This window comes from Triturus cristatus, chromosome 7 (genome assembly GCF_964204655.1).
Source record: "Triturus cristatus chromosome 7, aTriCri1.1, whole genome shotgun sequence".
NCBI classification, from domain to species: domain Eukaryota; kingdom Metazoa; phylum Chordata; class Amphibia; order Caudata; family Salamandridae; genus Triturus; species Triturus cristatus.
In genome coordinates, this window is record NC_140590.1 from 1625120462 (window position 1) to 1625408819 (window position 288358).

The 288358-nt window shown below is 45.8% G+C and overlaps 1 protein-coding gene and 1 long non-coding RNA gene across 5 annotated transcripts; one reads left to right on the forward strand and one right to left on the reverse strand.

Annotated features, from left to right (window-relative positions):
- Positions 1-49501: 49501 nt before the first annotated feature.
- LOC146812563 (uncharacterized) lies at positions 49502-69470 on the forward strand. Its single transcript, XR_014965955.1, has 2 exons — positions 49502-49726; positions 65601-69470. It is a non-coding gene; the product is annotated as an uncharacterized LOC146812563 (long non-coding RNA).
- A 12095-nt stretch (positions 69471-81565) lies between these two features.
- GMEB2 (glucocorticoid modulatory element binding protein 2) lies at positions 81566-237627 on the reverse strand. Of its 4 annotated transcripts, none has more exons than XM_085619596.1 (11): positions 237481-237627; positions 211779-211961; positions 166474-166562; positions 134125-134252; positions 132653-132756; positions 126749-126906; positions 119114-119185; positions 101851-101988; positions 88432-88554; positions 87778-87888; positions 81566-84409 (listed from the first exon to the last, which is right to left on the reverse strand). In XM_085619596.1, the coding sequence occupies exons 2-11, from the start codon at positions 211907-211909 to the stop codon at positions 83778-83780; spliced, it is 1686 nt and encodes a 561-aa protein (XP_085475722.1). In that variant the 5' UTR covers positions 211910-211961; positions 237481-237627; the 3' UTR covers positions 81566-83777. The 4 variants fall into 4 exon arrangements, with proteins under 4 accessions (XP_085475722.1, XP_085475721.1, XP_085475724.1 ...); XM_085619595.1 differs by having other exon boundaries at positions 134125-134255; XM_085619598.1 differs by lacking the exon at positions 87778-87888.
- Between the last annotated feature and the right edge of the window lie 50731 nt (positions 237628-288358).

Sequence of the window (288358 nt, forward strand, 5' to 3'; positions counted from 1 at the left end):
CGGGCTGGACTGTTCCCATGAGGCACAGGGTCAGACTGATTTGCATATGGCCATGTCTGAACTTGGGTGGCAGAGTGGGCTAAAGAACGGTGATGGATCAAACCCAGATCTGTTGACTGGGTGTGAGTGTTTGATTGGTTCTGATGCTCCGTCCATCACCACCCCCTTTTGTACCGCTTTGTTCGCCATAAGTTGGCAGGGTATGCTCAGACGTGAGTCCCTTGCTCACTTTGCCACTGGATTCAAGCAAGCCTGGCTGAAGACGGCTGAAATGCCAGAAACCGGTCCTAGGAAGCTTGTTTCCGGTCCAGGGAAGGCATGGCTTGGCAGTTCGGGCTGGACTGTTCCCATGAGGCAAAGGGTCAGACTGATTTGCATATGGCCATGTCTGAACTGGGGTGGCAGAGTGGGCTAAAGAACAGTGATGGATCAAACCCAGATCTGTTGACTGGGTGTGAGTGTTTGATTGGTTCTGATGCTCCGTCCATCACCACCCCCTTTTGTACCGCTTTGTTCGCCATAAGTTGGCAGGGTATGCTCAGACGTGAGTCCCTTGCTCACTTTGCCACTGGATTCAAGCAAGCCTGGCTGAAGACGGCTGAAATGCCAGAAACCGGTCCTAGGAAGCTTGTTTTTGGTCCAGGGAAGGCATGGCTTGGCAGTTCGGGCTGGACTGTTCCCATGAGGCACAGGGTCAGACCGATTTGCATATGGCCATGTCTGAACTGGGGTGGCAGAGTGGGCTAAAGAACGGTGATGGATCAAACCCAGATCTGGTGACTGGGTGTGAGTGTTTGATTGGTTCTGATGCTCCGTCCATCACCACCCCCTTTTGTACCGCTTTGTTCGCCATAAGTTGGCAGGGTATGCTCAGACGTGAGTCCCTTGCTCACTTTGCCACTGGATTCAAGCAAGCCTGGCTGAAGACGGCTGAAATGCCAGAAACCGGTCCTAGGAAGCTTGTTTCCGGTCCAGGGAAGGCATGGCTTGGCAGTTCGGGCTGGACTGTTCCCATGAGGCACAGGGTCAGACCGATTTGCATATGGCCATGTCTGAACTGGGGTGGCAGAGTGGGCTAAAGAACGGTGATGGATCAAATCCAGATCTGTTGACTGGGTGTGAGTGTTTGATTGGTTCTGATGCTCCGTCCATCACCACCCCCTTTTGTACCGCTTTGCCCGGGGCTATTGACAGGGCTCGGAGGAAGTTTAAATGGGAATTAGGAGGTTTTGCACAGTTGAGGGGATTTTCTCGTTCAAACATCCTGACATTAGGTACGAGATTGTTCACTTTTTTAGGGAGGATAGAGTGCATCTATCTGTTTTTGGCATGGATCTTTATGTGCTCCAGATGTGGCGTGTTATGAAAAAGTTGGTACGTTTCCCTAGCTAATGCAGAGGTGTTTCAGGTGGCGTTTGGTTTTAACAACTTTTCAAGTGATTTTAAGGAAGTTGGTCAGTTTGAGACCCACTTAAGAGATGCAGGGGGTAAAGGAGAATGGAAGGCAAGAGGAAGGCATCAGTTTGAGTATGTGCAGTGATGGGTGCATATTTTGTAGTGCTCCATGGACACTGGCATTACTCTAGTTTCCCTGGGACTGGCATGCATTCTATAATGTCCACCAGATTTGCCAATCATGCCCAGGCAGCCTCCAGACCATCAGGGGTAGTGCCTCGCATCTGCTCTCTGGGTCGATTTGAACACAGGTCAAGGTTTCCTATCTTCCAGGCTAGACATGTGGCGGCTGCATATAAGAGCGGGGAGGGGAGTGCTGGCGATTACTGCGTTTGCCGCACCGCGACTGCAGCAGGTAAGGGCGAGGGGGCGCCACCCCCAAATCTCATGCCGCCCAGGGCAGACTGCCCCCCCGCCTCACTTTGCTACGCCACTGAAGATAGTGCTCAGAGCAATGGAAGATTTTCGGGTATAATTAAAACAGTCATTCTGCTTTGTTTACCATGGCAATACCTTACCAGGAAAAGAAGCCTGCCTCCATGGTGTAATGTCATGTAGTACAGGCAATATGTTGATATATGTATTTCACTTACTTTTCATATGCTAAACCAGTGGTTCTTAACGTGTGGTCCAAGGACCCCGTTGGTCTGCAATGCCTTCTCAGGGGGTCCGAGACCGGTTCAGAATATTAAATTATATTAGCAGATTAATGATGTAAAAATACATTAAAAAAGCTAATTTTTTAATGTTAAAATGCTCTGTAAATGTGCAGGAATTTGAATGGAGGCTAAAAATGAAGATGGTATCCTTAGCTTGATCGAGCAGAACAACAAACTGAATGAAGCATGGCTGATTGGGGCCCAAACTGAAGCTCTTGAATGCAAGGAAAAAGAGAGCCACAACGACAAAGCGATATCCTAGAGACTAGCGTATCGCCTTGTCTTTCAGTCTTTTACAAATAAAAGTACATTTTGAAATAAAGCTCCAGCCTTTCCATTAAAATGAACATTTCATTTTGTTTGTTTGGAAATGAAATATATTATTTGGTTTTTTTGTTTGAAAATTAAATACATGGAAACTGTTTTCTGTAATCTTGTGTCATTAGGTCTCGCCTGACCCAGCGCATGCGCTGGTCTGGCGAGACTTATTGAGAGGGCTCCAAAAAGTGCTATCAGGCCAGCCTAGAGCTACAGTGCAAGTACGCGGTCGCGCGCCGCGCTTTACCGCAATTACTTTCACTTTCGCGGCCGCTGCGGCCGCTTTGATGTTTGATCGTGATCCCGAGCGCGATCACTTTAACTTTCGCGGCCGCACGGCCGCTTTGCATAGCTAATAGTTCTCCCTTTTGGGACCTTATAAGTATGTAGTTATGCAACTGTTGCATTGCTAAACACTTATAAGGTCCCAAAGGCGAGACCTATTGGCTATGCCGATGCTTGTATTTCACTCTTAACTGCCTGAACACTGAAATCCTTGTGTCATTTAGTCGAGAGAGGCCTTCTGCAGGGAGAACGTCCCTCCCCCCCTTGCCTAGCTTCGAATAAATGGCTGTAGCCAGGCCCTTTATCAGGTACCGAGTGACGAGCTCTCCCTTTATCTACGCCAGAATGCAGTCCGCAGTGCGTATGATGTCATCCACGGTGGCCTCACTGGTTAATCATTTGTGCTTTCCTTACATATTGCCGAGTTCGACGAAAGGAACTTTGTTTGAGCAGACTACAACTGTATGCGAGAGGCCAGGGCTCTAATTTGTCATTTGCTCCCGCTGTGGGGGCATTTCCGTGAGGATGTGTGACGTGAAAGACGGAGCAGAATCTGAGCGTGTACGGTATCTTACGGTACCTTCTGTTGAGAAGAAGAAGGACAAACAATGCTCCAGAAATCACAAGAAACGGTATTGTGATTTCGCTTTCATTTATTTATACCTCGTAGATCGTTACGGCATCTATACACGTCAGGTCTACAGTTCAATGACATAACGGTATCCCCAAACCCCCTTATAAGCAGGCATGTAATATTCAAACTTATAATCCCCCGCCAGCCCAACCACTGTATACACTTGAAGGATAGCACAAAGCACACCGGATAACCAGCGCGCATCTTCTCTTACATATATTGTAAGAAAACAGCTCACATACATACACACACGCGAGAACGCGAGAAAAGTACAAACCCACATCGCGCGCTCGCGTGTATGCAACCCCTTCTTGCCAGCACAAACCACTGGGACCCTGGGATGGTCCAGTAGAACAAGGGATTAGCCAGAAAATTAAAATAACCCGCACTTTGAAGCAAACCTATATGGTACAAAGCAAGTGAAGCAAATGAGCCCGAATCTCCCAAGAAGAGCTCTCTTGTGCCTTCAATCAAGTCATCTATACATTCATCTTTTCGCTTTTCCACACACCCACTGATATCCACCACTTCTCCTTTGCATTCTGCCATCCATTAATTCTTTCATCTGTCATTCAGTCTTTTACCAATCCATTCATTCACTGGCCATTCCATCTACACATCTGTTCACACATCCATCATTTGTTAAAACATCATCTGTTGATGCATCCAGCTGTACATTCATCCATCCATCATTTGACATACCCATTCATAAATAAAGCCTTACATCCATCAATTGATAATATCGTCCATCTAGCCATCCTCTCAGATTTACATTTACTCTGCCCACCTTTCACCCACCCACCCACTTGTCCATCCATCCATCACATATTTCCTTTCACCCTCTCATCTATCTATCTATCTATCTATCTATCTATCTATCTATCTATCTATCTATCTATCTATCTATCTATCTATCTATCTATCTATCTATCTATCTATCCTCCCAGATTTCCATGTACTCTGTCATCCTTTCACACATCAATTCATCCTCTCATTTACTTTTACTCTGCCATTCTTTCACCCACCCATTCATCTATTCTCACCCACCCATCCTTTCACCCACACGTCCATCTCTCACCCACACATCTACCCATTCTCTCACTCACTCATCTAACCACCCTCTCACCCACTCATCTAACCATCCTCTCATCCATTTATCCATCCTTTCACCCACTTATTCAACAATCCTGTCACTCATTCATTATTATATCCACCCACCCATCCATTTTTCACCCACCCACAAATGCATCCTTCTAGCCACCCATTCATCTTTCACCCACTCAGTGTTCATCCTTTCACCCATTCATCCATCCATCCATCTTTTCACCCACTCATCCACCCATCCTCTCACCGACTTATCCATGATTTCATTCACCCACTCATCCATATATCCTTTTATCACCCCATTCTTTCACCGGCTCATCCATTCATCCTTATTCCCCTTTTCTACTACTAGCACATCTTTTTGCTTCTTTATAGCGTTAATGATGCTCGTTTATCTGTCAAGTTGCAGACAGAAGAGGTACATATAGAGCCCCACCCCGTTCTAGCTGCTAAAGTGCGGGGTTCACAATGGCAATGCAATAGATCTATGATCTGTGGCTGGGAAGCTGGGGCGTGGCCTTTGGGGATGCTGCCCACCGGTTCTTTGCAGCTGTCTCTCCCGTCGCCTTGTAACCCTGCCCCTCCTTTCACCTGAGGCTTTCTGTTTCTCAACCGGTCACTTATTTCATCTCAGCCTTTCAGTCTATCCTTGTGGCACTCCCCACCACCACTCCAGGGTGTCTCTGCGCTCTCCTGGTCACCCTGCCCCTTCCTTCACTAGAGTATCTGCTTCTTACCAGTCTCCTCCATTCACTTAACCCCTTCAGTCTCTCCTAATGGCCCTCCCCCATGGGCTGTCTCTCCGTTCCGCTCTGTCCCTCCTTTCACCAGAGGCTCTCGGCTTCTTAGTGGACTCCTCCTGCCACTGTCTTCTAGAGGCACTGCCATCCTGTACTACATGGGCTATCTCTTCCCTCGTCATTCTGTCCCTCCTTTCAGCAGAGGCTGTCCTTTTCTCAACCAATCACTCATTTCATCTCAGTCTTTCAGTCTCTCATGGTGAGGATGGGGATGGAAGAAAGACTTGAGGGGACACCAGGGAGGAATAAAGTGATAACATTTGCGAACCTACATCTTTCCAGTGCAGAGAAGCAAGGTGACTGGCCGCCTTCACCAGCTGGCATCTCATTATGCCAGTGCAGAAAAGCAGGGTGACTGGCTGCCTTTAGTTGGCATCTCACAGTGCCAGTGCAGAGAAGCAGGGTGACTGGCTGCCTTCAGAAGCTGGTGCAGGTTGACTGGCTGCCTTTAGTTGGCATCTCACCGTGCCAGTGCAGAGTAGCAGGTGACTGGCTGCTTTCTAGATGCTTTGGACGCACATCAATTTGTTAAGAAAAAGAGTACTCCAAATTCAGTTTACTCAAACCATCTTGTAAATCAATGGCCATTGATTTCCCATTTAATCCAAAGATCACACCTGAGTGCATGCATTTGGGCATGAGGCCTGTTGCATGGTTCAAGTCACCACCTCCCGCTTGACGGACCAGGTTCTCACCTTGGCTGGCGCCCCTTGCCTTGCTGCCTTCCATGTCTCCTTCGCACCCACCACATCTGTCGTTAATGCTCTTGCTTAATCCTTAGCACAGGGCATGCAGGGTGGAATTATTCTGGTCCTGCCGCTGATACATGAAATGTGACCAGCTGCTAAATGTACTTTCTGATGGTTGTAACCTCACAGCTTGTGTGCTGCAAGGCTAAACACTTATAAGATCTCAAAGGCGAGACCTATTGGCTATGCCAATGCTTGTTTTTGAGTTTCAAATGGTTGAAATTGTCTAGGAGGGGGCCCCAGCTTCCTGTAGTAATTCAATGAGGGTCCACAGAAGTCAAAAGTTTAAGAACCGCGCGAATTAACCAGTTGATAACAGCATGTGTCCTTTGCTCCCCTCCACGAGTGATTACTCCCTCTCGTTTTAAGGTTTCGTTTCTGCTTTTCGTTATCACTCGTGTTGTTTACTGATGAACGTGCACTTTGCTCCAGCAAACATCTTGCATGTATCGTGCGTGGGTGCGGTCCGCCCTGTTTTGTGACATTTCACGCTGGACTAGTTGCTTCCACAGTTGCCGTGACAACTGCCCAGCATGTTGTTGCCTGTATGCACTTAGCTTGCGGTACATATACAGCCGCCTGACCAGAACACGTGTAACCTGACGCCATTACCGTAAATTCATGGCGCCAAATAGGTGACGTGTACTAGGAAAGCAAACAGCACGTGGGTCTGAGATGGAAACCGGGAGAACAGAATGGGAGCGGGAGTGATAGGTGGAGAGAGGGGCGGTGCAGGGAGGGGCGGGCTGTGGTTTCCCCACACTGCAGCGCATCACCAACGCAACACACGCAGTTTCGGTTTCCTTTTCCTCGGTCTGACTCATTCTCAGGGGACTCACGGAACAGATTTTGTGGACGTGACTAAAAGGCATTTTTTTTCATCTCCTGTTGACATAGAAACCAGACAGTAGTACAAACAAACACGCATTTGCAATGCAATAAGTCTAGCATTTACTCGAGTTTGACCTATTGACATTGCAAATAACAATTCCTTTTTTTAAAAACATAAATAAAAGGCATTGTCATTTACAATGCCAATAGCTTAAACTCGTAAATGCGAGATCTATTGCATGTTAATTACATGGGCCTCACCCCCCCCCCCCCCTGCGTCTCTCTACATAGATTGGAACTGAATTAGGCCGTGGCTGCAACCCCAGCCCCCCAGGTCTATTGATCTGCTGGCTGCTACATGGGAGTGCTGCATCAGGTAGGCAAAAATATCCGAAATTTGTTAATGTTTTAGGGGTCTACAAGGGCTCGCACAATGTCCTTAAAGAGAACTTATATTAATTTGTAAAGTGACATTTCTGCTTACTTAGTGTTCATTATCATCAAAATGGCTTGGGCTCCTGCCGGGTCGGAAGGGAAGGGAGGCTGCCAGAGCACAGAATATAGTGACCACACCGTCATCCGCTCCACTCAACACGTATGCACAGACGTCACCCAAAGATTACACTGACACATTCGTTATGGGTGAAGAACTGCTGCAGGTTTATTTCATACAACATAAGTATGACGATAGAGTGGGTTATCTTACGGGCGATCCAGGGCAAGCAGCCCCTCGCTGCTCTGCCCGCCTTGCGAGCCAGCACGCACGGTGGGTCGATGCCCGGCAGTGCGGCACATTCTTTTCAGATCCTCCTTTGGGTCACGTGATCTGTGTAATACTCCCGCCCCTTTTAACAGGGGCGGAGCGTGTTATGGCACACCCCCGGTTGGTCAGGCCCCCCAACCGCCCGAAGGACTAATGGGGCGCCGTCGCGGTCTTCCCAGAACCTCCTTCGGCTCCCGGACCTTGGCTCGGGCACCCTTACTGTGCCGGGCAGGGGTACCCTTACTGTACCGCCTGTCGCAGATGTACCCTTACTGTACCCTTCTGCCTCCAGATCACCCTGTAACTCCGCCACAGCTCTGGGGAGGCTCCCGTCGCTGCCAGAGCCCCCCCTTCCTCCTTTCGCTGTTATAGGTGCCCTGCCCCTGCGAGCTAGCTTTAGTGGGCTAACTGGATCCTGTTCTCTAACCCGTAAATAACAGCAATAATTTGCAACTTTACTCAGAAACCCAGGGCAGACCAACAAAGGAGATTTCTACAAAAGCGAATTGACGCAAGGATGTCTTTTGGCCCCACTGCTGTTCAGCTTATTCGTGGATGATGTTCCTAACTTTCTTTGCGATGCAACTGCAGATCTTCCTAACGTAATTGTGTGAAGATCTAAAACCCACATATAGCGCCAGAACTGAACCATAGCCCTTTTTCTCTTTTTTCCTTCAATCCATCTGCACCCTTCATCCCTTGAACATAAATTTATAAACAATGGAAGAATATGTTCTCTGCAGGTAAAGGTGGATGCATTTTTGGAAAGCAGATTTTCTTTCCTAGCACGAAAAAGGTTTCCTTTTTAACTTTGTCTAAAAAAGGTGCTGGATTGATGGTGTTTATGGTCCCCGAATTACTGCTGCTTCGAAGTTTGCATGATTTCTAGGCAGGGCAAAACACTTAAAAGCTGTGAACATCAGACAGTAGGGGGGGCAACAGCCTCTGTCTTGCTCTCACCCAGCACACGGAAAATTAAGCTCACTGTCCCTGGCTGTCACATGCCACTGTCACAGAAAGGTTAATGCCACAACATTAGCTAGTGACAACATTATTGGCAAATGATTCGGTGAGACAATCTCACCTTCCTACAGCATGCTAATACAAATAACACCGGAAGCAGAGGGCAATCTACGGGGGCGGGAGGCTTACATAGGGCCTGCCCAGCCCAGCGGCCCGCCTCCCCCGGCAAGCCCATTGGGGCCTCCCCTCCCCAAGGCGCGGCCTCGAGAGAGGTGGAACGGGGGGGGGGGGGGGGAGTCTCCGACGGGTGGCCACTAGAGAGCTGCCCTGCTGATGTCCCCCTGCGTGGGACGCGGGCAGCGGCATTCCTGCTCTGCCCTCAAGTAGCACTTCCCAGGGGGTCGTCATTTGCGCAGCCTCCCGAACTCCTGCAGCCTCTTGCTCCCATAACTTGTTCCTCTGCTTGTCCTCCATGAAAACACCCTTGCCCAACACATTGCAGGCGGAGTACTCCTACTGGACTCTTCTTGAGTGGGTGAGAGGCAGAGCGGGTTTAGAGCTGCTGCAGCTTGGGGTCTGGGTCTGCATGGAGGCTGCATGGTAAGGGATGTTCCTGTATGTCTGCAGAGTGAGTGGTGTGACTTAACGAGTGTGGGAGTGATTTGTGCATGTATGAGTGCAGGGTGAGTAATGTGTGAGTGCAGGGAGAGTGGAGTCTTTCTGAGTCCATTTGACTTAACGAGTGTGGGAGTGATTTGTGCATGTATGAGTGCAGGGTGAGTAATGTGTGAGTGCAGGGAGAGTGGCGTCTTTGTGAGTCCATTTGACTTAACGAGTGTGGGAGTGATTTGTGCATGTATGAGTGCAGGGTGAGTAATGTGTGAGTGCAGGGAGAGTGGCGTCTTTGTGAGTCCATTTGACTTAACGAGTGTGGGAGTGATTTGTGCATGTATGAGTGCAGGGTGGGTAATGTGTGAGTGCAAGGAGAGTGGAGTCTTTGTGAGTCCATTTGCACCTTTTTTCCACGTGTTCTTGAAATATATGCTGTAATGCACCATTTGCACCCATTTTCTCTCACATTTTTTTGCAGGGGAAGAACTCCCTCACTGCCCCTCTGCCTGTACGATTCTAGCTTACTCGCATTTTATAATCAACTTAAGTCTTTCTGCCCATCAGTTTTCAAATGCACCAGCCGCCATTGCTGCTAACATCACATGTGTTGTTAGTGACAGACTAATGTCACTGGTTAAAGAGGTTCAGTGCACAAAGATTTGGGAAATAAAGAAATAGTCACTTTAAAACATATTTTTACTGTGTGTTTTGCAATTTCAGCCTTAGGTTTTTTGCACCTGTTATTGTGGGAGGAAGAGCACAATACAATATTACGTTACTTCTCCTTTCTGGACCAATAAGACATGCCGACACTACTGTATCCCCGCTATTTTTAAAATGTTCGTCAGAATGGGTTACCGTTTTCTTTCGCCGTCCAGTTTATGTTTGTCAAAACGATTTTCAAATATATTCCTCATGTGCCGTTTTGGTCTATTACCATGCCAATGTCTTCCTTTGGCACAACAAAGGAGTACAGTTGTGAATTCAGAATTGCACAGGTAGTATACAAAAGATAATACTCGTACCCTGTGCCTGGGGAGGTGTCTGGCCACAACCATTCTGCTTTTCACAGACTGCGGATGTTTGTTACATGGATGAGTCACTTATTTTGAACAACGTTGAGGATTCAATGCGCTGCTGGCGTCCTGAGATGGCGGTTCGAGGCCCAGTATTTATGGCCTCGGCATTTCATCCTTCGGAGGCCAGGTGGCGAATCCTTGTAGGCCACTGTGCTTATGGGCGCTCAGGAGACATAGGCGGGGGGTCGGGCACTGTCTGAGTGGGTTGAAGGGTGGTATTGCAGTGAGAAATGCAGGGAATGTCTAGGTGTTGTTTGCGCAGGTTGTGCAGAACAGATGTTCGCCTGCTGAAGTAACAGGGCATAAAAGGTAGCGGGTGGTACTTCTGGTTCAATGTCGCATCTAGAAAGTAATGCTGGCATATGGGTGCTATTGTCGGCAAGTATTGAGCGCTTCGAAGTGCACTATTATCGCCAAGTATTCATCGCTTTGAAGTGTTGGTTGGTGGCGCGCTTTGGTAAAATAGGTGGGTTCGGGTAAGCTGAAGTTATAGTGCGGTAAGGGCCTCTCAGAGTTGATGTGGGCCTTCGGTACAACTACAGTTGGTCAGAGAGTATATACCATTCCGCTGGGTGAATGGGTGCGGCGGCACCTGAGGCTTAGCCCAGGTACCACCTCGCGGGCCATGCAGCTGCGCGCAAGGGTGGGGGAATGGTAGAGCGGCGATTGTAGCGCCATTTAGAGGATGGAGGTTTTTTTTTTTTGACGGGCTTGACCCACGAACAGTGGTTATGGGTGGGGAATTGGAAGTGCTGCAGAGGGTTCAATGCGCGTGGTTAGCGGGTGGGATATAGGGGGTTTGGGTGCGAATTTACACAAGTGGGTGATGGGTGGAAGTTTGCATGGGAAGGAGTGTGGGACGGCTGGGTGGAGCTGGGAGACTGTTTCTTGGACTGCTGGAGCGCTCTTTGGAGGTGGCGGATTGCGAGGGCGGTATCAAGGCACAGTGTTCTTAGAGCAGGCATATGGTGGGCAATGTAGGGGTCCCATGGGAAGGCATCGGGCATTGTGGGCAAGGCTGTTGACTTTGGGGCGGTGGGATGGCGTGCAGATTTCGGTGTTGATCACATCCAGTGATCCTGGGCAGATGGTTTAGTATCCTGGGAATAGTACGGAAGGGACGTTAGCCGGGTGTGAAGTGGCGGGCAAGTCTGGAATACACACACAAGCACTGATTGGGAGTGGAGGGAGCCGGGGAAGCGCCAGTAGGAGAAGTGGGGAGCACTGGTTTGGGCAGCTGGGACCAGGCAGCAGAGGGTCTGGTTTTGGGATTGAGGGGGGAGGGGAAGCCCAAGGGCGTCCAAGAGAAGAAAAAAACAAGCCCGGCGGAGCGTGGCGCGCGCGCTTGGCGGCATTGCAAATGCTTGTTTTAACTTATATTTTAGAACAGGCTGTTTGCAGAGAGCTTAGAACAACACATCTCCCACACACCAAATTGAAGGAAATCAAAATAAAAACGTCTTGGGGAAGTTTTGTTGAGTAGTGCACGTAGTTGGCCTATTTCTAGAAAATGCTTTGAGCACATGATCGGGTTGTGGCACACAAAGGAATGGCGCCACCTTACCCTGCACCACGTATCGGTGAACTCTTCTCAAATAGCTTTAGTTTTTGTGTCTGATTGTGCTTTGTGTTTGAGTTGTATGACCGTGCGTGTGTATTTATGGCGAATGTGTGTTTCTATGGTGGTGTGTATGAGTGTATCTGGCAAGGTGTTATTTATTCAGCTGTAAAAAGATGTGTTGCACACATATCTGTATGACTGTGTATGTGGTGCTGTGTGTGTTTGGATTCCAGGCAACGTGTAGATACAAATATTTTATGCAAATACAACTTCATGTCAGTTGCTGGGCTCTGAGAAAGAGGAGAGTAAGAGTCACAAGACTGCATTTGATTTCGTAAACACTCCTCGGGGTTGGGAAAACAATCTCTCCAGAATAAATCATGCGCATGTTGGCACCTGAATTCGATGTGTAGTAACTGACAAGTCACCTTCACCACTATCACGCCAAGAAAATAAATAAAGTAAATACGGTTAGCCATATGTAAACAAAGGCGCACGGTCGCCATGAAACTGAAAGCACAGCTAACTAGCACGTAACATCAAGCGGCTGTTTCCAGTGAGCTTTTAATAACACGTCTCCCACACACCAAATTGAAGATAAGCCCGGCAGAGCGTGGCACGCGTGCTTGGCGGGGGAGCGCATTCCAGGCGGGGGAGCGAACCCTTTGAAGTGCTCCCAAAAGCGGAGTGCATGGCGGCACGATGCGCGTGATTGTGCGCGTGCTAGCCATGCAATCCGCTTTTGGGAGCACTTTGAAAAGCCCTTTTACAATAGTCTCGCTTTGCGATCGCTTACGCAATAGCAAGGCGAGACCTAAAAATCGTGCCACTCTTTAAGCTTTCAAACGCGTGCGATTTTAAGTATAGTTCAATAAAACGTGCCTTGCAGTTTCAATAGATGAAGATTGAATCGTGTGGATCTTGCGACCCCGGATGGAGTTTCCTGGCTAGTGCTGCAACGCAGAAGCCCGTCTTTCCGAGCTTGTTTTCCCCTTTGGCTGAGTCGCGCCCTCCTGACCCCGCAACTGCCATTCCCTTACGGATCTAGGCCTGCCCTGCGCTGACTTTTTATATTTTTGCATCTTTTATATAGCGCGAACTCGACCCGAAGGTATTGGAGCGCTGTACATGAGCACCGTATTTACATTACGCATTCAGGCACGGGAGATTAAATGACTTGCCCAGAATCACAGGATGTGGACGTGACCCCAAGGCTCGAACCCTGGTTTCTAGCACCAAAGTCGGCAGTCTAGCCAACGGACCACATCCTCTTTCGATGCCAGGTGAGGGATCGACGACACCCTACTGTTCCTCCTTCAAATTTTGGTGACTTTGCCTTCCCGTTCAGCCTTGTTCCTGGGGTAGGTGTTCTCCCTGACTTTTCAGCCGGTTCGATTTTACACGCATTGCCCGACATTTTGTTGTGATGTATATACCTCCATGACCTGGACCCTCCATCTTGCGGCTGCAACTGACACTCGGACTGATCCTCACTGTTGGTCAGCGCCTTCCTTCCGCCTTTTGACCATCGCCCTCAGTTTACCCCCGTATTTGAATCTTGCCCCTTCATGGCATTATCCCAAAGAGGCACCCTTCACGTCTTTATTTTGCAGTCCAACACGGTGAGGGTGACCGGCCTCATGGGTGATCTCAGGAATCACTACTGGTTTTGTGAACTTCTGACCTTTATGGTGTTTCCTGCCAGTACTTTACCCCTTGGCCTGCTCCATTGGTATTGTTTTACACATCTTTTAACTGAACCAGCAACCAATGTAGCATTCATTTTAGGTAACATTTTCTTCAGGGACCCCTACGGACCCAAGACCACCTGAACACCTGGCTGAACGATGGCAAGAATTTCCTGCTCTGTAAATATGTAATATAATATATAATTGTCCAAGCCTAATCGCTGTTAAAATGTAATCCTGAGTGAATATGCAATTTGTATATATATATATAACTCTAACCACTAGTATATGTAGTAGACCTTTGTACTTACTACCACTCCTATGTGATCTTAGAGTTTATCTGTTTGTATCTCTTCCCTGAGTGACTTTACAACTTCTACATTTGCAAGTTTTTCTGTTTGTATCCCTTATGTAACTCATGTAATCCAAAGTCCTTATGTAACGCAACTGGTTCTTTTGTAAAGCACTCTGACACATTCGGGTAATGTTCGCGCTATATGAAATCGCATTATATAAATAAATAAAATAAAAGGGAACGAAATAAACACATTGGGCTTGGTTCACTAAGGTAAACTTACACTTTTTGGCATTCACTAAGTACAAGTTTTATTTTGTTAACAGTAATCTTCGGACTGTGGAGACTTCTACACTCGTGGGCAGAGAATCCACACAAAAAAGATAGGCCTGTCCTATCTTTTTTTTTGTGCAGAGCTCTTTGTCCAACTGCAGAGTATCCAAGGTGCTAAAATTATTATTTGTAAAATTTATTTAGTAGTTTGTGAGTACCACAAGGGATTATTCTGGGGCAATAATGAAGTGTTCTTGTGTTATCAAAAGCACACAGTCAGCCTTGATTTTTTTATTGGCGGTAAGCATACTCTGTCACAGTTTGGCCACAGCATGGACTACTCCGTCTCCGCAGTGCACAAACTACTCTGGTGACCCGACGGAGTAGGAGCCTTGAAGAATTGGCTATGTGTCTGCCCTTCCCATTTAGATGGGTGGACATATAGCCGCTTTTTTACTGCCTGTCCCTGCCAGGCAAACCCTGGCTGTAAGGTGCAGTAAAATACAAAAAATGCCCCTCTCGCCATGAGAGAGGACTCCCATGGCAAGGAGGGCATTACTTTTTAAAAATAAATTCCAAATACAAAACTCCACTTTAGGGTTTTATTTTTATAAGTAAAGTTAAAAAAGTTTTGAAACTTTACCATATGACTTCATCATGTTGGACAGATATGTACCGCAAAGTTCCAATATACTCACAAGAACAGCCTTGATGGCGGTTACTTTGGATGGTAGAAGTGTCCATTGTGCTTACCGACACTTCAAAATTTGGAAGGCAGGTACTCCGTCAGGGCGATGGAGTAATTTACTTCATTGTAAGGGTAAAAATGAGGGCAAGGATAATAAAACGGAGTGTGCAGAAAATTATATATTAGCTCTAGATAATATCCCTGTGGTGTATAAATGAAAATATATATATAGGTGAAAAAGAAGCTAACAATTTTTATAGACAAAATATATATTTTTTAATAAATTGTTTTTGTTTGTAGTAGTTATTATGAATCAATAAATATTCCTAGTAACTCTTATTTGATACATGGACAATGATAATTTCTAAAATAACTATATTATTTAAATAATACACAGAATGATATACATAATCTGACATGTAACATGACCAAAAGCATATATGTACATAGAACAAGACAGAACCCTAATGACGATGATTTTCTTCACACAACGCGTTTCGGCTAAGCCTTCATCAGGTGTCCGTTCATGATGATTTAACTAAACAAAAACAAATCAATTTATTTACAAACAGATAAATAATTATCTAGAGTTAATCACTAATAAAAAGCTCAACAAATGAGCTTATAGCACACAAGTACATGTTTAGCATGATGCAAAAAGTTAAAGATTCCTAACTAACATTCCAACAAGATTTGATAAGTGAAAGAAACACAATTATAGAATAAGTGATTGTCAAGAATTGACAAGAAAAAGTAAAGAATAGACCTCACCCAAGTGCATAAGAAAATAAATAAGGCACTAAAATAAAGTGATAATAAATCACAGAGTTGACAATAAGATAAATAAAAGTAGAATATAATAAATGTACCTGAATAGTAATTTAAGCAAGGAACACTAGATAAACATGGTTCTAGATAAGCGAACAGTCTCCAATATGAACTGGAATCTGATCTAAAAAAGAGCTGAAACAAAAATAAACATGAAAGTTGAAAACAAAAAATAATGAAAAACAAAAGATGACAAGAAATATGGCCTAGTTATGTGCCATAAGATAATATATACCTGTAATGGGCCAAACGTAAGCCTCTATTCACAAGCTGACCCCAGAACTGTATTAAATGGGGTTTAAAGATACACAAGCCTGGTACCTGATGTAAAAGAGAAGAAGGCCCACAATAAGGATATCGTATTACCTGATGTGCCGTAAAGGCCCACTACTGATCAAAATACTTGAGCTGACTAAAACCTCACTGTGTGTAATGTAAAGAGTATAAAGGAAGTTACCTTAATTTCCTTTATAAATGGGTTAGATCTTTAAATACTGCTAATCAGACGAACCAAGTCGGTCAATGATAGTAGAAAAATGGTTGACCTAAAGGAATACATAAAAAAGAAATATAATCCAGGTGAATGATATTGATAAAAAAAAAAAAAGATATGTACCGCAAAGTTCCAATATACTCACAAGAACAGCCTTGATGGCGGTTACTTTGGATGGTAGAAGTGTCCATTGTGCTTACCGACACTTCAAAATGTGGAAGGCAGGTACTCCGTCAGGGCGATGGAGTAATTTACTTCATTGTACTGACGGTGCACAATCCATCCACCAAAATATATATCAGCCCAATAGTCTGTGAAATCATGCTTTTCTACTGAGTGGAGGACTTCAAAAGCCCCATGTATTTCATATAGTGAAAATATCATGATTGGTGGACAGAGTACTCTGTAGCTGCTATCCTATGGACTGGCACAACTACAAAAAACCTGGAATATTTGTCTGTAACAGCCAGCAGATACTGACCAGTGAGAATAGGGCCAAAGAAGTAATTGACAACTTCTTCAAAGATACCATTAAGCAGACATCGAAAGCTTTTTACTGTCTTTGCAAACAAGCTAGCCTGGTTCATGAGGGGTGTTACCCCGAAACCGGTCCGAGGATGCTTGTTTATGGGCCAGGGAAGACCTGGCTTAGCAGTTCGGGCTAGACTGTTCACCTGAGGAACAGGGTCAAGTCTGATTGCATATGGCTGGGTCTGAACTGGGATGGCGAAGTGAACTAAAGAACGATGATGGATTCAACCCAGATCTAACATTGACAGGAGGCGAGTGTTTTCAAAGTTTCAGCGCTCTGTCCACCATCTTTTTGTGTTTGCTTTGTTCACCTTAAGTTGGCAGGGTATGCCCAGGCGAGGGTCCCTTGCTCACTTTGCCACTGGATTCAAGCGAGCCTGGCTGATGAGGGGTGTTACCCTGTAACCAGTCCCAGGATGCTGGTTTTCGGTCCAGGGGAGACTTGGCTTAGCAGTTCGGGTTAGACTGTTCCCATGAGGAACAGGGTCAAGACTGATTTGCATATGGCTGGGTCTGAACTGGGGTGGTGAAGTGAGCTAAAAAACGATGATGGATTCAACCCAGATGTAATAGTGAATGGGGGTGAGTGTCTAAAAAGTTTCAGCGCTCCGTCCATCATCTGCTTGTGTTTGCTTTGTTCGCCCTAAGTTGGCAGAGTATGCCCAGATGAGGATCCCTTGTTCACTTTGCCACTGGATTCAAGCTACCCTGGCTGAAGAGGGGTGTTACCCCGAAACCGGTCCTAGAATGCTTGTTTCAGGTCCAGGGAAGACTTGCTGGCAGTTCGAGCTGGAATGTTCCCATGAGGAACAGTCCACCATCTTCTTGTGCTCGCTTTGTTTGCTGTCTTTGGCCAGACCACTCCACCAGTTGATTAAGAAATTGGAAGTAAACCTTTTGGTACAATAGTCTCAGTGACTATAATGCTTCCATGACCTTTGTGTATGAGGTCAACCGCCTGTTGTTTCGATGACTTAGGAGTGAGCGGTATTCATATGTGTTATCTGTCGGCCTAGCTAATGTAAAGCCAGTTTTTCATGTTTTTTTGTAAGGGAAAGTAGTTACTTGATGAATATTTTGTGTGTCGTTGACTCTTGAGGTTCTTCTCTTGCTGAGTCAAAGAGCACCCCCCCAGGTGTGTCTTTAGGGTTATATGAGGTAGCTTGAATGATGTAGTCTGCATTCATTGCCATTACTGGGCCTGCACACGTATTCTTCAGTATGAAAGAGAAGTAGGGGTATTAGGCTGCGCACGGTGATGTAACTGTAAGGTAACAAATAATTCTATTTGTTTCAACTACGATAGTGCTCCAAGGAATTTGAACAACGACCGCCCCTTGTTGTTAAATGGGTCCAGACAATTTCCACACTCATATAGCACAAAACAAATTCAAAGTCCTGAGCCACAGTCATAGAGTTAGTATCACAATAAGTCCAAGCAATAGTCTTCTCAAGTGGTTTTCTTGATGTTTATTCCCTTTTTCGTAAAAAGTGTACTTCAATCCTTCAACATAACAGGTAGCCACAGGTTGAGCCAATGCGTGTTTCGTCTATGGGCAATAACCTAAGACTTCATCGGGGCGCAATTGACGGGTATCTGTAGGCAAATTTATCAAATGAAGTATCCTGCCACACTTTCAAATGTTGCCGACCTCAAGATCAACAAAGTGCCCTATGGTCACTAAGGAACAAAAGCACAAGGTACAGCAGTGCAACCTCCAAATTAAAAGACACAATCTTCAAAACTCCAGTAAGCGGTCTAAAAGTAAAGACGCTCGCGACGGAGAGTGCTCCGATCCGCACCCAAGTCGTGGCGTGTTGGCTGGTATTCTTCTGCAACAGAGAATTTCAACGAGTACTGAGTATCATGAAGTCTGACAGAACACCAGCCATGTTTAGATCTTTTGCTGCCTTATGCACAGATAGGAAGTGGCAATCTTGACCACAAACATCCCATCTCTCTGTTCTCAGTGGCATCTTCACTTTATGGTTTTCAAAGACGGTAACACATGGCTGATGATCAGTGACAACTTGGGGAAAGCTTTCTTTATTGAAACAAGTGAAAATGTTCACAGGCAAAATCCAATGCTAGTGACTCTTTCTCTGTGAGAATTTAATTTCTGAGTCACTTCTGCCGGCTGCAACTGGCCTGGGCAACAATCTTGGACAGGGTTACTGAGACAACACCAGGTTGAGTTACACAAGCGCCAAGCCTAAATGAACTGGCAGTGGTGATAATTTCAGTGTGCAGCAACAGTTCAAAGTAAACCATTCTGCTAACTTCTGCCAAGCAATCTTTGAGGTATCAAAACAGGTTTGGTAACAATGAGACCACTGGAATCCATGACCCTTTTTAGTCATTTCTCTTAGTGGCCTGCTGATGGAAACAAAGTCTTGAATGTTTCTGGTGCTATTTCTGGGTAGTCCCAGAGGGAGTGAAGAGCAGATGTAGTGCTGACGCAAGGCCTTCACCTCTACTAGGGTCTGGTCTCCTGCAATCCCTAGAGAATACGGGTGGGCACACCAGGCTTAGCTTGCTCTTGGCTCAGGCCAAAAGTCATGCTCTTGCCTAGGTCTCGTCTCATGGGAATTGCAAGACAAAACAGAGTCATGCCAAGCACCCAAGGCAGTGTCCCGTACTATTTCTAATGCAGTTTTCTTTAGAATCAGAAACTTTAAATAAATGTGACTGAAAGCAGGACATAATTTAATACTTTACTGAAACCTGTTTAAGAAAAAAACACTTTATATTTTTTAAAACAATGTTATAGTATCTATCGTATTTTTTTTTAATTAAATTTGGTGCATGTTTATTACCCGTGCTTCCACATTTCAAACATGAGTACCAGGCTGGATTTATTCCTGGGCGTAATACCTGTCTTAACTTCTGTAGTCTCTGGAAAGTCAAGTGTGAGGCACCTGAATTATTTCTATAGGAGGCCTGCATCTCGCTTGTCCTCGAAGGCTTTTGATTCTCTTCACTAGGAATGCATGCATGGGTCCGGACTCGATTTGGGATAGACCTCTTTTGGTGTAAATGACTTCAGATCTTCTATGCTAAACTGACAAGTAAAGTAAAAACAGGGAAATGTATATCTGATGCTATGGCCGTAGCCAGACGCACTCGTCAGGGTTGTCCCCTGTCCCCACACATTTTTTGCTAAGGTGATGGAGCCCCTGGCTGCTCAGTGACAACTTTCGGGAGCACAGTGGGGGATACCGTTGCGTGTGGTGAATCGCACACTATAGTTATATGCCAAAGAGCTGGTGCTGTATGTCAAAGATGCCAAGGCTGATCTGTCCTCTATTGCATGACTGCTGAATGAATTTGCTGAGGTCTCTGGTCTCCGTGTGAACTGGATCAAACTATGTAATTTTCCTTTACGTTCAGGCTATAATCTCCCTCCCCTCAAACACTTCGGCCCCAGGTTAAAACATGAATCGGTATCATTTCAATACGTGGGGATCAACATCTACCACTCCCCTGAAGACCTACGGGATGGTAATTTGGATGGCGCGGTACAAGCTCTTCATGGACAAATTACGTTTTGGTCCACTCTTCCCCTGGTGGATATAGATCCAATTGCCTTTATTAAAATGAGGGTACTGCCCCCATTATCATATCACTTTACTAATCTGCCATTTCTTGTACTCCATTCTTGTTTATAAAGACCTCAATAAGTTGCTTGGTAGTTTAATTTGGGGAACAGAATGCCATAAGTTGACTCTGTCTACCCCAAAATTACCTGTAGAGGCAGTGGGTCTAGGTCTTCTAGATTTTGACCGATATTATCTAGCTGCACAGCTACAACGGATTTCTCTATGGCCGACTGGCTGATCTCTTACGAAACAGGGTTTAATCTATCTAACTACAATGATGGCTCACTGTACTCTTTTCCTTTTTTCACCAGACGTCCTCAGCTGTGCAGTCGCACACTACTACGCATAGCACTATCATGTCTTATTTGGACTTGTGTGCTCATCAACCCCGTTTTGCCCTATGCCCCGGCAGTTCCTCTGCTAAGACTTCCCACACAGACTAGGCGACTCCACCCTGGTCGAGTTCGCTCCTGAATTGACTTGGATTTGTCCACCACAGTAGGGGATTTGTTTGTCAGTGGGGACTTGTTAGATTTGCTGACACTTATTCAACCCTGATTATTTTCCAACCTTATCACACATAAAAAAGATACTCCAAGATCTGTTCCACATTCAGGAATCATAACCTATCACACATGAAGTGTATCAGATATTGTATACGAAGAGACGTGGAAATAAATTGATTAAGTGGATTGATGGAGCTTCTGTACAGCATTGGGATCAGGATATAACACACTTGTGGAAGACGGACTTGGCCAGACAATTTCATGATGCCAAGTGGCTTAAAAATCTGCAATATTTGCCTAAGGTGTAGTGATATGCCAGGTTTAAGTACATTCAATCCAATATTTAAATAAAGCTTATCTGACCCTTAGAGACTTATTAACAGAATGTGTCTAGGGGCATACTCAAAGTGCCTCGATGTCATCTATCTGATGTTGACCGTACACATATGCTCTGATCCTGCCAATTCCTCTCCTCCAACTTGGGTTAAGAGTGTAAAAATGTTAACTCGATCAACAGTCGGACTCTGGCAAACTCATTGGAGGGTGGTTTTTTGGGGTTTGTATTCTCATTCTAAACTGGGGAAGGCTTCCATCAAATGTATAGTCATTGCTTTACTTGTGGGTAAGCAGAACATCACCATCCATTGTAAAAACCCAGTCCCCCCTTTTGTGCATACATGGATCCTGGTCCTGCTTCCTTGGTTACAATCTGAAAGTGCACTTCTGCGCGGACAAGAATGTGCTGGATCGTGAAGGCACTTTATAGCCCACTCCTGAGTCCATGGTGGAAGAGCCCAAAATTGATAGCAAAAATTATGATCTTTCTCCATGATTTCACTCACTACAATTATTTCACTTTAAATTGTGCTTCTGATATTTGGCACTTTATCTATACCCATTATTAGGGTATAAATAATTTTTGTGATTCTCATAATATTGTGTGCTCATTTTGGAGCTCCCTGCCAATATCTGAATAAATTATCAGTCAAAGGTTCGCCTTGAAAATATATATATTTCCTTAAGGCAGTTGATTGGGTGAGGGATTAGGGGAGTTGGGGTATATCTTTTGTTTAGGTACATATTGTGTCTTCTGGACAGTCATTCCTTCTGCATAGTTGTGTTGTCAGGCTCCTTCACTGTCCCAGCAGGTTGGCAGGCTTCAAGGGATGTCATAACAGGCATACAGCTCTTTCAGCAGGAGATCCAGACTCCCCTCAACTCTGGGAGACTGGCTGTCAGACAGACATCTGGCCTGGGTTGCACAGCAGTCCTCTGAGTACTTTGTGTAGCCTTCCTTTCCTTGGCTATAGATGGCTTGGCACAGGAACAACATGCAGGGTAGTGGGTCCCAGTTGTACACACCAAAATTAAACAGGGGATGTGTGTCGATGGTCTGCAACTGTAGAACATTTTGAGGTGGTTCTCTTTTCAAGGGTCCTTCCTAGGCTGCTCTCCAAACACATCTCTTGTGTAGAGTCATGCCTCTCACAGCAGGGTAGTCCCCAACTTTGAACACCCACAACAGTGGTACCAAGAGGTGTGAGATTTCTGCACCTGGCTGTCATCAGCCTAAATGAAGGAGTAATCCGGATAAGACTAAAGGGAAGACCTCGCCTACAGGTTTCTGCACTTGGCACAGAAGAGACTGCATTCCTACCTCTCTCCAAATGTCAGTGTTGTGGAAAAATAATCAGAAGCTCCATGCCAATTAAAGGCCGGAATTGAATTTAAGGGAGCTATAGGTCCCCTTCCTTCATTTCATAGTCTGCAGTGACCCTCCATCTCCAGGAATATGAGCAATATAAGCAATAAACTCCCCTTACATCCATTCTGTGCAACACCCAGGCCACGGGTATCCAAGATGGATCGTTTATTCTGGCTCACACACACCATGCATATATCATGCAGGATATGCTGGATCCTTCTTAGAAATCACATTATGGCAAAGCATTCCTTCTCATTGGCCACACAGTTCCGAGCTCTGAACAATAAGCTATGACTGATAAAGGCCACCAGACGTTCTCTACCCTTGCCACTGGGTTGAGCCAGCATGGCTCGAACTCCTCTATCTTAGGCATCTGTCTGGACAATCAAGGGTTGACGCTAGTCAGGGGCCTTCGGTACAGCTCCATTGTATAATGCTTGTTTAAGTTCCTCAAAAGCCTTCTGATATCCCTTAGTCCATATCATCCTATATGGCTGTTATTTTCTTCCATGTCGATGGAGTCAACAGGGCAACGACAGTACCATAGTTAGTCACAAAGCTTATGTAATACCCGGTGAATCCTAAAACACTCTCACCTGTGTCTGGTTGGTGGGCACCTGCCACTTCAACACAGACTGAATATTGGCACCCAATGTGCAAATCTTGCTGGTATCCACCTGATGACCAAGGTAGACAACAGTGGACTGCCCCACCTACCGCTTGGTTGCTTTGATGGTCAATTTCACACTAAGTACCAGACCAGCACCTCTTCTAGGTACTTCTGGTGGTCCTCCCATGAATGGCTAAAGGCCACAATGTCATCCAGGTTGGCCACACAGAACTCTTCTAGGCCTGAAATAACATATTCACCAGGCATTGTAAAGTTGCAGAGGCATTCTTTAGCATTACTTTAAACTGGAATATTCTCTCTGGCATAGGGAATGAAGTCTTCTACTTAGCATTAGGTGCAGAAGCAATTTGCCAGTAGATACTGGTCAAAATATAAAGTGCTCACGTATTTTGCAGCGCCCAGCTGGTCTATAAGTTCTTCAGCCGTGGGAATGGTTATGCATCTCTATTAGTGACTTTACATGGCGCCCTGTTGTTCACACAAATGTGCAAGCCTGTGGATTCTTGCTTGGGCATCAACACCAACTGGGTCAGCTCAAACATGATTGTTCAATCACCCCTCAAGTCCAACATCTTGGCCACTTCCACCACAATAAATTCCTAGACTCGGTTAGATATGCAATAAATCTTGCTTTTCCCTGGCAGACCATCTCTTGTGTCAATGTCATGGACACAGAAATGTGGCTACCCTGGAGTCAGCAAGAACAAGAGGGGAAAATCGTATCAGCACCTTCCTACACTCTTTCTGCTGCTTAGGCATACACTCGGGGCAAGCTGGACACCTTCCACAGATCTATCCTTCAGGTCAATGTGCAGCAAGTCTGGAAGAGGTTTGCTTTTTTCCTCAATTTCCACTGCCATAGCCTTGGGGTCCACCATGTAATTGCTCAGGAGGTAAGCCTTAAGCCAGTTCATGTGGCACGCCCTTTTGGGTTCCTTTGTGGCACCTCTGTCCACAAAGATGTTCACTCAGAAACATTCTGCACTGCCTTGTATAGCCCACACCACTTACTCTCCAAAGCTCTGAGACAAATGGCTTCAGTACCAAACCCAGTCAATGTCGCTTTCTGGTCACATTACTCCTTCATCAGCTCTTGGCTAGTGCACTAGTTCTAGCCTGAATGTTTTTCATTGCCTTACCCATGCATTGGCCACCAACTTCCTGAGGCCAATAACAGAGGCCACCACATCCTTCTACGGTGAGTTAGAAGTTCCTTCTCACCTTTGTCTGATCAAAGGTGAGTGGGCCACACACTGGGTACCAAAAATGAGGTTCAAAGGGACTGAAACATACCACTTTCTGTAGAGTTTTCCTGTCTGCGAACAAGAGACCGGACAGGTGAAGATCCCACTTCCTCCTGAGTTATCGGGTAGAATTTCCATCATGCTCTGAGGTCTCATTGAACTTTGCACCAACCCTGGCTTTTGTACAGTCTACCATTATCTGTACTTCATTAACTCTCATTGCAGCCGGTGATTCAAATTCAATACTGTGGTGCTGATAAGATTAGCTGTAATGGACACGCGCTCATGAATAAATACAGACAACAACTTCCTTGTTGACCTAAGCATTCACTCTGAAAAGTTAACTAATCCTTTGGTGTTAGCTTAAAGATCTCCTTTGTTGAACTTCTTTTAACAGTTCATTTTAAAATGTCCCACAGTGTTAAGGTGCCAACACAGTCACTCATTTATACTTGGAATTGAGGTGTACATAGGGAAAATATGAGGGAAAAATGTGTTTGACCGTCGTCTTTTTCCCTCATGTTCTCACCAAGTCCTCAGTGGTGAACGAAAATTGGTGATTTTTTTATATAGCTTTCTTCATTAAACAAAGTTCATCATACAATACAGACTCTGAAGAGGCATTGTGAGTACAAGGTTACAGTACGGTATAAGATGCAAAACTTAGGGTGGCCAAACCATATCCTTTGAGCATATAATTAGTAATGTATTAGCAAGTTACATAGCAGCGGGTATGAGCGCAACTCTCCACCACTCCCTCGGCCGAACGCCACTGACAGCCTGGCTGTATTATGTCCCCAAGGTCAGGCCTCGGTATCCCCGCCAGGGGCCCCACACCCTCTCCCACGTTTAAAGGCATACTCTGCTACGGTAAACCACTTCCTTCGCCCTCTGACACCAGTCTAAGTCGATCTCCCACTTTGCCACCAACGGGGAGAGAGGGGCCCCCCCATCGTCACGCCATGTTGCGCTTCGCCACACCCGCTGCCAATGCCAGCCAGAGCCTGGTGTACCTGGGCCAGTCCTCCTCACCCTGCACCATCAATATCAGCCATTTGGCTTCCACGGGCACCCGTACAGATAAGACCCTGGCCACCACGCCGGTCGCCCCCGCCAGTATTCTTGAATCACAGGGCAGTCCCGCAGAATATGAAGGAAGATGCCTTCCAGTGCGCGCCCTCTCGCGCACAGTGGAATATCCACTGCACCTAGTTTATGCACAAGGGTACATGAATAGATTCTGTGTAAAACTTTAAGATCAACGAATTGCGTGTCCACAGTAGTGAAATACGATAGGTGAATTGCGTGTCCACAGTGGTGAAAGACGATAGGTGAATTGTGTGTCCACAGTGGTGAAAGACGATAGGTGAATTGCGTGTCCACAGTGTTGAAATACGATAGGTGAATTGCGTGTCCACAGTGGTGAAAGACGATAGGTGAATTGCGTGTCCACAGTGGTGAAAGACGATAGGTGAATTGCGTGTCCACAGTGGTGAAAGACGATAGGTGAATTGCGTGTCCACAGTGGTGAAAGACGATAGGTGAATTGCGTGTTCACAGTGGTGAAAGACGATAGGTGAATTGCGTGTCCACAGTGGTGAAAGACGATAGGTGAATTGCGTGTCCACAGTGGTGAAAGACGATAAGTGAATTGCGTGTCCACAGTGGTGAAAGACGATAGGTGAATTGCGTGTCCACAGTGGTGAAAGACTATAGGTGAATTGCGTGTCCACAGTGGTGAAAGACGATAGGTGAATTGCGTGTCCACAGTGGTGAAAGGTGAATTGTGTGTCCACAGTGGTGAAAGACGATAGGTGAATTGCGTGTCCACAGTGGTGAAAGGTGAATTGCGTGTCCACAGTGGTGAAAGACGATAAGTGAATTGCGTGTCCACAGTGGTGAAAGACGAGAGGTGAATTGCGTGTCCACAGTGGTGAAAGACTATAGGTGAATTGCGTGTCCACAGTGGTGAAAGACGATAGGTGAATTGCGTGTCCACAGTGGTGAAAGGTGAATTGCGTGTCCACAGTGGTGAAAGACGATAGGTGAATTGCGTGTCCACAGTGGTGAAAGACTATAGGTGAATTGCGTGTCCACAGTGGTGAAAGACGATAAGTGAATTGCGTGTCCACAGTGGTGAAAGGTGAATTGTGTGTCCACAGTGGTGAAAGACGATAGGTGAATTGTGTGTCCACAGTGGTGAAAGATGATAAGTGAATTGTGTGTCCACATGGGTGAAAGAAGATTGGTGAATTGTGACAAAAATGCTGAGATTTTGAGTTAAAGGTGAGGAAACTATGAGGAGAAAGTGTGGTGCTTTAAACCGCTATTTCTTTGCAGTTTTTTCCCACGTCCTCCTATTTCAGGATGCTGAAAGCTGTTAAGCCATAACGTGAGAGCGCATTTTTAAACTGACATCTCTGAGGTGGTGGTTTTATGTTTAAAGTATGTAGTCAAATGGGCTCTTTTGGAAAGTGGTAGGTATGAACGGAAGAGTGGCTTCAAACAGTTTGAAAAGTGGTCAATAATGCTTTACTTCAGGAAATAGCAGAAATGGAAAGTCATATTATAGAAGAATTCCTTCTTAGCCCAAGCCCTATTTTGCCTCCATTTTCGTTGTATTTTTGTAATGCTGGCCTGCTAGTTGTACACTTTTGAGGCAGGACCAAACCTTTGATTGGTACACAAAACTCTGCAGCAGGCACGATGACTCACTGAGCAATTTATCGATGATTAAATGGAAACAAACTGAAAGATAAAATGTGGATCACTGTGGCTTCTACAAAACATCAGAGAAGATTGAAGATCAGTGTAGCAAGTGCATGAACCACTTGGGCTATCTCACTAGTATTACACACAGACTTACTGGGTACTCAGATCTGTGCAGGTGGTGTAGTAAGCCCATGAGCTATTTTACAATGTTTTCTTTCAATATGAGTAACTAAGTGCCCCAAAATGCATAAAAATATTCCAAAAGATTGGCTCAATAGGTTGACAACTTCCACTAAATTGGCAGTACTCTGAGCACTGCTTTAGCGACAATCTTTGACGTTACAGAGCCAAAGTGCTGTAAAGCAGACCTTCTGTTTATTTACCTTTGTTTTTCTAACTAACAAAAGCCTCCAACACATACACTTTATCAGAGTCATTGGTGGTACTCTCTGCCCCACGCAGGTATAAAAATGCTCGTGTCCCAGTGGAAGTACAGGTCTGAACTTCCACCGCTACAGTGAATATATCTTCTGCTAGCCCTGGGGTAGCGATTTAGTGAAAAAGAAACAAAGGAAAACAAAATGTGAAAAAATATGTGAAACTCAAAGGCCTACTTACTCACTTCCAACTTTCTCTCAACAAGTGAAACACATTCTCAGTGTTTACAAGTACCTGTAAATGGGAGCTTTGGGTACACCAGAGGTATAACCATATAGCTAGTTAAACGAACCCCGAGTTAGGGGCTACGTTCTTTTCTTAAGTCATGGCCATTATGGCCTTCACCCCACCATTGTCTTACCAGATGAACTCCCAGCCATTAGCGTCTGAATCCTCGGTTGTGGTGCAGGGGCTCTCTCACTGGGCCTACAGCCCTCAGGTACCCACAGTAGGCCCCTGTAGTAAGATCACCCCCGAAGAAAGACGATTCTCTTTCACCAAGAAATGTTAAAGACATTCCCATCTGGTATTCATGGGCACCCTGCTCCATGCATTCAGGGGGAAATCCTTCTTTTCCCCAGGTTTAGTTGAGGGACTAGCAGCCATATGCTCAAGTGCATCTTGACTGGCCATTCTACGTGGTGGGGCAGTGTGGAGAAATATAAATAAAAAGTAAATAATATACATTTACCTTCTGCTCCCACGCCACACCTGTCTGCTCCCAACACTGCAGTTCCTATGAGCACCGGGTCCCAGCTCACCACGCAATCCCAGCTCTTCTCTCATGCTATTACTCCCAGCATGAGAGAAGCGCTGGGATTGGGCAGAGCGGGCCGGTGTCACGCTCCAGCAGAGACTGGAAACCTGCACTCCTGAGCCCCGCAGATATCTTCAAGGAACAGCCTGGAGCTATCCAAGTGCACATGCCGGTTTGACCGGCCGTGGATGGCCGGCCAAACCGGCATGCGCACTTTCAGTGCCCACTACTCCTCCACCCCTGCTGCTGATGCTGCGACCTGGCCCCGTCCCGCTTCAGACTCGGCAGACTCAGCAAACTTGGCTGAGTCAATGAAAAATAAAATGATAATAAAAGTGTTTTATTATCATTTTATTTTTTATTTTCTATCTTTAAGCAGTGGGGCGACGCTCCTCCGCCATAGAGGAGGAGCCGCCCCTTACTTAAAACCACTATTGAATGTTTTGAGTGTTTTGTGCCCCTCACACCCATGTCCACAGTGCCATTGCACCTTCTGCGCTATTGTAATCTATGCCTTTGTGCCTTAATCATGTGAAAGCACACAGTAGAAGTTCAGTGAAGCTTTTTATACAGGCTACACCTTCGCACTTTGTAAAAGGGCAACTTTTCCACACATTTAACATTATTGTTTTATGAAATCTGTGACGGCATCAGCTTTTGATGTGGAGCAAGTGCTACATTGACAGTGGGCTGTAAGAGGGGTAGCAAGGAGAAGGGAAAAGGCATCAGCCTTGTACTACCAATAAACATACAACTTTGAAAGTCATCATGAGCATTGTACATTCCCCTCCTACTAATAGTATAACCTCTTCCTCCTTTACTTCCACACTTCCCTTCTTCCTTCCCTTTATCTTATCTGTACTACTTTCTCAACTTCATTCTTATGCTGTAAGGATCTCAATACCTGTCTTAGCCTCAGAAAGGGACATATCAAAGTATTACCTTTTGTTTAAAGCCAATGTTATAACGTCGACACTGGTACTATCTGGTGCCTTCACAAAGCAAAGCTTCTGTCTGGAAGTACTTTTTTCTTATTATTTGAATACACATAGGGCAAGATTCAGAAATATAATTTACACTTCTGAGTAAGTTTGATAGTTGTCCGTATTCACAAATTGCACTTTTGAGTTAACTTGCGCTTTAGTAGTAAGTCCAGCACTACACATGGCCAACTACTATTATTGCCGTCCCATAGAAAACAATGGAGATAGAGACTTGAAATAAAACCCTATAGAAAATAACGTTAAAGTAAATTACATTATTTAAAATAGTTAGAAATAGAAATATATACATTAAGGCGGACCTATAATAGGTTATTAAATAATTTAGGATAAATAATACATTTGCACTATATTTATGTATTTAAAAAAAAATATATTTAACTTACTCAAAAATGTAAACTTACTCAAAAGTGCAGTTTATGAATCAGGCCTATAAAAGTTAGCTCGGCTGGTCAAAGCAGTGACAGCTACACCGAGGGATGCTTGCCTCAGCTAATATTAATAATTTTACAAAAACTGGTGGTACCTGAAACAAGCATGATGCAGGAGTATGCGTGATGCCTGCTTCCTGCCACAAGCACTGGTCGCGGTAAAACACCCGCAAAGTCAGCACACCAGCCACAAGAATGCCGCTACATGGGAATATGTTGAGGTTTTGTATTAATATTGCTCTCTCACATTAGCCACACATGCGAAATAGAAACACCCCGCATGAAAGGACAATGTGAGTTCAAGCGACAGAAATAGGGTGACCAGACGTCCCGGTTTTGCCCGGACGGTCCCCGTTTTTTGTGAAATGTCCCCGTGTCCCGACACTGTACTCCAATGGAGTCAAATGTCCCCGTTTTAGAACAGTGTCCGGGTTGAACAAAGAAATGTCCCGGTTTTTCACTGTTCCGGTTGCGCGCATGCTCTGTTTGCACAGCTTGGTGACGTCACTGAGGTGAGCGCTGTAGCAGGAAGGGAAATCCTTTGAAGAGAGACATGTTCTCTCGGGATTTCCCTTCTCTTTGTCTACACAGCGCCACCTACGTCATCATGCAGCTGGTTAGAACCACCTGTGACCGGCATGAGCCTGATTTTACAGCCTGCAGCAATCCACCGTGACCCTGCTCTGCCTTAAAGCGAGCGAGGGTCGGACAGTCTCAAACTACAGCAGAATCCAGCAGCAGCTTCGTGACGTCTCCCCAGCCCTACCAGCACCGTCGGGACACTGCCTTGCATCAGAGCTGCATCATCCAGGAATCCTTGCCCTCCCAGCCTGCAAGCCCGCAACGTGTATTTTAACCCTGAGAGTTTTATCCGCACCAGTGCTGGCTTCCTGGGGGCGCCGTGTAGCGTTTCTTTCCCCCAGCAATTACCAGGCCTCACATAAATGTCAAGAGTGTGATTAATTATCTTCCTGGAGACAGATCAGCATTTTGTATAGTTGAGGTTTTGACTTGGCTGAAGTTAGTGCAGAGGGTTAATATGCCTGCTGCAAAGAACGTGTACCAAGTAGATTACAGAGTGTGTATGATGTAAACAGATCAGCAGGGTTACTGCTTTCACAAGAGACATTTTTTTGCTACTTGCAATTTATAACTTAAAGTCCTAATATAGAATAGTGAGCTATTAACTTTCATCCTAGAACTGCATACACACTGCAAGGTATACATTATTAGAACATTGATTAATGTTTCAAAAAGGGTTAATCTGGCTAGAAATCGATTCTTAATATTAAAGAAAACTCCCAACTATGCTGTTTCTTTTTCGACTCTGCGTTTGTGCTTCTCCACACCAAGCACTCTTAAACTATACTGCCTACCAGTATGGATGACATGTGACTCCTACACTTTCAGTCCTTTGGCTTATGTAACATTTCCTATACACTGATTTACACACGTATGATTGATTGTCTCTGTGTAATGTGTGTGTGATGCAAAGTGCTTGGACACCCTACACTGGTATGAGTGGCGCTATATATAATGCATCTGATAGAGTGTGGTTATGGTGACTTGGTCACTGTTAAAGGGTGCTAGTGAGAGGATCCGTGGTGGAGGTGGTCATTGGGGGGGGCGCCAACAAACATTGTCGCACAGGGCGCCACCAGCACTAAAGCCAGCCCTGTCTTATATGTTCTAAACTATTTACTATGCTAATGTGCGTAAATGTTTCCACGTAAATAAAGCAAACATTATTTATATTTCAGTCAACTGCGCTGAACGTAGGGGGAGTGCTTTATGGGAAGGAGTATTCTACAAACAGCAGTATCTGATTCTGACGATGACAGAATGTGTGTGTGTGTATATGTGTGTATATATATATCTATCAAACTCGCTAGCGATGCACTCGTTCACTTCCTCGTGGCAAAAACAAGAGCACAAACTCCTCTTCGATTGTGCAATTTTCTTTATTGTTCAGTTAACAATTCCAATATATATACTTATCTAATAAGAAAACAAACTTGGACTAAAGCAAATGTTGAGGCAAAGTCTGTTTAAATGGAATTAATGCTTACTGCCGATAAAAGACCTCTGATTTGTCATCTGTAATGCTTCATCTCGGTCTTGGAGGGAGCTGTCGTAGTCCTTTTTCTATGTTTATCACAGCTGTCAAATAGTCCTACTTTTATGTCGGTGGTTACTGCAAATCGTAGTCCTACTTCTATGTCTATGACCTGTCCCCGTTTTTTGTTTTGAGAATCTGGTCACCCTAGACAGAAAGAGAGTGCGACTTTAAATGAGGGCAGGAGTGTTGAGAGACAAGCTTCCCTTCCTCAGGGTCTCACAGTAGCTGGGATAATGAACCCGAGCACAAGGTTTCCGGTAGTTTAAACAGAAAAGCAGTATTTTATTTGCTGTTTTCGGTTACTATCTTTGCTCAATCACTTGCCCCATCTACTGGCCAAACAGTAAAACAACAATTTGATATTCCCTTTCACTATGCAACAGGTTCTTAAAATCACAATGTATACGACTACAAATGACTCTCTCTTTTGATTTAGCCTTTTAAAATTAAACCTTTTAAATCCACCATTTATATAAAAAAAATACTGATAACTCAATGTATTGGTTCAGCTCTGTGGGATGCAGCCTTTGGAACACAATGAAATATTTTGTTTCTTTCTGTCTTTGTAAAATCGCATCCTCTGGTCGATTATCTGTGGGCTCATGTTCAACTGCAAGAAATTATTTGCTTGTCACCTGACCATTATGTTGTAAATGTAACAGTTCAGCCATTGTAAATTTAAAATGTTTGTCCTCGATTGGCCTAGAAGGCTCGCACATTCAGTTGACGTGTGGTACCAACCACATACAGTTTTAGTCACGAGCAACAAACAATCATGTACACCACAAAGTGTGCTAGATAATAAACAAATGACTCTTTCTACCAATCCACTAGTTTGCGGGTGCTATGACGTGGAATAGTGGGAGGTCATACTAGCTTGCTCCCACATCTCTATCATATAGGAGGAGATACAAGTTGGTTGGTTAGTAAATAAACAGCTGCCAGGCACTCCGTCTGTCCCCCTCCTTAGGTCCCTGCACTGGTCGCCTATAAAGAAAAGAGCAATGTTTAAACTACTCGGTCTGACCTTTAAAGCGAGGTCGGGAAGGGGTCCCTGTTATCTACAGGACAGACTAGTTCCCTATCGCCCTGAATGAAACCTTAGATCCAGCAATCAGCAGCTTCTGCTTTTACAACAACTTATTCGAACTTTAAAATACTTTGGTCTTTCCTTTTAATACCTCACCCCATGATAAGGACCTACTAGATCTGCTGCTGACTGCAGCATTGAAAATGGTCCTAACCAATTGGAAAGACACAAGTAAGACTTTTTACGAAGGCTGGTTCAACTGGATCACGCATCTCAGAGGAGCGGACAACATTGCACTACAGAACTCACTCTGGAGACCGGCCTCCAGAGGGATGTGGAAATCACTCGACACGTACCTAGACCCTTATGAACCTCCATGAAAACATGTTATGTCGGCGAAACACATCCTGGTTCCCCCTATGTACAGACAAGCAATTCTAACCGGGCGCAACCACTATAGCCCCCACGGGCCTGCATGTGTGCCAACACAGGTTCCAATTTCTCCACAGTATGTCAGATTAACAAGTGATTAATAAGATATGTAACTCTCAGAGCCTGTCTCCTATCTCTTTTTTCACCCCTTTCTTTCCTGCCTTTTTCTGTCTGCCTTTCTCTCATTTTCAGTAAATAACGTCATGTGGGGTTAGCTAAACAAAACATCTCAGGACACTGTTGTATAAACTGCGACTGGCTAACCTTGTAACAGAATTGCTATTGTGTTCTTGTATAAAAATAAATAAAACACTTTGAAATAAAAATTAAAAAAAATACCTCACCCCATTCCATTGGAACCAGCTCCCCTTTTATATTAGGGACTGCACCGAGTTTTCAAGTTTCCAAAAACATCTGAAGACCTGGCTCTTTTAATGGCACAGAATGGCTATCAAGCGCCGAGATGCCCTTCCGAGGACGAGTCGCTCACTATACTAAATTCCAAACATAACATAACATTTCCCATTCGGAAATCACAGTCTTAGAAAATCCAATCTTAGTAAAGATTCCTACGAGTGCCCTGCTTACCATCTTTGAGGAACAACCTCTGGATACCTGGTGGCATGATAGTTGCGTGATGCTGGGATGGGCAGGGATGGTTAAATAGGCTGATAATGTTGAGTACCACCCGCTCAAATGGAACACCTACAACTAGCAGAGCCCCAAATGTTGCCTTGGTCTTACCTCCTGACATACCACTCAATTACCAAGTGGGTCATGTTCTACAAAACCTCTATGAAACACTGTGCATCTCTGGCCAGTAGAACAGAGTGTCCAACCTATCCTGGGTCTTTCTAATGCCCAGGTGTCCTGCCAAGGGCAGTTCAAGGGCTGGCAGCAACAGAAAATTCATGTGCACAAATGTAACTAGCACCACTAGCAAAGAATTCACATGTTCACTGGAAGGAAGTCAGATCCCGCCACATCCACCATAATGTATTCCAATTTCCAATCATAATTTCTCCTTTGCTGGCCTGTTACTGTTTAGTGCACTCCATCTGTGCCTTGAGGAATTCCTCCTGGGTAAGTCTTTCAGCAGCTAACAACCACTACAGCTCTGGCAATGACCCAGACTCTACGCCTGGTCCACTTCTAGTGTATTGTCCTCCTCTTCACCTGGAGCAGGAGTGATGGATGTTGTGGCCTCTGCCTTTTCAGAGTATACTGTAATCCACTTACTACCTTACCCTGGTTTAGGCAAGCCTGGTATAGGCATAGCTTCCTCCTGAGATTGATGTGCTTTCTGTTCCCTGGTCAATACGGCTGACGTGCTCCAAGCCACAAAGGCTTCTGTTCCTGGTACTAAACCAGGGGCAATCAAATCAGTGCCAAAGAGACATCCAGCACCTTGCATCTCCCTCATCCCTTCTTTACTATGGCCGATGTGCCATTAATTTCTATTACAGCTTGGGCATGCGGGTACACCATTCTTTCACACTGGCAACCAAACCTGTGCCATTAGTGGTAGGGAGAATCTGATCAGGTTTGAGATACTTTCTCTAAACCATACCCATGTTAGTTCATGTGTCTCTCAGGGCAGAAACCTTCCTACCATTGACAGTAGCTTCCAATACAAACCCCATTGTGTTAGTGGGCATATGTTTCAGAGTATCTGGGTCCCTTTTTTAAATGTCCATTGCTATCAGGTTGAATGCAACAGGGCCCTGTCTGCTCCCTTCACCTAGTCAGCACACTCACATTTATGGATGCAGATGGTAATGGGTCTTTCAACTGACAGTCTTTCTTGTTGTGCCTCGTCCATGAGACACTTTTGAAAAAATAATCACCTTGGGATTCAAAGAACCTTCTTGTCCTCCCTTCTCTTTGTGTCCCTGACTTGGAACCTAACTCCCTTTCTGCTTTTGCCCTCCGTTGACCCCTTGGAAATTGTACTCACCCTTTCCCTCTGGTTTAGGACCATTCTTTTGAGAGTTCCTCAAGATTTTTCTTAACTCATTTCAGGTTGAGTACAGTTCACTTTCTGGCCGCTTTCCCAAAGCGGGGCATTTGCTTCTCTGTTTTTTAGTGTAGTTTTTACATTACCCACAGAGTCCAAATTTTATGGCAATTTTCTGGTAATGTATGCCAAATTCAATAATATATTTCAATAAATACATTTTAAACACATTTCAGACAATCGTTTGTGATCATTCCATTACTCTTTTCATTATAAAAGACAAAATTCCTTGATGAACTTCACCAGAGTTTTCAAATATGTATTGTTCATAATTTTCATAATACAAACCATTACAGATATCAATTCAAAGTGTATTTGAAGCACAGAAATGCTGTTCTACAGGGCAAAAAACTCTGTAAGGAAGCAACACAAAAGAAACCTATAATGAAGCAAGCTCTACAGACTCTCTATAACCACATAACTTACATCTGTGATTTTGTTACAAAAACTTCAATATTATCCTAAATATAAATAATACTCAAAAACAAAATGAACGTCAATACTCCACATTACAGCAAGTTCTCTCCGTAATAGTTCTCCCTTCGTAATAAAAAAACATTCTTTAAAGTGTGATGATGATCTAAGACATTAGATCTCACAGAACTCTTCTTTGTATCTTTATCATACTTTTCTAAATGACATTGATCTCTATATATGATTGATCAACTAACAATTCTTGATCAAAAGTACCCTGATCAAATCCTTAGGTATTATGGTGTTAGTACTCCTTCTTCACTGATAAAACGACTTGCGCGCCGCAGTCACCTCCAAACCACATTGAACGTTCAAACAATAGCATTCCTTTTTCAGGGTTAGTCTGTGGTGAAAATCTGTGACACTCATTAATATCTGCCACCTTATAGAACACCACATTTTGAGTATCGTGTTGCATTGCATCAATGTAACCTCCTATTGAATTAAATCTATCACTAGTGTTTTAAACACTGAAACCAAACCGTGCGCATTCAACTATTCCACATGCTTGTACATCAAGTAGCAAGGTAGCAATGAGGAAATATTAAAATGAACATGTCCCCCTCACCTCTTGTGGTTAGTGAATTTTGTTCTCATTAGTTGTTGCTTATTTATTAACATGCCTCTCATGTAAACGTAGATTGATCATCTCATATGGCTTAAATCATAATATCTTCCTATTCTGCTCATGCGTCTAGAAAGTTACCTTTAACCTGCCTGAAGCACATGGATGCTAATGTCCATTAGCCTGGCAGCAGCTTCCCCATCTCTTCTTGACTTTAATGAGGTGTGAAAATTGTACCCAGAGCAGAAGGATGTCTTAGGCTTGTGACAGGATGCGCTGGGTGCGTGGTTGGTATTCATTATCAGCTCATAAGGGGCAGCTAGGGATGTTTCAGAACTTCATTAGTTTGAAAGGGACAGAGGTGCAGTCTATCCATTCACAGTTTAGTGAAAGGGGAAGCCAGAGAAATGGGAAGCCCTTGATAATTAGGCCCTATGTAGCCGATTGGGCACTAGCCCAATGGGAGGGAGAGCTGGCTCAAAAATTAGTTTGGTGTAGCTCAGGAGAGGGGACTGCTCATTTTCCTAAACAGACCTCTGCCTGGCACACATGCTCCCTCCAAGAGCAGAAGGCCTGCGCAATCTTGGATCTTCCTTAGAATAGTACACTCTGGGCATGTTTGCAGTAAACCAATGTGGATGTGTTGTAAAAGTGGGTAAGGTTGCCCCGAGAACTTCGTCTCACATTTATTTGGGACTTTCCAGGAGTTACCCCTACCAATGGCTACTAAACTGTACCATTGGAAGAACAGTAGGACTGCACCTTCTGTTTGACACCTGTGAGGAGACCTAAGGGACTGGACCTACTCCCACACGTACTCAGGTAAAAGAAATGGACTCCAAGGTTAAGTTGGCTGACTTTCTGTGTGGCTAAAGGGACAAAACAAGCTGCAAGAGGCCTTTTTATGTGAAGGGACCAGAGACCAGTTGCAACTGGAAGAGGACAGGACCCTGATGGTGTCCTCTGCTGGAGTGAGTCCTGACCCAAAAGTGCTGTCCTTGAGGTTCTGGGAGCCTTAGAGGTATCCAGAAGTGTCCTGAAATTTCGGAAACATTTTACTTAGCAATAATTTGGACTTTTAGACCTCTGGAGGACTGGGGACAGTGACCCAAGTCAATCCGCACAAGGTGTGACTTTGCTGGGTAAGAAAATCAGGTTGGTTCCATTCAGACATTCTTGCCAGTTAACGGAACCTCGAAGCAAGCACATCTGACTTCAGTGCGAACTTCTCTAATACAACCCCCGCTGCACAAATCCAAGTTCCAAAAAAGAGATTAAGTCTGAAGATAGAAATCTTGATCTAGCCAAGGTGCCAATAAATCCGGCTTCCCACTTATATTTTTCCCACCAACAACCTCAGCTAGACTTCGCTCAATGCCTATCCTACTTCATGGGGACTTTGATGGATACAGCCTGCGGTCTTGCTTCACTGAATGATTCGGACTTCCATTTCAGAGACTAAGTCAGAAGGTAAAATCTTTAGACCAGAATGAACGTGCTTTATGTATCTGACCTGTGCTCCATTGTGGTCAGCCTGCTATTGCACCGAAGTCCAGTTGAACAATGATTACTGATTGGTGCTTTTCTTAGCTCTTTTTCTCTTAAATCTTTAAAAATTCATATCCCCGGTTCCCCTTAATGGGTTTTTGTCATTTTGTTTACTAAAATTGTCTCTATATTTAGAAATTGGAGTGGGATTTTTATTTTGTTGCATTTCTGAGTTATTAACTGTTAGGGTACTTCTGTATGCTTTACACATTTTCTCAAAATTAAACTTGTTTAATCTGTGCCATAGCTTCAGGGCTGAGCTCAGATTTAAATTATTGAAACCTTTGTTTGGGCCTAATCAGCGAGTGATTTTATTACTTGTGGTGTACTACCATACACCCAAATTATTAATTCATTTTTTTACATTACTCTTATTTCTTATGAATCTAATCTACACTTTATATGCACTTATACCAACATCGGCTTTTCCACCTGGGCACTTTATGATATAAATGTGGTTTGTAGTGTTACATGCTGTAAATTGTCTGGGATTTAGCCTTTCACCCATAAATGTATTAGTCACAAATGCAGTGGTGGCTGGCATGAATCGGGGGTGGTAGGAGGGGGTGTTAAAAAAAAAAAGCAACTTACCTTATTGCCACGTCTCTCGTCCGTCATCTCTCGTGTCGGGCCAGACACAGAAAGCACCCAGACTCCCCTAAGCCAATCACAACGCTGCAATGCAGTGTTGTGATTGGTTTGGGCACCGTGGTTTGACACTCAGCCAGGGAATAGGATCCTGGGCATGTTCTCCACCCAGGCTGTAATGCAGCCTGGGTGGAGAAAATGCAAAGTGCGCATGACTATTTGGCCGGCCGGAGTTGACCTGCCAAACTTTCATGCACACTTACAGAGTGTGCTCACCACTCCTTCACCTGCTCTGACAGCAGAACAGCCCCTCCCCGGTGCCGCATCCCGAAAAAATTAAATGATAATAATGTTAAGTTATTATCATTTTATTTTTCCTTTTGTTACATTGCGAAAAGCAGTGGGGTCACACTCCTCCACCTTTACGGAGAAGCCGCCACTGAATAAATGGACCTTTACCACATTGAACACATTTCAAACTAGGAAATGGGCTTTTTTTGGAGATGAGAATTGAATGTGTGCTATTGCACCCCTTGGTTCCGCTCTAACGATTATATCTTTTACATTTTTGTTCCTGGGGTGTGCAAACATTGTGTTTTCTACAAGTCCTCATCATTTTCAATCATTGTCCAATGTTTAAGAGTTGTTCTCTTAATTTTGTAACTGTTTTGAGACTTTATTCTCAAACTCCAGGTCTCCTCCTTCATAGCTCTTTTGTTGTGCATTTGCTAATGCAGTTCTTTCTATGGTTATTTGATGTTCTTGCATAGGTGTATCTCCTCCATATCCTCTTTTTTGTAATTTCGAATATTGTGGATTCTGCTCCCTATGTTCCTGTGGGTTAGATATAATCCTTTTGTTTCTTAATAACTGGTAATATGGTAAATTCACAATTAGACCTCTTGGTTGATGGCTCTGTGCATGTAGCAGATTTTTTCTATCAGTTGGTTTTGATAATAATTATGTCTTCTATTTTCCCTGGTTAAGGGGCACACTGGCATACAAATAATGGATTGCTTCTGACTGAATTTCACTGAACTCGATTCAATCTTGTGTGTCTATTTATGTATATGCATTTTGTACTCCCTTTTAATTCTTTTCCATATTCGTAATGTGTTTATATAAATATTAACATATGTATGTTTTTAAAATATAAATGTATACTTGTGTTTGTGTGTGTGTGTACGTTCATTTTCATAATAGTCTCATCCTCCTCCTTTTTGACTTACATGTCTTCCCAATTTTTGGTTCCAATATTTTACTTTTCCAAATGTTTGGCCTTGCTTTTTTTGTTCAGCTAAAATAATCATGTCACCATATTCCAGAGTTCTGTTGTCTTGAATAAGAAGGCTGACTCAAATACTTGTAATTTGTTATATGGTGGAAGTTCAATTCTGTTGCACACTTCATCTGGGGAGGTATGAGCAATTGTCTTCTAAAGGAAACTGGATCCTGTCCCATGTAATGCACTGTGGGCACTGCAGAAGGCAATAAGTACTTCCAACAACTAAAAGCCAGACTATGGCACTCCGGGCCAGGTTTATGTGGACATGTGAACGAAGAGGGGCAGGAGTTCTGAAATGTTGAATCCTAAAAAGTAAGAGCCTAGGCATGCTTAGCTTCACTCAGTCTAGAGAAGACAACATAAAGAGAAATTAATTTTGGTAACCTAGGAAGAGAGATGTTTTCAGGATTCTTACTCAATGAAGATAGGTATTGATGATCATGTTTAGACCAAAATCACGGAACAGCTGTTTAGTGCTCAAACTAGACGGGACTGGATGCTTTGGTCTATGGGCCATCTAATTGCTAGCTTAATTTGCAGAAATCTGCAGTTACAGATTTCCTCTTTTCTTGTCTTAGGTAGTTTCTGGTCATCCAGACAATGTTTGTGGAGAGGCAGGACCAGAGCATCAAGCATTCCATGTTTAAGTAGGGTTCCAACTTTGACACAATCTATGTGTCATCTGCATAACTGTGGAAGATTAAGTTACAGAATTTGAAGAGATAGAACAGAGAACATTCATATCCACTTTGGATAAGAATTTGATTTGTGATAATGAGCGGATTGAGTCCAGAGGAGCTGGTGGAGACCCAGGTGGGTGGCCCCCTCATCATAGTAGTTAAGTTGGGTGAACATAGTTTGTTTAGTTGGGTTAACCAGAAATGTTCCATGTGTGATTGCATGTGGTTGTCTAGGCTGATTTGATCGAGTTCTTCCTTGTTTCAGAATGGCTTGACGTGGTTGTCTTTAAAATGCCTAGCTAGTTTCCTTCAATGAATGAAGCATTGCATGTGGTTCAAACCATTGAAAAAGGCTTTGGGAAATTAGTTTCTTGAAGATGGCTGCTGGGCAGAGGCCAGCCGGATAATCAGTTTTGAGTCAAGAAGCAACAAGTTCAAGAAAGTTGGTTAATTGGGAAAGAAATGAAGTCTAATGGAGAAGATAATCACGGATGGAGTCTAGAAGTGGCATCGACAATTACTCACTCTGGTGGTGAGTGGTCGTTTTTGATATGGGTAGATTTAAGATCAGTAGTTTTGCTTATTGAAGTGACCTCCTGGTTCATTGAAGAATAGTTAAGATGCAGCAGGTTCTACTGGGCTCGCTTTTAGGTTGTGGAGTTCAGGACCATGAAGAGGTCTTTGGATGGACAGTAGTAATCTGCAAAGTAATTCTTGCATTATTTGATTTATTGAGGGTCTATGTTGTAATTTCTATAAATGTTTGCCTGTTGCGTCCTTGTTGCTGGTTTACTGCCATTCCAGTACACAATACTTTGAATTACAGACAATCGTTTAGGAATCATTTTAGGTCTTGATGATGGGTGCAGTTCTGCTTTGTTTTCACCACTGTCAAGAAATTGAACCCATTCATGAGTGATTGGAGAAAGCTTTTGAGTGAGTCGCTTAGGTAGAGAATTGCAGTGTTGCCGCCCACATTGCCAGGTCTTCAAACCTGCAGTTGTCTAAGTTATTCCAAACAGCAAAATGAGCTTCTGGCAGTGATATTAGTCTGCACAGCCTTTCAGGAGGAACCTTGATAGAGAAGGATGCAATATAAGGCTCAGTCCATACATGTGACTAGGGCTGGTAAGGTGCCAAGTCCTCCTGCTGGGAGAATGACATATTGACCCAGCTGTGAGGAGGTAGAGGTTAAGAGATTCCAATAAGGGGGTGGATGCATTCTGTACTACTGAAGGGTGTATATATTTCTCACTAATGAGGGCTGTATATGTTTTGTACTACTGAAGGGTGTATATATTTTGTCCTGCTGCAGACCTGAAGGTCTAACAAGTTGTTGAAACCACTGAGAATGAGAGAGCTGAGGTGAAACTCCATGGATGAAATGGCATTGCAGAAGGTATAAAGGAAGGCAGGGATGGAGGGAGAAATGAGGTAAGTAGATAAGTAGAAAGGAGAGTCAGAACACAGGTGAAACATAACATCTTTTGAAAAGCCTTTATCATTTAGGTGATTTGGATCCTGGGAAAGCAAGAATCCAGAGTTTCCAATGTGAACAAATGTTTCTAGCTATCCTGCACAATTTATTCTGGAGGGAAATTTTGTAGCTGCCCAAGGTCACTAAATGAGCAATCGGTGCAACATCATCCCAAACGAGGTACCTGTGATTAAAAAAATAGTTTGCTAATGATCTGTGATGTCATGTACATGGCAGCTGCTCTTAGACATAGATCCGCGCTTGACCAGAAGACAAAGGTTAGAATGAGAGGTAAGTCAGGTTTAAATTAGAAGGGGGTAGGTAGGAGTAAGTATGTACCACAAATTGCCCTACGAATGACAGTATGTAGTAAATTCATTATTTACAACTCCATTAATACTTCAAAAGGCATAGTGTCTGCTACTGCATAATTTAGATATACATTTTCATAACACCCCAATTTATATCTTTAGAAGCTGTAGTTCATGATGCAATGCAGTCATTGCCAAATATGTATTTGAAAAGCCCGATTGACATTCATTTTTATGGGCTGCCAATTGATTGAATTAGTTCCACTGGATTAGTAGAAGGAACTAATTTATTTTACATTTTTGAAAGTCGGGTAAGTCTCTGGTATATTCTAAGTTTTCATTGTTTACTCCTGGGTCAGGAATAGAAGCCCTCATTTGTAGGGATCAGAGAAGTAAGAAGGAGAGGACCATCCACACTGGAAGAAGCAGATCACGGGCACCCCGACTGGGATTGTTTTCATTTCTTCTTTACATTAATGATATGGTATCTCAGCTCGAGAAATGTGAGGGCGATGCCCCGTGTCTTGCCAGGGCTAGGATACCGTCCCTACTGCTTGCACACAATACCCTTTTGCTATCTAAATCCCCTATGGGAATCCAGAAACTTCTAGATTGTTTTGGGTCGTTCTGCAGACAACGGGGGCTGGAGATTAACCTCAGCAAGACTAACTACATCTTTTAACCCCTATCCAACATCTTGTCCTAATCCCACTCTTAGTGGTGTGCACTGGAGAGAGTTCAAGCGTTTGACTACCTGGGGGTGACGCTCACTAAACGCTTTGATTGGTCACCACATGTTCAGAAGCACAGACTCAAAATAGAGCAACACTGTGGGGGCTTTCTGAGGGCCCAGTGGGGCTCTTTCTTCCATCCGATAACACCAGCCCTTAAAATCTATAAATGCTAGGCCCTTTCGGCTACTTTGTAAGGCAGAGAATTATTGGGGTTTCAAGATACTAGACCTCTAGAGCTTATAGAAAATCTTTTTATGAGGAGCTTAAGCAGTCTACCAGTCAGCCCCCCACCTGTCCCCTTACTGTTACACTATGGCCTCAGACGCATTAATGACATAGCTGGGCTAAGACCACTGTTGTATTGGAGGAGACTCTGGGTAGTCCCGGAGCTTATGCCATTCCGCAGAGCCTTAGACGATGTCCTGTGGCAGCCAGGGGCCTGTAAGAGTGCATGGCTCCAGGCTATGAAAAATCGATTGGGCCAGATTGGGTATGAGCACCTCTGGTCTTCCCCTACAGATTTAATCACAGTCTCAAATTCAGAATCAAAATGCGCCTATTGGGGCCATATCGACAACTTAATTCTATCTTCTCCTAGGCCTGGATCTCCTCTGCCGCCATTATTGAGTTTAAAGTTGATTATCTTCTGGAAGCTTTCTTGGACGAGATTGAGCCCCACCCCCGCCCCCCCTTGCAAAGTCCTCATATATCAAATTTCACATGGTAAGGTTGCCTATTGTGCCTTCACAGCCAAATGGAAACATGACCCGCGTGATTCTCTGAGCTCTAGTCCATTCTGCCCCCAGATGGTGGAATTGGCCGAGCATGTTGTATTCTTCTGTCCGACATATCAAGGTATTAGAAGGAAGTGGATCGTACCCGTTTGCCGCAACCTGGGTTTTAGGGATTATAGAACAGCGTACAGAATTTTAAGAAGCGATACTAGGCAACGTATTGTTTTTGTTGTCTCTCGGTTTTTGATGTATATGTGAAGGATCAGACAGATAATAATGCCTACCTGATGGATTGGGTCATATTTAACGCGGTTATTTTAAACTTTTATAATTGCAATCTTAGCCTGTCATTGTTTTAATTGTGCAAATTAGGGCTATTATGGTATGTAATATGTCAGCTTTGTATGTAAGCTCCTATGAATTGAGAGATTTTTACAAGTATTTTTACTGTCTTTTTTTATGTACTATGTTTTAACAGGCTCTTTTATGGCCATTGTGCCGGAATAAAGAATATGATGATGATGTTTACATTTTAATTAAAATAAGGTTTTCCGTCTCAGGTTAAAAGAAAACAGTGTACCTTGCTTGCCCTTTGCTAGCACAGCAGCTGCCTCGATGGCCTGCCCTGCTAACCAAGACCAGAAAGTCAACGCTCATGTAAGGAACAAAGGAAAACTCCAAGACGACTAGAGAAAAATAGATGTAATCTATTTATGAATGCTCCATAAAGAAAATAATTACATTTTCTAATCAGTGACACTATACTGCAGAGTCTGCATAGTGCTCTGCTTATTTATGTAGGAAATGTCTGAAAGATATTTTTCAAGTGTGCACAGAAGCTGAAGATCATATCTGATAGTCACAGAACAGAATGTAGTTAATGTACCTAAACAAACTAGCTATATATATCTACAGGTTAACTGAAATTGAGCTTTAAAACACAAGAAACAACCAACAGGCCTGAGCAAAGTAAGGGAAAATCAATATTTATCTTCATCAACAGAATTTAAGGCAAGTGTATATCAACTCAGTCTTAATTTATGCATATTAGATTTAGGTCAGTTTATAATTCACTTAGGCCAGCTATCATTTTAGGGAATCTGTTTATTTACCTGCATTTGATTAAGATGATGCACTTTAACATTAAAATGCATATTAAGTTCATGTTTTACTTGTATTAAAATATTAATGTAGGTTTTTAGTTGCTTTATTTGTGTTTAACTGTGTCTATATGCAGTATTGCTCTGCAGAAGTCAGATAAGTATTGCATATTTAAGTGTTTTCCCACAGCTTGCATAAGGGTGTAGAAGTATTGTTGTGGATGGAGACACTTCATTAGAATTTTATAAGCTTAAAATATGCTTTTGGTTTTCTTGCATTCAGGTATATGCATTGATACCTACCCTCAGTTTAGTTTTAGCCTTGTGACAATGCTCAGGTTAACTTACTCTCAGAGTAGCTGAGATAGTAAGACCACTGCCACTCGTTTTATGTCGATAGCATCAAGATACATAAAAAGAAGGAAGGGCCTAGGTGATATTACAAAGTGGCTGCTGCTGCAGTAAGGGCATATGCGTATATAGAGAAGGTACTGACCACATTCTCATAACTGGAATAGTCCTAGAGCAGACTACAATTTTATTTCACAGAAAACCTCTCCTACTACACATGGTCACAAAAATACTACATTTAATACATTCACAGAGCAAACACTGAGGAGGAGGTGAAGGGCCTCCATCATGGGAAACTGTATGTATTTTTAGCAAATATGTCTCTCCAAGGGATACATGGTAAAATGTCTATGCCCCTGGTATATTGCATCAGCTGCCACCCACATCCAGTCTCCTCATAGTCTAGAATGGGGCAGTAGCCATCTTTAACTATGGGTGGAGCCACAGTTTTGGTATGACTCAGTCCAACAGAATCTATCACTCTGAACACACCAAAATCACACAGAGCCACTCAGGATCATGAGCCTCAAGGCCGATGGCTAAGACAAACACAGCATAGACCAGCGTGCTAAGAAAATGAAGCCAAATGTCAAAATAAAATCCCCACGAGAGGCCTTTTTCCCAACAGTGGCTGTCGTTCCCCTTTCCAACCTCTAATGCAGGGTTTAGGAGTGCAAAGAATATCAAATCAAGTAATTTTCTCTTTCGTCGCATTTTAAGGTGTATGCTAGTATAAGACACTAATGCAAACGTCGCCAAAATCTTTTGCTCTGAGCCCCCCCTAAGCAAAACGATTTGAAGTTGGGACACACTCCAAAACTATATGGCAAGGAATTGGGGAGCGGGAGTGATGATCACAGGGGGCGGGGATCATGAGATCATTTCAGGGGTGCTTTTCCTGTAATCGGAAAACAAGCAACATCATCAAACAAAAACAGAAATGACCAAAGATACTACTGCCCAAATTTGGGATGCTGTGGGCCCCAATGCACTCTCAACCTTCTGCACTAATGATGACAGAAGCCCTCAGAAGCAGGCTATCTCCTCTTCTTTCACTCCTTCCCCACCATGCCCGACCATCACTTTAATCTCAAAAAAAGTATGGTCTCTTTCTGAAAGAAACTTAGCTAATACATGCTGCCCCCTTTTTTGTGCAAAGGGCGCCATTTGGTGCCTTAATGCTGGCAAGGAAAACGAGCCACCATGCCCAGTTTCTGTTGTAAAACATTGCTAGAAATGTGGGTTTCTAGTTGGCAATGATTCACACCTTTGTCCAAGTAGGGGCCCTTCAGGGTAAGGGAGTTATGCCCTTAGACAACCCCTGCTCACCCCCTTGGTATCTTGGCACGAGCAGACAGGCTTATCCCAGAGGCAGTGTGTAAAGCATTTGTGCACACATACAGTGAAAACACTACAAATAAACACCACACCAGTTTAGAAAAATAGGAAATCTTTATCTAAACAAAACAAGACTAAAACGACAAAAATCCATCATACATATATCACGATATCATCAAAATAGGTTATTTATAAAAAATAACACTTGTAGCAACAAATAGGTCCACCTGGAGCTATTACGACGTCATGGTAGATGAAAATCACAAAGTACGGCGTGGACCGCAAGGTGCATGGTATCACACGGACCCCAAAAAACAGTACCTTGGTAAACGATGAAAACAAAGATGGTGCACGGCATCGGAGACGTGATGCTTCGTTGGTGCCGAGGGGCGTCTGTTCCTTACGACCACAGGGGAGGTGAGGCGTCGGTTCCTTACTGTGATGCAGGGGAGGTGAGGAATCGGTACCTTACTGTTGCTGGGGAGGGGACGTCACAGTGGCGTCAAGGCGCCGATTCCTTACGACGATGCGGGATCGATGGATTCGGGAAGTCACCCATGTCAGGTATCAGTTCTGCGATGATGAAGCACCTTGTGGTGAAGAGGCTCTGTGCTCAGTCAAAACCAATTCTGTCCTCTCTGGTCCAGCTTCCTGGCAGGAGGTGGGGACAGCACTGTGAAAGGCAGACCAGACTCATTCAGGTGCAAGGAAATCTCCCACTACTCTAAATGCAGCCCAGGTCTATTCAGCCCAGCCCTGACTCATCCAGGAAAGGCAGGCACACCTTAACCCCCCAGTGGCTGTCTACAGTGAATGCATATCCCCAGCCCCTGTAACTTCAAAGCCAGACAGTCAATCACAAACCAGCAGAGGCACACAGGATGTCTAAGCAAGAAAATACCAACTTTCTAAAAGTGGTATTTTAAAACACACAATATAAAAATCATCTTTACTAAAAGATGCATTTTTATATTCTGAGTTCATGCGTACAAAACTCGAACTTTCCATCATGTCCCCATAGGAAGTTATACTTGTAAGATGCTACAAAGTATTCCCCATTCTATCCTATGGGACAGAGAGCCTTTCAATAGTGGAAAAATGAAGTATACTGCATTTCACTATCAGGACATGTCACACACACAGGTACATGTCCTACCTTTCACACACACTGCACCCTGCCCACAGGGCCTACCTTAGGGGTGTCTTATATGTAAGAAAAAGGAATGTTAGGGTCTGGCAAGTGGGTGCACCTGCCAGGTTGACATGACAGTAGAAACTGCATGCAGACACTGCAGTGACAGGTCTGAGACCCTTTTACAAGGCTGCTTGTGTGAGTGGCACAATCAGTGCTGCAGGCCCACTAGCAGCATTTGACTTACAGGCCCTGGGAGCACACAGTGCACTGTACTAGGGACTTCCCAGTAAGTCAAACAAGCCAATCATGGAAACACCAATCCATATTCACAATTTACAGAAGGAGCACTGATCATCAGTGTCAAAGTGCCCAAAGCATCTAGACCAGCAAAAACGAAATCCATCATACAGAATAAACACAGGAGGCAGAGGCAAAAAGGCAGGGGAAAACCACGCCAGGGATGCCAGGTCTAACATTAATAACTGTGATGCAGTGGTCTGCATCGGTTTCACTAATGATAGGTACTGCCTTGCTGTCCCCTCTGATGCTTGTTAAAAACATGGCTCCCATCTCACACCATCCCTCTCCCTACCATCTCTCATCATCACTCTCTCTTCCATCGCTCAGATTCCCTCTCCTCTGATGCCCACATCAAGGTGTCTCCTCTGCCTCATTGTTCCCCCTCCCTTGGGCAGTTGCTCCGAGGCTCAAAGAAACACTGGCACAGCAAATATGCACTGTAACTACAGCACCAACAATACCTCCAGCTCTGCGAAGTAGGCTGTCTACTCTGCCCACTCAACAAGGCCATTACTTCTAGGCCAGACACCCAAAGCATGCTTTCTGCTGCTTTGAGTAGAAAACAACAAAAAAGCACATTTAGCCCCCCCCACCTCCCCTTTCTTTTCTTGGGTCATGTTGCATGCACAACAATGATGACCTGGACCCTAATGCTAGCATGGAAAATGCAGCCCATGTTCTTTTTCATAGTAAGACTGCCATAACTGGGGTCCAGTACCCACTCACAGAGGGTGGGGCAGGGGCATGGGGGGATCCTGTGCTTTGAAACAGATAGAGAACTAAAGAAGAAATATGCCTCCTCTCCATGGTGCCTACTGCCTGAAAGAAATGTAAATGTGTGCAATGGTTAATCACCAAATATAAAGGCTGCATTTGACTCAGTACAGCTTATAAGTAATGGAGGCACTCAGCTTCATGATAGCAAATATGTATTCTTTTTGAGAGGTAATATATGTTTCCATTATAAGGAGTGCACCATTTTAATAGACACATACAAATATTTCCACAAGATATAGTCTGAATGCTTATCACTGTATATTTTTAAAGCACTTGTTTTATCTTAAACAGTAATTCGCAGCAGCCTGTTTTATACAGTGTAATACAATTTTAAAACAACGACATTCATAGTGCTTTCTGTCACAAACTGGGACCTCGTAGCACTATAAACAAGTCACTATTCCTACATTATGGTCTAAACAAGCAGCCAAGGGATACGAGGACGCACAGCCCAATTAGTCACACAAGTAAACAAAAAATATAACGTTGCCCACCTCAATGGTCTCATGCTTATATACCACACAATATACCATACAATAACAAAAACAGAGAGGCAACAATAGCAATTGAACATAGATAAGAAAGAGGTTCTTGAGTCTTCAATATTGCGTCTGTATCCTTCTTTAATATTCTTGATTCAACACATGTGCAGCCAATGTGTTTCACCCTAAACAGGGCTTCATGAGGTCACGACTGGTATTGCAAGGTAAATTTTAGAATGGAGTACAGCGTCATCCAAACAAGGCGAATGTCAAAGTATAAAACATTCCTTAAACACTTGGGTGAGTCACGTCCTCTGTATGGACTTTGGTTAGACTGTGCGTGATCAGGAACTACTAAGCAAAAAGTCCAGCAATAAAGGCCGATTAATCACTTATTCGGGCATCATGAACTCCCTCGAGTCAGAGAAATGTTCAAAGTAGTATGGGCCGTGTACGACTTGCCGTCCTTTTCGACGCTAACAACAGATCTGGAACGCCGGCTCAGGGCTTCCTGACTTTTTGCTCACTGTCCCAATCAGGATTTAATTCTGTGACTCTCTGGTCACAGATGAAGACATCGGCAATGATCACAATAGCCAACTGAGGTTTCATAAGGTAAAAGAGTATATTTCCCTTTGATTAGTTTAACTTGAATTTATTCTTCATTTGAGGGGTGTGCATGTTTTATATGCAGTTACCTGAAGGTACAAAGAAAACCAATAAAATGCAGATTTCTTTTCTTCTTTTTAGCCATGTCTTTGACCCCGACTTCAGACTCACTGACCCTAGCTCATGCAACTCACTAGTACCGTCCTCACACTTTTTTTATGGGCTTTAACTGCTGCATATAAATGAAGAGAGTCTAGAAATGCCCCTTTCATGCTTCCAGGCTATCTTCATTTACCTATAATTGCAGACTTATTTGCGCCCCCCCCGGGAACATATACACAGCACCCAGGGGGGCGTGCCCCACAGTTTGAAGACCTCTGCACTAATGGTACACGTGATATCTTTAAAGCAGCTTCTTGCGTTCTGGTCTGGTTACCTAGTCTAAAAATGCCTTTAAACTTTGTCACCAAAGCTACAACAGAATGTGCACAGCAAATGAATGATAAATGCACATATGATAGAACACACCAGTGGTCGAAGTGGAAAAAAAAAGTAGGGGAATTGTGGGCAGAGAATCAGAGGGCAGGAAAACCCCAAGGATTGGATCAGTGGGTGGAGTTGGAGGTGTGGCCAGAATGCGCAAAACATCCCAATTTTTAGTACTTGTTTGGCATTTCACTGACCAGTTACAGCTTATTATGTTATTTAATTTAACCAATGGATACACCTGATTAATTAGGGTTTAAAATGAGTTATTGACATTAAAATACATTTACAAAGTGGGTTATGTGTCCTATCACAGAATGTCCTAAATACGCATACAAGTGTAAGCACAAACCATCTGTCTCCGAGCCATGCGTTTTCTGTCATCAGCAATTCTCCTCCCTTTTCCCACAAGAGCAGTTCAAACATGAATGGTAAAATGTCCTAGTGTGCAAATGTGTTCTATATAATTATGGCTCTGCCATGTTTGCCACATAATACAACATCTACTGCATAATCTGACCATTTTAACTAATAAATTAATTGCAGGTCAACCGGATCAAAAGCTACAAAAAATGTGACTTGTGTAGCTGCGAAGTAGACGGCCCGTTGCAAAGGTTGACTGATCACCTTTCTCACTGCTGCATTTGTATGTTACACTGGTACTAATAAGGCAAAATGTTTCCATAGACTGTTAGCATGTGTAAAAATGTCAAAAAAATAAAGTATTAGAAAATATACTGCATTACGCTGCAGCCTTTTTTGCTGCATAATTTAGACAACACTGCGGCATAATTTTGTCCTCCTTTGCTGCATAATTCCAGTGCCCCCAAAGCAGACAGCACATGTTAAAAGTGCTTGTGCATGAAGCAGATGGACTATGAAGTTTGCAAACTTAGTTTAGTGTGCATGCAAATCCTGCATTGCCGATCACTGGTGAGTTGCAGCTACTACTGCTGAAACAAAGCGAATGGAGGTACCAATGGGTGAGCGGGCTGGCCTCAAGGGCAGGGTCAGCTTTAGCGCTTTTGGCGCCCTGTGCAAAAACGTTTGTTGCTGCCCTCCAATGACCACCTCCACCACGGATTCCCTCACTACCATCCTTCAACAGTGCCACTCAAGTCTCCGTAACCACACACTCTCTCTGATGCATTTAATTTGATTTAAAGTGCCGCTCATACCAGTGTAGGGTGTCAGAGCACTTTACATCACACACATTACACCGAGACAATCAATTATACGTGTGCGACTCACTGTATAGGAAATGTTACATAAGACAAAGGACTACAAGGTGTAGGAGTCACATGACAACCTTACTAGTAGGCAGTATAGTTTAATAGTGATTGGTCTGGAGAAACACAAAATCAGAATTTAAAACGTAATACCGTGGTTGGGGGATCTCTTTAATAATCATTTGGATAGAAATCAATTCTGAACACTTTTTGCAACTTTAGGTTAAACAAAGACTGGGGGAAAAACATAACGCTGTAATTTATACCTTGCAGTTTGCATGCAGCTCCTAGATGACAGTTAATAGCTCACTGTTCTATGTTGGAATTTTAACTTAAAAAATGCAAGTAAAAAAAGATCTTTCTGACAAAAGCAGTAACTCACTGACCTATTTACATTATGCGCACTTTATGGTCTGCATGGTACATGTTTTTTGCAGCAGGCACATTAATCCTTTGCGCTACCTTTCCGTAAGTCAAAACTTCCACTAGACAAAACTCAGATCTCTCTCTAGGAAGAACATTAATCACCGGAGGTATCATGACAGTTTTATTGTTGCCGAAAATTGCTGGAGGCCAGGAAGGAGGCAGCAAGCTCTTTTAAAACCATAATATACCTGCAAAAACTATGGCCCCTCCCAAAGTCAGTGCCCCGTGTGGTCACACCGCCCACACTGCCCTAGAGCCGGCCCTTCTCAAGGGTCCTGTGCCCACAGTGATGGAGTTACACTTGCTCTAGCGTGTGCTGCTTCAAAGGCCCGTTCGCAAGACTAGAGGAGAACTTCAGTATGTATTATGGTAGACAGGCCTTCAAAGTTAACCCACACTTGCCACCACTAGGGTCTACCTGCTGGTGCTAAGACACCAGGGCTTTTAAGGTCTTGTGGGCCTTCTAAGGACTAGCGTGGAAATGTGCTCTCTCAGGAGAGTGGTCTGGGGGGACTGGTCATGAAGGCTGAACCTGGTTCTTCAGTTCCTAATTGTCTGCTCTGACCATAGTGCCACATTCTCTACCCCAATGAACACCAGACGGACTCACTGAGAGAAACTCGCACTGCCTTCAGCTACAACCCAATTGTGCTTGCTATAAACACCTCGTTAAGACTCGATTCAAATTACGCACTTGACAAGAGCAATATGTTGCTTAAAAAAAATAACATTCTGGAAAAAGCAAACGCTCATAGTGATGCAATATCAATTAAAGCATGTGAAATGTAAGAAGTAACAACATAGTTACCTTAACTCTTTTACACTCACTAATCAGTGAGTGCCTAAAAAAGTTAAGTACATGACTACGGGGCCCGGAAGTGACCCATTTCAATGTCCTTGCTTATATCCTTACAAAACATAAGCAGTATGGTTTAAAAAGATCACATCCATGAACACAGAGCTGCGGTTCACATTTTGTTATCCACTCCTCACATCAACCAGGTATTGCAGTACCAGGAATGGTGCACTCCAGACCCAGGGAAAACAATGATGTTCAAAGTAGGACAAGAAAACTAAAGTAGCGCTTCACTGGCAAACTCTGTAAAGTGACGCGAATGTGTTTGGGTGTTAATAAAATCAATCTGGCGTCTTTGCGACCACTCTGGCTTGCTTTATATCATTATTTATTTATTTTTCATACTTTGAACCTTTTATTCCAGAGGCTGCACTTTGGAATAAAAAAATGTCAGAAAAAGACGAATTTTCCAGCAAAAGTGTTTTTCTCTTTTGGATCCAATTCACAGGGCAACAAATAAACGAAAGGATGAAAGAGAGGGTGAGAACCGTTTCTTGAAGTCAAGGTTTTCAGTTAAGTGAGGAGGAGCGAGTCAGACAGAAAGGGAATAAGAGGAAGAAAGAGAGGGGGGGGGGGCAGCTGCCAGCTTAGAGCAAAAGAGGACACTGTCCTTGTCTTCTCTGGACAAGAAGGAAAAGACAGAGCCCTTTTTCTTCTCTATTCACCCGCCGGTCCTGAACGGCCAAGACGCCGAGCCTCGTCCGTAGACCATGGCTATTTCTGCCGTCCTGGCACGCATGTTTAAAAAAGAAAATTAGGGAAACATAATCTATTGAATCAAAGAAGTAGGGGCACACCGTGCCATGCCGATACCGCCCACTTCGGCACACATATACCATCTGGAGCACGGATCTCTCTCCTGCGTAGATCTACGTGGCAACCTACTTGTATGTAATGGAACACACTAGATATGAAACACTCTGGCATTGCTCTTCAGTGCCGATACCGGGAGTGCACATTTATGCACATGACAAAGCAGAACACAGCACAGCCAATAGAATCAATTTAACTAGAAGTATAACTTCACCATCTAAGGTATGAGTCTGCAAGACAGGATAAAATTGTTTTACAAAAAATCTTTTGCAAAAATCAACTTTGAAAACATACCTTTTACAAACACATGTTTTTTTGCATGCAGTGTAGAGTTTACAATGGGCAGGACAATTCCATATTAACAGACAGTAATACACCAGCGGTTGACATTGCTTTCGAAGATTTAAAGTTCACTTTGGAGGAAGTAGAACGTGCTCTGTCTTCGAGTCAGGGCGGCAAAGCCCCTGGCCCGGATGGAGTCCCAGTGGATCTGTTTAAGTCTAATATTGCCCTATGGGAAACCCATTGTAACACAGGTCATAAATGTGAGCTGTGTGGCTCCAATGCCCAGGACCTGGAGGGAATCCATCATTGTCCCAATCTTTAAACAAGCATTTACAATGCAATGGTCTCGGCAATATTATAGGTAGAGCTATTGGTATTGCTCATTATTTTTTTTATCATTTTTGTATCCCTAAATAAATGGCATTGTCATTTCTATTGGCATTAGTTTTTTTTGTCGCATATGTGATACCTATTGCATTAGCAGAGAGAGAGTGAGGTATTGAAATAGAGAGTGAGGTAGTGAGAGAGAGTGAGGTAGATAGAGAGTGAGGTAGTGAAAGAGTGAGTTAGTGAGTGAGGTATTTTCTGGCGTAGTGAGATAGAAACAGTGGGTGATGTTGTGAGATAGAGAAAGATTGAGGTAGTGAAAGAGAGAGTGAGGTATGTTGTGAGGTATTAAGATAGAAACAGAGAGTGATATAGTGAGGTAGTGAAAGAGTGAGTGTAAGTGACTTAGTGTATTTGAGAGAGAGAGTGAATTAGTGAGTTAGAAAGAGAGAGTGAATTTGCGAGGTAGTGAGAGAGTGATGTAGTGAAGTTTTGAGAGAGTGTGTTGTGATATAGTGAGGTAGTGAGAGTGAGATAGAAATAGATAGTGATGTAGTGATAGAGAGTGAGGTAGTGAGATAGAGAGAGAGTGCACATAATGTATTTTAACCTGCGTGATTGTTGGGAAATCTGACGTACATACCCCTTCCCCCCCCCCCCAATCTTCCTGAAGAAGCTACCCCCTGTGCATTATGCGAGGCTGACTGCAAATAATCGAGTCCTGTCTTTCACAAGAAGCGTTGACCAATAATCACTGACAAGAAGAGCTTGTGCCCCAGAATTAGCAGAATACCTGGGTTATTGTGGATATTGATTATTGGTATAAGATTTTCTTATATAGTTTGTATTTTCTGAATATTCATAGGGTTTCAGAGACTTTTTATCAGTAGGCGATTTGGGCATGCGGTATTGATGTATTTTCTGTTTTTGTCATAGTACTAGAGTGCATGGCAGCTTCTGTTAATAGATTATTGTTCCTGAATACTGATAGAGTGCCTGTGAATTTTAATTAATGGGTTACTGTTTCTGAATATTGATTGTGTACGAGGCCTTGTATTGATAGGTCTGTTTCTGGATGGGGTGTTTGGGACATTGTACGAAAAGATTATGGCTTTGTTCCTTACAGGTCTGTTCCTTCATGGAATCCTTAGATCAGGGGACACCAGATTGGGCGAGACCACCCGTGGTATTCACTGGGAGTGAATCAATGTAAAAGGCCTGCACATGGCCTAGTCATTTCTATATTGTTACTGTTGTGGCATCTTGAATGCTTAGAACCAACCACTCACGCACAAAGGTTTTCTCCTTAAGCCACTCACTGGTATAAAACTGGGAGTGGGGGATCCGAGAAGTGGCATGTTCACCCCCCTCTTCTGGGCGCTATATCTGATGCCGTTTCAGATTGAAGTACTGGATCTTACCCAGGAAGAGTGGCATAACTAAGGCCCCCCGCAGTGCGGGTGGCCCCCTCAGCACAGTAGCCTGGCCTGAGAGCCCCTGAGTGAGGGGGGTGGGGCTTCAAGTTTGGGGACACCACTCCCCATGAATACTTCTGTAGCCTGGCCCGTGCAAGACCAGGAGAGACAGGCCCTCTGCAAGAAGGAAGCGGTGGGAGGTGGGGAAGGGCGGTCTGTGTGTGTGGCCTGTTAGCCACCGAGCCCAAAGTTGTGAGGCTCCCAAGAGGCAAAACTTCAGATGGTCGTTAAAACATAAAAGGAAGATAGACTCGTGAACATGTGTGACGCAGGTCTCGGAAGTGAACGAGAGACTGCGGAACTGTGGGGATAAAACCACCCTAACCAGGCTCGGGGTGTTTTGTTTTAGGAAAGGAACAATGTCGGCGGATATGGTCGCTCCTGGTGACACGAGGGAGCACCTGAGACAAACAGCAAAGGGCGCGTGCAGCTCTCTGCACACAGGCCACACACAGCAGCCTCTAAACACTGTTCTTCTGCATGAACTGCCAGTGTCGTATTCAACCCTAGCTTTTAACCAACTTATCAATCAGTCAGTGGCTTGTAAAGCGCTACTACTCACCCATGAGGGTCTTAAAGCACTGGGGGAGGGGGGGGGGGGGGGTAATCTTTGCTTTAAAGACTCGTGGAGGGTATGTAGGATGTATGACACTCTCGGACTCAAAACAAACAGAGCTGAAACAGGCGGTGCTAGGATTTTTTTTTACGGAAGGCGCTGGTGCCAAATTTGGTTTTGCCCTTGGCGCTATTTACACAAAGCCCCCCATGTGTTGGTATGCTTGTTGGGGTGGTTGTACGCAAGGCGGATTCTAGTATGCCAATGGTTGCGAATTAAGAGCTGGCAGCTGTTGTATTAAAGCGACCTTCCACACAGCACTTAGCAGCGCTGGCGTAACTCAAAATACCTCCCTCCCCACCGCAAGATGTGATGGGGGGGCTGAGACTCCCACGTCACAAATATTCAGATGTCTGGGGCTGAAAGGGGCCCTTAGAGATTGGGGGTGGCTGCGTTTGGCCCCTGACACTCCGTGGATCACTGTGCCGTTCCTCTCAGGCGCTGTGCACACATGGGTGACTCCACCTCCCTCGAATCCACACAAAGGCGGCCGGGCCCGCTAGATAACAAGAGCGTGTCTGGCAGGGCCTGCGCAGGGCTGAGAGCCGAACCCCGGGGGTCAACACTGTGGAGCCGCGAGGATATCAGCGAGATTCCGGGGAGGGGGCGGGGCACACACAAGCTTCTCTAAATTAAAAAAAACACATACTACTCAGGCAGTTTCAAACCCAGCAATCGCGCACACGGTAACCAAACAGGAAGAAGCAGCCACCACGGAGGAAGACACACAAACTACTACAGAAACAGCCACACAAACAGACACAGCACATGCATAGACACATTCCAGATATCACCCGCATGACTTGGCTCGAGATGACAGGGACGCTCCCTTGGCTCGCAGCTGACACCGCGCCAACGACAGATGCCACCGCGAGGAAGCGGTGCATAACTGGGGAGCAAACTGGTTCCGGGACAAGAGGCTAGAGAAGTCTGAAGAGAGCGCACTGAAAAGGAGATGACGGAGCGAGAAGGGAGCGAAAGAAAGGGAAGAGAAAATGAGAGAGGGGAAACGCACGTGGGCAACTGAGTTTTATGGCTCCGGCGGCCATGTTAATGTGACAACCCAAACAAGGCAGAGCAAAAGGCAAGCACACCACTGCCTTTCTCCGAGGCAAAGCAGAAATGCCTTGGAGAAACGCAGTGGCGTTTTCGGATTCGGGGGCGTGTTTCTTTTTCTCTCCTCTTGCCATTGGCTGGAGGAGAGAAAAACACGCCTAAAAAAGGGCGTGGCTAAAAAGTGGAAAGAACAGCACAGAACACGCCCCCGAATCTGAAAAAGACGGAGCCTATTTGGAGGGACGGCTCTCTCCTCCAATGGCTGGCCTCCGTTTAGGAAGCCAGCCAATGGAGGAGAAGCAAAAAGAGAGGCGGGCTAAATAGCCACTCTAAGAAACATAAGATCTCCGGACTTCCGATTCTGCCTTCGGCAGACCGGACGGTCCTCGACCTAAAAAGGTGACCGAAATGAGCCTGGGTGTTATAGACCCATCTCATTATTAGACTCCATGGTCAAGGTAGTTGGACGTGTTTTATTAGAACGTATGCAAGCTTGGGCTGAAGAAAGTGTGGTTTTATTTGATATCCAGTACGGTTTTAGAGAGGGGCTGGGGACAACCGAGCTTGAACCTGGCCATTCTTGTGGGGAAATGCACAAGAGCAAAGAAGGGAAGTTTGTTCTTGGTGTTCGTGGACTTCACCGCGGTCTTTGATTCTGTAATGCGTGAGAGGCTGTGGGAGGTTCTCGAGGCTGCGGGGCTGGACCTTTACATTAGTCTCTTTTTAAGGCGCCTGTATAGTGATGCAACAGCCAGCATGCGCTTTGGATTGGGTGGTGAGCGCACAGCAGCTTTTCCTATCAGGAGGGGGGGGTCAGGCAGGGTTGCGTGATGGCCCCCTTTCTTTGTAATTTGTATATTAACGGTTTGGGCATGGCATTGCGTAAGAATAATCAAGACTTTCCTTCAGTGAATGAACAACCCATATCTGCTCTCCTTTACTTGGATGACGCAGTTTTAATGTCACAAACTCAAAATGGTCTCCAGAGGGTTTTAGATAGGTTTAAATAATTTTATGAAGGACCTTGGCCTTGCTATTAATATCTCCAAGACATTTACTATGTTCTGTGGTCGTAGGAGCAAGAGGTTAAAAGGCATGTTTGTGGCGAGGCAGAAGTTGGTGCAGACTAAGAGTTTTACTTACCTTGGGATCTTATTCGACCAAGGCGATGCATGGGCCCCAGCGATAACTGTGAAAAAACTGGCGTTTATAGAGACAACAGCGGCGCTGGCTTCTTTTTCGAAGAAGTTAGTCAGTCAGGAAACCGCCAGGTGAGCTTATTCAAATATATAAAGCTAAATGCATAACCACCGCAAAATATGGGGCTTGTGTTTGGGGCTTTACCAACACCCACGCATTGCAAACTGTAGAAAACTCTTAAGATACATTTTATCGGTCCCAGCCAGTACATCTTCATATGCCTGCCACGACGAGTTGGGCCTCTTCTATATCTCAGACCTTATAAAATTGGAACCTATTCTCCTGTGGCATAGGATCTGGTTAAAAGAGCAGACTACGCTACATAGGGAGATTTTACAAGACTGCCTTAAACTGGAGGGGGCCTTAAAGATCTCAAGGGTGTGTCTTGTGCATAATTTTATGAGCGACCTAGGACATCTAGAATATTTACAGACCCCGGGTCCATGCAGTCAATAACAAGGAAGAACATAAGGAAATAAGGTCTTCACCTGTTGGCCACAATAAGAATGGCAGGAGAGATCTTAAAGCCAAGTGTAAGCCAACATCAGCTAACTGTCACTACTTCACATATGGAACCTTATCTAGCATTTGTGCCAGGTGGCTATGATAGGCAATTACTAACCAGGTTCAGATTTGATATTGTCCACAGACTTGTGACTTTTCCAATTGTGAACGATTGGTCACGTAAACTACAATCATGTCATTGTGACAATCAATCTGCCCAATCTACTTTCTATTTAGTCTTTCTTTGCAAATTTTATACGTTCTTAAGGAAAGCGTGCATTTTACCACTTTTAACCTTTTAAATCATTATGGGTTGCGGCAATGATGCCCGGCACTGCACAAATTACAATTTTTAGAGGATGAATATTCTGCCTGGTGTGTGGCTATGTTCTTAAAGAAAGTACTTTATCAAAGGAAGTCTATTAGAATGGACGAACTATAAATGTTAAGTCATACGCCGCTTTCTAGATGGGTGTTTTATTAAAGGTGTGTAAACCTTTAACTGGATTTTTTATTTTTTTATTCTGATGATTGTAATTATGTTTTATGATTGTTAATATAGCAGTCGAATAAAGCTTTCCTTGCTTGCTTGCATGCAGTGTATTATTTTGACCAACACATTTTTCCACAGAAAACAGGGAAAGGAGTTGAGTATTGATGATTATGTCTCCGCTTAAAAACATGTAGCCATTAATTGTTGTTTTGGAAATCTGCATGACAAATTCATCAGAGATCAGATTGTCATGCAGGGCTTCAACACTAATATTCAGGACAGTTTGTGGGCCAAGAGTGAATCCCCTTTACAGACCATTATGGATATTGCAAGAGGGCAGAGCTCACTGGTCGGTGTTCCAAAGCAGTTCTTTCTGAGAATAAAGAGAAGAAAGATGATGGTACTATAGCTAGGGTAGTTGAACCAAATTCCTTCACAAAAAGTAACAAAAACAAAAGTTCAAAACCGGTCACAAGGAGAATGCAAAACAGCAATAAGTTACGTTGCTACAGATGTGGTAGTTCCACCCATTTGGCTAATAATAAGAAATGGTCAGCTAGGAATGTTAAATGCTCGTTTTGTGGATCCGTAGGGCACTTTCAAAAAGTATGCCATAAAAGGTCTTCAGCCTCAGTAAAACTGGTCAAAATGGATGACAATATAACCAACTACACTTCTGACCATGAGGAAGTGAACATTTACGTCCTTAACATTGAAGACAAGTGTGTTTTGCAAGTCAATGATGCCACCAACGCCAAAAGTAGGAAACCTGTATGTGAAATGTCCATTGGTGGGGTAGAAATGAGCATAGTTGTGGACTCGGGTTCTCCCTACACCATAGTTAACAGTAAAGTTTGAGAGGAAAGGTTTACTCCGCACCTAGGAAAACAGTTGCAGAAAGCTGACATCCCCATCAAAACATTCACTGGAGATCCCATAGAGGTGTGTGGTTTTAGCAAACTCAAGTTTTGCTTCAAGGAATGGGAGTCCTTAGGCAAACTATACGTATCTGCTGTAGGCCCTTCCGTTTTAGGATGGATGGACCAGGGTAGCCTGGGAATTATACTGGATCCCAGTAGATCTGATCCTGTCATGGTCATCCAAGATGACAAAGAATACAGCAAGAACTTATTAAACAGGTTCCCAATGTCTTTTCTGGTAGGTTTGGTGCCTTATGTCGGTACAAGCACAAAATACGTGTTAAGTCAAATGCCATTCCAGTTGTGCATAAGGTTCGCAATCACCCCTTGGCTGTCAAAGAAGAGGTCAGAGTTCAACTAGATAAACTACTTCAGGATGGTATCATTGAGCAGGTAGAAGCCTCTGAGTGGCTCCCTTAGTCATGGCCAAGAGGCCCAACGGAAGTCTTAGGTTGTGCATAGACTTGCGCGACCTCAATGATAACATCTTGGTTGAACAATTCCCTCTTCCAAGAATAAACAAACTGATAGCGTGCACTAAAGGTATAAAATGTTTTTCTACCATGGACCTTAAATCCGCCTACCACCAGGTTCCTCTACACCATGACAGCAAAAACCTTACCACTTTCATAACCCCATTTGGGTGCTAAAGGTTCACTAGGGTACCCTTCGGATTGGCCTCCTTGGCTGCAAAGTTTCAGAGGCTCATGCACCACATTTTTAAGGTGGTTAAAGACCTTTTAATGTTCCAGGATGACATTCTTGTGATGGGAAGAACAAGGGAGGAGCATGACATGAAAGTGAACCAGGTTCTTGGTATCCTTGAAAGCAAAGGTTTAACTGCTGAACACAACAAGTGTAAATTTGCATGCACAAAAGTAAACTACCTTGGACATGAGATTACAGGTGATGGCATAAAACCTAAGAAAGAACTGCTCGATGCTATAACAGACGCGCCTGTACCATGTAACAAGGAAGAGTTATGTTCTTGGCCTTATCGAGTTTTATGTGAAATTTATCAAGAATTTCGCAAGTAAAACTTATGAACTAAGGCAATTGCTCAAGCTTAAGAATAAGTTTGTATGGACTGAAACTTGTCATGACTCATTTTGTACCTTGAAGAAAGAGATGTGTTTAGCATTACCTTTGCAAGGTTTTGACCCCATGTTAGAAAACATCATCACCACTGACGCTAGTTGCAAAGGTCTGGGAGCCGTTCTTACCCAAAAAGACACCAAAGGGGAAGAGTGTACCATTGCTTTTGCATCCCGCTCTTTGACCCCAAGGGAAGAAAAATACTCCGTCATAGAGCGGGAGGCACTAGCATGTGTTTGGGGGCTTGAACATTTTTGACAATTTGTCTGGGGAAAAAAGGTAATCCTTCAAGGCGACCACAAACCATTTACCAAAGTATTTACTACCAAAGGCTTATATGCAGCTTCTCCCAGACTTGCAAGATTGTCTGTTCGTCTTTTTGATTTCAATTATAGGATCCAGTATGTACCCAGGGTAAAAAATGTGGTTGCTGACTTCTTGAGCCGCATTCCTATTCGCACTTCGGCATCCTGTGACCATGAAGAGGTAGATGAATCATGCATTGCCAACATACATGAAGAGATACATGGAGTTTCTATGGATGCATGAGCAAAACAAAGATGTGGTTGTTTGTGAGGTTCTGAACATGTTGTCCAAGGGCTGGTCTAGTAAAAGTAAGATGTCTGAATCCCTACGCCCCTTTTGGGAAGTCAAACATGAATTATCTGAAGAAAATGGTTTGCTGTTGAGAGGTGGTGGGGTGGTTCCCCCCTCCAGCCTTAGACTGAAAATACTAGAAATATGCCAGGAAGGGCATTTGGGCCTCGGCAAGACAAAGAGTAGAGTCAAAAACTGGTATTGGTGGCCAGGCATCAGCATTGCAGTTGAAAGAATAGTCAGGGGATGTGCGCTTTGTGCCAATTCAGACAAAACCGAAGTCACCTTTAGATCTCCCCTACTTCCCATCACATGTCCCACCATGCCTTGGGAAAGAATTGGTGTGGACATCATGGGGCCCATTCTTGATCAGGGCGAGCAAGTGTACATGATTGTTCTCATAGATCATTTTTCAAAGTGGCCTGAGATAAAGTTTGTCACCAAGCCCGATGCACACAGTATCGTCAGTTTCCTTGATGACGTTTTCACCCGTGAAGGCTTACCTAAGTGCATAATTAGCGATAATTGACCCCAATTTACCTCAGACCTATTCAACAACTACCTAGAAACAAAATATGCCATAAAACCACCTCAGTCTACCATCCAGCTGGAAATGGTGCAGTTGAACGTTTTAACAGGGTCCTCAAGGGCCTCATCAAATTAGTCAACAATAACAGGCTGGTGTGGAATCAGGAAATCCTCAAAACGCATTGAGCCTATCGCATTACACCTTGCAGCAGTACTGGCCACAGCCCCTTTGAAATCATGAGAGGTAGGACACCTTTGTCAAAGGACAATGCTGGTTGGTTATTGGCTGCCAAGAGAGTTCATTGGTCTGCCGACCAAGTGAAGGGTAGGCTAGCAGAGGCACAATCCAGTTACAAGGACCGTTATGACAGGAAACATGGTTGCAGACCGGTCAGATTAAGGACTGGAGACATGGTCAGAGTAAAAAGGAGTGGACACACTAGCAAAGGAATGTTCTCACAACCCTTGTCTGTGCGCAGGGTATTTTGCAACGCAGCACTCCTTAGTGATGGCAAGGTGTGGCATTTCTCTGCACTCTCTTTGTGCAAACAAATCCCTGTAGAGTGTGCCAGTGCCGACATCAGCAGTCACACCTGGAATAGTGACTGCAACAACGAGTCACGCACACCTACCCAGGGAAGAGCATTTAGTGATGTGTCAGATGGGGAAATTGACTGTGATTCCTCTCAAACCAACATTGAGGTACAGGCGTCACCGTCCGAGTCCAATGCCACTCCCTTGCAAGAGACTCCCCATCCCTGTAACACAAGTAGAGTTGGTAGAAGGTTGGTGCCTCCATTGAAACTCTCGCATTATGTTTGTGAATAGTACTAATCTGGTACGCTATGCTATCCTATGCTCGGGCCTGTAAGGTTATGTTACTATGTTTAACCTCCACCTACCTTTGTGTTCCCCTTCCCCTTTCCGTCCCCATCCCTTGCCCCTGTTCCACAAGGGGGAAGATGGGTTGCGATCTGTATCCTCATGTCCATTTCCGGACACCATAGTTATCACATACCTTGTCACCAGCTGAGTTCTGGAATGTTGACAGTTCACAGCTGGTGACCGAGGGAGCTGCTGTCCTTTCCTTTGCAGAGTCTGTGTTGGTATTTCACAATAAAGAAGTACTTCAGCCCAGCTTTGTACGAGTCTAATTCCGTACATACCTATCTCCATTTGCACTCCACATATATCCTTGAAGTAGATTCCAAAATTGCCCCTTCAACCTGGAATCCTTAGTGCCGCACTAGTCCTCCACCTTTTGCCTTTGTTTCTCCCTGCTTTCACCCCTCATTATCCCTGCCTGTGCCTATCTGCACCGCCCTGCTCATGCTCCTGTACTTTTCACATCCCTCTGTTCCTCAAATACACCCCGAACCCTCCAGACCCCCGAGGATCACAGGAGTATCCCATCCTTGGGGGCAAATCTACTTTTCCCACATGGGAAGCAAGGCTGCTTGTAAAGTTGCGGTCTAGTGTTATAAGAATACTGTGACGTGCATGGGGAATTTACTGACGCAACTATTGATAAAGAATGTGGGGAGAGGACACTTCTAAGGGTGGTCAGTTGAGAGCTGTAACATAGAGCTGAAGTTTATCTGTACCTGAGTAACCAGAAATGAAACAAAGAGAGGATTGTGAAGTTTTCAGTGTTCAACCTAACATATTTTGGCGACGCGTTTCTACCCACCCTGCGAAGTGGGAAGGAATTAAAATGACCTTCACCCCTGGAATAATCAGAAAATGACTGGGCAGTGGCATTGAAGAAAGCGCTTAGAACTGACGGTGGATTAAAACAAAGATAATTGCCAGGGATATGATCGTAATTAAGATGTCTCCTTTATGTGATAGCAGCAGAAGCTTTAACGGAACATAATAATATATCATATTAAGCAGCGCAAGGCTCCCTTCATGAAGTAACGAGCAGGAATCAATACATAACAAACTCTGCGAGATTCCCAACCTGAAGCCAACAGTGACGCCGCTGTGCAGAAAAATTAATGAGTCCTTGTGTAATGTAACTGGTGCTCGTGTCAAGTGCTCCAGTGCCTTCGGGTCAAGATCACGCTAGGTAAAACTGGAAAAATAAAATAAATTGGAATAAAATTTAAAAAACAGCATTCTAAATGCTGCACTAAACTTCCAAGACCACTAGAGAGCGTAAAAGCTCAAGAAGTGCAAGGAACTTGCCCCCCTACCCCCCAAAAAAAATACAGTAGCACGTGGATCACTAAATGGTGCATGGGTTTCACAAACCATACAAGCCAGGGCGATGACAGAAAGAAAAGTGGTACTGTGCTGCGGAAACGCTTTCCACACAGAATACCTGTAAACCTAAGGTCGTTTTAAAGAAGTTGGCAACATGATTAGGAAAATGTCAAATAAATCATTATAATAAAACAAATTAGCAATATTCGTAATTATAACCCTGCTAGATTCCCGTAAAACTTTGCTGAGTTTGAAACTGCAATTTGGAGCCCACCTAGATGCAAAAGGAAATGAGAGAAAGAAAAAACCCATGTTGTGTACTTACTCGGTGTTAATTAGTGCCCTTATGTGTTGGTACTTTTGTTAATGCTTTCTGTGTAATGATGTACAGTCTCATATTTACTCACTGTTGTGTTTTAATGCAGATTTTCCACAGTTTTAATGTATAGAACATCATGATTTTATTAAAGGCACGGAGGCTAATATTATGCATGACACCTTTATTGCTCCTCAAACACAGCAGAAACACACACAACACAAACACAAACATACTGGCTTGCCAGTCTCAGTCTGCTGGTGGGCAACATATTTCGGAAATAACATTATTTTTGAAGCAAAATTTTCTCTGGAACTCAATACCACATCCCAGCTACTATAAACATCAGAACTAGATATTTTAGCTTATTATGGCAGCAAGTTATTTTAGTTTGGTGTTTGTTGTACTAGATTGTTATTTTACTTTGTTAATTTACATATTAAATCACAGGCATGAAAGAACATGGAATGGCACCACCCCTACTTTCCTGGCAACCCAAGTGTACCATCCATCCCCTGGAAGCAGTGAAAGAAGATACACTCAACATACATGTTAGACATTGGGGTTGATAAAATTAGCAGTGTAAGAATGCCAGAAATACTTTTGCATTATTTGGATATAGAAGGCAGAAATATTTACAAGGATTTTCCAGAAATGTCACTGGAAATGGAAGAAAGTGAACCAAATAACCTCTATATATGAATGATAAAAGGACATTTTACACCAAAGGTAAATGCAGTATTTGAGCAACATAAGTTCCTTTAAAGAACGCAAAGATTGAACGAAGATGTAAAAACTATGTGGCAGTCTTGAGAGGATTACCAATTCTCTGTGAATTTGGAGCATTATGTAACTTCTTGATTAGAGACCAAATTGTTTGCACAAATAAAAAGATGATAAAAGTGAAACTATTCATGAAAAATCCAGATATAGAAGGCTCAATTCAAATAGCTAGGGGAATGGACCATATCGTTTTTTGGTTTAAGGAAACTGACTTTCCTAAAGGAGGAGGAATTATGAGAGAAGAAATAAAAGTGACAATCAGAGGGTATTCAACAGATATAAGGAAAATTACCAAAGAAAAATACAATTTTATCATTGCAGGGCACCTGGGCATCTGTAATGTGATATGTAGAAATTGTGGCAAACTGTCCAGTACAAAAACAAAAGTACAGGGAATTAAAGAGGTAGAAGATGTATGTGAAAGTATACAAGAAGTTATACTTTTGGTGGGAGAGATGGAAAAATGTGGGACAACAAGAGAGGTTATGGACATTGCCAGCATAAAGAAAGAGAGCAACAACAAAATTGAGACACCACATTGTATGGTGGGAATTGGAGGTGAGAAAGCAAATGTACCAGAGGAATTTTACATACCTTGTGGCCACGAATATATAGGAGGGGTAACTCAGAGGAAAGTTAAGCGACTTGAGTCAAAAGGCTATGGTGGAAAAAGAATTATTATCATGGGCATGAAGTGGATGCAAATACGATTCAAACAGACTGGTGTATGAGCAAGAGTTTTTATAACAGAGACTGGAACTGAACTGTTAGAATGGAGGCATCAAAAAGACGGTGGCATCATACTGAACCCCAATGCTGATAAGCAGTAATGACTGTGGAAACAAACAGTTATAACAATAGAGCAAAAATATATGAACTCTCAAAAGAACACATCTCATGCAAAACATTGGTAGATCTCTTTCCATGAAGTTTTTTTTTTTTTAAACTAGGACTTTTGAGTGCGTCATAAATATATATATTTTTTAAATTATGCTGTGCCAGTAGTGCGGAAGGTTAGGCCAATACGATATCTGATGAGGGAACAACTGCAAAAGGAGATGGATAAGCTATTGTCTGGGGGAATAATAGAGCTCATAGAGTAGTCAGAGTGGTTGGCACCATTATTGATCACACCTAAGGATGGGGGAAAGATTGGGCTCTGCATCAACTTACATGGATTCAATGAAAGCATTTAGTCTTACATGGACTAAATAAGAACTCTCCCAAACATATCAGAAATGCTAAATGTTATGGCAGGAGGCAAGATGTTCAGTGTTCGAGACATGTCCTCAGCATATCACCAAATCAACTTGCATGAGGATTTTAGAGCCCTCACGTTCTTTGTGAAATGAGTAGGGGAAGTCTGATACCAAAAAATGCAGTTAGGGCAAGCACCCGCTTTAGCTGTTTTTCAAAGAATTATGTAGAAGATATCTGAAGGATTGAAACAATCACTCTATTTTCTGGATGGCTTCCTGATTGTGGGGAAAAAACAGACAAACATGATAGTATCTTAATAGAGGTTATAAGAAGCATATAAAACATGGGATGACAATAGGAAAGTGAAAATGGAAAAATTGTCATATCTAGGACATGAGGGAACAGAAGGTGGAATTAAATCAAAGAAATGTATCATGAAGGCAGTAGAAAAAGCAAAGCACCACAGCCTGGCACTAAATAATGGTTAAAACCTTTTTTGGGGTTAAGCAGAATATTTGCCAACAGTGTTGCAGTGGAACCTATGAGGCATCTAATGAATTTAAAAAAAAATAAGTGGAATGATGAGTGAGAAGATGCATGTCAGATTGAAGATGTGCGTTGTGAATGCACCAATGTTGGGCCATTTTGATATAAGGAAAAAGCTTAATTAGGTCATTATCCCAGTAGTGTAGCACTGAGTGCAGTATTGACATAGAGGTGTGAAGGTCAAGAAAAAAATATTGGACTAGCCTCAAGGAGACTGGAAGGGGTGGAGAACTCATATTCAGTGACAGAAACAGAAGCTATTGCATGTTGCTGGGGGATTAAACATTTCAAGTATGTCTTTTGGGCCTTTCACCATGAGGATAGATCACAAGACCTTACTGCATTTATTTAAGTGTGGGATGAGATTGACTCCACGGATCTCAAAATTATCGTAAACAGTTCTAGAGTATATCTTTGAGGTAGAATATGTGAACGGTGTACGGAATTTAGTGATGGATTGCCTATCGAGGATACCAGTAGTTAATAACTAGTTTGTATTGGAATCATCCGAGTAAGAGTTAGCTCTCTAGGAAGGGAAGCGTAGAGAAGCACTGAGGGAAGGTTAGAGAACAAATGATATGGAGGAAAGCAGAGAGTTTGGAGACAGACGCTCGATTGTTCTCAAATGTGAGGGATGAATTGAGTCTACAAGAGAGACAAATTGTTAAGGTGTAATCAGATTATACCTCTGAGAAGTCTTAGGAGTGAGGTGATTGGAGAGTGAAATTGGTCACTAGGGTAGCAATATGACCAAAAGTAGAGTGAGACAATCTTTCTGATGGCTGAAAGTGGACAAAGAAGTGGAAAAAAACTGTTTAGGAGTGTTAAACATGTGCAAAGAATGTCATCCGCCATCAATGAAATGTGTAGGGATACCTCATTAATCCTGGGAGAATCTGGCATTTGTTTTCAAAGACCTGGAAGTAGACTGGGTGTAAGAGATCGATTCATTTAAACTTTGTTAAATTATCATAACAAGTGGTTTGTGGTGAAGATTATGGATCAGGTAACAACTGCTAATGCTACAAGTTTTTTGAAATCCCTCAACAAATTGTACCTGATAATGAAGTGCAATTTATTTAGAGTGAAATGTGTCAGCTTTTAAGACAGGTAAGACTTAAACATGAAAGAGTACTGGTGGTCGACCTTATGGCAATGACCTTGTTGAGAGGATAAACAGTTACTAGTGCATAGTCTTCTATGAAGAAAGGAATTGGAGAAACTGGTTTGGGCTCCTAGAGTGACTCCTTGCTCTGTTACTGGAGTATCTTGTTTCATCTCGCTCAAAAGAACAGAACCTGTAACACAAGAATGCCCTATGTAGCAGTTTCAGAAAGAACAAGAGATGGTGGATAGAGATATTGTGAAAAGGCAATTGGCTGATAAGCGAACGGCACATGAAAGAAATTGCAATGTCAGGAAGGGAGTGAAACAAATACATTTAGAAGTGGTAGATTGAGTTGTGGTAAGAAAGGCTGGGTGAGAAAATGTGAGCGTAAGTGTTCTAAGCCACAGAGAACCGTTGGTATGAAAAACAGTGCGCTAGTCTTGGAGAATGGACAGGGAGGGAGTCTGGGGATTGTTAGGTCTGGAATAATTCTGGTTTACAGAATATGTTAGTTTATTATTACAGTGTACTCTTATACTTCTTCAAGCACTGGTTTCCATTATTAAATATATTATGCAATTCTGGATAAAAAATATATGGTGTGGGAGATTCTAGGGTGTTTGGTTGAGAGCCGTAATGTAAAGCTGAAGGTCATCTGTACATGAATAAACAGAAATTGAAAAAGGAAGATTGCAAATAGTTTGGTATTCACCTTAGCACGCTCCTCTGTCTGCAATGTCCATTCTCTTGAAGTTCGGGAGGTATATAAACATACCTCTAGGCAGATTTGATCTGGTATGGAATGCTAGTGGCATCCAGTCACCTCTTCTGGGAGGAGAGGGAGTATGAAAACCTACACACCTTTGAAAGTTTGCAGCCACTTGCAAATTAGCCAGTAAATTCATGGCACTGAAGTACATGTAATGGTGGGTAGTCCTTACATTTCAGATTTAAGAACTAGGTAGCCATAAATAATGTTTGCAGCTAAAGCTGACATTTCTTGGAACCCATAGGCCCAGTCTGAGCTGCCACTTTGTCCTTAAGCAAATTTATAAGATTGTCAAAAATTTAATTGCAGGGACATTTTCTCTGTGGATTCACATAGGGAGGGTCGCGTAAACTTAAAAATCTCTAGTTATGAACATTTTTCAGCAGACATACAAAAATATACATAATGCCAATTCAACAATACATTTCATTTCCATGTAGAGAAAAGGGTGCAGGCAATCGGGAGTTGTTTAACAGATACCCACTGCCAGAGGTAAAAATGCCTGCAGTCCCGGATCCACAGGAGACTTTCAGGAGAAACTGAAGTACAGTCTTTCTCACAATATAGCAGACTAAATCTTTATTAGACATGTCAAGCTAAACTGTGGAGTCCCCTGTGTTTGTCCTGAGATAAGTGACAAGAGCCTCCAGAACACGGTAACAGAATATAGTTCCATCTGGCTGATAACATACAGATGTTCTGACAGATGCACCAGCCAACATGAACTGCATACAGCAAGACTGCTCAAAATTATTTACATACATCAGTATGTTATAATTGGCTGGTGTCGCTTGCTGCATCATTCAGTCCCACACTCGGATTACCTCTCTTGCTCATATCACCACCACCTCTTTCTCCCCATTCTCTACTGTTCTGGATGAGCGTTGTGAATATCTCCATAGCTCTTCATCCCTCATCATCATGAAGCTAATACAACCCGTTTCTCCTGCCACCCTTAAACCTTCCTATGCACCAGCCTCCTTCAACACTCTTCCGCTTTTCCTACACAAATTGGCAACTCTCCTCCTGTTCAACTTCTAAACGTTTTTCAACACTACATGCTACTCATACACCTTTTCAACATCCATTAAACACGCAAAATTATTAACCCCTTCACTTTTCCTACCTGATTTGATTTTCACTCAATCTGCTAGCTGTAACCAGCAATTACCTGGACATGTCCTCTTTACCTCCATGGTATTTTTTTCAGACATCCACCAGTGGAACATCTTTGTCTTTGGCTCTCTACCTCTCATAACTCTGAATAGGTAGTGCCATTTTGTGCAATACGGTAAGCAAATTATTTCATCGACATACTCTCCTACACCCTTGTGTCCAGTAATAGCCATTTGTATTGTACTCTTGAACAAATGATTTGCCCTCTCCACTACACCATTGGCCTGTGGGTTGTTTAGAAAGGTTCTAACATGCTTCACTCTAATGCACCCTAAAGAAAACTTTGCATACAGTGTGAGGTCAACTGCATTGAATTGCCAGTGACGAGATAGAAGGGGATCTCTCTTCTGAAGCACTCTGATCGTGTGCTTTGTGGTTATGTACATCAAACGCCAACTCCAATCACCTAGATGCTATATCCCCCAAAATTATTGCATCGTTTTTTAAAATTTATTTATACATGAAATTAACATATTTAAGATAATTATATAACGGACATTTAATTTTAAGAGATAATGTGCTGTACTGTGTTTTATCTCTAGAATAATAAACATTTGAAATTAATTTGCATATACGTTGTACATTTTAATATTTCAATTATATTTTGTAAATTTTTATAATTTTCCATATACTTTGCCATGGAAAAACTCTGCCAGAGTGGCAGAGATCTCCACCCACATGTGCAAGGTCACTAGTAGTAACTTTGCCCTCGTAAATGCTGATTTAGGAGGCTTCCCCCTGTGTGAACAAATGCAGGTCTACACCTAGGTGTATATCGTCACTCAGAAATGATTAAAGGTACAAAAAGTGTAGAGTTAAATCTAGCTATAGTAGTAAGTATACATGTGGAGCACTATTTAATTAGTGACAGTAATAACTACATCATCTCACGATAATAGTGTTACTGATTAATGCCAGCTAAAGGCGGGTGGCATATTTCGCACATAATGTCCTATGACATTATGGGGATGAGAGGTTTTAGGATATCACAAGGCATTGCTTTGAATTAGTGTCGGGCCAAGCTTATTTTTTGTAGGCATCAAATCCTACACCATTCATAAGATCTAGCACTGTCATATCCTTTAATAGTGTTTAATGGATTTCATTTCACTCCAGTATCTTCACAGAAGTTGCCACTGACATTGCAGTACTGCAGCCTCCCTACAATGACAGGTTGTCCTTTAATAAAAGGCTTAGAACAGTAGAGGGCTCTTTATTCTTAGATATTTTCCTAGCCAACAAGTTAATTTTTCTTAACGCCTTAAGTGCTGAGACTTCAACTTCTCCCAAGTTCCACACCTCCAGTGCTAAGCTAATAACTAGCGCAGTTCACTCCTCTGTCTCCATCATTCTTTGCCTAAATGTATGTCCTTTTTTCCCCCCTGATGTTGGAGATCCAAAACCTATTTGGAATTGTTGGTTTCCTATGGAAGGAACCGAGAAACAACCAAAATATTGGTCAGGTTTTATTGTGGAGAAATGGAACAGTGCTGTTAAAGGAATGATGAGTTTCTTTTCCTAAATATGTCTCGCTGACTAGTCTGTGTTCCCACACTTCTCTTTATACAAATAGTACCCACTTAAGTGGGTGGACCCATCACCCGTGACAGGAAAGTCCACAAAGTACAACATGGAAACAAAGAGTTTTGCTTCAAACTTCAATAATTCTGGTGATGTGGATAACTGTGGAATGTGGGTGTGTGGTCAGCTGACTCTCAGGGAAACCTAACAACCAAAGACATTTCTGCGCAAGACACTAAGGAGAGTCCTGGGTGGTGTGGATTTTAATACCCAGAACTCCTTGAAAATATGAAACTTTTCCTAAAAGAACGAGTTAATTACCTTTGAAAACTAACTTCAGAACCTGGAGCATAGGAGGGTCAGTAAGGAATTAGTAGTTAGAAAATTAGTTACCGAAGGTAAGTGACTAGTTCTTTTGATACAAATTTCTAGCTGCAGATTCCTCACCTTAGGATAGATACACAAGCAATACCTCTCTCCAGGGGAAAGTGGGCAAAATGCTGTCTCTGCAGACCCGACTGTCTAAGCAGTAGTGCTTTGTGAATGGGTGGAGTGACGTTCACGTAGCAGCTTGCCATATGTCCAGGATAGTTACACTGCATGCTAATCAGTAGTAGCAGTAGCCTTGGCCCTGTTGGAATGGGCCCGCAAGCAGTCAAGACACTGCTTCTTAGCTAATGTGAAGCAGATCTTAAAGCAAAGTACAATCCATCGAGAGATGGTTCTCTTCTGCACAGTCCTGCCTTTTTTCGCTCCTGTGAAACCATTAAAGAGCTAATCCTCCACCCAGTGGTCTTTGGTATGATCAATTTAAAAGGACAGAGATCTTTTGGATCCTTAGAAGGATGGAGTGGAGCGAAAAATGTCAGCAGAGTAATGTTTTGACCGATGTGGAATAGGGTCACCACCTTCTGTATAAAGGAGGGACGAGTGCGAAGAACCAGTTTGTATGGGTAGAAGCTGGTTTATATTGGATTAACTGAAGAAGATTGAAGTTCACTAACCCTCCTGGCTGATGTAATGGCCACTAAGGAAGTATTCTGGTTCTTAAGAGTCAAGAGCCTCAATGGACAGCTCTATATGGGCTTGAATGGGGAAAACACAAAGAACATCAGAAACAAATTAAGATCCCATTGGGACATGAAAAAAGGGGTATGAGGAAACAAATGTTGCAAGCCCTAAAGTAGACGTATCACAAAGAGTGATTCAAACAGTGATGGCTGATCTGGCAACCACAAAAAAGCCGAGAAGGCAGAAAGATAACTTTTAATGGTGACCATGGCAAGGCCTTGGCAGGCTAATGACAGCACAAACACAAAACCTCCGACCAGGGAGGTGAAAGTAGATCAATGAGAGGGGAGGAGCACCAATCCGTGAATTTGTCCCAACGGCAGGCGTATACAATTTTCGTTGATGGACACCTGGCTGTCAAGATGACATTAAAAATCTCAGGAAGAAGATTAAAGATATTCAAATGCCACTGCTTAAGTTCTACGCATGAATGTGGTGTGCACAGGTTTGGGTGCAGAACCCTGCCCCGTTGCTGTGACAGGAGGCCCTCACAAAAGGGTAGCATGATCGAAGGACAGATGCTCATGCTCAGGAGTTTGGGATACTAAATTCTCCATGCCTAGTCTGGGGCCACCAGGATGACTTTGGCCCAGCTAGTCCTCATCTTCTTGAGACATGGAGAGGAGTGGTAGCAGTGGAAAAGCATACAGTAGTCTCAGGTTCCAGACTAAGCTGAACACATCTCTGAGCGAGAGCTGCTTTGGAAACTAACACACAAAAGTGCTGACATTGTGCGTTCCCGGCAGTGGTGAATAAATCGAGCCAAGGTTCACCCCATTTTCGGAATAGATCTTGCGCCACCTTCTGATGCAGACGTTGATTGTGATACACAAGTCATTGACAGCTGAGCTCATCCGCCCTGACATTTAGAGATCCCGCCAGGTGCTACACAACCAGGAAGATGTCCTAAAACTCCAACCAAGTCCAGAGATGCAGAGTCTCCTTACACAGGGTCGACCTCACCCTGGCCTGCCTGTTGCATTACCACATGGCAGTAGTGTTGTCCATGAACACTTGTGCCAGCCTTCTGTTGATAAATGGGAGGAAAGCCTCTAAAGCCAAAAATCCATTCGCAGGTCAGCAGATTTATGGAACTTCAGCGTGTGCAGAAGGTTCACCATAATCTGGAGGTGGGTGATGACTATTTGGGGCAAGCCCATCTTCCACAGTGAGTTGTCGAGGTAGGAGAAGACTGGAACCCTTGACCTCTACAGATGAACCGGAGTCAGTGCCATCACTTGTGTGAACTCCCGATGGGCACTTTTGAGGCCGAAGGGGAGCACAAAGAACTAGAAATGCTCCTGGCCCTCCATGAAACGCAGGTAACACTTGTGGGTCTGCAGGACGGCAATGTGAAAATACTTGTCCTGAAGGTCCAACACACCCATCCAGTCGCCGAGATCCAAAGCACACAGAACCTCAGCCAAAGTGAGCATCTTGAATTCACCTTTCGAATGCTAATGTCTAATGTAGATCAGAGGTCTCCATCCTTTTTCAGGACCAGAAAGTCGCGGGAATAACAACCACGTGCTATTTATGATGCGGGTACCCTCTCAGTAGCTCCTTTGGCCAACAGAGATTGCACTTCCTGAAGGGGTAAAGAGAGATGGTTCTCCATTAGCCATTCTGGAGATTGTGGCAAGGATGGCGGGACTTCCAGATATGGAAGGGCATAACCCACTGCACAAATTCAAGCACCCTCTTGTTGAAGGTTATTGCTTGATATTGGGGCAGGTGGGGCCTGATCCTGCCAACAGGATAGGAGTGCTGTGTTGAGGACCCATAAAACAGGTGGACGGGCGGGAACAGGACAGTACGCTGTGTGTGGGTTCTGCATCGTCTGTGGGAGCTGCGTCCCAGGCCATCAAATAACTGGGAAGCTTGCGGGCCTGGGGAGAAGGTTGGAATTGCAGAAGCTAGAGAGGCGGGCATTGGACATTACTCTGTGTATGGGTTCCCTATCCTCTGTGGGAGCTATGCCCCTGGCCACGAAAGGACTGGGTAGCCAGCTGACCATGGCAGTAAGGTCTTAATTGCGGATGCCATTGAAAGACTGGACCATGACCACAGAAGAGGCGAAAGCACTGTTGTTGTCAGGAACCCAAGGAGAGTCTTAAGGATCTGGCAGTGGCCCAACTCTCTTTAAAAGTGCTTGATCGACAAGCCAGTTTGGCCATTGAGACTTTCATCACCAGCCTCTTGAGGAGGGATGGTGGGAGAGAAAGGCCAAGCCTCCAGAGGCAGAGTGGTGGCCACGTGCAGGATTTGGCCCAGGCACCCTGAAGAACCCTGGTGAAGGGTCTTCATTGAAGGGCAGCAGGGGCTCCACAAAGTTCTGCAGATCTTGCCCCCAGTTGAAGCACCTTCATCTAGACATTTTCCTTGACCTCGACAGAGGGTAGCTGTTGGTCAAGGACCTCTGCCACTCTTCACATCACCACAGCAAAAGATGCCCCCTCGTCCATGGCAGGGCCTAAAGGACAAACCATTCCAGAAACTGGAGAGGAGTCCAAACCACTGGCATCGCTCAGCTCTTCCTATCAGTTTTCCTCCTGGTAGGAGTCATCCTCCAGAAAGCTATAGCCCTCTTCCTCATCACCCCTTCTGGGAAAGTTGGTTTGTCCAGGGGTAGCAAGTTCAGGGTGGGTTGACACGGTCGGGGCAGAGCTGGTTTCAAGGATGAACTACCTTGAGGTGGCAGCATTTGAGCCAGAGAGGATGATAGGTTCCTCTTTCAGTGGCATCGGTGGTGCCAGAAACAGCACTGAGGGGACTGGGATTGGCACCTGTGTCAGTCCGTATCCGTAAGAGGGAGCGAACCCCCAGTGGTACCGCAACAGAGGCACCTTTCGGCTCTGTGAGGCCTGAAGGAACTGCAGAGGGAGTCGTTGGCCCAAATATGATGTGCATGGCATCGCAGAACTCCTTAAGTTGGGCAGGGGTCGCTCTAGCTCCATGGTGCTCAGAGAAGCACAGAGTGGACCTCGCCTCTAGCTCCCTGGGTGGAGTGTGGGGGTGGGCCTAGAAGCTTGGCACTTGCTAGGGCAAGCAAAAGAGTGCTTCAACTTATTCTTGTGCTTATTTCGAGTTACCCTACATAGACAAATTACAGTGGGATGATGATCGTCAGCAGGAATGGCTCTGACAGACTAAAGATCTCCCTCAGGATCGGCGTGGAGCCTTCTTCTGCCATGCTGCCAGGAGCTTCATTGCCCATTCATGTATTGGCTTTGGACGCATCGACTTGCATTTGGTGCAGTCCTTGGGGTCATAGTTCGACCCCAGGCAGACCAAGTGTGGGTTAAAGACAGACTCTGTGACATTACTCACATTGTTTGAATGCCATGGGTTTGTTGGGGGACAGGTCTCTCACACAATGAGAGCAAAGATCAAAATAATCGACATTATGGTAAAGAAAAAGTGGTCAAAAGATGACAGAGGTAGCTCTTCGAATTTGCGCTGTTGGTGTGAAAGAAAGGTACTGATATCAGCACACCAGGGTGGCGCCTATAAAGGCACTGCGCATGTCCCTTTCAACATGGACGATGTTCACACAGAGTTGCTAGTTGCCACCTACTGGCGTGCAGAAGTACTGCTCGAGATTTTCCGGATCCAGACTGACGCCTGGGGAATCTTCTAAGGTGAGGAATCTGCAGTTACAAGTCTCTATCAGAATAATAGATTTTCTAAACCATTCTGAGAAGGAAAGTTCCAGAATCTGCAGGGATTGATGAAGTTCTGCCTCACAGTATTCCCACACTTCACAGATAAAAACGGTCCCTCACTTGTTTCGGTGGTTCTATAACTCATTACAGGAGAGGCACCAAAATGCAATGTGTAGACATCATGGGGTTTCTATTGAACTTTAATCATCTTAGCAATGTGGAAAGTCACAGAATTTGGCCTCGGGAGAAGACTCCACCCAAGGAAGCCCATGAGCCTCAGGCATTTCTGAAAAGTAGATATCCTGGGGATGCTAGCGTGGTGGAGCTAATGTGGATCCTACTCCTTTTTCTTATCCAGAATTCCCAGCGAATGTCACACTGACTTATATCACAGAACTTGCTCACTTTTCTGTGAGGGAAAGTTGTGGAACATTTTGGGATTGATAAAAGTCCACCCACCCAGCATTTCCACACTTTTAAATGTACCTCATTTATGTGGGTGGGCCATTCACCTGGGACAGATAGTATTTAAAACTCGGACTGTGTGAAGTCACTGTACTGTCAAAGTATCTTAACAAGTTTACAATTTTGGTTCGTTCTTATAACTTGTATTATGTCCACCACACAAGAGTGGAAAGACTTTAGCAACTGGAATTGCCAGAGATTTCTGTCACATATATCAGTGAAAACCAGTATTTTAGGCCTATTCTATGAGGCTCACAGGGCATCTTTGAAAGAAAACATGCTACAGTCCAAACTTCTCACATGACCCAGTATTCCACTGGGTCTCTAGATTTCAGAAATGTCCATGGAGGACCTGGGTGCCGGCTGAACCCAGGCTGAAATTTAGCACTGGAAGATAAGAGAAATGTAGCGTTTAGGCATATATTTAAAATTAGCAGGGCATTCTAGGTAAGAAAATGCTGTTCCTCGGAAGCCAGTGCACCCAGAAATGTCTGAGGGTGTCTAGGTTTGAGAAGTAACGAAGGCTGGTATGGATCCCTGGGTGCCAGTGGACCGGGCCGAAACGTTGCAGTCATACACTGTGGAATGAGAGATTAAATTGTTGTAGGCATATTTCTGATGTTCATTGGGCATTCTGGGTAAGCTAATGGGCTGGTATCAATGCATGCCACACCCTCATGGACGCTCTGTAGGTTTCAGAAAAACCCAGACTTTGGTAGGGTTCCCTGGGTGCTGAATGGCTCGAAGTCCAAATCCTGTAGCCATTCCCCATGGCAACTGGAAGAAATTGGGTTTTCTTTGGTCGTAACTTTGACATACGAATATACAGAGAGGAGGTAAATTCACAATTCTGCATACCCATGGGGGCAGAAATACAGTAAATGCCATTTCTGGTTTTGTGCATCTGTACCTGCATCTGTAATCTGACATGGATGCAACATTCCCACATTTACATGTGGCCATGAAAATGGGTGAATGTTCCCTTGTGACTGTGCAAGATGTGTACCATTGAGATCCATATTATAGAAGAGACTACTGAAGCATCCGCAGGCATTCTCTAATACCAACGTGCCCACGGGACGTGAGAAATACATGCAAATGGCTGTTGGACCACTGGACACCTTCTGTAATATGGCTCCTAGTGTCTGGTGTGCTTTCTACTCCCTAGAAAGGGAGTAAACGTCAGAACGGGGGGGGGGGGGGGGGGGGGGGGTTTGAATGCAGAAATACTGCTTTTGCTCCACGGTTGAGGCATGCAGTTTATTAACAGCTTGGGGAGGCCACCAACCTATTCTTTATTTAAAAAAAATACAAAATCAAGGCATGGATGGTGTCTAGTGTGCTCTCTGCCTTCAGAAGAGGGCAGATTGAAGGTAAATCCCTCAAACTGCTGCCCCTATACCAGTCGCGGGGTGGCAGAAAGACTGTCCAGGCTCCAGGGATGGGGGCATAAAACAAAGCAAGGCCAAGCTAGCCCCCACCCTACTGTTTTTTCTATAAAAGAAAGCCCTGGTGTGTTGTAGGCCTTCTGCATTCCAGGGGAGAGTAGTTTTGAGATGTAGATTACAATATGCCCACCTCAGCAGGGCAGAAAGACTGTTGGGGGCCTCGGTGGATGGCCTTGTGAAGGTTTCCCCATTTCATCTCCCTGGTGTTTAGCGAGTGGTTCCTTGTCTGGGGATCGTCCTCATCCAAGGATCTACGGGAGGTACCACTGAAAAGGCAGATCCTACCATTTCCAGCATTATCCCTCCCATTGGTGTCAGTGCTTGGGGGGACTGAGCTTTACCTCTAAACACTGAACACAGCGAAGAGAAAGGGAGTAGAAAGGCTCCTTCTACTTTCACCCCAGAAGTGATGATTTCAGCATTTCATTCACCAAAAAAAAAGAAAAAGCATCAGGCAGCGGGTGAAGCTATTCCTCCATATACTGTAGTGTGGCCTATAAAGCGAAGCCTGCTGGTGTGAGAACCAGAGGGTTTCACAGCCAGTCAGTCATAAAGCTTTATTCGGGTTTCACAGCCATTATTGGTAGGATATGTGGTTTACTTTCTACATACTTTGAAGGCAGTGCGAGGACTTGAACATCACAACCCCTGCACTTAAGCTGCTTAAAATGTTGCGAAGGGCATGGAATACACCTTTACGTAACAGAACTTCTATTTCTGTGGCCTGATGCAGGCTACTTGTACCATCTTAGAACATGCATAATGTCATGATCTGTAGGGATTTACTGTATTCTGCATCAAACCATACGTAGCCCATAGAAACTGTTCTTCAAACACTCTTCAGTGAGTTCCTTGAACACCGAGTTAACTCAGCTTCCTTCCTCTTCACAGGATTATGTATCCTTAATAAAACACACACTGTTCTCTTGTTTGCTCTGGCACATACCTTACTGTAGTCTGGATGGAAGAGCATCATTGCTTGTTGTTTACAGGTTTGAACTGGACAGCATAATTTTTTCTTTGAGATGCCCTTATCTCCAGTGAAGGGGTTAATGAGACTATGTGTACGCCCTACCACATACTATGGTCTTTCAGGGAGCACTGATTCACCATTCACTCACTCAACAAAATGTGGTGGCTATCTGGAAATGGCAAAACAACGATTAACTATGTATAATATTGTTCCAAGATGGCCACCACATTTGAAAGGAGTAGACTGCGGGAGCCGTATTCTTAACCACTTACAAAAGCATCTGGAAAATGGATGCTACGGTGAAAAAAAAAGCATTGTTCTATAAATAAAATGCATGTGACAAAACGTGTGAGAATTGACAGTACTTTTCAGATGTAAAATATCCCTTTATGCATCTTAATAGAATCTGAAGGATTCAAATAGTCAATGGAAACAAGTTGAGATTAAAATACTCCTGCTTGGCTGATCCAAGATCTGACTGAAAATGTATGAAGCCAGTCGCTGAAGGGCCTTGAGCTAAAGAAGCCAATAGCTGAAGAAGACAGGCGCAAAGCCAATATATATTGATTATATTTTTGGGGAGAAAGAATAGGTCTTGGCTTAATTCAAACCTCCAATTTCAAAAAGCACCCTTCCAGGAAGTACCAGCAGCAAAAGAAGAATGCAACATCCCAAAAACTTGAAGTTTATATAGAAGCTCATTTCAGCGTCCCGCCCGTAGATGGAAAAAGTAGGAATTTGGTGGGCATGTTTCATGATGCATGGTTAGGAAGCAGGCCTAGTCCCATCAAGAGATGCTCTTACTTCAGCTCCAAGGGTCTGAACTGGTTTGCGAACTGTTCTTTATTTTGCACTTTGACGTATGAATCACAAAATGGATATCCATAGAGCTCCTGCCACTTGAACATTAATGAGGCAAGGTTGCATTTTGTGTGGAACAGCAGAGTTCCACTCCTGTACTTGTATTCCCTGTATTTCAATGCTTATAAAAAGCAGCAGTGGTCCCTCAAGGGGACAAGTACTGCTTTTAAAATACTGACATGCAGGGAAGACAGAAGGAATATTAAGTGGTCCTCTGAACTCATCTCTGCTCTCACTGAATCTGCTTGACACGATTCCAGCCACCATTCCCAACTTCAACTGTGGTCGCAAAGCACTAGTGCATTTCATTGCAACTCCCATTTAGGAGGGGGTGACCCTTTCAGGACCAAACATAATTGTATTTGGAAAGTGTTACAGAACCTCGTTAGCCAGTCCAAAATGTTTTCCCACTATAAAAGTTGCATAGTACATCTCAAAACACTGTGGTGGCAAAGTCTGTAATTTGCAGGGTTTGCAAGTACAAAAGTGTTTCATACATCAGACCTGAAAATCTTTAAAGTTACAGCTCTCATTTTGAGAAGCCCAACACAGTTACAAAGAATGTATCACATGTAAACAAATTAACATACTTTACATTTTTTTTGAGCCAATGTGAAAAATTCATCAAGAGTGCTACGGAAATGGCATACGCAAGGCCCATGAACTCAGTAATTAGTACAGGTTACGCTGATGACCTTGATGGGAATAACCTGAACACTCTAGTGTGTCCTCTAAGTTGTAGGCAACTGTCCTGGGACTGTGATTATTGGGCTTATATTAGTAAAATCCAATGGCATTCCATTAATAATGAAACAGACAAGAAACACAATTAGCTACTGCCTTGCTTTATTTTTGTGCAACTAATGTCTTTCCAGCAGCAAGTGCACGGGATAAGGTCAAAACGATGCAAGTAAACGAACAGAGAGGACTTAAGCACATAAAGTACAGGTGAGAGGGACTGCAAAGCAGGACTGTGGTCAAACAAACAATTAATCTCGGTTCATTCTCCGTGTGCCAGTCTCAGAACCTCCACGGTCATTAGCTTTGTTCAAAATGATGCATTCCGGTGTTAAAACATCTGCATCTATTGCCCACTTCTGCCATCACACCCTTTTCGATATGCGCCTGCATCGCAATGTCACTGCCTCGTAATCAAGTGCTTGTCTTCCAAACTGTGGTGTACTCAATGCGGTCCCACCCTCTTGTGTCTAATTCAGCCTTACATGTCTATACCCAGATGTACACACATCGCAATATTACCATGAGCCGCTAGGAAGTTGGCCTCACATTACCGTACGCAACAAACAACCCGGCCCCTGCTCTGACGGGCCTGGCTGTTGTCAAAGTCAACAAGTACTATGCCAGTTCCCAGCGAACAACTCAGCCCCTACATTTCCATACACAGCTGCCAACACTACACCACACTAAAGGTTTCCAGATATGAAGGAGGCCTTGCCACTGTGTTCCTTAATTAACAACTCAGTACCAGATCACTCATAGCCACATAAGAACTCGGCCATGTGTGGTTTGACCAATTGTCCACCAACAAGTCATTGCAGTACCCAACTCTAAACTCAATTCTACATTGCCGTAACATTTTTCAACTCTGCACCACAATCCTGGGGCCAGGTATCAACCAAGCCCTACTCTGCTGTGTCTGGCTATACACTGGGGCCCAATGAGGCGATATCCAGCTGTCCAGTCAAATAATTTGTTCTGTTTTTCTGAGCCACACTGCCACACCAAGGCTGCATATTATGTAGTAATACCAGTCTTCCCAATACCCTGACTCAGTCCATTTTAATTTAGATTTAATCTCCATAAGAGCAGCATGTTTAAATGCAGCATGCCTCGAAGAGACCAAAAGTATAAAACCAAACAAATAAAAAATAAACTATACACAGAATAAATACAGTAGCTCTGTTTCACAGAGCTGGAAGTTTGTGTTGCTTGCTTCCAATCCCCTGAGCATGAAGTTTCCCATTTTGTAATTACTTTAAGAGTCTGCATTCCTTCTCCTCAACTAAGTACAGACTGCAGTTACTTTACTTTTCAACCATTCTGTTTGCCCTTATGTTACTCTCGAGAGGTTCTTACTTCCCTAGCTTCAGTCGGGAACCTGCCTTCTTGCCCTCACCTTAATGTGGAACATGTTTTGTTGCTAGCGAATCGCTGTCACGTATCACCTTGGTACGAAGGCTACCTTACTTCAGAAACATCAAGCCCAGCATAAGTTAGTCTTCCTTTGTTCACATCTGTGAACAAATCTGCGAATTTCTTTTCGCAACCAACTTTCATGCCCTTCTTTTACATACCACTCGCTCTTCCTTCTTGATGTTACATCCATGCAGCGCTTCCTTCAATTTTCTCACATTCTTTTCTCATATTCTTTTAAATGTCCTCATCCTCTGTGCCCAGCTTCAGCATCCACTGCCCCAGCTCAACCAGGCCACCTTGCAAGCCATTACTTTCAACCTCCCGATTTGCTTCAACAAATCGATGCATCCCCCACCCAGGCTGCGACTCCAAGCTGCCCTTTCTCAACGATTCAGAACACTCCACTGCCTACCACCCCTTGTCTAAACCATAAAACTCCAGTATTCAAGGCACAGTTCACATTAAGGCCTCATTATTCCATACTAATGCATAGTTTTCACTGCGACCTCTGTTTTCTTTTGTAGTTCAAAAACATTGCCATAAGAATTCTTTCAATGAGGTCTCATCTGAAGGCATGCATAGACAGAACATAGAGCAAAGAACCAGCCACAGTTGAAAATGAAGTCGACAGTGGAGGAAACATTGAATGTAGACTTTTCACAAGCCTCTGTCTGCTAGTGTTGCTCCTATTATAGCATTGTCCTTGCTCTTTGGTTCATCTTTCTCCTTTCCCATTTGTGCCATTCCACCTGAAAGCCTGGCCTGTCTTGGCTCCTTCAAGGAAACTGTACTGTTCAGTACAGTCAGAGAAAGGGCAACTCCGACCCTGTTGGCCCTGGAGGAAGACATTTCCGGGTGAGTCCAGGTTCTAAGTTCCTCCAGATTCACTTCTGTTCCTGCTCTTCTGTCAGTGTGGTCACCTCAAAGGTTGCGGTATGTTCATCTACTGTTGTGGTACCATCCATGGAGTTGCAAGGCAGTGCCACAATTGTATTTCCTCCAGATGTAATTTGTGAAAGGTTCTGAATGGTCGTACCAAGTCCCGACAGGTTGAGCAGCTGATAGGGGCTCATTACCTTGACCACCGTGCTGCCATCCTGCATGGCTGCTGTGCTTAGTACTGTGAGGTTGGAGGAATCTGGGTGGATTTCTAATGTGTTAGGGAAGCCGGAGCCTGACGATGCAAGCACTGTGTATCCTCCCATCAACTGGGAGGCTGGCGAACTTACCTGGCTGCAGCCCTTGCTGAGCATGGAAGAAGGAATCACTTTACTGAGAGGGATGTTGGTGATCTGAGAGATGGGCAAACCCTGTGCCAGGGTGAACTGTGCGGACTGGTTAGAGAGCTGCGAGGTCATCGCAGCAGGTCCAGAGGTGGCCCTGGAGAGCCTGGGCCGTTTCACAGGCGCGGGCATGCTCACTGGTGTTAAAGTCATGAGTACGTTGTTGAGGTGCTGAGACTTGCTTTTCAGTTCCTTAGCCCGCCGCCGGTGTTCGTCACACTGCTGTTCGAGCGCTGCAAAGAGAACATCAAGAGCAAGTGAGTGCAGGCAAAATTGAAGTTTTGTGTTGAGGGCAACAATCTGCTGTAAGTCACAGAGGTCAACTAGAAGACAGGATACCAAGGGCATGTGGATGTGGCAAATGTAAAGCTTTGGCCAGTTTCTGCAAAGAAATAACAATTAATCCTTTAGACTATGCGTAATGTGACATTTCTGGATATTTTTATATACATTTCAAATTGTTCTTATTCAGGAAGGTGCTCCAGAAGGTTTCACAGTTATATATAATTTAGGTACACAAGAGTAAATACCATTCCATGGAACTGCAAAATGTCTAACCTACAAATGCCTCTGTGCTCATGGTCCACTATGCCAGAGCGGTAAAATGAAAAATTGGGTACCTATGAACTTAGTCTACCTTTCTACGGTTCTTCATTACATTTTTAAACACTGAACTCACCCACCCTTGCACGAGATCCAAAACGAGCTTGCGTCAAAGAGAAAATTGTCTTTCAAGAAGTCAAAATTTACTGTCTTTTCAATACGGCAAGTACAGTTATAAGGAACGATCAACCATTTATCAGGTTAAACACTCTTTTAGTTTCTGGAACTACTAGGAAACTGAACTTAAATTTGATTCTAACCCTTTAGGCATCAGGCCCCTGAAGCTTCCCAAAACGCAATGGAGTGACAGTCTGTGTCTTTTCATTTTGACACACAAGAAAGCAACAGATAAGGGGCCAAGTTAACAAAGGCACTTCACAAAAGATTCACACAGCCAGCCCTTCTACTTCACAAATACAATATACCAATTCACAATACACAAAATGCACAGCTGCCACTGTGGATTGCACTGCAAGTCCTTGTGAGTCATGAAAGGAAGGGTCAGCAAAAGGGTAATAATTTCTCATTGAGACTTGGAAGATTGTGCACAAATTCTCTGTGCCCCTCCTAGGAAGAGTGGGTTGTGGTGCAATGGACTTTTGCATATTTCACTGAAGTCCCATTTGCAATGTGCCCCTCTTAAGGGTATTGTGACTATTTCCCCTTCAAGATACAGGGTTTGCAATGATGGCACATAGCCAGTATTGAATGCTGATGAAGACCCTGGTCCCAGTATTCACAATTGTGCGCAACTAGCCCAGAAGCAATTCATGAGGAATCAGTTTGCGACTCACTGTGTGCAGTGAATGATCCATAAAACCTTTGCTGTGCAAAGGTTCAGGCTGCATGCAGTCCAAATAATGCATAGTGCTGCAAGAAAGTTGGCCCTGAGTAAGGGCCAAGATCTAAATCAAAATCTCAATATACCTTCTACTGACTGTATGAGGGGACACTGATATGAAGTTAATGGAGATACCCATGATGGAGAAATAGGAATACAGGTATATAACATTTCCTTCTCTGTCATGGGATCTTCATCAATATTTATAAACCAGATATAATAGCGAGATTATATCGGGGGCTGGGTGATGGGCAAAATAGGGAATTTTTAAAATGCAGGATAAAATAGTGAATAAATGCATTACAGGTCTAGAACGACAAAGAGGCTTGACCTATTATGCATGTGAACTGGAGGAAACCCAATCTAGGCTTCAGTGTGTGATTTGGGTAAAACTGATCACCTTAAGACTCCTCTAAAACATATGTTAATAGGAGCTTCTCAAAAAATACCGTCAAAAGCTGTTTTCTTTGCAGTGGAAAAGACTCTAGAGTGATCAACATATCTGTTGATATTACAAAAAAACCAAAGAAAAAACCAATGAATAAGGCAATGAATGGAAAGTTTTGTGGTCATGGGGCACGTCTTCTACTGAGAGGATAAAATATGATAGACTTTTTTTCAATGAAGTTGTAATCCATACAAAACATGAAGGGTCCTAATCACAAAGGTAAATTTACACAAATAGTTTTACTCATGTGCAGACCTACTATTGCACTTAGGAGTAAATTTAAATTGTTTCCTATTCACAATTCTAGAGTAAATATTTACTACCAAGTGCAAACTGCTATGTCTTACCTTCCTTAGAAAAGGTGTTATAGCCTGCTAGGTAATGTTAGCAAGTGGAAAGTTAGTACTGCTAACTTTTGACAAATAGGCGGAGGCAAAATAATGTTTATTATTTATTGAAAAATAATAAATATTTTAATGTAAAATGAAAATATAAATTAACTTTAAATTATTATTAACGTAGAGCTAAAAAAAGTCACAGAAAGTTAACTACTTCAATTAATGTTTTGTAACTAATTAAGTAAATATATTTTATAATTTATCATTCATATTTAAAATTTCTTTAAAAATCCCACCCTCTCTATCCCTTTTATATATAGTAATTATTCTGTATTTTTTAAATTGATTTGTCCGATTGATTTTAATTTTTTATTTGATAAGTTCTATATATATATATATATATATTTCTTTTTTAAAGCAATGTATTTATTAAATAAAAGACCTTTAAATGGACCATAACATTATATATATATATCATCAATTCCGTTGCTTCCTTCCAGTTTCCTCACAAACAGGCACGGACCATCAAGTTAGTGCAAATTAGTTTATTCAAATGAAACCATATATATATTAATATTACGTTGTAGTCAATTAAAAAATATTGTAGGTAACATTAATACAATGTTCTTACTATTTTCTGGGGTGGGTGTTTGTATGTGCATGTCCCACTGAAACCCCACCTTACACCATTCATAAACTACTCCATAGCCCTACCTAATCTCCTCCTATTTGATAGTCATTTCCCATTTTCTACCGCTTCTGTGGCCCTACCCACATTTACATAGTATTATAGCAATAGTAATGTTACATGTGTGGAAATCTCCGCCATGTTGGTTGAGGTCGACACATAAAAAGAGAGGAGAGGTGGAAGCGAAGGTCTTCCCACTTAGGTTTGTGAATAGCATTTTGCAGAATCTAAGAAATACGTCTGAAGTACAACTAAACATACAACCAAGCACAGTTTGTAAATAGGCTCCTTTATATTTCAGGTAAAGTATAACATTTTGGAATGTAGCATGATCACAAAATGTGAAATCTAAGTCACGCACTTTAGTCACTGAGAGAATGGTGAGAAAAAAATATTTTCCCTAAAAGAAAAATTACAAGCTTTAATAAATAATCTGCAGTGAAAATGATGTAAATCAAGCATGTGTCAATTTTGAAAAGCTCACATAAGAGAAAAAGAGGCTCTTCAAAGTCCCTTAAACAACAGTCACAGGAAACAAGAACAAAATTAGCAGCCTTTTGTTCTTACCGAGTTAAACATTTCAAGCTCAAGTGGTGGAGCTCAATTTAAAGTTACATCAGTCACTTAAGCTCTAATGCTGGTTACATGTATGTAACAGGAGGAAAAAACAAGCTAAACTTAACTGTTAAAAGATAAGGCAGTAATTTTACTGCCTGGCAAAATCTCTGTCCATGCTTCAGTGCTAGACTTTATAAGCATTCGTATAGGGCAGTAGGTGAAAAATGATGACTCCGCTGTAGGTAGGAAATATGAAGAAATAAGATTAGGGGCAAGGGAGCAAGATGGAAACAATAATCTATCTATCTTTCTATCTATCTATGGCATAGGCAGTATTTGCACCTCTGTAGTTAAGGCTGGCAAGATACATAAGTATGCTTGCTTTCATTTTTGGTAAGTTCAGAAAAGAATGGTCCCATTGGTGTAGGGGGTTAAGCTATTGTAATAGTTGGTGAAGGAGGTACCTAAAAGTAAAATTTTACATGTGAATTACAGTTGGAAACTTTCTCAGCAAAAAAAACAAACAAGAAACTGGCTTAACAATAGTGCACCCTATTTTTCATAAATATACTGCCTGACAATGTCCATTAGCCAAGAACGTGTGGTGTATTTAGCAATAGATGATTGAGATCATTGTAATAAATTACAAAAAAAGGTATACAATTTACACAGACATGCAAGTAGACACAAACGAGTACACAGATATTTACAAACAGATTAGAGCTCGATTAGAACCAGACCAATAGAAGATTCCAAATATGACACTAAATGAAACAAACCTGCCAAATCCCTTGTATACTGCTCCCTTGAGCGATCCATTTGGCTTTTGTGCCCTGCCAACACTTTCTTGACTAAATCCAGCATACCAAAGTTCTGTACTATGTTGTTCAGCAAGATAGCATCTATAAAAAAATGTATATGAAGAGAAGTTTAATACCGAGGCTAGACAGTCATGCACAGAAATTATTTCTCCTTAAGGCTAAGAAAGAAACATCTATTCACCGAAGTAGTCTCAATCCATAGGCTACAGATTTCCTTCCAAAGGCGAGTATCATAGTCGGTGTAGAACAAGTTACTTACCTTCAGTAACGCCTTATCTGGTAGAGCCTATCTAATCGCAGATTCCCTACCTACGAACTATTCCCAGGCGTCAGACTGGATCTGGAAATTTATTGTGAGAAGTACCTCTGCACACCGGTAGATGGCCTCAATTGGCTCTGCGTGGCGTCGGCCTCAGCACCAGAAGTGACGTGCGTAGAAGCCAGTTTCTTTTCGCGACTTTCCACGCCAGGAGTACGGAGCAAAGAAGAACACTGACTACTGATATGTAAAACTAGGGCCCTGGTATGGGAAAGCCCTGTCCCTAGAAATCTGTTCCCAGAGCAGGGAGGGTGGGTGGATTAGTAAGGAATCTGCAGCTAGATAAAGGCTCCACCAGATAGGGAGTTACCGAATGTAAGTAACTTGTTTATCTGATGGAAATTTCTAGTCGAAGAATCCTTACTTTAGAATAGATACCCAAGCAATAACTTCCCAGAGGTGGGTCCCACCAAAAAAGTCCTGCAGGACCAAACAGGCAAAGTGCCTATCCAGACTAGACCGGACTGTCCAGGCAGTAGTGTTTTAAGAATACATGTAGAGAGGCCCACGTTGCTGCCTGGCAGATGTCCAAGACAGGGACTTTGCGTGCTAAAGCAGTGGTCGCAGCCTTGGCTCTAGTGGAATGAGCCCGCAAACCCTCAGGGGGTTGCTAAGGGCCAATGTAAGCAGATTTTATTGCAGGGCATGATCCACCTGGAGATGGTACACTTTTGCATGGCCTTTCCCTTCTTTGCTCTGACATACCCCACAAAGAGTTAGTCATCCACCCAGAACTCTCTTGTGTAGTCAAGGTAGAGCAACAATGCCCTTTTTGGATCCGGTTGATGAAGTCGCTCCTCTTCTTTAGAGGGATGTGACAGGGCATAAAATGTAGGAAGGGTGATGGACCGGCCTACATAAAAGGGAAAGATGACTTTTGGCAGAAAGGAAGCTCTAGTTTGTAGAACCAGCTTGTCTGGGTAGATGTTCAAGTATTGAGGCCTGGATGACAAAGCCTAAAGGTCCCTGACCCTCTGGGCAGATGTTCTTGCCACCAGGAAGGCCATCTTGATGGTAAGGAGTCTGAGAGGATGGTTGTGCAAGGGCTCAAAGGCAGTGCACTTCCGGAACGTCAGGACCAGCTTAAGGTCCCTCTGAGGCATAATGACGGGAGGATGAAACATATGTTGCAAACCTTTCAAGAACCTACTAACAATAGGGTATTGGAAGAGAGAAGGTTAGTCAGGCAACTGCAGAAAAGCAGATCTAGCAGAAAGATAGCCCTCAACAGTGCCCCGAGAAAAAGCCCTGCTGGGCAAGGGAAAGAACAAACAGAAGAACCTGAGAGGGGAGCAGGAAGAGGGTCAACCTGTTTCGTGGCACAACTTGCCACAAACTTGACCCAACGTCAGGCGTATACAGTTGTGGTGGAGGAATGCCTGGCTGCCGGAAAAACTTTGCAGAATTCGGCTGGAAGGTCGAAAGATGTCAACTATCGCCGCTCAATCCCCACGCAAGAAGGCAAAGCTTTGACAGGTTTGGGTGGAGAACCCTCCCCTGCTGCTGTGACAGAAGACCATCCCGAAGGGACAGCCTGGTCAGGGGACCGATGGCCAAGCTCAACAGCTCGGGGTACCAAACTCTCCAAGCCCAGTCCAGAGCCACAAGATTGATTTGGGCCTGGTCGTTGCTGATCTTGAACACTCTGAGCAGTAGCAGTAAGGCGGAAAGCCGCACAGGAGGCCTGAGCTCCACTCGAGATGAAAAGCATCTCTGAGTGAAAGCTGCCATGGAAACTCCAGCACGCAGAACTGCTGACATTGCACGTTCTCGGCAGTGGCGAACAGATCTAACAAAGGCTCTCCCCACTGCTGAAAAAGACCTTGCAACACCTGCGGATGGAGACGCCATTCGTGATCGGCTAGGCATCTTCGGCTGAGTTTGTCCTCCCTGCCATTCAGAGAGCCTGCCAGAAGTTGAACCACCAGGGATATGCCCTGCTGTTCAAGCAATGTCCTGAGATGCAGGGCCTCTTGACAAAGCCCCACCCTGTCCGGTTTGTTGCAGTACCACATAGTGGTGGTGTTGTCTGTGATCACCCGTACTAGTCTTCCCTTGATGGAGGGTAGAAAGGCTTTCAATGCCAGCAGGATCACCTGGAGCACCAGAAAGTTGACGGGGAGTCTGGATTCTGCCAAAGACCAGGGTCTTCTGATCTCCACCTCTCCCAGATGGGCAGCCCATACCAGGAGTGACGCATCTGTCACTACCGTCAGATCTGGTTGTGAATGGGAGAGGGGTGTGCCGTTGACCCATTCGTAGTTCATTAACCACCACTGCACGTCTTGTGCAGTTCCCTACGAGACCTGGACCATGTCGAAGAGATTTCCTGGATGCTGCGCCCACTGAAATGTCAGGTTCCACTGCAGAGCCTGCCTATATATGCCAGCTTGCATGTGTCACAAGCAGGATGCAGGAGGCCATGAGGTTCAGCTGCTTCAGAGTCAGCCTCACCGAAATCCAGCATAGAGGCGGAAACATCGGTAGCATAGCCCAAATATCCTTGACATTCAGTTCAGGAGGATAAACCTAAAACTGCACCGTGTCCAGAAAAGATCAGATGAAAGGAAGCGTCTGAGAGGGAGTCAGGTGTGACTTCTGCATGTTGATAGTGAACCCCAGCGAATGCAAGAGGTCCGCTTTAGTCTGGAGATGGGTGATAACAGCCTGGGGCGGGCCCGTCTTTAACAGCCTGTCATCAAGATAGGGGAATATTGGCACCGCTGATCTCCGCAGATGAGCTGCAACCACCTTAGTGAGCACCCGAGGAGTGCAGTTAAGGCCAAGGGGGAGCACAGCAAACTGAAAGTGCTTGTGGCCCACCGTGAACCGCAGGTAACACCTGTGAGCAGGCAGGACGGGAATGTGGAAGTATGTGTCCTGCAAGTCCAACGCTACCATCCAGTCTACTGGGTCCAGGGCAGGCAAGACTTGAGAGAGCGTGAGCATTTTTTTTCTTTTTGAAAACATATTTTATTCGTCAGATTGCGAATACATCGCAGAGCTCTGCACCCCAGAGACAACTGCATAATCAAGCCACACATTACCACGGGAGCAATCAACTTTTGTAAGTGACATCAAAATGCATGACGAAATCATACAAAGAAATACAAACCCCCCCAAATCCCCCCCTCCCTGGCACCTCCCCCTGAAGTCGCACAGAGTCTGCACAGTCCTGTCCACAGCCTTCATACAGAACGGAAGAGTCCTAGCATGATAACACTCACCCCCCCCGACCTCCCTCCACCCTGCACCTCCACAGACCCACATGCACCAGAAATCACCCCAATGAATGAGCTTCCACTACAGCTGGTGGCTCCAGCCACAGACCCCGGTAATCCGCCCATCTTTTCCATATTTTGTAATGCTTGCGTGGGCATCCCCTAGCTACAAAAATGGGCTGTTCTAGCCCCATAAAAAAGTCCAAACCATTCTTCCATGCGGTCACCGAGGGCGCCCGCGGCGCCTTCCACGCCTTAGCGATATCTCGTTTCGGCAATGTGAGGCCTAGTAGCATGAGGTGTCGTTTGTAAACATTACCCCCTATTCCCTCCATAACATGAAGCATGGCCAGCGCGGCGTACGCGGGAGCTCCCATCCCAGGGCTTCCGAGAGGCAGGAAAACACCCCTCTCCAAAAACGATCCAGGGAAAGACACTGCCAGACAATGTGTATAAACGTGCCCTCCTCGCTACCATATCGAAGACACTCCGGGGAGGCAATCAAACCCACCCGGCACAATCGAACCCGAGTAAAATAGACCCTGTGCAGGTACTTAAATTGGATGAGGCGAAGGCGCATCGCTATGGCCGCTCCCCGTGGGGCCGCCAAGGCCTCCCTCCAATCCTCCTCCTCCAGCGTGCCCACATCCTCCTCCTAGTCCCCCCAAAGAGTATGGGGGAGCAATGAGTAACTAGGGAATGGTAAATCCGGGAGATCGTCTTTATCTCCAGATCCCCCATGAAGACTTTAGCCTCCAATGAGCTGAATTCAGGGAGAGATTCCAGCCCTTCCAGACTAGGGGACAAAGCATGGCAAAATTGGAGGTACCGATAGAATTGCGACCGAGGCATAAGGAAATCCCTCTACAGATCCTGGAAAGACTTAAGTGTCGTGCCCCTCATAACATCCCCCAGGGTTGAAATACCGATATCGTCCCATCCCCGGAAGCCCTAAAGGGCCGCTAAGTCGGGCAGGCGCCCGTTATTCTAACGGGGGGTCTCCCGCGTCAGGGTATTCCACCAACCCATGCGTCGCAACGCCTGCCTCCAAACCTGGAATATCACCTGCGTGGCCAACGGCAACGCGCCCCAAACGGCAGAGAATTGTATGTAGCGTGTGGGGCCCCATGAGTCGTCGTTCCAGCGCATATGCCGGGTCTCCCCTGTCGCCGTACCACCACTCGTTGAGGACCAGTAGATGCGAGGCCTGGTAATACGAGAGAATGTCCGAGGTCGCAAGTCCTCCACAGTAGGTGGATAGAAAGCATGTTCGCAGAGCCACACGCACTTTTCCCCCCTCCCACAGGAACTGCCCCAGTGCAGAATTCACCAGCCGGAACCAAATGGGCGGGCATCGGATACAGGTGATTCTGCAACTGGTAGAGCAGCAGAGGAAGCGCCACCATCTTGAATATTGCTGATCTGCCATACAATGTCAAAGGCATGCGTGCCCAGGACTTCAGATCTGCACAGACTCGCTCCCATACCGGAGCCAGGTTCTGCTCCCAGGAGATGGCCGGCACTTCCGAAAGGAACACCCCTAAGTATTTCAGACCCCCCACTGCCACCTGGAGCGTGGATGCCCAGGTGACCACTCTCGTCCGGTCTACCAGAACCCACAGTGTGGATTTTGCGGGGGTTCAAGTCCCCGCCCACTACGGATAACACATCGGATATATCGGCCTCTCCACCAGTGTCCACTGTAAGGGGGGGGGGCATATATGCAACCCAGTACCATGGGATCCTCCCCAATCTTGCCCCGGATAAACAAATAGCGCCCCTGTGTGTCAGTCCACTGTTGCTCATGTATGTAGGGGACCCTGCGGTGCACCAGGATCACTACTCCCCTTGAACCCCTCGTAAACCTGGCATGAAAGACCTGTTGGAACCCATAGCGCTGCAAGCACAGGGCCTTCGTACCCATAAGGTGAGTTTCCTGCAACAGAAGGATATCAGCTCTAACCCTCTTTGCCTGGTGGAGTAAGGCCCCCAGTTTGATTTTGTCCAGGGCCCCACGCACGTTCCATCTTAAAATGCGAAGAGTACCTGGGGTTGTCTGACCGCCACTAGGCACGCTAGCCATAAGGGAGTGAATAGTTCTGTATAACAGACAGGAGGCAGTGGCGGTGCATGTGTGTAGAATAGCGGACCCATAACGGAAGTGCGACTCGTAACCTTAAACAGTCCCCCCCCAACAAACCCCCACCCCATACCTCAAAAACACTGAAGTATCTGTCACGGCAGGGCTAGCTCCCAATCCCCAACGGGGGGACGGGGACTGCCCCAACCAATGGATCCCCAACTTACAGCCCATGTCCTCCGGGCTCGACCCCGACCAGTACGAGACTGGCGGAGAACCAGCCCCCATTTAGACTCCCCCGAAGATTATTCATCAGGGTATTAAACTCCACAGCACCACATCAACATCAAATGTTAGGGTTCCAATGTCTGTCGTCCAGGAACAGGGCCCCCTCGAGAGGAGGCCTTGCAGGACAGGGAGCGCTGCCGGGATCGTGATCGTCTATTGCCCCTCTGTTGCTGTCCTCGGGGATCCCTCTGGGCCACCTCGCTCGATGAGGAATCCGACTCCCTCCCGGGCGGCATCTGTGCTCTCACCCGTACTGTTTCATCCGTCCATTTGAAGACCTCCTCCGGGGTGTCAAAGAAGTGTGCGGGAGCGGTATACCACCAGCAGGCGAGCCGGGAACAGGAGGGCGTATGGGAGCTTAAGGTCCCTCAGACGGGCCTTCGCGGCCATGAATGATTGGCGCTGTTGCTGCACTTGCCGCGTGTAGTCCGGAAAGATTAGGATACGCACATTACCATAGAGCAGAGGTTCTTTGGCCCGGGCCTGCTTCAGTATGGCATCACGGTCAATGTAGTCCAGGAGCTTCGCTATCACTGGCTGTGGGCGAGCCCCCGGCGGGGGTTTCTGCATAAGTGCTCTGTGGGCCCGCTCCACGACAAAACACCGGGACATGGCTTCCGGAGCCAGCTTTCCAGCCATTGCGTGAGGAAGCGCTCCATGTTACCCTCTTCACAGCCCTCCGGAAATACAACAAAGCGCAGGTTATTGCGCCGGGCCCGTCCTTCTGCATCCTCGACCCGAAGCGCCAGGCCCTTCTGAACAGTCTCCATATTTGCCACCTTCTGTTTCAGTACCGTGACGTCGTCCTCTACTCCCGTGATGCGGGTCTCCGCTTCGGTGATGCGGGACACTGCATTGCGCAAGTCTTGCCGCAGTAGCATAACGTCCGAGCCCACTGCTCCGATTTTGGCATCCAACATGTCCCTGGATTGGGTGATCGCCACCATGAGGGCCGCATTGTTCGGCATGGCCTCCTTCTGGCCCCCGGTAGCGCCAGCCGCCGCTCCTGGTCGAGTGAATTTATCAGTGGGCCCATGCTTGGGCGAGCCGCTGCTGCCTTTGTCCCTTGTCATGACTGCCCTCCGTGGTCCCCCCGCAGATCCGGGAAGAGCCGGACCAGGCGTAGACGCGGAGGTCTCTCCAGAACAGGCCCACACAGTCCGACCTGAATCCCAAACAGTCGCCTATGGGGATTCGCACCTGAACCAAGGCCAGCGAGCCACCCCCGGGGCTCTCGGTCCGACCGACCGCCGATGCAATCACGCTCTGGGATGACAGTGGGGGCCCAGACACGCCCCAAGTTGCATAGCTCCACTGCGGACCGTAGCAATCACCACTCTCCGGGGCCACGCGGTCTGAACTGCCGCCGATGTGGGTGTCCACTGGGAAGGGGAGGGGTTGTATCTGCTTGGAGAGGAAGAGAAATAGATGCCGGGATACTCAATCTCACCCCACGCGACCCGGTTGTGCCGCCGATCCCCAACTGTGGCCCTGGGTATGGGGGGGGGAGCGCTGCGACGAGCTGTTCAATCGCCCATGCCCCTGGCCCCCCTTCTTCTGAGGCATTCACTGCCGCAAGTGTCTCGATGGCCAGGGGACTCACCCGCGGGCAGCAGCACCCACCCCCCCGCGGCCCTCCTCACCTGTGCTGCCCGATCCGGCCGCCGTATCTCCCCCTTTGACTTCACTCAGGCCTCACTGCAGAGCCACAAGCTTGCGGTCAACCCCCTGGGCCGCCGCCGTCCCACAATGTCACCGGAGTTGCCCGGGCAGATCACCGCAGCCGCGGGTGGGGCCAAGATCCAGCCGGCTGCCGCCGCGGGGGGGGGGGGGTCCGCTGGAGTGGAGGGAAACCGATGTCAGATCTCGCAAGTCTTCCCCACGCGGCCCGGTCGTGCCGCCGCTCCCTTATTGCAGCCCTGGGCGGGGGAGGGGGTGGAGTGTGCCGCGGCGAGCTGCTCCACCGCCTATGTTGCTGGCCTCTTTTCCGCCGAAGCGCCAATCTCCGCAGAGCGCCCCGACAGTCAGGGGACCCAGCCGCAGGCCGCAGCTCCCGCCTCACTCCTCACCAGCGCGGCCCGGTCCGGCCGGCCGGCCTGCCTCCCCCTTCAATCTCGTTGCTGGCCGCGCTGTAAAGACGCGGGGGCGGTCAATCCCCCGGCCGCCGTCGCCGTCCTCCGATGTCTCTGGGGTACTCCGGGCATCGCACAGCACCTGCGGGCATGGCCAAGATCGTCACACGTCTCTCCGCTCCCTCTGGATATCCCCAACGCAACACCCCAGCTCCTCCACCGGTTGCTAGGCCGCACCCCGTGTGCGGCTCGATCTCTCTGCCACCAGCTGTCGTTGGGTGCCTCAAACTCACATCAGGCGTCTCTGGGGTTTTGTCGGTGCTGCGGAGTCACCTCGAGAATCACTTGGAAGTCGTGAGAGTCAGGATAAATTCAGGATGCAAAGCGGGCTGGACGGAGCTCACTCAGCACACGTCCGCCATGATGGCTTGCCAAGCCACGCCCTGAGCGTGAGAATTTTTAACTTCACCTTCTTGAGAGAGAAATTGAGACAGCGCAGGTCTAGGATAGGATGAAGGCCTCCGTCGTTCTTGGGCACCACAAAGTAGTGGGAACAGCAACCACAACATACTTCAGGCGTTGGCACCCTCTCTATGGCTCCCTTAGACAAGAGAGCCATCCTTTCCTGGCAGAGCAAGGTAAGATGGTCCTCCGTCAGCCTGTCACAAGCAGGTGGCAAGGGTGGATGGGTAGTTTCGAATGAGAGGGAGGATCCTCTCCGGACAATCTGCAGAACCCACCGGTCTTATGTTATAGAAGTCCAGTGGGGCAGATGATGGTGTATCTGCCTCCCACTGGGTAGCCATGATGGTAAGCGGGGAAACTTTAAGGGTTTGGCGGCTGCGGCTGCCGGGGGAGACTGGCCCGATCTCTGACCACCCAACTCAAGAGGCCTTCGGGTACCGGGTCCTCTGCCACACACATCCTAGGAAGCTTGCACATTGTAGTAGTTGGGCAGGTATAGATATGGCTGGAGGCCCCTTCTGGTGCCACAAAAGGAGCAAAAGGCAGGTTGGGGGTGGCCAGGGGCCATAAAAAGGACCAAGTACCTGGCCGTAGCCCTGCTGTACTTAAAGCGCTTCCGTGCTGAATCCGCCTTGTCTCTGAAGAGACAGGAGCCATCAAAGGGCATGTCCATAAGAGATGCTTGGACATCCCCTGAAAAGCCAATTGGCGTCAGCCAGGTGTGGTGCCGTAAGGCCGCTGTCAATTAAACCACTCTGCCTAGCGAGTCTGTGGTATCCAGGCCACATCTGATCGTGAACATATCTGCATCTCTCCCGTTGGCCACAGCTTGGGAGAGTATGGCTCTGCCTCCCCTGGGACTATGGGCAGCACCTGCAAAACCGAGTCGCATATAGCATGGGAGTAACAGCCCAAAAAGCATGCAGTGTTCACAGACTGCAGTGCCAGGCTGGTGGAAGAAAGCATCTTCTTCCATAAAGTGTCTAGTCTCTTGGATTCCACATCTGGAGGGGTGGTAGGGAATGAGCATGGATTTACATGGGAGGTAGAGACTTAGACCACCAAGCTCTCCAGGGTGGGGTGTTGTGTGAGAAAATTGGGGTCCCCTGGGGCGGGGCAGTGGAAGCGGGCAATTGTCCTGTTCACAGGAGCCCCTGAGCTGGGATTGGACCAAGTCATAAGCAGGACGTCAGTAAAGGCTTTATTAAATGGGACCAGAAGTTCTGAGGGGGCCACTCCCAGCTGAAGCACCTCTGTCAAGATGTTAGTCCTGACTGCTACAGAGGGCAAGCTAAGGTCCAGGATCTCAGCAGCCTTTCTCACCACCATTGCAAAAGACGCTCCCTCCTCCATAGCCATGGTAGGGGAAGAAAGAATGCCAGTATCTGGAGAAATGTCCAGTCCACTGGCCTACGGCACGTCCTCACATCAGTCTATTAAGAGATCTAAAGGCTGGTATTCCTCAGGGTAAAGTGAGCCCTCCCAATCCTCCCCTCATCCTAGCCCTCCCAATCCTCCCCTCATCCTAGCCCTCAGGAACAGGGCTCAGGCTCCAGCCTGGAAGGCATGGCTCTGGGCGGCGTCGAACGACGTCTCTCCAGCACCGTGTTAGGATCAGAATGGGGATGGCGGCACCAGGAGCATCAGTATTGGGACCGGAGCCAGGGAAGGTTTCAGTGGTACAACCGGTGCCAGTCCGGATCCATCAGGAGATACAATGGGCCTGATTGGTGCCAGAGCCGCAAGTGTGTGCAGGACTGGGTAACCAGTAGGGACCCATCACGAACCCGCAGGGCCCGAAGGCATTGCAGCCGGAACGGGCCGCTCAAATATGAGGCGCATGGCCTCATAAAAATACTGAAGTTGAATGGAGGTTGCTCCGGCTCCTGGAAACTCAGGGAAGCGTGGAGCCGACCCAAGTGCTGGCTCAACCGCAGAGCCAGGTCTCAAATGATGACGTTCCCTTATTTTGGCGGCCGACCTACGAGGTGAAGTCCAAAACCGCTTCAACTTCTTACTCTTCTTCTAGCAGTGGGACTTACCCGAGTGACCCGACGACTTAGAGTGCAACAAAAACTTGGGGCTCTGCTGCTGATCCCAAGACCTTCCTCTCGCCCAGGATTGAGACAGTCGCAGCATCACACATCGAGGCATCAGGGGCTTGAGGGACTGATCCCTCTATGCCTTTGGATTCATCGTGCGACAGTCGCTGCAGGTCTTAATGGCATGGTGGCGCTTCAGGCACCAGAGGCAAACATGGTGAGGGTCCATCATTGACAGGCGTTGCAGGCCTTGAAGTCAGCCTTTCTAGATGACATTCCTACCATACCAGGAGAAAAACTTCTCGAAATTGCTTCGACAGAACTTGAAAAAAGGCTAGTCAAAAAGTAACTAGTGGCAGCTCTCACTGAATCAGTGCTGACTGGCGTGGAAACAAAAGAACTGACAGTGTGCTGGGGTGGCGCCTATATAGGCCATGTGCATGTCACTTGTGGCTAGGACAACGCCATGCGGAGCTGATCAATGTCACCTATTGGCATGCAGGGGTACTGCTCACAAGTTTCTGGAACCAGTCTGGTGCCTGGGCATAATTCTACGGAAAGGAATCTGCAGCTAGAAGTCTCTATCAAATATAACACTTCAAAAGCCTAGAAGCCTAGCCTCAAAGTGGGTTGACTGACCTACTCCCAACTTTAACTCCCTCTTCTCTCACTTTGCTCCTCTCATCTCCACATGGATGTAGTAAAATGTTTCATCAACAAAAAGGAAAATGGAAGAAATGGTGAAATGTATGAATGAATACTTCAAGCCATTAGTTCCTTCACACATGAGTTTTTCCCAAATGAAGAAGAATGCCTTAATGGGTAGGGCTCCTACTGATAGGATAAGGGCCAGACGTATTAAACACTGGTTGCAAAATACTAGTAGCAATTTGCGACCTGTATTTTTGCGACCACCATGGTATTTTACAAACCAAACTATGTACTAATAGGTTGGTTCGCGAAATACTGACTCATAGTGGGTCGAAGTTCGACCTATCTCATGAATATTAATGAGGTAGGTCGCAAAGTAAAATATCAGTGTTGTGCGACAGAGTTTTGTTTAAAAACATTGATACATAGCTTACTGAGTCGGTACTTGGAAGGGATGCCTACAACACGCCGTTCTAAATACTGAGTCAGTATCCATTTCTAAACACATTTAGTGATTCGGAAATAATTTTTCGAATCACTGAATGCATTTAGTACATTAGAAAAAGAGTTTTAGCATTTGCAAACCCTCTAATTTACCGATTCGGAGGGTTTGCGAATGTTAAAACCCTTTACTTATCTGGCCCTAAACGTTTTAAAGCAAGTGACAAATAACATGTATAAGGCCTATTCTTGGAATCATGGACAGTCAGTAGACACTAGAAAGTATCTAGGTTGGGTACTGTTGTTTACCACCTGCGTTCCGAGGCCACAAAACCGGTGCACTCAACTCTAAGGATAAAGAGGTCATCGAAGTTCACTCAGTGCTTTACTTTAGAAAATTAATAGGTGTTTATTAATAGGTCTATAAAAATATAGGAATTAAAATCAAGTTATACATTAAAAAAAACACAGAAGGTGCTAGCACCCTGTAGGGTTAAGACACTACCCCAAACATTTTTAGAGCTCTTTAGTACTAGTTTCATGACACTTTAGAAGCATTCCTGTCACTTGTTATTGGCAAGAGTTTAATTCTTGCAAAATGTTTGAAAGGTTGGCAAAGTATACAGTTGCAGGGATTGCGGACCAAACTCTGGTACTTGGGTACCCCTTTGATACCAAGATGGTCGACTACATGAGGCACTTCTAAGAATTAGGAGGCAGAATAATAGGTTTCATCCTAAAATGTAAAGCCAGAAACGCCACCACCAAAACATCTAGAACTACATCTCGCAAAGTTGTGGTGCTCTCATTGCCTATGTGGGGTGATGTCCGAGTGTAAGGAGTATGCACTTAAAAGGTGTATGAGAAAAAAGCTCATAAGCCGACCATGGGTTAATTTGCACAGTACAATCGAGCAAAAACTCAAGATTTCATTGCAAACCAAACGTCTGATGAAAATAGAAGAGGGTTTATTTTCTTAAGAATGAGTAGATGAAAAAACAAGATTTAGAATGTGCATAAATATGATTTTTGAGATAAGTTTATACATTCAATCGGAAGTTCGGTGACCTAACAGATGACACCAATGGAGAGGTGAGGCTAGGAACACAGAACGAAAGGCCAATCCATAGTGGATAAAGGCGTGGAAAAAATAAGGAAACATAATTGTATGGGATTTCGTTTTAAAGTGTGAGTGGACATCCAGTCATCCATGACTCAGAGACAGTCCCTCCGGCCACTGAAAACATCCAAAGGCTTAACTGAATGTCAAATGGATTGAGATGCTTGTCCTAGGTATTAGACTTGGTGCTAAGGTCAAATTATGTAGCACTCTGCACATCATGTGCAGGTGATTAGTCATGGAGAATCCAACCTGGAAAAATTGCTTATTAAGCTCTAGTAAGGAGAACTCAGTACTCAGTCACAAGCAAGTACGTACAAAGAATGTTAATCAATGCCCCATTGGTCAACGATATCAAAAGCTGCTGATAGATAAAGAAGAAGGAAGGGACAAATCCTACCCATCCAGCACACAGTGTTGTCAGTTATACATCAATATATGGGCAGATATCTCCATCCTACCCCACAAATTGAATCCAGATTGTTAAGAATTAAGATGGATGTTCTGTGCGAAGAACAAATCTGATTTGTTGCACAGCCAAAATGTGAGAGGGCAAATGCTTTGAAAGTAATAACCTGTAAGAATGATAACTCACACTTTTCCTTAGCTACCTTGGTATGGATGGGGAGCCAGTTCCCAATCGTACATCTGTACCGCCCTTGTACTTCAGTTTCTTACCCTGGTGCTGCAGGGGTGGGTCCTGTAGCCGCAACTGAATCCCCTTTATAGTTTCCAAAAGTTCCTGGTGTAACTCCTGGATCACCTCTTCGAGCAGGCCTGCATCCCTTAGACCTTGCCAGAAGTTGAAGGTATCATCTGGACAGCAAGGAAAATGAAGATGAACTCAGTGACTGAGTAGAGGTGACAAGCTATAACAAGATAGCAAGAAAGCCCAACACACTAAAATTGTTACCTCTTTGAGGCATAGATTTGAATCCTAGCTAGACAGTGAAAATAGAAATTTACTATATTTTATGTAGCAACAACATGCATAATATTCTTTGATGCAATTAGTAGGCATAGGAGCTGCTCCCCTTGTTTACCATTGGTCCATCTGACCCTTCTCTTGGAAAATGAATGCAATATCAAAAGCAGAAAGCATGACTTTAAGAGGAGGCTGTGGAGAGCCTTAAGGTAGTACATTCTTGTTATTTCATTGAGGGAAGTGTCCCTCCATATGGGAGGTTTTGCAGGGTAGGAAGGTGCAGGGAGGAGAGAACGGTGCACTTCTGTTATCGATGACATTTTGGTGAATGGATGGCCATGACAGGAATGTGCCCGCGTGTAGATACTTTGATGTTCTGAGTGGTCCAATACAATGTCAACATTAAAAACCATGTTATGTCCATAAGAAAATGTTCAATAATGTACCACTGGAATAGTTCATGTATTTGATGCAAATTTGACATTCTATTAAGCCACTACACTCTGGCACATCAGGTTCAGATCTTCTCACATTAATAATAACATTTGTTTTCTACATATTGTTCATACCACACTTCTGCCTTTTCTAATTACTGCAAAAGACACACAATTGATGGACTGAATGCAGAACAAATCAAAACATTCACCCCCAGTCAAGAGATCTGGGTTAAATCCATCATTCTTTTGCTCACCATGCCACCCCAGTTTAGACCTGGCCATATGCAAATCAGTCTTGACCCTGTGCCTCATGGAAACAGTCCAGCCCGAACTGCCAAGCCGGGTCGTCCCTGGACCAGAAACAAGCAGTCATTCCTGGCGCACCCCATACTTGGAGGGAGGACGTATCTGACTTGTAGGAGAACTGCTACCTCTTCCTGGGCAGCTGCTGCATCGGTAGACTCCATAGGCGGCTAGTCTGGGTACCGGGTCTTGCTTCTTTGGTGCCTGCGGCTGAAGGGGAGTAGCTCCTCTACTCCAAGGAACTGGCAGCCCCCCGGGTTTCCTGAGGTCTGCAGAGCATCAGGGTTAATCAGTTGATCTACGAAGGTCGGGTGTAGCAGATAGGCTGGCGGGATATCTAGTAATAGAACTAGACACCGCAAGGGTACATTTGTTAATGCAGATATGTTCTCACATAAAATATAATGCATCGTGCCTTAGGGCTTAAAGGCCTGCTATAGGGGCGAATTGCATATATTAGATGCAATGACTTTGGCATGACATATAGGCGTGTGTCATGACGTGTTTTCACTCACTTTTTGCACAATGTCACACAGCCTGCAATAGCAGTCTGTCTGGAATTTATATGTGGGTCGCTTAGGGTGGCATAAGATATGCTGCAGCCGTTAGGGACTCTTTTTAGTATCCCTGCCTTGGGTACCAGGAGTATCATTAACTGGTGACTTACAGGAGTGATAACATCTTTTGCCGATTGTAGCACAATTGGAAAACACCTTGTTTTTAGGGCAGGAGCATTGGAACAGAGGTCTGGGAAGCAGGCCTCAGTGCACTGTTGGAGTCGAAAATCTGCATCTAGTAGCTAAATAAGGGGCAACAATTTGGGGGCTAACTGCAACAAAAGCCTAGTTTTCTATATCACCCACTTATAACAAATTGTGTTCTTGCTATGAAAGTATAATGATGGACCATCATTCAAATGCACTGCACTATTCTGCTTTGTATGGTTCTTTTTGCGTGCAGACAAAGCCAGTTCAAGTTGGATATGGATGGTGGGTATCACAGGGGCAGCAATTCTTACAGTACTTCTCTATTATGAGAACTTTTAATACTCATAAATGTGTGTGCCTCATCTCAGAATTAACATTCTTTTAAATGATCTCCTAAAGTGATCAGCCTATAGAACAAAAAAGTTTATCTTTAAAGTCACTTCTTATTAAATATTTTGTGCTATAACATACATTTGACTGAAAGCCCGCTTTAACCTCTCATGAAAAAACACATATTGGAGGAAAATGGAGAACCTTGTACAACATCCGAATTATGACACTGATCACTTAATGCACCAAAATTACTTTCATACGATTTGGTACTAGCAAAAAACATATCTGCACCACTAAATCTTGCTCTCCCTTTGATCCCTGCTCTGACTCAATTCTACATTCTCTTACCGATTCCGCACCTCTGCCTCTACTCTACAATCTGTTACAGATTCCGCAGATCAAGTGCTCAATAATCTATGTGATTTATCTCTCAGAGAAGATTTTGTTCCTTCTTGATGGATAAAGCCATGGTTCTTCATTTATTGAAGAAACCACTGGCTGATCGGAATATATTGAGTAACTACTGTTCAATGTACTTTGATTCTTGTTCTTGTTAAAATCCTGAAAAGAATCAGTTAATCACCACTTTCTATTGTGGAAATTAACTCTGTTCCTGACCTCGTACAGTAGGGTTTCCACCTGCTTCAAAGCACAGACACAAACTTAATTTCATGGCTTGAAGACATTAGATTACTGGCACACCAGGGCATTCAGCAGCTCTGTTCTACCTGACGTCTCAGCGACTTTGATAGATAAACCATGAAATTCTACTAGTTTGCCTTCAACAGGCAAGTGTACGAAGAAAGTCTTTGATCTGGGTCTTCCTTCCTTGGCATGCATACCTTTCCACTTGCATGTCAGCACACCACTGACTTCCTAGATGTAAAAGGATTCTGTTCAAATCTCTCTGTCTTGTAAATCAAGTCTATGACAATCGAGGCCCTCTGCAATAATGCTCACAATTTCACAAGTATCCCCTACAAGAAAACTTAGATCCATGTCACAAAGCCTTCTTACTGTTCCCAAATGTCATCTTTCACGGGCGGGAGGGCACTCATTTTCAGTCATAGCAGTCAAACATTAGAACGCACTTCCCCACACACTATTTCAGATCAAGCTTTCATTCCGTGTGACACTTAAAACATGGGGGGTCATTAGGATGGCGGGTGGATCCCCACCGCCAGCTCGGCGGTGGCGATCCGCTCGCCATCCCAACTTGATTTACCCCCGCCATATTATTATGGCGGGGGGTATCGCTGCAGACGCAAAGTGCGTCCGCCGCTTTTCTGCCGGTCGGCAATCGTTCCGATTGGCGGCTGGGCGGAGCTGGGGCACAATTATGATGCCTGGTGTAAAAGGCCTTTACATGGCGGTGATGCTGCCATGGAAATGCTGGTGGCGATGCGCTTTGGGGCCCGTTGCAGGCCCCCGGGGAGTGGGGGGTGCACTTGGAGGGTACCCATGGTACCCCCCTGCATTCCCATGCACAAGGTGGCAGGCACCGCACAGTGCCTGCCACGTTGTGCATGGGAATGCACAACATGTTAATTTGGCATTGCGGCGGGTGCTGCTGTAAGCAGCACCCGCCGCAATGTCAAATATGCAGGATGCGACCACCAGGGTGGCGGTCGCATCCTAATCAGCGGTGCAGGACCGCCGCACGTCTGGCGGCCAGTTCCAGGATTGCGGACCAACTGAAGTACGCCCGCCATCCTAATGGGCCCCATGGTTTTTCTCGCGGAGTGCTTACTTTTCACCTAAATCTAGACTTCTTAGCTAGATTTATTAAGACAAGTATACCCTTTTGGATGATAGTTTACGCTCTACAAAATCGGAGAAAAGATATAAAAAAATTACAGAGTAGAACAAAATTTAAATCAAGAAGCTTCAGTGTCCAAGCACTAGCAGTGTCAGTTGAGCAGTTCACTTTTCCACGTTTTTTTTTACTTCAGCTATTTTTCAATGCATAGAAGCTTTTGAAGCAGTGTTTTGGTGTCACTCAATGTCCTTAAATTGCTTGAGATGCTTTTAGTCACTAGAATCTTCTTCAGCCACAAGGGCTTTAGCAACAAGAGTTTCAATGACAAAGTTTACTTCAATATGAGGCTCAAGTGAATGCTTCCCACAGAGATCGGCTTCAACAAGGGGAAAAAGTACAACCGCAAACATTCATTTTTCAGGGCAGTTGGCCATCCTCTGCCTCATCATATAGTGTCCTATAGCACCTACTACCATACATCTAGCTTATTGTGGTTCTTCTAATACCAGAGGGATGTCCATGGGTATATGCTCTACAGACTTAGGACAGCTGACCTTGTAGAAGCTGACTTTGTAGAGACAGATTACGCACGAGAGGCCATCTTCACCATACAAGAGACACCATCATGTTGAAGACAGAGAAGACATCACAGGCCAGTTGATAAAATGAATTTCTGTGCAGTCCTTGATTGGTAAGCATATTACCCTGGCAACCTGAGATGATACAATCAATATTTTCCCTGGAAGAAGTCATAGTTCAATAGGTCAGTAATAGGACAGTAAGCAAGCTTAATATCAACACCTCTGCCCCATACAAACAGGCACCTGCTACTTTCAGTACTTTGCAGCGCAAACCTGAAATACATCAAATCCGCAGTTTCAATCAGGGAGGTGTTTGTCATGCCAACGAAGAAACCAGAGACCCGATTTAAGTCTTCGATCAGCTCGTTTATTTCTAAGGGAGAACCCCCCTGCAGATTCTCTGATCCTCCTATTAGAGAGAATACCCCTGCAATTCCTTGACAGTCTGCACTGTTTCCATAGATTCAGCTCCCACTCACCATCTACTACTCATCCAAACAAGGATACTCACTTCAAGTAAATTTGGCAGGCAGCAGCAAAATTGTTTGGAGCATCAATTTCCTCAGAACTCCTCGGCCACTGTTCCCATGCTATCTGGCACTTGAGCACATAAATTGAAGATCCAATGTTTACGGACCGAAGAGAAGACTTAAAGATGGTATAAACACTTAAAACCAAATCTTTAGTTCCACCACTGACTCAGCAGTGCTCTCTGTTCATGACTGTTGCCATGGTATGGCTTTAAGGTATCTCCCAAGGAAAAGGTCAATTTGGTAACCTCCACCCTTATTATGCCTTTCAAACAGCAAACATATGGGTGAAAAGGGGAAATTCTGGTTGCTGGTGATCCTCTAAATCCATCTGCAGTTGCAACAGGAGGGTGGGATGTGAGCAACAGATTTATAGGACTAGGGGCCTCATGTAGGTAGCCAAATACCGGTCGGTAACGGCCGATTTTCGGTAAATATGCCGTTACCGACCGGTATTCAGACAAGTGAGATGTAGGAGTCCAAAAACCACTTTTCGGTAAATATGAGGCGGTAAATACCGATTCATATTTACCGAATTCCAAAATACCGAATCAGAGTTACCGAATACACAATTAACGAATCGGTAAATATGAAGTGGTAAATATGAAGTGGTAAAAATTAAAATGACATGTAGGAGCACTCGGTAATTAAGAAATCCAAGAAAATCGGTAAATAAGAGTCGGTAATTAACACGGATTGAAAGCAGGTGGTAACCATCAACAGTGCAGATAAGCAATCCCAAAATGCAACAGCGTGGACAACATGGCCGCTATGTACGTCATTGCAAGGCGCCTACGTCTACAGGCAGCAGGACTGAGGGTTTGGCGACGGGAGGAACGCATCTACAGACAGCGCATCACACTATTCCAGCTGACTGATGCAGAGATACATGAGAGGTACAGGCTACACCCCGAAACCATCATGGACTTAATCAGGGACCTTCACCCACTCCTGGACCAGCCAATAAGAAGGGCGCACGCCATACCCCCACATGTGCAGGTGCTCTGCAGCCTACATCTGCTGGCATCCGGCAGTTATCAGGTGGTGACAGCTGCGGTGGGTGGGGTATCCCAGAGTTGCCTGTCACGTTTCTTCATGAAGTTCCTGGATGCCATGATGCAGAGAATGCACCACTACATAAGCTTCCCAAACACACAGGCTGCACTGCAGAAAACAAAAACAGACTTTTATCACATGGCACAGTTCCCCCATCGGCTGTATTGATGGTACACACATCCCAATCTGTCCACCAGCTGACACAGAGCACATCTACAGGAACAGGAAGTCCACCCACTCCATCAATGTGCAGGTGATCTGTGATGCAGGGAACATCATCACAGATATTGTTGCAAAGTTTCCTGGGAGCACCCACGACTCTTACATCTTCCAGAATAGTGGGATCTACACACGACTGAGTGCCGGAGAATTTGGAGAGGGATACCTGCTAGGTGAGTAACAGTGACGCCCCTTGAAACCTGCAAATCATAGTGTATAGAGGCATGTTACTGATGGTTCCCTTTCACTCATCTAGGCGACAGTGCATATGCATGCCGGTCATTCATCCTCACTCCCTACCTACACCCAGCAACCCAGAGTGAGAGACGATACAACGTGGCACACAAAACAACACGCAATGTGGTGGAGCGCACGTTTGGACTACTGAAGAGCAGGTTCCGCTGCCTGCACAAGAGCGGAGGCGCACGCCAGTACAAACCCATCACCTGCTGCAAGATTATTGCCACTTGTGCAATGCTGCACAACCTTGCCACGAAAAAAGGTACAGATGTGGAACTAACATATTTTGAGGACAACGAGGATGAGTCAGGCCAGCCAGAGGGCAACGCAGCTAGAGTGCCAACTGCAATCGATGGGAGAGAGAGACGGGCAGAGATCACATGCAACTATTTCTGAGTAAGTGAGGGGACACAGCGAGTTGTGAGAAGTCATGACGTAGTTTTAATGTGGCACCACGCCATGAACACATGAACAAGCCAATCTGGCAATATCACATCTATACAAGGAGTAAGTCCAGGGTTACGTCACCCAATGGGAAGTGGCTAAGCAGGGCTACATCAATGTTTGCGCATACGCGCTGCAGTGGTGGATTGCACGGCCTGTGCATCCTCACTAGTGCCAACCCCAAGGCGCCTGCTGCTCCTGCGTGCTTCTGGGACGGGGGGTGTGATGCTGCTGCTGGTGTCGATGCTCTCCGCAGCATCCCCTGCAGCAGTTGTCGACGCCTGACTAGTCAATAGCACCCCTAGTGCACTTGTCACCTGCACCATCCCCCGAGACAGGTCGCTGCAGCACTGTGTTAGGCCCTCCTGCATCGTCACAGAGCGCCGGCACAGTAGAGAAGTCGCAGTTGCCAGACGGTTGAGTGCCCTGCTGGTAGTGTCCCTTCTCTGGCGTTCCCGGCGCCGTGCTTCGATGTCAGCATCTAATTTGCTGCACAACTGCTGGATTGACTGGGACATGTCCCGAATGCCCGCAGCCATGCCGCTAATGTTATTGTCCATGTTGACTAATGTTGTCTTCATCACCCGCATGTGCCTCTGGACTGACATGACTGCCTTTGATTGCAGGCGCTGTTGCTTCAACATTTGGCCCTCGAGACCCAAGAAGACACCATGGCCGTCAATGGGTGCTGGTGGACTCTGGACACGCGACCTGCGGCGCCCTCTTGCTCCCGTCTGTGCTGCCTGTGAGGTGTGGGGCACAGTGGCATGGCTCCCTTCCTGGGGCCTGGTGCGGTCTTCTGGGCCCATGCTGTCGTCTGACGAGGTGTCTAAGGCTCGTAGCCTGGCTGCTGGACGCCTCCTCATTCTCACACCTGCAAGCGGAGATGTGGCCGGTGATTCGAACATGAGTGGCGATGCTGGCTCTGGTTGAGGTGATGCTGGCTCTCGGTGAGGTGATGCTGGCTCTGGGTGCGGCGAGGCTGGCTGTGTTGGTGGTGCGGCTGCCAGTGGGCCTGCTCCCTGGTCTGAACTTGTGCTGGCTAGAGGTGATATTTGTGGCCGGTGTGCCGTCTCTCCTGCAGCATGCCCTGTCCTGCATGATGTCACATCTGTGGACAGAAATACAACATTGGCTCAGTGTCCCCGAAGGGCTGCATTGCAAGCGTCACAATAAATCATTTCACATTCCAAAATGTCCTCTGTCTCCTTGTGCCTCGAGTGCGTGACATGCCTTGTTGCCCTGTAACATTTACGTCATGGTTAGTGTTACCCTGACTACATCTCCCGGAATGCATTGCCTGTCTGCACTGACACGTGTGGACTGCAGTGTGATTCTCGTTTCACAATGGGGGATGTGGGATAGGGGTGGGGGGGCTACATTGCTGTGCTTTCGTCTTACCTTGGTGTGTTGCGGCTCTGGCAGAGCTGTCGGCGTCCCTGAGGCCCACGACGCTCTCTTGCTCGATTGTGGCCGCCACCAGCTCCTCCAGTTCGGTGAGGGCAGGTGCCCTGTTGGTTCCACCTCCGGTCTGGCTGGCCTCCTTCTGGATGTCGCCCATCTTCCTCTTGGTTACAATCCTCAGGTCATACCAGCGCTTTTTGAGGACCTCAATGTCCCTGTGGGTCACTCCCACAGCATTGACCTGCGCCTGGATGGCCAGCCATATGTTGCGCTTTTCAGCCTCAGGCACTTGCAGGGACTGCCTTCCAAACAGCTTCTGGTGCTGCTTCACCACCTCCTCCACCAGCACCTGGAGTTCCTTGGGGCTAAATTTCAGCTTCCTCCTCCTTTCCCCTCCGTCTCTCTGTGTTCTCTGGCTGGACATGCTGTTCGTTTTCCCGCTCGCACAGGCAACGGCTCCCTGCCTCTCCTCTGCACTCAAAGCCTCTCCAGAGTCGGCTAATTATGTACACCTGCCTGGGTGTGGCCACTTCCTGGTTGGGTGGGCTGTCGTTGCACAGGATTAGCTGTTCCGTCAAGTCATGTGATTTTATTTACCGAATCCGTACATACCGATTCGGTATTTTCCGATTCGGTAAATACCACCTCGGTATTTTCCGAATCGGTAAATACCACCTCGGTATTTTCCGAATCGGTAAATACCACCTCGGTATTTACCGATTCGGTGAATTCCGATTCGCGATTACCGAATGTTACCGAATCGGTAACTGTTACCGAATTTTTACCTACATATAACTTACCGATTCTAATTTACCGATTCGGTACGGCTCGGTATTTAAGAACCGGTAAAATTTATTTACCTACATGAGGCCCAAAGTCTCCACTTCACAATAATTGGGAAACATTTTTAGATTTTCTGTTTCCGGGTGAACAAGAAATACTACCAACCTAAAGTTCTGTTTTTTTACAGCTTAAGGTCTGTCGCACATGCCATCTTCAAGTCTATGGCAGTGGTATCAGCTTTTCTGAGGTTTCAGAAATCATATGTATATTACGCAAGGAGGATAGGCAGATCAAATACAACACTTGTTTGACACACCTGCAAAATCTATAGGTGCAACCAATAGTCTCCTCAATCTATGGCTCCAAAAAATTACAAAAAGTTGACTACATTCCAGTTGAAATCATCCTCTACTTAGGAGCAATTTTGGACAGTGTGCATGTATTTTCGAAGTACAGACTGTCTTCAGAAAACGTCATCATCTGGGAAACTTCCTCATGCAACACCCGGATGTATCTCCTCACTTTTGTGCCCCATGGTGTCAAGTGTATTAACCTCTTGGATGAGAGATTTCATAAGAGATCTCTTTGAAAATGCCCAAAAGATCAATTTTGTCATGAAAAAGCCAATTAGGATCAGTTGTTACCTTGGTGGTGCCACAGTAGGAATATATTGAAGGGGATTTGCATCAAGAAGTCACTTACCCACTGTCTCTTTTATAAGTTGCACAGCGGTGTTATGGAGCGTACCATGGTCAACTGTCAGTGAAAGGGAAGTCGCTGACCAGAGAAGGTCTGAAACACTTACATATGTTGCTGTAGAGAGACTAAATTAGCTGACTTTAAAGGTGTTCCATGTATCAATAGTGTCAAATTTAATTTGGATCACCCAGACAATAAAGTTACAATGGATTATCCAAGGATGAAATCCAAGCTAATCATGAAGAACACTTTAAACATATACTTCTCACGACCTTAGGTCACTGCAGTCCCTTTTTTGGGCTTCAGAATATCCTTTGAGATGACATAAGAAGGTGAATATCCTTTGAGATGACATATGAAGGGATCTCTTAGAGGAGCACAAGTGGGTGCTAACTCAGGAAATGCTCAGAGATGTCTTCTATGAACAAAGAGTGTTGCCGCTCATCATTGCCACCAAAACAAAAGAGGCAAAGTAGTGGCATCCAGAAACTTAGAACCCAACTCCAAGGCTTCTATATTTTTTATAGTCCGGTAAGGAATATACTTCTATGCTTTCCAGCTATTCCTTTATCCAGAAGCAGAGAAACAGCACACACCAAGATGCTCCTCATAGCTCAAAGCAGGCCATAACAGTGGTGCTGTGCAGTGCCCTTTCCCACCGTCCCACCCCGTAAGAACATTACTGGCAGATTTCATGCTGGCCAAATCTCTTATGTAGTGTGTCATGCAAGATCCTACAGCACTTTCATCCACTGCTGTGCTTTAAATTCCTCAATACCACCAGTAAGGTCCTTTCCTACTCCGACACACAACTCACTCACTCAAGACACTCAGTGCCTGGATAAAGTACAGGACTAAAATGTAGTCATGACTGCAAGACAAATTGCACACTGGATGAAGACCAACTGCCTGAAGCTGAACACCAACAAGATCGAAACCGTGATCTTTGGGAAGATTTCATCTAGTGGTCAACAAAATTAGGACCAACATCCACACCAAGAACCTCAGGATCGTCATCAACAACAAACTCTGCATGACCACCCAAGTCAATGCCGTCACCACCTCATGCTTTCATACTCTGAAGATGCTGAGGAAGTTTTTCAAATGGTTCTCAATCAGCACAAGAAAACCGTCAGAAGCAAGCTGGACTATGAGAACACTCTCCATGCAGGGATCAACAAAAAACTTACCAGAAGACTGCAGACCATTCAAAACTTGGCAGCCAGAATCACTCTTAACCTCCCACGCCACAATCACATCACACCACACTTGAAGGAGTTCCATGCACAAACATCATTTCAGACTCCTTATCCACACTTTCAGGGTACTACATACCACAAGCACAGCTACCTCAACAATGATATCTGCTTTCACAATGCTTCCAGACACCTCCTACCTGCACGCATCCCAATCATAGAGAAAACATGATTTGGTGGACGAGCCTTGTCCTACATCTCTCTGAAAGCGTTAAACTACCTGCCGCTACTCATAAGGGCCTCCTCCTCACTTCTTGAATTCCAAAAGAAGCTCAAGATCTAACTTTTCAAGTAATACCACTAGGCCCTAGGTTTGGCTAGACTCACACCTGCTCAGTGCCAGGATACCCTCCTGGTTGATAGAGCGGTCTTCAACTCTGCATAACATAACATATTGTTATCCTTCTGACTATGTGGCTATTCCACAAGCCCATCCACAAGAACATTAGACGCCTTCCACGAAAGAGATTCTGCCTTTTGACCATGGATAAGCAGACCGATCCCCCACCTCCCCACCCTCCAAAAACAAAAAAATCAGAAAGAGTAGTATCCAATTATCTGTATTTGGCTATATTGGACTTTAAATGTATTATTATATTTTAAAATACATTTGCTATTACTGCATGAAACAGAAATCAATTTTTGGTATTTTTCTACTATCCCAGTGATTCAAGGTTTCCTATATGGCCTTAATAAAGGTTCACCTCCTAGTTAAAACCCCTCTCCTAATGATATTGGGATACACTGTTTTACTGCTTTCTTTCTTCCAATATTAATTCACCCCAGAAAACTTTTCTTCATACTTTCCACATCAATCGATCATAATACAATGACTAGACTAAAGATATAAACAAGCGCAACAGCAATTTAAAATTATCGGTCTCTCTGTACTGGTTTGGAATTTCTAAAATATCTGCTAACCAGATCCATAGTGTACCTAAAATTTTTAAAAAGGGCACTAAACACCTCCTTGGAACACCCAAGGATCATTCAAAAAATGCAAGGTGGCCTCAGGGGAAATACTGCATCTACTAAGATTTGCAAATGGCCTCTTGTACATCAGTTCACACCTTTAATAGGACCTATTGCCTCGGACTCTAAAAAAAGGCACATTGTTGAGCCAGGCCACTAAGTGCAACTTGCTTGCATGCCAGGTACTTTTATATTTACTCCTTTTATTCTTTGGAGTAGAGCCCTGCATTTGATACCCTATTCTAACGCTTATGAATGAAATCCACAATCCCATAATGTAGAAGAACATGGAACCTTAACTTGCCATTTAATAATCCCCCCCCCCCACCACTACCATTTAATAAGGAGGATTGCTGGAAATCAATTTATTAGGCCGACGACACCCAACTCATCCTCTTACTCATGAAGGATCCCGCAAACACCAGACTCTGCTTCCAGGAAGGAATGAAGAACATGGCAGCCTGGATGAAAGACAGCTGCCTGAAGCTTAACTCAGAGAAGACAGAGGTCCTCATCCTCGGACCCTGCAACTCCGCCTGGGACAACACCTGGTGGCCCTCCGCCCTCGGGAACCCACCCACTCCTACAGACCACGCACGCAACCTCGGCATCATCCTCGACGCTTCCCTCTCCATGATACGCCAGATCAACGCAGTCGCCTCCACCAGCTTCAACTGCCTGCGCATCCTCCGCAAAACTTTCAAGTGGATCCCCCTCGACTGCAGAAAGACCGTCACCCACGCACTCATAACCAGCAGACTGGACTACGGCAACGCCCTGTACGCCGGAATCAACAGATCTCTGCTACACAAACTCCAGACTATCCAGAACGCCGTGGCCAGACTCGTCCTCATGAACACATGACCCAACACCTGCGAAACCTCCACTGGCTCCCCGTCGAAAAAAGGGTCACCTTCAAACTCCTCACCTACAAATCTCTCTACAACATCGGACCCAAATACCTCAACGAGAGAGTATCCTTCCACGTGCCCAATAGGAACCTCCGCTCCGCCGACCTCACCCTGGCAGAGGTCCCCCGCATCTGAAGAAACAGAGCAGGCGGGAGAGCCTTCTCCTACATCGTTGCCAAGACCTAGAATTAGCTCCCCGTGAACATCAGACGCTCCCCAACCCTGCACACCTTCAGGAAGGACCTCAAGACCTGGCTCTTCGACTGATCCGGAGCTGCCCCCACCCCCCAGCGCCTTGAGACCCTCTCGGGTGAGTAGCGTGGTATATAAACCCCTGATTGATTAATTGATTGAGCATTCTGATACAGGAGCTTCTAGAATCCTTAACTTCTTGACTGCTCTTCTCGTGCATATAGAAGTCATTAAAAAGGAGTACCCAGTCTGCCCTTGTGGTAAGTTGATGTAAGCCATAGTCAAGAGGTGCAAATTTCAAGGGAAGCATCTCTCCAATATTTGCACTTTTTAAAAGGTATGCATAGACCTTTTACAAACACCCCTGCAGTCAAAGGGTTACAAGAGTAGTCTTACTATGAAGAGGGAACGTATATTTGCAATATTGTCCTTATTTGTTTTTTGATTTGATGGGATTTAAAGTGGGATTTTCAACCAAGGTTGCTTCCTCCCATAGACATGTTTTCTTCATGAGATATTTTTCATACATGCAACTTTGTTTTGGAAACCCAGGGACTTTATAATATTTCTGAATTCACAGATAACACCCATGATGATGATCTAGGATTACAACAAGTAATACTTCCTCATTCATAAAAATGAGATATATGGTGGATGTAAATGGGAGGAGGTGTGGTGTCCACGCTGTACAAGTTTAGGCTTTACATTATGATATGGCCTCATTCAACACAAAGCAGAAAGGCACAGAAATGTGAGTAATTCCTGTTTAAGGGAAGAGACATTTGTAAAGCCACTTCTGTGATTTGGATTGCTATGGTGCACATTTAGCACCAGATTAATCAGAAAAGAAGTGCTCCCTCAATTGCATAGGCCCATGAGCCATAGCTCAGTCCATATGAGGGAACGCCTCTGCCCCGTGCCTGTGCTGTGTTATAAACACAAGAACAAGACAGACAGGTCTTAGGGCTGTGCACTGGTTGAACACCACATATGAAGAAGTGCACAATCAGTTCACCCTCTCCCCCCAGGGGCACCCCTTTTGAGGCTGCACTGAGGTCCTAAGTATTGCCTAAGGCCTCACCCAAGTGCAGGTGTAGTCACACACTACACCTTCCTGAGAGGGAAACCCTGATCCCTCATATTGTGCACTGAAAAACGAACTGGTAGTTTTGTGCACTGAAAGACGATCTGGGGGGTTGAATGTGCTGGTCAGCCTCTCGATGCTGCACTGTCAGTAGTGCATCTATGTGTTCATGCTGCTGGGAGAGAACATTTTTATGAAATATGACGCAGCCCAGGATAGGGGGCATATTATAAAACACAGCCCTTCAAGTAATTAGCAGGCTACAAATTTGAGTCCAGGCAAAACCATTAGTCTTTCACAGCACTTAGACGTGATTACAAAGGAGGTATAAATACATATGTAGGTGGTGTTGAAAGGATTATAATTTATTACATAGATGCTCATTTCTGGATGTGCAAGAATGAAAGACTTTCCGATTTAATACCACTCAAACCTTGAAAGCAGAGATTCAAGGTGTTGGCTGCTTGAATGGTGGCTGCAGGTCAGTATCTGTTTGTACCATTTTGTAGTGTTGGGTTCTTTCTACAGCCTGCTTAATAAAGTGATTGACATTTATGACTGATCCTCTATGGCAGCCCATTTCCCCAAGATAATTCAGAGTAGTTAGCCAAGTCTTCTGATTCTTGCTTTGACATTGGCTACTGCTGCCTACCACATTGTTGTAATATGTAGCAGCAAATCATGGATGTTAGTGTCAGGAGTTGGCCATTTTATCATCTTGACACAAGGTCCTGAAGATGATACCACATACAGATGAAACAGGAGTCCGAAGCATCTACGCTAATTGTGCATTATGTTGGTATCATTTTAGAGTGCCAGCATTGTATAAGATAAGATATTTGTTGGATGCTATTCCTTTTCAGGCAGAATTACACTGATTTGTGACACTAATTTTGATGGACTCTGCATTTATAAACCCTTTGGCATATGTCAGTGTGTGGTGCTTGTTTGTCCCATATATATATATATATATATATATATATATATATATATATATATATATATATATATATATCAGTATTAGAAAAATTTTTGCAATGAAAAACTGAAACTGAATAGAGTATGTTGCATTTCATTTGACAAATGGTATGTTATTATTTTATACACTTGTTTTTATACTTCATTCATTTATATTAGTAGATTGCATTCTTTTGATACCAAAACTTTCTGAATTCTCACAACTGGTTATACTAAATGGTTGCTTCAGGAGCATTTTTGTGTTTGTTGTTTTTGTACAAAGACATTCAATTGGGGTCTCCAAGTCATCTGGTGGACAGCATAAGACATGAGAACCCATGCAGGTCTCCAGTTATAAATGTTATAACTTACACATATCAGTGGCCTGCACTAGCTTTGTGTTTTTCATTAGGAATCAACTTCCGGCTGAGTTTTGCCTACCTTTTACTCGCCTGATAGCAGCTCGAAATGTATTAATTTTATTTCTGCAGTAATTGCAAAGTTTTTTTAAAGAATCTTTTTATTTCATTTTTAAACAGAGATATAGCAGCAAGTACATCGCATAACAATTTTGTGTGCCAACTCTGGGGTGGGACCCCCTACAAGTGAGACGTAAAGCAGCATGACTTCAAGAGATTAAGTAATGCCCACACCTTATTTGGAGCTCTCCACTGTATTAGGGGGAGCCCTCGTCATGGTCTATGTGTTCCAAACCAGAGCCAGGATTCAAACCTCTGTGGGAGCGCCATCCGGCCCAGATCCACTCCCATTTGCGTGGGCAACCCCTGCCCAGCTATAGAGACTTTTGATTTGCCATACACCAGTCCAAATTTCCTTCCCACCCCACCACCGTTGGAGCCTCTATAGAGCCACATAAACGTGCAATGTTTTGCTTGGCTACCACATGGCTCACTGAGAGCCACAAGTTGCTATATCTTGGCAGTGAATGGTCCCCCCATATGTGTAGAAGGCCTATCTTCGCCGTGTCTGGGGTGCCATTCCCATGACCTCCCCCATGATCCTCTGTAACTCCAGCTAATAGGTTTTCACCACTGGACAAGACCACAGAGTATGGAAGAAGGTGTCCCTTTCACCACTACTCCGATGGCAGAGGTCCGTCCGACAGCGGCCCATGGCCCAGACCACAGTACGGGAGTAATATGAGCGATGTAGAATCCGTAAGTGAACCAGGCGAATCCCTGTGTTAATGGCCACCTCCCGAAAAGCTCACAGTGCCTCCTCCCACTCCCCGTCCTCACAATCTCCAATGTCTCCTTCCCATTTAGACCCAAGTGTGGTGAGGACTCTGTCCTCTAGCGGCGAGGATTCCGGGACAGAGGTGTGATTTGGGATGTGCGCTCTGAGGGCATGTCAAAGTTGCATATATCAGAAGGCTTCAGTGGGGGCTAGATCGTATTGGGCCATCATTTCCGCCCAGGTAAGCATGTTTGTATTTTCACACGTGGCCCATCGTGGATATGCCTATGAGGTTCCATGGCCTGAAGCCCTGTAACCTGCGTACTTGACTAAGGGAATCACTGCACCACAGTGGGGTCATTACAGTGGACCTCTCCCTCCAACCCATGGAAATGACGTGGCCGTCCTCCACTCCCGGGCCACGGCGAGTGTCTGGGGAAACAACTTCTCAGCATCATGCGAACCACAGAGCACCCCTGGTTAGCCCCAGTTTCTCATCGACTGCAAGGTTTTTTTTAACATAACCATTTTTCCAATTATTTAGCTATCTATGGAGATTTACTGTTAACTATTTTTGAGGCTGCACTTATATTTAATATTGCACAGCTTTCTGGTACACATTATATTATATAGTATGTGTAGAATAATTAAATACAGAGAAAAAATAAATAATGATCTTGTTTATAATAGTAGATATATTTCTCAATCATTTAAGCAAAGCAAACCTTGAATATATTGAAAGATCAAATATGAGCTCAGTGTTATTCACTGACATATCTCATCATCCACATTGTGGTCAATTTGCTCTCATTCTCTTTAGATAACAGGGCACTTCAAGACAGTCAATCCTTATTGGGTGGAACAAGTGAACAGTGCGGTTGAGAAGCAACTGACACAAATTTGTAGACACCACCAGTAACAATGCACCTGTTCTGTCCTGTGCAGTTCTTACCTGCAATAGCTGTTGCCCACTCACTTGAATCCTCGCATGTTTCTATGGTGATGGTTGCTGGAGATCCATTTACTGTAAAAGAAAAAAAAACATAACATGTTACAGAGGCTGCCTCTTTCGTATTCACTCCGAGTTCAATTATTTGCTGTACATTCTTGACTTCCCATGATTAGGGTCATGCTTTACAACTGGAAGTAGTTGAGGGCTTGCAGATCTAGGTTAGGACAAAGGCCCTTGCCCTTTTTCAGGACTAGAAAATAGCGGGTATAGCAAGTTCAGGTGGTCCTCCATCAGCCAGTCGTAAACCAGAAGCATGGAGGGAGGGGTAGTCTCAAAAGTGAGGGAGTAGACCGTTCGGACTACCTGAAGAACCAACTTGTCCGATGTGATATTTTGCCTGTGGTGGAGGTGATGGCTGATCCTGCCATTAACCGACCACCCATGATCTTGAAGGGCCAGACTATAAAGGTTTAGAGTCTGCGGAAGGAGGACTGACTCGAACTCCGACTGTCTGATCCACGGGACCGAAAGGAGCAGCGCCCATGGCCAATCAGAGTTTGCTGAACATGCGCGGACCTGTGGCCGAGATATGGCTGGCATGGCTAAAAGCCCCTGCTGCGGCCACGAAAGGGGCAAAAAGCAGACGGGGGAACGGGTGGCCACTGAGAGGTCCAAGGACTTGGCTGTAGACCGTGAGTTTTAAAGCGCTTAAGGGCTATGTCTGCTTGGTCTCCGAAGAGGGGTACCATCAAAGGGCAATTAACGAAGCCTGAAAATCCCCAGAAAAGCCAGATGTTCTCAGCCAGGCATGGCGCCGAACAGCCACCATGGATAACATTGCTGTGCCCAGTGAGTCAGTGATGCCAAGCCCACAATGAATGGTGAATGTTGCTGCATCTCTCCCGTCTGATACTGCTTTAGAGAGAAGGGTCCGGGCCTCCTCTGGGACCTGTGGCCGTACCTGTGTAACGGTTTCCCACAAGGACTGGACGTAGCGGACCAATTGGCATGCAGTGTTCACTGACCGCAATGCAAGCCTGGTGGAAGAAACGATCTTCTTGCCCCAGCTATCCAGCCTCTTGGATTCCCTATCTGGGAGAGCGGAAGGGAATGCACCTTTTGAGGTAGAAACTTGAACCGCCAAGCTCTCGGGAGTAGGGTGGCTGATGAGGACTTTTGGGTCACCCAGTGCAGGGCAATGCCAGAGGGCAATACTCCTATTAACAGGAGCCCCTGTGCTGGACCAGGTTCCCAGAAGGACATCAGTTAAGGCCTCATTGAAAAGCAGGAGAAGTTCCGAGGAGGAGACACTTGGCTGCAAGACCTCTGTCAAGATATTCATTTTGACTTCTACTGAAGGGAGCTGAAGGTCCAGGACCAAGGCTGCCATTCTCACCACAATAGCATATGAAGCTCCCTACTGCATAGCCACGGTAGGGGGAGAAAGCAGGCCACAATCTCGGGAGGTATCCATTCCATTGGCCTCAACCAAATCCTCATACCAGTTCATTTCATGCTCAGGCTGGTCTTGTGAAGGGTCCAGCCATTTCTTCCAATCTTCTGCCATTCCTAGCCCCTCAACATAAGGCTGAGGAACCGACCTAGGATCAAGGGGTGCCATTTTCAGCATCTGTAGGCGCCAATCCGGCTCCGGGTCATTGGAATAAGTATGGGGCTGACGCGGGCATCGTCAGAAGCTCAGAGTGGGGGCAAGCGCCAGAGGAGGATGTTGCAGGGGCACGAACAGCGTCGGTCCGGATCCATCACCGAATCAATTAGGGGGCATCAACGTCTGGGCAGTAGCTGCCAGCGTGGACTCTAACAGAGCCCCCTCCGAGCCTCCGAGGCCAGAAGGCACTCCGAGAAGGCCAGGTTGCCCAAACACGAGGCACATCGAATCATAGAATTCTTTAAGTTTGGTGGGGGTTGTTCCAGCTCCTTGAAAGGCAGGGAACCGCAGAGCCGACCAAGACGCGGGCTCTGCAGAAGGAGGCCTAGAGTGTTGAGACTCCTCCGGCATGTCGGCTGACGGATGGAGAGAAGTTGAGCATGCTCCGACTTCTTGTGTTTCTTATGCCTTCAGAGCCATTGCCTGGCAGTCAGAGCACAACTTTGAGTCTTGGTCGCTCTCCAGGCACCTAAAAAAAAATTAGGTGTGGATTCATCATCGACAAAGTGCGATGGCAGGTGTCACACGGTGTGAATCCAGACGTTTTCTTTGACACATAGGAAAAAACATACACACCTAAAATCGGCGATAAATGTCAAAAAAAGCCTGCCAAAAAGTCACAGACAGTAGCTCTCTTTATGCATCTGCACTAGCCGCGGTGGCGCTTTTGTAGGTGAAGCGGACATCACTTCCGGCACAGACAATGCAGACGACATAAAGGGGAGCTGCCTGACGCCACCTACCAACGCACAAGGGTATTGCTTGAGCAAATGTCTTCTAGATCCAGCCTGACGGCTGGGAAATTCTACGGTAATGAATCTACGGTAAGATGTCTCTGTCAGATACGAGATGTTTGATACTAAACATCCCTATTTTCAGTGAAGCCATCATGTAGCTGGTGAACTAGTTTTCACTAGAGTCCAGCACATGTAGTCACATTGGCTTCCCTGTTCACATATACTGGCAGTAATACAGCAAACTAGCACAGGTGCTTATCTGCTCGTGCAGCCAAGACCTCACATGTAGTATAGTGCACGCTGCCTTAGGGCCATAAGTCCAGCTGTAGGGGTGGATTACCTGTACTGCATGCAGTGTTCGTCGACGTGCCACACAGTGATATGTGCCATGTCATGTTTTCACTTTTGTCTGCACCAAGAGGTGCAGCTTGCAGTGGCAGTCTATATGTGTTTGGTGAGGGGTCCTTTAGGATGGCACAATTTGTACTGCAGCCCTTAAGGGCCTTATTTAACCTCCTTGCCCTAGATACCAGGGGTATCACTTACTAAGGACTTACAGGGAGTACCAAAGATATTTCCAATTGGGGTTCAATCGCACAGTTTTGGGAAAGATCTGGCACTGGAGACCTGGTTAGCAGGAACCAATGCACTAACAGTCAAAATCACATCAAATACCAGGCAAAAAGTGGGGGTGTCCATGTCGAAAAGAGGCTCGTTCCTACATGCATCATAAGCAAACCCATAGCATGCGTTCCTCTGTTACAGAGACTAGCTGAGGAAGGTACTTGTAACAAGTAAAGGAATATTGCATGCATTCACCAAACAATGAATAAACCTTCAATATGCTGTACAAGAATGAAATAAAAGGTAAATACTGTTTTTAACTGAGTGTACTGCTCTTTAATAGCTAATCAAATGTAGGGAAGCCAAACCCTCAAGTACTCTATTAGAAGTAAAACCAGTAGAACCAATACGAACAGGAGCTCAATCTTGTGTCACATCCATATCCAAATTCAGATCTTCATTAACAAGAGTTCTCCTTCTTCAATCCCAGTGACTGTTTGAAGACGGACAGCCAATTACATTATCTGGGAGATATTTGAGGCGGCTTGGGCAGAGGCACAAGCACGGCAACTTTGTTTAAGAAACTAAACAGAGACTATAAGTTGATGTCCTAGGGTCCCACCAATGCATGCTCTGGTCAGTTCTAGTCAGGAGACTGGAAGATGGCCTATGAAGCATTCAATGCTCAACGGAAGGTGCTTTGCCCATTAGATTGACAGAGGGACGCCTCATCTTTGATTACGCTCTGAAAGTAGCTCTGCAGGAAGGCAAATTGTAGTTATCTTGGCCTTGTACATTAAGATTGCGCTACGGTTTCAACTACCTGGTTGAATGCCTATTGTAAAGGTTTTTTCCACTGACCTCTTTTTGATCCTTACTCCTGTCTCTTTAGGGGCACCGATTAAAAGCCAAAGTCTTGCAACATAATAGGTAAATGTCTTTAACCTAACAAGGTATAGTTATCTTGTAGTGCTTTACCCACTTGTGCTGCCAAGTCTCCATCCGTGACTGTGTTGCATACCTATTGCTTATGTAGATCTATCTTCACTTTGTAAGCTCTTTAAAAATATGGATTTGCTCACTTCTATAGGTATGTTGCCTACACTAGAAGGCTAGCTTTCTGCTTCAGTTCAGGAGTCAGTCGAAACTCTCCTATTACTACAGAAAATAGCTTGTCTCATTTGCCATCAGAGACATTATTTGCATCTGAGCTTTTTCACTTTGGAGTTTAGAAAATGTAATTGTTTGTTCAAATGAGATCTGAAGTATGGAATGTTTTTTAAATAGAAAAAATACTTGCTGGAGTAAGAACATAAAATTTGGTGAGACATTTTAATGCACATTTTCAAAAGTCAGGGTTCTGTGATCAAATATTCTGGGGTCATTTTAGTTATGTATATTGAAATGTATAAAGTGTGCTAATCCCCTCAACCATTAGTGGCCTAGAAATCACCAAAAGGCAAGGCCTAAGAATGGGAAGAGCTAGGAAGAGACCATTCTACAGAACCAAGTGTTAGGCTTGAACCTTGATGTCAATGGATTGTGTATTTCCATCGCGGTGGAAGAGTGTTCCACATTGATGGTTTCCTCACTGACTACCTATACCAGCCAATGAAAAACCTCTAAAAGCGGTACATGATTATACATCAATTAGATTCTTCCTGGTGAAGTAAAGGGTCCCTGCAAGAAGGATTACATACACAGATTGATACCTTCATGTTACTGGCTACATAAGCCTAGGCTAACACATTTAGCTGAACATCTTACTATTAGTAGAAGCCAGTGAAAGACAGTTTTAAAAGAAGCACTAGAATAGAACGTGATGAGAGCTAAAAACCAGTTCACACTGTACATGTAATACCTGATCTGGGAAAGCTTGAGATCTCAGAAGTTTACTTCCTTTGAAATTTGGAAGCATAGACCTGGAAAACACTTAGAACCTTGACCTAGTAGTGATCATTCTCTTGACGATCTAAAGGTATTTGCTGTATTGCTTTTCAACATACCACACAATAAAATATGTTATAAGATATAGATATCATTCATTCATTCATTAGCTTTATTTCGGTTAAAAACCATAAAGGCGTTTTTAAAAGAACAACACATATTAAAAACCCAGAATCGTCTTGGTACAATAAAAACATAATCTAACCATCGGCAGCAGCAAAAACTAATCTGTCAAAAAAACATAATAGTGCCCTGAGAAATGTACTCCTACACTACTGATTAAAAAATTTAAAATAAAGCCTAGGTACGCAACATGCTAAAAGGATACAATTCATCTATATGTGAAGAATAAGGAAAATAGCTAATACATCATATTCTCATCACTAGGCCCGGGGGTATAAACTTGCATTATTATTTACATACTAGGCGACCCCAAGAATGCTTCGGTCTATACGGCTATGCCTCAGAGAGTCGGAGGCTTCAGGCTGTGTCCACTACATAGCCTAAAAATCATCTCGTCCCTAGATATATTCATCCTAAAGAAACTGAAGGCAGGGGCATTAGATTGGTTTAGAGACAGATGAGATGGATAGTAATCAATCTCCTCTTCTGTTCAGCAGTCTCCTCCTTATGCCCCACACATAGCTCAAAAACTTGGCAACTGCACAAACTATCACTTCTCTAGTATCAAATCTAAGTATGCGTAAAGCAGCAGTATGGTTGCGCGTCCCCAGTTGTTTACATAAAGGTGTTAGCCACTGTGCTCTGGGTCGAATATAGGCGGGGCAGGCAAATAATACATGTGCAGGGGATTTTAGTGTGGTAGTACGGAGAGGGCAAGACCGTGGTATCGCCGTGGAATTACTCCATGAGCTAGTACGTGCATTTAGTGGATGCGTGCCGAACCTGAACTGCATATATAGCTTCCTATCCAAAGGGATCGGAATAGTATCTAGATAGTATCTAGATAAGGTTTTAGGAGGGCGATGGATTTAAAATCTGTAAATTATAAACTGACTCGACCTTTGTTTGACTTAGTTGTTGCTGTCTAGGCGACCCAGCCCCAACACTTCAATTTTATTTGCTCTTTGCTTGGGAATGAGGCTGGATCCTAATTTGCCCACAGATCCTCTACCGCTATATTGGCTAATAGACGTTTGATGTTCCTTAACCACCCTAGCTTATTCTGCTTATCTGGGGAGATAACTCAATCTAGGGCCTTAGCATAGGGGGATAGCTCTAGGGTGGACCAAATCCTCCGCCAAAACAGCAGTGGGCTTGGCATAGCCTTGTGGCAATCTTTTTCTTCCCCAAATCAAGCCTTAAGGGATGGAGAGGTGTACTCTGGGAAGCTGGACTATACTCCTCAGGAATTTGTTCTATACTCTGACGAGGTTGTCTAACCCCACAGTTCTGCACCATAGAAGGCTGCGCTCACCGCTTTGGATTCATATATCTGGAAAGACCCCGCCACTGGTTTACTATGGGAAGATCCTTTTTCTTTGCTCGGTGCCCCAGCTATTTGAGATAGCCGTAAGATAGATTTAGCTACTTGGGGCTTCCAAGACATACTATCAGCTACAGTGATTCCCAGATGACCGAAGGTGTTAACTCTCTCCAACCGGGTACCGCCCAGAGCTGGTATGCCCTTATATGACTTATGGGGGTTAATTGTCAGAAATTTAGTTTTAGAGGTATTGATTTCCAGACCACACAAGTTGCAGAAAGTATTAGATCGCGTGAGCAATTTCTGTAGACCCCCAGGAGATTTTGACACCAGTAGGGTGCCATCCGCAAACAGCAGCATTACGACATTTTCTCCCCCCATGTTTGATGCCAGATAGTAGACCAAGTTGACTTTCCTTAGATTATTAGGAACTCAAATAAAAAACTCTAAACAAATCTACACAGGAAAACAATCCAAGTGAAAAATACTGAATAATTCGAAACATTATATGAAACGACAAACGGTAGGTATGATGAACGCATGCAGACAATATCCAAACTCAGACAATAGCCAAACTCCCTGGAAAAAAAAACAGGACTGTGCAACCATGGTGTAGTATGAATTTACCGCACTCACTACATAAGCCCTCCTATGTGGCATCGTTTTTATATTTGGATGAAAAAATTGTCTTGTATCTTAGACACATCAAACGTTATTGAAATTGCAACACACAGACCGCAATTCCGCAGCAGGTACTTTACAAAAGATCCCATTCAGCTGCAGACTTCTGTACCCAGACATTTGTAGTGGTGACAAAGGTGCTCTGAAAACACCTTCATATGATGGACCAAAGAGGGGACTTGTCTGTACAAAAATCAAACATACTTAAATGTAATTTAAACAAGGTGGATAGAATGACTCTTTGCCAAGATTTGTTTCTTTAACTATTAACAGAAAGTTATGCTCATATCACATGCATTGGTTTCAAAGCTGAAGCTAATGCAACAAGCAGTCAGACTTTAGAAGAATCACAAATACGAGTAATCTCTTTTGAAGGCCTTGTGCCTTGAATCCTGAGTACCACCTAGTGAGGCAAACACATTATAAATATAAAATGTACTCAGCTATTTTGTAGAGCTATTTTTAAATGAAACCAGTGCTATGTAATTGCCGCATAATTTTTCGGTGCTTACTGCATAATTTAGTCAACTCTGCAGTCTAATTTGGTCCTTTGCTGCAGCATAATACCAGGGGTCTTGAGCTTAGCATACCTTCAGTGGAGACAGGAGTAATGGGGATATACTCCGTAGAGGACTGGCTGCTCAGAGAGACACGAGCTGCAGACAGGTCGATCTTGGTGCTGCGGCATGTGTTGGAGCACACCTTGGAATGTTGGTAAAAGTCCAGCTCCCCAGAGTCCATGATCTTCCTGAGAGTGAAAGGAAAAAGCATCACTGTACCAGACAACAACATATAAAAAGTCAAGCTCCGTAATTTAGTTTTCCTCTGCATGGAGAGTCTATTAAAGGTTTTTAAAGTTGGAAACTCAATCACATCCATTCAAAGAGTGCTGCAAGGTCACAGTACAAGAATGGAAAAACATGAGCACACTCAGGTCCAGCATTGCACGCCTCAACCAAGATCCTGCACCTACCTGCTATGGACCCTCAAAAACAGCACTGCATACCTCTGCAATAAAACTCTCAGGACCTGTACTGTAGACAATGTGTCAGTTGGAACAGCAGGCCCTGTTGGATGCATTTCATGCACAGTATTGAAGGCTCCAGTAATGGGTAAGCTCAGATAGCACTGTAAATACCTCCAGTAGTTTAGCAGGTGCCATCAAAGGCATATGCACATCAGCCACAGCAAGAGACTGCTGCAAAGATGCATTACATACAGCACTACTAAAGCTTGATGGGCAACCTCTTTTCTGCCCAATAGCACTGAAGTCTTCCTTTTTAATTTTTACTAATTCTTTGTCCTCATAGTGAACGACAATACTCAGAAACAGACAACTTGTACGAAGTACTGAAACATCACACCGCCCGACCCCAAAGAGAGAAATTCTGGAACTAAATTTATAATAGTGGGGAAGGTAATTTCGCTTTGACCCTGCCTGACAGGAAGATCATCTTTTTATAAGCAACAAAAGGCTGAACGTCAGTTAGCCAGTGCGCTAGGGAAACAATTTTCTTCAGATATTTCTTCTCAACACTGTGCTGGACAATGAAACGTGGCTTGATCTCTTCAGTAATTTTGAGAATCACTTAAAGGGTCATGTTATGAGCTTTTTCATCTTTCTGAATGGCAATCATACCTTCACTGCCAAATTGTTTCGCAAGTACCCCTCTATTTAGCTTTGTTCATTTATCTTTTGAATTAATATTGGTTTTTTACTTGTACCATAAAAACTGTTAATAGTGTGTTTTAGAGCCAAAAAGGTGACCCATTGCTTTGGTAGGTGCTGCAGTCACCAAACATTTTATCAGATCAGATATGGTTCATGCCTGCAGGAAGAATTAATAGCCATAGATGAAAATGGAAGGGCCCTTATCTTTTAATACACACAAAATGTCTCAGGTTCTCAACGTCTTGCTATGTTGAAAGAAGTTTTCAGAAAGGGAGCACTCTGAGGTATCAAAGTCACAACAAAATACTTATGTTTTAAAGCACTAATATATTTTTGTTTGAACACAAATGCTGGCTTTAGTGTTAAAAAGTACCATCCAGTGTAGATGAAAACCAGTCTTGTATCTCAAACGCTCACCTCCAATAAGCATTCTAGAATGTTGCTTTGCTTGAGGGGGTCAGCTGGGGTTTGAGATGTCTTGAAACATCACTCAGTGGATGGCCCTTTTAAAATTAAGGGGTGAATTTACAGTTTGGTGGATGCAGGACATCTTCCAAAAAGTGAAAAATATCCCTACCACCCCGTTTGAAGAGCATTTATCGCTATGCACTTTTTAAAGGCCGATGGGACACCGGCAGCTTTTCAGCAGATGTCTGGTATCTACCAAACTCTAAATCTGGCGTTTTTTATTTACTGGCCATGAAAGGTATTTTCTACCAACTTCAGAGTATAAAGAGCACTTAGTACTTTTCCTGAAGGTCTACAGAATATGTGGTCTACTTCTTTAAGAGAAATTTTCAATTTCAGACTTTTCTTGCGTAAAATACTGTGTGGGCAGAAGACCTGTTGGAACAATGATGGGGAATTTTCTTTAATGGATGAAAAAGGAAAATCAGAGGGACTTGCGCTTTTAATCCCAATGTTGATTTGATTGAGAACTTTAGTGGATATTATGAACCTACAACAGTCCATTCACTCCCGGACATCAAATTTCTAACACGTGAATAGCTTTATTTATTTTATTTATAGTTTTTGTATCGCCCTAGGGCATTCTGGAAGCAGCTTTGGAGCCCTTTCAAGAAAGGAATTTTACAGGGGATCAGGTGAACGGAAACAGCCGACTTATTGAAAAACATCTAGCGTTGTGCAGAGAATTCAGCTGTAATAAAGTCCATAACCTGCCAAATCTGATACAATGCATTGATGTCAGAAAGATAATAGAAAATTCGTTCAGTGGGAGTATCGCATGCTCTGTTCTTAAAGTTTTTGCATCATACCATATTTCAGTCAATAAATGCTTAATTGTTTATTTTGAGCGAAAGGACTCATAAAAAAGAAATGCAGAAATAAAAACAATCAAAGTTATGATTTACATCGGGCATCTCCATAAAACATTTACAGTACCATTTGTAGGACCTAGTTAAGCTTGCTAAAATGAAAACCGCCCGTCTTTTGCAGAATGAACAATTAAAGGGCATCCATAGCAGACTTTTCATGCTGCTAACATTTGTACAGTAAATACCTAGTTACATAGAAGAGTAAAGAATATTCTGCTAATTGTCTACAGGCTAATAAAGCTGGTGTCATAGTCCTGGTTCCTATGTATCATACAAATGGTAATTACCAAAATCAGTATAAAATAGTATATAATTTACAAAATACCAAAAAGTGAGCGTCAGGCTCCAGAATTCAGTAAGGGGATTTTTTTTAACAGCAAAAGGCGATCTTGCAGTAAAGCACACTAAAAGTAACATTACTATGCCAAATCCAAGGTACAAAACCTTCCAGCATGCGATCCAACAACGTCCAGTATTTTACGAAGCTATTGCTCAGTTTAAGCTAAGAATAGTTGATTGTCAAGGGTCTAACTTTTCTATTATTACAGATCACTGCATGGGGCCAGCCACACACGTGGTAATTGCTATTGGGTATGATAAAAAAAAGTTTCATAGCCCAAAGCTGTCAGGATTTCACACAGAAATGTTTTTCAGTGACGGTGCTTCACATCAGGGCCATTAACCCCTGCTTATAGACCTCAAAGAGTCTGCAGGGTCAACATTTTCAGACAATTGATGGAGTTATATTATCATGCACACGTTCCACTAGCACAGGAACAAAAGGGATGCAGTTAGTTAAGCAGATGAATAATGTATTTTCAATCTTAACCAGACATAGTACCTGTAACAGGTTTGGCTTGATAAGTCTTAAGAACCAAAAAAACAGCTTCACAGGTAAATTTAGAAGATCATTTTAATAGCATTGGTTTACTGGATCACAAATTAGGTGCCCTTCTCAACTTGGTCTTGGTCACTATAACACATCCCACGTTACTAAAGTACACTCTTTTGAGTTAATCCCAAATGAGATATATTTTGTTATTAAATGGGTTATCCAGTGCACCATACTTTTGGTATTAGTTTGATTAATAACAAGACCATGAGCTCAACAGAAATCAACAAATTACCTGATCAGATTAGCCAAGCGTTTAGGGAATTTATAAATAAGCCCATTCTCATCTACAAAAAGTAGGGTTGTTTGCCAGAATCTGCTACTATATTGCACAGGAAGTAAGTCGACAGAACACGTCGCTTAATATATAAAGAATTTTGAGTTTCTGAAGCACTTTTTAAATTTGGTGTGAAGAACACTATGAAATGCTGACTTTAAGTAACAAATTCCATGTACATTGTGACTGTTCCTAGCTGAACATTTTTGGAAATTAGAAAACTTTCCTTAAATGCCTGGCCATTTGTGCTAACTGCTGGCTGAAAACCAGACTAGTAAGGAGAAAGGATATTTCGGTCTATGATACATTCATGAAGATGCTTTAAAATTAATATCAAAAAGGGGGAACAGTTCCTCTCTATGGGCCTGGGTAGAGGGTTATAATGACCTACTACACTATTACAAATGGTATCCGGGGGGATCTGCAAATCCAGATCGTAATGCCCTCACACACCTGTTAGGGTGTCATGCTTCATCATTGGGCGCTCCTCGTCGGACCGGCGCTGCAATGTCCGACGGGCCTGGTGGCATCTTTATCGGAGGTCTTTTGATCTGTGAACGCCGTATGGGGAGTGCGGTGTGTGGGGCTATAAGAAAAACATTGTTTGGTGAAGGTGTAGATTGTGATTGTTAAAAAAGGCCCCTAACCTTTTTAGTTCACTTTATTAAATGGTCAAGGATGGGACTTTGTTAAAAACAGTGAGGCTACGTATGATAATTAAGGTATTCTAGTAGCCATTGGTGGACTAAGTCAGGTCAACATGTTTCGTGTCATGTGCTTCAAAGTCAAGCGACACTTCTTCAGGACCGGAATACCATGACCGCTTAGTTAACAGTCATGGGTGGTAGGTACCCTTTCAGAAGGATAGAATCCTCAACTTGGGGTTATCCTAAGGGTATTCTTCCTCCTCAAGGTAGGATGTGGAGCCTCATAAATGAGGGAAGACGACCCGACCAATTGAGCGGGTGTACCTGAACGAGACGTCGGATCGTCTTAGAACCTGCTCGTCTCCATCTCACCTTGGGGATGCTTTAAAATCATCTGCTAACCACTTTCTGAGAAGAGTCAATCAAGATGAGCAGGTAACAGTTTTCAGGATAAAATTGGCAGATTTTTTGATATATAGATACGTGTTCTGCACCTAGCGACAATGCTTGTGAATTTGAGCCTACAAAAATTTTATTTTTGACAGCAAAAGATAAGAATCCCACATATCAACATTCAATAAATGAAAATCTGAATGAATTTTGTTGATGCATTGGACTTGGTCTGTACTTTATCTATAGTTATCAGAACTACATCTGTACAGTTCCAGAGACTCGAAGAAGATTGACAGACACGGAGATCAGATTCATTTTTCTTACCAAAAGGCGAGAATGAAATGTTGAGAAACAAGAAAGCCAAAGAATATTAGTTAAACAAATCTCAGGGTGGTGGATTTAATCCCTGGTCTCATAACATACATTCTTCCAAGACGTTATATATAACGAGTGTGATAGAGTCTAACAATATTTCACAATTATTGATTTTTTAATGTATTTTAGATCAATGAGAATGTCATCTGCAAGAATCTCTAACCATTTGGATTGCCTCTGTAGAAATACCCCCTTGTGCTTGGTGTCATTAAATAACAACTGTTTAGGCTTGAGAGGATATTTATCAAACCTAGAATAGGTTGTTTAATTTCTAAAATGTCTCCAAATGTTAGCAGTTGAAAAACCTAATCATTTTAGCCATTTTAGAATAGACAGGGAACACACCTCCTTCACTCACGTTAATGAAATCCTCCAACAACAGCAACAATTGGACAAACAGTTTTGGAAGCAAACCATTTAGGTTGATATTTTGATACGTAATCATTCCCCTGGATGCATAGGCAGTTTATCTTGGGTTGATAGCTTTGGGTCTCTGTGGAGCTGATATTGCAGCATAAGGTTTGGAAAGGTAGTCATAACATATCCTACACTAGAAATGGGAGTACTTACATTAGAGACAACTTCGCCTTTTAACCTATGAAGCTGAAGGAGTGGCCATGATTCCAGCCAAAGACACAATGGGGTCCTGGTTATGTGGATAGCTTGGAAACATACATTTGAAGAACACACTACTTAAGAGGAAGGTGTGGAAAATGTCTAGCCAAATGAAACCAACAGCTTATTTCTCCATGATCCAAGTGAGAAAAAAAGAGCTTAAACAAATTTCTGAAAAACACATCATGTGATGGACGGTTCCACAGGAGATCAAGCAAAAAAAGGGAAAGGGAAAGAAAAGGAGAGAGGGATAGAAAGAATGTGAGAGAATAGTAAAAAAACAAACCTGAGCATCACTCCGTTCATTCGAATAGCCCTCTTCCAGTCCTTTAGAGTAGACTTGCCAGCCAAATGGACAAATTCTTTGGGACTGATTATTTGATCATTGTACTGAAAAGTAAAGGAAGAATGGGTTTAAAAATAAATAGTTTTCAATACACATTATATAAAAATCTAATAGTACCAAATGGTCCACCCTCCTCCTCAAAAGCACACAGCAACAGATTTGAACTATATATTTTTATGAATCTCTATCCCCTAAAACTCGGCTAAAAGAAAGCTTTTTAGATTAATTAGTTACCCTTCCTTAAGTTTGGCCATAAACCCCACTCTAGACAAGCCAGTCCTAAAGACAGTCCTTCCACATTGTACAAAATCAAATACTTCCTAAAGAAAGCCCCTGTTGTATCTTTCAAATCCAAACGTTTACGCTCTTTGGGCTATTCCATAATGCACAATTCACCCTCTAGTCCCTTGAAATCCTCTAAATAACATCTCTTCTGCCCTATACTACTACCTCAATCTCTGAAGTTAGAACATCAACACCATGACCTCTTCAAAAGATAGCCTTTCAGCCCCTGAAACCAATACCCTTTAACAAAGAGAACTCTTTCAGCTCGCCACTACAAACTTGCAGGGACAGCCTTTCTATCCCACTGCAACAAACACACCAGACCATGCTGATTCCCACAGTTGGCTCTAGTGTCAGCATCCTCTCAGACTCTGCTCTAAAAGCTACCTTTTCCAAATGGACCATTCTATCTCATGTCAGGAAACGTTTACCAAAGGGATATCTTCTACTAAATGCCAAAGCAATATCTAAGGACAGCCCTCCACAAACTGTTCCTAGGGTGTACCCTTTCATCCCAAACATGCATTCTTCCCTTAGATAACCATTTTAATTGTTCACCTGCAAACACTTTTGACAAGCGTTGCTAACTAATTCTTTCTGCCCAACAGTATTTTTCAATCTTGCTAAGATCAGCTCTCCCATATAGCACTGCAACAAATTGCCTCCAGAGGATCTATCTCTTTAACCTATTGAAAAGACTTTCAAGAAAAGCTATTTCATCCAACCCATCTACAAACCTCTTCTTACGGGTGGCCATTCCAACACCTCCACCAAAAACTCTTCCTCAGTAGAGCCATATGCCTATACTTTTATGTAAGCTTTATCTCAAACATCAAAACCTCTTCAGAAAAACAACCTTCAAGTCTACACAATGGTGGCCTCTTATAAAAGACAAACTTTCAATCTGATGCTCATGCAAATTCTCTCTAAAGACAACTTTCTAAACTCACAGCGCCTAAAGTCATTCAGAGGGATGCTTATCCACCTCACCAAGCAGAGAAGTCCCTTGCTTACAACAGTCAGTCTTACCATTATAAACCACTGCAAATGTTTCCTAAAACAACCCCTTCACAGCCACTCCACACTGCAAAAAATATTTTCCCATGAAAACAGTCCTTCTTTGTCACCTGTACACACTTCACATTGATTCCAGGACACACAAACTTGCTCCAAATCAGGTTCGCCTTGCTATCTCCACAAGTGATAGCATAAGCAAGCTCGGCTTCCACGGTCTCCTCTTCCTCTTCCATTTTCACTTCTCGGTGACCATGCAGGTAGGATGTCATAGTGGACAAGATAGAAAGAAAAAGTCAACTATTGTAATAACTTATCATTGCCATTATAAAAAAAAGTAATCCGGAATCATTCAATTCGGTATTATGATTATGGAAAATATTTTCTCTGAAATCTTAAGCCATGCAACGTTTATTACAGGTAGATAAACTGAAGACAAGTATGTTTTGATGAAACTTGCCACGTGTATCCAGTAGCTACAAAAGCCTCATTAACTTCGGGACTCATTATGTGTTTAGCCTCATGCTTGCTGTCTTTTACAAAACTGAATGGGCCACCTGGCTGACCTGTGTACATGCTACAATGCTCTCTATCACCTACATCACATAATGCCAGCTGAAGTGAGCAGCACTTGGTCCCACTGTTACTTTTCTTTTAACAGATAGTAGATAATTGAGAACATGGCGATTTGACACCCCTAAATCACCCAAGGTCAACAGTCATCAAAAATCATCCGCATTGGATCTTTTATTCAACTGTGCATATAAAACAGGTTAATACACTCACTTAATTTCACAATAGGAGACTGCGCTTGGAGAAGGTAGGGAGTTCACCTCATCACCAGGTTCTATGGTATGAAGAATGAAGTGAAGGCTTATTTGATAGGTTTGTTTTTCAGAAGTCTTCTGAATAGCAGCTGATGCAGTTGTGCCATCAAGGATTTACTGAGTGTGTCTGATACCAGGACCCTGTACTCACAGAGAGCAGCTCCAGTCTATTCGCTGCTTATATTACCTTCAGCAAAGCTAGGACCACTTCCGAGCATTTCATTTTCCACAGGCCCTAAATTCATGCACTGCATTTTCCAGCCGCCTCTAAACTATTTATTTGCAGTGTGTGCCTCTCTAATCAAAGTCCCTTTTTCACCCCCATGATTCTCAAGACAAAGTAATATTTTGTTTGATGCAGGGAATCAATCTCTCAATGTTCATGTTATTTACCTTCAGTCTAAACAGAATAGAAATGGTGTTGAACTATTGCTATGTATCACAAAAACCAGCTGAGGAAGAGGCTTAACACTGAATCCTCTTTAGAAGTTAAAGACTAGATTGAAATCACTGAACTGGCTCTTGGTCACAGGCAGCCCAATTGTCTTCCATCGAGATGGGCGAGTTGTGAGGGCAGGAGGATAATTTTATGCTAACCTCATTAGTTTCTTCCTTGTAATCAGTCAATATTAAATTTTTGGTTTCCGAAAGTAGAATAGTCTCCTTGGAACAAAAGTAGAACAAGTAGATTTCATAAGAAGAGCTGATGTGGAGTAAACGGTTGCCCATAGATTAACTCCCAAAATAGGATTGTGACCGCCCCTTATAGATTCGGTAATTGGAGAGCGTGTTATAGGGGTCCCTTCCAAATACTGAATCAGTAAGAGATGTATCAATGTTTTGTTACTGACATTTAGCAGCAAAACATTTGAAAAATTACTGATTTCCAAATTGGGGTGGTTTACAAATCGCAGAAGGGAATGTAAGCAGAAAATAAATTTGTTGCGGAGTATGCAGTGGTCCAAGGGACCACTGGCAACTCTCAACATTTTTTTTTAACAATTATGTTTTCTTTTCAAATTCAGCACTGTGTCCTTTAAGGAAAACAGTCTGCATTCAAAACAAAAAAAGTAGGTCTGCTGACGCCTGCAGGCCACCATCCCTGTGAAGGCCACCAATCGAAGTGAGTCACAATTCGTGACCCACCTCATATTCATGCGGTAGGTCGGATTACAAGACACTAAAAATCATAATTTTACAATCCTATCTATAGGTACACACTTTGGTTATTAAATGTCTTTACTGGTCCCTAATATACTGGTCACAAATTGCAACCTTCTATTTCTAGTTTTGTATAACAACATGTTTTTAACCACCAGCCTACTACTCAACTTAAAATGACTTTGGTAAAATGTCTTTTAATGCCCATGCAGTTCACAAGAGGCTTTCACTTAAAATGTATTCACACTAATGTTCCGAGTGAGTAACACCAGTGTGAGCAGGATCATTTACTGCTAGTAGCATCAAACAAACTAAAGAACATTTGGATTCATCATTGCTGCTCAATGTGCCTTGGATATTTGTCCTTTTAGTTTATCTTGTTCTCCAATTTCAGTTCCTTTCCACTAACATTCTCTCAAATATTCAGAATTATAGCACATCCCCCAAGAGTCGTGTTTGCATGCAAAGGATAGCTTCAATGCAAAGAGGTGGACTAGCCAATAAGAGAAAAAAGCATTTAATGACAGGACAGTGTCTTTCTAATGTCTGACATGAGAATGGTACTGGCCAGATTCTCTGCCTCTTCCCGGACGGACTCCTGTTTGGAAGTCAGAAAGTATGGAGTTATCTTCAATGAATTGTGACATCTGGGCGAATGCTGCTCTTTCTATCAGTTTACCCAGAAGAAGTCCATTTGTAACTGGCCTGGAGTTGTTTGAGACATCAGGGTCGCATTTTTATATTTTAATAATGGGTGTATATATGCCCTTTTTAAGTTTTCTGGAAAGATTCCTGTAGTTAAAGAATTATAGATGATTTTGATTGTTCTTACTGGTGTGGCAGCAGAGGTAGTTAAAAGAAGGTTCTTGAAGATATGTGGAGGACAAGGGTCAGGAAGGCAGCCGGCTGGCCTGCTTGCTTAGGCCAGATTCATAAATTCATCAATGGCTTAATTGTTTGGTTAATTAAAAAGATAACAATGTTACATATGTTCATTCTTTAATTAAGTATCCATAAAACCTGTAGTTTGCAATATAAATTATAGCTCCTCATACCGTTACTCCATTCAATATGTCTTTACATCTTCCCAATAAAATCAAGTAGATTAATTCCCTTTTAAAAAGTTAGCAAATAAAAATGTTAATTTATAGTAAAAGTGACAGTACATGCATATGGTTTATAAGAGCCTGTTCATGAACCTTGAGGTACTTTAACAGTTTACAATTCAGTTGGGGATCTGACGGATAAAGGCCCTGTATAATAGCTGCCCTGCATAGCTTGATCCCTCTGGCAATAAAATCTTTCCTTAGTAAAGTGACTTGTGCGTATATAAATAAGGGTATATGCAAATTAGGTGAATCCTCTTTTTTCTGCACAAAGTCTGCATGCTGTGGCTCTATTCTGCTTCCAACTACTCGGTTGATCCGCTGTTGAGGGTAGCTGGCCAAAACGAAGTGCCAGCAAACGTTTCTTCAGGTATGACATAAAAGTGAGACTTCAGGAGGGTGACGGTTTTAGAATCTCGTAGCTTTTAAGCACCATCCAGGTGTGTGATCGTTGGCTGAAGCGGTTTTGATCTAATAACAGAGAGTCAAATGTTTCTGCTTTTCTTATATGTTTAAGACTTGTAACAGATAGGTTCTTATTCCACAACTTAACTGTGCTGGTGGATGCTAAAGCTTTAAAAAGATATTTATTATATATGGATTTTTTTTTATCATATTCAGCTTCTGACTATAGAGCTTTATTGAGTATTGAATTTACTGAGTTTAGTTTTATTTTGTACCAGCTTTTTATGGTTGTGTACGTTCTCCCTACTGTTTCGTTTATTAGCCCGGATTTCGGGCACACCTGTGTTGGTGATGCATTTTGAGATAGTTGAAAGACCTGTTTGTAAGTTGTGACATGCAACTTATTCAGAAGTGTAGAGTCTTTCCTTGTAGGACGATGCTAGTGTAGGATATCGTTGGGAGCATATTTGCTGCTATTACAGACAACAGTGGTTTAAAGGATGGACCCTCCAGTTTTTTGGCTAATGTGCTGAAAGCCAATGCCAGAGCATTGGCCTTTTTTGACACAAAATTCTTCTGTTCATGGCAAATGAGTCTGTTGACTATATCAACTCCCAAATACTTATAGCTGGTTACGTCTTCCAGCAGCTTTCCATCTAACCAGATTTTCAGTAAATGTCCTGAGCAATTTTGAACCAACATGGTTTTGGTTTTTAATATATTAATTTCCAAATTGTTGGCGATGACATATTCATGAATTTCAGCCAGTGACCTCTGGGGGCCAACTTTGATTAGACTCATTTATACAACGTTCTCTGCGTATGAGAGATTGGGTATGGTTAATTTGCCCAGGCGTGGTGGATGAGAGTTGGTCTGATCAAGCCCTGGTGTTAGAGCTGACATGAACAATTTGAACAAGGGTAGGGCCAGCTTCCACCCCGGATTCATAAATTTCCTTTGTGATAGTTGTTGGAAGGAATGCAGAGGCTGGGATAGCCTACTTCTGGAGGGGATTGTTGGAAGTGGGTTGGTGTTTGTGGTTTTCCTTTGTTTTAAATAGGAGTGCAACATGTCTGCTTTGGTTGTGTAATGATTTGGCAGTTTGTTAGCAAATTCGGGAGGCTTGGCACGCAACATGGCGGACACGCTTTAAGGGTGTTCCCGGACCCCTCCGCTATCCGCCCGTGATCCGCCTGTCCCCGCAGACATCCAGCCTCAAAACTTACCACTGGTGCATCCCTGCAACTCCTGGCATGCATCCTTACCGGCGGAACTCCCCGTGAGCCCGAGTTGTGGGGCTTGCCTCACCGGTGAGAGGCATTCGTTCCCAAGATGGCGGCCTTCATGCTCGGACCTATGGCGGCCGTTCTCTTCAGCGGCATGTGGCCTCACCTTCTGCCGGTCTCTCCAGGCGCGGTGGTGACCTCCAGATTTACTGCGGAGTGCCGTGAGGAGTGACAGTGGACCTCCCTGGCTGGCCTAGGGAGCCGATCGCCGCCTGCTGCCTTCTGGGGTCTCCCTCTCTGGCTGCCCGACATCTGAGCTCGGAGGCTCGTCGCCGCTCCTTCCCCGCCCCGCGCCCGGTGTGGGGCCGGCCTCTCTGTTGGCTAGGGCAGCTAGGGGGTCCGGATCTGAGCCTCTGGCTCCCCTGCGGCAGGGTACTGGCGCCGGTCGTCATTTCGGGCGGCGGAGGAGGAGAAGACACGAACTGACTTCAACCGCGCTCCGGCTGCACCGGTCAGGTGCCTGGGCTGTGGTGATCCGGCGTATGCCCTGGGAGTCGGAGACAGGAGCTACGCTGTGAGGTGAGGTGGTCCCCCGCATGTGCTCTGAGCTCCCCGATGGGAGGCGGGTTCGGCTGCCAGGTCAGGTAGCGTGGGGTCTGAGGTCCCCTCCTCCGTCCCTGCTCGCATCTCCTGCTCCCGTGGCCCTGACCTGGTTCTCGTCTCCACTCCTGCTTGCACGCCCGGGGGTGGTGGAATCGGCCGCACGCGGCGAGCGGCATGGGGCCCTGGGGCAGGGCCTCCTTCACCGACCCCCGCCTCTGATCTGCTCGGGAGGAAGCTGGAGGCCTGAGACAGTTCCTTGGTGCGATGGCACTGCTGCCGACCCCGGGGACCAGGCACTTGTGGCGCTGCTGCCTGTGTGGACCGCCTGGGACGGAGAGGAGGAAAACTGAACCCTCGACTGTTGTGGGCAGTGTCTTGGGCCATACCGGGGCGGTTGGCTGAGCCCCCCTCCCTCTCCTGTGATTACTGCAAACTGGGTGACACGTGCTGGGGTCTTGCCACACACAAGTATCGCATCTGCTGGGCTGTCTTGCGGCTGGAGCTGGTGGAGTGGTGGAGATTCAGCCGTCAATCGGGCGGTGGGGGCGGCCTGTCTGCTGGTGTGGCCTTTCCCCTCCCCCCGCCACTGAGGAGGCCTGAGGCCCTGTACCGAGGGGTGCCCCAGGGCCCTGCCTGGCTCTGAGATGTGATGACGTGGTGAGGCAGCCCGACCTGCGGCTACAACCCCCCCTGACGCTCCGGTGGGGTGCGGGAGGTACCTCGACTGCCATCTCGGGCAGTAGCAACCCCATCTGTGGTAGCGCTCCCCCACCCGGGCAGGTCCACGCCGGGCGTATGCCGGAACCCATTGTGAGCCCTCATACTGCCTGGGACCTACGCACGAGATCCGGAGACCTACGAACCACCACGGATCTGTCGTGGAGGTGAGGTGCGGGGGTGCGTGCCAACTGAAGCTGGCCTGCTGCTGTGCCTGCCCTGGGTGGTGGAGATTCGGCCGTCGATCGGGCGGTGGGGGCGACCTCTTCGCGAGTGTAGCCTTCCCCCCCTCCTTCCCACCACTGGGAGGTGCTGGGGCCCTGTACCGAGAAGCACCTCATGCCCTGCTTGACCCCGGGTCTCAGTGATTTGCTGTGGTGACCCGACCTGCGGTGGCAACCCCCCTTGGCGCTCTGGTGTGGTGCAAGGGTACCTCGACTGCCTGCTCGGCCAGTGGTGGCCTCGCCTGTGACGGTGTCCCCTCCCAGGCAGGATCCATGCCGGGCAGTGGCGGTCGATTGTAGCCTCCACTATAGGGTGTCGGCCACCATATGATGGCGGTGCTCAGGTGGTCCCGGCATCATCCATGTTCCTTCCCGGGACTCTGGCCCCGCCCCTCGCCGACAGGTGATGGACCTCTGTTCCTCTTCTCACGCTGACCCGGGAGCCCCGGCCCGACACCAACTTGGGCCCTTGTAAACCTGTGCGCCTGGGGCTCTCCCCACTGTCCCGCGTGGGTCCACTGCTGAACGAGGTTGGTGGTGGCTTGAGGGGCGGTGTGGGGTGACCGGACCTTGCTCCCTCTCCCCCTTGGCTGCCCTCCCTTCTCATCTTCCTGCCTGCCTGGTCACCCAGAGCTTGAGCTACATTTCTTCTCTGCTGAGTGGCAGTCATGGGTAGGGTTAGGGCACCCAAGACCCCCGCCACCCAAACCAAAATTGACCAGTTCACCACCACGTACTCCGGGGTGACTGGTGGACCCACAGACAAAGAAGCCCCTCCCGCGGCGGACCTTTCTACTATCCTCCAGGCTATCCACGCATCGCAATCTTCAGTTGAGAATAAGATTGCGGAAGTCTGGGTTGATATGACCCTGATTCAACAAGATCTCCGCAATGCTACAGCCCGGATTAAAGAAACTGAGTCCCGCGTATTCACTGTGGAAGACGATGTCCACCAACTGAAGATCCAGGTTACTCAACTCCAGTCTCATACTCAGGAGATGCATCGGCGGGCCGAGGATGCCGAAAACAGGTCCCGTCGTAACAACCTCCGCCTGGTTGGGTTTTCGGAGGGCATGGAACAGGGTCAGACGGCAGACTTTGTCGAACGATGGGTGCGCTCGTGGATGCCCGAAGGCTCCCTCTCCCCCTGGTCACGATCGAGCGGGCGCACCGTTCACTTGCTCCCCGCCCACAGCCAGGAGCTCCCCCTAGACCAGAGTTCTTCAAACTGTGGGGCGCGACCCACAGGGGGTTCGTGGAGTCCTAGGAAGGGGGTCGCAGATTCCCCAGCTTCACTTGTCCCTGCAAACAGACCTGGGACAGCTAATTGAGATCGTTATCAGCTGCTTGCCGGAATGAAAGGCAAATGTGCTTTATCTGTTAATCTGTGTAAACGATGCTTAGGAGCAGTCCTGGCTCTTTGTGAAGACAAATATGTGTTTTTTTGATTGGAAATGCACAGAGTTAAAAACTGGGCTGGGAAGTTCATGCTTTTAATTTTAACGGCATTTAAACAGCCCTTAGTGCCCCTAAAGAGGTGTTGATGGGACAGTTATGTAAAACTACGCTCTGGTATTACTCAAACCTACATTTTAAAAGCACCATTTTATTGTAAAACTATTCGCACATTTTGCAGCACTCTATCCCACCCTGTGTGTAATGCAAGTATAAAAAATTGACTTACATATTCACAGTGCTTTCCGTCACAGGTTGTGACTTCGTAGCACTAAAAATACACATCACTATTCTTCACTGCACCAATCAAGATTTAAATCTGTGGTTCTCTGTTTACACACAGACCTCTGCAGTGCATTAACTAATATAGGTTCCATAATGTACTCCAGTGCACTTCCAACTGAGAAATAACTTTTTTTATTTATTTTTCATTTACGCTACCCATTATTTTATATGTTGATATCTGAAGGTGAAAGACCTAAAAAACGTATAGAATAGTTTGGGCTTATTTATGAGAGGCTTGCATCTCCAGAGCATCACTTTTTTTGATGCTCCGGTGGCGCAAGCATCTCAACCATACCTATAAGGCAGAGCAAAGTCACCTTGCGTGGCTTTTCATTGGCTCATTGATATGGTGTAAGACATAGCAGCATTATGCAGCTCACATAGAAATAGGAAAACACCTCTCAGGATTGTTTTGGTGAAGGAAGGTGCCTTTTCCCGTACAAAAACAATCCTGCCTACACTGGTGCTAGGCAGCAATTTGAGAAGGGAAAAGCGCTGGAATGCACCGTATTTCATAAATACGGTGCATTCCTGCCCTTTAATATTGGCATAGGGCAGCGCCGCAAGAAGACTTGCAGCGCTGCACTATGCCAATTCCTCATAAATGAGAACCTTTGTTGTTAGATACACCTTTGACTACACCCCTACGCTCAATGACCTTTGGTTTGCTAAACACTGTTTAATATCATTTCCCCACCGTAAAAATTATTTGCTGTGGTAATTGGGGGCTGTCAGTGTAGGAGAGTAAGATCTGCTTTTTATGCTTACCAACACTTTTTGCTGATGTTTCACTGTTTTTCGACTTTAGTCTGGCTGGGGCGCTGCTATTCAGGACCCCAGCCTAGCTGCTTCCTCTCTAAAATGGATTCCATGTACATTAGGTACATCACAGATTGAATTCAGGAGTGCCCTTATAAGTCCCTAGTATATAGTATACTATGTACCCAGGGCATAGGTAACCCAGAGGCCTACCAGAGGCTGAAGCATGCATTATGCCACCCATGGGAAGCCCTCCAAAATGACACCACAGGTATGCTACTGCAGCCTGAGTAAGGTGGTGCATGCACCCCTTACTGTGATATAGGTTACCTGTATCACTTCATATACACACACATATAAACCTATAAGTCACTCCTATGGCAGGCCTTATCAATCCTGTAGGCAGAGTGCATGGTTTTCATGTGAGAGGGTGCCCCTGCATGAGCAGAGCCCCTCTGCAGCGTTCAGAGTCTATCCTCTGATGCTGTCTGTGGTGCAGCCTGACCATATACTCTTAAGTGCATTATAACCTCACGGTAAATGCTAACTTTGGGTTGGCTGCACGGAAACATGTTGTGTTTGGTGTCAAGCACCTTGGAATCCTACCCCCACACCAGTAACTGGTGTGGGAGTAGGATCCCACCCTTCCAGAGGGAGAGACATGACATCACTGGTATACCCGGTACCAGCTTAACTGAGCCCTGGCATCACAAAATGGATGCTGCCGCCACAGACACAAGTCTGGCCTTCTGCTGCTGACCGAATCTCCGGCAGGGGAGGCCTGGACAATAGGTTTCCTGTCACAGGGAGGTGTAACTACCTCCCACACAGGCTGATGTGTATTGGGGCTGGGTGGGAGCACTCTCAGAGTGCTTTGAAGTCCTGCACTGGGGGCACATTTGGTGTCCCTGTGCATAGTCCAGCTCAAACCGGTTCAGGGGCTTCCAGCCCCTGCTCTGGTGGAAACTGGACAAAGGAAATGGGTGTAGCCACCCCTCTTTCCAAACCCTCCCATAGGTGGGTCCCTAGAGCTAGTCCAACCCCTTCCTAAGGTATAAGTAAGGAACCCCTGGCAACAGGACTTTGGATATATCCCTGGACGAAGCTCTGCAACTGAATCCTGGACCTTCGACTTTCTACTACAGATTAGAAGGCTGAAGAATCTCCCTTGGAGTCAAGGAGGGACTCCCCTGCTTGGCAGGGACCAACAAAGCATCTGTCCAGTCTGCATCTTTGAAGCTCCCGCCGGACACCGAAGACTTTGCAACACCAGAGGTGGATTTCTAGACTTCCCCGAGGCTGGTCCGAGTCTCCAGCAAAGCTGAGACCCGTAGCTGTCGTGGGTGACGTGGAACCGGAACCCCAGGAGACCGTGCACATTTGAAAGTGCATCACCTTCCTGACGACTCTCAAAGTTGTGTATTGGGTTACTTGTAGCCCAGACTCCGAGTAGAGAATCCACTGAAGACTGCTGGCCTACCCACTCCGAGTGACCCGTGGGCCGCCATCTTGTGATTCAGCTCGAGATACCTTCACGATCCCTTGTCTGTCGACTTGTTGGTCTCTGAGAAGGCAACTCTGATTTTCTTTGGGCTTTCCTGGTTGCTCCAGAAGTGCCCTCACTCCTCCTCGCTGGAAGAGTTCCTCGGACCTTGGTGGTCCACACAGAACCCATTGTTCTCTTCCTGCATGGGGTGCTGTTGCCAAGGCTCGCTGTGTCCAATCGAGGCACCAACACTGCAGCACTCGACATCCTTCATGGTACAACTCGAATCCAGCTCCCTGGTCATCGTCGATGCCTCCTGGTCCTCGTGGCTGAGGAGACAAGCTTCCAGTCAACTCACCTGAAGCACCCGACATCCATGGGCATATTTCTATTGTGCCCCTGGTCACTGGCAAGTGACCCAGACTCTGTACCCTCTGCTTTCAGGTTCTTCTCATCTTCAATCCAGGCTTGGATCTCTTCGGACACTTCGCATTTTCCCAGCAGCAGCACTTCTCCGCCAGCTCTCACTGAAAACGAAGACGCGACCCGACACCATTTGACACCTATGCACCCGGCTGCCCTGGGTGAGGTAACTCGAGTACTCCGGTGCTCCCGTGGGTGTTGGCCCTACACACCTCAAAGTCCAAAATGGTTTGTTCCTAGTTGTTCCCTAAGTGTCCTTAAACTTTAAATCTCTAACCCCGACTTTTCCCATAGAAGCTAACGGGAGCTCGCGGCTGTGTTCTCACACTGCACACGGCCCCCGTGGGTCCCCTGTGTCACTACCTTGGGTGGTTCCTTGCTCACTTTGCCACTGGATGCAAGCTAGCCTGGCTGATGACGGCTGATTAGCCAGAAAGAGACTAAGAGGGTGTGTTTACAAATAAATACATATATTTCATTTATATACCTGGTGTGGTTGTCTTTCATTTAGCCATTCAAGAGATTATAGACTGGTAAAACAAGCTGCTTTACATTCCTTCAAGACTTAGCCTGAAGGCTGCTCTCCATAGCTACCACTAGGATAGCTTTCAATAAAGGTGGTCTTTAACCTATCATCAATAAGGGGTTGTTTGGACTGGTACAGGGTGCCCACTATAACTAGTGGACAGCATATACCAGGCCAAATTCTCACAGTCAGAAATGGGGGTCTCTAGTTGGCAATGGTTTGCACCTTTGTCCAAGTAGGGACCCTTCCTTCTAGTCAGGGTAAGAGGGATACACTACTGAAATAACCCTTGCTCATCCCCTCGGTAGCTTGGCACAAGCAGTCAGGCTTATTTCAGAGGCAGTATGGAAAGGATTTGCACATAACCAACAGTAATACAGTGAAAACACTACAGAAGGACACCACACCAGTTTAGAAAAATATTCAACACTTTATATATTCAAAACAAGACCAAAACGATAAAAATCCAACATACAGTACTTAAAAATATGCACTTTGCGGGGAGCTGGCATCGGTCGGTCCGGATTGCGGTGTGGGATGGGGCAGTGTGTCGCAAGACTTATGAGCAGTGTCCCCAAGCCATGGTGCAGTCATGGTTGTCGAAGTGAGCAATGGCGTCAGTGAGACCAGGGCGGCGAAGTGAAGCGAGACGGTGCGGAGTGCGGTTCCCACAGGTCACGGTGCAAGCAGCAGCTTAGCGGCCGTCGTTAGTGAGACCAGGCTTGCGGTGCAAGATGCATCGTGCCCTCTGCAGTGCCTTCAGGACACGGAGCCAACGGCAGAGTCAGTGACGGAGCTGGTTGCTTTCCCCCCTCTGTGGCAACTGAAACCACAATTTCAGAGGTGGTACCCAGATGTATGTCCTACCTTAAATATACATAGCACCCTGCCCACAGGGGTGTCATGGGCTTTCCTGAGGGGGTGACTTACATGTAAGAAAAGTGAATATTAGGGCCTAGCAAGTGGGTGCACTTGCCAGGTCGACATGGCAGTTACAAACCGCGCAGACACTGCAGTGGCAGGTCTGATAACCCTTTTCAGGGCTGCATGGGTAAGTGGCACAATCAGTACTGCAGGCCCACCATCAGCATTTGATTTACAGGCCCTGGCACCCTCAGTGCACTTTACTAGGGACTTACTAGTAAGTCAAAAATGCCAGTCATGGACACACCAATCCATAATACAATTTACAAGAGGAGAACTTGCACTTTAACACTGAACACCAGTGAGAAGATGCACATAGACACTGAACCAGCAAAAACAGAGTCAAAACTAGGAGGTCAGAAAGGAAAAAACAGGGGAAACATGCCAAAAGATGTTAGATCTAACAGGGGCATTTATGGTTGTCGATAGATGTTGATGAGGAGGAGAAGCAGTTTCTAGAAAATTTTGTCAGAAGGGGTCCTTACGCCTAAAAAGCTTTCACAAGGGGGTCTCAACATCAAAAAGTTTGAAGACCACTGCCCTAGACCGTTCATCCTGCGGATCCTCAACTTCAAAGATCGTGACGCTATCCTGGCTGAGTCCCGCAAAACGCAACCTCTTAAATATGAGAACCAGACGATCATGATCGTTCCTGACTACACCCGGGAGGTCCAGAACCAGCGCCGTTCCTTTGGAGAAGTTAAACAGAAACGCTCTCTTAACATACAGTATAGACTCCTCTTACCGGCCCGTCTGCGAGTGGTGTTTCAAGACAGAACTCTTTTCTTTGATACCCCTGATGCAGCGTGGACATGGGCGACAGAGGACCGCCCGTGCCGTTTTATTGTTTTCTGCACCAACACCTCTTTTCTGCTTCATGGCAAGCACGCGCCACTCACCACTATAGCAGCATGTTCACTACCTCTGGATACGACCCCACTCCAGCTGTTTCTGTCATCCTTGCCGGCTGTCCGGCCCCTTACACGCTTTCCCCCTGCCTGGTGATCATAGCGGGGCGTCATCGCTCCATGTAATGTCCTGGAATGTTAATGGCCTGCTAGATAAGGTTAAGCGTACAGTGGTCCTGCGGTATGCCCAGCGTCACACCGCAGAAGTACTCCTGCTTTAGGAGACTCATCTGATAGGTAACTGTTGCCCCTTCCCGGAATGCAATGGCTACGGCTGAGTCTGGCACTCTGGGTTCAGTAGGGGGTCGAGGGGGGGTGGCTATTCTGGTGCGTCGCACTCTTCCACTGGTGGCGCGTAAAGTGACACATGACCCTCAAGGCTGTTTTATCCTTCTGGAGGGACCCTTGGGACCGAGCTCTTAACTTGTTGGCTGTTTATTCTGCTCTTACCTTGTTGGCCTCTACACTGCAAAGACTCACTTCCACGATCGCTGCCTTGCCCTTGGGGATGACCGTTATTGGGGGAGACTTTAACGCGGTTATGGATCCTGGCCTAGACACTGCCTCACCCCCCTCTGCCTCTAGGATCGCCCAATCTGGCCTCCTCTCGAGCTGGGCTGCCAGCCTGAGTCTCGGGGATGCCTGTAGACTTTGGCACCAGACAGCACGACACTACACCCACACCTCAGCCTCCCACCACTGCTCAAATAGACTATGTTTTTCTATCTGCCCAGGGGCTTATCAGACCATTCCCCGATGATGTTGCAGGTAGGCTCTCTTCCTCCGTCCTCGCGCCCGATCTGGCGACTCAACGCCTGGTTTCTCCAGGATGAGGGGTTCAGGGAGCAAGTAGGTGCCGAGCTTCGTCTCTATTTCACCAACAATCAAGGTTCGGTGTTCTCCTCTCGTACACTTTGGGAGGCCGGAAAGGCCACCATTCCGGGCTTTGCCAAAGGCCAACTAAAACTTACCTGTACGGCACGTGATTCCCAGCTCACACTTCTGGAGGCGCAGGCCGCCCAGCTCAAGACTCTGCCCCCTGAGGGCAGAACCGAGGCTCAGGACAGGAGGCTTACGTTTCTAAGAGATGAAATCAGACAGACCTCCCTGGAGGCTGCCAAATTGCTCTGAAGATCTTCCGTAGCCAGAGTATACGGCTGGGGAGATAAAAACGGGAAACTCCTCCATCGCCTGGCCACCTATCCTATGGCCAACCGTATACCAGAAGTGATTGGCACAGACGGCGAGATCCACCATGCTCTGACGGCAGTGGCCCAATGCTTCGACGCTTCTTATGCTACTCTCTACTCGGTGCGGACACCTAGCCTTCCACTCCCAAAGCTCCTCCGGCGCAAACGGTTCCACCTTCCGCGCCTTAGCAAATCCGAGGCAGAGGCGCTGGACCTCCCGATCAACCCCGAGGAGGTTCTGGAGCCCATATCGCGCATGGTGGCAGGTAAGACACCGGGACCAGACGGGCTCCCCCAGGAGTTTTATGCGTCCTACCGGGACACCCTGGTTTTGCCTCTTTTGGCAATGTACCGTGAGGCTGTGGATTGCAGCTCCTTCCGTCCTGAGACAGACTTAGCCACCATTGTGGTGATCCCTAAGGCTCAGCCCCCCTCGAATTGCTGTTCGGACTACCGTCCCATCTCCCTGATTAATAACGAGCTTAAAATCTTTGCGTCTGTCTTGGCTAACCGCATAAGGCTGCACTTGGCCAGTCTGGTTCACCCAGACCAATGCGGCTTTATGCCGTTCAGAGAGACCAGGCATTGCCTTCGATGCCTTTACCTTGCCCACGCGAATCGGCACCTGCTGACACCCTATTTGTCCCTCCTTCTCGTAGACTTTGAGAAGGCCTTCGACTCTGTAGATTGGGGTTACCAGGAGGCGGTGTTGGAGGAAATGGGCTTTGGAATCCCCTTCCACAACCTGGTAAAGACGTTGTACTGTCGGCCCCGGGCGCAGGTCCTAGTCAACGGATCTCTGTCCTGTCTCTTTCCTATCAGAAGAGGCACAAGGCAGGGGTGCCCCCTCTCACCACTTCTATTTGCTCTGGCAATGGAACCCCTTGCTTGCCTCATTCGTTCAGACCACTCCCTCACGGGGTGGAAGTGGCCCGGCTTTGAAGAGGACGAAATTGCACTCTATGCAGACGACGTGCTGCTATTTTGACGGACCCTGCTCAGTTGGGACCCCGATGCCTTTGAGCCTTGGACCTCTTTGAGCGCACCTCGGGCCTCTGGTTAAACCCGGCCAAGTCCGTTCTGGTTCCCCTTCACCTTTCACGGGAGTGCTTTGATTGGCAGTCGACTATCCCTCTTCGGCGGCAGTCCTTCAAGTACTTGGGGATCTGGGTGGCCCTTCTCCCCGACCTCGCCTGGTCACTTAACGTCACCCCGCTGGTTAAGCGAGTCCGTGCTGACCTCCTTAAATGGTGAACGCTACCAATGAACCCTCTGGGCAGAATAGCCCTATTTAAAATGATGATTCTACCCAGATTTCTAAACATGCTCCAAAATACGCACCTCTCCTGCTCCAGATCTTGCTTTCATGAGATGGACAGTTTGGCCATCAAGTTTTTATGGGGAGGGCGGAGGCCCAGGCTGGCCCTGGCCTAATGCCGGATCCGCCCTTTGACGGAGGTCTTGGGATGACGAGCCTATACCTTTATTACTTAGCGACTCGGCTCCTTACCGTGCATGACTGGATTAATGGCAGCTGGTCCGACCCAGCGTATCGTCTGGAACTGCACACCCTGGGTCTTTCTAATATCCTGGGGATGCTGTACGGAACCGCTGTTTCCCAAGCTCTCCCTGAGGTCACTCGCGGAGTGCTCTTGGCCTGGCGGGCCTCCTTGTGCCATACCCACTGGTCGGGCAAATTGACCCAGTATACCCCCTTGTGGTGCGGAACCAGACTCCGGGAGGTGGCTACTCTTTTGGGATTCCGACCCTGGGATCTCATTGGGATTTCACTACTGGGTGATGTCTGGAGTGGGACCCACTTACGCTCCTTCCAGGACTTACAGGCCCGGTATTCCCTCCACTCTTCCCAGTTCTACAGATATCTACAGCTCCGCCATGCCCTCTGCTTCTATATATCAGAGTGAATGAAGTAAGAACAATGTCCACAAGGAACTTATTCACAAACAAATGTTATCAATTTTGGAGCAAAAGTTAAACTCCTAACCGATTTAATTTATAAGCCAAACAAAAGTATCTTGTTACTTTGGAGTACTTATTTATTCAGACAAATAACAATTAATTGCATAATTCACAATAATATGAAAAAGTATATATATTTCAGTTTTCAGGCACAAAGAAAATAGTGAAGAAAGTGAAGCTAGAACCCAGTGTGAGTAGAAGTAGCCTATAAGGTGAAATAGATATAAAAAAGGTCTTTCTTTTAAAAAACAATGAGGAGCAAGTTAGCGTGTAACGAGTCTTTTTTGCTCTCCCTTTGTTGAGGTCGACGACGTTTCAACCCTCTCTGGGTACGGGGTCTCATCAGGACATAATCTGGGGACTACAAATAAACAAGGTGTGAGTGCCCGATTCGCACTAGTTATGTAAGTGAATTTTAGGACTCCATTGATTCGTTGGCTTACCTAATTACTTTCAATCGAAAAATGAAGGATGATAGATGAATTCAGGGAGAGCAAAAAAGACTCGTTACACGCTAACTTGCTCCTCATTGTTTTTTAAAAGAAAGACCTTTTTTATATCTATTTCACCTTATAGGCTACTTCTACTCACACTGGGTTCTAGCTTCACTTTCTTCACTATTTTCTTTGTGCCTGAAAACTGAAATATATATACTTTTTCATATTATTGTGAATTATGCAATTAATTGTTATTTGTCTGAATAAATAAGTACTCCAAAGTAACAAGATACTTTTGTTTGGCTTATAGATTAAATCGGTTAGGAGTTTAACTTTTGCTCCAAAATTGATAACATTTGTTTGTGAATAAGTTCCTTGTGGACATTGTTCTTACTTCATAGTAATACCCAGTTCACAGGGACATATGGGTTGCTCTTGTTTGTTATGTCTATATATCAGAGGGCACATCCTTACCTGAATATAGTCCACCCGAAGCTTAGGTCATGACTGGTAACCTGGGGAAAGGTGGAATCTCCCGCATCTATCGCTCCCTTACAAACAACACCCCAACACACTATCTCGACTCCGGAACAAGTGGGAGGGTTGGCTTGGGGCCCTGGAGGACGCTGACTGGAGAGACGCCTTGATGGCTCCCAAAATAATTGCAGTCTCAACAAGGCTTCGGCTGGTCCAAATATACTTCCTTCACACTGCCTATCTTACACCGCTGTGCCTCCACCGCGCGGGGCTTCGGCCTGATGCTTCCTGTCCCCGCTGCCCTCAACCCCAAGCGGATTTTTATCACATGGTATGGCTTTGTTCTGCGGTCCAGAGGTATTGAGAATCCGTGACCGGGAAACTCACAGAGGTCCTGGGCTGGGAGGTCCCCCTCGACCCTCTGAACTTACTTTTAGGCATTACCGAGGGGCTGGATGGCACCAGAGCTGCGAAGCTCTTTCTTAATACAGCGCTGGCGGTGGCCAAGAGGGACATTGCAGCTCATTGGCTGGATATTACTGCACCTACGCTGGCGCACGGGAGTGGACACATGTGCCGCACAGGAACGGCCTCTCTATGCGGCCAGAGGGTGTCCCAGGAAGTTTCGCCGAATGTGGGACAAATGGGTTGGGGTGATAGAAGACTAAAGGGGATTGATGTACTGTCCGGGACTGGAGTGGGTTTGCCGATATCTTCCTTATTCATGTCTGTCTCTATATGCAACTGTGATGTGTTTTTGGCCTTGCCTTGTCTTTTACAATGTTCTCCTGAATGGTGCTGTTTTTTTGTTGCAAGCTAAATTCAATAAAATTGGTTTAAAAAAAAAAAAAAGTTAATCATAGGATAAGTGTCTTCGGTGCAATTAGGTTTATAAAATTCTTTGAGAAATTTATAAAATTATTTATTTGTACACTTAGGGGCACATGCATCAAGATAAGAAATTGCGATTCCTTAATAGCGATTTTCAAGGAATCGCTATTTAGAAGTTGCAATTCCTCAAGCATGTAGGAATCGCAAAATAAATAGCGATTCCTACACATTTTCTAATTGCGAATCGCAAATTGCGATTCGCTATTAGGGAATGCATTCCCATTCATTCCTATTGGCCTAGAGGCCAATGGGATTGAATGGGAAAGCATTCGCAGTTTGCGATTACCAAATAGGTAATCGCAAATTGCAAATGCAATTTCAAGGGTGCTTAGAGGGCCTAAGACCCCCCTGATGCACCGCCAAAAAAGGTAAGTGTACACATGTGGCGCACTTTGAAAAATGAAATTTTGTGCATTTTCCTAAGGATTTGCGAACTACCATCAACTTGAAGTTGATGGTAATTTGTGAATCCTTAATGCAAAGTTGCATTTTTAAAATGCTTCATGCATTGCATTTACGGAATCGCAAATTGCGAGTCCCTAAATGCATTCGCAAAATAGGTAATCGCAAAAATGGCGATTACCTATTTTGCGAATGCATTGAGGTTTGATGCATTGAAAATGGCTTTTTACCGGTCGCAAACGGTTTGCGACCGGTCAGAACCTTGATGCATGTGCCCCATAGCATTTTGAATTCTGTCTGAACAGTACTTTTTAGGTCTCGGCTAGCGAAGGCTGCGCTTGCGCAGTCTCGCTCGCGAGATTTAATGACTTGGAGAAGAGGGGCTTGAACCCGCCCCTCTTCTCCCCTCTTCTCCATTGGCTGGCCTGTTGAATCTTGGCCAGCCATTGGAGAAGAGGTTTGTCTCTCCGAACAGGCCCCGTCCTTTTTGGATTCGGGGGTGTTTTTTTTGCAACTTTTCTCATTTTGGCAGCCCGGCCCTTTTTTCGCTGGCGGGCGTGTTTGGTTTTTTTTTTTTTGCATCCGAAGGTTCTGCCATTTTGTGCGCGGCGGGACTGGGAACGGAGGAGCAACAGTCCTTCGCTCGCAGTACCACAAAGCCGTCCCTGCATAAAGGCTAGAAAAATTTGCTGTGATCACTCCACACACAGAATAGCCATGTTCTATTTTTGTCCGTCTGGAACTAGCAGGGCGGGTTTTGTAAAAGTCACACAAAAAAAAAAAGGTGTGCGCGTCATTATTTGCCAAACCTTGGCCAAACACAATGTCTGTTCTGTGCCTTCACGCGACGCCCCGAGTCACTCTGGATGCCTAAGTCACGTGACTTGAGAAGTTGCATTCCTGAACGTTCTCACTGAGCTGCTGCTGTGGAGCAGTATTGGAAACACACGTCACTATCCCTTAATATTGGATGCAAATACAGTCTTGGCGAAAGAAGTCATGATAGAGCTGAAATGTAATCCTAAAGTCTAAGCTGTTCCGAACAGGGGCCCCCAAAATAGGTTTCACCCAGGGCCCTCGAAATCCTTAAAATGCCCCTCGCTGACATAGGTAAGACTGTGCTCTATGCAAATCAGAATGTTCACGAACGAGTAATGTTCATGACAATCTGTAACTTTCAGTGAAATCTGTTCTTAAATGTAGAACTCCAAGTGCAATTTCGGTGGCCTCGCTATTTTATCTGATGAAAAACTAGACAATTCGCTGTTTCGTTTGCGGGTGCCCACCCCGCTGGTGTTTGCTTTCTTGATGATGGCGGGTGCCCACCCCGCTTATTTTATATTCGAATTACGAGGGAGCCTACCCCTCTTACTGCCGAAGCAACAGAATCACCGCCGCGGCCCACAGGAAGCCAGGCATCCTTGCCCGGGACTTGGGCGGAGCCTGCGGTGTAGCAGGAAGTGTCTGCTCAAATGGGGCTCCCGTGCGCTGTTGGGAGCCCCGGTGCGCGCTGAAGAAAGTCCAGGCGGGAGCCCACCCCGCACTGGACAGCACCCACAACGAAGGAGGCAGCCTGGGGCCTCGCGGGCCCCATCCTGAAGTCCCGGTCCCGAGACGGGGTACCGGGTGAAGCCTGGTGCAGCAGCAAGGCGGGGCTCAGTTGAAGGTACTCTGTACCCTTACTATGTTTCCTCAGCAAGGATTTCTGAGGGGTGGGAGTTACATAGGTATCTGCCTCCACAATTCATCTCTGCCTCCACAGTTCATCCCTGCCCTGAAGTTCTCGGAGTTTGTTTGGGACTTTACTGGTATTTATGGAAGCTGCCTTTAGAATAAATCAGCATCTCCCTTAGTTCCTTTCTCTTCCCGTCTGTCCTTCCTCCCTTCATTTTACAGTTTCTTTCTCATACCTTCTATCATTTTCCCTTCTTTCTACTTTCCTTCTCTCCTTCCTTCCTTTATCCCTCCCTTCTGTCCTTCCTTCCTTTATCCCTTCCTTAACTCATTCCTTCGTTTTACCACATCTGTCACTCTTTCCTTCTCTCATTCCTTCCTTTATTCCTTCTACCCAAGGACCAAACAGAGGACTTCTCTCTCGGCACACACACAATAACATCACACGTTAGTCAGGAGGCACACACATGCTTTTATTTATTTACATAAATAAATCAACAAATCAGCCTAACAATAACTAAATAAAGCAAGACGGAGTGTTCTTAAAGTGGGCAGATTGGTTTTATTCAAACTCCAAAAACATTAGTGTCATTTTACCGAGTTTTCCAGTGAAGCGCTGTTCCCCCGCCCCCCTGGGGAAGTGCGCCAAACCTGGAGGTATTGCAATACAAAATGTGTAGGGCGGCTTTGTGTTCACGAATGTGGGGCCATATTATCAAGTAACAGCGATAACATTATCGCCGTTCCTTGATAATATGTTCCAAGGTGTTTTTAAGCCATACTGCTTACGTTTTGTAAGCATATAAGCAGTGGACATTGAAATGGGTCCTTTCTGGGCCCTGTAGTTTTCAGGCAAAAATACTTGTTGATTTCTGCATAAATGTAAAAGCGTTAAGTTGTTCCTGCTTACATTTCATATGCTTTATTTAATGGCTCTGTGTGGGTGGCTTTGTGTGTGTGGCTCTGTGTGTGGGTGCAAATGCAAAAGGTCTCGCATTTGAGAGAGATTGAGCTATTGACATTGTAAATAACAATGCCGTTTCTTTAAATGTTTTAAAAACAAAAACATAAACAAAAATAATGTCATGAGCAATGCCAATAGCTCTAACTTTAACAATGCCGAGACCATTGCATTGTAAATGCTTGTTGTTTTAGCTTTCTGTATTGTTGTCTTGTATATTCTTATTTGTGTAGGTAAAGTATGTCTTGATTACTATTTGTTTTGGTCCAGGTGAGCTGCAGCTTTGAAATGTGTTGTTTTATCTTTTTCAGTTCTGCATTTCCCCACGGAGCTTGCCTTCTTTTGTCCTGTTTTGTTGTTCTTGGTGGTATTAGGATATCAAACACCTCCTGGAACCACTCAAAGTTTTCAATAGAATTTGTGTCTAGAACTGTGAATGAAGTTAGCTGTGTTTCTAAGTATTCAAAATTGTGTTTGTTCCACGGTCAATAAGTGGATGCATGTATGGTGGGCTTAGGTATGTTTATTTGTGATGTTTTGTGTTAGAAAGCTACCAGGTGGTGGTGTGACCATGAGACTGGAGTAATCCTTTGAAAGGTAACTATTTCTGGATCAGCAAAAATGACATCTAGGATGTGTCCAGCGATGTGTGTGGGTTTGTGGACGATCTGATGTAGGTTCAGTGTGTCTAGGTCAGTGATGATAGCTCTTGGATATGGCATATTGGGTTTATCAAACCATATGTTTAGGTCGCCAAGGATGCATGGGTTGGAGTGTAGTGTCATAGCATTTGAAACTGTATTTAGAAATGGGTCTAGGAATGTTGCACTGCTAGGTGGTGTTCTGTAAAGAAGGAAGAAGTTACAGGAGGATGTTGATGTAGGGTTTTATCTGGTCATGAGGGCCACTCAACCTTGTATGGAAATGTTGTCAGTTTTGGTGAGATCTATTGTTTCCTTGCATATATAACAGCTAGTCCACCTCCTCTTTTTTGCCTATGCGATTTTGCGTGACACTTTGATAGCCTGGAGGAACGGCTTCATGCAACACTGGAGCCATGTCATCTCCCAACCATGACTCAGTTATGAATAGTAAGACAGGTTGTGTGTCAGTGAGTAGGTCATAGATGTGGTGATTGTTTTTAGAGAGTGATCGAGCATTTATTAGTAGACAGTCTAGAGATTGTGTTTTGGTGTTGGTGTGACTTTGTTTGCTAGAGGAGTAGCAGTCTTTGAACTTGTAGCAGGTGTGTGAGAGATCGCAGGGCGAACTTACTAGCATGGCGCCATGGGAGGGCTTTTCTCGTAGAATACGAACTCCTCCCCACCGTCAGGAAGAGCGGGACTGCCGAAAACTACAGTACCCATGCACCTCTCCTGTCTATCCACAGACGGAGACCGAGGAGGACCCGGAAGTGGGTGGGGTTGAGCCCGGAAGCTCTATCAGGTACCCAATGAAAGAGAAGAAGGTAGCAGTAAGGCGGGGTCTGCGGGACGAGCGGAAGAGAGAAGACGGACCCGGTGCGAGGACGACGGAAGGAGAGACCACGAACCAGGACGCCCAGAAAGAAGACAGCGACGACGCGGACCCGGAAGAGCGGTGGTGTGAGGAGTGGTGGTGTCCGCCGGAGGATGCTGGGGAGCGGCCGCAACTCTGGAGAGTTGCGGCGGAGCCGGTAAGTAAAAGCGTCCCAAGGGATCAAGGGGTGGGTCTCCGGGGAAGCGGGGAGTGAGCGCAGTGAGCGATATGCGTAGGGGTCTGGGAGGCTAAGAATGCGGCACTACAGTCACCCCTAGGATCTGGCTACGCGACGCTTGCCCTACTAAAAAAAAAAAAGAACCTCAGCGTACCATTAATCACCTAGTCAAACCCAGATAGTACCTTTATTTCACGCACTACTAAATAGGTATCTCGTGTTATTGGGCGGTAAAAGGCTCAGTTAAAACATCGGAACAGTCTTGCAGTTTGGTTCTGGTATCCCCTTTCCTTTCTTCCCCCCCCCACCTTCACAACCCATCAGACAACAGAAGCTGCGCAGCACTTCGTTGTGTGGTGACGGTTATAGTAGAAACAGAAAAGGATTATAAAAGACATAACTGACGGCTCACTCTCTTTTCCTCCTATGAGCCTCCGGGGAGACGGCCGCGACAACGACGAGGAGGAGCCCGGCACGTCGAGTTCGGCATCCCCATTGGACCCAGCCAAGGCAGCAGCAGGACGGGAACCAGAAGGGACCTTACCCTCCCGATATATCTTTTCTGACAAGGGAAATAAAAATCTTTCTTTTGGCAAATATATACAGCCTCCTCGCCTGCTTATCAGACCTGCCCTCCCACAAGTGGTGTCAGAAGTGGGATTGAAAGGCCTCATGGAGGCTGCCTTAGCTAAAATGGCCGAAAACCAGGAGCATCTGGGCAAAGTGATGAAGCGCTTCCTGACAGTAGTGGAAGAAGACTGGGGCAAGTTGCAACAAGTGCTCACAGGACAGGGACAAACCCATGGGGCGGCTATGGACAAGATTACCGAGGCCCTTGGACACCAGAGAGGTCTCACCACCCTTCCTTCTGTGGTCCTGCAGCGCTACGTGCCTGGTGAAGACCCGGACTTTTTTTTTTACTAATTTTGAACGAATGGCGACTGCGGCTTCCTGGCCGGCCGATAAATGGGGCCAATATCTGGGTCCTCTCCTATCAGGAGACCTACAGGCCACCTATCAGGCCGCAACAGTACAGGGGGTGGTTCCCTACGCCGACGTAAAACGCTGCATCATGGAAAGGTTGGGTGTAGATGATGAGACATATCGGCGAAGACTGCGACAAATGAAGGAGGGACCACAAGAAACCCCCCCGAGCCTTATACTTTAGGGTAAAGGACATGGCCGATCGGTGGTTAAAACCCACCACCACAAATAAGGAGGGGATTATGGCGAAAATATATTTAGAACAATACCTGTCCTCCCTGCACCCCCCATCCAAAGGTGGGTGCGACAACAGGCCAACCTTACCCTTGAAACAGCAGTGGAAACTGCCAGTGCCTATAATAGGGCCCAAGAGGTACAGAAGGGGCGCGAAGAGTCCACCGGGAAAACCACGGGTCCCGGGACCCATCGTCCACTACGACCACAGGTAGCTAAAAGACCGGAGCCTATAACCATTGTCCCCGGAGTACCCGCCCCTCGACCCCTGTCAATGGGTCCTCAATGTTTCCAGTGTGGAGGAATGGGACATATCGCCCGGTTTTGCCCCCTGAAGGAGGAACTGATGGAAATAGGGATGGCCCGTAATTATTACTGCACTTCTGCTGAAAAGGAAAAGGCCCCCTATCGATGCGCAATATCCGTGAATGGCAAACCAATGACTGCCCTAGCTGATACAGGGTGTTTACACAGTGTAATACGGCCACAAGAACTGGGGAATCGTATCGGCCCCATTGATGGAACTGTAGCAATCCATTGTGTTCATGGGGATACTAAACCCTATCCCACAGCCCAAGTACAAATCCAACATCCACAAGACTCAGGAACCATCCTAACTGTTACCTCGATTACCGGAACAAGCTATACTCGGGAACGATTTCCCAAAGTTGTCTCAGTTGTTACACGGCACCAGTTCCAAGGAAGAAGAGTGGTGGTCTTCCGCACCATTTTCCCAAGACAAAGACAAGGAGTGGCCTCCAGCAAAAATGAGAAAAAGCAGGAAACAAAGGAGAGCTGACAAATCCAGAAGCCCACTGGCGTTACCTGTCCTTCTGGACGAGAACCCATGGGAAACCGATAGAAGTTTCCATGCCGCACAGCGAGAGGACCCGGAACTACAAGAAGCTTGGAACCAAGCCCTAGACGACGAAGATCCACACCACGTAGGTCCTTATTTCTTTAAGAAATATGGTTTACTATATAGAAAAGGATCCCCCACACAAAAAGCCCAGTTATTGATTCCAGGCTCCTTCAAGGAAAAAGTACTGGTCCTTGCCCACAGCCACTTATTAGGAGGTCATTTTGGGGCAGAGAAAACTGAGAAATTGATTATGGAACGGTTCTATTGGCCAGGGATTTATCAACATGTCAAGAGATACTGCAGAGAGTGTCCAGTGTGCAAAAAGAACAGTAGATATCGTCCTCCCAGAGCTCCTCTGCGGCCCCTTCCCATAATAGACGAGCCATTTCACCGTAGCAGTATGGATATAATAGGACCTTTATTCTGCGGCCCCTTCCCATAATAGACGAGCCATTTCACCGTAGCAGTATGGATATAATAGGACCTTTATTACCTTCCCGCAGTGGGTGTCGGTATGTCGTTGTCATAGTAGACTACGCCACTCGATTCCCGGAGGCCATACCCTTGCGTCGACCTGATGCCCCTAACATATCTAAAGCTATGATTACTGTTTTCTCACGGGTCGGATTCCCAAAGGAAATCCTGACCAACCAAGGGACCCCTTTTGTATCCCGCTTAATGAGACAGGTCTGCTCCCAGTTAGGGGTCAAACAGATCAGAACAGCGGCTTACCATCCGCAAACAGATGGATTAGTGGAAAGGTACAATGCCACCATTAAGACCACTCTAAAGAAGCTTTTGGCCCTTGAAACACGAAAATGGGAGGATATACTACCTCTGGCCTTATTCGCCATTTGATGCAAGGAACAAAAAATCACCGGCTACTCGCCCTTTGAATTGTTATATGGGCATAAACCCCGTACCTTATTAGAAATGGCTCAAGAGGGATGGGAAAAAGAACCAGATACCTCTAAACCCCACACCGACTATGTGTCCAACTTACGTACGCACATAAGTCAGATTAGGACTATTGTGCGGACCAATTTAGAGGACGCCCAGAAGGCTCAGAAAGGGCAATATGACAGAGGGACCAAAGAGAGGACATTCCAAGTAGGAGACTCAGTGCTGCTTATGATGGCTTCGTCAGACCAAAAGTTATTGGGGCAATGGCAGGGTCCCTACGCTATAGTGGAACAGGTAACCCCGGTGAAATACCATGTTGAAACCGATCCAGCTAGACATACCACCCAAATTTACCATGTGAATGTGCTAAAAAAATGGGAGGGCCCTTTTCTGCTCTCGGTAAACATGGCGGGAGTACGACCTCCCTTGTTTGATCAGTGTATCGATTCCGATCTGCCTCCTGCCGTACGAGACAGCCTTTCCCAAGTGTTACACTCCCTGACAGACACCTTCTCTACTACTCCTGGTCGGACCACACTTATCGAACACGCCATAAAAACTCCTCAAGGAAAACGGGTTCGTCTAAGGCCCTACCATATCCCTGAAGCCCGTCGTCAGATTATAAGAGAGGAGGTACAAAAAATGCTGCACATGGATATCATTGAACCTTCTGTGAGTGAATGGAACTCGCCTAGGATTCTCGTACCGAAGCCGGATGGATCGGTGCATTTTTGCATCGACTTCAGAGAAGTCAACAAAATATCAGAGTTTGACACCTACCCCCTTCCTAGAGTGGATGAGATGGTGGAAAGGATAGGGAAGGCCAAATATATCAGCACTTTGGATTTGTGCAAAGGCTATTGGCAGGTGCCGCTTAGAAAACAGGATAGGGAGAAAACTGCGTTTTCCACCCCGGATGGGTTATATCAATTTAAGGTGTTGCCATTTGGGTTACATGGGGCCCCAGCAACATTTCAGAGAGCAATGAACGTATTGCTGCAACCCCATGAGTCCTATGCAGGCGCATATATAGATGATATAATCATCTATAGCGACACCTGGGAACAACACCTAATACATCTATCTCACGTTATCCAGACCTTAGGTCAACATGGTCTTAAAATTAACCCCGCCAAAAGCCACCTCGCAGCCCAGACCGTTCACTACCTCGGGTATCTATTAGGTGAGGGGGTTATAAGACCACAAACCACTAAACTGACCGCAATCTCTCAAATCCCTCTCCCCAAAACCAAAAAGGATCTTCGGGCCTTCCTTGGATTACTAGGCTATTACCGCAGGTTTATCCCTCAATTTTCCCAAGTGGCGGCTCCTCTAACTGACCTGCTCCAAAAAAAAATCAACACCGAAGAGATACTACAAAACCTTCCCCCAGAGGTTCTGCAAGCCTTCAGGTCCCTGAAAACAACACTTACCTCAGACACGGTTTTGATTAGTCCAGATTATTCCCTTCCCTTTGTCCTTCAAACAGACGCCTCAGATCAGGGTCTAGGGGCTGTTCTGTCCCAAGAGACCCCCCCAAGGAGAGAAACCAATCCTATACATCAGTCGCATACTCTTCCCGATAGAAAAGAATTATGCCACTATTGAAAAAGAAGCATTGGCAATTAAGTGGGCCATAGATACCCTGCGCTATTACCTGGAAGGCCGGGAATTCACCTTATTTACTGATCACGCCCCGCTAGAATGGCTAGCCAGGAACAAAGGCCACAACAAAAGAGTCCTTAGATGGTTTTTATCCCTACAACCATACAGGTTCCAAACCAAGCACAGGAAAGGGAGCGAACAAGGAAATGTGGACTACCTGTCTAGGTTTCCCCAGGAACAGACCCCCAGTAGAAGGACAGCAAGGGAAAGGGGGTGTGAGAGATCGCAGGGCGAACTTACTAGCATGGCGCCATGGGAGGGCTTTTCTCGTAGAATACGAACTCCTCCCCACCGTCAGGAAGAGAGGGACTGCCGAAAACTGCAGTACCCATGCACCTCTCCTGTCTATCCACAGACGGAGACCGAGGAGGACCCGGAAGTGGGCGGGGTTGACCCCGGAAGCTCTATCAGGTACCCAATGAAAGGAGAAGGTAGCAGTAAGGCGGGGTATCAGACCAGCGGCGGGAGAGAAGAAGGTCGGCGGGGCGAGCGGAAGAGAGAAGACGGACCCGGTGCGAGGACTACGGAAGGAGAGACCACGAACCAGGACGCCCGGAAAGAAGACAGCGACAACGCGGACCTGGAAGAGAGGTGGTGTGAGGAGTGGTGGTGTCCACCGGAGGATGCTGGGGAGCAGCCGCAACTCTGGAGAGTTGCGGCGGAGCCGGTGAGTAAAAGCGCCCCAAGGGATCAAGGGGTGGGTCTCAGGGGAAGTGGGGAGTGAGTGCAGTGAGCGATACGGGTAGGGGTCTGGGAGGCTAAGAATGCGGCACTACAGTCACCCCTAGGATCTGCCTACGCGACGCTTGCCCTACTAAAAAAAAAAAAAAAAAAGAACCTCAGTGTACCATTAATCACCTAGTCAAACCCAGATACTACCTTTATTTCACGCACTGCTAAATAGGTATCTCGTGTTATTGGGCAGTAAAAGGCTCAGTTAACACATCGGAACAGTCTTGTAGTTTGGTTGTGGTATACCCTTTCCTTTCTTTCCCCCCCCACCTTCACAACCCATCAGACAACAGAAGCTGTGCAGCACTTCGTGGTGTGGTGACTGTTATAGTAGAAACAGAAAAGGATTATAAAAGACATAACTGACGGCTCACTCTCTTTTCCTCCTATGAGCCTCCGGGGAGACGGCCTCGACAACGACGGGGAGGATCCCGGCATGTCGAGTTCGGCATCCCCATTGGACCCAGCCAAGGCAGCAGCAGGACGGGAACCAGAAGGGACCTTACCCTCCCGATATATCTTTTCTGACAAGGGAAATAAAAATCTTTCTTTTGGCAAATATATACAGCCTTTTCGCCTGCTTATCAGACCTGCCCTCCCACAAAGTGTATTGTTAGAGTTTATATTAACTGTATAAAGATAGCGATAATGTGAAAGGGAACGGTCAGGCAGTACCTTAGCACGATTACTTAGGCCACGTTATACGCATAACTACATCACCAAATTGCGAGTTGTGAAAGGACAGATTATAGCGGGAACAGCTGCCATTGGGCAAGCCCTCCTGCAATATTACACTGATCTATATACCACCAAGTTGGTAGCTAGCATGGATGAGATCAGGGAATATTTGGGAGAGATCGGGAAGGTTTGGCTTCCTGATGCACATAGGAAGTTCCTAAGTGAACAATTTTCATCCGAGGAGATAGAACAGGCCATGAACGGTTTCTCCGGAATATTTTACAAAACCTATAAGACGTTGCTGGCGGCACACCTCTTAGAGGTATATGCTGAGGCGTTGGAAGCAGGTATACTCCCCCCCTCCGCCCCCCCTTCGTTTAGAGAGGCAGTCCTGGTATTACTTCCCAAGCCTGGTAAGGACCCCGAACAGTGCGGATCGTACCGACCGCTCTCGCTACTCTACTTTGACTATAAAATCCTAGCAAAAATGATGGCGACCAGGCTGTCCCTCTTAATGGAACAAATTATAGCGCCTGCGCAAACTGGGTTCATTAGGCACAGATCTCAATCTTCAGGTCTATATCTCTGTAGTCAACAGAATAAACCCCAATACGCCTGCGGTGGCAGCTTTTTTGAACGCAGAAAAACCGCTTAACTCCATGGAGAGACCCATTCTACATACAATACTGCCTAAGGTGGGCAGACCTGGTAAAGTTGCAATACGCAAGCCCCTCAGCCTGCATTCAATTTAACTGCACAATAAAAGAACTGTTCGACATAACCAGAGGCACCAGGCAGGGATGTCCCCTTTCCCCTTACTTTTTATAATTGCAATAGACCCACTCATACGATACTTCCAGAAAGACCATTTACACAGAGGTCTTCAGTTTGGACATGGCCCTGTGCTAGTGACATTATACGCTGACAATGTGGCGCTGTATGCAGCTACCTGGGAATCCACCTACACAGAGACAGAGAGCAGGTGCTACGTCTAAACTATGGCCCTGCATTAGATCGCATACAAACACAAGTGGAGCAATGGATCAAGTTGCCATTGTCAATAGCCAGACGGATAGCCATCATCAAAATGGTGATACTGCCGCGCTTGTTCTATTCATTCACTAACATACCTATCCCATTAACTAATGAGTTTTTTGCGCAGATCCGCACGCACTTAATAAAGCTGGTGTGGGGAGGGAAGCAGCCAAAAACTAGCTGGGACACACTAACCTTTTCTTACGACAGCGGGGACTTTGGAGTTCCAGACATGCAGCTCTACTTTCTGGTAGAGCAGTGTGGATATTCCCACCATTGGTACCACCCCGATGCACGCATACCCTATGCCAAACCTGTGAGAGATCTAGCAGACCCTACACCATTGAACGCAGTACTTCCTAACGGGATCCCACGCGACCCGCACGATATACAACCACTCTCCACCACTTGCTGGGCAAGGAAAAAATGACTTCTGAAAACAGGGTGGGGGGGGACATTATACTCATCAGCACTGCCACTCTAGGCTATACAAAGCATGCCTTGCACTTATGCCGCAACACAATGCCAGAATTAGAGAAGCCTGGGCAGCTGACATAGAGCAGCCACTCACAGAAAAAGTATGGGAAGGGTGCTGTAAACAAACCAAGCTAGTTTAGTGCAACCATAGACACAAACTACTCCACTTTAAGATACTTAGTCGGGCTTATGTCACGCCACAACAGATGGTCAGGATAAATAAATACCAACTTCACGCATTGCCCCAAATGCAACTTACATGCGGCATCATTTATACACATGACCTGGTCGTGCAGTATAATAAATACCTATTGGCAAGATGTATACAGCCTAGTGCAGCAAATGGCTGGGTTGCAACTGACAATCTCCCCATTGATAGCGTTGATGAGCTATGTGGACTTGCTGCCCAAAAGCACGCACAGATTCGTAGCCATAGCAATGCTTCTGCTCAAAATAGTTACCCGCTGGAGCACTAGACAAAAACCCAATGTTAAAAGTTGGCTCAAGAGCATGTCATACTGTGACACCACGAGTGAATTATACACTGAGCTACAACCGCCTACATCCCGACCTAAGGACATATGGGAGCCCCTAAGGGAATACCTCTGACTCCAGGGGGAACGGGACTACAACCCAGTCTAGAGAAGCAGGAAGCACGCCAAAGTGTATAATTAATGGGGAAGAACTACAGGTCTGTGACGGGAGAGAAAACACTCACGGGACCACGGATGCTGATGGCCAGAGTTAGGTCACAGGGACAGAGGAGCAGGGAGACATGAAACATATGATATAAATGATCAAGGACAATAACAGAGAAGAAGATATATCCGTTTTCATGTGCTTGTTATATTGTGTTACTAAACCTGTGTGAAATGTACCTGCTTGTTGATGAATCATAATGACTTTGTGCATTGTTGAAAAACGATAAATAAAAACATTTTTTTTTTTAAAGATAGCGATAATGTGGTTTGTCTATACCTTATTTCACCTTGATTAGGTGTGAGGGGAGTGCTCAGGGCTGCTTCGAAGCTTGAGGACAAATCAGTAAAGCACAAACTGGTGTGCAGGGGGGCAGGGAGGTGCTCCTGAAGTCAGAATCTCCTTGAATACAGACAGGCTCCATCCACACTTTGTAGTTCCTGTTCAACCCCACAGGTAAGGGCCAAATCCAGAGCCACCAAAATACAGCTTTTTGGCACTTAAACAAATCACTTTTTCTAGCCAAAAACAAGTGCTGCATACACTTTCCAAACACAATTTAAACCACAAAGCAGATTAAGTAATCTCTTAAATGACACTCTAGTTGGGCTCGGGATGTATTTTGCCTTTTTAGCTTGTGAAAAAGGGGTTTTCCTTTTAGATGCCTAAGGAAAGTATAGGTGAAAAACAGGAGAGGAATTTAAACAGTCCAGGTTAGAAGAAAACAGCAGTTTTAAAAGTACAAATTGTACAGAAATTAAGAGAAACATTTTAACAGTCATGGGTAGAGGAAAAAGAGCACTTTTAAAGTTTCAAAATACATAGCACAAAGTTTGTATTCTTACCACCTGCTTTGGCTTTGCTCACTGGGCTGTGTAAGGCTCAGAGAAGAGAAGCTGCAGCTACAAACTGGAGATATCTGTGTTTGGGTTCCATCCACAAACTTAAGGGCCTGTGCATTTGTGAGGGTAGGACTCAGGGCTTCTTAGAAGCTTGAGGGTCAATTAGTAAAGCACAAACTGGTGTGTAAGGGGCAGGGAGGTGCTCCTGAAGTCAGAATCCCCTTGGATACAGACAGGCTCAATCCATACTTTGTAAGTCCTGTTCAACCCTACAGGTAAGCCCCAAATCTAAAGCCACTAAAAATACCGCTTTTCTTGCACTTAAAAAGATCAGTTTTTCTAGCCACAATGAGTGCTACATAAACTTTCCAAGCACAATTTAAACCACACAGCAGATTAAACAGTCTCCTAAACACACTCCAGTTAGGGTCTGGGGTGTATTTCTTTTTTTTTAGCTTGTAAAATTGGGTTCAGGGGGGTTGCCTTCTACAGGCCTTAGCACAGTATGGGGGAAAACCAAGAGAAACATGTAAACAGTCAAGGGTGAAAGAAAACAGTAGTTTTAAAAGGACAAATTGCACAGAAACCAAGAAATGCCTCGTCCCTACCTAAAACCGCTTCTTTCAATTGTGTTGAAGCGCTGTAGGCTGTGGCATCAGCTGCGTTTTCAGAGTCCAGACTCTCTTCCAGTAGACTTCTGCAGGACAAACAAAGTGGTACTAGTTAGGGATGGCAGGAAACAACACAGAGCCCAGCTTAGTGGAGGTGAGTAGGCAGAATGGTTCAGGTCAACAATGTCTACCATGGAAAAATTGCACCATGCTAGTTAGGCTATTACTGGAAAAATTAAGACATCGAAAATAGCAGCATAAGCGTTAACTCTAGCGCTAGATAGAAATGTATTCTAATCTAGTTATACGAAAGGATATGTAGTTGATTGACAGAGTCAGTAAAAGAAATGAAGGAAGCTCTCTTCCTACCTTCGATACCACAGCACTGTTACTCCGATCTAAATTGTAGCCTAAAAGAAGGTAGCATACTACTTAACTAAATACAAATTACATTTCTAAAATACACAAAAAGGCTTAGTTATGCCTGTTTTTGCTAAAGGTCGAATTCAAATTTATAGTTTTCATGTGAGCTACGCTCATAGTCAGGTCTTTAGTGACGTGATTTTTACGTTCAAAATAGGCTTGCAGTCTAGTAGGAACAAACAGAAGTTATGAGGTAAAGGAGGGCAAGGAGATGTTGGGTTCATCGTTTTGACTAATGCATTTTTACCTCGCCTGGTGTGCTTTTCAGCAGCGGTCCATGCAGGTGAGCGCGATGGGGCTGGGGGCAGGGGGTTGGGGCGGGAGGTAGGTAAGTTGAGAGTCGACGGAATAGGGAGAATTAAATAAATAATTCATATTCTGTCGTCTGTCGACAACCCCCCATTACCCGCCCCATCGTGCTTACCTGCACGGACCGATGCTGGTGCTTTGTGCCTTGTAAGGAACAAGAGTGTGGTAGTCTAGAATCAGAAACCAGGCCATGAATTTCCACCTGACTGTTTGTTGGGTGATTAGGGAGGACTACCTTCCCTCGGAGACCCTGACAGGGAGAAGAGGGGCATATATTCTCTGTTTAATATTCTTTATTGAAATTTAACAATGATAAAAGAGGATCAAATAATACCAAATGAAGGTAAAAGTTTGGTGCCTCAAGTCCTTCAACACATACCCATTATACACAATTTCGTTAAATCTCAGGAATAAAAAAAAGCAATTCCAAACTCATTAACTGTGAACAAGCCCTTAGGAGAGACAGCAGACAGTTGGGGGAGACAGCAGACAGTTGCGAGAGACAGCAGACAGTTGAGAGAGACAGGCAGAAGGAACAACTTTAAATCAACATTGAGGTGGGGTAAGATGAGGGGTTTAGTTAAGTTCAGAGGACTAGACCCCAACTACAGCAGGCGAAAGCTTAAGCCCAATCTGTATAAAAGGTAGACACTTTGGGAACCAGGGAGTCCAGCACCACAGTAATCAGCATACCTACTCACCCTCCAATTTATTGCGAAACAACCTTGCACCTTTGCTTTGGGACAAAACATGGTACTTGTCCCTTTGTGTCACTTTGAATTTAGTTGGGTATCCAATGCTACCTCCATTCCTTTAGCCAGTACTCCCTCTTCCATCATGGAAAAACAAGAGGCTGTGGTGATCATGAACTACTGGTTTTTGCACTTTGACATGCTCAAAAAAGCCTCTTGCAGAAATCCAGAATAACCATCACTGTTCCCCCTACTACAACCATCAGAATCCCTAGACTAATCTTCGGGCCAACTGGGGTTCTACCTCCATTCAAGAGGGCCCATTCACCCACAAAGCTTTGTACAGTGTGAATAGCATTGTGAAATAAATGTTTTGCTCTAAGACGAAACCATAGAGTGCTTTCAAAAAGGATGTTTTTAGGGTCATGTTTTGCAAGGTTAAGCATTACTTTACTGCTCTGAATTGTATCTTTGAGGATATGTTGTGATCCGCTTCTTGGATAGTACAGCAAAAATTGTGTTGCAGTAGTTCAATGTGGAATCGATTAAAGCACTTCCAAGATGAGTTTAATTACCTAACTAGAGTATGGGGGCAAGATTTCCTTGAGATTTTTTGTTGCCAGTTAGTTCCACTCACCCCTATGATTATTTGTGAGTGGAAGCAGAGTTTGTACCAAAAGAATAGATCCTCTCCAGTCTGTAGGTTCAAATAATCATTCCCCATTCATGCACCCATCCACTTTCCAAACATTTTTACCACAGTATAAAGACACCTGCTGTCGGTTCAAGTGTGCAAATTGCCACTCATGGATAAGACAGTTTTGCTCCAAGCATAACTTTAGAAGAATGTCTTTAAGATGTTATGATACAATGTCAACACCCATGCAAGATGAGGTTAGTTGTTGATGTGTGGATTGAATTCTATCATGCTGATTGGTGTAGAAGGCCTCCTTCATGGATTTCATACTGAAGTCACAATATATGTGGAAGGTAACAAAAGAATGTGGGGTGCCCGTATTGGAAGAAGGCTGAAGTGCTGAGGTTAGATATTTTCTTTTTTTTTTTTATATATATATTTATTGGTTACACCATTACACAGTTAGCACATACTTTCGCACAGTCTCCATTGATAAATTTAGATTCATATAAACCACTACATATCATAGCGTTTCCTACTTATATCAATAAATTGTTTCAACATCTGATAACTCAAATTCATCCCAACTCTCCTAATATTATCCTGTCAGACCCAGGCCCTCTCTCCATTTTATGATGGGGTCCCATATCCTTACCCCCAGTTTCCTCCCTGTTTTGCCTTTCCGGGCATATATATTTTTTTCCAAATTATAAATAGATAACAAGTTAGCGAGCCAGCTTTGCATTCCTGGGGGATTTTTATCCAGCCATGCCCTGGCTATACAAAGTCTAAAGACCGCCATGGCAACAAAAATAAACTCTCTCTGGACAATGTTGGTATCTGTGACTATCCCTAGCAATATTTCGGGAGGATTTAAAATAATCTGGATATTCAGGGAGGCATTCAGAAACTTCTCTATATCTTTTAACACTGTGAGGATTTGCGGGCAAACAGCAAATATATGGATTAGGTCTGCGTCAGGGGAACTGCATCTTGGGCAAGTAATACCAGTCGTACCCCCCCATTTTGCTATCTTTGCAGGGGTGAAATATAGCGAGTAGAGGGTTTTATACTGCTGGGATTGCAATGGCGCTGAACAGAGGAGAGTGCGCCCTAAATCCAATGATTCTTTAAACCAACTAGCCTCACCTCTCAGCTTATCTGCCCACCTCTCGCTATACTTCTCCATATCGTCTGGTTTTCCTGCTACCAGATTTGCATAAAAACTCTTGATAGAACAATCCCCCCCTAATCTCATTTTCTCCAATATTTCTACCTTGCCAAACCCGATCCTCCCTCCCTGCTTATTCCCCAGAAAACTTCTTAGCTGTAAAAATTTTAAAAAATCCCTCCTGTCTAAGCCAAACCTATTCACTAAATCCGTAAATTGAAACACCTCTTCCGTATTCCTTAAGTCCCCCATCTGTACTACCCCCTTCTCCATCCAGCCCGCCAATGTTATGTCCCAAAAAATCTGCCTTGGGAGGGAGACATTTTTATACAACCTAGTGTATCTATGATATCGGCCCAAACCAATTTTTTTCCCCACTGCATTCCATATCTTAATTGCGGCTTGGACCGTCTTAAACCTGGTTCTTTTTAGGGAGGCGGTGCTTTTTAGGGAGGCAGTGCTTTTTAGGAGGCAAGATGGTTGTGGTGAGCAGTCGCTCCAGACCTCTCTCCCAAAGATACCTGATGGCTGCTGTTTGAAGAATATATACTCCTTCATGGATTTGGCTATCTGGCTACACGCAGGTCTTACTAGGATTCGCACAAAAATTCCTAGTCCTAAAGCCCAAATCACCCAGTTCCTCAAGAGATTAAACAAGTGGGAAGCTTTGGTCTGTGTATATCTGACGAGGACGCCGACGCGGCCGATGAAAGCCAACAAGGAAAAGGAGAGGGATAAATCCAAAGTGCCACAGGATATTCATGCTGACCCCAAAAGAGTTAGCAATGACCCCCCCCCCCCCCCCCGGGGCTACAACAGCGGAGTTTTGGGGCTATTCGGAAGATAATACCTGCACAGAAGACGAGGAGACACGAGAAAATGCCAAAACCTGACGCAGCGGAGAACGCTGAGCTATGTTTGAACTCGGACTCAGCGATAGCGGGAAGCACCGAGCAATCGCACTCTGAGCCAGCGGCGGATCATCCCATTGAAGTGACTACTACAGGAACAAATCAAGACGCAATTAAAGGAAAGGAAGCAACATTAAGGCAGCCTACCCTTAAGGAGGTGTTTACATCCAGGAAACAACCTCAGGCGGAACCGGAGCAACCCGGGAATCTGAACGTCCGCGAGGACGCAACGGTAGACGCTCCCGGCGCAGAGGCATCCGTTGCTAGGCAACCCCGGGTCTCTACGGCGGCATTCACTAGTAACCATGGCGTTGGAGGAGCTAACACGGAAGGTAACACAGAAGGTATAGCTTCTAAGGTAATCCAGCTAACATCACCGAACGACAGAGGTCTGAAAGAAATAAAGGGGCCTAGCAAGAGCCCAAATCCGGATACAGTGGGGAGTTCACACGCACCGGGGGCAGCTGGAACCATGGGTATGTTGGAAGCACTTATACAGCTAGAAGCTGAAATGGGCGGCAAAAAGGGGAAAGAAACAAAGATCGATGCCACTAACGTTAATTTAGCTGGAAAGTGCACCGCTTCGGTCGCAGATAGTAAAACCATGGGGTCGGAAAAGAGAGAGGGAGCCTCAGTCGATGGGGAATGCTTTTTCTCTCTCAATGAGGATACGGATGTATCCCAGACAAGCGACGACACCTCAGAGGAGGGGGAGCTAGACGGAGAAACCAGCTCTGGATCCGACTCATCTACGAAGGACACCACGCAGAAAAAGAGAAAGGTAAAGGGTAGAAGGCACGGTGAAAGATCGGACTCTCCTATAGTAGGGGGGAAGAAGCTGGACTGGGACTATTCCGCGACGTCACAATCTTACTTAGAAGAAGGCAACTCACAGCCCTTAGAGAATACCCCCAACTCTGCGCAGTATTTGGCCCCCTTTAATATGATCTGCACCACGCTCAAGCAGATGCAAGGGGAAGCAAGATCAGAAAGTCGCAGGGCTAGACAAGCCACAAAAAAAATACACAATACCCTTAAGAAGGTTAATAAACTTTATGAAGGGGTCGTCGAGAGGGTGGCCGAGGTGGAGGAGCGGACTGGAAAACTAGAGGATGACTTTGGGGCATGGCAGGAATATAGGCTGCGGCAGGAAAAACTGACGACCGATCTACAATGGAAGCTGGAGGAGTTCGAAAACCGCCAGCGACGGAACAACATTTGCATTCTGGGCGTGGCAGAAGGAAAAGAGGGAAACGACATTATGCATTTTGTTGTTAATTTGTTGAGAGGCGCTTTCCCTGAATCAAAGTGGGAGTGGGAAAAAGAGATTCAATGAGCCCACAGATTTCCTTTCACTATTAGAAAAGTCCAGGGGCACGTGGGGCAGACAGGTCAACAGGCATTCCCCAGAGCCATTTTGATATATGTAGGAAACTACCTGCTCAGAGAGGAAATAATTGATAAGGCTAGACCTGACAGGCAAAGGTCCTTTGAGGGAAATACCTTTTTTGCTAGGCCAGATTTCTGCCACGCAACGGTAGAGAGAAGATGGAGGCTCAGACAGCTTATTAAACCTTTTCAGGCTCTAGGGTCCGAGGCGTTTCTCTTATTCCCCGCAAGGCTTAAGGTAGTTACCAAGGGCAGAACAACTGTCTTCTTCTCCGAGATTAAGGCCCAACAGTTCCTAGAGGAACTTAAATCGCAGAAAGTGGCCGTGAAACCAGGGGGTTGAGAATCTAGAGGAATGTCTAATCCTCAAGGGCTTGGATCTTGGTGTTTAGGGGATAGCACACATAAAAGAAAATCAGTTAAGATAAAGACACTGTGGAGGGGTATGAATGATTTATGGGAAGATCAGGTACAGGGGGGGGAGTGAGGAGCGATTCACGCACGCTTCTGCGGCTACACATAGGTCCCTTGGACCTATTTGCCAGTAATGGGGGGGAGGGGGGTGGAGGCCAGAGGGTGGGGCGGGGGGGGGGCGAGGGGGTTAGGGGGAGGAAAGAGGGGTAAAAAGGGGAAAAAAGGCGACGTAGGTTCTGAGAAGCAGCACAGGGGAGCACAGTCTCTCGCACAGGGAGTTCATAGTATTCAATGCGCACTAGACTCAAAGAGGAAGATACACGAAATGCATCAGGTATACCCTTACAGTAAAGGGATAGAGCAAGCAAGGTTTACAGTGTCGGATAAATTTTATGACGTATTTTAATGTCATGTGGGATTGCCACTATCAACATCTGTGGGCTCAACGATTCGGGTAAAAGACTTAGGGTGGCGGAACTACTTAGGACATTTAAGTTGGACCTGGTGTGCCTCCAGGAAACACACGTTGAAGCTTCTAAGGGATATCTCCTGGATCACCTAGGGTTTGCTGTGTTAGCAAATACGAAGCAAGGGACGAAACACAGGGGGGTGGCTGTACTAGGAAGATCCAATGAAGTGGAGGTGATAAGGAAAATGGAAGATGAATGGGGAAGGTGGGTAATAGTGGAAATAAATCTAAAGGGTGAAAAATGTACCGTAGTATCAGTATATGGATCAACAGATGACGACCCCGAACTATTTCAATTTTTAGACACCGAGTTGGCACTATGGCCCGAACCAATTATATGCTGCGGTGATTTTAATATTCACGATCCTAGTAGCTCATTTGTTCAGCCTCGAAAGTCCTATGCAGGGAGGAAAAGGAGATCACATAGGGCATTGTCAGATTTGGTGGCAAATAATTCCTTGGTGGATCCGTGGGTTAAGTTAAATCCCGGTATGGATGGCAGCACCTTCTATTCGGCCCCCCATAAGGTACTTGTAAGGCTGGACTACTTTTTGATTTCAATCCCTCTGTTGGCAGAAGCTCAAATAGAAAAACATCCTCGCATCGTTTCGGACCATAGCCCGTTGATTTTAACTATTAGAATGGGTCAGACACAGCGGAAAGATATGCAGTGGACTTTTGATAGAGCCCTATTGAAGGATGATGGATATAGGCTTTATATGACTGAGTGGATCAGGTCCTACTGGGAAATTAATAAAGGTACGGCTCCCCCGGGAGTAGTGTGGGACGCTTTTAAGGCCGGGGTTAGGGGCGAGACGATGAGCTACGTGTTTTCATCCCAGAAAAAGGCAAGGCTTAAAATTAAGGAGGTTTATCAAAAGCTGCTGAAGACAGAGGAGGAACTGGCCCAAGGCATAAGTGATAAGACACCAATAGAACACCATCTACTGAAAATAGTAGCTCTCAGGGCGGAGGCGGCAGAATGCATCTCAAAAAAAGCAGTAGAGAATTATTTAACAAAAAAGGAAGCGGCTTACGAATTAAGTGAGAAGGTAGGCCGCTTACTAGCAGTACGCACTAGACAGAGACTAGCAGCTTCAGATATTGTAGAGATTACGGATCGGAATGGAAGCAGGGTTACTGAAACGACTGAAGTAAGAGAAGCATTCAGGCAGTTCTACGAAGAGCTATATACCAGGGATGGGGGAGGATCTATGAGCGAGGTTCAAAGTTATCTCAGTACTATCACCCCTCCTGGCATATTGACGGAAGAAAAGGATAGGCTGGATTCCCCCTTTAGTCTCGAGGAATTCCTTACGGCATTAACTAGGCTGCCAGCAGGCAAAGCAGCCGGTCCAGACCAGCTCCCAGTGGAGTTTTACAAAGTGTTCTATCAGGCCATGGGATTGGACATGTTTAATGTCATGATCGAAGCACAGAAGGGGGTCATGATCCCAGAATCATGGGGAGAGGCGGATATTATTGTTATTTTAAAAAAAGGGAAAAATCCGATACTCCCAGGGTCATACCGGCCTATTACACTAATGAACGCAGATACTAAGATCTATTCCAAGATTCTAGCAACAAGACTCGCAGAGGTAATAGAGGGATTAGTAAGCCATACCCAACATGGGTTCATTCCAGGCAAAAGTACTACACAGCATGTTAGGCAGGTGATTACAGCCTTCGATGCGGCTGGTGTCCTGGGAGACCCTATCGCGGCACTCTTCTTGGACGCCGAAAAGGCGTTTGATAGGGTCTCATGGGAATACTTATGGCAAACACTAAAGTGGAACGGTCTGGGGAATAGTTTTATAATTGCAATGCAGACTCTGTATAAAAACCCGACAGGAAGGAATAGAGTTAACAGGGGAAAATCGGCAGCAGTTAACATTGAGAGAGGGACTAGACAGGGCTGTCCATCTTCCCCATTACTTTTTGCTCTCTATCTGGATCCATTAATAAGGAAAATGGAGGGTAATGTAATGATTCCTCCAATAAGGCTGAATGGATGTGAGGTAAAGTCCTTAGCTTACGCTGACGATGTGGCCATACTGACACCCAACCCCAGTGTGGCCATAGGTGAAATCGAATCTGAAGCCCAAAGATTTGGACAAATTTCAGGGTACAGCCTAAATAGTTCTAAAACGCAAATAATATGTAATCAGCATATTGTGTTCAATGATTATAGAGTCACCGATTCAGCGACGTATCTGGGGGTTGCAATTACAGCGGATTTAGACTCACTAATACAGAAAAACCTGGCGCCCTTGATGGTAAAAGTTAAGACTGATCTGGATCGTATGAATAATATGCATTTGTCTCTAGTGGGCTGTACCAATGTCATAAAAATGTTAATATTGCCAAAATTCTTGTATTTCTATAGGACAATACCATTATGGTTTGAGGTAAAATGGTTTAAAGATCTCGATAGTATTTTAAATAGATTTATCTGGTCTCATGGTAAGACCCGTAGGGCATATCGTTTTATGTCTCTCCCTAGAGAGAGAAGAGGTTGGGGAGCCCCAGATTTCAGATTGTATTATTGGGCATCTGCACTACAATATATGCGTGGACTGTTAGGAGCGGGCGGCTTGGACGATACAACTCTAAATGATTCATCTAGGATATATTCTATTGTGTTAGGACCAGAAGCGGAGAATTCCTTTCTTAAATGCATTGACTTTGCGTACTACAAAAGAACCAGGTTTAAGACGGTCCAAGCCGCAATTAAGATATGGAGGTTAGATATTTTCTTATTATGTTCTTCATAGGCGTCTGTGGTCTGTAGACTATGAAAGGAGGCTGTCCTATATATTATGGGAAGGAAGTGAAAGGTGAGGAGCTTGAGTGACTTAGGTGGAATTGTGTCAGTAAGTGTGCAGGGCCAGGAACAACTATTCCAAACCTGGCTCAATTACACTAACATGAACAGATTTGAACCCCAACTTTCACCCAATGCCAAGTCTCCAAGATTCACTTTGGGCACCAAACTCATCCTCAAAGAAGACACTGCCATGTAAACTGAAATGGCCTGGTAGCAGCTTTATCTACTAAATAAGGTGAGACAACTTCTCTGAGAAAGCAACTTCAGAATTCTGCTCAAGCCATCGTACACATACGGATGACAGGAATTCCCTACTTTGCAGCTGCACAGGCTCCACACTGGCCCCAATTAAGGGCATGGTATAGACAGCAGCATGCCTCATCCAGGCCTTCAGGAAATACAACCATATCATTCCCACCCTGAGGGAACTTCCCTGGCTGCCTTTACCAGCCAGCACTATCTTCAAGATCAGCTGCATCATCTACAAAGCTATAATAATTGACACGCCTGCCTTTCTGGCTGACAAGCTCACCATCTCTATGGTCGCTCTTGGCACACCCACAGCCAGGACACCATTAGACTGGAGACAAAGAAGGGCAAAAAATGAAAAAAACAAGGCAACAGGTTTTCTCGTTCTATGCACCCTGGATCTGAAACAATGTAACTGTATCCATCATTGGTGCCCCTGTAGTACTCCAATTTAGGTAACTGCTGAAGGCACACCTCTTCAAAACAATACTACATATTGGTGCAGTAAGAGTCCACTTTTAATCTTAGAAATCAGCTACCTCTCTAATCACATATTGACTCTGCCTTTGCTTTAGACCCTATTCTGCGATCAGCTGCTTTTCGGATACTTTTGTTCTTTATAACTATCACATACATATGTACAATTGTATATGATTGCATGTCTCCCTCCCGTTTTGTCCATGCCGTCTGTATGTTTGATGTTTTGCTCTAGGCAGGCGATGCCTTGGGTGTGTGAAGAGGTAGGTGTAAACCATGTATCATGCTGAAGGGTGACTCAAGGCTTTGATGAGTAATGATGTTGGCTAGGTCTAGAGCGAGGGTGACTGCAGACTGTATATTTATTAGTAGGAGTTGTATAAAAACACCAAGACATTTATAAAGTCACAGGAAGGCTCAAGAGGAAATAGGAAATGGAAGTTTGCACTCTGCAGACAGATTTCTACCTTCCACCAGAAAGGTTTATCCATATCACTCCAAGCCTTCCCAGACTACATTGATTTCTGTTTGAAGCAAGAGTACAATATGAAATTGGATATTTACCCCAAAAACCTCTACACATAAACCTTCATATCTAGGTAATCTTCTCTTACCAGTCAAACAAAGAAGTCTAGGGAGCAGGTTCTCCCAGTTCTTAGAAGTACCTAAATCCAAAACAGCCCTAGATTAACACCAATCTTTTTAAAAAGCTGAAACTACTTTTTTTAATCCTCGTCCGGCAGATCTAAGGACCAAACCTTCCTTCGTATTTGTTAGAATGGGGAACCTCTGGTTGGCACAGGTAGGTACTTGTGACAAGCAGTGGTCCCTTCTTCTATTCAGGGCGAGAGAATTACCCCTTCAGAACAACCACTGCTCACCCTATAGGTAGTGTGGCGCGAGCAGTCAGGGCTAAACTTCAGGGCGCTAGTCAGTTAAGCATTTATGATCACACACAGTAAACCACAATGATCCCCCACAAACGGACACCAGGCGTAAGTTGTATCAAAAATACGGATGCTTTATATAAAAGTTTCTTTGTTACGCAGGCATGTACAAGACCATCAATAACGGTTGCGAAATGGAAGCCACAAGATGATAATTAGGCACTGTTCTTGTCGTTGGTAACTTATTCGATCACGAGCGCTTCGCAGGGCTCGGTTGAGTCGGTCCAGTCACGATGATGCGCAGCGCACCCGGGATACAGTGATACGGGGAAATCAGAACGTTGCGGACCCCGAGTCCGATAGAGAGTTCACTGTACCTGGGAACGTGCGATGTGCTTGGACGAGTCGTCAGGGGAGATGCAGGTTCTGCACCTCGCGGGTCTCCGGATCAAGAATTCAGCGGGCGGCTCTCGGTAGACAGGTGCGGCCCAGGGCCTCCGACACGGACTGTGCGCGAGGTCACTGCGGAGGGCGGCACGGTCAGACTCAGGCTGGGAGGTGATGCGAGGCGGCCGGATACGTTACGACGTACGGGCGGCCGTCCGAGGCTTGATTTCACTTCCCAAGTAGAAATCCGGCGGGAGGGCGAGAGGGCACCAGGCACGCTCCAGTGGCAGGCAGGTGACAGGGAAGCGGGGCGGCCAGCCTCGATGGGTCCAGAGCGACTCGGGTAGAGCGGGGCTCTCGGCGAGGGGAGGCGGCCAGGCTTCTGGGTGTCACGGCCCTAGGAGGGGTGGCAAGGTGCGCAGAGCACTCCGGCGGGAGAAAGCACACGGCTCGAGTTCTCAGACGAGCGGAGACACGGTGAACCCACTGGTCCTGGGGTTCAGTTCAGGGGGCAAGCTCTTCTTCCAAGCCCTTGGAGATAGTTGAAAAACAAAGTGCAAAAGTCTCTTTCAGTCTTTTTCCTCTCCTTCCTCAGCAAGGCACCTACTGCAGGCCAGTCCCTCAGGTCAGGGAAAGTTACTCCTCCTTCAGCTTCTTCCAGATCCTTCTAGTCGGGCAGAGTCCCTTCGTGGTTCAATCTGGATCTGATTTCTTAGGAGACAGGCTCCTACTTTTATACAGTGATTCTTTTGTTCCTTAGCGCCAGGGGGCCTGGGCCTGGCTCAGTCCAGTTCTGGAGTACTTTGTTTTGGTGACTCTGCTCTTTCCTTTCAGCAGCAGGGCAGAGACATCAGCCGCTCCACAGGGGGGCGGAGCCGGCTTTGTGGTGGCAGAGCACAGGTCTATTCAAGAGTCAGGGTGGACTCCTCCCACCCATCCTGGTGCGATCTCTCTACCCACCACCTGGCAGCCAACCTGTCTCCTGGAATCCCCCAGCCCTGCTCCTGTACTGTTGCTAGGCAGAACACACACCCACAGCAGAGGCGGACTGAGATGGTCAGGCACGCAAAGGCTAACTTTCTAAAAGTAGCATTTGCAAACCCAGGATATTAAAATAACCTTTACTAAAAGATGTATTTTATTATCCCGAGTTCAGGCATACCAAACATGACTTTCTACCATGCTCTCTGAGTCCACTGGGGTCACAGCGTGTAGCGATCCCAGTAGCCCATTCTGGCCTATGGAGAGCAGGTAGCCTTCAATAGTGAAAAACGAAAATGGCTGTAATTCACTATTAAGACATGCCACACACATCAGGGCATGTCCTACCTTATGCCTACAATGCACACTGCGCTTAGGCCTACCAGAGGGGTGACTAACATGTAGTTAAGGGAAGGTTTAGGGACTGGTAAGTGGGGACACTTGCTCAGTCAGCGCGACGGTACGAGACCGCGCGCAAGTTCTGCAGTGGCAGACCCTAGACACATTTTACCCCGCTGCTTCGGTGGGTGGCACAACCAGTGCAGCAAGCCCACTAGCAGCATTTGGATATACAAGCCCTTGGCACCCCTGGTGCACTCTACTAGGGACTGATAGTAAACCAAATAAGCCAAACGTGGAAGTCAATTCACATAATACATTTTACCATAGGGAGCACTTGCACTGTGGCACTGGATGGCAGTGGCACAGTGCCCTGAGCAGCTAACACCAACACAAAAACATATTGAGGCACAGACAAAAATGGAAGGGTGACCCACGCCAATGGTGCCAGGTCTAACACGTGTCCCCTCCAGCTGAAAAGTGGGGAGAACTACCCTACCCCAGGGAGTTCTGCATCACTAAGGCGGAAAAACCTGGACAGACCGTCAGCATTGGCGTGATCTGTGCCAGGGCGATGCTCCACCGTGAAGTCCATACCCTGTAGGGAGATGGACCACCTCAACAGTTTTGGGTTCTCACCCCTCATTTGCATCAACCATCTGAGGGGCCTGTGGTCGGTCTGAACCCGGAAGTGAGACCCAAACAAGTAGGGTCTTAGCTTCTTCAGCGCCCAGACCACAGCAAATGCTTCTCGTTCTATCGCACTCCACCTTTGTTCCCGGGGAAGTAGCCTCCTGCTAATAAAGGCTACGGGTTGGTCAAAGCCCTCCTCAGTGATCTGTGAGAGAACAGCCCCTACACCATGCTCTGATGCATCCGTCTGCACCAGGAACTCTTTGGAGAAGTCAGGTGCCAAGAGCACGGGTGCCGTGCACATGGCAGTTTTCAGGGTGTCGAAGGCTTTCTGACAGGTGTCAGTCCATATCACTTTTCTGGGCTGCTTCTTCGAAGTCAGCTCTGTCAAGGGGGCAACGATGCTGCCATACCCCTTGACAAACCTCCTGTAGTACCCGGTGAGTCCTAAAAAGGCCCTCACCTCCGTCTGGGTTTTTGGGGGCTCCCAAGCCAGGATGGTTTCAACTTTGGGTTGGAGGGGCGCCACCTGGCCGCTCCCCACTTGGTGTCCCAAGTACACCACTGAACCCTGCCCGATCTGGCACTTGCTTGCCTTGATCGTGAGGCCTGCCTTGCGCAGCGCCATCAACACTTCCCAGAGATGTTGCAGGTGTTCTTCCCATGTGCCGCTGAACACTGCGATGTCATCCAGGTAGGCGGCGCTGAACTCGGTCAGCCCAGCCAACACCTGGTTGACAAACCTCTGGAAGGTGGCAGGGGCATTCTTCATCCCAAAGGGCATCACCCGGAACTGGTAATGCCCATCTGGTGTAGAGAATGCGGACCTCTCTTTGGCCCCATCAGTTAAGGCGATCTGCCAGTACCCAGAGGTTAAATCAAACGTGCTGAGGTACCGTGCAGCCCCTAACCGATCGATGAGCTCATCAGCTCTCGGGATGGGGTGCGCGTCAGTCTTCGTGACTGAGTTGAGTCCTCGGTAGTCCACACAGAACCGGAGTTCGGGCGTGGCACCCGGCGCTGCAGCCTTTGGGACCAAGACCACTGGGCTGGCCCAAGGACTGCTGGAGGACTCAACCACCCCTAGGGCAAGCATATTCGAGACCTCCTCTTTGATGCAGGCTCTGACCCTGTCAGTTACCCGGTAGGCCTTGTGCTTCACAGGTAAGCTGTCTCCTGTATCTACATCATGGACGCACCAATTTGTGATACCAGGAACCAGGGAGAACAGGTCAGGGAACTGCCCCAGCAGCTGGCGGCAGTCACCCTGTTGCTCAGGGTGGGTAAGAGGTTAACTCCATCCACTGACCCGTCTCGCTCTGAGGCTACCAAGAGGTCAGGAAGAGGCTCGGACTCCTCTTCCGTCCCATCATCGGTGGCCAAGAGCATGCCCACTTCGGACCTCTCCAAGTGGGGCTTCAGTCGATTGACATGTAGGACCCTTAAGGGGTTCCTAGGAGACCGCAAGTTCACCAAGTAGGTGACAGAACTCTTGCACTCCACAATCTCAAAGGGTCGGGTCCACTTGTCCTGGAGTGCACAAGGCTCCACCGGGGCCAGGACCCACACTTTTTGACCAGGTTGAAGCTCAACCAGAGTGGCATTCTGGTCGTACCACCGCTTCATTTCCTCCTGGCTGGCTTCCAGGTTTGCCTCAGCAAGTTGCCTGAAATGCCTAGTCTGGTTCCGGAAAGCCAGCATGTAACTGTATACATTCTGGGGAGGTTTCCTGGGAGATTGCTCCCAGCCTTCCTTGACCAGACTAAGAGGTCCTCGTACGGGGTGGCCATACAAAAGCTCAAAGGGACTGAACCCTAGAGACTTTTGTGGCACCTCGCGGTACGCAAAGAGAAGGCATGGTAAGAGGACGTCCCACGTACGCCTCATGGGTTCCTCGAGACCCATAATCATGCCCTTCAGGGTTCGGTTGAAGCGCTCAACCAACCCGTTTCCTTGGGGATGGTAAGGTGTGGTGAACTTGTAGGTTACACCACACTCTTGCCAAAGGGACTTCATATATTTCGATATGAAGTTGGTCCCCCTGTCAGACACCACCTCTAGAGGGAATCCTACTCGTGAGAAAATTCCCATCAGTGCCCGTCCCACCACGGGGGCCGTCACTGTCCTCAGAGGGATGGCTTCAGGGTACCGGGTGGCATGGTCCACCAAGACCAGGATAAACCTGTTGCCCATGGCTGTCTTGGGGTCCAGTGGCCCCACAATGTCAATCCCCACCCGCTGGAATGGGGTACTGACCACAGGGAAGGGTTGGAGTGGAGCTCTCAGCTTCCTTCCACTCTTGCCACTTGCCTGGCAAGTCTGGCATGTCCTGCAGTGAGTGTCAGAACTCCTGCGCATTTGGGGCCAATAAAAGTGGGTGACAAGCCTTTCAAAGGTCTTGTCCTGCCCCAAATGTCCTGCTAACGGCACGTCGTGAGCCAGCCCCAGTAGGAAGGCTCTGAACTTCTGGGGTACCACCAGCGCACGGGCTGACCCAGGTTCAGCAACCTTAGGCTCTGAGTATAGGAGGTCGTTCTCCCAGTAGATCAAGTGAGTTCCGGACTGATCACCATTGGCCTGGGCTGCAGCCTGCTGCCGCATACCCTCTAGAGAGGGGCACTCTTTCTGCTCCCTGCAGAATTCCTCCCTGGTGGGGCCTCCTTCTTGCTGCCAATGGGTCAGCTCAGGCAGGTCCCCCAGTTCGGCTATCTGTTCCCCGGTAGGCTCCAGGGCATCCCCCTCAAGGTCTGCTTCCTCCTGGGCCGTGGGAACTTCAGGAGCCGGATTCCCGTGCCTCCCTTGCCCTCTCTCTAAGGCCGGTTCCTGGGCCTCTCCCTCAGGCTCCAGGGTTCCTTCAACACCCCTACCGGCTGCCATCGACCGGGTGGTCACGCACGCCCAATCAGGCAAGCCCACCATCCGCAGGTGAGTGGTCTTCTCCACCTTCTCCCAAGGGGAGCTCTCCAAATCGTTACCTAGGAGACAATCAACAGGCATGGCCTCTCTCACAGCCACTTGTAGAGTACCAGAGACCCCCCCCCCACTCAAAGGGAACCTGAGCCATTGGACACTGACTCTCTGTGTTGTCGGCGTTGACAACACGGCAGAATGCGTGTGGGACAACCTGCTCTTGAGACACCAGGTGTTGCTTGACAGCAGTCACACTGGCTCCTGTATCTCTAAGAGCCCCCACCCTCTTGCCATTTATGGTCACCCACTGCTCATACTTTTGAGTATTGGGGGGCAGCTGGGCCTCAGCGACCATCTCTCTGTCTCCTAAGGAGACTAGGGTCATCTGTACGGGATCCCCCGCCCCTTGGACATCTATCTCCCTCCCCAAGGCTACACTATTCACCTGCTTGGGGGGTGGAGCACCAGAGGGTGCTGGTTTACCATACAGGGGGCACTTGGGATCCACGGAAATGTGCCCCAGGTTGTTACACTTGTAACATCTGAGGGGCCCTCTTTGAACAGGGTTACCTGTCGGGGCCCCGGTCTGCTTCGGGGGTGGGGGTGGCTGAGAACCTTTCCCTTGGTTCCCTTGGGAATTACTTTGGGGCCCTCTGTAGAACTCCCTCTGTTTACCCTTGTCCCCCCCCACTCTTCTGCTGGGGACCCTGAACACCTTTGGCAGGGCCTCCCATGGGACCCTTGTGGACCCTGGTGCTGATCCAGCGGTCCGCCTCCTCAGCAAGCTTCCTCGGGTTGGACAGCTTGCTATCGATCAGGTGCTGGCGTAGCTCAGGAAAACAATTATCCGACAAGTGCTCCCATGCAATTAAATCAAACAGCCCTTGGTAATCATTCACTTTGCTACCCTTCACCCAACCATCCAGCGCTCTGCAAAAAAAGGTCACATATTCTACATAAGTGGTACCAGGTTTCTTGGTGCAATCCCTAAATCTCTCTCTGTACAATTCAGGAGTTAACCCATACCTTGTCATAAGAGCCTCCTTCATGTGTGGATAGGATGTGTGGACATCAGAGGGGAGGTCTAGCAGTGTGTCCCGCCCCTCACTCAGGAACCTTCCCCACAACCCCGCTCCCCAATCCTTCTCAGGGACCCGGTGGGAGGACATGGCTACTTCATAGGCCCTGAACCACTGCCCAATATCATCCTGCTTATAATATTCTTTGACTACATCTTTAGGAATGTGCACCCTTGACTCTGTTGAATTGCTGCCACCAGAGGGTGAGTTGTCTAAACTCCTGGCCTTGAGATCCAACTCCCTCATTTTTACCTCATGCTCCATGGCCAGTTTCTGCCTTTCCATCTCCATTTGCAGTTTTGCCATCTCCACCTCATGTGCTCGGGCAGCACTCCTGTCGGCCATCTCCTCGGGCGACAGGCCTCTGCTAGGCTCAAAAACACCTTCTGGGGGTATCACCTCCTGTGCATTCTCGGGGAACTTTGATTCGTGCCAGGCTCTCAGCGCTTTTACGTACTGATCCTTGGTTGTTAGTCCGCTTTGCTTAATTCTGTACTTGGAGAGATATCCTTTCAGGACATCATTTGTGCACTTCCTCAGTGCCTCGGGCTCCCAATCGATGTCATCCACTCCAGAGAATACAGAGGACGCTCCGCCTCCACCGACTGAGCTAGGCATGGTTCCTTAAGGTGGAGATTCTTCTTTAGCAACAACTGTCAATCAATCTGTGGCTGCGTTATAGGTCTGCTCTACGTGGTGATCAATAATTCACTGTATGTAAATCATAAATGCAAATTCGAAATCCCACCGCTGCCACCAATGTTAGAATGGGGAACCTCTGGTTGGCACAGGTAGGTACTTGTGACAAGCAGTGGTCCCTTCTTCTATTCAGGGCGAGAGAATTACCCCTTCAGAACAACCCCTGCTCACCCTATAGGTAGTGTGGCGCGAGCAGTCAGGGCTAAACTTCAGGGCGCTAGTCAGTTAAGCATTTATGATCACACACAGTAAACCACCACGATCCCCCACAAACGGACACCAGGCGTAAGTTGTATCAAAAATACGGATGCTTTATATAAAAGTTTCTTTGTTACGCAGGCATGTACAAGACCATCAATAACGGTTGCGAAATGGAAGCCACAAGATGATAATTAGGCACTGTTCTTGTCGTTGGTAACTTATTCGATCACGAGCGCTTCGCAGGGCTCGGTTGAGTCGGTCCAGTCACGATGATGCGCAGTGCACCCGGGATACAGTGATACGGGGAAATCAGAACGTTGCGGACCCCGAGTCCGATAGAGAGTTCACTGTACCTGGGAACGTGCGATGTGCTTGGACGAGTCGTCAGGGGAGATGCAGGTTCTGCACCTCGCGGGTCTCCGGATCAAGAATTCAGCGGGCGGCTCTCGGTAGACAGGTGCGGCCCAGGGCCTCCGACACGGACTGTGCGGGAGGTCACTGCGGAGGGCGGCACGGTCAGACTCAGGCTGGGAGGTGAAGCGAGGCGGCCGGATACGTTACGACGTACGGGCGGCCGTCCGAGGCTTGATTTCACTTCCCAAGTAGAAATCCGGCGGGAGGGCGAGAGGGCACCAGGCACGCTCCAGTGGCAGGCAGGTGACAGGGAAGCGGGCGGCCAGCCTCGATGGGTCCAGAGCGACTCGGGTAGAGCGGGGCTCTCGGCGAGGGGAGGCGGCCAGGCTTCTGGGTGTCACGGCCCTAGGAGGGGTGGCAAGGTGCGCAGAGCACTCCGGCGGGAGAAAGCACACGGCTCGAGTTCTCAGACGAGCGGAGACACGGTGAACCCACTGGTCCTGGGGTTCAGTTCAGGGGGCAAGCTCTTCTTCCAAGCCCTTGGAGATAGTTGAAAAACAAAGTGCAAAAGTCTCTTTCAGTCTTTTTCCTCTCCTTCCTCAGCAAGGCACCTACTGCAGGCCAGTCCCTCAGGTCAGGGAAAGTTACTCCTCCTTCAGCTTCTTCCAGGTCCTTCTAGTCGGGCAGAGTCCCTTCGTGGTTCAATCTGGATCTGATTTCTTAGGAGCCAGGCTCCTACTTTTATACAGTGATTCTTTTGTTCCTTAGCGCCAGGGGGCCTGGGCCTGGCTCAGTCCAGTTCTGGAGTACTTTGTTTTGGTGACTCTGCTCTTTCCTTTCAGCAGCAGGGCAGAGACATCAGCCGCTCCACAGGGGGGCGGAGCCGGCTTTGTGGTGGCAGAGCACAGGTCTATTCAAGAGTCAGGGTGGACTCCTCCCACCCATCCTGGTGCGATCTCTCTACCCACCACCTGGCAGCCAACCTGTCTCCTGGAATCCCCCAGCCCTGCTCCTGTACTGTTGCTAGGCAGAACACACACCCACAGCAGAGGCGGACTGAGATGGTCAGGCACGCAAAGGCTAACTTTCTAAAAGTAGCATTTGCAAACCCAGGATATTAAAATAACCTTTACTAAAAGATGTATTTTATTATCCCGAGTTTAGGCATACCAAACATGACTTTCTACCATGCTCTCTGAGTCCACTGGGGTCACAGCGTGTAGCGATCCCAGCAGCCCATTCTGGCCTATGGAGAGCAGGTAGCCTTCAATAGTGAAAAACGAAAATGTCTGTAATTCACTATTAAGACATGCCACACACATCAGGGCATGTCCTACCTTATGCCTACAATGCACCCTGTGCTTAGGCCTAACAGAGGGGTGACTAACATGTAGTTAAGGGAAGGTTTAGGGACTGGTAAGTGGGGACACTTGTTCAGTCAGCGCGACGGTACGAGACCGCGCGCAGGTTCTGCAGTGGCAGACCCTAGACACATTTTACCCCGCTGCTTCGGTGGGTGGCACAACCAGTGCTGCAAGCCCACTAGCAGCATTTGGATATACAAGCCCTTGGCACCCCTGGTGCACTCTACTAGGGACTGATAGTAAACCAAATAAGCCAAACGTGGAAGTCAATTCACATATTACATTTTACCATAGGGAGCACTTGCACTGCGGCACTGGATGGCAGTGGCACAGTGCCCTGAGCAGCTAACACCAACACAAAAACATATTGAGGCACAGACAAAAATGGAAGGGTGACCCACGCCAATGGTGCCAGGTCTAACAGTATTATTTAGGTGACATTTAAAAAGCTAATGTTTTCTAGTTGCGCCTGAATTAGGAGCAAGAATTGTTCTCTGTCAGTGTTCTCGCTCTCTCATAGGCCAGATCTTGTTGTGCTTACGTCTGTATTAGTTTGTTAAAATAAAAATGTGCATTGTTCATGTCTGGATCAGTTGTTGAAATGTAAAGCATTATAATAGTCATTCTGTGCGGGAGCACCACATAAACACATTAAATTAAATAAATGAATAGAGCCAAGTATGAAAAAAATAAGGGATATGGGTAAGATAAGAAGAAAAGTCAGAAGAGAAATCATTGTAGCTACCAACTGCTTATGTTACACTAGTAGTCTTTGACTTTATTGGCACTTGTGAAGATTGAAGAGCATGTGCTAAGTCCATGAACAGATAAAACAAGAACTGTGACTTCAAAACAGTGGTTCAAAGTCTGGTTCTCTCCTGATTTGATTTTGGGTTTTCCCTACATTCCACAATTGTTAAGCTGCACCTTACTCCGTAAAGGCAACTAACTCTTTATGCTCAGCCTTGCTGGTCTCAAACACCAAAACTTTGAACATGTCACACCTGTACTCACTCTTCAATGGCTACATATCGAGACAAGAAGCATCTTCGAGATGGGATGAATAGTCCACTAAGCACTCCACTTTGGAGCCCCTAAACACCAAACATCTTTCCATCTGGAAATCGAAGTCCCCGAGGAGCACAGATTCCTTAGACTTTGAAACTCTTCTCTCTAAGAAACAGCAAACACTTGCTCTAACCTTCACCGGAAGTGCTGTAATCTTTTGGAACTCTCTTCCAACAAAGTTACAAACACACACAGTCCTTCAAAAGAGAGCCGAAAACTATACCATTTCAATCGCTCATCGTAAACCAACACTACTTCCCACATCCCTTCCTCCCCATCATTGACTCCGCATTTCCCATTTGGACTATGACTCTTTAAGTATGTTACTGGTGCTCAGCCCCTCACACTGCACCCTACTGTCACACATCTTAAACTCAACATATGAAAATCTGCCTAAAAAATTCAGAAACTGACAAATTATTTATCTCCTTCCTCTTCTCAGACTCTTGTTTTGTAACCTTGATGTTTGCATTTTTGGACCTATTAGTGTTTAACGTTAAAAAGATCTCCAATATGTGAAGTACTCCAACACTATAGAGATGTGGCACGCACTATATAAAACCAATACATAAATAAATCAATAAAATGAACAAGAGGATATCAAACTGATTTGGACAGCTAATATGAAGTGTACACACATGAAAAGGGTTCTGAAATTATCTAAATAATTTTGTTGTTACTCCACACAGAGAAATCTCTCTCTGGGAAAAGCAGGGCCCTCACCCACACCGAGATGTGGCATGCTTCTCCATCGGGCTTCCACACCCTGGAGCCAAATAAGTTAATTTTCACTCATGCAAGCCCATTCAGTTCCAAAGCTGTTTCCAGCTGGCTTCAGATTACCCAATATGATGTTGGTGCATCCGCATGTGTAGCAATCACAGTCCAGCCAAAATGTAATTTATTATATACTTACGATTTTGCAATGCGAACCTGGCACTAAGGTGTTGAGAAACTTTAGATAAAACTCCATAGAACATATGAAAAAACAAGCAGGCACAGATACACATTCTGTACGACTATATATAGAAATAACACAGGAAGAGCATTATCATCAGAAGAACTAGGCAGACCTATCATTTTATATCATGAAAGGATGATTTAGTTTAAGAACTGGTGAAATAAGCGAGTTATAAAATGTTTTCTGAAAGTTAGAAGAGTGTGATATTTCCTTATGGGTAGGGGTGATGAATTCCAGACAGAAATAGTGACACGTGTTAAGGATTGTTTTTTTGGCTTATGTTGTCCTAAATATGGATAGGCTTCTTGTACCACCTAAACGTGAAAGCACCTCCATTACCTTAATACTGTCTACAACAGTGCATGAACATTTTTACCTGTGTGTGTGTGTGTATATATATATATATATATATATATATATATATATATATATATATATATATATATATATATATATATATATTACCTACTGGCGGTCGCCAGTAGGTAGTTATAGTTAGGACCCCTTTTCCATAGGAAAACCTCAACATTCTATTTTGAATAACTTTGGCGCCGGTCGATGAATCCTCGCAAATTTCTCAAAATAGGTGGGGCGCTACGCTCCGCTCCTACCCTGAAAGTCTCGGGGGGATTCGTCAAGCGGGGGCTGTGATAAAAGGGGGGTCCCAAAACGCGTTTTTCCCATGCATTTTTCCATAGGACCTTTAGAACGAGCTACAGCCCGAACGGCTGAACAGAATTACTAGAAATTTGGCAGAGAGGTAGTCCCTAGGTCAAGGAAGTGCCTTTTGTAGGTTTGGTGTAAATCTGTTCAGTAGATTCTGAGAAAATAGCCTTTAAATCAATATATATATCTGAGCCCGCTTACGGTACGCTTACCGTACGCTTACCGTAAGCGTACGGTGGCGTGCGCGAGCGCGATTCTGATTGGCTCTTAGATCTTAGTAAACATTCGAATCGGCCGAAACCAGGAAGCGGCGTCCGCCATTTTGTCTCTCGCACTGAGTGTTGTTTATCAAACATGATGGCCAAAAACATGTTACGGGGCTGTTTTGACAACTCCCTCCCACATAGTCATGTTGAGGGAGTCCCCAAACATCCCCCAAGAGCAAAAACGGCTTTATTTTTTTTTCGGCAATTTCGCCGAGTACGCTTACCGTACGCTTACCGTAAGCGTACGGTAAAAAAAAAAAAAAAAAAAAAAAAAACACTATCCACACTTACCCCACCCCCTGTGCTTTTGGTGGCCGTAGGCCACCAAATGTACAGGGCCAATTAATAGGTAAAAAAAACTAAATTTTGGCAACATGAAATTATAAAATCGAAATAAAAAAAACACTATCCACATTGACCCCACCCCCTGTGCTTTTGGTGGCCGAAGGCCACCAAATGTACAGGGCTTATTAAAGTTGATAAAAACCGTGCACGGAACGAACTGCGTTAAGTGGGCGCGCACGCCTCGAATGGCGTAAAGTAACTTAGCATTTAAAAAACCGTACAAATTCACTGAAAAAACCATAGGTTTCACACACGTTATAGTTAGGAATTAGCATTTAAAAAACCTTGCAAATTCACTGAAAAAACCATAGGTTTCACACATGTTATAGTTAGCGGAAATTTTACTGATAAAAAACCAGTGAAATTGCCCCGTTATAGTTAGTGCTGGCAACTATAACTCACGCGACCGCAATCTTCTGCTGATGACATATGTGTCTTTATGAAAAAAAAATATTTGTAATATATGTATAGCTAAAAATGTATGGAAGAAGACATGGGCAAATAAGTGTCTAAATACAGTATTAGCATCAGCAGAGGATTGCGGTCGCGTGAGTTATAGTTGCCAGCACTAACTATAACGGGGCAATTTCACTGGTTTTTTATCAGTAAAATTTCCGCTAACTATAACATGTGTGAAACCTATGGTTTTTTCAGTGAATATATATATATATATATATATATATTCATTCATGGTCCAGTAGAAGGCTGGGAGCCGAAACACGTAGACCGTCCTCTACCGTTCATGTTTGCACCTTGGTTTGAATAAAGCACTTTTGGAAAGACTTGCCGGTTGTGGTGCTGTGATCCTTCGCCAAAGCTCTGGAATGTGTGTGTGAATTCGAGACACTTAGATATACGACCTCAATTTGTCTTACTGTTTCTTTGAATTCTGGTAATTGTTGTTTTGCTTTTACCAGCAGAAAAAAAAGACGAGTGGCACCAGAAAGCAAACAAAAAAGTAAGACTAGAGGATTCCTCACATTTAACAGAGGCCCACTCGAGAAGTCTGTCCATCTTGGATTTTGACGCATCAGAGGGTTTGCTTTACGCTGTTACATCGAAAAGTGTGCAGTGCCCGTCCCTGGAAATCTTCAGTTAGAGTGATAAGCCATTTTTGGCTTCAAGAATCAGGAGTCTACTGCCTGAATGAGCTCTATTGTCATGCATGGTCATTGCTGCAAGTGTCACGGATTTGAGGAAGCCCATGAAAGCCAGTGTTTTTCAAGCAGATCAATGGAGATCAATCAACCCCCTGTTTTGAGAATAAGTGAATTCTTTGATATCTTCTGGGCCCTTGAAAAAACCCTGCCCTGCAACAAACTGAGAAGCAAAGGAAAACCAGGCTATGGGTCTCCAAGGCATCCTGCATCCCCTGAACCCAAAGGGGTGAGCCACTGGGATTGCCCTGGTGCTGGCGGCATTTGGCACTTAAATATCTGGTGGATAGAGACTAGACTGGCACAATGCCGCACCAACAATTGCATGGTCCAACTGGCACACAATGGGACTTTTACACTGGTCTTGTCATACAAATGTTTGTTGATGCAAAACAGCACCAACCCCAACTATGTTAAGAGACAAGTAGTGAGACGCCGAAAGAAATTTCATGATGATTTGGAGTTTGCCCACAGCAGGCCTAAAATTCCACTGATTCCCTTGGGGCAATTCAACAATTCCTCTAAGTTGAAGGATGTTTCCCAGTCTTTCCTAAAGGATCACTGGGCTCTGCATTTTCCAAAACAAAATAAGTAACTTCTGTACAAGAGGCAAATCCTGGCAAGTGTTGAGTTGCAGCACAGTACAGAATGAAATCCATTTTTTGGTACTTCATAATTTCCAAGATTTCCTGTCTGTCTTCCTGCGTGGCCTGTGCAGTACAAGTCTTTTAAGTGGAATGCACCCTTCCTATTGCACATTGCTCACAGGCTCTTTAAACCGCTTTAAATTTCGGACTGTTTTGCGCCCGATCACGGCGTGATTTGAAGGTGGGCGCTGTTTCCTGTGAATATCTGTCCGGATATTACATGGAGGGATTTGCGCCAGGGAGCAGGGGCGGTACTTGGAAGTAGAAAAACGTACAGTTTTGTTTCTGCCCGCTAAACTGAAATTGCAAGGGTTATCTCGTGTTAAAGTCTATCGATAAAGGGGGGGGGGGGGGGGTTATTTCCCTTCTTCGCACGGTTTCCGAACACATGGACTTTAAGATTAATATTAAAGACTTTGTTCGTAGGCGCACCAAGAAATGTTCACAGATATTACATTAATGTGTATGTGCACTCCTCGGATACACTGGGGTTCTCGCGCCCTGGCCACGTGAGACTATAAAAAGAGAAGGGAGGAAGAGGAAGATGCGATGAACTAAAGAAAGTGGAAGGAGCCGAGGAGACGGATCCTGCGCCGCCTACTTGGCCAGGTCCCAGCAGGGAGCTCAACAAGTCATCCTCCTGACAGGCCAGTGCACGGTTGCCATGACAAAGATGTGGGCGGCATCGGAGCTGGATCTTCTGCAAACATGCTTCACTTCCCCAATACCTCGTTGTTGAACGAACAGGCATTGGCAAAGCCAACAGGTCTGCTAATTTTAGGTGTCTGTGTCAAAATGGGCATTTATCATTTTGTAGTGAAGGTTTGGCTGCATAAACAGAAAGCACACATATAGGAACCTAAATGCATACAGACATATCCAGACGTGCGCACACGCACCCAGAAACACACCCAATATACACACCGGTACACTTCCAGATGGTTGTAAATGGATGGCTGTCACTGGCAGGACGTTAAGTGCTAGTATTTAAATATAAGCAAAAGACACACAATTGATGGACGGAATGCGGAACAAATCATAACATTCACCCCCAGTCAAGAGATCTGGGTTAAATTCATTGTTCTTTGGCTCACCAGGTCACCTCAGTTTAGACCCAGCCATACGCAAATCAGTCTTAACCCTGTTCCTCCTGGGAGCAGTCTATCCCGAACTGACAAGCCAGGTCCGCCCTGGACCAGAAACAAGCATCCTGGGACCGGTTTCGGAGTTTCACCCCTCATCCATCAGCAAGGCTAGCTTGAATCCAGTGGCACAGTGAGCACAGGACCCACATCTGGGAATATATATTATATGCTTGGTGGTGGGCAGGTGGTCGAATGCTTGGGTGTGGGTGGTTAGATATGTGCTGGTGTAGGTATATAATGGATGCATATGAAGTCCTTAATGTGTTCCGGTGGTTGCAGGGAATGGGCACATTCACCTATTTTTGGGAACAGGGTTTTCCTTTTCATCATGGAAGGCAGAATGAAAAAAACTGCAAGGTTAAGATAAAGAGATAGGAAGTGAAAAGTGGTAGAAACAAGCGACATGAGGTGGAATCAAGAATAGGCAGCCTTAGTACTTGTCAATCCCTTATCCAGCAACTTCGGTGGTTGGCTCACAAGAAAAAAAACGTTGGGACCCGGTGCCTTACTATTACTTTTTTAACTAATTACACAAATCACATGGGATGGGTGGATGGATACACAGGTGTGGTATATAAACGTGTGGCTGGAAGGATAAACATATGAGTGCACAGGCCTATAAGACTGAGTTGAAGGGTGGATGGACAGACCATAGAGGGAGGACAAATTGGTGCATATGGTCTGGTTGAAGGATGCACAGATATAGTAAGTAATTTCCGATTACAGTGATTTTTGCTGGTGAACAGTATGCATTTTATGAGGAAGAATTCCGACTGGCTCAAAGAATCGGTCTGACAAACATAAACGTGCCCTGCATGTGCAGCATGACAATCTTAAATGCCCAAAGACTAGCTTCTCTGACTGCCAGCCATGCCTTATGCACCTGCACCACTGGCATATTTTGCAGACTGTGCTGATATTTAGTAAAGTTCTGGAAATTACATACGGTCTAACAAGACTCTGCCTTGCAAGCTCACAAAGGATGACCGTTGTGCATTTATTTTCTTCAGATATATATACACCTTTTGTAAAATAAAATGCAGCAGCAATGGCCTCTGGGGCATACAGGCCCAACTAAAAATAGGCAGTGATCTATGTTGTCCCTGCCAAGGCCCAAAAACTCTATAAATCTGCCCCAAACTGACAAAAGATGGTGTTATGTTCAACACCGCATCAGCACACATGATACTCATGTATGTGCGCTGGGGTTTTTCCGTGAACTAGAATGAGACCCCGAGTGGTGCTCTGTGGTCAGGAGGGCACACCAAGTGCACATCCCATTCTCAGGAGAGAGACTATTGTCATCTGCGTGGGCTTTAGAGGACTGAGAGTTCTGGCAGTGAATAGATTATATCCTTGTTGCCTCCTTTTGGAGAGCCTTACCTGCATTTGAAATTGCTCTGCCGCTTTCCTCATCACTTCTCCCATCGCAAAGAGGGGTTGGGTGTTGTGCTTGCCCCCGTACCCTACATTTGAAGAATGCATGTGGACAGTGTATGTGGCTACAGGCCCAGTTGATTTCATTTTGTATCTGCCATACTATGTGTGGTATCTAAGATGGAGGCTACGAGGGAGAGCCCAGACTGGAAATGCATACTGAAGGTTACCCCCGGGTATCTTTTTCAGTAGGTCAGATAATGTAGTGATGTTGAAACTAAGAAAAGAGGCGGAGGGTTCTTTTGAAGCTAGGGAGTCTTCCCTGCCTCTTCCTAGTCCATTTTTGCCTATCAACGGCTACCCGCAACAGGTTAACAGATAGTTAAATGGGGCTGCCTTCCTTGCCTTCTTGCTCATGTTCTGTAGCTGCTCCTGAGAAGAGACTCCTAGCTCCCCACTGCATTAATGATCACATTAGTCACAAAGACCATGACTGGACCCGTCTGTATAGAGTTCACAAAAATGCAGAACTGCACAGAATACTACACAGCAGTGAACTGTTCGAGTACACAACGACTCTCTGCAACGTAGGTTTGACGTGGAGGCAGAAACTTTCGCGAATTGTGTCAAGATTTCCTGGCCAGAAGCCTGAGGTCCCACACCATTTGTGACCAGAATATTTATATGCCTTCTAGTGTTGGGTATTAACCCCCAACTCGCTTGGCCAACTTTGGAACCAGTAAGCTGGGGAAGATTTGCTGAACTGGTCAAGAGAGCTACCAAAATTCCACTTCGAGGGAGAGAGCTGCCAGTCTGACTACTAAGGAAAAACATTAGAGGGGTCCTTGCATGAAGAAGATGATGCACAGAAGCAACATAGGCAGTGAAGAACTAAAGCGAGGCAACACGGACACAAGAACATGGGGTGCAACCTGCATCGAGACGATGCGATCGCGGTCCAAACGGGTTTCCCTTATGAAGGTGGCACCAACACATGTGTGTAGCTGTAGGTGTTTTGGAATTTACCCCAAAAAGAATTCAACGAGACTTAGCACTGAGAAGGTCCCCACCGCTGAGACTACTGCAACCTGTTTGATGAGGATATAGTTTAAAGAATCGCTGAGAGAAACTAAACAAAGTCTGGAAGAGTGACACTTCCGCTATCTGAGGTGAGCATCTGCTTGTTTGGGAGGGATGCAAGAGTTTTGAGATGATAACAGTTGCTACCCACGCACCTCCACAGGATTTGTCCTGCACTGCTACAACTTACCTTTGGTTGTGGGCCGGGCATGACATGAAGCGTGAACTCTGCCAGTAGGGCCAATGCCCTGACAGAGGTGTACTCGCTTGATGGGTCATCCCAAGTGCACACCATGAGAGCAGAGGGTCTGTGCTGACAGCGGCACACACAGGTAGAGCCTTTGAAAGGGCTTCATAAACTTTAGCATCAGGACATAAGAAGATACAGTGACATTATTCCCAGAGGAGAGATACAAGTGTAGTTGAGAGGGGACTAACAGAGATTTGACTGTCATTGACAATAACCTCAGCACCAGGCCAACAATCCCTTCCAAGCCCCATAATTCATCCCCTGCCCCTTGGCAAGGGCCATAGTACTGCACCATAAAAGTCTGTCCCATAACCGACCGAAGGTACTGCTACCATTAGTGTCCAATTAACCATCGTCTGCCAAATTGTGTATAGCGATCTTTTTTGTTATGGTGGGTGATAAAATTAAAGTTATTGATTTCCTACAAATGAAACTGCTGGCTGGACAACAATTTATTCGTAACCTAATGAATATGGAGTGCTGAATCTCTAAGCCTACACCACCTCCCTGAGTAAGCCTTGGACTGCTCGTCTTTGCGACCCTTAGAATTAAGTGGTATCGGGGTCTACTTTGTGATTAGTTTTGGATCCAACAGTAAGGTTAAGCTGCTAGACGCCAGTGGTAAACGGCTCCAAGTGATATAATATAGGCTCAGTAACCCCAGACTGGCCAGGGATTCCTGAAACATCGCCCACAAACAAGCACTCAGAATCCAGAAACAACCATTGGTTCAAGACATAGCAAAAGACTGTGCTTTTTTGGAAAGCCTTCAAACATAACTCATGTATCAGCCCAATTCTTCTATATCCACAAACGACCAAGCCTATTGAGCAAGCACAGCACTAACTAACAGGTCTGAAACGTCACGCCCAAGCACTCAAGTACTACACTTCACCTGAAATGATTGCTGTAGGAAATCTACCTTTTCTGCATAGTCATCCAAGACTTTTTTGCTTTTTGCTGGACCCTATATTTTTGCTGGCTTCAGAACTCTGTGGACCTTATCCCTGCTAACCAATAGTAAAGTACATGCACTCCCCCTTTAAACATGGTCTCATTGGCATACTCCAACTTCGTATATTTAACTTAGCTATAAGTCCCTAGTATATGGTACAAAATGTCCCCAAGGGCCTGGAAACTAAATGCCACTAGTGGACTGCAGTACCTATTTTGCCATCCACTAAAGTGGCAGAGCAAACATGGCTTCAGGCCTACTACTGTAGCCTACCTGTAACAGTGCAAACAATGCACCGCAACCCGTCGAAATCAACCCTTTTTGACAGGTAAATAAATCCCTTTTAAATAATCGTAAATCACCCTTATGTAAGCCTCCGTAACCCACAAGGTATGATCCATAGTATTACAAGAGCAGGCAATCGCCATTGTGGTAGCCCTGGGTGTGTTCTGATTGTGGCAATTTTATATACTGATGAAGTGGGTCGAACAAAGTGGTTTACAACAGCATGTGATGCCCACTGTGCCAATGAAAAAATACAAAGAACTACAAAACGTGATGGAGAAAGGTCCACTAAAAGGATTGGTTAAAATGCACTCCTTCCTCGAGTTTACCAAAGCAAGCTGTAGATTAACTGACCCCCCCCTACCTCAACACCCACAACGATCATGTGTCTGAGCTGAGGCATTCGTCACATCGATGGAGACCCAGAGATGTGAGAGATGCTTACCAACCTTTCCCGTATTTTTAAAGAGGTATTACTCCCACATTTTTAAAGTGGTCTTCCAGTCCCCTGCAACTGGATCCTGCACCCATCCATGTGGGACAGGGAAGTCATGTGTATAAACGTATCTGTGTGCGTATAGAATGTACGTTGAGCTTGTGTGACACTAGTGACCCTAGCCACCCTGGAACCCATTTTGGACCTGCAGCATCCAAGAAGTGCACAGGATGGAGGGTTAGAAAGAGCGTACCCAACAGATATGAATTGAAGGCCCCTGCTGGACATTCCAAGCATTCGTTATTGCAGGTCGCGCTTTTGGGTATGGAGGAGAGGAGACAAATGTCCACTTTGAATCTTAGAGAGTTTCCTCTGCACTCCTTAGGGTCAAGTGCTAAAGGGGTGTGCTCAGTTATACGCTCAAAAGTGAGGCTAAACCCCAGGACACAGTTGCTAAAAGGCTCCTATTGAGTGGCTATATTTTGAGCTCTGTAAGCCGATTGACATGGTGTTGGATTTGGGTGTATTATATGGTATGGCTATGCAACCTTACCGTGGAATACACTTCTAAAAACTGTCTTGGGCCCACTCAGGCTCATTTGCACCACCTCAAGCTCAACCCTGTGTAGCTATGGCTTCGAGCAGCAAGGTTTGAATGAAGGAACTATTGTAAAGCATTTAACAGTGCCAAACACTGAAATAAGAAAGCCAGGCACCATGAAAGAAATACAACACCAACTTATTAAAATAGATATTTTAATGAATTTTTAGAGTCTAAGATGAGCAAAGGCCACCGGAGGGTCACAGAGATACAGATTTTTAAAGAAGTCTTATATTTTATCCAAGCACAAACAAGCATTGGTAACTGTAAAGTTTGTAAAAGTTAGTTAGACTACTCCGGCCTGGACTGGGCGAACAGTGACCAAATCAGACAGGGAGAACATCTGGGAGGACAACAAGGTAAATTTAGACAGTTACCTGGCCACCAGGGTGTTTTCTAGTCCAGTTCCACACTTTACAGCACGACTGCCATAGATATCAAATCAATGGCGTGGCCCTGATGCTGAGGCTACAGAAGATAAAGATGCTCACGGATGCTCCGGGTGCTGTGAAGTCACAGGGGTGCCTTTGCGGTAATTGCTCAGTCCATGGGTCAGGTTGGGCAACTTTGGCCACAGAGGTCGGGGTCCCTTGAAGCCCTCTTTGAGGCCCTCTGCCCCTGCCTCCAGTCAGTCTAACTGAATAAAGGACAGCCTCTCAGCAGTGTAAATGCCATGTGCCCACCAAGAAGGCTTCGCCTCTAAAGATTGTCTTTTGGGCTAACACCCTGAGAGAAGTCCTGCGAAGGGGAGGTAATACCTCGCCCTGTAGCAGGCTGCTATTGTTCCTAAGCCTAGGAGTCATTCACACTACTCCCTAGGTGGGCAGAATGCTGTCTGTTGGCCAGTGCCCATGTGAAAGGCTACTGGACAACTGGGTCACAGAGTGGCAACTTTCTAAAAGTTGCATTTCTTTAATAGAGATATTAAATTTGACCTGGGCATCAGGTTGGGTTTAATGCCACGATTAATTTGATACCTTACAGTACCCAGCTAGGTAGCCTCACTCAAATGTAAGCCAGGCCAAGGGGTCAGCCGGTAACCCTGTGTTAGCCAATGGGGCTAATAGCCTTTCCACAGCAAAACAACAATTTAGAAGTGTTGCTGTTAAGACATATATAAAATACATGTCCTACTTAATAATATACATCTCTCTGTCTAAGGCCTTTATAGGCCTTCCTTAGGGGAGACTTACATACATTGTGAAGGGAAATGGGGGCTTTGCCATTCGTTTAATTGGCAAAGTTGAATTAGCAATGTTACCAATGCAGTGGCAGGCTTGAGCCAATGTGTACATTGTCACACACAGAGTGGCACAAGCAGTGCTGTAGCCCCGTGTGGACACTTTGCCTTACATTCCTTGGGTACGCTGGGTACCATATACTCAGGATTTATAAGTAAGTCAGTCTTTGCCAATTGGTGATAGACAATTTGACATATACTTTGTAGTGGGTTAGAACATGGACACTGAGGTCTGATTAGCAGGCCTCAGTGCATTCTCAGAGTCGATAAACCATTAGCATCAGTCCAAATGGGAGCAAAACGTGGGGGGAAACCTGCATAAAGCCTGTTTCCTTACACATGGGATACCAGAAAAAACTTTTACACACAAATGAAATCACGTATAGCCAAATCTGCACTAGCAGACGCCTGGAGTTTGAATGTGGTGCCCTTAATCAGTAACCCATGCAAGAAAAATATCTGCCAAATTTGGAGCCTGTCAACATACAGCACTGCTCTCACAATGGGCAGCAACGTCAATCCTCTAAGGTTGTTCCGCTCTTTGGAAGCGGAGTTCATTGAGGGCTATGAGGCGTAATTCAAACTGGAAACAGTGTTCCTGTCCCAAATGGGAATTAAAATAACTGTGGAGAGCTGCAGTGCTGATATTTCCCCATTCAGGCATTTTCCCAGCTGAGAGCTGGTGGAATGTCCAAGTGGGGTAAGGACCAAAATATAGATTACTGTGGAAATCAACTGCAGTATTCCTGATACCTGCAATAATTCCCCATTTCTCTGGGGTCCATTAGGAGCTGAGTCAGAATACTTCAGTGTTCCGGCTCCCAAAAATATGGACACCCGGGTATCTATAATTTTAGCAAGAAATACCAATGCAGTAGTCCTTACCCCTATGTAATGGGACCCAATGAAGGCTTGTCATTTCTTACCCGGTATTGCAGATCTGGTTAGAAGGATGTTTCCGTTAAAGTCTATGAAACCAAATAATGCTGGCCGAGAAAAGGGGGTTACATAGAAATGAAGATGCTTACCCTCTGAGTGTAGAGCATGAGAGACATAGGGTTTCTACATAGCCTTTGCTATATGTAATTGCACTCCAAGAGCAAAAAGAAAAAAAGTTAAACATGTAAGTAGCTGAAGTATAGACAAAGCCTGAGAGCAACTTTTACTTGGCCCAGTGTGTGCTCACAAGTTAAAGAAAGGTCACTTCCTTCCTGTTAGGATAGAGAAAACCGTCAATTAATCAGTAGAGCGCTATTTGTCACCCGTGAGGGTATCCAGGCGCTGGCAGGGTCCAGTTGATTTGCCAAATAGCCAGGTCTTCAAGGACGTTCGAAACTATGGAAGAGATTGGGGGGGGGCAGAGGGGCATAGATGAAAGGGTAGCTCATTCCATGTCTTCCCTTCTAGGTAGTTAGCACAGAAGGGAAGGGTGTGGTATAGCAACCTAGGAGACCCGCATACACTGCCTCAGACAACCTGCAGCACCCAGGAGGTGCTAGTCGCCGGAAGAGGACTAGGAAAGACTCCTGGGGAAACACAAGCAGGACACAAGTGATATCATTCTGACAATTGTTGTTTAGCCACTCAATCCATTCGGCATTGGTCAGGCTAGTCCGACAGGCAGAGAGTAGACCATGGTGAGCTACACACCACTGACCCCTGAATATCAAAACTGCTAAAGGACAGGAGTCAGGGCTGTACAAACAGCATGTTCTGTCATCCACCAGCTGTCCACTCCACACCATTTCTCTGACTCCATGGCAGCCACCCCCGATTTAAACTTTAATTTTGGTGGCTTCACAGCCTTCTTCTCACTCTCCTTCTCCAGAAGAGTCCTCGTGCCCTGTCTTATGATAGCGAGTGGTATTAAAGTTACCTTTTAGCTTCCCCTCACAGGTGCTGGTCAGACAGGGCAGTGTAGTTATTACGTCCCATCAAAACCATGGGGTGCATGGTTAACAATTTCATCTATAGCTGTGTTAAGTGATGGTGCACATTCTTGTTTGTAGAAAGTAGGAAAAAGTTGAAAAAGTCCCCTCTCATAGTTTTCCAGCCAAACTTAAGTATTTATCCAGAACAGTGGCAAAATCATCTTAAAAGCTTCAACATCTAAATATGTTACTACATGAGTAAGAACTAGCTATGCTTTCTTAACTGCCATCAGAAAATTGTCTATCTCAAGGTGGCTCCCACATTTACTTCGCCTTTGTTTTATAGGTGTGGATGGTTTTGTATTTAGGGTAACTGTAGATGGAGGCAAGCGCACATTCAGGCAGTAGCTGCTGTTACTTTGCAGCATGCCCCTCAAAAACAAGCCTGCCAGGCAGAGATACAATCAAACTGAGGGAATTGGTGCTCAGAAGTAAGTGTGGGCCAATGCAAGTGTGCAGCGAGCAGCCTTCGAACAACACTCGCTTACACAACAAATGCCTCCGCAATCAAAAATTAAGAACATTTTATTTACTTAGCAGTTTTCCATATCACTACAGTGCTTTCAGGATACCTCAATTGCTCACTCTGCATATAACTGAAGAACAACATTATGAACAATAGGATGTATACTAAAATATGTATGGGTTTTACACAGGAGTTCTAAATAACACATTATTAGAATTACATTTTAGTAGATAATGGTACGTTTTAAGGAGGGGAGGTAGAATTAACAAAAGAATAAATGGCAAAGTGTATTTAAAGGGCAGTCTGAATGTGAGAAGGGTTGGTTTTGTTCGAATAGCCAGAAGCAATGAGTTCCTGGTGGTAGGAGTTCTGAATCTTGCTCCTTGTAGGTTGCAGGTACTTTCATCTACTGAAGTCCCTTTTGGGCACCTGATATCGAGAGCAGACCAGATAATTGTGGAGAAAGTTTCAGTTGAATGGCACTGTGGGCGTGACAACATAATTTGAAATCGATTCTGGCTTTTATTCAAATCAAATGGGTAGTTTAGTGAGTATGGAGGTGATGGGGCCAAATTATTAGAGGACTGGGATCAGTCTGGCACCCAAATGGAGTTCTGCAGTGAGTGACAAGTAATGACTGTGGAGCACCTTATAGCATTTCAGAAATCAAATCTGGACACAATAAGACCTTAAACTATTGTTTTTAACTGGACAAAGAAGATTATGTAAGTGAGTAAAGATATTCTCACTTGTCTATATTTTTAGGTAGGTAAGGTTTGTGTGTTGTGCGCAAATTGGTCTATGGAAACAGCCATGGCCTCCAACGTCTGAGTCAAACGTCAGACTCAGTGGCAGTATGTCTATGAAGAAGGTGGCAGAGAGAATCCTTGAGTCCTAGAGCTTTGACAAGCCTTTTCTAAGCTTCCTAAAATACATTTCTCAAACCTTCCCAGCTTCATCTCTGTGGGTGAGAATGAAGGAAAACCAATTCAAAACCTGATCACAAAACTAGAGAAAGCATAGGTGGTGTTCTAGAGAAAGCATAGGTGGTGTTCTAGAGGAAGCATAGGTGGTGTTCTAGAGGTCGATCAACCTGTTGTCATCAATTGTTTTGAAAGCTGACAATACGTTTAGATGCATGGGTAAACAAGAGCCCCCTTTGTAAAGTTTGTGGAGCATGGTATCCAGGATGCTCAATATGGCTGTTTCAATGCTGAAGGTGCATCATCATTCCCAAGTAGATGCTCCTTAGTTATGATGCTATTTAACATCTCCCTCCATGGCTTTCCCTAGTAATGGAAGGTTAGATGCGGGTAGAAGGTAGGACAACAGGACTACATCCGGAATAGATTTTATTTTTAACTTTATTTAGTTGGAGAGGGGTGACTGAACTGAGCACTATACGGATCAGGTTATAATTTCTCTAGGGTTTTGGAGGTTACATTAAATAAAAACTGAGTCATAACTGGCTTCATAAACCAATTTCAGAATTATGTTTTTAATCAGAGAACGGGCCAAATCAGTTTTCAAGCAGTTCTGGACTGCCTCTGATGATAACAAAGAATTGGTCACCTCCTCCAACAGTGGAAGGGGCTAAGTTTTAAAACAAAAAAGAGGCAAGACATATCAGACAGGGATCTAATGGTGAGTGTGATCCAAATATTGCCTTATGTGCTTCTCAGGCTGTTGCAGAGAGATGTTAAACAAGCATTTGCAATACAATAGGTCTCGCATTATAAAAGTGTGAGCAGTTGGCATTGCTAATAATAATGCAACACTAGCTATTGGATTTGTAAATGATAATGGCATTTATTTATGTGTTTGTTTTATAAAATAGATTAAAAAAAGGCATTGTCATGAACAATGCCAATAGCTTAAACTTTTGCAAATGCGAGACCTATTGCATTGCAAATGCTTGTTTCAGTACTGCAGGCTTTTTTAAAGTTTTAGTCACTACTCAAAATTACATCCATTTTATCAGCGTTGCCAGTGCTCCTTTATGTTTAATGCCATAAATGAAACACAATGTTCTAAGCAGATTGCTAAATAGCATCTCCAGCCCCGATCACAATGTCTCACTTCATGCTGGACAGTGGGCACCCTGTTTTCATGCAGCACCAAGACGGGGTGAACTAATGCACAGACTGAGGTCTGTCAGCCTCCGAGGCTCAAAGCATCCCTTGCAACAGTCCGCTGTGTCAAGGTATTGCCATGTGTACAGCACACACTCTGCAACAGCAAGTGGTTTCAAAGTTCGGGGTGACTTCCCAAAATTTCCCGAGGTGTTCATAGTGTTTGGTGACAGCGTATTTATGCTGTCAGCCCAAAAAACAGTTTGTGGTTGTGTGTGGGTGTTGTGTGTGTGTGTGGTTGTGCGTGTGTGTGGTTGTGCGTGTGTGTGGTTGTGCGTGTGTGTGGTTGTGCGTGTGTGTGGTTGTGCGTGTGTGTGGCTGTGCGTGTGTGTGGTTGTGCGTGTGTGTGGTTGTGCGCATGTGGTTGTGTGCATGTGTGGTTGTGTGTATGTGGTTGTGTGTATGTGTGTGTGGTTGTGTGCGTGTGTGTGTGGTTGTGTGTGTGTGTGTGGTTGTGTGTGTGTGTGTGGTTGTGTGTGTGTGTTTGTGTGTATATGTGTGGTTGTGAGTGTGTTTGTGGTTGCTTGTGTGGTTGTTGTTGTGTGTGTGGTTGTGTGTGTGGTTATGTGTGTGGTTGTGTGTGGTTGTGTGTGTGTGTGGTTGTGTTTATGTGTGTGTGTGGTTGTGTGTGTGTGGTTGTGTGTGTGGTTGTGTGTATGGTTGTGTGATTGTGTGATTGTGTGTGTGTGTGTGGTTGTGTGTGGTTGTGGGTGTGTGTGTGGTTGTGTGTGTGGTTGTGTGGGTGTGGTTGTGTGTTTGTGTGTGTGGTTGTGGTTGTGGGGTGTGTGTGGGGGTGGGTGTGGGTGTTCTTGTGGCCGTGTATGGTTGTGGGTGTGTGTGTGGTTGTGTGTGGTTGTGTGTGTGTGGTTGTGTTTGTGTGGTTGTGTGTGTGTGGTTGTGTTTGTGTGGTTGTGTGTGTGTGGTTGTGTTTGTGTGGTTGTGTGTGTGTGGTTGTGTGTGTGTGGTTGTGTGTGTGTGTGGTTGTGTTTATGTGTGTGTGTGGTTGTGTGTGTGTGTGGTTGTGTGTATGGTTGTGTGATTGTGTGTGTGTGAGTGGTTGTGGTTGTGTGTGTGTGTGTGGTTGTGTGTGTGGTTGTGTATGTGGTTGTGTGGGTGTGGTTGTGTGATTGTGTGTGTGGTTGTGGTTGGTGTGTGGGGGTGGGGGTGCTTGTGGCTGTGTGTGGTTGTGGGTGTGGTTGTGTGTGTGGTTGTGTGTGTGTGTGGTTGTGTGTGGTTGTGTCTGTGTGGTTGTGTGTGCTTGTGGTTGTGTGTGCTTGTGGTTGTGTGTGTGTTGTTGTGTATGCTTGTGGTTGTGTGTGTGGTTGTGTGTGTGTGGTTGTGTGTGTGCTGTGTGTGTGTGGGAGTGTGTGGGAGTGTGTGTGTGTATGTTGGGGTGTGTGTGTGGTTGTGTGTGTATGTTGGGGTGTGTGTGTGTGGTTGTGTGTGGCATGTGGCTTCTGTGGCACAGTAGCATGTGGCTACCATGGCACAATAGCATGTCGCTACTGTGGCAAGTGGCTTCTGTGGCACAATAGCATGTGGCTTCCGTGGCACAATAGCATGTGGCTACTGTGGCATGTGGCTTCTGTGGCACAATGGCATGCTGCTACTGTGGCTGGTAGCTTCTGTGGCACAATAATATGTATCTACCATGGCACAAGCCCTACGCGTGTTATGTATTCAAACGTATTATCATAATATGTGTGAATACATAAAATACTATGGGCTTGTGCCATGGTAGCCACGTGCTATTGTGCCACGGTAGACGCATGCTATTGTGCCACAGTAGCCACGTGCTATTGTGCCACAGTAGACACGTGCTATTGTGCCACGGTAGCCATGTGCTATTGTGCCACTGTAGCCAAGTGCTATTGTGCCACTGTAGACACATGCTATTGTGACACGGTAGACACATGCCATTGTGCCGATGCACAGTTTTACTGGTTAGATAGAACATGTTGTACAGTAATGCATAATACTATTGTGCATTATTGTACAGTATTTTCAATCTAACCAGTAAAACTGTGCTGCGTCCGTCCCCTTGCAAGTTATTACATGACCACACAGGGTTCTCATAACTCGCAAGTATGTAGTATACACGCACAACAAAACGTATAAGTAAAAGATAAATTTCCCGCTTTTATTCCACAGTTTGTTTGCTTCATTTTGCCTCTGCCACCTAAACCTGTGAAGCCCACGTTTGTTCCACTCCCTTTCACAGCAGCAGCGCGGCTGTGAAGAGCGTGAGCCGCCCACTGCTTGCACCAGTGCACAATGCGTGTGCAAACACGACACTTGTACACACGGATCTCTGCTTCCTGCAGAGTGGTGGGTGTGCTAGAAAGGGGGGGGGGGGAGTATCACATGGTTAGAACGAGGGGGGGCAGGGGCCGCCTGCATCCCTAGACAAGAGATACAAGTATCTGACTCGGAAGCACCTCCCAAGCGCCTGGTGAAAGTCAGATCCAGCCGAGCCGCTGTCTAAAGTCAAGGGGGGAGAAAGAGATCCGGAGTGGTCGGACGAGGTTATGGATGCTAGAAGTGTACGGCACCTTCATGTCCCTGGCAAGGTTCATGTTATATAAATATCCACCTATATACATATGTACATACATATATACATACATACATGCAAACATACATACATATATACATATATACACACCGACATACATAGACACACACATACGTTCATACCTATGTACTTACATACGTACATATTTACTTACACACATGTTCATACATACAAACGTATATTGATACGTACATACATACATTCACACATACGTATATAGATACATACGTAGATGCATGCAGCTGTACATTGTACATACATACGTGCATACAAGCGTAGACTGCTGCTAACCTCGCATTTTCACCTCTGGCTCAGACCTCACGTGCACCCATACCATGCCTGGCCAAGCCAGGTCTAAAGCTGCGCAAACACCCAACAATTCATGGCGCTGTGGCATTACCCATGCTCTGACCCTCGCCCTCAGGCCCGTGATGAGTTTATACATCACAGGAGCGGCACGTGCGATGTTCCTGCCCATGGGTTCAGGCGTCCAAAGGCTGTGGTAACACCCGGTGCATTGATTCTATGCCACCGCTAGCCGGAGCTGTGCTGTGAGTTATGTAGAGCACTCCTGCTTGTGGAATGACGGGGACTGATAATGTTTACAGAGAGAGCTCTAATTTATAGGCAGACTAGTTTTATTACCATCCTTTTGTTGTTGATAATAGCAATACATTTTAAACAAGGAAGACAAAGCTGTACGTCAGTCTCGTGCCCAGATTGAAGTGTCACTTTAATCTCGCTAAACGCGGGCTTTGAAGCGGTAAGGGGCGGGGGAGCGCATTCCAGGCGGGGGAGCGGACCCTTTGAAGTAGGTGCACGCGCCAGTGGGCTGAAGCGCTTCCCAAAAGTTTATTGCATGGCGGCACGATGCACGTGATTGTGCGCGTGCTCGCCATGCAATCCACTTTTGGGAGCACTTTGAAATGCCCCTCTTACTAGAGTCTCGCATAGCAATTGCGTAAACGCAATAGCTAGCCGAAACCTAAAAAAGGAATGGAAACAGTGGGCCAAGTACGGATGCTGGAAATGTGGTTGCTCAAACAGCAGTCTTATAAAAAGTCGCTTTTTGAATTTTAAAAAGCGCACCTATTCAACTGGTTATTGTGATGGGGCAGATTTAGTGGACACAGAATATGGGGGCATGATCTCTTGAACAAAAAAGAAAATGTCTTTCTGGTTGTTCCAGGTCTCTAATATTCTGTTAGGTAAGTAGCTATTTTTACATCGAGCCTACCAGACAGCACAGTTGTCTGACTGCAAAAGACATATTGTGGGCTTATCAAGAACACAGAGAGGCTTGCAGCCTGCTTACCACTGGTTTGCTTCACCGTCCCTCTCATTTACCTACTTCTTTTTCTCTAGTTTGCCTTTTCCATCTTGTGTTTGTCCTTCCTTGGAGCATTGTCAATTTGTTTGTGTCCTTCCATTGCTCCCATTTAGGGAACTACTGTTCTGTTTTCTTTTGTCTTAAGCACTCCAGGAGAGTGCATGGGTTTTTCAGATGTCTCCCTAGTGTGATTCTATTCCCCCCTCCGTGGTCTGTGTTGCTCTTTTTCACCAAAGTGATTCTCCCCTGCCCGCGTCCGTGAGACACTCACCCATGTGTGCTTCTCTTATCGCATTGTTTTCTCACTAGTGTCACCCCCCCAGCTCCACATTGCTCTTTCTCGCACATCTGCTTTTCTCCATCTGCGCGCCATGTTGTTCTTTCTCTAACTAGTTTGCTTTTCTCTACCCCTTGCTCTTCATATTTCGTCCCTTTCAAGGTACTTGTGGTGTTGGCCCCACCCGCACCCCTTTGTTGCTTCCCCCCGCAGCCCCCTGTAGTCTATCCGCATCCCCGTCTTGCTTCCGCCCACTGCACTTAAACTAAAGAAACACTTTTGCATGTTTTCCTTATTTACTAATTTATCTTGGATCAGTAAACCAAAAGAAAAAAAAAGGCTTCTACATCATTTGGTAGGGATGCGTATAAATGGGTGGCGTGCCTACAAAATTATGCAAGCAGTTGTGCCATAGGCTTCTTTTCATTTTTCTTGAGCTATGCCGCACAGCATTCGGGATGCTGTACAGCTTCACTAATAAACAATTGCAAAGGACAATACGTCCCGAAGTCTGGACCAATTGGCTGTGCCAATGCTTGTTTGTGTAGTGGTCTTTTTCATACAAACTATGAACTTTGTTATACAACATTTTCAGAGACTGATCACACGGACTCTGACAAGTTCTTTCAGCTAGCGTAGTTATTAGTGCACTGTAAATGAGCTTAATGAACCAAGATCGGTTGGTTTTGTTTGAACACTTGCTTCAAAGAAAATTACATGTCTAGGTTTTTGGGAACCCAAGAAGCAAGTTGTATGTAGGCCTTATCGGGGTCCTCACAGGTGAACAGGTATACATGCTTTAATGGCTGAAAGCGAGTTTTAGATATGTATTTTTCCAGGTCTCCTTTCAAAATGTGTTGGCGAAATGATAATCGTAGGACAACCTTTGGACAACAGACAAAAGTATTGATTACTGCTACTCTAAATCAGATGAGTGGGAGGACACAAGGTGTTGAAATTAGCTACAGAGATAAAACTAGTTCAAGTCATACAGTGGACAGGGCCTGCAATCATTTGTTGAAGTTTCAGAATTTCCAAATTTGGTTAAATTTATAGTGCTACTACTGGCCAAACAGAATATAATTAGACCCAAATTCTAAAGACGCCCGCTAAAACTATTTCAACGCATCCAAGACCAACCTGAGGTGTAAGGCCTGCTACCTCAGAGGGACGGTGGGGGTTATTCCCCTGGGGATGTTGGGATCAGGACAATATCTAGAGCATTTACAGTGAGTGTATGCATCGCCACTGATAAAGCATGAGAGATACGGTTGGTTTACAGAAGGACCACCCACAACATAATGACACCATACCTCTATACAAAGTAAAGCAATGTAATTAGCATGATCTGTGATCTCTAAAGGTATTACCCAGTGAAGCCACCTTAACGCTCAGAACAACATATAAATGGAAGGCCTAACCAGCTTTCTCAGTCTGTATGAACAACAATACCTCTAGGCATAGCAGTTTCGTTCTCGGATCCCTCCCCATATGTTATTGGCATTAGCACTTTAATTATAACAGAAAGCATGGATATGTTTACATTGCTGTTATAATAATCGTCTGTTCTTTGTTAGCACATCACATGAGTGTTACGACAACTAAAAAAAAAGTTATAATGCAATTTTTATCCTGTATCTGAATTATGCCGTTTTCATCATGGTGGTATGTTCCACTCTTTTTATGATTTTAACAGATCAAAATAAAAGTTTTTTTGTTTTTTTTTATAATATGTCTAGGCAAGAATCTCCTTCTCTTGTTTTCCAACCACAGAAATACAACAATGCATCCGTGCACACCGACTACTCCCTAAATACCAGTTATTCCTCATGAAAACCATAAATATGAAACAGAAGCAAGTGTACAGATTGTGTACAGAGTCCTTGTGGACAAGAAACCCTACATGTTAAAGTCATTCAGTCTTGTATCACAGAATCACAGCTCTTCGCCTCGATATGTGCAGAGCACGCCCAATGTGCTTGCAAAGCTTTTCCAAAGACATACACAATTCACAAGTGAACCTCCGCCCAAAGCCTCTTTCACTCCGCCTCTAACAAATAAAATATGGAGAGAGAAAAAAGAGAAGCTAATCAGCCTGACTCATATTATATCCAGACAGGCTCGATTTTCAGCATATGTTGTTGCAGAACTGCAATTAGAAATAGGCACAGGAACAAAACGTCAAAGTAGCCACTCCTAGCACGCAGTCAGACACATATGATTCAGCAAATTTAGTTTCAAAAATCGTTTTTGTTTTTTACCAAGAGTATTTCAGCTTTCCTCTGTTTCCTGGTACCAGACCAACACACACGACAAATGAAACTCAGCCGAGAATGGCAGCATTTGCGATTCCATGATGTACACTTTCACATATACTAATATGTTTGCATGTTCTTTGTGAGATTTAGTCAAAGTTGGTCACTCTTTGCCCATGGTTGTAGGTAAAATCTACACGTTTAAAGGTTTGATATTGGTCCTGCTCACGTGACTTACTGCGATTACCAATCTGGTGCAAGCGTAGGGCAGAAGCTCTAGCCTAGCCTTTAAAGGTTGCATAGCCTTAAGATGATGTCACTATAGACATTATTGGGGTGATTACAAGCTTTTAGTGCAAACATCATCAATGCTTTGTTGCCCTTATGGTTTGGGTTGCACTCGGTTGATACATCCTATACAAAACATTAAAACAATTCCACTATACAAAAACACCTGCAAACGTTCAATAGTATACACTAGTCACGACACCACACATGCATCCAACACACAGAAAGGTAGGTTGCCAGATAGGGTTAGAACATGTTGCACACAACACCACAAAAACACACCAAACACAAACATCCAGACAGCCAGCAGCACCATACCTAAACTATCTCTAGACACTGGACAAATATGTTACCTGCCTAAGACATGTGTAGGCAACCAGTTAACACCCTTGGGAGACCTCTCTGACACCAAAAAGGGCATGCACAGAGTTCACTGAACTTGAAACCGCCCCTCAACCTGAGACAGACCAGAACAAAATGCCCTCCATATATTATCCCAAGAGAGTGCAGTCTGTGGTCTGTGACGGAAATCCACAAATCGCATGTAGTGGCGCTCTAAGTCTGCGATAAAAAAAAGCTGATCCCCTGTCATTGAAGGTATTTATTTGCAAGGATCTCTAACCAGAGTGTTACCTCCCGGTCTTGATAGGGGGCATCAACACGTGCATGGATGGATTGTGTTGACTCAGTGAGCGTTACCGCAAGTGGCGGGTGGGAAAAAAACAGGACCTGCTTAGATGCAGCCATACTAGATACTAGTTAGAAACACTAAGAGCCAGGCATACCTACATTTATACTCTGTGTGTACAAAGCAGTCCTGTTGCTTAGCTGTCACTGATCCCTTAAGAGAGGTTTGCTTCCTTCTATACATGTGGAAGGTGTATTTCTCCAATCGCCATCTGTGTTAAGCCATTCAATGTGTTCAACTTAGCTCTTTAAACCTCCCGCCCTTTTGCAAAAACACAAATTGCGTGTCATTTTCCAAGTGTCAAATGCCAATATATATTAAAATTAGCTGGGATGGATTGTTGGAAATTTGTCAGTGCATTCTTGCACAGTAGGGCTCTGTAAAGTGCAAGCAATTTTTTCTCTTTCTGTGCGATTTGCTGTCCTAAAGAAGTGCATTTTCGTTCCACCCCGGTGGCGGCACGCTCACAATCACTCACAGCATTGGTTGGAAATGCTCTTCCAATGATAACATTGTCACTTATTCTGTGCATTTAATTAATGTGATACATACTGCACGTAACACACTCACTTGTCAAGAGCATTTGATTAATCTGATATGAATCTGCTCAGTTGTACAGCATATTTTATTATTCTAAAACAGTGGTTCACAAAAGACAAAATTCTTATCAAATACAGCGACCCACAAGATACACTGCCAAATTATGCAGTGCATTTTATTATCCTCAAAGTGGCCAATAATGCACAGTGTTGTTGCTTACAAACAGTTCTTTTTTGGATACAGAACCTAGAGCATTTAATGTTATCTGATAAATTGCACCATAATAAGGCATATTCTTATTTATCCAGGGAATTTAATAATTCTGAACACGTAGCCCAAAGAATTTATAATTCACACTTATTATGCACATTTAATTATTCCTTCATAACAACCATAGTAGCTCTTATTCACATGAATCCAGGATGCATTATTATTTTGACAGAGTGGGTCATGGTGTGAGGTGCATGCTCATTTAGCAAAGGCTATTCTGATTAAGTTCCTCAAACCAAGCTATGCAGGAAACAAAGACTGTGTCTCACCGGTGCTGCGTCAAATTCGTAGCTACCAATACAGTTTTCACATCTTCCATCCCTGAGCCATCGACCATATTGTCGGGTGTGGTCACCACCACCACCTCTTCCACATGCATGCTGACGTCGGGGGTCGCCATGGTTAGTCAGCGCTGTGACAGCGCTGACCAGGTGCGTCACCCAGCTGGATTTCTGTACAAAGTGAAGAAAAGACGTTAGTGAAGCATGGACGGCTACTCTAACAGCAGTAAAATAGATTTCAACCGCATACAAAGTTTGTAACCCCACTTTCACAGCTGTAGCCAATCACACAATAAGATACTCAAAACATGTAGACAAAATCACACATACCAACACTACCCATCCTAAGAGAATTGAAGATGTTACAGAATCTTCAGCAATGTTTGTTTATTACTAGCAATGAGTCGGTGGCATTATCTCATGTACAGTCACTTCATGGGTGAAAGTGAAGTGACAATTCTTTAGGGGGGTTTTAGCCCTGTTCGTTAGTGGGAAACGGGGTGCAAATCCAATATGCAATTAGGTTTATATTGGCTTTCACTAGGTAAAAAATGCCACTAGCATTTGCTCCAAGCTTGCATGGGCAATTGCCATCAGTTGTGCCTGATGGTAACTGCCCATGCAAACCTGTGCTCAAATGTTAACTGCATGCACAGTTACTGTTTCTGCATGCTATTCCTTAATCAGTTACACGAGTGCAAATCTGGTGCAATTAATACCAACAACTGGACATTAATATTATTTGTCATGGAGCAGGGCATTTACACCATGCATAGGTTAATGTGCAACAATGCTTAACAAATATGGGATTAAGAGTAGCAGTTTTGCAACCGATTATGCACAAGGTACAGTCAGTAGATTCCTGGAAGCCTAATGAAGCAGAATATTCAGTTCATGCTTTTTTCCATCCAGCCAATCTTCTCTCTGGCCACTGAATTAAAAAAGCAAGAGCAATTGATAGTGTAACCTTTCTGTTTTACTAGATCTTAGATGGGGAACAATCCCTTGAATCCAGAATGAAGCATTTTAAATATGTGTGTATGGACCCACTGCTGATGTCACTTACCATTTCTATACATCTATTGTTTTTGTATCCACTGTTCAGTGCATCTGAGCAGCCAAACAGTGACCGATATCTTCCTGGTTTCTGAATCCAGTAGGAACACATGTCAAGAGGTTATATATATTAATCTTCCCAAGTGCTTCTACCAATTACAAGTATTAATGTCCTATGGAAGAAAGTAGGGATTCAAGTATGGTCTTTTCCTGATATCAACTGTGTGAAACTGAGGTGGATTAAATACTCTGTAGCTTGTAAGTATTTGGTACAGATGTGCAGGACAGTTTCACACAATATTTACATGGGAGGAAAAGGAGCAGGAAGAAGTGACAATGTGCTAGCACATTGTGGGCAAGACTAGTGTGCACTTATGATCACTGAAAGACAGTGCTAAATTATGAGCAGTGTAGATATGAAGTTATGTATTTGTTTCAACTGTAGTATGATTAAGCAACTTGTGTTCCAAGTAGTCAACGATTCAAGATGTGACTAACCGCTTCGCTGCGGCCGGAATTCCCCCGCGTTGCTGAAAAATTCCACGTATGCGAGGTTCGGACAGCCCCCGGCCATCCTCCGCACACGCCCACTGTAGGAGAGTAGGGTCTGCTTTCTATGTTCACCCCCACTTTTTGCTTTTGCTTTACTGGTTTTCGACTTAGATGTGGCTGTGGGCCTGCTAATCAGACCCACAGCCCTGCTGTTCTCTCTCTAAATTGATACTATGTACTTTAGGTGCATAACCCATTTGGATAGGATCACCTTATTGGCCCCTGTACAGTGTACCTTAGGTACCCAGGGCATAGGTGTACCCTAGGCCTACCAGGGGCTGCAGCATGTATTATGCCACCCCTGGCCTGGCCTTCCATTATGACACAACTGACGGATCACTCAGCTGGGGCAAGGTCGTGTAATCACCCCTTGCTTAGGTGTAGTATTCCTATACCTATCTTACATATAGACACATGTGTACCTATCAGCCACTCCTATGGCAGGCCTTAACAATCCTGGAGGCAGAGTGCTTTGTAACATGTGAGATGGTGCTCTAGCATGAGCTGAGCCTGTCTGCAGCTTTCGGAACCATGTCCTTATAGCTGTTCTATGATATAGCCTACCATATACTCTTAAAGTGCCTTATAATCTTAAACGGTTATGGTAACTATAGTTTGGCTTTATCAAAACATGTCGTGTAAGGTGTCTAACACTTTGGAATAATACCCCCATCCCATTTCTGGGGATGAGGATATTATCCCTCCCTTCTAGAGGGAGAAGACATGATGTAACGTACTTACCCGGGTAAAGTTAACCAGAGCCCCAGCATCACAAAATGGATGCTGCTGCCACGACATAAGTCTGACCTCCTGCTGCTGGGAGTGATCCCAGCAAGGGAGGCTTGGACAATAGGTTTCCTGCCTTGGGAGGTGCGAGCACCACCCCAGACAGGCCTTAGTGTATTGGGGCAGGGAGGGATGAATGAAACGAGACACTGCCTGGGGCACACAAGGTGCTCCATGCATAGTCCAGTTCAAACCGGTGCTGGGGCACTCCAGCCCCAGTCCTGGCGCGAAACTGGACAAAGGGAAGGGGGTGTAACCACCCCCCTCCCAGGTCCCACCCATAAGGCGTGACCTAGCAGGCAACCCAACCCCCCAGATTTGGATAAGAGTGGTAGCTGGGCCTCAGGAGATTAGATTATCCTGAACCTGCAACTTGAACAGAAACTCTGGACCTTCGACATTCGACGAAAGAAGAAGACTGAAGAATCGCCCTTGTGGCCAAGGAGTGGCTACCCTGTGCAAACAGGCACCATCAAGAGACTACCCTTTGCTTTGCTAAAGTTCTACGAGGGACCGACTGCAGAGCCCGACCAGAGCCTTGACTTCCAGACTTCTCCGACCCTGATCCACATCCACAGCCGAGCTGAGATCCGTGGAGGCGACGAGAGACGTGGGACCGGCTACCTGGGAAAAGTGGCGAGTATCTTCCAGCGCAGCTTCTGAGGTACCCTCGAAGTTGTGCACCGGGGATTGAGAAGCCCCAACCCCAAGCACCATCTGCACCGAAGATCAGCCCCCCACACTCCACGAGTCCTGCGTGGGGCCCTTCTGCATTTTCCTGCTTGCCGCGTCTGTCCGGTTGCTTGCCCGTTGGCTAACGGCCTTTGTGACGACACACCTTGAAATCTTCACCGCTGGTTTGGCTCCTCCAGACTGGCTCCCGCTTCCTTGCAAAAGAGAAGCACCCCAGACCTTCCTGGTCTGCACCAGAAGCAAGTCCTCCGTTCTTCGTGGGTTCCGCTTGCCAAGGCTTGGTGAGTCCTAGTTCGACTTCGACACCGCCGACAGCAAGAGCCTTCGTGGGACAGCTCGCCTCCTGGTCCTGGTCCTGGTCGTCCTCGACGTCTCCTGGTACCCGTGGCTGCAGCGACAAGCTTCACCTTACACCTGCAATCTTCACGACATCGCCTGGTTCCTTCCTGGTTCCACGTGGTCACTGGCTAGTGACCTTGACTCTGTCCCTTCTGCTTGCAGGTATCCTCTCTTCTTGATCCCAGCCTTGGGATCCACCGGACACTCTTCACTGACTGCCTGTCAGCAACTTTCCTTCAGGCATCCATAGAAGTCCACGACGAAACCCGACGCAAGTTCACACCTATGCACCCGCAGCCCGTGGGCTAGGTAACTTGGGTACTTCGGTGCTCACAAGGGTAGTGACTATCCTAGGGTCTAGTTTCCGAGTCTCGACTCTCTAGCTGCTTCAGAAGTGTCCTTAAACTGCTTATTTCAAAACTGTACTATTTCTATCGACTATACGCATTACGCGTGAGTGTTTCCACTCTGCACCTGAATCCCGTGGGCCTCCCACTTCCTAACGTTTGGTAGTGTAGTGTAGCCCCAGCGATTCCCTAGGCCTAGGCCTATTCTATTTCCGTGACAGTGGTCCTTATACCACTTCTTTAGTATATGGTTTGCGTGGCCCCTAGGGCCTAACTGTATTACTTACCTGTGTGACTTAATGTATGCTTAAATAAGACTGTGTTGTACTTACCTCTAATCTCATAAAGAGTGCTGAGGGTTTGACCAGAATAAAGACACTTTATTTTATATATATATCTGTTGTGGTGTCCTTTCATTTGGTATTCAAGGGATTATATATGGTATCACAGCTGGCTTCACATGCCATTCAGAGTTTAGCCTAAGACTGCTCTTGTCCATGCTACCACTAGGATAGCTGGTCTATAAGGTTGACTTTACAACCAATCACCATAAGGGTTGTTTGGACTGATATAGGGTGTACACTAGAACTAGTGACATCATACATCAGGCCAACTTCTCACATTGGTGAGCAGCAGTTGGGATCTGAGCTTGCTGTTGTAATACCATTGTAATCTTGAGATACTAAATTGACAGATCACACAGATATTGTTTAGGTACATATAACATAGATTATAATACTTAAGTCCTACTGGACTTAGTGGTTGTAGGTTGAAGGGAGTAACACACCCTGACTACAACTACTAGAGAGGTTTAGTAGAAACAACTAGTGTAGGTAGGTGCACACACCACACCCTCACTAGATCATGTCTCTGGGAGGAGATAAAGTAGATGCTCTCTCAGGAGGGGCAGGTCTGAAAAAGACCCCCTCTAGATATGATACCCTAACTTTTCAGGAGATGAGACAATTGTGTACCTCCAGAAAGTTAAAACAGGATGCAAACCCTACCCTCCTTCAGCTAGTGCAACTCCTAGAGGAGTATGATACTCTTAGGGCCTCTCAGGCCAGTACCCTAGGTACAAAGGAGGGTCTACCCACCACAGATGAGTCAGATGGGACTTCAGATGAAGAGGTAGACAGCCAGGGCCAGGTAGGAAGACTTAGCCAGGCTAACCTAAGCTTACATGGGAGTTTGCATGGGGTCCCCCCATACAGACCCCCAAGTGGGCTTAACCAGAGAAATAGGAGAGACAGATCCCCTTCAAGGGAATCCATCCACTCCCATGTCTCTAGCATCTCTAATGCCTCTTCTCACAGGGGAATGACTTCCCCCGAGAGAAAGGAGCATGAAGCCAGAATGAGGGAAGCTAATCTGAGGATTGAGAGGGAAGAACTTGCCCTTGCCAAGGAGAAGCTTGCTCTGGCTAGAGAGCAAAAGTTAAGTGGGTCAGAACCCACTGGTGGCAGCAATATCCCTAAGGATAGAGACAGGCACTATGATAATAGAAACCTGAGCAAGATTGTCCCTCCCTACAAGTGTGGGGATTACATCCACAAATGGATAACTGCTTTGGAGGGGGCTTGCAAAGTACAGCAGGTACCCCAAAGTCAGTGGGCAGCTATCTTGTGGCTCTCCTTCTCTGAGAAAGGTAGAGACAAGCTCCTCACAGTTAGTGATGAGTATGCAGACAATTACACTGTCCTGAAGAGTGCTCTAATTGATGGGTTTGGCCTAACCACTGAACAATACAGGTTGTTGTTCAGGGATACCCAGAAGACACAGACTGAGGACTGGACTGACTTTGTAGATTGTGCCACTAAGGCTCTGGAAGGCTGGCTAGTGGGAAGTAAGGTTAAGGACTATACAGGATTGTATAATTTGATCATGAGAGAACAAATCCTTAACAACTGTCAAACCCAGCTACTGCATCAACACCTGATTGATTCTGATCTGACTTCTCCCCAAGAATTGGGAAAGAAGGCAGATAGATGGGTCAGGACTAGAGTTAAGCAGAAAAACCAGAACCAGGGCGGTGATCAGAAAAAGGCAGACCAGAAGGGTAATGATCAGAAACAAAAAGACCAGAAGTCTTCACCAGGTCCCCAAAAAGCTCAGGGGGAGGGTGGTCCCAAAAAAGATTTTAAAAAAAGATGGCCAAAGGAAACCATGGTGCAACTATTGTTAGTCCAACTCACATTGGTTTAGTGAGTGCACCAAAAAGGATAAGCCCCCAGCCACCATTGCCCCTAAGGCAACTGTACCCCCTAGTCCAGCTGTAAGTGGTGGTTCCCAGCAAAAGGGTGTAGTAGGGTTAACCCTGGGAACAGAGGAGGATTCTGGCCTAGTCAGGATACCTACTCAGGCTGTTCTGATCTGCGATGGGGACTTAGCTTTGTCCTCTACTGTAGGCCCCAGTAACCTGGGCAAGTACAGACAGACTCCTTTTATTAACCAAAGAATGGCTCAGGCCTACAGGGACACTGGGGCTAGTGTCACAATGGTGACACCTGCCTTTGTGGACCCTGGACAGATCATACTAGGTGAAAATTACCTAGTGACCAACGCTAGCAATGCCACTACCTCCCATAGTGTGGCTATTGTTGACTTCTCCTGGGGAGGGGTAACTGGCCTCAAGAAAGTTGTTGTTAGTTCAGACCTTCCTGTAGAGTGTTTACTGGGCAATGATCTTGAAACTTCAGTTTGGTCTGAAGTGGAGTATAGGACCCATGCAGAAATGCTAGGGATAGATGCACATGTCCTTGCTGTGACCAGGTCACAGGCCAAAAAGTGCACCACTGAACAAGTGCTGGATCCTGAAACTATGGACCAGTCACAACCCAAGAGAAAGAGCAGTAGGGTAAAGGCTGTGCCTTCCCCCCTGTCTCAGGCACTGGATCAGCCCTCACAGGAGGATGATTATGAGAGCCCTGAAGGAACTGTCCTAGAAGAACTTGAACCTGATCAGGTTGAGTTTCTTGGGACAGGGGGGCCCTGAAGGGCAGATCTGAGGCAGGCTCAATTAGACTGCCCCTCTCTTGAACCCCTCAGACAGCAGGCTGCTGCTGAGGCTGCAGGGAATGCTCAAGGTACCCATAGAGTGTATTGGGATGAAGGGCTACTGTATTCAGAGGCTAGAGACCCCAAGCCTGGTGCATCCAGGAGGTTGGTCATACCACTGAAGTTCAGAGGCTTCCTTCTTACCATGACCCATGATATTCCCCTTGCAGGACACGTAGGCCAGAACAAGACTTGGGACAGGCTTGTCCCTCACTTTCACTGGCCCCATATGTCAGAAGATACCAAGGAGTTTTGTCGCTCCTTTGTCACCTGCCAAGCCAGTGGCAAATCAGGTGGCACCACAAAGGCCCCCCTCATACCACTACCTGTGGTGGGGGTTCCCTTTGAAAGAGTGGGCATAGATATTGTAGGACCAATGGACCCACAAACAGCATCTGGGCACAGATTTATACTGGTGATAGTGGACCATGCCACCAGGTATCCAGAAGCTATTCCCCTGAGGACCACAACAGCTCCTGTTGTGGCAAGGGCCCTGCTTGGAGTATTCTCCAGAGTGGGCTTTCCAAAGGAGGTAATTTCTGACAGAGGTGCCAACTTCATGTCAGGATACTTGACTGCAATGTGGAAGGAGTGTGGTGTGAACTACAAGTTCACCACACCCTATCACCCACAGTGCAATTGGCTTGTTGAGAGATTCAACAAGACCCTAAAGGGAATGATAAAAGGTTTACCAGACAAGCTTATGCGAAGATGGGACATCCTTTTACCCTGCCTTCTGTTTGCTTACAGAGAGGTCCCACAAAAGGGGGTTGGCTACAGCCCTTTTGCGCTTTTGTTTGGGCATCCTGTAAGAGGACCCCTGTGTTTGGTAAGGGAAGGATGGGAGAGACCTCTCAGACAACCCAAACTTGACATAGTGGATTATGTACTTGGTCTCCGCTCCAGGATGGCAGAGTATATGAAGAAGGCTTCTAAAAACCTTGAGGCAAGCCAAGAACTCCAAAAAGCTTGGCATGACCAAAAGGATGTGCTGACTGTTTACCAGCCAGGGCAGAAAGTGTGGGTGTTGGAGCCAGTGGCCCCAGCAGCACTCCAAGACAAATGGTCTGGACCCCACACTATTGTTGAGAAAAAGGGAGAAGTCACCTACTTGGTGGACCTTGGGACTCCCAGAAGCCCCCACAGGATGCTTCATGTCAACAGATTGAAGGCATATGTTGACAGGGCAGACATGGGCTTACTCATGGCTACAGATGAGGGGCAGGAGGAAGAGAGTGACCCTCTCCCAGACCTGTTGACTCAGAACCCTGATGATGGCTCAGTTGATGGTGTGGTCTTTTCTGACAGCCTCACTCTCCATCAGCAACAGGACTGCAGACGAGTTCTGCAATCCTACAGACATATGTTCTCTCTGACCCCAAGTCAGACAAACTGGTGCACCCATGAGGTGGACACTGGTGACAGTCTGCCTGTGAAGAGTAAAATCTACAGGCAACCTGACCATGTCAGGGACTGCATAAAAGTTGAGGTACAAAAGATGTTGGAGCTGGGAGTCATTGAACCTTCAGAGAGCCCCTGGGCTAGTCCTGTAGTTCTTGTGCCAAAACCTCACACCCAAGATGGTAAGAGAGAGATGAGGATTTGCGTGGATTACAGAGGTCTCAATGCTGTCACTAGGACAGATGCCCACCCAATACCTAGGGCAGATGAGCTCATTGACAGACTGGCAGCTGCTAAGTTTTTGAGCACATTTGACCTGACAGCAGGCTACTGGCAAATCAGACTAGCTGAGAATGCAAAGGCCAAAACTTCTTTCTCGACCCCAGGAGGACATTATCAATTTGTGGTAATGCCGTTTGGTTTGAAGAATGCACCTGCCACTTTCCAAAGGTTGGTGAATCAAGTCCTTACTGGGTTGGATGATTACTGTGCAGCTTATCTTGATGATATTGCTGTCTTTAGCTCCACCTGGGAAGATCACCTGGTCCACCTGAGGAATGTTTTAGAGGCCCTGCAAAAGGCAGGCCTCACTATCAAGGCCACTAAGTGCCAGATAGGGCAGAGCAAGGTTGTATACCTGGGCCACCTAGTTGGTGGGGGTCAGGTTCAACCACTGGAGAGCAAGATCCAGACCATAAAGGACTGGACTCCTCCAACTACCCAGACTCAGGTCAGAGCTTTCTTGGGCCTGACTGGGTACTACAGGAAGTTTGTTAAGAACTATGGGTCCATTGTGACACCACTTAATGACTTGACCTCCAAGAAAATGCCAAAGAAAGTTCAGTGGACAGTAAGCTGTCAAAAAGCATTTGATGACCTGAAGCAGGCCATGTGCAGTGCACCTATTCTGAAAAGTCCAGACTACTCCAAAGAGTTCATTGTCCAGACAGATGCTTCTGAGTTGGGTGTGGGCGCTGTTCTTTCACAACTTAATATAGATGGTCAAGACCAGCCCATTGCTTTTATAAGTAGAAGGCTGACTCCTAGAGAGAAACGTTGGTCAGCTATTGAGAGGGAGGCCTTTGCTGTGGTTTGGGCCCTGAAGAAGCTGAGGCCATACTTGTTTGGCACTCACTTCAAGATTCAGACAGACCATAAGCCCCTCTTGTGGCTAAATCAGATGAAGGGTGAAAATCCCAAACTTCTTAGGTGGTCCATTTCCCTACAGGGGATGGACTTCACAGTGGAACATAGACCTGGGACTGACCATGCCAATGCAGATGGACTCTCCAGATATTTCCACTTAGAACATGAAGACTCAACTGGTCAAGGTTAGTTTAATGTCCCTACGTTTGGGGGGGTGGTTGTGTAGGAGAGTAGGGTCTGCTTTCTATGTTCACCCCTACTTTTTGCTTTTGCTTTACTGATTTTCGACTTAGATGTGGCTGTGGGTCTGCTAATCAGACCCACAGCCCTGCTGTTCTCTCTCTAAATTGATACTATGTACTTTAGGTGCATAACCCATTTAGATAGGATCACCTTATTGGCCCCTGTACAGTGTACCCTAGGTACCCAGGGCATAGGTGTACCCTAGGCCTACCAGGGGCTGCAGCATGTATTATGCCACCCCTGGCCTGGCCTTCCATTATGACACAACTGGCTGATCACTCAGCTGGGGCAAGGTCGTGTAATCACCCCTTGCTTAGGTGTAGTATTCCTATACCTATCTTACATATAGACACATGTGTACCTATCAGCCACTCCTATGGCAGGCCTTAACAATCCTGGAGGCAAAGTGCTTGGTAACATGTGAGATGGTGCTCTAGCATGAGCTGAGCCTGTCTGCAGCTTTCGGAACCATGTCCTTATAGCTGTTCTATGATATAGCCTACCATATACTCTTAAAGTGCCTTATAATCTTAAACGGTTATGGTAACTATGGTTTGGCTTTATCAAAACATGTCGTGTAAGGTGTCTAACACTTTGGAATAATACCCCCATCCCATTTCTGGGGATGAGGATATTATCCCTCCCTTTTAGAGGGAGAAGACATGTTGTAACCTACTTACCCGGTTAAAGTTAACCAGAGCCCCAGCATCACAAAATGGATGCTGCTGCCACGACACAAGTCTGACCTCCTGCTGCTGGGAGTGATCCCGGCAAGGGAGGCTTGGACAATAGGTTTCCTGCCTTGGGAGGAGCGAGCACCACCCCAGACAGGCCTTAGTGTATTGGGGCAGGGAGGGATGAATAAAACGAGACACTGCCTGGGTCACACAAGGTGCTCCATGCATAGTCCAGTTCAAACCGGTACTGGGGCACTCCAGCCCCAGTCCTGGAGCGAAACTGGACAAAGGGAAGGGGGTGTAACCACCCCCCTCCCAGGTCCCACCCATAAGGCGTGACCTAGCAGGCAACCCAGCCCCCCAGATTTGGATAAGAGTGGTAGCTGGGCCTCAGGAGATTAGATTATCCTGAACCTGCAACTTGAACAGAAACTCTGGACCTTCGACATTCGACGAAAGAAGAAGACTGAAGAATCTCCCTTGTGGCCAAGGAGTGGTTACCCTGTGCAAACAGGCACCATCAAGAGACTACCCTTTGCTTTGCTAAAGTTCTACGAGGGACCGACTGCAGAGCCCGACCAGAGCCTTGACTTCCAGACTTCTCCGACCCTGATCCACATCCACAGCCGAGCTGAGATCCGTGGGGGCGACGAGAGACGTGGGACCGGCTACCTGGGAAAAGTGGCGAGTATCTTCCAGCGCAGCTTCTGAGGTACCCTCGAAGTTGTGCACCGGGGATTGAGAAGCCCCAACCCCAAGCACCATCTGCACCGAAGATCAGCCCCCCACACTCCACGAGTCCTGCGTGGGGCCCTTCTGCATTTTCCTGCTTGCCGCGTCTGTCCGGTTGCTTGCCCGTTGGCTAGCGGCCTTTGTGACGACACACCTTGAAATCTTCACCGCTGGTTTGGCTCCTCCAGACTGGCTCCCGCTTCCTTGCAAAAGAGAAGCACCCCAGACCTTCCTGGTCTGCACCAGAAGCAAGTCCTCCATTCTTCGTGGGTTCCGCTTTCCAAGGCTTGGTGAGTCCTAGTTCGACTTCGACGCCGCCGACAGCAAGAGCCTTCGTGGGACAGCTCGCCTCCTGGTCCTGGTCGTCCTCGACGTCTCCTGGTACCCGTGGCTGCAGCGACAAGCTTCACCTTTCACCTGCAATCTTCACGACATCGCCTGGTTCCTTCCTGGTTCCACGTGGTCACTGGCTAGTGACCTTGACTCTGTCCCTTCTGCTTGCAGGTATCCTCTCTTCTTGATCCCAGCCTTGGGATCCACCGGACACTCTTCACTGACTGCCTGTCAGCAACTTTCCTTCAGGCATCCATAGAAGTCCACGACGAAACCCGACGCAAGTTCACACCTATGCACCCGCAGCCCGTGGGCTAGGTAAATTGGGTACTTCGGTGCTCACAAGGGTAGTGACTATCCTAGGGTCTAGTTTCCGAGTCTCGACTCTCAAGCTGCTTCAGAAGTGTCCTTAAACTGCTTATTTCAAAACTGTACTATTTCTATCGACTATACGCATTACGCGTGAGTGTTTCCACTCTGCACCTGAATCCCGTGGGCCTCCCACTTCCTAACTGTTGGTAGTGTAGTGTAGCCCCAGCGATTCCCTAGGCCTAGGCCTATTCTATTTCCGTGACAGTGGTCCTTATACCACTTCTTTAGTATATGGTTTGCGTGGCCCCTAGGGCCTAACTGTATTACTTACCTATGTGACTTAATGTATGCTTAAATAAGACTGTGTTGTACTTACCTCTAATATCATAAAGAGTGCTGCGGGTTTGACTAGAATAAATACACTTTATTTGATATATATATCTGTTGTGGTGTCCTTTCATTTGGTATTCAAGGGATTATATATGGTATCACAACTGGCTTCACATGCCATTCAGAGTTTAGCCTAAGACTGCTCTTGTCCATGCTACCACTAGGATAGCTGGTCTATAAGGTTGACTTTACAACCAATCACCATAAGGGTTGTTTGGACTGATATAGGGTGTACACTAGAACTAGTGACATCATACATCAGGCCAACTTCTCACACCCACCGTGACGTCAGACGGCAGGGGGCCGTCCGACACATGGAAGCGGCTAAGGATTAAGGTTAATGATTTGAGGTTATTTAGTTATAGGGCTGGGCTATACAATTCTCTTCATACCTTCCTCTTTAATGTCTTGTAATCAGGGAAGAATACTCATTTTTCTCTGGAATGTCTTCTGATCAGGGAACAACAATTATATTTTTCCTATATCATTAGCCACAAGTTTTAAGCTATTATGTAACATTGCATGTTTTTTAGAGCACAGTTGTTCACCAGTTCCTTAGCCTCTTGGGGCCAAAAGGTATGATAATTTCATTCTGCGAGTCTCTAATTGCAGTTTTTTGTGACTCGAAATTAGAGACTCGCAAAATGAAATGTACTGATTTGTCTCAGACACATTAGTGATTCCCAATGGGGGGGTCGCAATTGACCTGCCTCATCAATATATATTTTGTTTTACACAAATGTTATTCATTTTTCAGTTTATGTATAGACACATTACATCTGTCAGTGGTTACATCTTCTGACTAACAAAATGCAAGGTCAATAATTTCAAGATTTGGTACAATTACATGTTTAACAGACTTAGTCATCGCAGTAGATTTTCTGAATTCGTGTGCGTAATGAGAGGTTTACATACAACGTCTGGATATACTTTTCAGGTGATTATGTTTCATAACTCCAACTTTCCCCCCTCCCATAAAATATAAATACCTTCCTAAAACTTTAAAGCAATGCCGCTATGTTCTGAGTGCCTGAGTCTTATAATATATCCTTACGGGGTGACTGAGCTGGAGCAGTAGGGGTAGAGAGAGGTAGGGGGAAGAGAGAGGATCCATGTCAAGGGAGGGGTTACACGATCATTTCAATACATAATGCTTATCTTTAATAGGTGCCCGGGCAATTCGGCACAGGCTGAAAACACAAAGGGGGGGTGGGGGGGCGGGTGCTGCTAGTCCCTCAGTCTTCAGGTTCAGCTGCGGTATGTACCCTGAAATGTTCTAACAGTTGGGCCCATTCCATTGAAATTGGCTTTTTCCTCAGTCCCCTAACCTCCTCGTGCTGCAGCGTCCCTCTCTCAGCAGTAGCCCATTTAATAACTTCTTCTCTCCACTTTTCCTCACGCGGTGCCGCACTAGATGTCCAGCTGCGTGTTTAGCCTCTTGGCTAACATCAAGGAGAGCCCTGTAAAGCAGCACAGAACAACCGCCTTTTTGGGGAGGGGGGAAAAGATCCAAAAGACAGGCCTCGATAGAGGCCCAAGAGGAGCGTTCAGTAACTTGAGTGAGGGCCTGCATGATTTCAGTCCAAAACCCGTTCAGAGAGGGACAAGCCCACATCATGCGGATGAAGTCAGCATCTGGGCGGCAACATCTAGAACAGACTGAAGATGCGGTCAGGTACGTGCCTTGTATCGCCTGCGATGTTAGGTAAGCTCTGTGTAGTATTAGCGACTGTATAGATTTAAGTCGAACATTGCCGGAGACTCGTCTGGGATGTTTTAGGATCTGAGCCCATTCTCTGTCAGTAAATTCCCTGGCTATCGCAGTTTCCCACTTCTGGCGAACGGACAATAGTGAAATGACCATATTTATACTTATTCCCCGGTATAACCATCTAACCAGATGGCTCCCATGACCCATTATGTGTAGTGCTTGCAGTAGTTGGAAGGTAGGGGGTTCCTTTTGGTCCACCAACCAGTGCCGGCGTATGTAATGTGTAATTGCAGCGTGAGTTAAGAACAGTGTACTTGGAACAGCATTAGTTTGTATAAACTCATCATGGGGCATTAAATTACCGTCTAGGAAAAAATCCCCCACTGTTTCAACTCCGGCCTCCACCCAACTCCGCAACCCATTAGTTGATAATATTCCCCGCAAGGATGGTAGGACACACGCCGGAACATTTGAGGCATATGAGGTGGGCGTTTTGGCATATTTCAGTGCCAGCTTCCAGTAATGGAGTGCTATATGGAGAAGGAAGGGTGGATCTCTTACCCGCCCTGCACCGGGGCATAGTATTTTCTGTAATGATACAAGTTTTAAGTACTCAGGTGAGAAACCTATTTCGAATAAGTTATGGCAGGCCAGCCAGTACGCCAACCATTGTAATTGCCCGGCTAAACAGTATGCCTCACAATCCCGTGCCCCCATGCCCCCTTCGGTGCTCCGCAACTGCATTTTGGCAAGGGCAATCTATGTCGACCCGGTCCTCAGAGCAATGAAGTTAGTAATGTGTGGAGTGCTTGGTAGATCCATGCTGGAAGGGCTACAGGGAGGTTCACAAATTAGTATAAGAGTCTGGGTAGCATGACCATTTTAGATACAGCCAGTCGACCAGCTGTCATTAGGGGCAAGGTGTTCCAGAACACCACTTGAGATTTTAGGGACTTTAGCGTTCAAACCACATTTCCATCTATGGTATCAGAAGTGGTTCTGTAAATATGGATGCCCAGATATTTAAAAGTTATTGGTTCTACCCTGAACTGCAGCGGACCGAACTGGAGACTGGGTGAAGTATAAGTATCATAAAAGGAGTATGCCACCGATTTTGAGGTGTTGATATGTAGACCGGATATTTCCCCAAATTGTGTGAACAAAGAGGCTATAGGTTGCATATCCATATGTCGGTCTTTAAAGTACAATAACATATTGTCGGCATAGAGCGATACAGAGTGATTTGCCGAGCCAACCGGAATGCCATATGTTGTCATAGCGCATCGTAAATGTTGTGCTAGGGGCTCCAAGGCTAGCACGAATAGTAAGGGCCAGAGGGGATAGCCTTGACGTGTACCATGAAAAATATTAGAAGTAGGTGGTAAACTGCAATTGTTTGGGACCCCATTCTGGTGTTGGCATGCCCCTTCCTAATAGTGTCTCGCATACCGGTTTTTGCGAGTCAGTAATAGGTTACCGGTTTGCAAAATAGGGTTAGTACATTACAAAAGCAGTTTTAGTGGTCACAAACGGCCCAAATCTCTATTTGCGACTGCTAAAAACAGTCGTACATCTGGGCCCTATGATTTCCCATCTTAGAAGTTAGAAGTTTTCTGAAGTCTGTCTAAGTTGGTTTTGCCCGAAGCAATGTCTCTGCAGGGTTGGGCAGGGGACCATGGACTGGCTGGCTATGGTTCATCCTAGTTCTTGCCAAGTTGAGATTCAAAATGATAGCTGGAGTATATTTTCAGTAATAAATAAATCTATACCAAAGCATCCTCTTTCTGGTTCTTGGGTGTCTAATGGCAGCCTTGCACCAGTTTATATGTATGTACCAAAGTTCCACGCTTGTGCTTTTGTATCTGGAAATGAGACTCGTGGTTATCTAGCAGGTTCTGATTATCAAAAAGGAGAACAGCACAATACTTATAGATGGAAACCTCACACTCTTACACAAGGGACATGGGCAGCTTATCAGTCTTTTTTCTTGCTACCTGTATTGTGTTGGAAGCAGAAGGAAGATCAATTAGTGTTTGGGCTCCAGACACTTTGCAGTAGCAGGCGGTTGTTAGACTTGGCATCTGTTGGCGTGTTTCCCCTGAGTTTTTGCTTTCTGACCTCCCGGTTTTGACTCGGTTTGTGCTGGCTTAGTGTTTCTAAGTATTTTTCTCACTGCTGATCAGTGGTAAAGTGCAAGTGCTCCTGTGGTAAAATGTGTTGTGGATTGGTTTTTCCATGATTGCCCTGTTTGATTTATGTGTCAGTCCCTAGTAAAGTGCACTGAGTGTGCCAGGGCCTGTAAATCAAATGCTGTTGGTGGGCTGCAGCACTGGATTGTGCCACCCACCCAAATAGCCCGTAAATGTAACTCCGGCCTGCCATTGCAGAGCCTGTGTGCAATCTGGTACTGCAGTGTTGACTTGGCAAGTGCACCCACTTGCCAGGACCTCACCTTCCCTTTTCTTACATGTCAGTCACCCCTAAGGTAGACCCATGGAACCCCTGTGGGCAGGGTGCAGTGTATGTAAAAGGTAGGACATGCCCTGGTGTGTGTGGCATGTCCTGATAGTGAATTACTGCCAATTTCGTTTTTCACTATTGCAAGGCTACCTGTTCCCCATAGGACAGAATGGGAAGGTTGTTTATAACATCTTATAAACATAACTGGCCATGGTAACTGGGTACGAAAGCACACAGCAAAGTGGTAGTTCATCCTCACAGCTTCTCCAGCTCTTCTTCTTGGCAGTGTTCTTGGTCCAAAAGAGTTCTAAAGTTCAGGGGTCTGGGCCCTAATATTTATATCCCTAAATCATTTGATCTCTTAGGCAGAGAGTGTCTGTGCCCAGCCAAAACCAGTTCTGCCTTTTCTGGTGTGGCTTCCTGGCAGGAGGTGGAGACGGCATTGTCAGAGGCAGACCAGGCCCATACAGGTGCAAGGAAATCTCCTCCCCCTATTCTAAATGCAGCCCAGGTCTATTCAGCCCTTTCCTGACCCACCTAGACTATCCGGAGCCACTCCTGCTCCCCAGCCCCTGTCATCCAAAACCCAGACAGTCAATCCACAAACCCAGTGGAGGCACACTGGATGGTTAGGCAAGAAAATACCTACTTTCTAAAAGTGGTATTTTCAAACACAGAATGTAAAAATCACCTTCACTAAAAGATGCATCTTTAGATTCTGAGTTCAGGCATACTAAACTTAATTTTCCTACCTAGTTCCCGGGGCCAGTTATGTTTATAAGATGTTATAAACAACCTCCCCATTCTGTCCTATGGGGAAAAGGTAGCCTTGCAATGGTGAAAAACGAAATTGGAAGTAATTCACTATCAGGACATGCCACACACACCAGGGCATGTTCTAACTTTCACATACACTGCACCCTGCCCACAGGGATACCTTGGGCCTACCTTAGGGGTGACTGACATGTAAGAAAAGGGAAGGTGAGGGCCTGTCAAGTGGGTGCACTTGCCAATTCGACATGGCAGTACCAGACTGCACACATGCTCTGCAATGGCAGGTCGGAGTTACATTTACGGGCTGTTTGGGTGGGTGACACAATCCAGCGCTGCAGCCCACCAACAGCATTTGATTTACAGGCCCTGGCAAACACAGTGCACTTTACTAGGGACTGACACATAAATCACACAGGCCAATCATGGAAACACCAAACCACAACACATTTTAGCACAGGAGCACTTGCACTTTACCACTGATCAGCAGTGAGAAAACTAAGCCAGCATAAACAGAGTCAAAACCGGGAAGTCAGAAAGCAAAAACTCAGGGGAAACACACCAAAAGATGCCAGGGAGAACTACCCACCCTCCTGGGAGTTCTCTTCACTAAGGCGGAAAAACCTGGACAGACCATCTGCATTGGTGTGTTCTGTGCCAGGACGGTGTTCCACCGTAAAGTCCATTCCCTGTAGGGAAATGGACCACCTCAGTAGTTTTGGATTCTCACCCCTCATTGCATTAACCATCTGAGGGACCTGTGGTCTGTCTGAACCCGGAAGTGAGTCCCAAACGGGTAGGGCCTCAGCTTCTTCAGTGCCCAGACCCCAGCAAAAGTTTCCCTTTCTATGGCACTCCACCTCTGTTCCCAGGGGAGTTGTCTCCTGCTAAAGAAGACAACAGGCTGGTCTTGGCCCTCTTCGTTCAGTTGTGAGAGCACCGCTCCCACACCATGCTCTGAAGCGTCAGTCTGCACCACGAATTCCTTGGAGATGTCGGGTGCCTTGAGCACGGGTGCTGTGCGCATGGCGGCCTTCAGGGTATCAAAAGCCTTCTGGCAGGACTCAGTCCAGATCACCTTCTTGGGCTGCTTCCTAAGAAGTCAGCTCTGTCAAGGGGGCAACAATGGTGCCATAGCCCTTAACAAACCTCTTGTAGTACCTGGTTAGACCTAAGAAGGCCCTCACCTCTGTCTGGGTCTTGGGGGGCTCCCAAGCCAGAATGGTGTCATCTAAGGCTGTAGGGGCGCCACCTGGCCGCTTCCTCCTGGTGTCTCAAGTACACCACAGAACCCTGCCCGATCTGGCACTTACTGGCCTTGATCTAGAGGCCTGACCTCTGCAGCGCCCTCAACACTTCCCTGAGGTGCTGCAAGTGTTCTTCCCAGCTGGAACTGAAAACTGCGATGTCATCCAGGTATGCGGCACTGAAATCCTTCAGTCCAGCCAACACCTGGTTGACTAACCTCTGAAAGGTGGCAGGGGCATTCTTCAACCCAAAGGGCATCACACGGAACTGTTAATGTCCTTCTGGGGTTGAGAATGCCGACCTCTCTTTGGCCCAATCGGTTAAAGCAATCTGCCAGCACCCAGACTTGAAATCAAACATGCTGAGAAATTTGGCAGCTCCCAACCGATCAATGAGCTCATCAGCTCTGGGGATGGGGTGTGCGTCAGTCCTGGTGACTGCTTTGAGCCCACAGTAGTCCAAACAAAACCGCAGTTCTGGAATGGCACCGGGTGCAGCAGCCTTTGGAACCAAGGCCACTGGGCTGGTCCATGGACTGTTGGAAGGCTCGATCACCCCTAACACTAACATCTTAGAGACCTCCTCTTTAATACTGGCCTTGACCCAGTCAGTCAACCTGTAAATCTTGTGCTTCACAGGAGGGCTGTCAACCGATGACCATGTCATGGGTACACCAGTGAGTAACACCTGGGGTCAGAGAGAACAGTCGGGCAAACTGTCCCAACAACTGGTGACAGTCGCTCTGCTGCTCTGGGGTCAGTCTAGGGGAGAGGATCACACCTTCCACTGACCCATCGTGCTCCTTGGTAGACAGGAGGTCAAGGAGAGGTTCACTCTCCTCTTCCACCCCATCATCTGTCGCCAAGAGCATGCTCACTTCGTACCTCTTGAAATGGGGCTTGAGGCGGTTCACGTGGAGGACCCTCAAAGGGTTCCTTGGAGTCCGGAAATCCACCAGGTAGGTGACATCACTTTTGCGCTCCATCACCTCAAACGGCCCAGTCCACTTGTCCTGCAAGGCACAAGCTTCCACTGGGGCCATGAGCCACTCTTTCTGCCCAGGTTGAAATTCGACCAGAGTACATTCTGGTCATACCACTTCTTCATTTCTTCCTGGCTTGCTTCTAGGTTCGCCTGAGCAAGTTTCCTGAAGCTGGCAGTTTGGTTTCTGAAGGCCAGCATGTAACTAAACACATCCTGGGGATTTTTCCTGGGAGCTGCCTCCCAGCCTTCCTTTACCAAACTCAGAGGTCCTCTCACAGGGTGACCATACAGAAGCTCAAAGGGACTGAACCCAAGAGACTTCTGTGGCACCTCCCTGTACGCAAAGAGAAGGCATGGCAAGAGGACGTCCCACTTACGACTCATGGGTTCTGTCAGACCCTTAATCATGCCCTTCGAGGTCTGGTTGAATCTCTCCACCAGACCATTACCTTGTGGGTGGTAAGTGGTGGTGAACTTGTAGGTTACACCACACTCCTTCCACAGGGATGTCATAGACTTGGATATGAAATTGGTCCCCCTGTCAGAAACCACCTCTCTGGCGAACCCCACGCGGGAAAAGGTCCCCATTAACGCCCGACCCACCACTGGCACCGTTGTTGCCCTGAGAGGGATTGTCTCCGGGTACCAGATGGCATAGTTCACCAAGACCAGGATGTACCTGTTGCCCATGGCTGTCTTGGGAGCCAGTGGTCCCACAATGTCCATCCCTACCCTTTCAAAGGGTGTTCCAACAACTGGAAAAGGTTGGAGAGGAGTGGAGTATCGTAGAATAGCAGAGGGGAGTGTCATAGAGAGTACTGTGCTTTAGAGTGGCACGGAGCGTAGAGTACAGTGGAGTATCACAGACTGGAGTAGAGCATTGTAGAATGGAGGAAACTATCATAGATAGGAGAGGAATAGCATGAAGCAGCCTAAAGTAGCACAGAGTGCCATAGAGTGGAGTGGCGTAGATTGGCCTAGAGTGAAGAGGTATAGAGGGGTGTAGAGTGTTGTAGAGTGGAGTAGCACAGAATGTCATCAAGTAGAATGTCATTGAGTGGAGTAGAGTGTCATAGAGTGGAGTGTTGTAGAGTGTAGTAGCGTAAAGTGGCAGAGAGTGGAGTTGAGTGTCCTAGATTGGCGTGGAGTGTTATAGAGTGGCGTGGCATAAAGTAAAGTGGAGAAGAGAGTCGTAGAGTGGTGTGTCATGGAGTAGCATAGGGTAGAGTTGGGTTGTATTAAGAGGTGTAGAGTGTTGTGGGTGGGGTAGCACACTGCCATTACAGACAACACATTTTCTATTGAAACAACCATTACATTTGCACGGACATACAGTTTTACTGATAAGAACAGCGCACAAATGATAATGTGTGGAATGGGCATCAACTAATGTATTGATCAGTTTTGATCGTATTAAAATATTTCTTTCTACCACATTTCCAAATTACAAAAAATGTGCTTCATTAGTGCTTTGCTAATTCTGATACATTCTGAAATATGTGCACAGTTCATTTACAGATATTTACATTTTGTGTGCTACAAAAAAATAACATCAAACAGACTTCCTCCAGCACACCCCCAGTACCCAGCATGACTGCAACATAAATCCTCTCACTCTGAAGCCAGAAAAAGAAAAGTAAACACCAAGCTCCCACAGAAGACAGAGTCCAATATTTGACCTCTGTCTTTGAATGCACAGCAACTGAGACAAGATAAGAAAAAAATCTAAGAGCCAATTTACATAAAGTGAGCACTTGTGGAAGAATATTGTGAACAAGCTATGCTCCACAGGAGGGACAAAGACATACTGGCAGGTCTAAAACAAAACCAACAAATAGAAAGCAAGCGACTGAGTTAACAAACACAAAGCCAATAATAACCAATGGATAGACTGTATTCCCCGGGAAGTTGTCTGAATGTCCCCAATAAGTCTTTGCACCTGCCTCTCCTTAGGCTCTTTTTCATCCTGAACATACAAAAAAAATCATGATAGGACTGACACTCCTGACAAAGCTACTGGCACTTCCCTATCGCAAGTTTAGGTTGATACTACATCAAGAACAACCTACTTTTGTTTTTCCTCATTGACTTTTGGATTATAAAAAGGATTCTCTTTTTGAACAACATGCCAACAAAATTGACTGAGCTGAATTGGGGGTATATGTTAGTGGAAGCTTGATTTTTAATGTAAGCTATGAACAGATGACACAAATCTGCATGAACTATATAATGTTCAGTGTTGTAATAGTAGACAAGCACATTGGACTTCCTCAATTTATTTTCATTATAAAGTTGTATTACCTCTATATACCAGGGTTTTTTCTTTCAAGCTCTATCCATATAGTGGTCATTGATTTATCTTTGTTGTGCAGGCAGAAAAATCTTATAAAATTAACAATGCTTACATGCAATTAAGTTTGTTGGGCTGAAATGTTCCTATTTATATTTCGTGAGCTAGATAACTGGTACCAGTGTAGCTCCTAAATCTTCCCCAGACAGAAGAACTGTTTTCAAAGAATAAGACCTGGTTGTTCTTAAAGATGCTTCAGGAAGAATTTATTTCATAAGGTCATACATCTTTGGTTGATACTGATAAAGGATGTTCTTCTACTTTCAAGCTGGATCACCTTTTTTTAATTAAATCATGTGTTCTCACTCATCCTGTGTGTGCTCAAGTTAACATTTCTCATCAAAGACAAGTGGGTCTTCTTCAACAGATACCTAAAATTCCTACACCAAGACAAGCAATACCCATTTATTAAGAGTGTTTCATTGCATGAAGGTTTTACAACAGTTATAATATTGGTTAATACCTTTACTAAAACAGTCAATTTTCACCTATGCAGATGATTACCGGAGTACTTGTCATCAATAGCTTCTTTAAAATTGTAAACGTTTCTCTTGTAATTCACATTAATATCTAATTGTGGTTTTTATTGCATATTGAAGTTGAAAAGGGTGTATGTGAAGGATAAGGAAATGAATGACCCTACATTCCTGCTTGCCATCTGCAATTTAATGGCCAAACTTCACTTCAAAATCAAGGTCTCTCCCACTGGCTACAACATTTGTAAATAACATGCAAGCTAACTAAAAAAGCTTAGCTCCCTAAATCCATGTCTTTTGTACAGGTACATGGATACGTGACAGTTGTGAGTTGAGCACTTCAGTGGCAAACGAGGGTCTGTGGTCGTGTAAGGTAAACCAAAAACACAAAGGGTCCTAGCACATACTTGGGCTCTGTGACCCCGGTTTTAAATTGCTTTTCTGATGTTCTAGAATTCAGAATAACATGGGAGTTGGAGAAGCAACCCAAACGTGAGAGGAATATAAAACATTGTCGGTCATTAGAAGCATTCATATGTCAATTCTTTTAGTATTATTGTATTTAGAGTCCCAAATCAATGGAAGAAAGGGACCACACAAATTTATTTTTTCACGTCGGATCTTTGCTCTCAATTTGTAGTCGGAATACGGAGTAAAATTCTAGAGTTTGAAGCCCTGGATGAAGACTATAGTAATCAATCTCATTGAGCACCAAATAGCTTTGACATCTAAAAACAAACCACCAATAAGTGAACTGGGATTTCTACTCACAGGAGAATAATGGTTGTATACTTTATAAGACTAGTGAAGAGTGCTAGCTGGTCTTCAAGTTCAATGTAAGACTGGAAGGCAAGGGTTGCTGAAATGCAAAAGTGAAGATGACCACATTGTGTCTATAGATGCTCACAATTAAAATGTTCAGTTAACTGGTGCACTTACAGAACGCAGGGTAGACAAAGGTTCTCGCAGGCGACTGGATAACTTGTATTTAAGGTTCAGCACATTCAAAAGGTAATATAGCTGAGAATTTGAATAGCACACATTCTTCAAACATTCCAGAATAAGTGTGAGCAGCCTCAAACAAGGGAACACCACTGAGTAATGGTTGAAAGGGTAAACACCTAGTATTCCGCTAACAGAAAGAAATGTGATGATACAGGCTCCCACAGGGGCCAAGGGTCAGTGAAAACTTGCCACAGTCCTTCAAAGTTACATTCCCGTCATTAACATGCTATTCAAAAGTCTATCTGATCATGACGAGATGGGTTTTATTAAATGTCCTTGTAGTTCCCTGGTGGCTCCCTTTCTTTGTTGTCATCCTAGTCAGACTGCTCCTCCTGTAAACCGCAATCCAAAAGCTTTCCTTCCAGCCCAGAGCACATCTCTCTTTACTTCCTAAAATCATGTTCTCCCTATTGAAAATATGGTTCTCCTGTTGCTTCAACTTTTTTGTAGCAATTGTTGAAACTACAGTGGGCCATAACTTGCAGATTGCAGGGAATGTTTTGAAAATTGTAAATCATTACCACTGAAATCATTTTTATAAGATTGGTGTTGGGAGATAAGGAGTTGCTTTTGGCATACTTAGTGCCATCCCATGTATTGCCTATTAAAGTGGCACCTCGTTATGGTCCCTTTGTTATGTCATTTGATTAATCCATGGGCAAACTGCCCCCTATATATGTTAATTTGGTATGCATTCTCACAAGATAATTACCATGGACATAGATTATTTTTCCAGTTGTGAGCCTAAATCTGTTTCTCTGTTGTATAAATAAGAATTATCAGCGTGGAATCAAGATTGGAAATTGCCACTTTTATTGCGGTTCTTATCGGTTATTAATATCAGTTCTGGCTCATCTCGTTTTTTTCTTTTCATAGAAACCTGGGGTGCCAGGAGAAGAGGTGTGGGTTGGAGGGCTTAAGGGGTTATGGGTCACAGATTGATCTACTACTTTGAGAGGAGTGCTGAACATGAAATTCAGGCAAAACACAGTGCCTTCATTTGTCCAATAGGCAACCTGGGCCTTATTTTCATGAATTGTACTGGATATGTAAGTGCTGTGTACTGGATGTCTCTGGAAAAAATGAAGTGCAATATGGATGTCATGCGTCTGAGTAGCCTATCTTCACTAGGGACTAAAGACACACTAAAGGCGTATTGTTTTAAGAATAATTACTCACACCAGGTGTTCTCTCGCAGGTATGATGTGTGACTAGGCAACTGTTCATGATAAAAACACAAATTACCTAGCTGTCAAATGGTTATACTTCGTAAGTGTACATTTTAGCCAACACGACTAAGCATGCTGGTACGTTTAGTTTCTCTTAAGATATAGAATGAGCTCCAAATATTGGAATGTAGAGTTCGTAGATTAACAAAAACGGAGTGGTTTAGCAATACATTTGGAGCACGAGAAGAGTATGTATGTATTCACCTCCACACTCTACTTATTTTTTAATAAAGAAAATGCATAACCGCAAAATGGGTGATTCAATATGTATCGGAATATAACAGGATTTACCATTCAGTATGTTTGCGACATGGTTTTAGTGAGTAAGGCCACGTAGGTGGGGTCCGTACTAAAGAATACTCTTCATATAGGTCGATTTGTTAATCCATGCGAGACAGTTAATAAATGTGTCCTCCTGGACCCATCTCCACACAAAAAAGCAACAGCTCACAACTTGACAAATATTGCATTTAATGAGATCCTTCTGGCATGTAAATAGGAATCCAAAGGGAAGTTTCCATTTGAAAACAATGTACTTGATAATTTTCTAATATCCTATCCTGGGTGGGAACACAGTTAAACCTAAACTACGCATGGACAATGTTTTAGATTTATGTTTGACTGAATGTCGATGAGAAGTGACCCCATGTAACATGCATCCTGTTACAACTAATGCTGTTAAAAATACTTCGCATTTGAGTAGTATAGCTGTTGTGTTTTCTGAAGGGGTGTGCGAAGAACAACAATCCCCAGGATGCAAGGCGCGACTAAAGAACCAGGAATGGGGAGGGGGGGTCAGAAAAGGCATGTTACTACAAATCAAGCAAGGTTTATTGGTGTTTTACCACAATCCGCATAGCTTATGGAGAAAAATCTACTTTTTATTAATATTAATGGCCAACCGACAGTCTGAGCCAACCAGTCGAACCCAAAAGCAGGGCGCGACGTTTCCGTTTAGGGCGCCCGGGGAATGTGTCTCCTCAGAAATCCCTCCCTCAGTGGTTTTCCACATAGTTCGTAAGCCCACCCAACAAGGGAGCTTTGCCTCAACGGACGTTACTGTGGATGATCATGAGACAGTTGGCCGAACGTGTGCCCCCACCCCCTTTCAGCCGTTACCCCACACGCACAAAACGTTCAAGAGACGACAAGAAGGGGGAGGGCAATGGAGCACGTCGGCTGCCGAGTGACGCACAGCGGCACCTCGCTCCGTCTCGCGCCGTCCTTACGCCGCAGCCGCCTGGCCGTCGTCGTCTTCAGCGCCGCGACGTCCTCACGCTCCGCAGGGACCGCAGGATGGACGCGGTGCGTGAGGGGCAGGGGGAGGCAGAGCGTGGGCTCGGTGGAAGCTTTGGGAGGAGCCCCGGGAGCAAGGAGGTGCGCAGCGCTTACCTCGGTGGACGCCGGTCTCTGCCCGAGCACCGTCGTGTCGCGCGCCCTGTTGCTGACGCACAAGATAAAAGCCGAGGAGCGAGAGGCGCGTGCATGAGATGCGGTGGTGTGTTTTTTCCTTGGCCGCGCGCGTTCCCCGCGTTAAACTTTTCATAGGCCGTGAAATGGGTATCTAATGGTTCTTGTACGCATGCGCTGTCTCTGCACCACTCAACTGATAAATAATGGTAATATTGTTTGAGATTGGAGCGAACAGAGAGGGCGATTAATGCTAACATCCGTGAACAGGGTGCAACTGGTTTCGCGTTTATGGAGATCGCACATTTTTAATCCGCTTTGGGTTCTTTATAACGGTGTAGACAATGGATGATCTGGGTTTTTAACGAGTGCTAGTAAGTACTTCTCAGTTCTAATACATGAAGATTAGGTGGAAGTTGCTACTGGTCGCAAAAAGGTGTTTACGTGTGGTAACTTTCCACTTATGCAGCGTTATTCATTTATTTGTTGCTTTTATATCGCGTGCTAGGTCCATAAAGGATGCAGAAAGCTCTACATTTGCAGCAACAACGAACAGGTGTTTTTTTCTTTTTTCTCGACGTACGAATCCTATTGTTTGGGAACAAGGACATTTTTTTCATATTCAGGGGTGTGGAATTTAATACAATATCTACTTGTCCATGGGGCAGGTTGCTTCGTAAATCTACTTGTCTTGTAACTAAATCCACTTGTCCCTTTGGTGCCATGTAGCGCGGTGACAAATTATGGCAGCAATCTCATTGTATAAGAGCTCTGATATGGCCTCTCTGATTATGCCAGGGCTCATACCATATTGGTGTTTGAATACTTGCAATCCCTTTATGTTGCCGCGTTTCTGCAGATCTACATACTGGGGCTAAAGGTAGTGGTAAGCAATAGTTCCAGGGTTAGAATGCCCTTTTGAGTCTGTGCAAACCTACTAACTTGCATGTTTTAAGGGTTTTCAACAACTCTTCTCTAATCTTTTCCCATACTGAGAAGTGTTGGAAATTTACTCCTGACAATGGCAGACGTAAGTAAACCTTCTTACAGAGTCGGGGGGGAAAAAGTGGTTGGAGGGAAAGTGAACTTGCAAGCACTCAGATTTTATGCATATTTGCTCATGCTAAAATGCACTTCACAAATATTTTCAAGGAGTACTATTTCTTGTCCTGATTCTGTAAATTCTTGGGAATTCATGAAAGCCGAATAGCTGCACTTAATGCAAGGACATATACCGTGGGTGCACTTTTGAGACATTCTGTAAAAATTGAATCCCTCATTTGGTCTAGCGTTGACCATGACCTTTTCTGTTTTATTAAATCTCGCTCTCGCTCTCTCTCCACAGAAAGTAGTTTTGTTCAGTGCCATCAACTACTGTGGCAGTGTGTGCATTTTTGACACCAAAAACCATGTTTGCTTTTGCCAAAACAAGTCGCACATTGACAAAACTAACAAACATTTGCAATGCAATAGGTCTCGGCACTTATACAAATTTGAGCTATTGGCATTGTAAATGACAGTGCCTTTTATTTATGTTTTAAAAAAACCAAACTTAAATAAAAAGCATTGTCATTTACAATGCCAATAGCTCAAACTCGTATAAATGCAAGACCTATTGCATTGCAAATGCTTGTTTGTTTATCGCAAACAGTAAATATCTGGTCTCTAGAACTTCTAACGCGACACCAGATGCAGCTCACGTCTGCAAAAAGTTTGCTAAGCAAAGGGATAGAGGGGTCATAAACCCCCCGCCCCCCACTACACTTCAAAAGCAAAGACAAGGAATTCTTCAGGTGGAGCAAAGGGACCCCATAAAACTTGTGCTTATCTCAAGGAAGCACATTCCTCAAGACAAGCAGAACAGAGCAGGGAGTCCTCAGCAACAATACAGATCGTTCGTTTACTATTACCAGGGCTCTCAGTCAAGCCTCTTTCCCAGGAGAAGAGCACGTGCAGCCCTTTGACCCAGGTCAGGTGACTAGAGCCGACAAATAATTATGAGTGGCTAGTAGAAATAAATGCACCATTAACTGCACGATAGATGGTAAAATACAATACTAGTAACTGGAAAACCAAAGCTTCTGCCGTTTTGAGCCAAATATGTTAAACTCTAACCCCGTCACCAGCCTTACCCCCTTAGTATTGCTGTTTCATGGCAGATAATGTCCAAAACACAAACGACAATTTCCAGTCTAATTGCACCATAAACCAAAGGCTGTGACTACAAGCCTGCTGGCTGGTCTACAAATTTATTTTTAGTACCAACTTTATGAGGGGGAAGACAGGCGATGCACAAAGAAAGAGCCGAGCAGCAGAGTGAGAGCATTAAATGTTTTCGTTTCCATATCTTTCTAAGTTGACAATTTCCACAGCCTGAGTTGAGGGACAGTGTATTGAGAAATAGCACGCATGCTTGCGAGTACCCGCCTGGCACGATTGGAATAATTTTTGTCACTATTTAAAAAGAAAAAAGCTGCATCCATGAATGTTTTGGTCATTTAAAATATAATCTACAGAAGTATGGTGGCTATGTTTAAGTGCCAATTGCATATGCTTGCAACAAAAAAAAAAAATACCCATGGGGTAAGCCTGCCTGCCATTGGCTATGCTAATGTTTGTTAATAGTGGTGTTTTTCTTTGTGTGACGGTATTTTGTGTTACGGACGGTGTTGTTTGGTCTTGTGCCTCCTTTTGTGATGGTGTTTGTGCACGGTGTTGTGTTACTGTGGTGATATATTGTTGACTGAGTTTGCAATGCGTCGCGGTATTGAATTGTGTTGGCAAGTTATTGGCTTACACATCGTCGTGGAAACGTGAAAGTTTAGTTTATAACTAAAACAAGCAGGAAGGGGGTGGCAAATGGTGTGCACGTTTGCGGCCTCTTTGATGTCCTCAGTGGCCGCGCGGCTCACTGAGGACATCAAAGCGGCCGTGAAAGTGATCAGGCAGTGCTTTTCAGGCTGCCAAATGGTGCGCGCGCCCGGCGCACATGCACTGTATTTGGAGGCCTGAAAAGCACTAGTTTGCACTTCCAGATCCCCCTTTAACAAAAGCTCTCGCGAGAGCAGCGCTAAAGCGCTGTCTCAGGCGAGACCTAAAAAAGTGGCCACCAATTTCAGACCTACTGGTTTTGCCAATGCTTGTTTTTTGTGTTACCCATAAACTTATTGAAACTGGTTACACTGATTTTCCATTATGAATATTTTAGGGAAATACTAGCATGCAATAACACATTACTAAATGGTGCTGCAAATAAATGGTATCTGAAATTTTACAGTAGTTTAGTAAAATATTTTTTCCTTGCTTTCATTCTTTAATGAACATTTTATTTTGAAAGCAAAGAATATAATCAATCTTGCTTTCAAGCTTCTGCAAATATTGGCATTAAATCAGAGAGCATTCTGGGAACACTATACATAGTCTCATATTGCTAAACTTTGTAAACATGTGCACATTTTTATACTGGAACCACTGTTCGTAGTGCAGCCAGAGCGTACAAATTTACTTCGAGCAATCGCCTTAATAATAAAGGCTTTCAATTAAAGAACCATAAATACAAGTTTGAACAGCCTTCACATATAGACAAAAATAGTACCTTAACTGCAGACAGTGCCCTTCCCTGATCCATAATGTGGTACTGCAAACTGGCAGCCAAAGGGTTTGTGCTGCAGGTCATTGGGCCAACTTGTCCCAAGGACAAAATACACATGAAAACTTGTTGTCCTTGACCCCAAACAATATGTCCTGGGAGTCTGGCTATAGTAATTCCACATCCCTGATATTTATTTTTTCCCACTTAATAAGTAGGGCCAAAATCCTTCCTAACAAACCGGTTACCTTGCTTGTTAGATTACCACAGTACTTTTCTGTGAAAGAGGAATGTTTGTCACTAATACTACCTTCAGTGTTAATCTACTTGAAATAGATACTGTACTTTTAGAATCGTTGCTTGACCATGGGCAGCTAAAGTGGACCTGACCTCACTTTACTGCGTTGTCTCCGTTTCCTGCCAGGACAGACTTTTATTCTGGTATAGGACTTCAACCAGCAAGCGTTCATCATAAATGAGTACCACTGAGTCGGGAACAATAAACACCCATTAATCACTCTGAGGGGTGATCCCAAACTTTACAAACACGTTTTGCGCTGTGGTCAGAGCTGGCTTGTAGACATGGGTAAACTTCTGTCCTGTTTAAAATAACTGCCAGTGCTTAATGGTTACTGGAACAAAACCATATCCAATGTAAGGCTTGCTTTGATGAAATTTATTAGCTCGTAGGCTCAAGGGACAACAACTGGACTGTTCATTGCAGTGAATGTTTATGGAGGATGTACAAAATGGTGGTGTGGTGCATGCGCGGTATGACGGCTTTAATATTTTTAAAATAATTTCAGCTACTAAATGTAAGTACTTTACGTGTTTTTCTGAAAGTGCAGCTTTCCCTTAGATGTGTATGTTGAAACATAAGCTGACATTTAACAATTAAATCGTGTTTAAATAGACAATAATACCACCGCCAAGTACTCCTTCATAAGCCAAATTAGCAATAAAGAAAAATCATGGTCTAGTAAGCATTCTGTTCCATTTCAACAAAGGAAGAAATGTCCACAGGACAACTTCGGAACGAGAAAAATTGCTCCGGAGCTTGGCCAGGACAAAATATTGTTTTTCCAATGACCGCTTTCCCCTCTAGGTCAAACAGTGAGCCCGCCTGTTTGCATCCCAACTCTCTCCATCTCTGGAAGATTTCTGATTTGCATCCTGGGGGAAAGTCGGGATTATCAACTATCTGGGACATCGGAGAGGGGAAATGTCATTAGGCCCTTATGTGTTACAGCGTCCCATACCTTCAGAGTAGCGGTGGTAATCGGTGAGTACTATAGACCCCCATGCTCTGCGTTTGCGTGGAAGCCAGGACTCCCACCAAATATTTATCCCAGCTACTGTTTAATCCATAAAGGACCAGTGATTTTCAGAAAGCTTGTGGTTCTATTAGTTGTATAGCGGAGATGTGATGCTTGCAAATATCTGTGAATTAGTGGTAGGCCCATTCCCTCCTCCCGTTTAGGCTGCGTCAGTTGTGCTATGGATAGTCGCGGCTTCTTCCCTCCCCAGATGAACTTGTTGATAGCAAGGTGCGTATGGCCTTCGGTGGTGGGACCAGTGGCAGCATCTGGAAAGCATATAGAATACGTGGTAGTGCCGTTATCTTTACTGCCGCGATGTAACCAAACCATGCCAGCTTGAGACGTGACCACCCGTCCAACGCTTTCGCTGTCTGGTCAATGAGAGCCGTGTAGTTTAATGTGAGAGTCTTAGCCAGTGTCGGGGCTAGAAGGATACCCAGATATGTTAACAGGTGCTTTGCCCATTGCAAGGGTAATGTGTTCCACAAGATCTCTTCACAGGCTGGGGGTGTGGATAAGTTTAGAACCTGTGATTTACTCCGATTTACTTTAAAGCCCAAAGCTTTCCTAAGGCATTCTAATTCACCCAGGAGCGCTGGTAAGGAGTCAGGTGGGGTTGACAGTGATAGAATCACATCATCTGTGTACAAACAGGATGTCTCCTCCGAAGCTGAATCTCTCGATCTGCTAGTGATCTCGAATTCTTTGAATTAGTGGCTCCATCTACAGAGCAAAGAGGAGGGGAGATAGTGGACATCCCTGTCTCGTACCGCGTGTGATTGGGAATGACTCGTAAGATAACCCATTTTATGAATTGATCTCCAAAGCCGAAGCGGCGGAGCGTATCAAACAAATACTTCCAACGCACTCTGTCAAACGCTTTTTCTGCGTGCATTGACAGGAACAGGGCGTTTTTGCGTGAACAGAGGACGCTATCCATTAGAAGGAGAAGACGCTTCATGTTGTCTCCTCCCTGGTGTGTGGGAATAAATCCCACTTGGTCCGGGTCAATGAGGCACGCCATTAGTGGGTTCAGTCAGGTGGCTAGGATTTCCGTAAAGATTTTCGTATCTGTTAAGCAGTGAAAAAGGTCGATGCGACCCGCATTCACTGGGATCTTTGAGAGGCTAAAGAATTACAGAGATCGAGGCTCCTGCCACCGAGTCTGTGATTGAGCCACTTTCAAGGAAGGAATCAAACCGCCGCGTCAGCTGCGGTGCCAATTCTGTGCAGAAGACCTTATAAAACAGAGCAGGAAATCTGTCCGGGCCGGCGCCTTGTTCACCTTCAGGCAGGCAATGGCCAAGATGACCTCCTCGAGTCGTATGGGGTTATCCAGCTGGGATGCAGGAGCATCTGGGAGGTGGGTTACCACGCTCGACTCAAGATAGGCCAGAGCTTCGTGGTGCTCCTTGTCATCTCCGGCGTATAAGTTCTGATAGTGGGTCTTGAAGGACCCAGCTATTTGGGGATCTGTGTGTACTTCCTAACCTGTTGGCTGCCTAATTGAGGCCACCGCAGTGGCCATCGTCTTAGCCCTGAGCCTTTGGGCGAGCATTCCTCAACATTTGTCGCTACTCAAGAAGAATTAAGGGCATACTCCTCCCTATCTAGAGCAAGACGTTTTAGAAGGAGCCGTTTTTCCAGCTTCCTCAAGACCCTCTGGGCACCCGTGCGTTTGTTGATAGACTCCATTTCCTTTACCTCCTTCTCGATGCTTTGTCGTTTTTCCCGGCCTTCATGGTTTTCCGCTGCTGAAACTGCAATAAACTCCCCTCTCATTACTAGTTTCAACGCTTCCCAGGTCGCTGTCAGGGGAGTGTCCCTTCTGTCATTGTGCTTCAGATATTCTGAGTGTTGTAACAAACAAATGATGGACGGAATGCTGACAATGCAAACATTCTCCCCCATTCAAAAGATCTGGGTTAAATCCATCGTTGTTTTGCCCACTACGCCACCCCAGTTTGGACCGAGCCATATGCAAATCAGTCTTGACCCTTTGCCCCATGAGAACAGTCCAGACCGAACTGCCAGGCCAGGCATTTAGGCCCAGATCTCTGCACTGGGGTGAATGTATGACATAGTTCTGCATTCTGTCCATCAATAATTGTTTTTGCATTTGTCACCCTGAATGGGACAGGTATGCCCAGACGTGGGTCCCGTGCTCTCCATGCCACTGGAATCGAGCTATCCTGGCTGAAGAGGGGTAAAACCCCGAAACCAGTCCTAGGATGCTTGTTTCCATTCCAGGGAGGACCTGGCTTGGCAGTTATGTTATGTTATGTTATGTTAAGCACTTTTGTATTGCGCACAGCTGCCCCAGCTAAGGGGCGTCCTGGCGCATGGCAGGCAATGTGCAACAGATAACAGAAACACAACACAGATAAAAGATCTATTTAAAAAAGAAACGTTTTCAGAGCTTTGCGAAAGGCCAGGAGGTCAGTCAGTAGCCGCAAGTCCGCTGGGAGGGAATTCCAGAGTTCAGCCGCCCTCACCCTAAAAGAGCGACCACCAGCCCGACACAACCTGTATCGGGGGACCACCGCGAGCGCTTGGCCTCCCGATCTCAAAGCGCGGGGAGGGACATACCACGACAGGAGGTCAGCAAGAATTGGCGGACCTGCTCCCCTCAAGATCTTAAACGCCAAACACAACACCTTAAACTGGATGCGTGATTTAATGGGGAGCCAATGCAAGGATCTCAAGACACCTGAGACAGAGCTCCTTCGGGGTAAGCCTACAATGGCTCTAGCCGCGGCATTCTGCACTCGTTGAAGGCGGGTAGTCTCCGCCATATTGGTCCCTACCAAAAGCGAGCTGGCATAGTCCAGGCGAGATAATACCGTGGCCTGGACTATCAGCTGCCTGGTACCACGGTCAAAGAACTTAAGAATGGGCCTCAGCGACCGCAGGATGCCAAAACAACCGGCCGCGATTTTCTTCGAGTGGACCTGATAGCTGAGAGCGGGATCCATCCACACTCCCAGATTCCTAAGTTCAGTGACCGGGGGAGGGGCCGGCCCCAGTTCAATGGGCCACCACTTGTCCCCCCACAGTTCCGCCTTCCTGCCAACGATCATGATCTCGGTTTTCTTCGCGTTGAGCTGGAGACAGTTGTTCTTCATCCAGCTTGCCACCGCCCTGAGTCCACTCTGAAACCTGGGGGCATCCCGATCCGCATCCCCGCTGATAGTCACCGCTAGCTGAGTATCGTCAGCATACGAGACCATAGTCATGTCCCATTGCTTGACGATCTCAGCCAGCGGTCTCACATACAGATTGAAGAGCGTGGGGCTCAGCGAGGAGCCTTGCGGGACCCCCTGTCTCAGAGGAAGGAATTGGGACTGGTACGGTGGCAGCGCAACGCTAAAGAAACGATCGTTTAGGAAAGAGCGAAACCACTGGAGGGCAGAGCCACCCAGCCCGACCTCCTCCAGGCGATGCAACAGGATAGGATGGGACACGGTGTCGAACGCGGCGCTCAGATCTAATAAAACGAGCGCCGCTGTCTGCCCCGCATCCATCACTGTGCGTAGGTGTTCAGCCATGGAGAGAAGGGCAGACTCCGTGCTGTGACCAGCACGGAAGCCATTTTGGGTGGGATCCAAGATGTTAAACTGGATGAGGTGGGCCGAGAGAACTTTGTTGACATGGGCCTCCATTACTTTGGTAGGCCAGGGAAGCAAAGAGATAGGCCGATAGTTTTCAGGCTTGTCTGGGTCCAATGAGGGCTTCTTAAGGATGGGGGAAACCATCGCCCGTTTCCAGCTACGGGGGACCGTGCCCGACTCCAACGAGATGTTAATCAGGGAGTGTATCACGGTCCGACCCACGAACGACTCCTCTCTAAAGAGAGCCGAACTGAGAGGGTCGGCGGGGGACCCAGATTTCACCTGCTTTGCAAAGATGTTAAACCCTTCCAATGTCAACAGGGGAAGCGAGTGCAGGGCTGTGTCTCCACAGATGGAAATCGGAGACTCAACTGGGGGTCCTGTAGATGGAAAGGTCGTATAGATGTTTTGGACCTTTTCCTGAAAGAACACCGCGAGAGCCTCACAATGAGCAGTAGAGCCCGTCGTCGGGGCATCGGGGCGCTTAGCTAGAAGATCCTTCATCAATTTGAAAATAGTTTTCGAGGGGTTAGAGCTGTTGCCGACTTCGGCAGTATAATACAATGCCCGAGCACGGCACACAGCCCGATGGTATACTTTGACGGAGGCGAGATAGATAGCTTTTTTCCCCGAATCGTACGCCTTCCGCCAAGCCCTCTCTGCACGCCTGCAACTGCCCTTGAGCGCACGTAGGGCGCCATCGTACCAAGGGCTAGATTTTCTGGCACTGGTCTTACAGGCAGTGAGTGGAATGAGCGCATCTAGTGCTTTAGAGATCCACGCGCAGAACCCATCGTAACCTGAATCAACAGTTACAAACGGATCTAATGGCTCTGCAGCGAGGACACGGTGCAGATCTTCCAACCGTAACTTGCCCCAGTGCCGCCTTACGATCAGCTTTGCAGGAGGGATGACAGTCCTACCTGACAAAGGGGTACTAATGGCGACCAAAGAGTGATCAGTCCAACCCAGGGGCGAGACGGCAGTGATAGAAGCATTAGACAAATTAGTGAAGAAGGGATCTAACGTATGGCCACCGATGTGGGTGGGCTGCTGAACAAGCTGCAACAACTGTAAGGCCTCCAGATCCATGAGAATGCCACTGACCGCGGGTAGGTTAGGTCTATCGAAATGGAGATTAAGGTCCCCCTGAATCGAAAAATTGGGACACCCCACCACCAAGGAGCTGACCACATCCGGGAAAGCGGCGCGGAACGCCGCCTCGCTCCCTGGGGGACGATAGACCACCATCCCCGAGAGTGAAAAGTGTGGAGTGACCAGAATCTTAAACAGCGCACTTTCACATCCCGCAATGGTCAGTGCGGTCCAGGAGCAAGTAAGACTAGAACGAATAGCCAGGGCAATTCCCCCTCCCCTAGAAGATCGATTAAGGGTACGGACTGTATAGTCTGGGGGGAATGCCAGATTAATAATGGCTGCGTCCTCGTCTTCGTCGGGCTGGACTGTCCCATAAGGCACAGGGTCAAGACTGATTTGCATATGGCTGGGTTCAAACTGGAATGGCATGGTGAGGAAAAAAACCGATGGATTTAGGCCCATATCTCTTCACTGGGGTGAATGTATGACATTGTTCTGCAATCTGTCCATCAATTGTTGTTTTTGCATCAGATATTCTGAGAGTTTAGCCCACATGTCTCGGACAACCTTCGGTGCTTGCAAGAGGCTATCCCTCTAGAGATAGAGAGGCTGGGTCGGTCACCAGCTGGCTGGACTGTGACCGTAATTATTGCATGGTCAGAGAGGGATCTAGGTTCAATAGATGCAGTTCTCAATCTAGGGATCAGTGCTGTTGTTGCAAAGAAATGGTCTGTTCGTGCATATGATTTGTGCGCAGCAGATTAGTACGTGTAGTCTAGTATCTCAGGGTGTAGCTGACACCCGATGTCCTGCAGGCCATTTTCTCAAGAGCCATCGCCTGCCCCCAGGCGAGAATGCCCCAGATTGCATGGACATCTGGCTGGAGCGATCTAGTGTATTGTCCATGGCCAGGTTAAAATCTCACCCCACCAGTAATGCTGCATCAGGAGACGCCAAGACATCTGTGAGAGTCCTAGTTAAGAAGGCTTCTTGTTGTGTGTTTGGGGTATATATGTTAACCAGAGTGCGAGCAAACGACCCTTCGCTTCAGAGAATGTGGATACTACTTTGCCCTCAAACTTTTCTCCAAAGCGGATAGCGACACCATTCTTTTTTAGCCGTGCTTGATGACAAGTACTGGCGAGGGAAGTGCCGTGAGCTCATGCGCGCTGTTTTCCTGGCCAAGAGGTGAGTCTCCTGTAACATACAAATGTCGGCCACAGAGTTCTCCAATCGGGAGAGAATCGCCGTGTATTTTACCGGGTGGTTAAGAACGCGTACGTTAAGACTTGCAATCTTAAGGTCTTTGCCCGTGTTGTAAAGGGAGTGTTATCTCTGCAGTGTGGTGTACATTTTGCCTAGGATAGGAAGCATTAGGTAGGCCTAGTGTTGTGAATCGCATCTGCCAGGTGACAGTCTCTATTACAACCGGTGCAGGAGCCAACAAACCATTAACCCCAAAAAACTCCAACAATCTTCTTCGCCACCCTGAGGCATTGTGAGAGTGTCCTATTCTTGCCCTCCTCTTGGGCGGTCTGCAGGCTATCAAAGAGACGGGCTTGTGGTTCGTGTCAGTTCCCCTTCTGGGAGGAACCAATTTTTTGCTAATGTTCCATGTGCGAATTTATCCCGTCGGGTACCGTTCTCCCCAGTTTAATCTCTGTGGCTTTTCAGTTGACCCTAGGGCTATACTGCGGGGGATCCATTGCAGGAGCGGTTCATGTACGGGTCACTCTCCCCATGTGCTAACAGAAAGGGGCCCTCACTGACCCTTCCACAGCTGCTGAAAGCCCCAGACTTTTTTGAGGCACCACAACATTCAGGCACCGCCTCGTTCGATTCATTTCAGGCTCTGAGCGCCCAAAGAAGGGATCCCTTGTACTGTACACAGAGGCCCAGCCTTTCAGGGTCCCTCCAGTCTTCTCTCTTCTGCTCCGCACTCACCACCTGCCGATTGGTGTCTCTTGAAAAGCTGGTGCGGGGGGGGGGTCCACGATTCCAGCTGTCGATGTTGGGTTGTACCGTGCTGCTAGCGACCCCAGGGTCGCCTCTCGGTAGTCGGCTCCAGGAGGCTTGCGGCAGGGCTCGCCACTGTGGATCTGGATTTCGTTCAGGCTGTGTGATCCCGGCTGCAGGTCGTGCTGCACCCGTATGCTCCTGCACTCGACGGGCTCACTTCCTCATCTCTGGGAGGCGTGTCTCGATGAGGGAAGGCCGGAGCTTATTTCTTCCGGATGCTGAGACTGGGGTTGCTGCTTTGCTGGCTGCTGCGTATACCTAGAGTCAAGCAGGCCTCTGCTGGACGATTCCTCCAAAGCTCAACAGCCGGGTCTCCAATGGCCCCAGCTACGTATTAAGGCCGGCCCAGCTCTCTTCCCCAGCAGTTGCAGCACGGTAGAGCGGGCTATGCTGATGCTAATTCATGGCGGGCCGGAGAGACACCAAGGCACGCCTTATCCTGTGCCATCTTGGCCATGCCCCCGTTATGTGCTTTTAAGAGTTGGATCTGGTACCAATAGGAGATAAGATAATGTTGGCACCATTACTTATATGGCTAAGGATTTGGGGGAATTCCAATGTTCAACTACCAAAGGATGTTTTGTAAGATTCTTTCCTTGGACAATGCTTTTATTATACCCTGGCTTAGTTATATAAGGAAAAAGTCTTACAGCTGAGTCTGCAGGAAAGCGCGGAAAACCCGGCAAGCGTTGACCCAAGCTATTTCCAGCATTGAGGCTTTTTGGCATGAGCAGGGCAGAGCTTACAAAGCGGCCTCTAACAAATTGCATGTGAGCCACTCTTACAATCCAATTAATCTGACATGGGTGTGAGCCTTACCTTTCTTGGTTTCTGAATGGAAACCTTAGGTTTCATTTAATAGGTTTCATTTAATTAGATTCCGACTGAGCCTATTGCACCTTATAGTTGCCTTCTCTTGGACTGTAGCTTGAGGAGAACCATTGCCTAGATGTCTGTGCAATAATACTACCACTCATCGCACATTGCACTTTGTTGTATTTTGCGCTCTGTATGCTTATGCCAGAAAGCAATTTTTGTGTCCTATCTTTCGCTCGTTTAACGCAAACTTGCATAAGGAGGCTTTTGTGCGACTGCAAAGGTTGGAGAATGAGAACATTAGTCCGGTGGTGGGACATATTGTCTGCTCGTTTGGGGTCAGAAACAGATGGGGATCAGTGTAATTTGCCTACCCTTTGTCATAGATCTTCTAAGATCTGACCCTGTTTTAACTTTTAATTTGAGATCCTTCTGGCTTTTTATATATGTATATTATCATTGGTAGGCCTACTATGACGTGTTCTCTCTGTAACTAACTGTATTTTAACTTCACTGCCCTGTATGTGTTATTAAACCTTGAAATGTTATATTTATGAAATGTTTTTATCATTCTGAACTTTTATGGACATCATCGGCCGAATAGTGTTTTGTGACTGACCGAAAAGAACACCCTTTTTAGGTGCATCTTTAATATTTTTTGTTAAAGCTGGCTTGGGTGGTGTTGGTATTCTTGTTGGTGATGAGAAGAACCTTGATTGATTGAAGTCATTTATAAAGGGCAAGCAGCAACTTCAAACGAAGTGTTACAGCACCATAAGGAAAAGTTAAAAAAACATCTCTCAAGTGTCCTTGTACTATAAGAAGAATTTAGTTAGGATGATAGCAATGCTGAGTGAGCACTGTCAGTAATCAATCAATCAGGGGTTTATAAAGCACACTACTCACCCCTGAGGGCCTCGGGGGGGGGGGGGAGCAGCTCCGGATCTGTAGAAGAGGCAGGTCTTGATGCTCTTCCTGAAGGTGTGCAAAGTGGGGGAGCGTCTGATGTTGACCAGGTTTTTTCTGTGACGTAGGAGAAGGCTCTTCCGCCTGCTCTGATTCGGCGGGTGCGCGGGGTCTCTGCCAAGGCGAGATCGGCGGAGCGCAGGTTCCTTTTGGGTACGTGGAAGGAGACTCTTTCGTTGAGGTATTTGGGTCCGATGTGGGGAGATTTGTAGACATGGGTGAGTAGCTTGACGGTTACTCTCTTCTCGATGGGGAGCCAGTGGAGGTCTCGTTCGTGCTGGGTCATTTGCTCGTGTTGTGGGGTTCCAAGGACAAGTCTGGCTGCGGTGTTCTGGATGGTTTGGAGCTTGTGTAGCAGGGTTTTGTTGATTCCAGCGTAGAGGGCGTTTCCGTAGTCCAGTCTGCTGGTTATGAGTGCGTGGGTGACGGTCTTTTTGCATTCGGGGGGATCCACTTGAAGGTCTTGCGTAGGATGCAGAGGGAGTTAAAGCAGGTGGAGGCGATGGTGTTGATCTGGTGGGTCATGGTGAAGCAGAAGTCTAAAAGGATGCTGACGTTTTGGGTGTGGTCTGATGGAGTGGGTGGGTTTCCGAGGGCGGAAGGCCACCAGGTGTTGTCCCAGGCGGTGGAGGTGGCTCCAAGGACGAGGACCTCGGTTTTCTCCGAGTTGAGCTTAAGGCAGCTAGGGTTCATCCAGGCTGCGACGTCTTTCATTCCTTCCTGGAAGCTAAGTCTGGTGTCTTCCGGGTTCTTCATGAGGGAGAGGATGAGCTGCGTGTCGTCGGCGTAGGATACTATGCTGAGCCCATGCTGTTGAATGATGGCGGCGAGGGGGGCCATGTAGATGTTGAAGAGTGTGGGGCTGAGCGACCATCCTTGGGGTACTCTGCAGTTGATTTCTGTGGGTTCGGAGAAGAATGTTGGGAGTTTGATCATTTGGGTTCTGCCAGTGGGGAAGGTGCGATCCAGTCCAGGGTTGTACCCCGTATACCTGTGTCTGGCGCCGAGTGCGCGGTGGGAAACGGTGTCGAAGGCTGCGGAGAGGTCTAGTAGGATGAGGGCCATAGTGTGGCCCTGGTTGAGTAGCATGCAGATGTCATCGGTGGAGGCGAGGAGGGTGGTCTCGGTGCTGTGGTTGCTGCGGAATCCGGACTGGGAGGAGTCAAGGATGGCATTCTCTTCAATGAAGGTGGTCAGCTGGGCGTTGACGAATCTCTTGGTTACTTTGGCTGCAAAGGGAAGGAGAGACATGGGCCGGTAGTTTTTCAGATGTCGGGTCAGCCGAGGGTTTCTTGAGGAGGGGCCTGACCTCTGCTGCTTCCAGTCCTCGGCAAAGATGCCGGAGTCGACGGAGGTGTTAATGGTCCGGCATAGTTCGGGTGCTATGGCGGCGGCTCTGTCGTAGATATGCGGTGGGCAGGGGTCCGTGGGGGCTCCTGAGTGGGTGTTCTTCATGGTTGTGTCTTCGGTGGTAGACTGTTTCCAGGTGGTGATGGTGGGCTGGTTGTCGGTGGTGGAGAGGAGGGAGGTGTCTGGAGTCTGTTCGCTGAAGTTGTCGTAGAGGGTCATGATTTTCCAGTGGAAGTAGGTGCTAAACTTGTTGCAGAGGTCCTGGGATGGTGTGACGTCCTTGGCTTCCGTGGGGGAGTTTGGTGAACTGCTGTATAGCGTTGAAGAGTTCTTTTGCGTTACTGGCGTTGGTGTGAATTTTATGCTCGATAAAGGTCCTCTTGGTGTCTCTTATATGCTGGTGGTATTCAGTCATGGCGTTCCTGTAGGTGTTCTGGTCTTCGGTGGTTTTCCTGTTCCTCCAGATTTTCTCGAGGCGTCTGCAGGAGCGCCGGGCTTCTTGGAGGTCGGTGGTGAACCAGGCGGCCTTCAGGGGTCGTCTGACGGGTTGGCGGAGGGGTGCAAGCTTGTCTGCGCAGCTGGTGATCCAGCTCAGTCAAATGCTAAAGATTATGGGTAAACAGGAAAGTCTTAAGCTGTTTACTAATGGCAAGAAGATTCGGCTGCAGCTTATGGTAGGGAGTGCCAATCTTTAGAGGTTACAACATCCAGTGATTATCCGCCTTGTCTGGCTTTTCTAAATTCTGACCAGACAAAATTATTTGGATAGTAGGTCTCAAGAAGGGATGTACAATGAAAAAATGGTCATGTAAGTAATCTGACTTGTATTATGAGCTGTTTTATGACACAAACGCAGGGTTTTGAAGCTGCATATCTTGTGTACTGGGATCCAGTGCAGATTTTGTATGTGGTGTGAGATGGATGAGTCCTTAGACACAAGATCGTCCTAGGCATTTTGAAAAAGCTACAAGCTTTGGGTCAGATGTTTAGGTAGACAACTAGTGAGTAGTTACAATAGTCAATTATGGAACGAAGTGCTTGTACCAAGTCTTTGTGGCAGATGAAGGAATGAAAGGGAGAATTTTCTTGATAATCTGAAAAACGCCAAAACCAGGGTGCAGATGGTTTTGACATGTTCTGAAAAGGTCAAACCATTACCAATGCTAAAACGCAGATTACATGTGTAATGCAAGAGACCGAGCGTAGTTGGCAAGTTTTCTGGCCACTAGTCCATGATCCATGCTGAACCTGGTCCAAGAACTATGATTTCCAGCTTCTCCCTATTCAAAGATAGGGAGTTGGCGTCCATCGAATTACTGACTTGTTCGTGTTTTCATAGCAGGTTTTTGCAGTGCCAATGTGTCGAATTATGAGGCCGGCTGGCTGTTTTAAAAAATGTATGTCGTTTCAGTTGCCAGTCATTTCAACAAAAGGAGGATATGGGTGAAGTGATCGTACTGTGTGGGCACGATCCACTTGATGGCCTGTGTGAAAGATCTTTGTTCTACCAGTCAGTTAACTCATGAAATTAAGGAACAATGGGCCTGGTGTTCAAAGCAATTTTTCTGTCTCAAAGCCTGCAATTAAAAAAATCACTGGGTTTGCGACCACAAAATAGCTACTTGTTATGAATTAAACCCATTTTGCAATTCGCTAACCGGTTACAAATCACTACTTGGAAGGTGTGTGTTTTGCATGTCCCGTCCAAATAGCGATTTGTCAAGAGATGTATCAATGTTTTGAAACTGTAAACTTGTTCGCAAAACCGTTAAAAGTTACAGGCTGCCGTGTTGGGATGCTAACACATTTGCAAAAGGAAAGTGGGTCACAAATGAGCCTCTTGTGTCTAGTAAATGTTTTTTTTAAGGGTTTGGAATCGGGGAAACACTGGCAACTCTCAAACTTTTCAAAAGATAAAATATAAGTGTAGTATGGTTTCCTTTAAGAAAAATGGGCTGCATTTATTTAAAATATATATATAGTGATTGCATACCTGGTGGTCAGCAGGAGACCATCCTTGTGACGATGTCCACCTGTAGCGAGTTGCAATTCACGACACATACCTCATGAGGTAGGTCAGATTGTGACCCACTATGATTACAATTATGTTAACCGACCTATTCGGTGAGCATTTTAATACCACTTTTTGCAAATAAAATGTTTGTACATCAATCCAACACTGACCCAGCGGGATTCACGCACCTAGCCTGGTCACCCCCAGTCATAGCTAACTTCTGGAGGTTGATTTTCTTTAAGTTAAATGACATAATAGGCACGTCCCTCCCTGTTGACCTATTACTGGCACTCCTGGGACATTCTAGAATGCTGCAGAAGGATTTGTGCAAATTAGTGGATATAGGTTTGCTCACAACGAAGCGCAGAGTGAAAGTGAGATGGCCTTGGGGCCCAGCCCCCACAATTGCTGAGTGATCTAAGGACATGTTATGCTGCAATACACAGTTGGAGCTATACAGTGAGCTCCCCCCACCCCCCTTGCAGAGACACCCCAAGAGTTTTTGGAACCTTTACCAGAGCTACCTACCCACAATGGAGTTGAGTGCGTCAGGGTGAAAGAGGCCAGAGGGTGATGCTGGTTCATGCTATGGATGCTGTGGTGGGGCCCCGTTGGGGTGAAGCTACAGGATGAAATGGGTTTAACTTTGCAATGAAAGTAAGATTCATGCTATTGTATACTGTTTAAATGCCCACTGAGACCCTTGCTGGGCCTTGCACTGTTTGAGCTGCTCTTGCTACGAATGCTTGTAATGGGAACTACACTATACTCAGTAAACGGGATGTGTAGTTGCATTGAGCAGATTAACTGGTGGTCACAGATTGTTATGTAACATTTTGTCACTGTGCAAGCTGGATGGCAGATAAAGGGCACCCCTTTTCCCCAATGGGCTGAACTGAGATTATTAGAAAAATACCTGCATCAGAATTTAGGGGAAAACGAGAAGGGAGGAACAGGTAGCGTATTCAGTAATAGCATGGAAGATGTCATCCCCTTTTCGCAAACCGTTCAAACTACTATCTAGAAAAATAATAAAAATCAGTTTATGTCCAAAGGAATTAATTAGCATAATACACAACCCACAAGGTATATGTGTCTATTAACTTATTCAAAAGAACAACTAAGATGATACCACAGGAAATATCTCTGAACCAAGAAGAGGCGCCTTCAGATAACAAAAGTATGAATGACATGGAGCAAGTCATGAAAAGAAGACTCTTGCTGTGGAGTATACTATCCTGAGTGTGACAAGAAACTGCAAATGTTCATGGATAGAAGAGCGATACAATAGCGAAGTTGCTAGTCACAGAAGTGAGTACACCAACGCTACTTTCTGTGTTCTGGAAGTATACGTGTGGATTGTGGAGGTAGGACCTGGGACTAATGCCCTGCCCAGCCCCTCTGGTGCTTCCTTGATGTCACTGATGGGTAATCTGCTGATACTGCTGCATCCTGCCTTGACTTACTTTCTATCTCTATGCCATTTGATCAGTCCTAGGCCCTCAACTTCACTCTGCAAGTCCCCATTGTTCACGGAAATCTTAACACACTTCCTCATTGTTGAGGTGAGGAAGCTGATGCTCAGTGAGAAACGCAGCTCGGAGTGTAGTAGAAAGTTTCAAAGGGTTGAAGAAGAAAGTAATGTCACATATACCTCCTTCCCCTTTTCCTCACAATGCAGCTTTTCATTTAAAAAAAATAATATATATATCCCTTATTTGAAGCCTCTATGTTCTGTATGATATGTGGTACAGATTAGCAGCACGGCCAGGTGACCAGTAATAGTTAAACTTTAATGGCTTTGAGTAGAGGTTCTTTCTAGTATCCCTGCTGTTCTGCTTATACGGTGGCAACTTGCCTAAAATATTACCAGAGGCAAAAGGTTTTCCATTGGTGGCCCTTGATTAGTGTATCTATGCGTTTCTCACCCCAAGCAATCTTCTACAGAACTTCCATAGGCCTTCAGCAACAACTAGTGGCTTTGCATTTGTACTATTGTACTGATACACTAATAGTTTGTCCAAGTCACATGTCCTTCTCTTTTGGAAGGAAAGAGTCCCCAATTTCCTTTGGTATGGACTGTTTTACTGAGTCATTGCTCACAGCAGACAGAGCTGAAAATCTGGGTGTCTATTCAGGAATCTTAAATGGAAGAGTCAAAAGTAGCGCCTAACCATGCAGCCACCTATGAATGGGTTAGCACAGTTTTATATAATTTGGGTGTATAATTCTTGAACCTTTTTCAAAGACAGTTGAACCAAAGGTCCTCTGTCAAACTTTACCACACAACATGCCCCATGCGTCTTACCCTATATTATTGAGGGTAGGTTGCTCTGTTTGTTGGGACACAGGAGCCAAGACTAGTACTTTCATCTGTGTGCCTCGACAATTAAAGACAAGGTTGTTAGATGAACCCTTCAAATCTCTAGATGCTATGCATTTCCCTGATCTAGCTAGAGGAGAGTCTAATTCCGTCCAAGAAATGGGCCTTTTGTTTAAAACAAATCTAGGCGCAGATAAGAAGTAGAAGAATTGGGTATGTATTATATTGCGTGGCAATATCTGGAAAGCAACTGATTACACAAGGGTGAGAGTGCCAGAAAAGACATGTTAGAGAATGCAGGTAACATAAGTTGAATTTTATTTGGGATAAGTGCTTGAAGAGCTGTGTTTTCAGTTTCTTGAATTACAAAACCGTCAAAGAAGTTCCAATGTCAATGAGGATATTGCTGTAAATCCTCAGTGCTTAGATGTGTTACAAATTACAATCCTGAAACGGTGGTGGAACATGGGCTTTGCCATGAGCAATCTTCCAAGTCCTCTCTCTAAAAAGACTTATGAGCTGTGCATATTAGAATTCCTAGCCACAGCAAGTACAATTTCCATGGGAAAATGAGGTTTGGGGAGAATACCTGTTTCTTCCATCCTTATACCTTGGCCTTATTCTTGAATCTGGGTTGAACACGCTTGCTAGACTTATTCAATACGAAATAAAGTTTCAGGACGTTTCCATATGTAACAGAAATGAGGTATTGTACGGTTGCTCTTAAATACCTTCAGAATCCTTCTCCACGTTTCTTGTGTTTTGCAACGGTCTTCTACAATGGTCCAGGGAAAAACACTTTTAGGGTGTACCTGTATACCACTGTAAGCTGAGGACCACCAGAATGCCAGGACGGAAACAGCAAGGAAACCCGTCTGGGGTAGGACGTTCGGAAAGAACTACTAAATCACAGTGGGAAGAATACAGAATATTTGCATTCAGGTTGATAAGTAATGAGGAAGGAAAATGGATAGGGGAGAGAACCACGCCATAGAAACAAGGCCACTAAATGCGAACAGGAGCCATACAACTAGGAAAGTTGTGAGGCAATGCGGGTCTACTGTTGATTATCCTTATGCCTCCCAGAAGTAGATGATTGTGTTCTTGGCCTCATTGGTGTGCTCCTAAACTGTGCTGAAAGGACCTATTCCTCACCCATGCCTCCATTTACAGCTATTCATACCTTCCAGCCTACTTGATTAAACTGCTGTTTCTGAGCTGTCAGGAATTTTTCTCATGTGATGTCATTTGTAGACCCTGACTTGCTTTGATGTTACTCTTTCTGCTGGGTTCTGGCACGAGGGCCCTTGTGTTCAGGGTTTTCTTCTTTGACTTTTTCATCTCCAGAGTGGTGACGTCCTTGGTCCTGGTGTGAAGCTGTTCAAAGAGGAAGTGTTATAGATGGCTTTGTAGGTGATGGAGCTGTTCTAGAAGAAAATGTGTAGAATGCCTCTGTTTTGAGAGTCCCTACTTTGCAGGCACTACATTAGCAGTCAGCCCTTTAACTTAACATCATTTGTTGGTGAAGGTTTCTAGGCAACCCCTGGTGCACTTACTGTACTGGTTGCAGGGATTCTGCACAGGAACCGGACTATGCTAGGGACCATAGAACATTGGCATGTAGGGATTGTCACCATACTACCTCGGTACCTAGGAGCCTGAGTCTGACTAGCTATAGTACCTCACTTGCCATCGTAACCTTACCAGAGAAACAAGCACATTTTCACCTCAGAACACAACACTCTCGACCCTCTCAGGGATCACTGTAACAGGACACACCCTTTCAGTCTCTGACTCGCACTAGTCCACAATAAGATAAATAAAAGACACAAAAGAAGGTTAGAATGTTTATTCAAACTATTGTGTCCTAAAATGCAGTATTCGTGCCACAATTTGAAAACGTTTACAGATCTAAATCACTGTTAGCATGGCTATTGAACCATACACTAGAAAAATCCCTGTCATGATATAAGATGGAGTAGCCTAACACCCCCCCCCCCCCCCCCCCCCATTCCTACTGAAGCTAAATGATTATATAGCAAAGACCTCTAGGATTAGTGGCGGACCCCGTACCTTAGCATATACAGATGGACGTTCTACATCTCAGCTGATGTAGTGATCTTGTCTCTGAACTCTCACTCCATGTGTGTTTTCTTGCACTCCTTTATATGACAAGACACGTGCTCATAAACAGCAGCTGCGCTATCGTGTTATGTCTAGGTGCTTGTGCCTGACCAGAGAGAACAACAAGGGGCATTGTTGCTTGACCTTGTCTAGGAGGTTCAGTCTAAATCCCAGGAAAAGAACAGAACGTGAAAACATGCAGGCTCCATGTGAAAGTACAGTGTGGCACAAAGCAAGTGTGTTTACATAGTAACGTGCACATAAAAATGAGGCTAACTTAGGGAAAAGTTCGAGGAGCCACACAGGAAGCACATGACAAACACAAAACTGAACGCTGATATCAGCGACCAGGAACAAGAGTCATACCCTGCCAACAGTCTGGTTCTGTTGGATGTGCACTGCATTCCTGAATTTGAGGACGGTCCTTATGAGGAGGAGGAAAACCAGCAGGTGTAAGAGTATCCGCCTCAGACCTCTGTGGGGAAAGGCTCTCAAAGCAGTTATGATTATCCTTATTCCTGGCATCCCCACAGAGATGCATTCCATGGTGCAAATTTCTGCGGCATTCATGACCAATTTCCAACAAAAGATGGGCTTGTTTCATGTATGTCACATTCCAAACTATGTCAAGTTTTTTTTTAACTTAGAATCCTATGTATGTCATAGCATAGGTAAAAAGAAATCCTGTCACTTCAGCTTCTATTGACTGGCATGCCGGGTGCTTAGACAACTTGGGGCAAAGTCATCTTTATTCCTGCCACATCGATAAATACTGTGAATGCCTTGGTCATACTGGGGCAATATGATCACCAGATATGGCACACCTTTTCACTGCTTATTAATTCCATCCCTGAAGGTAGAAGGAAAGTAGAGAAGACCATTATCAATTAAAGTGCAAATGCATCTGCTGCAATTATTGGTGCAGTGATGAATGTTTCCTATACAAGCTTCTCTTTGCACGTAGAAGCAACAATCTTGCATAGGAATGAATTGGCCTAAGTCAATTTCCTTTCTTCCAGAAATCAAGGCAAAGATTTTGATCCGCCCTTTTGACGGTCAAACTTCATGTGGAAAGCATATAAAGGACAATCTGCAGAACATTAAGGGCCACATGGCAGTCTCCCTGGTAGATTCACAGTTCAGATGCCTCATCCCTGCTCCTTTTCAAGGTTCAAGAAGATCTTAAGCCTACACAGGAGGCTTCTCCCTCTACGAAGCACAAGGACAACCATACTACCCTGCAAGAAAATTGGGGTATGATGAAGGTTTCTCTTCAGGCAGAGAGAAGCGCCAAGGCTATGGTAGTACATTGGCAGAGGAGAAAGGAGCATCCCAACTGTGTTTCTAGGGCAACCAGAAGAGATTTTGATTTCCACTAGATGTTTCCTCGCCCCACCTACCGGAGTCGGTCCAATCATTGAGGGAGAACCTCTGTTTTTGCCCCCACTTTGTAGCAAGAACTACGGATTGCTTCAAATAGTACAGTCTGGTCTTACTCTGAAAATTATACAGAAATCACCTTCTCAGAACAGTACACGAGAATTAGAGGAATCAAGGTTTTTACTCTAGATATATTCCAGTGAAGATAAAATCAGACTAGGGAAGCGAATACTGGACCTTTGCAATTGAAACAACTTCCTGAAAAAAATCCTCTTTCTAAATAAAATCCAGCAATAAAGCCTTCTCTTACTTCAGGAAGGGTAGAACCTCAGTGTCCCTGTTCAGGATGCCTATTTCCATGTCTTTATCCTCAAAATCGCAGGCAATACCTGCAGTTTGCCGTGGAAGGGCACGGTCGTTTCCAGGTGCTTCTATTTGGTCTGAATTCTGCACCCCAGATCTTTACAAATAGCTTGTGGCGGTAGCTACCTTTTTTTCTTTAAACATAAAAAACATGTTTTTATTGGCATTTAAAGTAATCACATATGAGCAGTTACAGGCAATACTATCGACCGATCTCCCGGTGTATTACAGCACATCATACCAGCAGTATATTATGGTCCAATACCCAGCGTGCAGAATCAACATCTACCAGGTGCATCTCAGGCTATATCACATGCATCATGGACATTGAGGTTGAAGCTTCCTAAGCACTGCTGTATTAAAGTTGAGTCTGCTATAACATAAACTCCGAACTGTGCAGATCCATAAGCAGCTTATGATTCAGCCTGTCTCAGATAGGGTGCTCCAACAAAGGTATCTCCCTTGCAAGTCCTAATGCTTCAAGTCTGCCCGTCAGGATTACATTTCTACTTGATAACAATATAGCCAATAAAACCAATATAAAACTGAGAGGAGGAAAAGAAGTAGAAGTGAGAAGAAAGACGCAAGCAAAGGGATAGAGGATAGACAAGGCGGGGGATGGTCAGCATCCTCCCAAACCAGAGAACGTGGGCTAGCAATGCAGGGGCACTGAGATATTTACCACCAGTGTTTGCCGTAAGTGTCGCTCTGACTGAACTGGGGGAGATAGCGGGGTGTCAGGGGCCTGTGGAGATAGTCCCAGTCCCACCAAAGGGGGGGGGGGGGGGGGAATCGAGTGCTACTGCTAGCGGCTCCCCAGAGGCTATCAGCATCTGGAGGGGTCACGGAGTCTTCAAATAGGCGTAAAACCCAGAGTTTCGAGGGCTGGAGGCGAGCATGTTCCAGCTTGCAGAAGTAATCAACCAACAGCTAGCAACTTTTGGTGAAATTGGTGTCCCGAAGTTGCAGGCGCGCCGTAAGCAATCCGTTGCCATAGTATGCCACAAGCGAGGGAACCAGACATTGAACTGAGGCGTTTCAGCCTTTTTCCAATAGAGAGCAATGATTTGCTTGGCTGCCCCAAGCATATGGAGGCTTAGGTGCCAATCTCGGCAGGTCATGGTACGCAGGTTCACTGGCCGGAGGCCTAGAATGACTGGTTGGATGGTCGGGCAATGGGTAGCTTATTACCAGTCTAATATGGCTGAGGATCTCCTTCCAGTAGATGGTCAAGAGTGGGCACGTCCACCAGATGTGGAGAAAGTCTCCGGGGGCGCTTTGCATCGCCAGCAGAGAGGTGAGGAGGAAGGAAACTGTTGTAGTTTGAAGAAAACCATGAAGTCAAGAAGACGAGGTAAGTAAAGCATTTATTTCCTGTCATCCACTCTCCTGAACTGAAGAGCTCTCCTAAACATTCTACTGTCACCTCTCAAGGGACATACCAAACAGGGTGGGAAACAGAGGGGTGTGCGGAGCATACCATTTAATACAGAACTGAGATTACAACACATCTCCCTATATATATGTATTAAGTGAAAACATAACATGACATATGCAATTTTGGCATCCCTGATACACCAACTACAGTTGCGAAGCCACAGCGATTCTGTCCTTGCTCCACGTCTGACCATTCTCTAGGCGTACTACATTCTTGCCATCTTTATCCACTTTTTGTTGTGTCTGATACTTGCTCAACCCTGGTTGTACATGTGTGGGCTTCTTTACAACTACAGTGGTACCCCTCGTGTACTCTTGTGTTTTGACTCCCTGACTATGATCATACCAACCCTTGTACCTACTTTGATGTTGGGATCTCAGCTGCTTACTGACCCCCAGGTCTGGGTTCACCATTTTTCCACCTCCCAGCCAGTGCGGGACCAGTTTGGTACACGGTTCCCTTCCCCTTAAGTTAACGAACGGAGACACTCCCGTGACCAGATTGGGGGTAGTGTGGTATGCCCAAATGCACTCTCTCAGGGAATCTTCCACGTTGAACCCACTAGCAATGGCCAACTGAATGTGCTCTTTTATGAACCTGTTAGTTCTCTCCACCAACCCATTGGCTCTCGGACAATAGAGTGCAGTTCTCTCGTGTTTTATGTTCAACTCTTCGAGAAAAGTGGTCATGGCCTCTGAGGTAAACTGCACTCCATTGTCTGTAACCAATGTTGCCGGAATGCCTTCATATACAAATACATTTTTCAAGAATGTGATGAGGTTACTCGTGGTAGTCTGCGGTGTGAACTTTACGTTTACCCAATGTGACGTGTAGTCCACCAAAACAAACATAAACCTCTTCTGGGTGCCAAGAACTTCCATGGGACCAATTATGTCGACTGCCAATTTGGTCCAAGGAACTTCTGGCACTACTACAGGGGATAAAGGTGTCTTACGTGTAACCTTGCTCTTATCACTACTAGCACAGCTGTTGCATTCCTTTACTTTAATCTCAATCATGGAGTCCATCTTTGGAAACCAGAAATCATTCCTGACTTTGCATTTGGTCAGGCTCCTCCCCAAATGGCCCTCATGGGCCAGGTCGATTATTTTGTTTCTCATGCTGTAAGGAGGAACAACTCTTTTCCCCCTATGTATTATATCCGACATAACTGATAATTCATATCTCACTTCCCAGAAATCCTTTACTTCATCTGGGACTTGAGAACGGTGTTCAGGCCAACCATTGAGAATTAGCTCTCTGAGGATGCTCATTTCCTTGTCCCCCGCCATGCTTTTCTCCCACTCTTCCTTCGACAAGGAAGAAAGATGCATTGAAAAAATAGGAGCGTCTAACTGTTCTTCTTTTGCATACTCCTGCAGGGGTGACCTTGACAAGTAGTCTGCAATTATATTCTTAGGACCTGGTAAATACTCTACCTTGAAGCAATAGTTTTGTAACCCCAGGACCCATTTAGCAATGCGTGGGGAATTGTTGTGTATATTTTTTGGTGAAAACATGAAGGTCAAAGGCTTGTGGTCAGTGTGTATAACAAATTGTATCCCCCACAGGAAAAATTTAAAATGGTTCACTGCCCAGAAACACGCCAAAGCCTCCCTCTCAATCACGGAATAGTTCTTCTCCGCCGAGTTGAGCGTCCGTGATGCAAATGCAATAATGGTGACCTTCCCTTGTTCATGTTGAGATAGCATTGCTCCCAACCCTTTGTTGGAAGCATCTGTGGTCAGGACCGTTTTCTTGCATGGGTCGAATGTGCCCAACGCAGGTGACTCAAGAATGCTCTTCTTTATTGCCTTAACCGCCATGCTGTGTTTTTCCTCCCACAGAAATTCCTTGTCTTTTTTTAGCATGTCACGCAACTCATCACACGTCAGCAAAGTTCCTTACATATTTAGACATGTATTCAGCAAGACCTAGAAATGATTTAAGTTCTTCCTTGTTGGTAGGATCATGGGCGTCTAAAACTGCATGGACCAAACTATACTTAGGTTTGAACCCATCTTTGGAAATGGTATGACCCAAATAGTCAACAGAGTCTACTTTAATTTTACACTTTTCCAGTTTCACGGTTAAACCTGCCCTGGTCAATCTTTGACACACCGTGTTGAAAATGGCATCATGTTCTTCTTCCGTAGCCCCATACATTAAAATGTCATCTTGGAAACATAACGTGTTTTTGACACCATCCAACACTTGTTGCATCACTTTCTGGAAGATAGATGCCGCCGAGGCTAAACCAAACGGCATCCTTACAAACATGTAAGCACCAAACGGCGAGGAAAACGCCGTTAGCGGTCTAGAATCGGGGTGTAACTCGACTTGGTGGTAGGCCATGGACAAATCGATGACTGAGAAAAAACACCCTTTACCCATTGTGCTCAACATTTCATTTATGTTGGGCAGAGGAAACCTCTCCACCCAGATGTTGTCGTTTAGGCTGCGTAAGTCAACACACACGCGGATACCCTTGTCGTTGGCCTTGGACGCTAAGACCAGGGGGGCCAACCATTCAGATGCATCAATGGGTTGTATAACCCCCATGTCGCATAGTTTGTCCAATTCGTTTTTTAGAACTTCTCTCAAGCGCAACGGCACAGGGCGCGCCCTATGAACTACTGGTTTTGCACCTTTCTTAACTCTGATTTTGTGCTGGAACTCTTTCAGTTTACCTAGTTTTTCTGTAAACAGGTCAGGAAAGGCCTTTTGTAGACGATAGCATTCATTGTTGTCAAGGGTGTCTACCAAAATGACTTGTTCCTTGTTATTTGGATCAAGGATGATACCTAGTACTTTTTGGTGCTGCCATCCCAAAAGGTTCGCCCCTCTTTCAACCACATACACTTTTCCCATCATAGCTCTGCCTTTAAATTCTATGTGGCTATTCAACATCCCCACTAGGGGAATGGGGTCTCTAGTGTACCCCTCAGGAGAAATGTCAGGGGGATGTAGCATGTTTTTGCTGCAACCTAGGATTTCCTCTAAGTCCTTTTCATTTATGAGAGTATACGGGGAACACGAATCAGCAAACACTTCAATGGCTTTGTTGTCTATATGTATTACACATTTGGGATAGTTGGGCTTGGACGTTTCATCACTGTCCTTGACTTGGAAAACGAATCTTGCCTGAGTTTCTCCACTGGGATTGCTGACCCTGGAAGTGTTACTAGTCCCTTCCCTGCATACTCTGGCCAAATGCCCTCTTCTGTTGCATTTTTTACACATAATACTGCGTGCTGGGCAAAATGGGCTATTCGCTAAGTGGTTGCTGCTTCCACACCTGTAGCATTTCAAATTTTGACCTTCCTTGTGGACGGATAGATTTTTCGCACTTTCCCTATTATGCACCTTAAGCACTTCTCCATCAACTTCTTCACATTGAATGGGGGCGACCACTTCTTCCTTTGCTTTCATCTCTCTAACACACTTGGCCGTGTGCTCAATAGATTGGGCAATGGCAACGGCCTCCTTTAAGGACGGATTTTTTGCAAGTAATTTTTCCTGGACTTTCCCACTGTTAGTACATCTTACTAGTTGGTCTCTTATTAAAGAATCATTAAGCTCCCCAAAGTCGCACAATTGCGTCAACCCTCTAAGAGCCGCTATGTAATTATTGATGGATTCGCTCTTTCCTTGTACTCTGCTAAAGAATTTGTGGCGTTCAAGCACTACGTTGACTTTGTCTCCAAAATGAATTTCTAATTTCATCAGTGTCAGGTCGTACGCATCAGCATCATCCTCTTCCTCCAGTTCAGGCTCAGGTAAAGTTTCGTAAACTTTACGACCATGCACCCCCAAATTATGCAATAGTATGTGTTGTTTACGCAACGGAGAAAACCTTTCTCCACCCATCGCAATCAAATAGGATTCAAACAGCTTAGTCCAGTCCTTCCAGTGTATTTCTGGATCACCACAATCATTTAAAAATGAGGGCGGTTGGCTCATGCCAGGCGTACCCATAATGTGTGAAAAGGAGGGTACTTGTTTGACGTAACCTGCCTGGCAGGTGTGTGAAAACACGGTGCGTCGATCACCCGCTGGTTAAATCCACACTAACAGAGCCTTGTATAGGGGATACTCAAAGTCACACTAATCCCCTAGTAACGCAATATAGGTTGTGGGACTCTGGGGAAACCCCTGCTGAGGAGACCTTAAATAGCGTAGCTTACAGTGTGTGTGCGCATCACAGCACAGAACAGAAACGCACTGTAGTACAAGAAGCAGGGGTTCTACCTCCTTCTTTGGGTGCGCATCGTAGAACTCCAAGAAGGCACGTGGAATGTGTGCCCATCACAGTGGAAGCAATCAAAGAGAAATGGAAAGGTCTTACTTTAAAAGACGAATTTTCTCCCTGGCTGGCAGATCGCTGCGCAGAACCCGAAGATCGGTGGCTTTCCGATTCACGGAGGCAGGACCCGGCTGATGTTGACTGGAACACCGGTGATTTGCCCTGAGGCGTCGACTGCCAGCTTCGCCGTGGTATTGGCTCGAAACTGCTGAAGCGCTGGGACTGACAGGGAGTGTGTGGACTTCCAACTTCACCGTGGTCCCGGCAGGCACAGCTGAAACGCCGGTAACTGACAGGAGGCGTGTCCCCCTCACAGCCGCTGAACTCAATGAGGCGAGGGCGTGAACTTTCCCGCTGCGAAAACAGAGCCTGCCGGCTGACTGAGACGCCGGCAACTGACAGGAGGCGTGTCACCCTCACGGCCGCTGTATTCGATGAGGCGAGGACGTGAACTTTCCTGCTGCGGAGACAGCTGACTGAGGGAAACCCAAGGTACGTACACTCCTCTAGTGTCAACGCGCCTGGGGGAACAAGAACACGTAGAGTTCCGCGCCGCTGACTGGATGAACGAAGGAGAGTCTTCCTCAGCTGAGAAGACTGAGGTTCCACGGCGGGTTTACACCACAGGATAAGCGGAGAGCACCATGAGGAGGTTGTCAAGGACCCAGTTGCTGCGATTCCTCGCGTAGGTTCGTCGTGGAGTCAAACTGCCCCAAACGTTTTCCTGTCGTCCTTTTCAGCAAATCTGGAGAGAATGTAACGAAAGGGGAGATGACAGGCTGCCCCCTGCGCAGAGACGTCGCCAGTGTTGTAGTTTGAAGAAAACCATGAAGTCAAGAAGACGAGGTAAGTAAAGCATTTATTTCCTGTCATCCACTCTCCTGAACTGAAGAGCTCTCCTAAACATTCTACTGTCACCTCTCAAGGGACATACCAAACAGGGTGGGAAACAGAGGGGTGTGCGGAGCATACCATTTAATACAGAACTGAGATTACAACAGAAACATTTTGTGTAGCCTATGTGGGGTATAGTACCAGTGTGTCATGATCTTGTACGCGGTTTCCCGCTGGGAGATGCTACCGAAAACCTTCGGGATATCGCGCCACAGGTGATTCATTGTGAGGGCGTGATGTCCGAGCCTGCATCCGACTTCCACAGTGACTGATAGGCATGTGGAGTAACTCGTTGAGAGTGTTGGAGGATTTGATATGTGCGAGAAATTAGTCCCCTAGAGTTGTCAAAGGAGCGGACCAACCGTTCAAAAGGGGTAAGGATGCGGGTGGCCACCCGCGCCGAGGATGATGCGTGCACCCAGTGTCGGAGTTGAATATATTGAAACCTAGCCCCCTCCGAGAGTTGGAAGTCCCTTTTACACTGATCAAAGGATTTAAAGGATTCCCCTGAGAAAAGGTCCTGAATCGTTTGACAGCCCCCATCAGACCAGTCCGAGAAAGAAGGTAGGTGATGGGCAGGTGGGAAATGGATGTTGCGGGTGATGGTAGTGTGGGGGGGACGGGAAAGTGGTAAGGCCTCTGGACAATGCTAACTTATCCCAGTTATCGAGCACCTTCCTTGGGATAGATATGTAAGCGCTACGAGAGCGGGCATCCCACGGGAGCCAGGCAACATCCCATATGAGTCGGCAGGTCACCGCCCTATCCGTGTGAAACCAGACTTTCTCACTATCCCACGCCATCCATTCCGAAATGACACGGAGATGAGAGGCCCAGTAATATTCTTGCAAATTAGGACAAGCCAATCCCCCTCTGTCTCGTGGCAACATAAGAATCCGGTTGGAGAAGCGTGGTCGGTGCCATCCCCAGATGAACGTGGTGAGCTCACGCTGAAGGCTTTGGATCTGATGCTGTGGAAAGGGCGTGAGGAGAGTCTGGAACAGGTAGAGTATCTTTGGGAGGATCGACATCTTGACTGCGTTCAGACGCCCCATCCAGGATAGAGGTAGGGATTTCCATGCTCTCAGATCTTCTAGAACTGCTTTTTTGAACTCCTGCCTGTTAGCCTGCGACCACGTGGCAAGGTCGGGGGTCAGATTAAGTCCTAAGTATCGAATAGAATGGGAGGCCCATTGGTAAGGGACTGGAGCACATGGATCTCTGCTTTAAGAATTGTGAGTTTTTTGGGCCCACGATTTAGCATGATTGATTTTAAGGCCTGAAATTAATTCCAAAAATTGGAGCACTCTATGCAAAGCAGGCAAAGAGGTTCTCGGCCGGGATATTGTAAGAAGGAGATTGTCCGCAAACAAGGCGATTTTGTGATCTAACCCTCCCAGTGTGATGCCATGAATATCAGGGAATTGGCGTATAATGATAGTGAGGGGTTCTATCACCAGGGCGAATAAGTGGGGGGAGAGAGGGCATCCGTGGCGGGTGCCTCTGTGGATCGAGATGGGCTCCGTGAGTTGGCCGTTGACCCGTACCTGGGTAGGGAGCCATGATCCTAGCGATCATCCGGGGACCCAGCCCTATTTTGTGCAGGACAGCCCAGAGAACTACCCAATCCACCTTGTCAAATGCTTTTTCAGCATCAAGGGACAACAAGCAGGAAGGTATCTTCCAGTGCTGAGCCTTTCCGACTAAATACGCGATACGGCGCACATTATCCGCACCCTGTCGTTGACGAATGAAGCCAACCTGACCGGGCTCAATAAGCCCGGGGAGATGCGGGTCGAGTCGCTTGCCTAGCATTTTGGTGTAGAGTTTGAGGTCTGTATTTAAAAGTGCAATAGGGCAGAAAGAGGAGCATACGGTATGATCCTTCCCTGGTTTGGGTATCAAGGCGATTTCGGCCATGGCCATAGATATGGAGGGCCCTTCGGTGTCTGAGAAAGAATTAAAAAGACAAAGTAAGTGAGGCTTGAGTTCCGAGAGAAAAGCGTGATAGAATGAGATCGGAAGGCCATCCGGTCCCGGAGATTTACCCAGAGGGAGGTCCTTCAAGGCGCGGGAGAGTTCTTCCGGGGTAAGCAGGTCCTCCAGGAGCTGGGCATGATGGCAGCCGATTTGTGACCAGGTACAGTCTCCCAACGCAGCCTGTATCTGTTCTGGGCAGGGCGATTCCCTGGCATCGAGGGACGAGTAGTATTCATGAAAAGCTTTTAGTTTAGCGGCCTCGGTAGTGGCCCACGTGCCATCTTCAAGTTTGTTTGGCGATGTGCGCTTTAGCGGCCCGTGCCCGGAGGGGACGGCCCAGAACCGTGCCCACCTTTATCTCCCCCCTCATTGTACCGCTGTTTCAAGGCTAAAAGAGCACGCTCTGCCTTATTGGTTCTGTGCACCCTTAGCTGACCCCTGAGCATGGCAAGTCGTCTCTTGTGGAGGGCCAGAGGGCGTTCCTGGTCCATTCTTTCAAGCACCTTTATATCCTGCGAGAGGTTATCTTCAAAGAAGCGGGCTTCCCGAGCTATGGCAATGGATGTGATACAGCCTCGAATTGTGACCGTAAACACGTCCCAAACAACGGGGAAGGGGGTCTTCGGGAGATCGTTGGACGCAAAATAGGAGGTGATGGCATCCCGAATCTCTGCCACATCTATGGGGTCCTGAAGAAGTTGGGGGGGGGGGGGGAGTTGCCACTGGGGTGGGGGGGCGAGAGCAGTGGCTCTGTATGAGAAGTTCCACGTGAGCATGGTCGGAGACAGATATATTGTACATAGACTCCGAGAGTGTCGCGAAGCAGAGAGTGGGATACGAAGATATAATCGATGCGTGAGTAAGAGCGGTGGACATGAGAATAGTCTCGAGCAGCCGGAGAGTGATAGAGCCAAATGTCCGTTAAGCCAAGGTCAATTAACCGCCTCTTTAAGGCGGAGGACATAGCCCCTGCCCCATGAAACGAGCCATCGCTACAGTCAAGGCCCCCGTCCTAGACCAGGTTGAAATCGCCCCCCAGAATGAGGTGGGAGTCATCGAGTGTTAACTGTTCATGTAGGAGGTCCCTAAGAAAGAGGTCTTGGGCTTGATTTGGAGCGTAGACATTACAGAGGGTGAGAGCCTGTTGCCCGATCATCAGCCTGAGGAATCTGCCATCTTTACTGAGAGTTATTCTGGGGTCTTCCTGGCGGATGCCTGCCCTACAGAGGATAACCACCCCTGCCGATTTATTGGGTGCAGATGCCCAGATTTGAAGAGGATATCGAGGGTGAGCCATGCGAGGAGTATCTGCCCTCAGCAGGTGAGTCTCCTGAAGGAAGACAATGTCCGGGTTCTGTTGTAGTAGGTATCTCCATATCTGGTGGCGCTTGTTTAGGGAGTTAAGGCCCTTTACATTGAGAGAAAGGATTTTCAGACCGGGGAAAGGTCATGTCACGGGTGGGTCTCGCGCAGTCGCCAGCACAAGCAAAGAAAGTGAGATAGAACTCTGTGCTGCCCTGCCACCCCAGCGCATTCCCAGTGTAGGCCGGCAGAGTGGAGGCACTGTTCAGAGGCCAGCGGCAAGCAGTGAGGGGAAGAAGCCGCAGTCGCATATAGTGACACACCCCTGGGAGTCAGGACCAACCCTCTGCCATAGAGAGAAGAAGAAGAAAAGGGAAAGGAGGGTGAGAGAAGATAAACAAAATGTACAAGTATAACAGCGGCCAACGTGGCCAACAAGACCTATTCCAGTCCAGGAGCAAGCCAGGCTCAAGGGCACAATCCATCCCAGAGATGTCACTCTCTGAGTAATATGAGGGGAAGCGGGTCTCAAAAGTATCAGCACCGCCGTCGAGGAGCTCCCTCCGGTGCCGCTGCCAGGATATTGGCCGGGCAAGGGGTGAGCAAACTAAGGAAGTGGGGGTTTAGCCCCCACCTCCGCGGGATGCCGCTGAAGACGATGATGATCCATAGGGCGTAGAGGGGTGTCCAGAGGCTAGTTCCCTGAGGTGTTGGGAGCTTGAGGGGAGACCCCCCCCCCCATCCAAGGAGCAGAGGTGCTGGATAATGTCCTGCAATTGAAACAACTTCCTGAAAAAAATCCTCTTTCTAAATAAAACACATCAATTAATCCTTCTCTTACTTCAGGAAGGGTAGAACCTCAGTGTCCCTGTTCAGGATGCCTATTTCCATGTCTTTATCCTCAAAATCACAGGCAACACCTGCAGCTTGCAGTGGAAGGGCACGGTCGTTTCCAGGTGCTTCTGTTTGGTCTGAATTCTGCACCCCAGATCTTTACAAATAGCTTGTGGCGGTAGCTACCTTTTTTCTTTAAACATATTTTTATTGGCATTTAAAGTAATCACATATGAGCAGTTACAGGCAATACTATCGACCGATCTCCCGGTGTATTACAGCACATCATACCAGCAGTATATTATGGTCCAATACCCAGCGTGCAGAATCAACATCTACCAGGTGCATCTCAGGCTATATCACATGCATCATGGACATTGAGGTTGAAGCTTCCTAAGCACTGCTGTATTAAAGTTGAGTCTGCTATAACATAAACTCCGAACTGTGCAGATCCATGAGCAGCTTATGATTCAGCCTGTCTCAGATAGGGTGCTCCAACAAAGGTATCTCCCTTGCAAGTCCTAATGCTTCAAGTCTGCCCGTCAGGATTACATTTCTACTTGATAACAATATAGCCAATAAAACCAATATAAAACTGAGAGGAGGAAAAGAAGTAGAAGTGAGAAGAAAGACACAAGCGAAGGGATAGAGGATAGACAAGGTGGGGGATGGTCAGCATCCTCCCAAACCAGAGAACGTGGGCTAGCAATGCAGGGGCACTGAGATATCTACCACCAGTGTTTGCAGTAAGTGTCGCTCTGACTGAACTGGGGGAGATAGCGGGGTGTCAGGGGCCTGTGGAGATAGTCCCAGTCCCACCAAAGGGGGGGGGGGGGCGGGGATCGAGTGCTACTGCTAGCGGCTCCCCAGAGGCTATCAGCATCCGGAGGGGTCACGGAGTCTTCAAATAGGCGTAAAACCCAGAGTTTCGAGGGCTGGAGGCGAGCATGTTCCAGCTTGCAGAAGTAATCAACCAACAGCTGGCAAATTTTGGTGTCCCTAAGTTGCAGGCACGCCGTAAGCAATTCCATTGCCATAGTATGCCACAAGCGAGGGAACCAGACATTGAACTGAGGCGTTTCAGCCTTTTTCCAATAGAGAGCAATGATTTGCTTGGCTGCCCCAAGCATATGGAGGCTTAGGTGCCAATCTCGGCAGGTCATGGTACGCAGGTTCACTGGCCGGAGGCCTAGAATGACTGGTTGGATGGTCGGGCAATGGGTAGCTTATTACCAGTCTAATATGGCCGAGGATCTCCTTCCAGTAGATGGTCAAGAGTGGGCACGTCCACCAGATGTGGAGAAAGTCTCCGGGAGCGCTGTGCATCGCCAGCAGAGAGGTGAGGAGGAAGGAAACATTTTGTGTAGCCTTTGTGGGGTGTAGTACCAGTGTGTCATGATCTTGTACGCGGTTTCCCGCTGGGAGATGCTACGGAAAACCTTCGGGATATCGCGCCACAGGTGATTCATTGTGACGGCGTGATGTCCGAGCCTGCATCCGACTGCCACAGTGACTGATAGGCATGTGGAGTAACCCGTTGAGAGTGTTGGAGGATTTGATATGTGCGAGAAATTAGTCCCCTAGAGTTGTCAAAGGAGCGGACCAACCGTTCAAAAGGGGTAAGGATGCGGGTGGCCACCCGCGCCGAGGATGATGCATGCACCCAGTGTCGGAGTTGAATATATTGAAACCTAGCCCCCTCCGAGAGTTGGAAGTCCCTTTTACACTGATCAAAGGATTTAAAGGATTCCCCTGAGAAAAGGTCCTGAATCGTTCGACAGCCCCCATCAGACCAGTCCGAGAAAGAAGGTAGGTGATGGGCAGGTGGGAAATGGATGTTGCGGGTGATGGTAGTGTGGGGGGGACGGGACAGTGGTAAGGCCTCTGGACAATGCTAACTTATCCCAGTTATCGAGCACCTTCCTTGGGATAGATATGTAAGCGCTACGAGAGCGGGCATCCCACGGGAGCCAGGCAACATCCCATATGAGTCGGCAGGTCACCGCCCTATCCGTGTGAAACCAGACTTTCTCACTTTCCCACGCCATCCATTCCGAAATGACACGGAGATGAGAGGCCCAGTAATATTCTTGCAAATTAGGACAAGCCAATCCCCCTCTGTCTCGTGGCAACATAAGAATCCGGTTGGAGAAGCGTGGTCGGTGCCATCCCCAGATGAACGTGGTGAGCTCACGCTGAAGGCTTTGGATCTGATGCTGTGGAAAGGGCTGAGGAGAGTCTGGAACAGGTAGAGTATCTTTGGGAGGATCGACATCTTGACTGCGTTCAGACGCCCCATCCAGGATAGAGGTAGGGATTTCCATGCTCTCAGATCTTCTAGAACAGCTTTTTTGAACTCCTGCCTGTTAGCCTGCGACCACGTGGCAAGGTCGGGGGTCAGATTAAGTCCTAAGTATCGAATGGAATGGGAGGCCCATTGGTAAGGGACTGGAGCACATGGATCTCTGCTTTAGGAATTGTGAGTTTTTTGGGCCCACGATTTAGCATGATTGATTTTAAGGCCTGAAACTAATTCCAAAAATTGGAACACTCTATGCAAAGCAGGCAAAGATGTTCTCGGACGGGATATTGTAAGAAGGAGATTGTCCGCAAACAAGGCGAATTTGTGATCTAACCCTCCCAGTGTGATGCCATGAGTATCAGGGGATTGGCGTATAATGATAGTGAGGGGTTTTATCACCAGGGCGAATAAGTGGGGGGAGAAAGGGCATCCGTGGCAGGTGCCTCTGTGGATCGAGATGGGCTCCGTGAGTTGGCCGTTGACCCGTACCTGGGTAGGGAGCCATGATCCTAGCGATCATCCGGGGACCCAGCCCTATTTTGTGCAGGACAGCCCAGAGAAATACCCAATCCACCTTGTCAAATGCTTTATCAGCATCAAGGGACAACAAGCAGGAAGGTATCTTCCAGTGCTGAGCATTTCCGACTAAATACGCGATACGGCGCACATTATCCGCACCCTGTCGTTGACGAATGAAGCCAACCTGATCGGGCTCAATAAGTCCGGGGAGATACGGGTCGAGTCGCTTGCCTAGCATTTTGGTGTAGAGTTTGACGTCTGTATTTAAAAGTGCAATAGGGCAGAAAGAGGAGCATAAGGTATGATCCTTCCCTGGTTTGGGTATCAAGGCGATTTCTGCCATGGCCATAGATATGGAGGGCCCTTTGGTGTCTGAGAAAGAATTAAAAAGACAAAGTAAGTGAGGCTTGAGTTCCGGGAGAAAAGCGTGATAGATTGAGATCGGAAGGCCATCCGGTCCCGGAGATTTACCCAGAGGGAGGTCCTTCAAGGCGCGGGAGAGTTCTTCCGGGGTAAGCAGGTCCTCCAGGAGCTGGGCATGATGGCAGCCGCTTGGAGACCAGGTACAGTCTCCCAACGCAGCCTGTATCTGTTCTGGGCAGGGCGATTCCCTGGCATCGAGGGACGAGTAGTATTCATGAAAAGCTTTTAGTTTAGCGGCCTCGGTAGTGGCCCACGTGCCATCTTCAAGTTTAAGTTTGGCGGTGTGCGCTTTAGCGGCCCGTGCCCTGAGGCGACGGGCCAGAACCGTGCCCACCTTTATCTCCCCCCTCATTGTACCGCTGTTTCAAGGCTAAAAGAGCACGCTCTGCCTTATTGGTTCTGTGCGCCCTTAGCTGACCCCTGAGCATGGCAAGTCGTCTCTTGTGGAGGGCCAGAGGGCGTTCCTGGTCCAATCTTTCAAGCACCTTTATATCCTGCGAGAGGTTATCTTCAAAGAGGCGGGCTTCCCGAGCTATGGCAATGGATGTGATACAGCCTCGAATTGTGACCTTAAACACGTCCCAAACAACGGGGAAGGGGGTCTTCGGGAGATCGTTGGACGCAAAATAGGAGGTGATGGCATCCCGAATCTCTGCCACATCTATGGGGTCCCGAAGAAGTGGGGGGGGGGAGGTGCCACTGGGGTGGGGCGGCGAGAGGAGTGGCTCTGTATGAGAAGTTCCACGTGAGCATGGTCGGAGACAGATATATCGGACATAGACTCCGAGAGTGTCGCGAAGCAGAGAGTGGGATACGAAGATATAATCGATGCGTGAGTAAGAGCGGTGGACATGAGAATAGTCTCGAGCAGCCGGAGAGTGATAGCGCCAAATGTCCGTTAAGCCAAGGTCAATTAACCGCCTCTTTAAGGCGGAGGACATAGCCCTTGCCCCATGAAACGAGCCATCGCTACGTTCAAGGCCCCCGTCCTAGACCAGGTTGAAATCGCCCCCCAGAATGAGGTGGGAGTCATCGAGTGTTAAAGTGTTCGTGCAGGAGGTCCCTAAGAAAGAGGTCTTGGGCTTGATTTGGAGCGTAGACATTACAGAGGGTGAGAGCCTGTTGCCCAATCATCAGCCTGAGGAATCTACCATCTTCACTGAGAGTTATTCTGGGGTCTTCCTGGCGGATGCCTGCCCTACAGAGGATAACCACGCCCGCCGATTTAGTCGCTGCAGATGCCCAGATTTGAAGAGGATATCGAGGGTGAGCCATGCGAGGAGTATCTGCCCTCAGCTGGTGAATCTCCTGAAGGAAGACAATATCCGGGTTCTGTTGTAGTAGGTATCTCCATATCTGGTGGCGCTTGTTTAGGGGGTTAAGGCCCTTTACATTGAGAGAAAGGAGTTTCAGACCGGGGATAGAGGTCATGTCACGGGTGGGTCTCGCGCAGCCGCCAGCACAAGCAAAGAAAGTGGGATAGAACGCTGTGCTGCCCTGCCACCCCAGCGCATTCCCAGTGTAGGCCGGCAGAGTGGAGGCACTGTTCAGAGGCCAGCGGCAAGCAGTGAGGGGAAGAAGCCGCAGTCGCATATAGTGACACACCCCTGGGAGTCAGGACCAACCCTCTGCCATAGAGAGAAGAAGAAGAAAAGGGAAAGGAGGGCGAGAGAAGATAAACAAAATGTCCAAGTATAACAGCGGCCAACGTGGCCAACAAGACCTATTCCAGTCCAGGAGCAAGCCAGGCTCAATGGCACAATCCATCCCAGAGATGTCACTCTCCGAGTAATATGAGGGGAAGCGGGTCTCAAAGTATCAGCACCGCCGTCGAGGAGCTCCCTCCGGTGCAGCTACCAGGATATTGTCCGGGCAAGGGGTGAGCAAACTAAGGAAGTTGGGGTTTAGCCCCCACCTCCGCGGGATGCCGGTGAAGACGATGATGATCCATGGGGCGTAGAGGGGTGTCCAGAGGCTAGTTCCCTGAGGTGTTGGGAGCTCGAGGGGGGACCCCCCTCATCCAAGGAGCAGAGGTGCTGGATAATGTCCTGTTTTGCTTGAGAAGAGGCACGTTCCCCTCGGTGAGATGGGCGTCTGGGTCCATGCACTCTAGCCCATTGGGGTTTTGTAGGTTCGCTGTTCAGGGATGGTAGTCTGGAGGGGCTGGATGGCGGAGTTACCGGGAGTTGGAGCAGCCGTGCAGCCTCTCGGAAGGACCGCAGCATCCGACGCTTTGAGTCCCATTGGAAGATAAGTGCGAATGTATGGCCACATTGATACTGGATGTGAGAAAATGGTTTGTTCCCGAGCATAAGCAAAATCAAACTGTCCAGTGTAGTTTGACAATTGACAAAAATCAAGTCCAATCCCTTTGTATGAGGATTTATCTTTTCTTTATTTTCTCAGTAGTCCTGATCGCATATTCCACAGCATCGAGCCAGAAGTGGATGCGGCCAACACGTGTTTCGTCTTGGGGTAATTGAACCCCCACGACTTCCTCAGGGCTACAAACAGAATGATAAAAAATTTCTTTCAGAGTACAAAAAACAGTAGCACATAAGTAGAGTTGCATTCTGGTGATAGAGCAAAGGAACGACCTGAAAAAACCCGAGACTCCTCAGTGAGTGCTCACTAAAAGGTGTTGTGAGGTAAGTTGAGAAAGTCCCATCACGTAGAAGTTGTAGAAAGAAATGAAAAATCGAGTCTTAAATCTAAATATAAAAGGGAACCAGAGAAAGAGAGTAGGAGAAAAACACCCTGATATAGAGAGTAAATAGGGGTCAGAAGATGTCACCCTAAATGTGTCTGAAGATGTGGATACTAAGTATAGTATAGCATAAAAAACGATGACCCTGAACTATGCCATGAAAGAGTGAAAGAAAAATCACTCGTTAGAAGTAAAGACAGTAACCTCAAATTCCGCAGAGAAGCACCGTGAATAATTACTCGATATGCATATAGATACAATGTATATAGCACTCACCCTATAAATCAAGTGGTCAATCACAAAAAACGAGTACGATGCAAAAGTCAATCAGAATAGAAATACTAATAGTACGTATCCGGAACCTAAAAAGTAAAGTATACAGGTTACATATCTATGCAGGGACAAAGGTAAATCTGAAAATCAGGGAATATTCTCAACATCTCAACTGTATCTACGTAAATATGAACATGTAAGGATAAACGGTCATGAGGCATAGTCCTAAATAGGTATTCACAGGTTCCAAAGGTCTAAAAAGGTCCCCTATTCGACATATTAGTTAGAAGAAAAATATTATTATCTAATTATCTAATTGAGCCACGCAGGTCACCGTCGAGGCAAAGTAAAGGTTAAATCTATATCTAAACAAACCGTGTTAACTAATCCAAGTCTTTACGTAGCAATCCAAACATCAGTGTCAGTACAAAATTACCTCCGTTCTAATTCAAACAGCACAGTCCCAATGAAAAGAGTGTCACTCGGCAATTGATATTCTGAAAAGTACAAAAATATATTTATTTAATCTATCTAATAGTAACAGTACTCAAAAAGTAATATTATTCAAAAAGACGAGATATGAGAAACTATATACACTCAGAAACTGAATAAAAGTTCGATTAAAAAGGATACCAAGCTACACAGAGGGTCGACAAGTCACAGGGTCCAACTAGTGTAGCTGGTTATAAGAACTATAAAATTGTACCTGTGAAGGAGAGTACTCCGTAAATATCTGGGGTCCTAATGTGTATTGAAGCAAGCGAACGCCATATTTTTCCTTTATTTATGCGACGCACGAGCGTCCATGAGGATTCTAATAGAAAAAGGACTAACGGAGAAGTGGAGGAATTGCAGCGCCATCTTGGCTAGTAATCTGACAAGAATAACTGGTAAATGACATCGCCATCTTAGACGGTCAAAATATCGTCATAGATACCTACAATAACAGGCAATAATAGCTATTGAGAGGCGAAAAAGAATTAACATCACGTACTCAATGTCGTATTATAGAAAGACATAAATGGGAGGGGAATCTCATACATAACTCTTAAAAATAATAATCTCACATTGTAAACGAGGGGACGGTTATAAAATTAGTAACCATAGTAAGAGTCTAATCAATTATCACCTCGAAAGACCCTATGCAGAAACACCATGTTTGAGGGAAAATATGATCTGGGCGTCGCCATAATTAAAATTGTCACAGGTACCTAAGATTACAATAGCTAATTGTTAATTGCCAAATAAATAAATTCCAAATGCTAAGTATCGTGTCGGTTAAGGCCGAATTAACGGCCTCATACATATATCATTAATATCGTCTCACATACCGAGTGTAGGGACGGTAGAAGATATACTGATAAGGGTAACGGTCTAATCGGTAATCACCAAAAAGGCCCTACATCAAGAATACGTTATATACCAACTCGAAAACCCTGTAAGGCATCTAAAGGACTACGTTATTTCCTAAGATAGAATCTGGATATAGATCATTAGGTTCAGAGAGATTCATGAAGATTCAGATAGTATTCGGAAACATCAGTTGGAGGAGACTAATAGGGAGAAGAAGAATCAGTGTGATATAGAAGCATATGTTGGAGTGACCAGACCACACGTCTCAGTAAGATCACCATAATAGATATCAGGTTATATGACAACATATAAGGAACACCATAGTCTAGAGTAGCATAGATCTTAACAAATTGGAACCTGATATCATATACATCCTCCAAGGTAATAAAGAATCAGGAAATGTCCAACAGGGCAAATATTATACATTATTTCATACGATAACATCAGTGTTCTTATAACGAGGCCCATACGTTTGAGGAATATTATTTCAATCTAAAAAGGTCATCAGAAAAACAGTCTCAGCAGTATGAGCATTAATATTCTGAATATTTTTCAATCATAAATACAGAAAAAAGGTTAAAGAGAGTCAGGTTAGGTGACAGAATAACATGACAAGCTGGACGTCAACCAGATCAAGAGTTGGACCTTAATCATGTAGGTAAAAAATAATGTAATTCATGGTCCACATTTATTCCGAGTTCAACCGCATGTAATTTCGAGATCCATCGGGCCTCGCACTGCCTAAGCCTCAGTTCACTGTTACCACCCCTGGAATTATTTTTAACAATTTCAATGCCATGGAACTGGAATCCCAATGATGTAGTTTGTTTTGAACATGTAGATGCATGACTGCCTATGGGGTATCTGATGTCAAGATTTTTTAAAGCTCGAAAGTGTTCTGTCATGTGTTCCTTAAGTGGACGTATAGTGCTCCCCACATATATCATACTACACTTGCATTGGATCACATAGACTACATATTTTGTAAGGCAGTCAATATGATCATGGATCTGAAAATTACGTGATCCATTGTAAGCAAAATCTTTTATTCCTCTCTTGGTAAACCTACACATACTACAATTGCCACACGCGTAGGAACCCAAATTGAGTGAATCAAGCCATGTACTCCTAGTTTGAGTTTGTTTGGGGTAACTCGGGCTGATGATACTCTGGATTGTTTTACCTCTCCTGTAGGTTATACTAGGAGATTTCGAAATATATGGTTGTAGTGATTTGTCTGCTCCCAAGTAGTGGCCAGTTGTTTTTAAGAATGGTATAAACTTTATGTGACCATGGATGATAGTTGGTCACAAGTCTGACCAAGGACTTGGTGTTTTTCTTATCTTTACCTGATATATTTTTGAGAGTCTCAGATCTATTGAGTCGTAAGGCTCTCTTCTTTGCTTTACCAATGGTCTGTTCTGAATAGCCCCTGGCATAAAATCTGCGTTCGATGTTGTTTATTTGTGCAAGGAAATCCTCCTCTATGCTAAAATTTCTACGGGCTCTAACCATTTCATCAAAAGGTATGGCATTAATCTGGCTCTTGGGATGGGCACTATCAGCATGGAGAAGGGAGTTACATGCTGTAGTTTTGCGATGCGTTTTACTGTGTATTCTCCCTTCTTGGTGAAAAAGAACAAGATCAAGGAAGACAATACTTGACCGATCTGATGTCATCGTGAATGTCATGTTGTAAGTATTTGAGTTCATATGTTGAAAGAACTCCTCAAGATCCTCACTATTACCCGTCCAAATGATTATACAATCATCTATATATCTTCCGAAATATAGAATATAATCATGCCATTTCGCACCTTGAGGGCCCCAGACATGCTCTGCCTCAAACCAGCCCATAAATAGGCAGGCCAGAGACGGCGCAAACCCGGAACCCATCGCCACGCCACATGTCTGCAGGTACCATATTTCATTAAACAGAAAAGCGTTATTTTTTAGAATTAGAGAGGACATTTCAATTAGCATCTCAGAGTGTTCCAGCAGTTCAATTGGGCGTTTGTATAGAAAATGTCTCAAAGCCTGTATACCATGATCATGAGAGATATTGGTGTATAATGAGACAACGTCCATTGTCACAAATCTCATTTCCTGATCCCATGTGAGGTCATTTAAGATGTTCAACACATGTTTCGTGTCCCTGATATATGAGGGAAGATTGCGTACATATCCTTGTAAAAAGGTGTCAACAAACTCCGCCATTCTTTCGCTAGGCCCACCGATACCCGAAATAATCGGTCTACCTGGTGGGTCGCTCAGATTTTTGTGGATCTTCGGGAGAGAATACATGCAAGGATATCTGGGTTTGTCTGTTTTGATAAAAAGAATTTCTTCTGGGGATAGTAGGCCACATTCTTGCCATTTGCATAGTTTAAGGTTGAATAACTTGGTAATTTCAAACATTGGATTATTATCAATCTTTTTATACCAGATGTCATTAGTAAGTTGTGACAAAATCTCCGAATCATATTATCGATAAGGGGGGAAATGTGGTCATAATGGATAGATCAAAATATGATTCGGAGATTTTGTCACAACTTACTAATGACATCTGGTATAAAAAGTTTGATAATAATCCAATGTTTGAAATTACCAAGTTATTCAACCTTAAACTATGCAAATGGCAAGAATGTGGCCTACTATCCCCAGAAGAAATTCTTTTTATCAAAACAGACAAACCCAGATATCCTTGCATGTATTCTCTCCCGAAGATCCACAAAAATCTGAGCGACCCACCAGGTAGACCGATTATTTCGGGTATCGGTGGGCCTAGCGAAAGAATGGCGGAGTTTGTTGACACCTTTTTACAAGGATATGTACGCAATCTTCCCTCATATATCAGGGACACGAAACATGTGTTGAACATCTTAAATGACCTCACATGGGATCAGGAAATGAGATTTGTGACAATGGACGTTGTCTCATTATACACCAATATCTCTCATGATCATGGTATACAGGCTTTGAGACATTTTCTATACAAACGCCCAATTGAACTGCTGGAACACTCTGAGATGCTAATTGAAATGTCCTCTCTAATTCTAAAAAATAACGCTTTTCTGTTTAATGAAATATGGTACCTGCAGACATGTGGCGTGGCGATGGGTTCCGGGTTTGCGCCGTCTCTGGCCTGCCTATTTATGGGCTGGTTTGAGGCAGAGCATGTCTGGGGCCCTCAAGGTGCGAAATGGCATGATTATATTCTATATTTCGGAAGATATATAGATGATTGTATAATCATTTGGACGGGTAATAGTGAGGATCTTGAGGAGTTCTTTCAACATATGAACTCAAATACTTACAACATGACATTCACGATGACATCAGATCGGTCAAGTATTGTCTTCCTTGATCTTGTTCTTTTTCACCAAGAAGGGAGAATACACAGTAAAACGCATCGCAAAACTACAGCATGTAACTCCCTTCTCCATGCTGATAGTGCCCATCCCAAGAGCCAGATTAATGCCATACCTTTTGGTGAAATGGTTAGAGCCCATAGAAATTGTAGCATAGAGGAGGATTTCCTTGCACAAATAAACAACATCGAACGCAGATTTTATGCCAGGGGCTATTCAGAACAGACCATTGGTAAAGCAAAGAAGAGAGCCTTACGACTCAATAGATCTGAGACTCTCAAAAATATATCAGGTAAAGATAAGAAAAACACCAAGTCCTTGGTCAGACTTGTGACCAACTATCATCCATGGTCACATAAAGTTTATACCATTCTTAAAAACAACTGGCCACTACTTGGAGCAGACAAATCACTACAACCATATATTTCGAAATCTCCTAGTATAACCTACAGGAGAGGTAAAACAATCCAGAGTATCATCAGCCCGAGTTACCCCAAACAAACTCAAACTAGGAGTACATGGCTTGATTCACTCAATTTGGGTTCCTAAGCGTGTGGCAATTGTAGTATGTGTAGGTTTACCAAGAGAGGAATAAAAGATTTTGCTTACAATGGATCACGTAATTTTCAGATCCATGATCATATTGACTGCCTTACAAAATATGTAGTCTATGTGATCCAATGCAAGTGTAGTATGATATATGTGGGGAGCACTATACGTCCACTTAAGGAACGCATGACAGAACACTTTCGAGCTTTAAAAAATCTTGACATCAGATACCCCATAGGCAGTCATGCATTTACATGTTCAAAACAAACTACATCATTGGGATTCCAGTTCCATGGCATTGAAATTGTTAGAAATAATTCCAGGGGTGGTAACAGGGAACTGAGGCTTAGGCAGTGCGAGGCCCGATGGATCTCGAAATTACATGCGGTTGAACTCGGAATAAATGTGGACCATGAATTACATTATTTTTTACCTACATGATTACGGTCCAACTTTTGATCTGGTTGACGTCCAGCTTGTCATGTTATTCTGTCACCTAACCTGACTCTCTTTAACCTTTTTTCTGTATTTATGATTGAAAAATATTCAGAATATTAATGCTCATACTGCTGAGACTGTTTTTCTGATGACCTTTTTAGATTGAAATAATATTCCTCAAACGTATGGGCCTCGTTATAAGAACACTGATGTTATCGTATGAAATAATGTATAATATTTGCCCTGTTGGACATTTCCTGATTCTTTATTACCTTGGAGGATGTATATGATATCAGGTTCCAATTTGTTAAGATCTATGCTACTCTAGACTATGGTGTTCCTTATATGTTGTCATATAACCTGATATCTATTATGGTGATCTTACTGGGACGTGTGGTCTGGTCACTCCAACATATGCTTCTATATCACACTGATTCTTCTTCTCCCTATTAGTCTCCTCCAACTGATGTTTCCGAATACTATCTGAATCTTCATGAATCTCTCTGAACCTAATGATCTATATCCAGATTCTATCTTAGGAAATAACGTAGTCCTTTAGATGCCTTTACAGGGTTTTCGAGTTGGTATATAACGTATTCTTGATGTAGGGCCTTTTTGGTGATTACCGATTAGACCGTTACCCTTATCAGTATATCTTCTACCGTCCCTACACTCGGAATGTGAGACGATATTAATGATAGATGTATGAGGCCGTTAATTCGGCCTTAACCGACACGATACTTAGCATTTGGAATTTATTTATTTGGCAATTAACTATTGTAATCTTAGGTACCTGTGACAATTTTAATTATGGCGACGCCCAGATCATATTTTCCCTCAAACATGGTGTTTCTGCATAGGGTCTTTCGAGGTGATAATTGATTAGACTCTTACTATGGTTACTAATTTTATAACCGTCCCCTCGTTTACAATGTGAGATTATTATTTTTAAGAGTTATGTATGAGATTCCCCTCCCATTTATGTCTTTCTATAATACGACATTGAGTACATGATGTTAATTCTTTTTCGCCTCTCAATAGCTATTATTGCCTGTTATGGTAGGTATCTATGACGATATTTTGACCGTCTAAGATGGCGATGTCATTTACCAGTTATTCTTGTCAGATTACTAGCCAAGATGGCGCTGCAATACCTCCACTTCTCCGTTAGTCCTTTTTCTATTAGAATCCTCATGGACGCTCGTGCGTCGCATAAATAAAGGAAAAATATGGCGTTCGCTTGCTTCAATACACATTAGGACCCCAGATATTTACGGAGTACTCTCCTTCACAGGTACAATTTTATAGTTCTTATAACCAGCTACACTAGTTGGACCCTGTGACTTGTCGACCCTCTGTGTAGCTTGGTATCCTTTTTAATTGAACTTTTATTCAGTTTCTGAGTGTATATAGTTTCTCATATCTCGTCTTTTTGAATAATATTACTTTTTGAGTACTGTTACTATTAGATAGATTAAATAAGTATATTTTTGTACTTTTCAGAATATCAATTGCCGAGTGACACTCTTTTCATTGGGACTGTGCTGTTTGAATTAGAACGGAGGTAATTTTGTACTGACACTGATGTTTGGATTGCTACGTAAAGACTTGGATTAGTTAACACGGTTTGTTTAGATATAGATTTAACCTTTACTTTGCCTCGACGGTGACCTGCGTGGCTCAATTAGATAATTAGATAATAATATTTTTCTTCTTACTAATATGTCGAATAGGGGACCTTTTTAGACCTTTGGAACCTGTGAATACCTATTTAGGACTATGCCTCATGACCGTTTATCCTTACATGTTCATATTTACGTAGATACAGTTGAGATGTTGAGAATATTCCCTGATTTTCAGATTTACCTTTGTCCCTGCATAGATATGTAACCTGTATACTTTACTTTTTAGGTTCCGGATACGTACTATTAGTATTTCTATTCTGATTGACTTTTGCATCGTACTCGTTTTTTGTGATTGACCACTTGATTTATAGGGTGAGTGCTATATACATTGTATCTATATGCATATCGAGTAATTATTCACGGTGCCTCTCTGCGGAATTTGAGGTTACTGTCTTTACTTCTAACGAGTGATTTTTCTTTCACTCTTTCATGGCATAGTTCAGGGTCATCGTTTTTTATGCTATACTATACTTAGTATCCACATCTTCAGACACATTTAGGGTGACATCTTCTGACCCCTATTTACTCTCTATATCAGGGTGTTTTTCTCCTACTCTCTTTCTCTGGTTCCCTTTTATATTTAGATTTAAGACTCGATTTTTCATTTCTTTCTACAACTTCTACGTGATGGGACTTCCTCAACTTACCTCACAACACCTTTTAGTGAGCACTCACTGAGGAGTCTCGGGTTTTTTCAGGTCGTTCCTTTGCTCTATCACCAGAATGCAACTCTACTTATGTGCTACTGTTTTTTGTACTCTGAAAGAAATTTTTTATCATTCTGTTTGTAGCCCTGAGGAAGTCGTGGGGGTTCAATTACCCCAAGACGAAACACGTGTTGGCCGCATCCACTTCTGGCTCGATGCTGTGGAATATGCGATCAGGACAACTGAGAAAATAAAGAAAAGATAAATCCTCATACAAAGGGATTGGACTTGATTTTTGTCAATTGTCAAACTACACTGGACAGTTTGATTTTGCTTATGCTCGGGAACAAACCATTTTCTCACATGTTCATCGTCAATTAACTTGTTTAATTGAAGATTTGGGGACTCTCTGTGGTTGCTTCCCCTTGTTCCCTTGAGCATTCTTTCTATGGCTATCTATTTGTGGTATACTTTATTTTGATTTTGCGCAATTTACAACCTAGCCACAACTCGTGAATCTAGTATTGATACTGGATGTCCAGCTCCCTCAACCTGTCAGTGAAGGGTTTGAAGTCCCTGCGGCGACGTGATGTGGTAGGGGCGAGGTCTTGAAACAGCTGGATGGTGGCACCTTTGTAGGTGAGCTCCGGCTTGGAGCGCGCCACCCTGAGAATGGCCTCTTTTTCCGTAAATAAATAGACCCGGGTAAGCATGTCAGGGATAAGACCAAGGGGACCAGATACTCGGTGGGCACGGTCCAGGGCCGGTGGTGAGGCATCTTCGTCCCCTCTAATTTCTTGAAGCATGTCAGTGATGAAGGTCATGATGTCCAAACCATATGCCCCAACAGGAACACCCCTTATGCGTAAGTTGTTGCGGCGTCCCCGATTTTCCAAGTCCTCCTGCTTGAGCTGCAGCTCAATGTGTTGATCCTCCAGGGTGGCTAAGCGCTGCCAGAGTTGTTCCTGGTCCTCCGTGCGAGCGTCAACTGTCTTTTCGAGGTCATCCACTCTACCTCCAAGTTCTACAACATCTCTCCTGAGCTCCCTGACACAGGATTGCACCTCCTTCCGGAGAGAGCCAATTTCAGATTTGAGTTCCTGCATGAAATTAGCCATGAAGGATTGAGTGACCGGTTCAGAGGTCCCCGCCGCTGGTGTTGTCATTTCCCCAGCAGGAGCGGATCCCGGAGTGTTCCATAGGGCAGTCACAGGGTTGTCCTTCGGGGGTGCTGCGGAGTCCTTCCCAGTCCTTGAACGAGTCATGGCCCTTCGGGATCCCACGTACCAGGCAGGGAGTCAAGGCCAGAGAATGCCGTAGGGGCCCAGGTGACCTCCCAAGCAGAGTTTGGGGTGTATTATCGCTGGTGGTGGCAGAACACTCCCCAGGTGGGGGGCAAGCAACAGGGGGGATCGTCCTCTGACGTCCCGAACCCCCCCCCCCACTCCCTCTCCAGCCACCCGAGAGGGTATAGATCACAGGCCGGGGCAGTGCAAGTCCACCAGGGATCAGGTCCAGCCAAGTGATGCGATCAGGAGACCTTTTGCAGGATCACAATAGATTCGACCACATGCACCCACCGATGGGCAAGAGTGGGGAGGAGAGGCACCCACTCAGTACCCAGCCTCAGTTCGTAGCGCGGGCCCAGAAAAGACCAATGCAGCAGGCAGCATCACATTCCCCAGTTGGCGTCCCAAAACTCCCCAGGGGGCATGCCAGAAGAAGAATCTGACCAGTGACTGAAAGCACAGCGCCCGAAGTTGCGCCAGCTGGCCTTAGATGATGAGGAGCTCCGCGGCTGCTGGTCGATATGTCCAATACAGGGCAGAGCTGCGCACCCAGGCCAGTACACCCCCAGCCCAGCGTCCCAAGGAGTGTGACGTGCTCACTCGTAGTCAGGAAGGTGGGTTTGAGGTGGTCGCTTTGTCAAGAGTCCTCCCTGGCCCATCAGGGACGCAGACAGTGGCCTCGGGCACCCACCTCGGGCTTCCCTCGTGGCCTCTCCAGGGTCCACCAGCCTGTCATCGCCATCCGCTATAGGGGCACGCACAGCAGGTAGCGGCTGCCCCGACGGTGATGGGTAACATACACTAACCTGGGGTCTCCAGCGGCGTTCCCGCAGGCCTGTATGATGGCAGGGCTGATAGCAGGCCTCCTCCAGCCATGGAATGGGGCCCCAGGTGGCGGCCAGGTCTGTCCTTAGGTGGCGAGCCCCCGCTGTAGATGGAGGGTGCCCGGTGCGGCTTCAAGGAGGTGCGGCAGGCCCTCACCGTACAAAGGCACGGGAGGCCCAAAATCGCGGCTGCAATGGCTCCTGCCGAGACCCAGCACCGCGGCGACAGGTAGGCAGCCGGTCACTGTCAAAGGCTGCAGGGTTCCTCCAGGGCCCAGCCGCTAGTGTGTCGCCTCTCAGGGAGAGCGGGTAGCCCGGCCCAGACCTCGCGGCTCGCCCCTGGGAACCACGTCAGGCAAGTCCAAAATGGCGGTCCCGGGAATTGCCATCGACGGGCTTCCAATTCACCGCCGCGGCCCCCAATCTCAATAGCAGGGCGCCCAGGAGGAACTGCAAGGAAGCGGAGCTGGTTCCAGCCAGGCCTGGGGTCTCCTAGGTCCAGAGGACCCAAGATGGCGGCCGCACCTGCCCAGGCCGGGGTCCACCGGGACGGGGCCGCACACACCGCCGCCAGCAGTCCAAGGCGAGCGCCGGGCCCCCAGCAGCTGTCCCGACTCGTCCGCAGTGCAGGCACCCCAGTCATCGTCACCTGCGCTTCCCCAGCGCCGCTTTAAGGCTTTTGTAAGCAGCGGCTGTCCGGAGCTATCGCGGCGTGCTTCTCACTCCATGTGCAGCGAGACCACACCCTGCTACC

Coding starts and splice junctions, on each gene's coding strand:
- GMEB2 (XM_085619595.1), bottom strand. CDS start 211,909: ATGGCGACCCCCGACGTCAGCATGCATGTGGAAGAGGTGGTGGTGGTG. Junction 101,989..119,113: donor GTGGGCAACAGCTATTGCAG/GTAAGAACTGCA, acceptor CTTGCTGTCCAG/ATGATACCTTCAACTTCTGG. Junction 88,555..101,850: donor CCCACCCCTGCAGCACCAGG/GTAAGAAACTGA, acceptor ATTTTTTTATAG/ATGCTATCTTGCTGAACAAC.